Source organism: Lonchura striata, chromosome 32, assembly GCF_046129695.1.
Source record: "Lonchura striata isolate bLonStr1 chromosome 32, bLonStr1.mat, whole genome shotgun sequence".
Taxonomy (NCBI): Eukaryota; Metazoa; Chordata; class Aves; order Passeriformes; family Estrildidae; genus Lonchura; species Lonchura striata.
In genome coordinates, this window is record NC_134634.1 from 2,385,567 (window position 1) to 2,673,924 (window position 288,358).

A 288,358-nucleotide genomic window follows, 5' to 3' on the forward strand; every position below is an offset into this window, starting at 1 on the left:
CAATATTTGTGCGGGCCGAACCCAGTGGCCAGGCTGCTTATTCCCATGCATTATTCATTGATAGGCATCTTTGCACATTTGCGTGCATTAACTGTTAATTGAGAGGCATCTGTATCCAAATAGCTACCAAGCACCTTTGCAACATTAAAAAAAAAGAAAAACCCAAAAAACCCCCCAAAAAACCCACACTAAAATAAATAAATCATGGTGTATTTAAAAAATAATAATCCCAGAGCCATCTCTCCCTGCAAACCACACCTAAATCAAGGCATTTGTATCCAAAAGGTGGAAAATCACCAAAGCCAAGGTCACAACCGAGCAAAGCCCAGTAATAAATGCACAGTGCAGTGATAAAAGACTCCAGACTAAAAGGAAAAAAAAAAATAAGCCCGCAGCTTGGCCCTGAAGGATGAGGATGATGTGCTCTGGTAACTAATGAAGGAGGGAGGAATCCAAAGGCAGGGGCTCTCCAGGGGAACAGCCCCACCTCCTTCCCCTCCTGGGATCACCCCCGAGGACCCAAGCAGGGTCACAGCCCTGCTGGTCTCAAGTGCTTGGCTGGGGACTGGAGCCCAACAGATGGTCTCTCAGGTACACACAAGTGCTGTTTTATTTAAGCTTTATAAATATTAATTGCCAGAGCACTGCTGATCAGGCAGCACCGGGGCTGTGGTGAGTGCTGGTGGAGGCTCCAGCAGGAGGGAAGCCTCGGAGTGGCTGTGCTGACACGTTCTGCACTTTGCTGAGATGAAGGCAGTGGCTTTTGGGGACAGCTGGAATCCAGCTCGGGCATCCCTTGGCACAGCCCTGGGAGATGCTCAGATGGCCACAGGCTCTGCGGAGGGGTGGGAAGGATCTGTCAGGAAAGCCAGAGGCCGTGCAGGGATCCAGACAGGAATGAAATCCTGCAGAAGGACTGAACCTCCAAGTGTCTCAGGGAGAGCTGGTAAAGGTCACTCCCAAAGGCTGAGTTTTCCTGCTCTACAGATCTGACTCTTACAATAACCCCACAACGTACAGATAACCTCACACTGAATATCCATCTCCAAGTGCTTCCCCCTTCCACAGGCACTCGAGGACACACTCAGCAGTATTTCAGTTATTTGAGGTTTGTGTTTCCAGTTGGGCTCATGGCAACTCTGCTGAAGACCTTACCTGTGTCTGCTGATCTGCTGCGGGTCTCCCGTATCAAACCAAGAATTATTTCAATCACCCAGGGGAAATTCAGACATTCCAAACTGCAAAAAGACATCTTCCTTTGGCTTTATTCTCCTTTTTGGGTATTTCACAGTGTCTGTCTACTAATTCTCTTTTCATGGTCCTTTCATGGACACTGGAAACAAAACAAACAAGGAAGCTATTTTAAAAAGCATCACAGTCTGGCTCACTGCATTCCCTAGTCTGGTTCAGCCAGGGGGAGCGTGGCATAAAACAGAGGAATGGGTAAGACAACCTTACTGGAAAATAACAAATTCCTCAAATATTTCTTCCTCCAGGAAAAGTCTTAGCATGAGTAAAGATGCACCAGCCAGCTCAGTGAGAACTCAGACCCCCAAAATCACTCTGGGTTTGGGACCAGACACAGAAATTATTGCCTACATGAGTCCCATTAAACCTCTTTAATGCCTGACACACAAGCCTTCTTTAAGATTCCAGAATTCCCAGTCAGGTATTATCAAATTTCCATCAACTTGTTATCATAAAGAGAATATGGGATGATGGAATTTATATTTCAATTTGAGTTCACAGCTACATAACACAGAACAATTCCTGAAAATAATTTTTCATATTATTCTAGTATTAAAAATTAACATATTAACATTTAATATGTTAATATGGTAACATATTAAACCAGCAACTGGATATGCCAATGCCCTATGCACGGAAATAACAATATTTTACTGAAAAATCACTGGTAGCTGATAATCCATGTGTTAATAATCCCATAGGGTCTCTATTTTCACTGAGAACAACATAAATTACTTTGAGAATGACACTAACCCTCATTTGAATTTCATAAACCTGGCGTCAATATGAAAATTCCTCAGAAAACTGCTCACACTTGGCCCTACAAAGGTAGGGGAACACTGGAGAAATCCAAACACAACCTCAGAAATGAATCAGGGCAGTTGGAATCACACTGGCAGCTTCAGTCTCCATGGAGCAGCTTTTTATTCTGCTCCCATAATGAGCATTAATTAGTTCTTGCTGTATCAGTTATAGGGGTGTGCAGAACAGAATAAGCTGAGTGTTTATTTGCAGAGAAACCATTTAGCAACAGATGAAAATGGGTTAAATATATTATATAGTATGTGGATATATTAATTGACAAAAGGAACAAAAGTGGGAAACTAAATAGAAACACTTCTTCAGATTTTCTGAACATCCTTAAACTCCGGACACCTTGGAGCAAGTGACTTCCACCAGGAATAACACCCAGGAAAGTGATGAATAGGGCACTTACCTGCAACTGCAGAGGAGAGTGGCAGAATTGGCCTAATTTAAGATCCTTTTATGCTCCTGCACAAAAGTCCTGAGTGCCATAAGTACTTCCTGCCTTCAGCACTCAGCACCCCATGGGAGGAGACAATCCCTGTCTGGGGATTCGCCTTGGCAGAGAAAAGGAGAAAGGACACCATGAAGATTGCACAATTTTCTTTTTTGCAGAAATAACTTTACACTGAGAGAAAGGAAGTGTGAGCACAGAGATAGGCAGTGATTGTCAAACAAGGGGGAAATTGTCTCTTTACTCTCATACTGAGACTTCCTTGGAGACTTCCTTTTTCCCTGGAATCTGACAGGAAAAACTCAGGAGCACGGGGCTGGCCCCTGTGTCACACCAGTGGTGATCAGGGATTGCTGATCTCCTGTTCCACCTGAAATCCATCTGAAATCCATCTGAAATCCACCTGAAATCCACCTGAAATCCACCTGAAATCCCAGCTTTTCCGAGAGCCTGCAGTGGCAGGACAAGGGGGAATGGCTTTAAACCGACAGAGAGCAGTTTTAGATTGGAAATTAGGGAAAAATTCCTTTCTGTGAGGGTGTGGACAGAATTCCAGAGCAGCTGGGGCTGCTCCTGGATTCCTGGAAGTGTTCAAGGCCAGGCTGGGCCTGGAGCAATCTGGGATAGTGGAAAGAGTCCCTGCCACGGCAGGGGGAGGCATTGGGTGGAATTTAAAATCTCTTCCCATCCAAACTGTTCTGGGGTTCTCTGATTCCACTCCTCATGAATGAAATATCTAATGGTGCTTTATTCCATTTCTTTCCCACAGTTGCTTCCAAGAGAACAATCAAACTTGTTTTGAATTAGAAACAAGGCAATATAAGCTCTATGTTGCTTTATTTGTCTTCCATCCTTAGGTGAGGTAATTGCTGCAAATCCAGAATTTTCTTCATTATTTAACAATTAAGAACTGAGGCAGAAATTACAGCAGTATATTCCACCATTAAATTGCCATTATTAAACTAAATGACAGCAACTACTTCCAAATCTGGGGCTCTTCCTATTGCAAATAATTAATTATTGTACTTCCAGTGGGTGCAAGATTTATCGTGCAAGGCAGGATCCCAGTGCAATTTGGGTATTTGCAGAAGCAGAACTCCACTGAGTCAATTCTCCAGTGAAAATGTGCAAAGAAACCTGGCACAGGCCACTGTGGCAGTTGAGGGGATGGCTTAGAGAGCCCCAGCCTGGGTCTCTGTAGGGGATGATCTGTAAGGTGCCCTCCAGCCCAAACCACTCTGATTCTCAAAGAGAAGCTCAGCAAAGCTTGAATAGAAATCAGCAACATTTTAGGGATGCTCAGAGCAAGGATCTGTTTTAGGCTGTGCTGAATTCTGCAACCAGCACTGCTTACAAAATTATGCAGCCCTTAAAAGCATCAACTTGTTACGAGTGCTATTGCAATAATCTCAATTTCCCTGCCTGGCCAGAAGCTGGGAAAGCCACCTTCCCTCTTCCTGTGTGTTGCCTCACAAAAAAGAAATTGCTGCTCCCTGCATCCCACCCTGGCATTTGAATTTTCTAAGGCACAGGCTCATGATCAAGAGGTGGCACTGAATAAATGCCCTTTCCAGAATATTCCTTGAGTATTAAAAATCCAACCGAATCCTAAAATGCTTAATTGGATTGGAAATTGTTCTGGCAGAGCACAAAATCTGAAAGGCCAAGTTGTCCACAGAGAAATCATTAACCAACTTCCCTTTGGGATATGATAATTGCTGGAGTGGCTGACAGCTTTCCTTGGCAGTGAGCACTCAAAGATGAGACACATTATTTCAGGAACATTAAAGACCAGCAGAAGGTCTTTTGATAAATGAATACAGCCCATTCAAATGCTGAGAAAAAGATCATTTTTTTCTCATGGTTCTTTTTATTTCTGTTTATCCTATGCCTCACTTTTCCTTTATATTTTTTTTCCTCAGCGACCTTAGCTAATATAAAGTAGCCCTAGCAAATTTCTGCCACTCGGATTTTGTTGCCAGTGGGTTTTAGTCCATGCAAACAGTTTTGGTCTGTGCAATAGTACAAATATTGAGTCAATAAGCAGAGGATTTTCCAAAGGCCCAAATGGAAATGAGGCCCACAATTCTCAGTGACTTCCAGAGGGAGTGGGAACCCTCATTGCTATCAAAATCTCTCCTCACCAATCCAGCATGTAAAGGCACTTACCCACCCTAAAATCAGATTTTTCTCAGCTATTCCTAGGATGATCATTGACAGAAGCAACAGGAATATCTCTGAAGTGTTTAAGACAGAATTTAAGTATTTAAGACAGAATTTCTGAAATTGTTGATTCCCTTGAGATCCGTAACTGTCCTGTGACATTTGGAAGTCCCACCACAGCTGAATTACAGCTGATGGCTGAGATATGCTTCTTCCAGACAGTGTCATTAAGAGAACTCACCCATCTAACCACAAAAAAGCAGCATTAAATATTAACATTTCCTCTGAACTCCTCTCTCAGAATATGACAGCTCCTGGCTCAGCATCCCTGGATTCGTGTGGAGCTGGTACTGGGCAGGAAACAGCCATTGATTTGGGGGCTGGAAATTAGCTGGAGTTTTTCCAGCATTGTCTCAAAAGGACCCGGAATGGATAATGGCAACTTTTACTATTGGAACGTGGCTTAAAATCCGACCTTCCCAGGCAGGGAGATCTGGCCAAAAAGGAATGAGTGAATATCAGTTTTTGTCCTGTATACTGGGATCTCCTGACTGCTCCCCACCTCCCCAGGTAAGGTCTTCTCACTGCAGACATGCCAGAGCTGTGATCCATGGGATTTCACACACCTTCCGAGTGTTGCATTAATAAATAATGATGTCAAAAGTAATAGCAAGGGTATAAAGCACAGCTTGGCCTGTGAGTGATTCACCTGCTTGACTTTGAGTGCTGGCAGCTCCCTGGGCTCCTCTGAGACAGGGCACAACAGCACTAAAATTAAAAATCACATGTAGATTCAACAGGAGAAGGAGACCAGGTTCATGAAAAAAAAATTCTTCTTGGATTAACATACTGCAACTGCATCAGGGTGAAGCCCAGCTTCACCTTTCCTTTCAGCTGCTCTAGAATTGCTCTCTCCTGTCCCTGCTCTTCCCTAGAAATTCTTCCAGCACTTCCCATTCAGAGAAACTGCCTCTCCTTTTATTGGAATAAAAATACTTCAATATAACAAAGTGATAACCTGGAACATCACCTGCCAGGTGATACATCACAGGTTGCTGGGCTCAGGGAAGGCTTCCTTGGGCACTGGAGCCAGTCCTGAGCACCCAGAGGCAGCGACAGAACCCACACTTGGTTCGTGTTGCTACAGGACACGTGAAAGCACAAGGCGAGCCACTGCTATTCACAAGGTGAGAAAAAAGAGCCTTTGTGGGTCTCAGATTCAGTCAAAGAGAGAAACGGAGAGTTTCTAGCCAGGCAGAAGCCTGGGAAAGAGCTGGAGAGAATGTAAATAATTCTTTATCTCTCTTGTTATTCACATTGGTTATAGTTAAGTTCTATCACTGTGCGTCAAGCACTGTACACCAATGGAGTGAGTTGTTTTCACTTCAGAACAAATGGATTTGGTCCTCACAAAGCTCTGTACAAAAGAGCAATGTATTTTGAATAAATCAGAGTCTTACTCTCAGGTTTTTTTTCCATTGGTCCAATGGAATTGGTTCTCACAAAGCTCTGTACAAAAGAGCGCTGTATTTTGAATAAATCAGAGTTTTACTCTCTGCAGCCTTCTGGTCCGTCTTCTCATTCCCGTCCTGCCTTGACAGCAACAAGCTTTTATTCTCTGACTTTAGCATTTATACTTTTCTAAATTGGATTGGAGGGTGAATGTGCCACCTCTCCAATGACACTGGACAAACTACCAGTACATCAAGTTTCTTCACCCCTATGAAGGAATGCAAAACAACAGGTTTCTTACAGAAAGTTGTGTGAGAAAATTTTCTAACAGAATGTAAACTTAGAAGGCTTTAGAAAAATCTTAACAATCAGGGCGACAGGTTCAGAGTGGAGAATATTCATCACCCATTCACACAGGCACATCCCACCAGCACAGAAATCCTTCCCCTCTCCCTTGTCAGAAGTTCATTGAGATATCTCAGCTCCACAAGTTGAAAGAAAAGAGGGGAGGGCCCATCAGACCCCAGGGGAGGAAGGAATGATGGATGAAAATGGCCAGGTGAGTTCAGAAGCTGTTGCTTGTGCTGATGGTTCTGTGTATCAGCTTCACTGGCTGGAACCTCTACCAGCTCATAGCACAAAAGCATCTTACCATTGAGCTGTATTAAGCAGCTTCACCTCGTGTTTGGGGATGGCTTTAGAGCCTATTTTAAACACAGGACACCTGTCTGCACAGGTAGGCTCTGAGAAACAGCCCTGAATGCCCTGCTGGTTTGCATGCACACAGTCACCGACTGGTGAACCCAGGTGAAGGAGAGGAAAGATGTCTTGAGTCCATCTGTAGAGGTAAACAGACTGTCCTGCTTTATTCTGCAATAAAAAAGCCAACCAGAGACAGGAATAGAGAAGAAAGAACTGCCACACTGGAAATCCAATGGCTGTGGCTAAACTGGGCCATAGTGCCAGACTGGTACCAATTCCAACTGGAAAAAATGGGAAATAACTACACAAAACAGATTTTCAAGCAGTGCAACACTTTCAAGTGAAACAGAAAGAATTAAAGCTTCATATATGCTTCACATTATCATTGCAGCAGGTCATGAGCTGTATAATATTATAAACATACACAGAAGCAGCAGCCTTTTCCAAAGGTCTCAATCAAAGATTTGCTTGATGATCAGTGTTCCCAGGGAACTGGAATTTGGTTCAAAATCAGAAAGAAGAACAGGGATGACAGCTAAACAAAAACTTCATGCTGAAAACTTCTTGCTGAAAATTTTCTGCTGAAGATACCAAAGCAAAAATCAAACCAAATCATTAAACCCCATAAAAGGAAAAACTTCTTGTTTCTCTGTTGTTTTCACAAAGATTTCTTCCCTCTCCACATGTGATGTCTGGGAGAGCCATGCTAACTGGAAAGACACCTTAGTGTTACTGAATTTTAATATAAAGCTAAGAAGCTCCAGTTTCAAGCAGTGATGTGCCCTGGGCTGTCTCTGCACTGTTCAGGTTCCTCATTTTGCTGACACAGCCTGAAAAGCCAATCAGGCCATGCTGTCCAGCAGGAGAGCCCAGGCCCCTCTGAAATCCTTCATCTCAGCACCCAGCCCCGAAAACCATTTGTCATTTCTGAAAATCTCATCTCATTACATTTTAAACAGTCCCACAGACAAAGGCAGCATTATTGGCCTCACTGTACACATGGGAAATGAGGCATAGAAATTCAAATTCACCTCCAGCCACAGCAGCAGCCTGGGACAGAGCAAGACACTGGGCCAGGCTCCTGTTTTGTGCAGCCAGCCCTGTCTGGGGATCCTCCTCCAGCACTGCTCTGCCCTCACAGCTTCCAGCCCCCCATTTCCAGGCAGGAATAGCATCAGTGATGAGAAAAGGGCCTAAAGAGAGCAACAGCCCTGAAGCCTCAGATCTCTTTGTGCTGCTCTGCACAAAGTCTGGGGCGTTGCTGTTGCTGCTGCCGTGAGCCAACATCCTCATGTTGCACTTATTAAATGAATCTAATCTTATTAAACTGCATTACAGGCTTTTATTTCATAAATCTGTTTGCCTTACAGATCACCCAGAGAGTTAACTCCTGCCTGGGATCTGCTTTTCCTCTCCACTCCTGACAAACCAGACATCCCTGTGATTCCACTGCTGCCAAGTTGGAGCACTTGGAATGGGCCACAGGGAGGGTGGGAGCATCCAGGATGCTGCTTTAGCATGCCATAAACTTGGTACCACTGTTTCAAAAAGAGCACAAGTTGCATTCCCCTCAACACGTGCTCTACACATGGAAATATTTGTTAAAAATCACCCAAAACCCCTGTTGGAATGAAAACATGGAGTATCACTAACTCTTGGAGGGGAGCAGTACAGAATTTCTGTTACATTTTGTGCAAAACAGCCTTTACTGGCCTGGTGTGCTGGGATTTTGTTTTAAAGATCTGAGGTCAACTTTAAACAATTTGTTAAATAAAATTGAACTAATAAAAATGTAAAATTTCAGGTTTCCATCTGATAGGGAACTGCGGGAGTCCAGAGCTTCCCTCTGGCTGCCCTGGCAGGTCTGGGACCCTGGCAGGGCTCAGGAACCCCCTGGACAGAGCCCCAGAGACACTGGCTGTGATCTCTGTCCATGGAAAAGAGTTTTCAATCTTACAGGATTAATTACCAGCTCTGAGTGTTTGATATCAGTAATAATTAAGTGTGGCACGGGTGCAAAAGTAAAATTTTAGGATTCTAGATGAGGGGTCCAAAGGGGACAAGCTGGAGGAAATTGGGTGTGCCTTGTCCTTTTTCTCCTTCTTCATGCCCTCCATGTCTCACTGTGGTGTTGGCATTTTTCTGTTGGTTCAGGCTGGGGACACACTGTCCAACGGAGGTGACAGATATTGGCACGTTCTTGTAAATCCAGCCCAGGGAGTTTCTGGTATTGAATGTTTGTCACATCCCACTGAGGGCAGAGCCCCACACGCTGCCCTGCAGGACAGAGCTGGGCAGGGCAGCAGAACATGTGAGAGAAAAACAGAATAAACAACCTGGAAACCAGCACAGACCAATTATGGCTTCTGCTTTGGCAGCGGGGTGACAGACAGAGACTTTTACAATCTCAGAATCATCAATACCTCAGATTCTGACACAAATTCAGTCTTCAGAGCACTGGCAGCTGCTGAACCTAGTGGCTCTAAACACCACTGTAAGCTGCTATCTCCCCAGAATACCCACCAGCATTCCCTCCAGCTGTACAAAGCTCCCAAATTTTCCCAAATTTTGTGTGCCGTGGCCGTACGGTTCATCGTGGAGGGTGCAGAGACAAAGGAAGAAAGCACAAGCTCACAAAGGATCCCCCGGCTAAAAAGTGCTGTGCACGCAGGGGTTAAAAAGCAAAGCGAGCTGTGAGGATGTCTGAAGCAGCAGGGCATCAGCTGGAGCCAGCACGGAGCCTTTCCCACTGCCATTCATAACAAAATCAGGAGGCACAAAGTTACTATAGCAATGGCAGCAGAATGCAGCTCTCCAGAGGCCAGAGAGCTCCTGCAGACATCGGGGCTCGGTGTGCCCGTCCTGCAGGGCCGCCAGCTCCCAGCAGCTCCAACACACCCTCCTCTTCATCAAATTCTCACTGCACATTGCTGATTTTAGTTTAAACCTCACTGAAACGAGGCCCAGCTAAAGACAAAGCACAACCATCCACCCCCGTCACTCTCCAGGTGCTGAAGCAGCCAAAAAAGTCATCCCTTCCTGCACAATAAAACAATTTGGCTCACTTTATACAACAAAAAGCACTGGGCAATAGAACCACCACATTTCTCTCCCTCTCAGGATTTTTCATGGAGGTGCACAGAGAGAAATGAAAGAGAAAACAATTTCTATTTCTGCTCCTTGTTTTTCCCATGTGGAATGTGCTTGGAGAATTGTTTACCTGGGGTGAGTGCTTGGTTGGATTCTGGTGAGGATTGTTTGAGCCTGGTGGCCAATCCAACCCAACCCAACCCAACCCAATCCAATCCAATCCAATCCAATCCAATCCAATCCAATCCAATCCAACCCACCTGGGGCTGGGCTCTCAGAGAGGGTCACAAGTTGTGTTAGAGAAAGTAGTATATAGTAGTATATAGTATCCTCCTTTTATATAGTATATTAATGTATTTTAGCATAGTTTTAATAAAGAAATAATTCAGCCTTCTGAATTGAGTCAGACATTGCCATTTCTTCCCATTGGGTTCTCCTGCATTTACAACACAGAGCCCTCCCCTAATGCCTTTTTCCAGGCACTTTATCAGCTGTGGATTTATCCCTCTCAGCAGGTTAAAGCTGTGCTGGTGGTGCTGTGTTATCCCACCAGTCAGAAATGTGACAAAGGTGTGACAAAGGTGTGACAAGGGATTCTCAGGTGTCCAGGACCAGCTCCAAACCTGGCCACGAGGCTCCTGCAGAGCTGGACTCAGTCTCTGACTCAGCCCCTGGCCTTGGGTTTGGCACAGCTTCGGCAGCACCCGGATGGGGCTCGTGTGAAATGAATTCAGCGTTGCTGGGCAGCTCCAGGGGTCACAGTTTCCACGTGTGCTGGCACAAAACTGAGCCCATCTCCCAGCAGATCCGACTGTCCCCACATAAATACGGGAAAGCCCTGGGGAATGCTGGTCCAGAAGGACTGACTGGGACAGAGAGCAGCCCCCTGAGATTGTAAGAAACTCCAAAGCTAAGGTCTGGCTCAGATACATCCAGACAAGATAATCTTCCTCCTCCACAGATCATTCCCTAAAATTCTGTATTGATCAAGGGAGATGCTGAAGGGATATTCGGTGAAAAGAAAGTCATGATCAGCCAAAGAATAGGAAAGAGGAATTTTCCCATTCAGGGAAGGCTTTGGGCTACATTTTCCCCCTCTATTAATAAACAGTTGCTGTCTGAATTCTGCCAAAAATTCACAGTGTAAAAATGGAGCAGACTGGGACCACTTTAGCCACAAATCTTGCAACCTCTATTTTCATTTCTGGATTAGCAGAGCCAGACTCTTTCACCAGTTGTGAAGCAATGACCATCCATCCCCACCTTGTCCAGCTTCCATCAGCACCACTGATGATTTTGTCTGCCTCAGATGTCTCACCTCATCTTCTGTAATTTTTAATGCTGACCATCCTGCACACAAAACGGGGCGTTGCTGCAAGCACTGATTTCCAAAAGGCCACGTTGCCTTGGTTACCCATTGCCAAGCCTCTCCTAAATCTGCCTTTTCCTTGCAGTGCTCCTGCTTTCCACGTTACTGAGGGATTTCCAGACAGCTGGGCTTACATGAATCAAATACATAAAAAACCTGAGGGAAATGCCCTTGGATGTGCATCATTTGTGAAGCCTTGCACAAATCCCTGACAGAAAGAACAAAACCAGCAGCAGAGGATGTGCTGCTGTTTGTTTGGACACAAAGCAGGTTTTAGAGCACTCTAGGCTCAGCCTGTGTCTTCCTCCCGAGGAGCTGGAGCTGACACAGCTCTGTTGTCCATCAGTGGTGAGAAAAACTAAAACTGGGGTGTCACTGGTGCTGCCTGTGCCCCACAGCCCAAATCTTCACAGTCCAAAGAAGGCAAGGGAGGAAAGAAACCCCTTTGTCCTGATTTTACAGAGGGAGAACTGTCTGATTTTAGGGCTACCAGCAGGTCTCCTCAAAGTGCTGGGGAGTTTTTGGCAGAGGGACTCCCACCAGGGTGGGTTCAGGGTGCTGATCACTCCTCAACACAGCACAGACCAAAATTACTCACAGAGACTCATCACAGGCTGCTTTTGATAAACAGACACGTTGAGAAAATCTTGGATGTGTCACTGGGTAAACCCAAAGAAGAAGAAAAAAACCAAATCCAACAAAAGCAGCACTCACAGTTTCTGTTCGCTATCCTCCTGTTCCTAGAAATTAGCTATTTTCTGTAGCCATAGTTAAAAATAACACCTGATTAAAATTTTCAACACAGTCTGGGAGAATTGAATCAGAGCTCACTAAAATGTTAATATTTACTGAGGAAGGTCTCTGCATTCTTCTGTGCAGAGAGCAAGTTATATTTGGTTAACCCCGTTTTTGGAAAGTACAGGCAACATTTTCAGCACTGTAAAACAAAGGGTTAATCCTATATATGTTTATGATATTTCTAATTGTCATATCAAGTGAAAATTATTTAAGAATGTGAAATAAATAAGATATCCTGCAGCACTCTTGCTCCACCTATATTGAGTTGTAAAGGCCACCTCTAAAGCTTTCAGTGTTGAATCTTAATTGGATCTTCCAGACAGAAACAATCCACTCCTCACACAGGAGTTCCAGGGAGGAGAAAGAAAAAGAACAAGGAATTTTAATTGTACTGTAATCCTTCCTTCTTGCAAATGCCACATTGCAGGGACCTAACAGACTAGAACCAAACACAAAATTCACTGGGAACCTCTCAAAAGAGAACACATGAAAATCCATCCATAGATAGATCTTCAGGCAGTCTGCCATGCTGTTGTTTAATGTGGGAAGCAATATAAATTAAACCATTTCTCACTCCTAACTGAAGGGGAGAAGGGGAACCAGCCAATTTGTCAGCAGATTTTTGCCTTCATCATAATTGCTGCATCCATCCTTGCTGCCTCTCCATGCCCCACCACAGGCCCTGCTCCACATGTCAGCAGTTCTCACACTCAGCTTCGTTGCTGGGAAAACGTTTCATTTTACAGTTCATATAGCTTGATGAGAGGCCTATAAATAAACAGCATTTTCTGCCCTTGTTGCTGAGCTGCACCCATCAGCTGAACAGTAAAATCACCTTTCAGCGCTGCATTGAGTCAGTGGCTCTCCACTGCGGAGCGTGGATGTCAGAGCCAGCTGAGCCACCCTAAAATCCAGGGAATCTCAGAAAATGGGAAACTGGACAGGACAAAGGCAGGTCTGAACCAACGTGGTTACTCAAACATTCTCCCTTTATTTGAGATAAGATGGCAGTTTATATCAGCTTCCACATAGTTTACAGTTACAAAGGCACTCTGATTGGCACGCTAACATTATTTAACTTTTCCTTAAGGTGGCTAAACTTTTCACACTGCAGCTCTGCTCTAATTCATGCTCGGGTAGCTCATTACTCTGTAGTTACCTGAACACAATTTCTGACTGAGCCACTTCTAAATTCTCACTGCATCAAAGGCTCCCAGGCCCCACCAAGGCTGCTCATCAGGGCCAGTCTGAGGGGTAGCTCAAACCTCATTCCAAACATAAATCATGCTTTCTGTCACTCACAAATTCTGTAACACACCCTGCACACTGAAACACAACCTGCAGCTCGCCAGTTCCATCAGCAGTGGTCCCAAGGCTGCCAGCAGGCTGCCAGCCCCAATTCCTGAAAATCCAGACAAAGATTTGCCGAGAGGATTTTTGATCCAGCTCTGCTGGACACAAAGATGAGGGAGAGGATGAGGATTGGGGTGCCTTTCTTAGGGAGTTATTGGACTCTGGTTTTACCCACTGCCCAGACCCTGTCAGAAACTCCCACCCAAATTAAGTTTAGCAGAACTATATTAAAAGTCTGGTCTGTGGATTTGTGACCATTTATTTCCTGGAGTCACAGAATGGTTTGGACTGGAAAGGACATTAAAGATCAACCCCTTCCACCCCTGTCATGGGCAAGGACATCTTCCACTATCCCAGGATGCTCCAAGTCCCTGGCCTTGGGCACTGCCAGGGATCCAGGGGCAGCCACAGCTGCTCTGGGAATTCCATCCCAGCCCCTCACACCCTCACAGGGAGGAATTCCTTCCCAATATCCCATCTGACCCTTCTCTCTGGCAGTGGGATGCCATTCCCCCTTGTCGTGGCACTCCAGGCCCTTGGAAAATCTCTCTCCATCGTTTAGGTTCCTCCAGGCACTAGAAGGCCACAATGAGGTCAGCCCAAAGCTTCTTTTCTCCAGGCTGAAAAATCCCAACTCTCCCAGCCTTTCCTTCCAGCAGAGCTGCTCCATCCCTCTGATCGTCCTGGTGTCTCCTCTGTGTTCTCTACAGCACCTGCTCCTCCATGGGGCTGTGGAGGGGACTCCCAACTCTTCCTACAGCTTTAAAGCAAACTTTGCAAGCATCTTTTATTTGTCAGCATCACAACATCAGAGTAAAAGTCCCAATAATTGCCAAGGCAGGGTGGTGTCAGCCCTTCTGCAGGGCAGCCAGGCCTAGGTGGAGCAGTTTAGCTGTGCTGATGCTCCAGCTTGCAGGAAAGGATGCCTTGGGACTTCAAAGGGGTTTTGTGTGTGTGTGAGGGTGTTTTGCAACCCTTGTAAAAATCAAATTGCATGTGCTCCTTGTGCTTGTCCCTGATTGCCCCAGTTAATGAGTTTTTAGTGCACTGAACCCTACTTAATACATTGCCCAATAAAATGAGAGTAATTAAACAATTATCCAAAAATGCCCAGCTTTTGATCGTTCTTATGCACTTATCCCAGCAGCCAGGGTCCTATCCCCACAAACCTCTCCTTTTTGATGACGTCCTGGACAAAATGAGGGGCCCCTCTGGTGGGGTGAGGTGGCTGCTGGCCATGCTTTGTCCCTGCTGTGTGGACAAACGCTTGGCCTCGCTGCCACTTGTCCCTCGCCAAGCTGCTCCCGAGTCTCCAGCCAGGACCACGCAGTGATGGTGGAATCACAGACTTGTTTGGGTGGGAAGAGACCTTAAAGATCATCCAGTGCCACCCCTGCCATGGACAGGGACAACTTTCACTGTCCCAGCTGCTCCAAGCCCTGTCCAGCCTGGCCTTGGGCACTGCCAGGGATCCAGGGGCAGCCACAGCTGCTGTGGGCACCTGTGCCAGGGCTGCCCACGATTATTCACCTGCACTGACTGGGGATGTATCTTCTCCAGCAAAACTTAGCCCTGCTGAGCTCTTTGTCCACCACCAGCTTGATATTTACACTTTCATTGCAGCTGTCTGTACTGGCCATGCGAAGGGTAAATCCATGGCATGGGGGGTGACAGTCCCCACAGTCAGGCTGAGCCTGCTCCAGATGCACCCCTCAAAACATCATTTGCTGCAATTCATGGAATGCCATTGCTAGCAGAGCTCCAGGAGTGTCTGCTGCTCCCCTATTGGAAATGCAGGCAAACTTAATGGGGAGAAATGACAATGTCTGACTCAATTCAGAAGGCTGAATTATTTCTTTATTATAACTATGCTAAAATACATTAATATACTATATAAAAGGAGGATACTAAAACTACACACTACTTTCTCTGACTCTAACACAACTTGTGACCCTCTCTGAGGATTGGATTGGCCATCAGGCTCAAACAATCCTCACCAGAATCCAACCAAGCACTCACCCCAGGGAAACAATTCTCCAAACACATTCCACATGGGAAAAACAAGGAGCAGAAATAGAAATTGTTTTCTCTTCCATTTCTCTCTGTGCACCTCTATGAAAAATCCTGAGAGGGAGGGAAATGTGCTTGCCACATGCCCCCTTGGTGCTTTCCTCTGTCTCCTGCTGCTGTGCTGACCTTGACAGATGCCAAGTCTCTCCTCCTATTTTAGTCCTGAAGCTTCTGACTTTCTTTTATGTTCCCTCCTTCACTTAGGCTGCCCCTCTCTTGTGGCAGCACAGCAGTGATACCCTTGGAAGTCATCCCAAAAGAAGAACTACTGCAAACGGCCATACTTCACTATGGACTCCTCACAGCTGAGGAAAAAAGTATCTTCCTTTATCATGGAACTAAAGAAAAAGAACTAATGCTCCTGCAGGAGCCTCCTATCTGTGAGGAAAAAAAAATCCTTCCACTTTACTGAAAAAATGTTGTTTCATTTCTAGTGGGGAAAGAACTGAGCAACCTCTGAAATCATCTTGCCAAGGCTTCTATACACCTCACAACATATTTATTTCCAAAACACTTTGGGGGTTCAGCTCTCTGCTGAACTCCACAGGGAACAGCAGAAGGTCCACGTGTTTTGCCTGGGATCTTTGTGCATGCTGAAAACATGCAGGTTTCTTCTACATTTTTTGGGGGGTTTTTAGGGTTTTGCTTTGTGGAAAAATAAAACAGCATCTGTATGGCACTCCAACTTTAAAACTTGGGAGGAAGGAAGAGACTAAGCCTTGGATAAAGTAAAGGAATAGAAGGGACTTAAACATTAGAGAAAATATCAAAGGATATCAAAGAAACCTCACTGTAATTTAGGCAAAGATCCTCATAGGAGTCCAGACCATTCCATTTCATTCAGCTATGCCTGGATAAACCTGAATGCATCAGGGTCAGGCCCTGCCAGAACAATTCATCCAGACTCTGAGTCATTCTGCAGTGCCCTGGTTCCACTTGCTGACAGACACAGCAGAGGCTCTGAGCTGTCCCTTCCTGCCAGCCCAGCCCCATCAGGAGACTGGGAGGCTCTGAAACCTTCAGGTCTTGATCATTCCATTGGATTCTGAACGAAAGCATCCTTCACCCCTGAATTAACACCTCAGCACAGATAAACTCAAGAGGAGCCCAGCCCCAGCCACAAGTCTGGTCAGGGAGCAGCAAGCCAGTGCAAACAGCCTCACATTCCCGACTGGGTGGATCCCCCTGAGTTTGGAAATGCTGGGGCTGACAGCCCGGCAGCAGAGCTGGAGGGCAGCAATTCCTGCCAGCCTCCTTGTTTATCTTTTGGGATTTCTGGGTCAGCAAACCCAGACAGCTGATCCTAGAAATAACAGCTGTGAGCAGCCCAGCCCTCAGCACCACTGCCAGGAAGGGCTCTGCTGAAGATCCTGGTTTTAAAGGGAGGGGGCACAATAGAAATCCACTGTCCAGATGCCCACTCTGACAAGAAAACCCCTTAAGTGTTTACAGCAAGGGTTTCAAAAGGGCTTAGCAATTAAGATTCTCAACTTGAGACGTCTTACAGAGGCCCAAACTCTTGGTGTGCCTGCCTCCAGCAGGCTGTGCATCCAATTTCCTGGCACATGTGAACAGAGACGTGTTCCACGGCAAGGAAATAAGGGTGTGATCCAGGGAAGGAAGAAGGTTTTGCTTTTTAATTTTTATTTGTTTCCTCATCCTCCTATTGGAGGGATGGAGCAGCTCTGCTGTGAGGAAAGGTTGAGAGAATTTGGATTATCCAGCCTGGAGAAGAGAAGCTTCAGAGTGACCTAACTGGGGCTTCCAGCACCTAAAGGGGCTGGCAGGAAAATGGAGAGAGACAATTTCCAAGGGATGGAGTGCCAGGACAAGGGGGATGGCTTCAAACTGCCAGAGGGAAGGGTTAGATGGGATATTGGGAATAAATTCCTCCCTGTGAGGGTGATGAGACCCTGGCACAGGTTACCCAGAGCAGCTGTGGCTGTCTCTGCATCCCTGGCAGTGCCCAAGGCCAGGCTGGAAGGGGCTTGGAGCAGCTGGGACAGTGGGAGGTGTCCCCCCATGGCAGGGGGTGTCACTGGGTGATCTAAGGGTCCCTTCCAACCTAAAACATTCTACAATTTGTCAGACAGAGACCCCAAAAGAAGGAGGAAGAAGCCACTAAAGAGGGAGCTCACCTGCAGGAACTTTAAAGCCCTGAGAGACCCTCAGGCGTGGGGGCAAAGCTTGGCTTGCTGTGCTGAAACTGCAGAGAAGCTCAAGTGCTGGCATGGCTCTGCTACAGCCACCTCAAGGAGCTCACCTTCCCCAGCAAACCCAGGGGCAGAGCAGATTCTAACCTATCAGAATAAATCTGCAATTTTCCCTCTAAATTCTTGGAAAATGACCTTTCTGAAGCTGAGCCCTTTTAGCAGTCAGCCAGTGAAAGAACAGCCCAGGGCAAGCTCAGGGCAGCAATTGAGGAGCCAGGAGATGCTGCTGAGGCTGGAGCTGCTTGAAAGCACCTGGGAAAGAACAAACACAAGAAGCTGCTCATCAGATAAAGCCAGGGGACTTCACATCCCTCTTGGAACAAAGCTTGGAGTAGCAGAGGTGGGAGGATAAATACAGCTGCAACCCAGGGAAAGCAACAGCGATGCCTTTGGCAATACAAACACCTTGGGTGATTGCTCCCTGGCCAGGGAAAATAAAATATTCAGAATATTTAAGCATCTACCAGCACCCCGTGAGAGACTAAAGCTCAGCACAGACAGCTAGGAGAAATTTTATATTCAATTTATGTATAAAAGGCCTTATAAAAGTCTGTGTTATCCCACCCTATAGTGTTTATAGAGGAAAAATACAGCAAGAAAAATCAGGACCTAACGAGTAACACACGAGGCTGTCCAGGCTGCTGTGATTAAATGCTTTACAGAAGCATCTTAGGCCAAATCCTATTCCTTATTTCCCTGTCTGAGCCTAATGCTACAAACGTGTATCACACCTTCTTCTTTGCTCCAATAACCATGCAAAGAGATCCAGATTTTACTCATTTCATGCCCCTTCATCTTGAGCCAAATCTCCTTGTTCTTATCCTCAAAGAGAAACATGTAGTCTATGCATTGAGGGAAATTTTCTTTTATCTCAAAGCATCCCCATCTCAGGAAAAGGAAAAACTCACCACTAGGACTTCAGACTTCCCTTGAAACATTCCAAACAGGAACACTAAAATATCTCCACGGCTGTGTAAAAATACAGTGTCAGTTTTACTCAAGTTATAGGTGATTTTTTTTTTTAATAAAAAGCTTTTAAAAACAGTAACTTGCCACTACTCACAAGCCAAATGTTGTCTTTTCTTCGTTACCCAGAATCAACACAAAGGTAATATGATGAAGAATCAGTGTCAATTGATTAGTTTTTCTTTTAAAAATCAAGCTAGGATGAGAGGAAGTCTAGTTTTCCAGGGAAGTTGCTGCTTTATCAGGAAGGGCTGCAGCAGGTCCTAGTTAATTGAGCTGCTGAAAGGTTAATTATCTGTCAGAAAACACATGGGGTGGGGGGAAATCCCTGTGAACAGTTGCTAGGGTGCCAGAGCTCACCCTGGGTCAGGGTGGCTCCGTGTGGAGGAAAAGTCTCTCCTCCAACCCGAGCTTCCAAAGAAAGGCTCAACAGTCTCTGTTGTTGGGTCTCAAGGCAGTTTATTGCAAGTTATCTAAAAGATTTTCTCCTGGGGCTGCTGTGGTTTGCTCACAGCTCAGGCAGAGGCACACACACACCCTGACATCCTCTCTGACCCTGACTGCTTCTTCTCTCCCACCCAGGGCTGCTGCTCTCTTTTATATGGTACATTACATGTTACATGTTCACAGTTTTTCCCAATGCCTATTACCTATATTAAATGGTGCTTTTCTATCTTTTCTATGGTACATTACGTGTTACATGTTCACAGTTTTTCCCAATGCCTATTACCTATATTAAATGGTGCCTTTCTACTCCAAACCAATCCGTGAGTGCCAACATCACCAAGAACATGGAGGTGAGGAAGGAGAAAGAGGGAGGACAGGGCAGGCCCAGATCCCAAATCCATCTTAAAACCTCTGACTCCCATGTACAAAATTAAAACAGCAGCCCAAGAAGCAAATATTTTAGATAACTTGCAATAAACTACCTTGAAACCAGACAACTGAAGACCACTGAGTTTTTCTTTGGAAGCTCGGGTTGGAGGAGAGATTTTTGCACCACACGGAGCCACGCCGACCTAGGGGTGAGCTCTGGCAGCTGGGGATGGAGAAGAGCTCAGAGCTTCAGCAGGCTCTGTCTGAGCTCCAGAGAGGTGGCCGGGGCAGCCCCAGGTTCCACAAAGGACAGTCTGTGCACAGGGAGCCTGAACCACGTCCCTTACCAGTCCAGCTGCTGATATTTCACACACACCTCCTGCAGAAAGAAGCCTTTGCTTGGTGCTGCTGAATTTGCAACTCCCAGTGAAGGGTGAGCACAAACTGGGCTTACTGGGACTCTAACCCAGCCTGTCCAGAAGCCTCAGCTGCTCTTCCTCATGCTTTAAATCAGTTATCTTCAGACAGATCACAATTAGGTCTGACTATACAAGACCTAATTTTTAGCACAATTTTTAGCTGGAAAGCATCCACTGCTCCTTCAGGACCTTTAGAGGAGCGTGGTGTGTAACCCAGCTCGGGGACACTGTCACAGGAGCCCTCTGACAGTACAGCAATGTCACAGCCTACAGGGAGCAGCCAAAACATGAAAGTTCAGCTCTCCTAAATGAGGCCACTCATCCATCCAAAAGCTGCTGTGCCAGGCTGTCAGCAAATCCAGGCAGAGATGGGAACAGCAAATATTTTGGCAGATTTTAGGTTCACCAAAAACCCATAGAAAATCCCTTCAGGAAAAAGGGAAAGCAGCTGCTGGTTGGACATAATGAAGCTCTAAGGAAGAAAGCAGCCCAGTGCATGTGAAAGTGAATCAAGCCCCATTTCTCTTCAAGTCAAAACATGAAGGTATTTACTGGTATGCTGGAGAAAAACCTTCAGGAAGTTTAAATTATCCTGTCCAACCCATATTCTAATGGCTCTGCCTGACCTCCAGAGATCACTGAGTGTCTGGCTCACAGCCCTGCTGCATGTGATAAAAGCATTTGAGGCTTACCAGCAAGGTTTTCATTGCTCTCCATGGGAGGCCTGGGAAGGCCAAGGGAAAACAATTGTGCCTGGAAAACAATGTACATTTCCTCGCTGATAAGGATGCTGAGGGACAGATTTTATCCTGGGCTCTGTGTGTGCACTGAAAAAACATCAGCCCATGGCAGCATCACTCATCCTGCTTGGAATCACTCCCACCCCCTGCACAGAGATGGCCGAGGCTCCACCTCTCCCGTGCAGCAGGATTTGGCACAATCCCACTTTGGTTCACACCTACAAGTTGATGTCACAGACCCACTGCTCTCCAGTGAGGCTCCACAGCATCAACTCACTGCAGAAATGACACAATGGGTTTTCAGATCCTGACCCTCGTGGCACAGCTCATGCAGCGTTTCTGTTGCCTGATTCCAGGGAATAAGCATAGTGTTGTACTAGAGATAAATGTAAAATATTAATTTTATCAAAAACAGAGATTAAAAATATGCCCACTGACTCCGCATGCTGACACATCCAGTTCAGGAATTTAAGACTAAAGACCATCACCTCATTTTCTCCATACGATGATGCCCAGAAAACCAGCCCATCAGAAATCATGGAGTTCCACACAAATTTGAGTCTCATAGGAATATTCTTACTACAGGAATATAAATTCAGTAATTGCTTCAATCTGGTTTTATAAACTAAGACAGACATAGCATATAATCCAAAAGGAATCACACCAGAACAAGTCAGAGAGCACACATTAGCGTGCAATTGGCTGACACTAAAATTATCTACACTGGCTGAGAATTTGGAAAAAATATCCTTGGTATTTCAGATCATTACATGAAAGGATCATAGAAATCCTTTGCTTTTAACTGAGGTCATTAACATCTTTCCACAGCATGTTGATATTTCCATTTTACAGATGAGGGCTGAGTCACAAAGACTTTCCTACAGCCAGTATCAAATCAGTGGCATAAAGACACCTGCTGCTTCAAGTACTCATCCTGGAAAACAAACACACAATTCCTATTTTTAGCCCAATTAAAAAATAAAATCCTGAACACTTGGAGAAGATCAAATTCAGCAGAAAGGGGTGGAGAGCAAAATAAACTGTTAAGAGAAAGGGGAAGTTGTGCAGCCTGGGTGGTTTCGGCTGGCAGTGGCTGTGCCAATTATCCAAATTATGCAAATGTGATGCTCAGCTAGGTTCGTACAGCAGCAACAACATACAAGTGCTTTGGGACAAAAAACACATGTTCCCATGTTTTGAGCATTCAGTATCACAAATCCCTGAGTTCTGAGAGACACGGGCTGGGATGAAATATTTTTTGTTCTGCCTTTTTGCCTCCTTTTCTTACATTTATTTTATTTTCTATTCCCAAATGCTCCCGACTGACCCAATCCTTCCCGTGCCACTGCATCTCCTTTCCTCATGCTCAAGGATTTCTGGCAGTTCTCCACCTGCTCCTCACAAACCCCAGTCAGAGTTCTGATAGACACGGGCTGGGATGAAATATTTTCTGTTCCGCCTTTTTGCCTTCTTTTCTTTACATTTATCCTATTATTTATTCCCAAATGCTCCCGACTGACCCAATGCTTCCCGTGCTTTCCTCATGCATTCAACAGCTCAAGATTTCTGGCATCTCTCCTCACAAACCCCGTGTACAAGTGCTGAAATCGAATTCATCCCCCCTCTAATTTCACATGAACTTCGCTCCGACTGCGTGCTGGGAGGAGCACCGGGGATTTGCCAGCAGCTCTCCCAGAAGCGGATGGAAGGCAGCACTTTCAGCATCTCTCTTTTCTCTCTCTCAGACGCTTCTGCCGGGAAAGAAAAGCCCTCCAAGGGAGGCTGGTGTGGAGGTGCCAGGCTGACATCACACATGGTGCCACCGCAGGAGCAGCCAATTGGGGAGGGCTCGTTCGCTGCCGTCCCTCTCACCTAGCACAGGAGCCTATGGGAGAATCTTCCACACGGGCAAGACTCAAGCGTGTTCTGTGATGCTTGGCTTGCCACTCCTCCCTTCTCTCCCTCCCCACTCCCGCGTGAGAACACGCACACACACAGAGCAGAGCCCAGCAGAACAGCCGTGCACAGCAAATCCCGGGCTCCGAGCATCGGCCTGCAGGAGCTGATCCACAGCAGAGCTTCCTGCTGCTGCTGGAGTCGTACTTTTGGTCAAGGATTTCAGTGGAAGAACCTTCCTCCTCCTAGTCGCTGGTGCTTTTTAACTCGTTCTTATAATAACAGTGCTTTGGGTTTCTATCCCAAATGTGATTAAAGCAATTCAGCTCCAGCCAGAGCGCCCAACCAGGCCTGTTGGGAACGCTTTGTCTTTTCAACGCTGTGAAAAGACAGCAGGGAATTTAAAGGTGAGGCTCAATAGCCTTGAGCTGTGCCAGAGGAGGCTCAGGGTGGACAGCAGCAGGAATTTCCCCATGGAAAAAGGGTGGTCAGGCCTTGGCAGGGGCTGCCAGGGAGGTCTGGAGTGCCCATCCCTGGAGGTGTCCCAGGAACTCCTGGAGGTGGCACTCAGAGCTCTGGGCTGGGGACAAGGTGTGAACTGGACACAGCTTGGACTTGGTACTCTTGGAGGGCTTTTCCAACCTCAGTGATTCTGTGTTCTGCCTTTCCCTGGATATCCGTGAATTTAACTATACAAGACCTGATTTTTAGCACACAGAAACAAAGCCCAGCATCAGACTGGGGCAAACTGCAGTGCTGTGTTTACACCAGAGATCCTCACTGCAGCTGCTGTCTAGGGAGGAAATGGGTACATAAAGCTATTTATGAGCTGAAGCTATTAAAGCAATTTGTCAAAACCCCAGAGATCTCTCCTACCTGTCAGACAGTGCTCTTAAAGCAGCAGCTGTCATTGTCTGCTGCTTCTCACTCTGAAATTAAATGACAATTGGCACATTGTGGGAGCAAGTCCGGGGTGTCTCCTGGTGGTGGCACAGCCTTCCCACGGGAGAGGCGAGCAGCCAGGCTCTCTGGGGGTAGGAGTGTTGGTTGGTAGGACCGTAGGATGGATGGAGAGGAGATCTCTGCAGTCAGGCCTTGGAACATGCAGTTTATTACAAAGGCTGTGGGTGCAGGGCCCTGCTTGGAGCTGCCAGCCACAGCTCGGGGCAGGCTGGGAGAGCAAGAGAGAGAGGCAAGAGCAAGAGAGGGAAGTTCCTGTTACAATACAATAAATCTTCTGTGCTAAATATTCTAATTTTCACTAACCAATCTGGTACAAGATACAAATCCTATAGCATTTACATACAGCCTATAAGAATATGACATTACCATACTGTGTCACATTTTAAACCCTAAAAACTTCCTTTCAGACCCCTTCTGCCAAGGGTGTGCCCTGCCCCTTGGAGCTGTCTGTGAGCAGAGGATGTTGTTTCATCAAAAGGGGGAGTTTTGATGACTGAACACCCCCAGTTACACACATCAACCATGGAGTAACAGCGTGCAAGACCTGGAGCTCTCCCAGCATCCACACTCGGCCCTCATGGAACTGCAGGGCTCATGGAACCAGGAAACGCACACAAAACAGGGCAGGATTTTCTCTCAGTCATCAAAACTCCCCCCGACAGAGCTGGGGACTCAAAGAGGCGTGAGGTGTTGGAGCAGGATGGAGAAGCAGTGTGAAAACACGAGGAAATGAATGTTTCCCAGAGCCCGGGAGAGCACAGGAACGCAGCGAAGCGGGATGAGAACATCCACCCATGACCTGCACAGGGATTAATGGGAATAATGCAGAAGCAGAAAAGGATTTAAACCAGCAGCAAAACGCACAGGAGGCGTTTTTGTTGTTCCAGGTGCAAAACGAGAATGGTCCCACCAAGCTCCTGCCAGCACCTGAGGGACAACGACCCTGCCTGCTCCTGCCCACAGAATGAGCTGGGGGAACCAGGGCGTGCAGTTTGTGTCTGGAATTTCACCCTGCACTGTTTACATCTTGTTAGCTCATATGCTCACGTGGCACTGTTGAAATAACTGAGGAATTACTATTTTTTATAAGAAAAAGAGGAGAAAGGAATATGTTTCATTCAAAATTTTGCATATAAAGTTTTCTTCTGTTGATAATTGACAGTCTCCCAGTTTGTATTTAGATGCAGGTTACATGTCAGAAAAGGCTGTGAGAAGATTGGTCTTAAAACAGAGTTTTTAATTAAAATGCTTACTTAGAAGACACAGGAAAAGGCACCTGAAAGCCAGAGGCTCCTTCATCTACCATAGAAAGGCATTGTGAGATCCAGGGGCTGAAATTTAAATTTCAAGGGTGGAAAGTGTAGGTGTAGGTTCTGCACAACTCCACACACCGACAGCTTTGCAAGGATGTGTCCTTTTGTGACCTAAAGTATATACACCTTAGTACCCTGCAAGAACTTCAACAGCTGTAGGACTATTCTCTTTTTTTGTATAAACACTAGAATAAGGCATTTTCTGGCCTTAAAATTCACTGGTTTGTCTTCAGATAACAAACAGCAAGTTACGCAAACTGCACCACTAAAAAAAAAAATCTAAACAAACTTCCCAGTCTTATCACAAAAACGTGAGGAAACAGTTTAAAATAGAAAAATGCATGTTTCCATACTCTAAATTCTCTGGCAGCAGTTCAGAAAGTGAAGTCATGTTTACTTTCCTTCCTGGAAAAGCACCCCTCGCTCTCCCCCTAATGTCAGCACAGCCCGGCTGAGTCAGCTCAGCTCACACTGGGCAGGGCACAGAGAGGGACCCAATGAAGTGGAAAATAATTGAGTTTTCTCTTTTTCACGGGGATGCTGCATCCAGCACCAGGTTTTTCTGGAGTACCTCCAGGTTTTTGTTTTGTTTTGAAAAGTGCTGGTTGATTTATTTTGGTTTTCAAGGCCCAAAACACAAAAGAGTCTTTATAAATCACAAACACGAGGCAAAGATCCTCCAAACACTTGCAGGGAATGGGGGCTTCACTTTCAGATAGAATTTTTACAGGTATGCATACACACAGAAGTGTAAATAATGGTTTTATAGTAAGTTTTGCCATGAAAATTCAAATACTAAGCTTTTCATATGTGCACAGTGAAGCCTGAATCCAGTGTAAGGAACACTCAACATCCCCCCCCACTGAACTCAACCACAGAGCACCTGGAGATCCCCTCAGGTCACAGTAGAAGGGAACTTTCCCAGAATCTGAAATTCTTGGACAAGAATGAAAAGAAACTTGAAGACAGTCCTCAACTCCATCAAAATGTGATTTACACTAGAATAATTCCAGAGCAAAGAAAGCGCTGCCTTATGCAAGATGATCTTGTATTTATTCTTTCATTATAACTAAAAAGGTTTTGAAGCAATTCAAAAGTTCAGGCCCAAGTTTCACTGTGAGACCCAGAGAGAGAAACTTTCTTAAAGTAGGGTTTATAATTTTATCTTATTCCTCTGGAAAAAGAAAATCCCATTTACACAAAGTTCTGGATTTACAGATTAAAAATATTGAAAAGAATAACTAAAATGGGTGGTACCAGAAATCAGAATGGTGCTGTTTCCACTTAGAATGAACAACTCTCCTCTTGATACACAGAAATAACCTGTGCTCTTGAACCAAGAACATGGAGGCACATTAACAATTAGGGTTTATGTCCCTTACTCTTTAATCTGCAAATTAAACACAATTAGGAAACAGAAGAGAAATACAAGGAATACAACAGAGTTGACCAAGCACACAAAATCTCAGCAATTCTACTTTGCATTTAATATTGCCACCACATTATTTTCCTTCCAGAGTTTTCCCTGGACAAGCTGCTGGAGGACTTGGAAAAGTTACACAAGGCCAAATAGGGGAAATATTTTTATTAATGCTTCAGGAAATGAAGTGGATGATCCCAAATCACTAAAAAAAACAAAACAAAAATAAACCCAAGCAATCTTTCAAAAAAAATTATTCCAGTTTATAAACAGCAGCTTCAGTGTTTGTGTCACCCAGAACAAAACAGTTCCATAAAACAACTTAAAAAGCAGACCTGTAAAAAAAGGGAAATAGAGGAAAGACCAAAGAAAGGCGCAGCATGAAGTAATTTCAGACAACCAGTTTTGTGAGAGCTTTAATGGCACAAAATGTTTATAAGCTACAACTTATACATGTAAACTGTATATAATGTTACAAAGTGCTAACTAATTTATGAAGAATGCATAATCACTTTGGCTCAGTTAATTCCAATATTTCAACGAATGTCAACTAAAAACTTGAATTTCTAACAATCTTCAGCTTTCACTTTTGAAAACAGTAAGTAAATATGCATTTGCTGCAGTTAGGTCAGCCTGCATCTTTAATGTGCGAGTTTATGCATTTTTTCTTGATCCTATTTACAAATCTAGGCCAGTTTTCACTGAACGTAAGAAAAATGAAGCCTATTTTTTTTTTCCAAAACTGTAAACAGGTATAAAGCTTTTTAAACAACATTTATCTTGACAAAACTTCAACTCTCAAGAATTGAAACCCCTCTGTGAATGGTACAACACTCTGTTTCTGTTCATTGTAAAAGTGGAAGTTGCAGATTTCCCCCCAAAGCTTAGAACAGGGTCTCAATAAATACTGCATTTATCCCAGCCAGTGTTACAGTGACCACGGGGCATTCCTCAGCTCTGGCTTTCAGAGGTTTTACTCCAAATGGCATTAGTGGTCTTGATACTCCAGCCACAAGCTTATTTATCAGATATTCTGAAGAATTACCTTTTAATTTAGAAAAGTGTCATTTACTGGGCTTTCCTCTTTAAAAAGTACTGCCTACTTAGTAAATATCTCTTTTTCCACTACTCCAGTTTCATACAAAACAAGGTGCTGTGTTAGAAGTGAAAGTGGTCCAGCCTTTCTCCCATCTCAGATTTTAGGGCTGTAAAATGAAGTATTTGATGCTCTCTAAAATGCCCTCACCAGGTTCCCCTGCCCGTCCCCACCTCTGGGTGAAACCCAATCTCCACACCCAAAACAGACCTGCACTTGTGGGCAGCTCGAGTGCCACTAAGTATTCACAACTACAGAAAAAAAAAGCAGATTACTCAAGAGGATTTGTTGTTCACCCTGAAAGCATTCTCTGACAGTATTCAGAAGTAGAGAATGAAAATAAATACAGTTAAGCAGTGGATTCATACTTAACTTTTTCACTTCCTGGGAGCTAACTAAAGTTTTTTTTTTTTTAATCAAATCTCAGCTGGGATTTATGCATCAATTGGTTCAAGCAATCACTGCTCTATCAAATAATCAACTTTATAAAGTCTGATGCAAGCAAACAATTATAGGTAGCCATTTTCTCCAAATGGCTGACTAGATTTTCTTATTTTCTACAAGTCCACCAACTAAAGTTTTTATTTAAATGAGATTTCTGCTAGTCTAAAAATGAGCAATGGTTCCCTAAATACTTAGTATTAAAGTCTATAACATATTTTCATATATATACATATATATAAATATAAATATATATATATATATATATATATGTAAAGGGTATTCTATCCTTCAGAGTTCATGCTACATGTTCTGAAATCCAATAAAATCTATTTAAGGACAAGACTGTCCCAATGCTTTGTAACAATTTGGTACTAAAGCTTCACATTTTGAAAAGAAGTGTCACTGAAGGAGGACAAGGCTTTATGTTCCCTAAGATAAAAGTTCAACAACATCAGTGAGAAATCTACCCTAACATGAGACATCACAAGTGACTTTCAGGTTCCAAGTATCCCCAAAAAGGAGATTGTACAGTAAACAATGAGAGAGAGGAATATTGAAAAATCATTTGCAGAAGACATTTCAGAGCTTTTACAACTTCTGAACTTTTATGCACCTGCAAGATTGTCCCCCTTAAGGATGAGTCAAACGCTTTTCCTGCTCAAACTGCCGGATCTTCAGAGCTGTAAATGGGTCCACAACAAACAGAATAATTTCCTTTTACACAGAGCCTACCTACACTACAGCTGCTGGGTTTTTCCTTAATTTAGAACTACTTTGAAAAGGAAAATTTCACATTGAAAATTTTCCCTTAAGAAAACAGGTAAAGGAAAAAAAAAAGCTTCTTCACATGCAAACAATGCAATTTTTCTAATATTTCCTAGGTATCAGACAGGTTTTCCTACAAGGAATAAGGAGCTGACTTCATAGAAAAGACAAAATTACAACAGTTACCTAGTATTAAAATATGCTGATAGATTTAGTCATCCTGCTTTAAAATTTAAGCAGTCTTTGCCTCCTGCAATTCAAAAGGTTTTTATTAGCCAATACAAGGGGCCGAGTAAATTCCCCCCAAAAGCTGATTTAAACTGGATCTTTATTGCCAGTGATTTCTTAGTTTATTCCATAACCAGCTTCTTTTTTACAAAAGAAAAACTCCTTCCCACTTCAATCAGTAATTTCCTTCCAAGACTGTTTTATCACCCCCATGCAGTCAACACTCAGACCATGCACAACTGCAACTGAAGTCAGGTTGCACTAAGGAGGCAACAGCATCACTGTTAAAATTAAACTTGCTGGTGGCATTTTGCATTGAGAGAAGCCCTTGCAACATAGAGACAGTTGTAAACTCCATCCAGCAACTCTGACGTGTCTTGCAGGCCAAGAGGCAGGGGAATGGGAGAGAGGGAAAGAATGTGGATAGCCAAACACCTCAACAGAGTTCCAACACAATACTGAATTCCAGAGTTAGCAAAAAACCTGGATATGGAAGGAAAGGGTGAAGTCAGGGTCATGCTTAAAATGGTCTCAAGTCAAATGTACTAAATGAGACAGTAACACCTTCACACGTGGGGAACAGGCTGCACTCCCCAGGCTCAGTAAGTGCTGGCTGAAGGTGTGGTCAGGCGTTTCCCAATGTAGATGCTGAAATAAAAAGCACAGGGATATTGAATTGCACAGGAATGCTCCCTGCTTTCCCACTGTCCCCCTCTCTCAAATCTGAGCTCTATCCACAGACTTCTCTTCTATAAAACTGCTTACAGTGAGGTTTTGTGTGAGTCTGGAAGGATCAATGCTCTCAGTACTCACCCAAAGTGGGTTTTCCTCCAGTCCCAGGCTCATCTGAAAACCCCAATCCAAAAGTTTTTGTGTTTTGAGTACCTGACACAGCAACACTCCCAGACAATTCAAGACAAAATCAAGTGCTGCCTACAGGGAGGGGGATGAGATTTAAAACTCTGAGCATTGAGGATCTATGCAAACACAGATCACAAGCAAGATCTAAATAATTGCAAAAGTGCACAATTTTGCTGTAGTACAAATATCTCACAGTACATCCTCACATATTCCATGCTAATTTACTTGACAGTTTACAAGAATTTAAAGATACACTTGAACTACACCCACAAAACCAAACACAAAACTAAATAAAACCATATTTTGAGCCCATGCCTTTGCCCCATCCCAGAAATTAAGGTGGATAAACAGAACATAAGGATTTAGACAAAGTGAGAGATTATATTGATTCCATAAGCAATGAAAACACTGCTGAGCAGAGACACAGATGATCCAATTTTTTATCTCTCTTTTTCTAAGTACACAAACCTTGACTTTCAATGCAGCATTAAACTAGAGATTACAGAGTTTGTGCCACACACACCACTTCAGCATCATTATTTGTACAGTGTAGTTTCATACTGGTAAGTAAAAGTTGTTTTTCATCTATTCTAATTTTCCCCCTTATAACCTGAAGTATTTAAACAGAAGGCACATAATCAAATTGCACATGGTACAATTGCAAAGGTTATTTGCAAACTCATCCATGCATATTCAATATAACTTGATTTATTCTGGAAATGAAGCACATTATAGGCTGCAAAGTTCTAACTGTTGCAAAGTTTTCCTGCTTTTGTAAAAGTACATCAAGTTTGAGTGAAATCATTACTCTAGAAAAGGTCCTTTTCAGCAGGACCTGACATTCAAGTGGAAAGGCAAAAGCTGAAGTGAGAATTAGGTTCATACTTACCCCAGTCCCAGAGCCAAAACATGAGATATGAACAGAGATGGAATGAAAACCTTAAGAAATTCTGCAGAGAAAATGCCACCTTTTTTCATTGCTCCACTTTTTCTCATACTTAGAGACACTGAACGTTTCGGATGTCTGAAATGAAACTCCCTGGAAGAAGAGGGGGAGGGAGGAAAAATTCAACAAGACTTTTTTGTTTCATTCTCTTGTTTTTTTCTTTTTTTTTTTTTTTTTTTTTTTTTTTTTTTTTTTTTTTACACAATTGCACAGATCTCTGTAGGAACTTTTTTTTTTTTTTAAAGTACAAAAACCGAAACCCGAGATCCCTTACACAGAGTAAGGAATCAAAGATAATAGAGGAGGGATTGTGGAGAGACCACTTACACAGACAGTATAGACACAAAGGGAGCAGGAGCTGCAGAGAGAGGTAGGTCCAAGAGAGGGAATTTCAGGATGTGATTTGTTAGCAAGAGGCCTCATTTTTTGTTCCAAACACAGATACAGAAGTCTGCCAGATTTAGACAGCATCCTCTATTTTAACAAAAATGCTTTGTATTCAAGGATCTCAAGGTTTCCCCTTCCGTGGATGAACATTACATATTTTACATAGAAAGAAAAAAAGGGACAGAGAATTTAGGAGACTTGCTCAACACTCTTCCATTCAATAAGCCAAGACTAAATCCCATGAATCCCAGCTCCAAGTACCCAGCTCTCCCACTAATTATAATTTTGTCAAGAAACCTTGCAATCAGCTTCCTTTGGCTTTGTATTACCTCCAGGTCATTCTGTTGCTATTTTGATTTTCATACTTCATTGTTTTGACCATTTTAGCCTCCCCACAGAGCAATCAATCTCTTCCTAAGATGAACTTACTTTGATTGTGAGACTGTGACGATCCTTTCCTTCATCTATTCATTAAAGCATATTAATATTCATTAAAAACGCAGAGTTGAACTCACTTGGGAGGAATGTTTTCAGGCCTACTTGACCAGTCTGACACCCAGTCTGCAGTTTTCTTCATCACCTCCAATTCTTTCTCTCCTACTGCTTCTTCTTCGGACTGGAACACACGGGGGACAAGCCTTGTAACACTCAATTAGCTCCTCCTCAGGGTGTTAAATTGAGAGTGACAACAGCAGTGACATGATAAGCACCAAGTGGTGGCACCTGATAAACGTGTGAGTGTTCTTGGACTGCTGATTGTTTCAAAGAGATTTGATTTGCCAGTTGAAATCAGGAAACCACAAATTCTATTACTATATCCAGGATTTCCACATTATTGCAAGCCGTTTGTTTTTTTTTTTTTTAACTAACAAAAACAAATTATTATATTAATCCTAAATGTAATAAACCAGAACTGTGCAAAAAATATTTACAAATTGGAAAAAAATTAGGTTGATAGTATTCCATTTAAAGTCCACAGAACATGACTAAGAGCATGGGAAGTCAAATAAGAAGGTTTCAAAACCAGTATTTTGACTTTTTAAGCGTGTTATTAGTCATTTAAAATTTACATAACTTGCAACTAGTAGCTTCTACTGAGCGAATCCCAGATGCAAGAGGGAAAAGCAAGTACTATAACTGTACATAAAGATTTAACTTGATATCAATAGATGCAAATATTACCATATAAGAAAAGAAATAACTTAGGAAGAGTACAGAATATTAAAACAATCTCCTGAGTGACTCTTATTAAAATAAGCCCCTTAGAACATTAAGTGAGAACCACAGCAAACCCAGAGGTAATCAAACAACACAGCCACAAGTGAGATGCAGAGCTCACTAACACCTTCATTCAAACCCTTTTGGCTCTCAGGGCAGAACTGCAACACTCCCAGGTTTTTGACAAAATTAAATGCAAGCTTTCATTCTTTCAAGAATGCTTTTTATTTATACTGCTGAAGACAGCAAATTTTATGAGATTATGAAAGTAAGAGCTCCTCTCAGTTTGTGTTACGGAGATTACTCACTGTCATGTGAGTGTCTGAACAGCAATCACTGAACATCCTGAAATCCTGTGCAGAAATGTGAACATTTCAAACCCAGCTTTGACACCCAGTGCCAGCAGGGTTACACAGTAACATGACTGCCAGGAAAGAAGCATTTCTCAGCTGTACAGATGGAGACTCATTTTTCCCTCACTCCAACACTATTAATCTCTAGGTCAAATTTCAATTAATACAGAATGTAAGTCTTTTGACACCACAAAAAGCATGTTCTACCCCTCAAGCTTAGATCAAATATCCACAACTTACAAATGTATATTTTAAAAGTTAAGGAAGAAAATACCTGAGAAGTACTGTCTTTACTTGTGTGCATTTCCACATCAAAAGTTATCTGTCCATCATCTTGAGGTGACGGGCTAAAGAAAAATTGATTTCATAATGTCATTTTGTCATCTAAAGAATCATCAGTGTAGGTAAATCTCAGCTGAATCATTTCCTCTTTTGGACATTATTCAGCTGAGTTACAGACTGCACCACCCTCCAGATCCCAAATACCAGCATTAGAAAGTCTTCCCAAACCCAACCCACCCCCTCCAATTTTTTGAAATTTATAATCCTACCTTTCTCGACAGAGTTCACAGTTGCTCCCTAAAGTAAAAAGAAAGCACTGCCCAAAAGTTCAGCTGCTACAGAAAATACGCAACTCCCTTTGCTCTTGTAGGGTCCACCAGTACTGTGCATTCCATGTGGGTTTGTATCATTACAAGTGGAAGCATCACACAGTTACCATGAGCCAGCAGCTATTCCAAATACTGGAGCACAACAGATTTTTCCCTGACAAAAAGCTTTGCCCATCCACAGGACAAAAAGGGCAATAAATTGCAGGCAGAGCAGCCAACACTCCTTTACCTGTCACAGTGGGAACTACCTCTTGAACTGCTCTGTCCTGACTCGTGCTGTGCATCCAGGAGGATTTTTTCCATGTCCCCATTGTGGATGGAGGAGGAGGAGGGGACGTGCTCCAGGCCCCCGTTCTTGCCGTTGCTGTTGTCGTTGCCGTTGCCGTTCATCTGCAGCTCCACCCAGGAACCTGTAGGATTCCACACGTCAGCGCGTGGCCACCCCAGCACTGAACACACCTTCAGTTTATCGAGGGCAGCCAGAGGGAAACAGCAGCATGCTGGCCTCAGATAACACACGCTGACCTGAGCAAGCTCATAAACACAGCACAGAGACAACGGCGCAGGGCTCGTCTCCTTCCAGCAACACAAACGCCCCCAAAAGCTGCCTTATTCCTCCCGAACTCTGCTGCTGCTCAATGTCTCCTTTCTCCCCAGCTATTAATGCTTTAATCAGCCACATCTCTCTGCAGTTTGGAGCTTCAATTAACTATGGATCACTCCATCACACCTCACCCTGTTCTACATTCCTTTCTCAAACAGAATTTTCATCCCTATGCCCCCACTACAAAATCAACACCTGAGATCCCTTACACAGAGTAAGGAATCAAAGATAATAAGAGGAGGGATTGTGGAGAGACCACTTACACAGATAGTATAGACACAAAGGGAGCAGGAGCTGCAGAGAGAGGTAGGTCCCAGAGAGGGAATGTCAGGATGTGATTACTACAAAACTCCCCTCTGTACAGCTTTATATTCTCCTTTTCTTTACTTCCAAAGGCCTTGGATCAATACCTGATATTTCTATACATCAGGTAGGCTGCCATTCTCAGGTCCCATTCAGCTTGCTTTGCCTTGGCACAGGCATCTCCCATAAAGCTCTGATTCACTGGTTTTCTCCACTTTTTGGTAGTTTTACCTATGGGACATCTGTATGTGCACTGAGATTCAACAAAGAGCAAGAGTGTACCATGGATGACAAGAGCAGCTGCTAAGAAGTTCAAACACTGTTTAGATAAACAGAGGATTTTTATTTTAAAATGTATTTCCCTTATACTTTATGTGCAGATTAACTAAATATGGGAGTGTATGTTCTGATACATTTTTTAGTGATATGTTTTAACTGGAAACAAACAGGTTTTAGAGATACATATCACCACAACTCCTCTGTAGTTTACTTTAGTCCACCTGAAGGTAGGTGCTTTCAGGGTTCTTTTTCTATTTGGTTAACTATTTTTTACAGTTTGGACATCTTCCCCCAGATGTAAAAAATATCCAAGTAAGAAAAGCAAGCCTGAAGCTACAAATACAACATTTTGAGCATTATTTGTACAAGTCCTACATTTTAACACTGATTTTTGATTTCTGAAATGCGCCTGGGAGTGCCTGCACTAATTTTTTGTAGCATGGTTTTGTCTCTGGGAGCTCCATCAGTGACACAGGAAGGGATGTTTAATAATGAGCCTGTTTTCAACTTGCTTTGGTGAGGAATTCTCCTTTAGTACCAATTATTCACGATGCCATTACAGTGCTGTCTGTGGAAGCAGCATGCTCTGGTGGTTCCCAGCCTAGTTTCCCCAGGCTGGATTCACAAACAGGGAATTTTGGGAGCACACAGGCAGCAGCTCAGCACTGCACATTAGGCTTTTCAGATAATCAGATGTTAACTGGGAAGAGGCAGCTTTGCTCAGTCAGCAGCAGACAGAGGCTGTGTTATTCCAGATTGGTGATGATTGCTGCTGTCTGAATTCCTAAATAAAATGGCCAAACTTTTAAGAGCTTCATCGGGAAGGTTGTTCTGCCTTGCAGCAGCAAGAGGCTACACCTGCAAAAAAGCAGGTGGCAAACACAGTTAGCAAGTGGTCAAAAGTTAAGTTAGGGAAAAAAGCTTTATATTCCCCAACAACCACTTTTGGCTATTGGAAAAATCAGGATCTGCAAAGCAATCTATGATCAAAAAAAAAACAGCAGAGGGCAAAAGCGTGAGGGGATGTGTTCCTCTGACACTAGAACACCCAGAGGATGGTGATCAGATCTCCTTACTCTGACACACAGCTCCACAAATAAAGTTTTTACTGATTTACCTCGGGCTGACAAATTCCGTATTTATCTAAAACACACTGTGGCCACAGTAGGAAGAAATCCCAAATTCTACTGTGAGTGAAGAGTTCATGGGAGCTGAGCAGTTGACATGAGGAGCAGCACGTTCCCAGCTGACCTCACCTGGAATGACTCAAAATACATTCAAGGAAGAATAATCTGCCATCAAGCCCCAGCACGCCACCCCCTCCCACGGGCACTCACAACTGCTTTGGGACAGGGAGCAGGGAACACCACCGGCTTCAAAGGCTCATGAGAGGGACATAAATCTCTGTTTCTTAAAAGAAATGGACAGGAATGCCCCAATAACAGAGAATGGGGTTTGCCCCAAGCTTTTTTGTACATTAATCACCTGCTTGAGAATTTTTAATTTCACCGTATTTCTACTTGATGCTAAAATAGGAAATGTGGCAGAATGGAGTGGTAGAATTAAGAGCAATAGAATTAAGAAATGTGGCAGCATCTCCTCCCTTCACAAATCATGTAACACACACTCTTTGGAGGAAAAAAAAAACAAACTGTTCACATTGATGGTATTTTTCTCCAAAATTGAATGTTGGCTTTGCTCTATGGCTAATTATTCCACTATTAATTTATATACATTGACTTTAATTCTACATTTTTCCATAATTTGGTGGACTGTTTAAATAGCAGGAGTTAAACATGTTGGGGAAGACTGGTCTCATTTTATTTATTCCCCCTGATTTCAGCTTGGTGCATGAAGTGGAAATATCAAAGGTAATATATAAATTAAATACCTGTATACATTTTATAGACATAAAAATTCTCCAAGCTACTACCAACTCAGTAGCTTACAAGTAGTTTGAGACATGATCAACCTGAATAAAGGAATAAATATCATGTCTACAATGAAGTACAACTTTAACCAAAAAGGGAAAAAAAAAAAAGGAAAGAAAAAGAAAGGCAACCAGACTCCCACAATGCTAATTATTAAGCGGATTTTCCATGACAGCGCTAGACGGGCTCTTGCCTAAGGTGGGATTTCTTTTAGTCAATATGTAACAGAGCTTTATAATAATTAAAATAGAGGAAGCATCTAGAATTCCCAAAGCAAGCAACTTGTGTTTTTTATCTCTATGAACCCAACAAAGCACAGGTTACCAGTTTTATTCTCAGCTCTTCTGCCCTCCAAGTGCTAAGGGATCTTTGAATAAAAGGCCCTAAACACACACAAATGAAACACAGAACACCATGAATAGGTGTCTCAGCTTATTGGCCTGAAAGGTTCACTGAAAAGCTGAGAGAATGGCAGAAATGCACCTCTCCCAGCAAAGCATTGTGCAAGGGCTGAACATCTGAAAGCAGCACTGCTAACTGGGTGCATTTGTTTTGTTGCTAGAGCACAGAGTGTCAAACATTTCCTCTCCTACCTTGTGCTCAGCTCCTCCAGCAATCACTGAGCTGGGTGAGCCTCTACCTGCTGCCCCAGCAGCAAGATCTCCACGGGCAGATCCATCCCTGGCTTACAGAGCTCTCAGCTCTTGTTGCTCCTATAATCCAGCAGACTAATGAGTCCCACAGAATTGCCACATCACCAGAAATTAAAAATGTAAAATATACAGGCATCAAATATGGTCATTTCTGAAGTAAGCATTGACTCAGGCACCTGGCACGTCGCAACTTGGACAGCCTAATAGTTATTTAAGTATAACAGGCCTGAATAATTTGCCAAGATTATTGACTCAGGTGACATTGTTTAAGGTGCCACGGTTATCACACGATGCAGTGTTACCACAACACAATAGCAGCATTATGAAATGGGCACAGTTTATTCTTTCTTTCATACGATTTCTATTGAGTTATGGAAAAGAAACCAACGAGTTTATTTTGCGGTCAGCTAAACTGCATCGTAAACCGCGGAGGTTACAGTTAATCATTAATGCAATTTATTCACCTTTTTTATCCTTAAAATTTAGACATGAAAAGACACAGCGAAGGAGCTGTTAAGGAAGGGAAAGCACTTGCCAAGTACCAGAGCCTACATGATGTGCCTTACTAGTGTTACCCCAGGAACAAAATGCAGCTGATGCAGCTGACAGAGATGCCGGATATAGAGGGAAATTAGCTCACGTCAGTGCTATTGACTCAGCCGCTGAATAAACTCATTCCCACAGCCACGCTCCTCCCCCTACCCCGTTGTATCCCCATCGTCGCCGCTCGGGTAAACTCCGCGTAACCACGCAACGAGCCCGGGCCGCTCCTCGGGGGATCGCCCTCAGCCCCCGGCGAGAGGAGACGGGGCGGGTCCCGCCGGGGGCAGCGCTCCCACCGCGCCCGGAGTATCCACGGCGGATCCCCTCGGCTCTCCCGGCCGCGCTCCCGCTGCCCGGGGCCGAGGGGCTGCCGGGTTGCTCGGCGCTGCTCGGCGCTGCTCGGCGCTGCACGCCGGCCCGGTGCCGGCCCGGTGCCGGCCCGGTGCCGGCCCGGTGCCGGCCCGGTGCCGGCCCGGTGCCGGCCCGGTGCCGGCCCGGTGCCGGCCCGGTGCCGGCCCGGTGCCGGCCCGGTGCCGGCCCGGTGCCGGCCCGCCCCTCACGACCCCCGCCGCTGCTCCTCTGCCCCCCGCGGCCGCCGCCGGGCCATTTATACCCGCTCGGCCCCGGCCATTGGCCCCCGGCGGCTCGCGCGGCGCGCCGTACGCCAATGGCGGCCCGAGCGGGTCGCGGCCCTCACGTCCCCTCCAGGGCCCCCCGCGGCCCCGCACTCACTGTTGAGGCCGGGCTCGCCGTGCGTCCCGTCCGCCGGCGGGTTGTTGTTGTTGTTGTGCTGCGGCTGCTCCTGAGGGCTGGACATGGCGGCGGCGCGGCTAAAGGAGGACTGAGGAGCCGCTGGGGCAAAAAAAAAACAAACAAACAAACAAAAAACAACAAACCCGGACTCCGTTCCGGGCCCGGCCGCCCCGCCCCGCCCCGCCGGGCTGCGCAGGCGCGGCGCGCGCCGCTCCCGCCCTCCGCCTCCATGGCGCGGGCCGGGGGCGCGCACGTCCCGCGCGTGCGCAGCGCGGGCGCTGAGGGGGCGGCGGCGGTGAGGGGAAAGCTCTGCCGGGCCCCAGCCCGAAACCAACGCGGATCGTGCCCTTATTAATTGTGAAAAGTGCGTGATTTGTGATTGGCTTTTGGCAAATGATACAATGAATGTTATATGCGTGATGTTAGAAAGTTAGGCTGTGCTGATTCTCTTAAGTAGTGTGTTAAATACAGTTTTAGGTTACAACATAGAAACTCTGCGATGGGGGATTTGTTACAAGCTCAAGGAGGGAGATGAGATAATCAAGAAAGTCTTCGCACAGAGATGGCAGCGAAGGGGCACATAAAAAGTTACGGCCTCCTCATCAGAAAAGACAAACATTCTTCCACCTTCTCTCCGTCTTTTTGGAACCAGCAAGATTAAGGAGAAGAAGTTGACAAAACCCAGAAAAGTTCTTAATTTGCAAGGAATTTATATATTCATGAGATATATGAATATGCAACAGGCTGTTGCTTTTAAGGTTATTCCTTTGTTCACAAGGGATGCTTTTCGTGACTCAGTGTCTGAGAGCATCCGTGAAGCGAACAGGGTTTATTAATGCCTTTATTCATGTTCAGCTCTTTATTAAAAAGATCAGCTCGGCCCCGCTGTTGTGGCTTTTTGCAGGTAGCCGAAGGGGAGAAGGTGGCCGGGTCTGTCCCTGGAGTCTCCGTGGCACACTGGAGGTGCAGAGGTGTGCAGTTCCCTCTCCTTCCCTCCTGGAAACACCAGGAAAAGCTGCCTCGCTGTTCCTGCTTCCCACAGCCCTGTCCAGTCTGTCTACAGGTGGAGGGGCTGCAGAAACATTTGAGATTGAAATCAGAACAAGGAGCTACTTGTGATTTTGAATAAAAAACCCGGCCCAGGTAAGCCAATCCTACTCTGCAACCCTCAAATCACAGGCTAACATGAGCATTTGTCACCCTCATTCAGGAAGCATTTGCCACAACACTTGTGGCATTAATATTTATCAGTCAAGTGGGACTATTAAAATTTTTGAGTCAGAAATAAATTGATCAAGATTATAGAGTGAGTCAATGCAGAGCCAGAAATAGCATTCACAAGGCCTGACTTTCAGCCCTGTGCTCGAACCACTACACAGGTTCCTTGAGGCACTTGAATGATGAAATTAATGTTTGTAATTTGAATACTTGGATGGAAAATGCCGTGACAATGGCAGCGTTGGATGGACACAAAACCACATATTAATAGAAGAGAAACAATGGCCACAGATTCCTGGGAAAAGCTTTTTGTACTGGAGTGCAATACAGAGGTTTTTCTTCCAGGAGAAAAAAAATTTTAAAAAGCCTTTAAGTCAATTGAAATCAAACAATTAAGAAGACCTGTGCCAAGATAATCCCACTGTTTTATCTCATGGTTCCAAGGTGTTCTAAATGTTTGAAACAAGTAAAGAAGGAAAGCTCTGTCTGCCCCTGGATCCCTGGAGGTGTCCAAGGCCACACTGGACAGGGCTTGGAGCAACCTGGGACAGTGAAAGGTGTTCCTGCCCATGGCAGGGGGTGGCACTGGGTGGGATTTAAGGTCCTTTCCAACTCAAAACATGGCACGATTCCCAAGTCTAAAATATGCCATGATTACTTTTATTTTGTTTAGTGTTTCTGTTCCCCAAAGCAGAAGAAGCGCCCTTTCCTGAGCTGGACACATCCTCCCAGGCTCTTCGCCCTGCACACCTCGGCTGAACTCTTGGCACGGCAATAATCCACCCTGAAAACGCTTTTATAGTGTTTCATATTTAGCGACAACTGATCGCTGTTGATTCCGGAGGTTCCTTTGAGGGACAGTGACCACACCTCGCTGTGACCCGAAGCCTCAACCTCTTTACAGCAACGTTTGCCTCCTAGTGGAGAGCCCCGGCTCACAAAGGCGTTATTTCAACCAGCCAGGACTGTTTTCCTGTTCGCAAAGGTTGAGACTGTTAAAATTGGAGGGTAAAATTCACTGTGTAGAGAAATTGAATTCAGTTTTTATTCTCTCAGCTGTAAAACAAACACTGGTTTTATTCCACCGCTTATCTTTACAAGCCCAAACCAAGTTAAGTAAGATGTTTGCTGCAGGCAAACTGCTCCAGACACCAACAATCATTACACAGCAGCCTCACTCCCAAGAAACCTCGATCCAAGACACTTGTCCTTCCCTTTACAACAGCCAATTCCACGGGAAGGGCAAAAGGAGGCACGTTTTATTTAATAAAAGGAGTGTTTGATAGGAGCCAGGATGTTTTACACCTCTACAGCCCCGAGAGGAAGAGCAGAAGAGCAGCACACAGGAAATCGCTTCCCAGCTCTGCTGTGCCTTAAGAGGATGACAATAAAAAATTCTATTAAAATATTGGTATTCCATCATCCATAGGAGGGGAAATCCCACAGGTTTCTGCTTGTCAGCACTACCTGAGCTTTTTCAAATCGGGCCGATACTAAAAGGATCTGTAGTTAAGCAATAAACGATCCTGTCCTCCCTGAACAGAGCAGGTGCTGCTGCATATCCAGCGTGTTTCCCAGCAGGGAAGTGACAAAGCACTTGAGGCACAGGCCTCTCCTGCCCTGGGCATTGTGTCAGCTGGATAAACACCTCACTCTGAGCAGTAAATAAATAAACACCTCACTCTGAGCAGTAAATAAATAAATATAAATACCTCACTCTGAGCAGTAAATAAATGAACACCACACTCTGAGCAGTAACTGGTGGCACGAGTGGTTGTCACACCGTGGATACAAACCACCTAAGAGGTGGTTGGTGGCATTTCAGTCCCATCAGGACAAGACTGCAGGTAGGAGATTCCCTTCCCCGTGTTTAGTGTGGCATTCAGGGACTGGGAACTGCAGATTTGCACTGGTTTTACTGGGCACTGCAGCTGAAGGCAGTGACTGGCACCATCCCACCTGGGACAGGAACAGGGACACAGTTCCCCAGGCACAGGGAAGAGACCACTCATTCAAAAACTGCAAATGCAGAAAAGGGGAGGGGCAGGAAAGAGCATAAAAAGCATCCTGACAAAGTGTATTCTCTGTGTACTTTTATTAATAAAATATATGATTTACAGCATGTATCAGTGGACAGTGTGCTTAGAGAATTCTCTAATGGACAGTGTGACAGCACAAGCAGGAGGTGGGTTTGGTGAGGACAAGTTAGCAGATGTCATCCTCAGGTGACATCTCGAGGATCACCATCACCAGCAAAGCCAAACCCTTTGCCAAGGCGAGCTCTAAGCCATCCCAGCAGACCCAGCTGTGGTCCAGCAGGAAGCTGTGCTGGAGTATTGCTCCAGGTGACTGCAGCCAGCCACTCTGTGCCACCTCCACATGCTCAGCTCTGCGTGGGGCTGTGCTTCAGTGCAGCTCTGGGGCTCTGCGTGGCATCCTCAGTACTCTGGCCCTCATCTTCCCAATCCAGCATCAATAAACCTACACCTTCACCAAACATGATTTTACCAGCTCCACAGCAAAAGCATCTCATCACCTCAGTGCCCTCATGGCAAGATAAAGCCTCGGCCCTGGAAACAGCTGCAATGTGATTAACGTTACTCAACGAGTTGTTTCTCGAACTGTTGGAAAGTCTGGTTGCTGGAGTAAAATTAGTCACATGCTACTAAGTAGGAGCAGGGCCCACTCGTTTATTCACCCACTGGAAAGCAGCTGCTGTCCCTGGGGCAGTTAATTTGTTTTACAAGGCTAACAGGTGAAAAAAAAAAGGTAAAATCCTTACAAAGGCTCATGGTCACACATGCATGGTACAAGACAAATATTGTATTTAAGAGAACTGGATTAATAAATATTAGAATTTCTACATTTTCACACCACTGCAGAAGGACTTAAACTGAAGAGTGATTGCAACAGTAGTCTTATTAATAACCTCTAACTCAGCCAAAATTTTACAGCAGAAACAGTATCTCAGTTAATCAAATCATAATGTCATTTTAATAACTACCTCTAAGCCACAGAAATAATTAAATACAGGTAACTCAAAAGCAAAAATTCTCCCAGTCAAGGTAATTTTATCATTAATTCAAACTTCACTGAACATTTCCATGAAGGAGGAGCAAAACCTAAATGCACATTTAGCAAAAATACTGGAAATAAAAACTCATGAGCCTTATAAAGCATCAATATCTAGTTCATCTTTGGATAAGCCTTATGTGCTGAGGAGCTGAAATCTCTCACATCACTATGAACACTTATTTCATGCAGCTTCTGTACTCCACGTATTTGGTTCCTTGCACCACTGAACATTTCTATTAAGTGCAGGAACTTTGCAAAGCCAAAAGCCAGAAGAAAACATTTGCATGGTTAAAACTACATTTCCAGTTAGCAATAAATACAGAAAATAGAGCAGCAGAATGCAGTGCAGGCATTAGCTATGGAACCATGGTGCTGGCTGGTACTACGGAACACCACACAGGAGCTCAGACAACTTCTCACAAAGCCACAGGGGACCTGGTGCTCTAAACAAGGCATTAAAGGTATTTTATCCTAAAACAAGGCATTGAAGAGACCAGGATGAAACTAAACATTAAGACATCAGTCTGAAAAAATGGAATTTAAAACCTGAAGATTCTATTCAAGGACACAGGAAGTGACTGCTCAGATCAAAACCTGACAGCAGCTGTGGTGCCAAGATGGAAGAAGTCATACACTGGCTGGTGCCCAGGTTACTCAGGAGGAATACAGGTACCTGTGAAATCCCTCCCTCTCTTCATTCCCATGAAAAATAATTAATACTGGTTAAAATAATTACAAAAAACATAATTTTATTTTCATGCATCTAAGGTAAAACACAGAGTATTTGTATAAAGAGGTAGATTAAAAAAAAAAAAAAAAGAAAACGGATTCTCCATTCTTTGTCACTTTTATTCAGTAGTTTGTTTTTTTTCCTTATTTTCTCTTTTTTGGTGCCAGACATGGCAAGGAGTGATTACAGTCAACTGTTTATTAAAACATTTGTTGCAACACAGACCCCCTTTACCACTGACCCCAAACGGACCCATTTTATGTGCTTTATTTTATTCTTTTTTTCCATACACCACCACCGAGGCGAGGTGGAGGGGGGATGAAGGGAGAAGGGGGAGTCCAGGAGGCCAGAAGGAGGAATGCTACAAGCCACAGCAAGAATGAGCTGTATTTAATAAAAAAAGGGGGCCACGAATGATACAGTAATGAGGTTACACAATTAAATCCCATAGCATGATTGAAGGCTTTCCCTGTGTCTGACGTCATCACAATGGAAGGCATAAAAAGTGGAGTAAATCGATGTTGAGACAGTCCAGTCTAGTCCATTAGGCAAGATGGTGCAAGTAGTCATTTAAATTAAAAAGTGCCCTATCCTCACCTAAATGGCTAGCAGATACGGAGACAACAGAGCCACAGAGCCTTCTCCATGGAGCTATAAAAGTGTGTTGTCATATGGCACATTTTTAAACACTGGAAAGGGGTGCCATAATGGACCTCTCACTTGCTTTTGTTACAGGTACAAATGCTAGATTCAACTATTTCAACTATGCAGGAAGTGACTCTTCAGTTAGGAATGCCAACCCTAATTCATCTTGTCTTGAAATATATACAAGTTGTTTGTGGTAGCTACAGCAATGATGTTCTCCTTGGGGTGCCAGGCTGTATGCAGGATCTTCTTGTTGAAGTCTAAGCTGTCGACACTGATCTCGTCCTTCTTCCTCTTGCCGCTGGCGCAGACCTTGCGCGGCTTCAGCACCGTGCGGGGCTTGTTGTTCTCCCGGGACGCCTCCAAGGTGATGTCTCGCTTGGTGTTTCTGTCAAACATCCTGAAGAAGTTGTTGTAAGACCCTGTCATGACAATGCTGCACAAAGGGGGAAGGAAGAAAGATGTCGTTTAGGAATTCCTTCTCCTTTTAGCAAGCCGAAGGGTCTCAACTGAGATCACGCCAAGTGGAAAGGAGGTGGCCTCGCCCACACCTGCTACAGCTAAAGGGAAGCAGGTACTGAAATGTTTTATAAATTTAAAACCTCCCAAAAATACCCTTTTTCCTTCCCAGGGCCCTTTGAGGTATTTTGTTACCAAAGCACCTTCAATGTCATTATTTAATTTGCTTTTTACACACACAGAGAGGAGAGATCCAACAAACCCCAAACACATTGCATTTTTAGTGATACACAAGTTGTGCAAATTTAGGTACTAAGCAGCACAATCTAGTTTGTGAAAATCCCTTAGAGTTCCTGATTCTGTAAGAAAAATACACTTACAAGTTTCCTTGTCCTTCCTTTGCCTCAAAAAGTATTTGAGCAGATAGATGCCAGATCCAGCATCAATAAAAGAAAAAAAGAAAAAGCAAAACGTCTGACAGTACTGACAGGGAACCAATGAGCTGCTTTAAATAGTGCAAATAAGCAGCAAGAGCTGTCCTAAGTGGTCACTACCGTGTAAAAAGGAACATTCCTTAAAGGTTTTCCCACGGGTTCCCCTGGAGGTCTGGTGCAGATTCTTACAGTTAATAATGCACATTATAGTCTACTGAAGTACTACAGCATTGTCCAAAACCGGGTATTTGAGGTCCACGCACATTTGAAGAATAACCTGGACAGATTTGAAGTGCATAGGGATAAGAATTCCACTTGCCTGTCTGATCCATTCCAACAGCATTCAAACTTGTCAAAAATGCAATCGTTCTCATACAGTGAGCAGAGTTTACTTCTGAGGTATTCATGCACCTGGAAAAGAGAGATCAGAAAAACTGAGTGAGCATTAGACTCATACACCTGTGAAACAGCCTTCCAGACTGTTCCAAAAGCAAGGAGCCTGAGACTGCTCACAAGAGTTCTTTCTTATAAAGGAAACAGCAATTTTCAGTGGCAACTAAAAACATTTTATGAAAAGGAAATGTTTCACCTCCTGTTTTCTTCAGGATATAACACAGAACATAAAGACAACCGAAGAGTTGTCATGGTTCTCAAGGCTGGAGATCACCTCTCCACCTCCCAAATTCCCACTGGGTAAGAGGGAGGCTTTTCCAGCCCCAAACATGGGTTTGGTTTCTGCCACCACCCTGCAAATACCACAGCCTTTCAGAAGGAGTGTGGAATCCCCAAACCTCAAGGATGCTCTGCCTGAATCTACAGACAAAACTGTAACTGCCACATCAAGACTATCAGTAAGACTCAGCCTCTGTCCAGGTTTTTTGATTTCCAACCCACATGATTTTCACCCAGTACCTGGTATGTTTCCACAGGTCTATTTTCCATATTTAAATCCCAGATCTTCACTGACAGATAATCTCTAGTCATCATATATCGACCACTGTGGCTAAATTTGACATCAGATATGGAAGAGATTATTTCAGAGAAAAATGATCTGTTGCTAGGATCTTCTGGTTCTTCAAACACTGCCAGAAAAAAAGACAGGCATTTCAAAAGGTCAGTTTGTGCCTCTTTGATACAACATACACACAAATTACTTTAACATTGTCTCAGTAAGCTTTCTACCTTGTGTTACTCTGTGTTATATAAAATAACTTTTAAGGAGAAACACCTGTAATACAGTTGCCATACTCTCTTATTGTTGTAGCAAGACAAGGTCAGCTTCTTAATAAATGAATTATTTGGTAATATGTGAAGTCTTGATTCACGCATGCCAGATTTGCAGCACCAAGTACAGACCAAATGGCCTTTAACCTCCTGAAATCTGCAAAAAGCCATTCCTGGTGTCCAAACAGAATCTGCTACTCATTCACTGTTTTTACTCCAGAAAAACGTTAGTTTAAGATTTATTTCGATTTTAGACTTTAGATCTGTTCAATGTACTACAGGAATCCTACACAAATGCACACAGACAATTCAGTGTTTGATATACTCTAACAGCAAATGTGCTCAGGCACAGGGAGACACTGACTGCAGCACTCACACTTTGAATGTCTGTCACAGAGGGCTGATGCCCTCATGTCACACAGGCGAATTGTGCCTTTACTGCTGCTGTAGACAAACGTGCTGCAGCTGTTGGGGTGGAACTCTGCAGCTGTGATCACCTCTGTCAGCTCCTCCATGTTGGCAGGCTTGATATCTACAATATCTGCAGCAGCTCGTTAAGGAATTGCCTCCAGCAAAATGGGTTTTTCTCATGGTATTTTTCGGTTTTAGATGCTTTCAGAAATGCTACTTCAGACTTGTGGGACCCAGGTACAACCAGGTAAGAGTTAAAATCAAGCCACACAATTTGTCTACAAAGCAAGGTGGTAACATCACATTCTGAATCAGTTTCCAGGTCATTCTTACAGCAGCAAAAACCTGCTTCAGTTTTGCTCTACTCCTGTAGTAATCAATTTTATACTACAAATTATCTCCTAAGTATTTAATATAGAACTTTATTTTGCTTAAATTATACTTATACTGCTACATTACAAAATGCTATTTTGTATTAAAAATGTGACACAGATGTGGCTGCTCCATCTCTGGAAGTATCCAAGGCCAGGTTGGAGCAACCTGGTACTGCCCACCTGGGTGAGCTTTAATGTCCCCTCCAAACCAAACCACTTCTCCAGAAGCAAAAGCCCTTACAATTACTAGAGAGAAGTAACCAGGATTAATGGAGATTAATTCTCTGTACATATACTGAACACTTCTCATGAAAGGAAATAAAACCCAACAGTTTTCCTGCTCCCATCCCACAGAACAATGGCAAAAGGATACTAAAACTTCTGTCTGTGATTTCTAGGTGCCACAGGTTGATCCGCAGGTCGTCTGCAGACAGATAAGTTTCATAGTCACTATTGATGGAGATGGAATTGATGTGATACGTGTGGGCATTGGCAAATATCCTTCGTGGGCTGGCTTCCACCATGAGGTCCATAGGCCTGAACACTGGCACCTGCAACACACAGAGCAGGGCAAGAGTGAGATCCAAACCTGCCACAGACATCAGCACTGCTCAGCACAGTTCTCCAACATCCTGAGCTGGGTAAAATATCTTAAAAAGTCAGTATTTCTGCCAAGTGACATCACAGGAAAGATTTAGTTAATGATCTGATAGGGTGGCTCCTCCTGAAGCCATGGGCTGGGAGAGGAGGAATTTGCTGATTGTGAGCTACTCACCCGTAGTGTTGTAACTGTAGTAGGATCCCTATACCGTCCATCCTCCTCCTTTAAATTATAACCCTCGGGTCTTTTGTCCCTTTCACTGATTTTCCATAACTTTATTGTTTTATCTGCAATGAAACAGCCACAGTTTAAAATGAGAGCTATGGAGAGACACCAGTCATCACTGCTGATGCCTTCAAACAAGACAAGGCCACCCACATGCACCAAAAGAGACAAAAATGCTGCTTGAGGAAAACAAGACAAGATAAAAAGCATTAAAAAACCTCCTCCACAGTTTGTTCTTTTTTTAAGAGTTAGAGCAAGTTTAGTCAGGACAGGGATTGCTATGAATGATTAATGTAAGCTCCGACACAGGGACTCAAATCCACATGAAGGTCTCACATAGGCTGTAAAGCAACTAAATCCCAAATATCCCTCCCTGTGCTGGGGACACCTGTGCCCAGACAAGCCAGAACCACATCCCCAGATCCTTGCAGTTAAACCCTGCTTGATTCCAGCCTTTTGGAGAGGATTAGACCAAATCCTAATAGCAAACCTAAATAATAGCATGCTGTGGTGCAAAATACTCACCATTTGTAGACAATAAAAACTGAGCAGCATTTTTCTGGGGTAACCACCTAATTTTGTTGATCTTCTCTTCAATTTCTAAACTTTTCAAGTAGTCAAACTCTGGTTCATGGCTTTGAAAGGTACTGTAAACATTGTATTCTCCCCTACTGTGAGACTGGGTTTTGTTCTAAAAAGAGAATTAAATGATCAAGACATGTATACAACATACATTGGGGTACAATCTGCTTGATTTTCATGATCCTGTCAACCAAATGAGATGAGCATCATTTCTGTTCCAAGAAATTTAATAAAGTTTCTACTATTTTGGCTAAGAAAACATCAGAGAAGAGACAGTTTATGCAGCAGCTTAAGCTTCTAGAAACTCCTCACAGAATGTGAATAACATCTTCAACAAGTTTTCACATTAATGCTGAGCAGCTGAACAGATTAGTATTTTACCTAAATATTTTATTAAAAAAAAACAAACACAAAAAAACAAACTACAACTTCTTACATCCTTAATTTTTCCACCTCAGCTGTTTAAAGGGAATACTCCTTCCCTTGCAACACAGACACACAAATGGCAAATCTACTCTCTGAGTACATTCAGCTTTCCAGGCACACTATGGAAATCCCACGTGGCACCTCTAAATTTATACCAGCACCTCCACTATTCTGGTTTATCATCTCCAAAGTCCCCTGAGAGCTTCTGAACTGTTTAAGCAGCTTTTTCTTCCTCATTCTAGAAGGGCAAAAAGCTCATCACCTCTGCTCTGGCATTAGAGTCACCCCTGCAGTTACCTGGCCAGGTGGAATTGTTTGCAAAACTGAAAAATTTACACAATTCCTCTTTCCAAAAGCTGTGTCTTAGGCACCAAAATATTGCACTGCATGGGCTGAACCTTGAATTTCATCCACTGGGTGAAGAAAATTGGATCAATTTCTAGTGTAGTACTCCCCATGTCCACCTGTAGTGGTTTCAAGCTGAATTTTGTGATTCTTCCAGTCCCACCCACTGCAGAGACTGCACCATCAGATGCCTTTGCTGTGATATGTTCCTGGCTGGGGACTTTGCTCCTTCCTTCTCTGGTGTCTCATGTCCCTGGGCTCATTTAATCCCTCAGTACCTCACCAAAACACATCTGATACAACCCTTGCTGACCCACATTTGTCACATTCCTTGCATCATTTTCTCGTGCTTCATACCCTGAGAGCTAGCAGCAGTTCCTACACTTTAAAGTAAGCTGGGGGTGGGGAAGGGTTAAGGTGGAAAAATGCTTAAAAATCACATTTGGCATCAGAATTCTGTACCACACCTGTCCCTTACAGTGCTTTTCCCAGCCTGGAGAATGGAAGGGACTTTGTTCTAAACCTCAGTCAGAACTAACAAGTGAAGCTGGGTCACTGCATGTAACAACTTGGAAAGGAAATCTACTGTGCTGTAGGAAATGCCTTAGGAAATCCAGGGAACTGGGAACTTTCCTTCAACTCCAGACTTAACATAATGACTGAGGCTTAAATATTCTATGTGTGTATTCCAATAAAACTTTACAGGACCAGAATAATACCTAAACCCAGTAATATGTGAAATTGATCCTTGGGATAAAATCAAAATTTAAACTCTCAGTCTCAGGGTGCTCAAAGGAAAAAAAAAAATAAATTCCAAACAAGTGTTGGCCCAAGCGGCTGATGTTAAATTCCAATTTAGGTAATTGCACAGTGCCTACGCAAATTCCTCCTGAGTTTCTGTGAGCTGCAGTATTCACTTCCTGCCTGGCACTGAGCTGATGTCACTGGCTGCCACATTCCAGCCCGGAGGTGGCAGCAGTTTGGCAGTGGGTGCAGCCACACAGGTTTGCACAGCTCTTCACACAGCCCTTGTGAGGGTTTCTCTTCCTGCAGGCGTGGTCTGCAAAGCTCTCCAGTGCAGTGTGGCAGAAAGAGGCACAGAATTCCAAATGAAGCACTTATATTTTATACACTTTCACATATAAAACCTGCTCTAGACAGTTTGTTGGAACAACCAATTACCAGTGCATCAGGGAAGTAAGTCCCTAAAATCAAATCATTCCCTAAACACAGGAAAGCTAAAAAATGCCAAAAACAATTCTGTGGAATTTCATTTGACAACCCAGGTGCTCTTCCTACCCCTGGATCCCAGCTGCTAAGGATGTGAGCTTAGATTATGCTCCAAAACCCGAAGAGTAATTTAAATACAGCTCACCTGAGAGCAGGCAAGGAACTGCTGCAACTCTAAGCTACACAAGAGGATCCTTAAATGCATCAAGCTACAACTCATGAATTAGAAGTAATAAAGAAATAAAAGGAAAACAATAAAAAGCCACAAAATACCCCAAGAGCTGGTGCCACGCAGCCCCACTAGATGTCCCCACTGACCCAGAGGAGCTGCTGGCACAGAGACGGTGCCTTGCCCACAGATCAGCCCCTGCTCTGGGAACCTGAAATCCCAGGCTTCGGGACTTTTAAAATGGAAATTGAAGGAAAAACGAAACAAAAATGAACATCTCAAGGCAGTGAGGTGACATCTCTCTGGAATACATTCTAAGCACAGCAGCTTCCAGCTACAGTCTCAGTCTCAGTTAAAATCAGGCACTGCAGCTCACCTGCCCACTGACATGGAGGTAAAGTCTAAAAGCCAAAAAACACTGAGAAATTGAGAAAAGATACCTCTGCTATGGGGATTCAGTGGTTTTACTTGACTGATACCAGAGTGGAAAAGGACATCTGAGGTCGCAGTCACACACTTACTTAAGGGCAACTTTTAATATCCCCAGCTACAGCAAAATCTGAAGTCATCGTCACAGCCAGGAAGAGTCATTGTGCAAGAACCAACTTCAGCTCCCTCAAGGGTCTTTGTGTCCTGCCCCTTTTTGGTTTTCACTTTCAACGTTCTTTAGACCACAACCAAAGTGTGTTTAAAATAACTTCTATCAAAATGTTCTCATTACATTTCAGTATTGTGATCACTTATCACATAGGCATGCACTTCTTGTAAAGGGTTTTATAATAACATCCTCCTTGTCTTAAAAAAGGGAATAGAAAGAACATGTAATACAGTGTAATTAGACAGCACTCACCTCCTGCTCCTGTTGAAAGATGACAACTCTCCCCCCCTTGTCTCCTGTTGCTAACAACTCTCCAGAATGGTTAAATTCTACTGTAGAAATTATATCCGCTGCAGAACAACAAAAATAAATCCCACAGATTAATCATTCTTCTAAATACCAAGTGGCCAAGAAAGGCACAATTTAAAAAAAACCCCAAACCATTAAAAAACATACTTTAGTTGAAGGACATCCATAAAATGAAAGTAGAAGTTTCTTCCAAAAAATTACAGTAGTTTTTTAAACTGTACATTTGAGAAGTGTTTATAGATCACCATGCCAGAGCTACAAGCACGGTGTTGTGCATTACTTTGTTTTTAAAGGTTTAATATCCTCAGCTTCTTAGAACTGATTTTTCTATGCTGGCTCTACTTTAGATAATACAGACTGCACCTTCCTAGAGCAACTATGTACTTTTATTTTTTCAATTTTTCCTAATGCATGATTTAGATACAATCATTATCTATATGACCTCAAAGCACTTTTTTTTTTTAAGGTCTCAGTACACAATTGGTAACTTAAAGGCAAAAGGTATCATGGGAGAAAAGTTCAGATATCTGTGTCTAAGGAATAAACAGCTGCAGAAAACCAGGAACAAACCTCAATAGTCTCCAGAAAACATCAGCAGTTTTTCTGGATGAAAAAGGTTTGCATTACCACAAGTGTTTTTATAGGGAGCACTAAAATTAAATTGTGAATATACACTGACAAGAATAGTAATCCATAGTATCAAACTGAGCTGTTCATACATCAAAAAGGACAAATTACAACTGAAGCTCAAGCCCACCCATTCACATTTCCAAAGGTACAAATGTTCCTTGGACTCCCAAACAGTTGAATCAGAAGCCAAACCATTTTTGAAACACCAAATTGCAACACAACTCTATAAATCTAATTTTCTGCTGGAGAAACTACTTGAGAGTTTTACATGCACAAGTCTTGAGGACATTTCATGCCAGTCAGCTGTAGATAAACAGAATTTTCTGTGGGATGTTTTCTTTTTTCTCCATTGTATTCATAACATTTTAGACTCAAACAAGATCAATACCTGCTTGACTGAGAGCCAAACACCAGCTCCACAGAGTTTTGTATTCTTCAGCACAAACTGCCCTGGAGATTCCCCCACCAACCTTCCTGCCACTGCTTATACAGGCTGGAAAGTCTCCAAACGGAGTTAAGGACAGAAATACAACCTCAGCCTGTACCTCACTGAACCAGGATCCAGATCACACACACACAAAATTTACTAACATAACTCAGCAGTGAGAAGTACACAGAATAATTACTACTGAGAAAAACAAAGACTTAACACTACAAGCTCTGACAGTCTTGAAACTGATGACAATACAGTGAATTATTAAAAAATCCACTGTGTCCAGGTATGTGGAAAGAGAAGAGCAGAGAAAAAATTGCCTTAGAAGGATAAATTAATCAAAGTACTTATTTGGTGAAAGTCACTGGAAAGTTTAGAACAAGCAGCAACAGCAGCCAGTAAAACCTTTATTTAAGGACAAAAATCTCTATTTTCCTAGGTAAGATGATGCTGTATATTGTATGTAATATTCAAATCTTGTATAACAGAAAGACAACCACTTTCATGGAGATCCCAGACATTCTTGTCTTTTTTTTTTTTTTTTTTTTTCAGGAGAATCCAAGCTTTCCCCCAGTGATTTCCAAGCTGATAAGGATCCTGCTTCATCACAGACTCAAGTGCACAAACAAACTTTCAGCACCCATATCCCACACGTCCAAGGAGTCCAGCAGGTTCAGGCAGTGGTGACAAGGTACTGAAAACTCACCAGTGCCTGACAGACACTATGCAGATCATTCTAAGTATTGGATCAGTTTTAAATTAAAACTAAATACATTCCTTAGCAGCAATTGCAATTGAAAAAATATTAATTCATTTTAAAACTCAAGATACATCAATAAATCCAATGTGCCTTCCACAATGTAATCTTGGACTGTTCCCTCTCCAAAGGCAAAAAAAAGGTGCTAAAAATGTGACAGAAAGAAGTGATTTCTGCTTAAGTAATCCCAACCCAGGGCCAAGATACAGATTGTACAAATAAATCTGTACTAGAAAGCAAAAAAAGAGTTGTACATTCAAACCCAGTAACGCCCTGTTTGGAATTCCACATTCCCATACCTTCCTCAAAGGAAGAGGCAGACATCAGGGCACTGCTGCTGACCTGGGCAGATTTAAAGGTGTTGGAGAAATGCCAGGGGGAGCTTTTCAACCTCCCCAGTGCCTGGATTCACTTGTGGATTCTCATCTGTGTTAACATCCTCGTTGCCCAAAACATGTACCCATCTTCTCCTTTTTTCCAATGGTAATTGTAATTCCTTGATGATTTTAGCCCTCCAGCATCACAAGAGAGTATCCCCAGCCTGTGCTGTTTTCCCTCCTCTCCCTAGGTGGGAGCCTGCACACACAGAGCTGCTCCTGCTGCCACACACTGGGAAACCATCCCAGTGCCAGGGGCACTGGAAGGGATATTTAAGGGCGAAGCAGGTGTGCAGTGCCCTACTGCCACTGCTGATGGCTGCTGGAAATAGAATGCATTTCAGTGCCCTTTTCTTCCAGCACAATGTCAGAGATAAATAACCACTGACCCTTTTATCTGATACCCAAAGCCCTCCTAGGCCACGGCGTTATCTGCTGGCCACCGTAAGCTGAAGAGCAGTTCTGTCTCCTGCTCCCCTCAAGCATCTCAGCACAGCTCTGACACCAAGGTGCAGCGTGACGTTGCCAGTGCTGAGGTTTAAAACACTGCATGGCAGCATCAATCACAAGAGATGAAGGCACGATTGTGACAAAGACAAAAATCAGGACAGCAAGGTACACCCGCATTCCTGCGGGGCACCTGCAATACCAGAACCAAGTGAACCGGCTTTCTCCTTCCTGCATAACTTGGGACAAAGAATTCAGAGGTTAGTACATCATTTACAAGTATTTCTCTGCACAGATCTATACATTTGTCCTTTAGTTCCATTTAATATCCCTTCACAAACACTTATTGTTGTAGAAATACTTCTGAGACCGCTAAATGCTTTCAAATAATGTTTTTTAGTGACCTGACAGCAAAGAGGTGGTGGGGTGGGAATCACCTGCATGACCTGAAATCTATTTATGAATGAAAATGTTCTGCAGCAGGTTGAGCAAAACACTATGGAAACACAGTGCTGCTGCACAGTTGTGTCTCCACCTCAGAGATACAAAACTCTATAGTCAAATTAAACCACTGATCACAAAAATCTCAAACTAAAGAGAGGTTTATGTCCCTGATCCACCAGCACATGGAGACAGGGCAGTGTCTGCTTCCCCCAGAGCCATCCAAAGCTTCCTACAGCTCTTCCAGATCCAGCAGCTACAATCTGGCAAAGCTTTCCTCTCCTTCTGCACATCATCTTTATTTTCACAACCTCCTCTAAGTTTTTTAAGCTTCAATGAAACACCTTCACTTTTCAAGTGCTCCCACAAAAATCAAAACCACCAGCAAGATCTGGACACTTGACTGGATTCAAACAGGACTAAATTCTTCCATGGCAGACATGGAGACAGAAACCAGAGGAGCCAATAAAAAAAAAAAATCATAATATGGTGTTTGTCTTTGACAGGGAATAGAAAAAGAATCCAACACATCTCAAAGCTTCAGGTAAGGCTCTAAGGCCACTGGAAAGAGAACCAGCTCAAATTAAAAAAAAAAGAAGAAAGGAATCCAACAGATTTCCAATGCCTTTTCCCCTGTTAAAATCAGTATTTGGAACAGAAAAACTCAGTGACAAATACTTAAACACACTTTCACACTCTGGGGGCCCTCCACATGTTGCAGTTAATGCAGAACATGTGCCCTGTCACCATCAAGTTTTCTGAAACTTTAAAGAAAGGATTGTGATGAAGCTTTACCACTGTCCAAATGTCTATGGAAAAAGGGAATAAATCAGCTTCATCAATCCAAACCAGCAAAATAAAACTGTAATTCGATGACTTCATTCCAGAAGGCCCATGACAAACCTGAAAAGCAATTTTGTATTAACTTTGTTTCCAATAATATAATAAAGGGGATTTTATTGGTAGAGAAGAGGCTATCTATTTTAATGTTCCATGAACTTTATATAAACTCTGCTTAGAAAACACGCTTGGTAGGCAAAACATGTCACCTACTCTGCAGCAACGAGTCAATCATGGCAGGAACAAAGAGAGTCTTTATTTCACCAGACCCAAAAGGTTTCTGTGCAAGTTTTTGGAATCACATTGATCTGCTGCCTAAGCAGAGAGCAAGTAAATCAGAGTGTTTTCACAAGTGGAGCAATCTCTTGATGTTCCCAAGGACTGAACAAAGAATTGTAACATTTAAAAAGCATTTTAAAATTATTTGGAAAGTATTGTTTATATATTTTCCCAGTGGCTCAAAACACCATTTCTGTAATTTTCCAAAGGAACAACTCAAAATCGTCTTGTCCATAAAGCAGAGCAGATTATTTACGGGTTTGCAATTCTGTCCTGGGGAGTGAAAACCAAATTTGCTGACCTAATGTGGAGACCACATCCTCAGTTTATCAGCCTGGAAAAGCTATTTTCATCCAACTAAACATCAATCAATCAGTCCAAGAATACTTCAGAAACTGTCTCAAACTAAAAACATGAAGAAACCAACTTTTAGGATTAATATTAAAATCTATGGAAGCTCAAACAGCCTCAAACTGAGGAAGCAACAGAGGAATGGATAAACGTAATGAGACATAAAGGCAGTGAAATATTTGAATTTGATGCACAATTGCTGAATATACCTGAGCCACTCTTCCTAGAGAGAGGAAGAATATTTGGCCAGGAGAACCTGCAGATGTTAAATGGAAATCACTTGTGGGTTGTTTGGTCCTTTCCAGTCCAGGCAGAGGCAAAACCTCACTGCTATAAACTACTGAATAGATGGAACTTCCAGAAACTCCAGCTCAAGTCACAGCTAATGACAGAAATTTATGGCTTTTGATTGGAAATCATTGTTTCCAATAATGATTTTGTTTTGGAATTATGTATTTCATCATTGGGAAAAAACCCCAGTCAAACAATGAAGGACACTGGAGAGAAAACAAAAGCTCTTCCAAGGCTTCAAATGTTTTGAACAGCTCCACAATGCACCAAGTCATCCCACCAACACCCCACTGCTTGTGATTTGGATTTACTCCTTTATCCAGAGTCCTCAGATATTGTGCATTTATTTCTGAAGGTAGATAGTGAGGTGTTAATCCCAAAGTGAACAGGAAGGCTGTTTAAACGAGCTTAAGGCAGGTTGAACACATGTCTGTGTGCAGAGGAAAGCTCCCAGCACAGGATACTACAACTTCACACCCCAGGAAAAGAGTGAGAGCAAAATGCCATGCACTGTTTAGTGCTGGTGGTGGAAAAGAAAACATCCCCTGCATTCCAGCCTCATCCCTAATTTAAGTCTGTGGAGAGGGGGAAGGGAACACATGGATTGTATGCTCCAAAGTTACCGTGACCAGTTTTACTGTTGACTTCATTTCCCTCTTCTTCATTCACTTGCCTGAAGGATTCCCTGCATTCATTCTGTCTCCCTGAAGTGACTAGGGAACAAATCCAAAGGCAGTTGGGAGAAGTCATTCTTACTGTTCAACTTACTACTTGAGACTTGTTCAGAAGTCCTCTAAATAGATCTCTTTTCTACTAGAGAGGGCATTAAAAATGTATCAATTCCTTAAAATACAGGGACAGGAAGAAATGCACGTAGAGAAGCCAGAAAGGGGTTATTGCCCTTGTGGCAAAAATCCTCCCTCTGTGCCATGCATCTCTGCCAAAGCCAGTTGGCTCCTTGTTCTCTCCCAAGTACCAGCTCTGGAATTCTGCAGCACACAAAGCTGCCCTCCTTCCCAGAGAGGGGAATTTGTCTGATGGCCAACTTGCTTCTCAGTGCTGTTGGCCCTGCCAGGGCAGACACAAACACACAGGAGCCCAGGCTGCAGTTCCAGCAGACAAGACTGAGGCTGGGTTTGCTTTGCAAACCTGGGAGCTGCACAGGGAGGAGGAAGATTTACAGAGTGCTCCTTGGCCCACACATTCACTCCAAGCGAGTGAACTCACTTGAACAGCCCTGGGAGGCTGAAAATTAAAAACACGACCATGGCAAAGTCATAATTCTCCTGCTGATGCTGAAAGCATTTAGTGCTGTTTGGTGAAGATGCACTTCAGAGCTGAGACTCGCCCAGTCCTATTTACACCCCTACCCACACGCAGCATACACAAGATACCAGTGGCCAGACAGGGAATACACATAGTATTCCACATCATAAATTACTCACCTAAGTAAAATAATCAAATATAAGCTTTGTCAAGCAGGCCTAAACCACCACAACTTTGCTCTAATTTCCTGGACTCCTCCCTATTCTTTTTTTTTTTTTTTCTTTAATTCACTCTTTCTTCTCCCTTTCCTTTGGAGAGATACACTAGGGAAGTTCTAGTTCAGCAACAATTTCAACTTTGGATTAGAAAGCTATTATAATTACTCATTATTACTACTACACATTTAATTTTTAATTTTTTAGTTGGTTCCCTAAAATAAAAGTTTGATACTGCTTGATTAAGCTTTTCCTATTACTTCCTAAGTCACATTAGCATGCCCCATGCCTGCCCTGCTCACTGTGGGCTCTCAGGTAAGCAAACTCTACTCTTGCATGGCAAAGCACAGCTCAGTGTGCCACATCCTTCTGAGATGACTCTTTGTGCTGTCAAATCCATGTACCAGCAATGACAGCAAGAACACTGTGTTATCACCAGCCTTCAGAAGCAGGAGCTGGAATTAGTCACTTTTTTTTAATGGGAGGTGGAACTGGAGGCAAGGGAAAGAATCAGCACTCCAAGATTCCACAGGATTTATGTGTATTAGGATGGTGTAAAACTTACAGCTGAATTTGTAACACCTAGATAATCTAGAGATAATGCAGCTTAATACTCAAGTACAAAACAATGTTATTTTGGTGGTTTCGCAAATTCATACAAATAACTTTTGTTAAGCCTCCTGGCTTCCTAGAAAACACAACAGCAAACTTCCATCCCCTCCCATGGCAGGAACAGCGGCGCCAGCCCTAATCTTGTTGCCATTAGTTTTAAGGAAGGCCAGTAATGCTCCTAAATAGCTTTACTGGGCTCAGAGCAGAACAACTCCAAATCCATCTGTCCCATGCACCAGAAGCTCTTCCTCCCTGCAAAGCCAGAGTGAGAGGATGGCACTGGATCTGCAGAGAACAGGATTATCTGTGAAGTGACTCAAAAGCTTCTACAAGTTGGAATAGGAACAAATATGCAGATTAAGTGTTTTACAAGATAAGAGTGAAGCAGAGAACAATTACCATCTGCTAATCTCTCATCTGAAACAGCAGCTTCTTATGCATCCAGAAATCTTCATGGGACCTCGAGTTAACTGTGGCATCAAAGTACCATCCTCATTTAAATAGAATTCATAGAAAGCGCAATCTATGGTCAACATTACAATCCAGGTCAGATAGGCAGCAGCACACTGCATGTTTTAACTCTTGTGTTTGGCACACACTTGTGCTTCAGTTGGGCAACTGATTCAACATCTCCACTCAGGGCAAGTTTTCACCACTAAATTTACCATTATTTTTCCACACAGTCCATTCCTGGACCAAGGTAAGAGACCAACAAAGAATTGCACAAACCCAGCAACTCCCTGAAGGAGCAGAAATCACTACAGAGAACACTTACAATCATCTTCAACAGACACTGCCACCACCTCAAACTTCTGTGAACAATGGCAACACATTTCATTTCTGTTAAACAATTTGTATTTTGCTAAGCTAACAGAATTCACTGAGACTGAGCTGAAGGCACCAGATGAGCAAATCTGCTGTGGGGGAAAGCAAGGAACATGCTCGGAAGCAACCACATCTCCAGCTAGCACACTTGGATTTACAAAGGCCATTGAGCCCAGAACCAAAATGCCAATTAACTGCATTTCTGAGTCTCCACAAGCTTCCATCTACAACAAGGCCAGAATCTAGCTTTGCTAGAACAGAAAGAAAATTTATTTAAAGCTCAGACCCCTGGCTTCCTGCCTCCATCTATAGTAGGAAACTCAAGTCACCAGTACACAGGACTCCAAGACACCTGTGGTGGCAGGGAAAAAACAGAGATGACAAAGAGCAGCACATCAAAGTACTCTGAAAACAGATGTGCCAGATACTGATGTGTCCCTGCTTCCTACCACTGAAAATGACATAAAATTGCTCCGAAATTTTACCTTTTTGAAAAGAAAGCGTTCACACAGAAAAGTAATACTGTGAGCTTTAGGAAGGAACTTTTACACCTTAAATTAATTTAGAATTGTGATCCACTGTGCAATACCTGTACCATGCTCACTGTAACCACTGGGCTGTAGGTTTTGTTTCTGCTCACCAAGTCTGGCACTGCACTCTGTAACTCCTTTCAGGCCAACTTCACAGCAAAGCTACAGAAGAAAGAAACCCTATGGGGTTAGGATTTCCCAGCAGGAAACAGTCCTGAACTTGAAACCAGTTCACCTGATGAGAGAGTTGAATAGTTCTGGGGCTTTTAACCCCAAACAAGTTTTTATTAGTAAATGTTTCAAAAATTACTGTGAAAAATCCTCTCCTGTTACAACAACAGCAGACAGATGAATGTTCTCTCTATACAAACAAATGCAAAGCTGTTTGATTTCTGGATAGAAACCATTAACCCTCATCATGCTGATTAATTGCTTTCTATTTTTAAACTGTAAGACATGACTGCAGTTCCCTTCAGAACACATGCACAGGAGATCAAGAGGAAAATTCCCTCCTTCCACCAAGCAGAAGAGTATCAACTGAATGAATTTACTTCAAAAGATGCTGCAAACCAGAGTTCCCAGTACTCGTATTGCCCCTTGGCTGGACATGATCTAGTTGGGAGAGCAGAAGAAGGCACAAGCAGTCTGATCACATGCAGATAAGCAGGAAAATAAATACATTTACAACAGGCCAGACAAATAAACACCCCAAAAAACTCCTGCTAACTGGGCTGTCCACAGGCAGGCACTGCATATTTAACAGGTAAAGGTTAACCTGGGTCCAGCAGCAGTTGATTGTAAACACGTAACACCCTGGAATCAGCAGAACAGGAGTTGTGGCCCTCGCTGCTGTTCCCAAGTCCTTGGGATCTGCCTCCACCTCGGAGGATGTATTTTACATGTACACCAAGGCAACCTACCCTACAGTCCTTCCCATTCTGGAATTGAGGGGGGTGTGCCTGAAGCTTCTTCCAGAGCTCCACAACTCTGGGAGATTGCTGCTGTCCCAGTAACTCCATGTGAACACTACTGCAAAGTGAGGACCTTACCAGTTCAAGACAGAGCCATTTTTCAACTCAACACAACCTACATCAGCCTGAAAATACTCCAAACTCAATAATAAAGGATTATTTAATACCTGACAAGAATTCCCTACAGGCTCTAAAGACATCCTCTGCCCGGAAACCACACAAAGGAGTTACAGCACTCTGTGAAAGGCAGCTCAACCTCGAGATGAACTGAGGCACCACTCCATTATTTCACTTTATCCTAATAATTTCTAGTCTTTGTAAGAGGCCTCCAAGTTTTCAATTGAGGAATAAATGTGATGAAGAAAGCAACAACCAAGTCAATTCCCTTTTAAATCTTCATTACACAGGTGCTGAGTTTTTCCCTCAAAGAATATCCTAAACAATGTATTCCAGAAGGGGATTCCACCTTACATTATTAGCACTGCAACATATTTAGGAAGGTAACAGAAATACACATACACAGGCAACATTTTGCTGGGGACAAAGAGCAAGTGATGAGCATTTAGTTCACATGTCTTAAAACACACTTCCCAAACTCAAATATTCCTTCAAATATGACAGGAAGTGCCTATTTGCTTTTCCTATTCATACTAATTCAAGTCTATTGTTGGCTGAAACAAAGGTCTTTCAACCTGCATAAACCGTTCCCAGGACATTTGACACCAGTTTATTAATATCATAAACAGGAGAGGCTGGAGTGGCAGAAATCCAGCCCCACTCCTGGTACCCAGCTGAAATCACCTCAGCAAGGAGGGTGAATGTTTCACAGTTTGTGGAACTACAACATTTATCCAGGGCCAGGAATGAGCACTTGAAGGTCACAGCGTCTCCTTGGGCCTCTTCTTTGCAGCTACTGCAATATTACAGAATAATTTATTTTTTTTTTAAGGGCTCAATCTGTCCACAAGTTTCCTCCTTCCAAGCAGAATTGTTCTGCTTTTAAACAAAAAAGTAATTAGTAGTAAATCCAGCGTTTCAGCATTTTTAAATACCAGGCACCCATTTGATGGAAAAACTACTGTAGAGTTCTGTTTCCTAACATCACAAAATTCAGCTGCTGAGAGCTTAAATCTATTTTCAGGTGGGGAAGAGGAAGAGTGGCCCTCCTACTGAGGATGTGTCACACTCAGTGTTGCATCAATCTGCTTTCAATTACAGTGAAAACTCCTCTTCACTCACAGTCTAGGATTACCAAAAAAAGACTGGGAACAGGAGTTATCCAGAGGTTGGATAATGCCACAGTCAGAGGCTATGCACCCCTAAGCACTCCATGAGAAAGGATGAGTTTGATAGGAAATAGGAAAAAAAATAACAGACACATAAAATATAAAAAATATTCTACCTAAGCAACATTTGTGTTAAAATCCTAAATGCATTATAATTCTTAAGTTACTTTGTTTCAAAACAATCTTCCATAAAAATCCATTTAGTTTGGGAGTTACTCATAGTTTCTGTCCTTTGTACAACTGCATACAGATCATACATATCTAATTATAGGGGAACAAAATTAACTCCAGCAGGAACAAACTTCATGCCCACAATTGCTTCATCTGAGATCCCCTCAGGTGCCTGAACGTTCTGTCACTATCACTCACAAAACTGGGACTTGTTGAGCAATAGAAGGAGAACTGAGACAAAAAAACTTATAAATAACAGACTGGATTATTTTTCCTCTAATACAGCATTTGCCTGGTTTAAACACTCTGGTACATGACTTGTTCCAACATCTTTTCTGCCTGCAGAGCTTTAACTTACAACCTATCATTAAAAGATATGCAGTTTTGCTCCACCTTTATTTCCAAGAGAGTAAGAACTCAATTTTAGCACTGCTGAAAACAAAAATTCATGTTTACTCATTTTTCAGAATAAACTTCATGCTGAAACAAAGAATTAAATGTCTGTTTATGACATTTGTGAGCTGTAGAAAACACCCTTGCTGACCTGGAGATAAAGTGCATCCTAGGAATTTATAAACATTCAGGAGATCTCAACTCCATCTCAAGCCACCACTCCCTGGAAAACTTGTATGCACAGAGCTAAGTCACAGTTCATTCTCTCAAGGCTCCTCAGGGTTTATCCATAATGCTCACACAAGTGCTCCATAATTCTCCTAAGACATGCTTTGAAATGCAAGTTATAGAGAGTATAAGGATTCCTCAAAATGCATTAGCAGTATTTGACTGAGTCTTATTGAAGCTTTAAAGCTTTATTTCTTGTCTCTGTGATAAATATGTTGGCAATGTATCTGTTTTGCAAACCCAGGCTAATTACCCCTTGGTAGCAGAAGGGCTTTGCTGGAGTGCAGAGCAGCTTTATTTATACTCCCCAGTTTCTTAGGGAGCTGCTCTCAATGTGCCTACAAAGAATGAAAAAGAATGTTCATGAAAAAATAAATGTGAACAAGCTCATAAATACCACCTAGGCCATCAAAAAGTGTCAGAAGTTCAGCTGTTCTTCCCACCAAGATGGAGAGGGACTATTTACAAAAGCCTGGAGAAACAGAACAAGAGGGAATGGGTTCAATCTGAGAGGAGGTCAAGATGGGATATTTGGAAGAAATTCCTCCCTGTGAGGGGCTGAGACTGAATTTCCAGGGAAGCTGTGGCTGCCCCAGACCTAGAAATGTCCAAGGCCAGGTTGGGCAGTGCTTGGAGCAGCCTGGGATAGTGGAAGATGTCCCTGCCCATGGCAGGGGGTAGCACTGGATGGGCTTTAAGATCCCTTCCAATGGAAATCATTCCAGGATTCTGTGACTCCAAGTTATCAGCACGAAGTCGGTGCCTCTATCAGAGCTGATTTCCAATTCCAGCCTTGTGTGACCCCACACCTCAGCGCAGGTGCTCCTTCAGCAGAGCTGACTTCAGACACAGCCAAGGCTCTGGAGAGTGAAGATCTCCGAGATCCTCCTGAGACTGCTCGGTGGCCACAGCTGCAGGTTTTTAATCACCATCCCAGAGGAGCAGCAGGTACAGCTGAGAGATCTGCACTGAGACAATGTCCCAGTGATCTCCTGTGGGGCTGGGCTCAGGGATCCCATCCTCACTCTGACACCTGACAAACACATCTGCTCTGATAACCAGGGGTTAAGGACACTCCAGAGTTCCCACTCTAAGCAGGGATTTCTCAAATGCCAAAGTTATTTTTGTGTTCTTTGACTGCTTTTAAAAGGGGATTTATTCTTTCTTAGGAAAAAACGTTATGAGCAACAGGACCAGCAGAGAATCAGCCCTGTGACCCAGACAAAACACAGAAGTATTTATTTAACTCTTTTCTAATTCACAGAATGTTTACAAGTTTTTCCTCAAGATGACTTACACCAATTACTCACGACAGCTTACACCAATTATAAATTAATGGTCTATAAAATATTACTGTATTACTTATTCAAGTGGGTGTTTACCTACACAGCACTGGGAAATACAGCTCATTTCCCAGTGCAGGTATTAATTCATGTAACAAATATCCAATCAGCATAAATTTTGATGTCTGTTCATGGAAAGAATAAATAATTTTAATTTCAAGTTGTATTTACTTGAACCCTAACCTAATGCTTAATTATTACATAATAGCTTTTATTAAAAAAAAAAAAAATCAGAAAGAAAATTTACTTGCTTCTGCTCATAGTTACTAATTTTTATTATCCTTTTTTCCCCTATGCTCTAGACAGGTGATTTGTGAGTCCGCGGACCTAATTTGATTGGTAATTATTTACTTTTTAATTCCTGCTGACAGCCCCTGCATAAGCCTATAGAAAAATTCCTCACATCCACCATAGTATCTACCCTGAAGTACACACTAATAACAGGCTAAACAGTCCATCAGCAGACCTTACTTCAGATCTTTTCAGGGCTTGTTTGTGTTCCCAAGTAGTACAGAGCTATTTATGGAAAAATCTCTGCTGGAATCACAGCCAGAATTTCAATAGGCTGCATAGCACAGTGCGGCCAGGAGCTGCTGGTCTGTTTACAAATAACAATATATTTGGAAATAACATACTGGGCCATTGTTCTGCACACAGAGAAAAGAAGCCTTCAGGCAATGCCTTTCTTGTCACTGAGAAAGCTACAGACAGAGCTCTGCAATAGCTTCATTTTCTCTTTTTCCTGAAGCCAATCCAGAACACACACTTCAGGTTAAAATTCAGTAATAATATTACTACAAAAAATATCATACTTCAGCAATGCCTTTCAAAATTAGAACTCTGACTTAGTGTGCATTCCTGTTATAGATATAAAAAACCAACTCCTCAAAACTACCCTGCTGTTTCAGACTCTTCTAACACATTCTTTGACCAAAGAATTTATTTCAGGTGCAAAGCTCAGGCCAAACATTTGGATGCTTTAAATCTTGGTGCGTAGAATGCAGGAGGCTGTTGTGGCTCAGACAATGCATGAAGTGACTCCTTCTAAGCAAAAAAAAAAAAGAAATCAGCAATTCCTCTTGCCCAGCAGACAGGCAGGGAGGGAGGGCAGGAGGAAGGGCCACTCTCCAGCTGAATTTCAGGCAGCCTGCCGGGGAGCAGAGGGCCTCTGAAGGTCACAAGTACAACTGAAGTTGAGATAAATACAGCAGAGATAAATAGGCAGCTCTGTGAAGTGACTGGAAACTCAAGATTTCTGATTACCTCCCTCACTCTGGTCACTCATTCAGCTCTCAGTTCCTTTTAACACCTGGTGCATCTTTAGTGGCACCAGGAACCTTAAAGAACAATCTTCCTTTGCCCAGCTGCCTTTTCTTCCCCCGCCCCCCAACTTGGCAAGTGTTTTCCTGTGTTTCTATTCTGGCCCAAGCATACATGCCTCAGCTTCTTTAAAAAAATCATTATTAAACAGAAGCCAATTCTAATTTCTGGCCTGGACTTTAAGATTCCCAACACACGGAATCTTGACAACTCCAGGCATATTTATAACACCTCTTAAAATTATAGATATAGTCTACTAATCAAAGCAAGATACCAACCTTTATTTTTAAGTGTTTCTTTCAAATATTTCTGTTTATAGATCAGGACCTTTTCTGTGGGTTTTGGAAGGGTTGTATTAACAGATTTAAATACATATATATATGAAATTTGTTTATATATGTTTTATATATAAAAAAGTAGAGAGTATTCTGGTAGTGTCCTGCAAGGATGTCAAAGATCATTAAAAAAAACGATCATGGACTTTGGAACCTCATGTTTGGGAAACACCACACAGGTCTCAGGAGGGAAAATAAAGCTGTGAGGAGAACTGACTGAAGAAAAGGCAGAAGGATTATACAAAAAGTTTTAAACTTCTGGGCAAAAAGCCATTCCTGCCAATTTCACATTCCAGTGAAACAGCTTATGAATGTTTGACTATTACCTCTATAAACAGTGACATTGTCTCACTGCTGGGCTATATAATGAACACTGTAGGCTTCAACTGCTGTTTGTTCATATTGATCTATGAGAAGAAATGTCCTCAAATACAAATCTCAGTGCACTGAAAGTAGAATTTCCATGTGAAAGGCAAACTATAAGCAAGCAGGGATCAACTGTGAACATGAGAAGGCTGAGGAGGCTGAATTGTTCCCAATTCCACAGTTTCCCATGTTGCCTTAGAACCATTATCAGCTCTCCAAGAGAAGCAATCCATCCTTTCACTTCTCATCACTTTGACGTAGAACTGCCACCTATCCTACCACAAGCATTTGCTAAAAGTTGGATAAATTAAGTCTGGAGAAGCTGATGAGGAGTAAAATTAATCCAAAAGGAATCCAAGAGATGTAATTTTCATTTGGGTTGGTTTCCCCAGGTGATTCCCTGGAGCTCAGGGATCACCTGGCTCATGGCAGTGACAGGCACTAGGAAGGACCAACAAACAAGTGACAACAAACCTAAATGCAGGCTGGGCTGTAACTGGAATTCTAATTCCTCTTCCCACACCAAGGTCCCACTTCAAAATGAGCAAAATTGGGTCACTATTAAAAAATAACCCAAGTATTATCTCCAATATTTCTATATATTATTCCCTACTCAATGCACCAAGAACAGTACCAGAAAAGTCAGGGGTTTCTTAGGCAGTTCCACTGGAAAACAGCCCAAGAACTCTCAAACAAGTGTCTTTGAGAGTCATTATATCTTTATGAAAGCCAAAGTTTTATTTCAGTATGCAGTTCTTGTCCACCAGACCAATTCACTTTCAAGTTATTTGAAAATAAATCAAGACCTTGGGATTACATTTATAAGCACTATATACAAATATAGTTCATGACTTCTCAAATCATCATTTAACAATAGCACAAATGACAACTAAAATAACTGCTTTTAAAAAGACCATATCAAAGAATGGTCACCGAAACACTTTTTATAGTCATTAAAAAAAAGGGAACATACAACTACTGGCAATCAGCAAACAAGAATATATTAGAAATTACACTGTATTTAACATATTTTAAGTAAGCAACTATAATATGAAGTCTCAATTACCTTAACTGCTCCTGAATTCATGCAATTATCTTTTCTCAGGTTCTCAAAACCAGAGTGCTAACTGTGTACGTTTAGAGCTCTCTTTATTCCAAGAGCATTAATTTAAGAACTGCAACTGAAAATGCAAAGGGAAACATTTCCACACAAAACGCCTTCTATATATTTGGGAAAATCAATCTTTCTTACAATACAACTCCTTTAAACCCACTTTTTCCTGACCCTAAAATTTTCTTCCAAAATTAGATGCAAACAGAACTGCCTCAGGGGCTTCACATGTGACCTAAATATGCTTGTTCCCTTCATGGTGCTATCACTTGTAGATCACTGAGAGGAAAATACATTTTGATAAAGAATGGCTGACAAAATTAATAGCTTCTCCTCCAGTGCCTAACCAAAGAGTGATAAGCTAGGAGAGAAAAGAGAGAAGCTTCCAGCCACTTCTGTTTCTCTCACTGGATTACAGTCGTGCAGAGAAGCCTCAAATATTTGTTTTCAGTAATATCAGCTCGGAGTAGCAGAACCTGATAGTGGTACTTAATTTCAACAACCCAAAACCTGCCAGTCACTAAAAACCCAGGCAAGAGCACCCCCACGGACACTGCCCACTGCCCAGAGCAGTGTCCCCCAGCAGGCCTGTGTGGGAAGCCAGACAACGAGCAACACAGTATTCATTTCAGGAAATCCTGCTACATACAATTATTAATAAAGTGCACACACACGAGGTATCAATATTTCACCTCTTCAGACTCCTTTTTATGCTTTCCCCATTTTCAAAGCAGCAGGCAATGTCCCATCTATTTCCAGTGTACTGACATGCTGACCTTACAAAAGCAGCATTTAGCTGGTGCATGCTGCAAGCGCATAACTGACCTGTGGCAATATAACAAAGCTATAATTATACGTGCTCCACTCAAGTTTAAAGCCTAGAAAACTGTCCCTGCATTATTATTTTGACCACTGCTTCTTGAAAGAGATTACTCCCAATTGGTTTGGATTAATAAATACTTCCTGTATTTATCTGCTTTCATTTTCATTGGAACAGGGTAACCACTCACATTCACAACCTAAACGTCAACCCAAGCCAAGGCTTTTTACTCCTTTAAATAACTTCTTTGAGTGCAAACCTCAGTTTCATGTGATTACTGAACACTGATTTGTGCTGCTAAACTTTTCACTCCATACTAAAAATACTGTACACAGTTATGGCGCTGCATACTACAGAACATTGAAAACAGGAAAAAAGGCCTGAAAAATACCCTTAAGGCAGTTATTAAAACATCTTATGTAATGAAATCATCGTGGGAGCACAGTGTTTCCTACAGATGAAAGGACAAACTGCAGCCTTAACTCGGTACCATCAGTAATTGATGTTTTTGCTCCATGAGGCACACACAGAGCAGATTTAATTGCATACACACTTTAACAGCAGCTAAAACAAAGGCAGACTAATTCTGCAGCATTTAATGCAAGACAATACATCAATTTAGGTGACAATGAAACCCCAAAGAAGGGATCAATTTTTCAAATCATATTAAGACTTGATAAGACACAACAAGAGAAGATTATCATTTGTCAGATTATCCTTTTTAAGTGCTTTACAATAAAGCAATCAGTAATAAGCCACCTCCCGTTCAACTGGTATTATTTCCTACAACAACTTCAAAGAAACTAACTGCACTGATATTAACAAGCTCATTTTACTAACAGAGCTTGAAACATCACTAAACAAATCCCATTTCCACAGACTGCTTGTGTGGACACAGAAAACCCACTCCATACGTACTATAAAAAAATCCATCACAAAATAAGTCTGATCCTGTAACAGTGATTTTATTGCTGGCCTGCAGATAGCACATATTCAAAGTACAGATCTTGAACTGCAAAAGTTTAAAGTCCTTTTTAGCACCTGATGTTACTCTTCATAGTAGCACAGCACTCAGAGATCAATCAGGATCTCGCACTGCCTTTTTGTGAAGTCCTACAAAGAGACCAATCTTCTTCCACAGCTCCTCCTGTTCCTCTGAGCCACTTGATCACTCTCCACACTGGCGTAAGCACATGAGGAGCTCTGAGCATCACATCAGGCTTCAATTCAGCCAAACAATAATTCAGTGACAAACCACGATTTTACCAATTTTCAGCTGGATCAGCTTCCCCAGCAAGTTCCCTGTCCTCTTAGGTGAACAGCCATGCCAGCAGAGTGTGAAGGAGTAGCTCTTTAAGGAGAAATGCTGCCAAACATGCAGCTGTGGCCTAAATAGGCAAGTCAGGGAGAACAGAAAGAAGGCGGGGGAAAAGCCCAGACAGTACAGCTTGGAACACCTAGCTTTTAAGTCTTCCTTCAGCTCTGCATCCACTGGGAACTTTAGTCTTCATTTTAGCTCTTTAAAAATACATTCTGTGAAGCTACAGCTACCACAGGACTCCATCCCTACAGTAGAAATAGCCAAATGAGAAGCATTCAGGTAGCCCCTATAGAATGAAAAGCTAAAAAGTTTCACAAAGCTGATTCAGAGCTGTAATCCATCTAGACTGCTGCTGATAGCCTAGCTTGCACTCATGTGTGCTGTGGAGTCTGATGGCTTGATCATTCTAGCACTGCATTTCCAACACAAAAGCCTTTTTTAGAACTGATTTTTAATTTAAGACAGATATTCCAAGAACAGCAATGCCTCACAGAAGGGACAGAAAAATCCCTGACTGACAAGCTGAAGTGCCCCTGCTTCCAAACAAGAAAGAGGACTGAATTATTTCTGGGGAGCTGAACAGCCACTGCCTATTTATCTGTCTGCTAAATGCTCTTTGTTTTGGGGGACTGCACACTTTAAATGCACACTCTAGTCCATCCAGAGCAGCAGCTCCTAGAACACAGTAGCCTATTTCTCTCTCTGGATACAGACATTCTGTATTTGAGCTGAAGAACTCAAATACAGAAGCAGACTCAGGAATACTGAACAGGACTAAAACCTTGGGTCTTTCTTTTGCCATCTACAGCATATTTCTAACTACCTATTACTAGGTCTTGCTCCTTGTAAATGATGTTACCTCATGAGCATAGAGAACATAATCACAGTCGTCAAAAGCCCAAATTAGCTTCCCTCCCACAACTATATTCCAACCTTTCCTCAGCAATATTACTGCAACTTCACAGTCACTCTTATTCTCTAAGATTTTTCTCCTCTCTAATTCCATCAATCCTCATTAAAACAAACAAACAAACCCACAAAGCCAAACCAAAACAACCAAAAAACCCCAGCTTGTGGTAAACAACTTTTTTATAGACATCCTTATTCCTGTCTTCACTTCTCTTTACTCAGAAATAACACTTTTCATGCATTCAAGACAAACTACCATTGATGAAGTAACATCAGTTGCCATTGCTGCTTAGCAATTCTGAAACCTGTCAAAAATAAGTATCAAACTACATTTGACAGACATAACACACCTAGAACCACAGAAAGCATCCCCGAACCAGGGAAATGTCCAATTTAGTTTCAAACTTTTACCACACACAAGCCGGGGACAAAATTTTATCTGTTCATCATTTTCAGTCTAAAACAGAGACAGCCATGTTTGGCTGTAAGAGGTCACATGAAGCAAATCCCAGGTAATTAACAAAGCATCACAGAATGCTTAAGCATTAAGTATTAAGCATAAATAAAGTCAGTAATTATCAACTATAGCAGCTATTCAGATGCTTCTTTCAGAGACAATATGGGTACGAAACAATTAAACAACTCATCCAAGATGAGCAGTAATCTCTCAGGGTTAAAGCTTAGGACATAAATTCCTGGCTCCCAGCATTGGACCTGGACTATCCAACTTTTATATATATTTGAATTACACCTGGAACACTGAGATAGAGCTGCTTGACTATTCTCCTTCTGCTGAGCACTTAAACAAATTGACTAAATTTGTTCTGAAGTACAAACTCACTCCATTAAGCCAGTGTGTAGTTTATAGAGGCAGTTTAAACTCACAACTCTTAGCTGTTCCCAACTGCAGTTGCTATTATGCCACATTCTAAAGAACGGCAAAAGAGTATAACCAACAAAACCACTGCTGAAAATCTTTGTAATCCTTTTCTATAATCATTCCCATAAAGGAAACTTCCACTAAGAAAACTAAGAGTATTTCTGGACAATTAAGTCTCACTTGTAGCAAAACTATGATGGCACAAAAGAAAGCAAACTGCATTACAGACACTTTTGATAACCTAATCACTGAACTTATCAAAAACAAGCACTCTATTTTCCACCCCAGAAGACTTGTCTATGAAACTATAAAAATATGAAACTAAGTAGGGAGGAAAGCTATTTCAGAAAGAGAGGAAGCACAAACTACAACAACATTTGCCTTCATATAACAGACTGATAAATCACTAGAAGGCAAACTTCTGCCATCAATTAAAATTAAGGTCCCAATTTATAATGAAGCTGACACTGAGATTTCAATTTATACCCTGATTTCTATGCTTAACTGTGATCTGACACGGCCAGGCCACAACTCACAAGCAAGGGTAAATTCCATACATACCACTGGAAGAGAGGCTACTTCTGCTCCTCACATTCACATTTTCAGTAGAAAAGCTTTGCCACAGAAGTGACCCAGGCAGGCCCCACATACAAGTTCAGTGCCATCTTTCCCCAAGCTTTAATTACAATTTCCCTCCCTTCTCCTTACATGTCACATCCATCCAGTGGTTGGAAAGCCAGAAAATGAAAAACTGCATATCAGAGTTCATGTTTCAGCCACCAAAGCCACCAAATATCGACTTTGTAACAACCGTGTAGCCTAGTGCAAGTAACTAAAGAATTACAGGTGATACACGGGATGGGAAGGCTGGAGGTCACATCTGACCTTAAATATGCTGGAAGCTACACAATAGCACTCTTGACAGGCTTTTTAAAGTTGTTACAACTTTTACTGTCCAAAATGTTATTCTCCATGGTCCTGTTTTATAGACAAAAACACTGCAGGAAGATCACTGGGTTTGTATCCCATGGATTAATGCAATTAAACGATGTAGTTTTCCTGGTTATCACTGCTTTAGCTTAGTTCAAGACCACTTTCCAATGTAAATATTGCAACACTAAGTTACCAACAGGAGGAAAACAGAAAGTAAAACTCCCAATTCTTTCACATTTGTTTTCAGTGAAATTTCAGCATTCCACAACAAACTGCTATCTAGATTTTGAACTCTGCAGCCATTCGAAAATCAGATCTTCACAGCCTTGTACTCCTGTACACAAATTGGTACTGTGCTCACCACAGGCATGACTGGAGTCCAGAGCTGCTCTCTGGCAGATCAGAGTGGTTAAAGAGTCATTAAAGCTTGAGACAGTAAGATTTCCTTGAGCTTTCACAGTTGGCCTGGCCCAAGAAAGCAGAAGGAAAGGCAGGGAATTAAAAAGGTTCTCAGACTGCACTTGCACCCACTGCCAGTTTGTCACTGGGTATTCCAAAAGACCAGAGGCTGCTGCTCCAGTTGGTGCAAGAGCCACACAAGGCTCCAGGTCACTGATATGAACCTTAAAGCCAGAAATATCACTAGGAAAAGGACAAATGCAACCATCCTGATACATAACGCTTCCAACAGAATTACAGCGAGGCATTATGATGTACAACAAATCAATATAAACAACTGCTTTCACCAACTTCCAGCATGGACTGTGGGAGCCAAATACATGGGAACAGGAGAGAAATTCAGTTCAACACACTAATTACAGCCAAGCACACCATCAATAATACTTGGGATCTCTCCCTAGGCAGTTCAGTTTCACACCATCTTACAGTATAATACACTTTGGACCTCAAGACTCATTCTAAGTCAGGTATAGCTGACAATGAAAGAAAATTTCTTTTCACTCTTTGGGTCACAGAATCAGAAGGCTACACTGTCTATAACCCAAAAAATGGAGATTCTTACAATGCTGCAGGAACCAAGCTGCCTGGCTTGCTGAAACTGAAGCCAGTTAATTCCCTCAAAGGCTTCCCAGAAGTCCACCCCGGGATTCCAGCAATGCTCAGCGCAGCTCCCAGCCTGGCAGGAGGCACAAGGCTGGCAAGGCACCTTTCATAACACCAAGTGCAACACTTAAAACAGCTCAGCCTGTCCTTCCTTCCTATTTCCTCACTTCTACATTTCCAAATCCCTGTAAAGACTACTTTTCTATACCTATATATAAGTTCATTACTACTAGAAGCATACCAACGTCTATTTTAATGAAGAATTATTTGCAAGCACCACAACTTCACCACAACCACAACTTCTTCAATACTTGTATTTATTAAGGATTTAGTATGATACATAAATAAAACAAAGGTTACAAAATTTTAAATCTGTCAGGGAAAAAAAATATACCACATTTAACAGCACTTTGAGTTCAAGCTTTAAAATCTACTTCCTGAAGAATTTAAAAATAAACTTGAAACTGTACAGCTTTCTCATTTCCAAAAAACATATTTCAACTTGCAAACAACAGAAGCCTCAGTGCATCGTTTGCCACATGCTGCAGCTAATAAATAAAAACAACTCAGTTATGTTTATACCAATCTTTTCTTTTGGCCTTTGGAAGCTAATCTGAACCACATGTCAAGCAGGGAAATAATGGAAACTGTAGTTACTGCTTTTCTAAATATAACATTAATCTCACTTCTATGTCAGAGCATTCAAGATATGCAAGAAAAATAAAAAAAAACAGGAATTACATAAGTGACAAGGCCAACTACTTGCAAAAGAAAACTTTTAACTCATGATCTTAAAAGCTGCTTTGTTGCAAACAGGACTTTATGGCCAAAGAAATTCAGAAGTCAGGGGACCTCTCCTCGGGAATGATCACAGAAGAGATTCTGCTCTCCAGCACAGAAAAAAGCATCATTCCTCCAATGATCCAAAATCCAAGGGAAAAAAGCCCAAACAGTAGTTTTTGCAGTGAAATTCAGAGGCAGCCATCTTAGTGTAACATGACACTTGTCACTGGCAGCTTGGAAAAGTTTCAGACAATTTTCAGCATTATTTCAAACCCAAACCTGCTCCTTATATACTAAGTAGGCATGCACAAATACGCAGATTTCTTCTGCCTCTTGTTAATAGGAGCTAGAAATGTTGGGACAATTCCTTCATGCAGTACTTAGATCTTCAAAGAGTACAAATATTAATTCTAACAACACCTCCTTGTGGAATTTAAGTAACACATTCCCCATTTTGAAGATTAAGAAAAAACACAAGTCAAAAGCCAAAAAATCAGAAAAATCTTAGCAATGTTAGAAAACAATTCCAGCAAAAATAACTTAGGAAGCCTGAACTTTTTTACAAGAATGCTGAATGGTACTTTCAAATCACAGTTTAAACCTGAATCTGGATATGGGAATACATATGAAATGTCCATTTGCTTTGCTCAACGAGCACTTAGCAGCACTGGGATATTTTACTGACTGCATTCACATCTCCCCACCTAAGGAATGGTTAAAAAGTTAGAAAACAGTAAAAAGTATTACTCTTACCTTCTGCTACATCATCATCTACAGCGCCTTTCACCTGAGAAAAACACCACTGAATGTCATTTCCTCCTCCAGCTCCTGAAAATTGAAAACAATTCAATAAAAACGAGCCCCCCCAAGAGCAGCAGCACAAGCACACAATGGCTCCAGATTGCACATTTCAGAGCCTGTGCACGCCCACTTCCTCAGCAGTGCTGAGGCACAATCACACACCACCCTCCCCACCTTTTTCCTTTGGATATTGTTTTTGTCAGCCTTCAATGCACTGTTTGTCAAAAACAGGGAAGCACAACCAGTGTAAAAGCTTCACTCACTCAAAGCTTGCTGGACTAAGCACCATCAACTACGAATTTAAAATTCAAGTGCAGGAACTGCTGTGTTTCACACAAAACTTTTTCCTACTCGAGGAGTCAGAACCCCCCTAAACACACACACACACAAACAGCTTAAATATCAACTATCAGAGCTGTGCTTTTTTAAAAAATTTCAATCTCCTGTCCAATACAAACCAAGCACACAATTCATTTCCTCCTTTCACAAACCTACTGCACCGACCCTAAGCACTCAAGGCTAAAGAAAAAGAATTTTACCACAATTTTAGAGTCTCTTCGCAGAAGTAATGAAAGCAATTATCAGCCTAAAAAAAAAAGCAGCAAATCCGAGCAGAAAAGCAAACAAGCAATCGGAGGGGGACAAATTCTACTACCATAGAAAACGGATCGGAGAGAAAACTTCAGGAACATTACTGCCTCGGCTGAAGGCAGTGATTCATTTGAACCGTGCCACAAAAACACACACCAAAAATCACCACCCATTTCTTTTGCATTTCATTCTGAGCAAATCACTGCAGGGCTGAGGACATACAGGAAGAGCCAGAAATGGGCTTGCCTCGGTTGGTTGGTTTTTTTGTTGGTTTTTTTTTTTTTTTTTTTTTCCCAAAAGCCACTGTCAAAATGGAACTTTTCCTCCACACAACTCAAACCGGCTGAGCAACAGATGGCATTTACACATTAATCCCGAGCTCTGGTAGGGCTTTGGAGATAACAAAGAATACAGGAGGAGACTCTTCCCAAGTTAAGGGGAGCAAAAAAACTCAGAGAGAAGGAAATCAGAGGCCTGAAAATAATCTTTCCAGAAAAGATGAAATATCTCAGAATGAGAAGTCCTGGAATAAAGTACAGTTTGCATTTTTTGCTTGCTTTAAATTCTTCCTTGAAGGATTACAGACATCCAAGATGCACAACCTGAGGAGGTGAAAGCAAGCAACAGAACCCATCTATGCAGGAGATGGCAAAATGCTTTCCCTCCTCCCATCATTCCCCCAAAATCCTACAACCCATTTTCTTCTCTTCAACTTCTTCGTTTGTCATTTAGCGGCTGGCACCATAGCAGCACTTAAAGGGAACAGCTCGGAGAGAATCACTGCTCCTGCTTCTTCGAGCTCTTTTCCATAAAATTTACTTGAACCAAGTTGGCACTTTCCCCCCCCCACGACTAAAACGGCAAGAGGAGGGTGGAGCATGTGCATATGGTGTAGGGGGGAAAGGCAAAGCACATGCCTCACAAAGCCTCCCATGCTTTGCTCCTCCACATGCAAAGCACTGAAAAGACAATTCACGTGCAGAGGAGGGGGATGAATACATTTCCAAATGAAGAAAATGCAAGGAAAAGTAAGAGGGAAGAGATCCTTTCTGCACACACATTCCCAAGCCTACCAACAGCACTTGGGGATGTGAAATGGGGAGTAAGCAGAGGAAGGAATGGGAAAGAAAACACGGCGAGACCTGTGCTGTTTAATCACACCCTGTGCCAAATTTCAGTGGCATTTACAGATGCTCAGAGGCTGCTCCCTACAGAAGGGTGCGACTGCAATCTGGACACCGCCTGCACCTGGAACCTCTCTGTACACGGCAGAGAAATAACTACAAGCACCGACCCTAAAGCCTCAAGGGGGAAACTCTTTACCAGAGCATGTGGTGACAGGACAAGGGGGAATGGGTTCAAACTGAAAGAGTAGGTTGAGCTGGGATATTGCGAAGTAATTCTTCCCTCTGAGGGTGGGGAGGCCCTGGCACAGGTTACCCAGAGCAGCTGTGGCTGTCCCTGGATCCCTGGAATTGTCTAAGGCCAGGCTGGATGAGGCTCAGAGCAACCTGGGATAGCAGAAGGTGCCCCTGCCCATGCCAGGGTGTGGAACTGGACCGGTTTTAAGGTCCCTTCCCACCCAAATCACTCCATGATTCTACGAAAAGGCAGCAGACCCACCCTGCCTGCAAGCTCAACTCCAAAACACACCACTTCCCGCTCCACCTTGCTTCTTCCATGTTTTTTTTTTTTTTTTTCTTTTCCCGGGGAACGGAGGGAAGGAGGGGTGGGTGGGAGCAAAGCACGAATTCCCACACGAGAGGCTAAAAAAAAAAAAAAAAAAAAAAAAAAAAAAAGCCACCCCACAACCAGCAAGGCGCAAGCGAGTCGGAATAGGAGAGGCGGCCCGGGAGGCAGCGGGGAGAGTCCCCCGAGCCACGCCGGGGCAGGGGGGCAGGCTGCCCTTACCTGCCATGTTGTGCTGGCGATAGCGGCCGCGGCGGGTCGGGCGGAGCGGGCGGCGCGGGCGGGGCGGGCGGCGCGGGGCGGGCGGCGGCGGCGGGCGGCGATGGCGGCGGATGGAGGAGGAGGAGGAGGAGGAGGAGGAGGAGGCGGCGGCGGCCGCGGCGGGGCTGGGGCGGCCCCGCTCCGGCCCCCCCGGCGATGAGCGTCCAAGATGGCGCCGGCAGAGCTGGGGGTGACGTCAGCGCGGGGCGGGAGCGAGCCGCCCTCAGGAGGGCGGGCGGTGCCGCCATGTCCGTGCCTGGCTCCTGTTAGCCCTCATGGCGGGGGTGCCGCTGCTTCAGCTCGGCAGCGATCGGCCGCCCTCAGCCCGGTTCCACTCGCCCTTCAGCGCGGCGTCAGTCACCCCCATGGTGAGGCTGTGTCCCTCATGGCGGGGCTAACGACCCTCGCTCGGCTCAGCCCCCGCCCGCCCTCATGGAGGTGTTACCGCCCCTCAGGCTGGAGCGATCGGCCGCCTCCACGGGGGGACTGCCGCCCCTCAGCGCGGCCCCTGCCCGCTCTCATGGAGGTGTTACCGCCCCTCAGGCTGGAGCGATCGGCCGCCTCCACGGGGGGACTGCCGCCCCTCAGCGCGGCCCCTGCCCGCCCTCATGGAGGGGCCGCCGCCATCGCCCGCTCCCAGCCCCTCCGTGCTGCGGTGTCCGCCACCACCGCCGCCCGGACTCCCCTGCAGGAACAGCTTCCTTCCTTGACCCCTCTCCCGCAGGCTCGCCCTTCATGAAGCCGAATATCCTGAGCTGGTTGGGAAGCATCCACCAGGATCATCGATCCAGCTGCTGGCCCGGCAGAGATACCACAAAATCCCACTCTGCATCCCTGGGAGTGCTGTTCAAACGCTCCTGGAGCTCTGGCGGCCTTGGGCCGTGCCCATTCCCTACAGGGTGAAGAACATTTCCCTGATAATCCCTCAGGTTGTGCATCTTGCATGTCTGTAATCCTTCAGGGAAGAATTTAAAGCAAGCAAAAAATGCAAACTGTACTTTATTCCAGGACTTCTCATTCTGAGATATTTCATCTTTTCTGGAAAGATTATTTTCAGGCTTCTGATTTCCTTCTCTTTGAATTTCTGAGATCATCTCCCTTTCGCTTGTGCTTTGGTTTTGGTGTTTTCCCCCCTCTCTTCCCTTTGCTCCCTCCTGCCATTTGCCCGTGCAGCAGGCACACAGAACCTGTTTGCTTGCACATTTTCCACCCCCTTGGATGCTTTCCACAACGTCCAGGGCTCGGTCTCTGATTTCACTCTGTTCTCATTGCTATTCCCTGCATACACCGGCCATGCTCCTGAGCCATTTTTAGCCTCCATCCACCTTTCACACTGACAGCCAGCAAGATCCACAAAGAAAGGCTTTCAGCCGAGCCCAGCTTGGCTCAGCTCCTGCTGGCTTGGGAGGGATGGAGGCTCCTTTTTAGCTTGCTGGGTCCCAGTTACTGTCTCATCTGTAGTTAACTACAGGACTGGGATAATTAATTCAGTACAATCTATTTAAGATCTTGTGAAAGTCATCAGTTTCCCTTAAAAGATGTTTGTGCAAACATATTCTTCTTGGGCTGGGTAGATCTTGCTAATCCAGATTTCACTTGGAGATTCATAAGCTCATCCTGCAAACCCAGCGCTACCACAAACTTGAAATGTGACTTGGAACAAGCCTCCAAAACCCTCCCATACACTGATTTCTACATTTCCATCTCTGAACACCTAAGAGGATGCTTTTATAAATGAAAAGACCATTGAATTGCTTGTCAAGTCCACCATGAAACAGAGCTGTAGGAACTAAATACCACAAATGAATACAAAAAGACAGGCTGCCACCAGAAACCCACAGCTGGCCCAAATTACAAGTTATTTTGGAATTCTGATTTGTCTCTGCATCCATGATAGAAAAAAAATTGCACAGGCAAATAAATCAATCTTGGAAATAACAATAACATTTGAAAGAACATTCAGCATATATGGGATGTTCTAAAGAATTGCAACTTACCCAGGTTTGGAAATCTCTGTAACCAAGTGTTTTGCTTGGGTTGTTTTGAGAGCAACCCAAAAACACTGCAAGTTTGGAAACAATCACAACGAAAACAAACTCCCTGGTCCCAAGCATCCCAGTCCACATTTCCCATAGCTCAAGAGCAAATTCACTCAATTCTACAAATTTGTGGCCATGTTTACTTTATACCAAATTCAGCAAGAAAGCTGGCATTCCTCTCTTTTCAGAATTCTTTAAATTCTGAATTTAATTAATAAATTAAATTAATTCTTTAAACATACTCTTTTCAACGTAAGCAGAATTGTCCTGCAACTGTTTAGCAGGAAAATTTGCAGATCTAGTCCAATCCATCCATTGTCTTTTGTATAATTACTGCAGAATTTGTACTCATAGCAGAATAAGCCTTGGTTCAAGAACTTTTGTTGTTAAAAAAAATTAAATATGGCAAAGAGACCTGCAATTAGCTCTGTAAGAGAAATTAATGAAGCCTTAGTAGAAAGCTTATAATTACAATAAAATTTCTCTTAGAAAATATTGAATATCATGGTGCTAGGAGGATGGATTGTAACTCAAACACTTCAGTTTTTTGTTGTGAACCAACAGCTACAGAAAATAGTGGAGCGTAATAAATAAATAACATTAAATTACAGCCATAGCAATTAGTGAGACATCTTGGGAACCACAACCTTTGCCTGGGTGTTCACTTGCTTGGTAGTTCAGAGGTTCACGCTATGAATGATTGGTTCAAATTAGGCAGTGTGTGTTCCATAGCCCTGATTCAAAGCTTGTGAGCACACACCTGGATTTTTCTGGAGCTTGAGCATTTGTTGAGGTGCTCTGGGGAGATTGTAACTGTATGGTGTTAAATTTATACACAGCCTCCAACAGCACAAAGCTTTAATGGGCATTTATCTACTCCCATCATGCTTTAATGACTAATTCTTACTCTATACAAAAACTCCTTCAGCTGAGACTGAAGATGACCTCTGGGAAGTGGGAGGAACTTACAGGAACAAGGACTCAAAAAACAGCATTTCTGCATCTATTTGCTGTGATATTTGTCAGAAAAGTACATAAAGAGCAGTCGGTTCACAGCAGCCTAGACCAGGAGCTGTGGAAGTTAGAACAACCTAAAAATCAAAGTGTATCACATGATCAGCAACCAATAAAAATATATAATAATGTAAAATGACTGATCAAACAACTGAGGCTCCAGCACTATCAGCAACTCATTTTGTATCTGCTTTAGTTTTCCAGTAATTTGACCTGTTAGACAAGACTATAATGAATTACAACAATTCCGTTTAGAAATAAAGGGAGCAATTATCACCAGAATTATCATTGAGATTTAGTAATAGCTGAGCCATGCGAGTCCATGTGCAGGTTAACATCAGGGCAGTGCAATTCCCTACTGTCTGTACTTCATTCTGTTCAGCTTCAAGTGTCTCACAGAGAGGTTTCCATTGTGTTTTTGCAGAGCATTTCAGAGGATAAGAGCCTTAACTCCTAGAAAATGTTTACTAACGTTCGCCCCCCAATTCCCACTCTTAATTTCACATAAACAGCTATTATCAAACCGCCACTGAGCCACATCTTGGTGCTGCTGCAGGAAAGCTGAGGAAAATGTCAGGCATAGCCTGGTTCTGCAATGAGTCTCAGGGAAAATTACCTGTGGGACAAGTCCCAACCCATCCACTCTCCTCACCTACTTCTTTTTGTGGTGCCAGCTGCCAGCCCAGGGCCTCTTCTATGGGCACACAGAATTTCGTTTGCTTTTTCTGGCTTTACTCGACCCGATTTCACCTTAAGTTCCATCTGCAAACCCTCAACTGCCGGTGGCCACAATTTTTTGGCTAAAACCAAAGTGTAACAAAAAGTTTAATCATTTCCAGTTCCTGCCACACTGTGTCCTAAACCTGAACACTACAAAGATATTTCTTGTGCTCTATATCACTGGAGCACTTTCAAAGTCACTGGGTTTTATTTTTGGAAAGGAAAGTGTTGAAATTGAAGTTTCTTACATGCCTGAGCATCTGTACTGTTTGGGAAATCATGGCATGCTTTGGGATGGAGGAGACCTTAATGACCATCTATGTCCATGCCCTGGGCATAAAATATCTGATCAGTTACTGGGCAGTTTAGCTTAAGTCTTATCAATGATAAAAAGTGGAAGAGGATAATACATACCTTTCAGTTCGCTTTGCAGCTGCCAGGAATATTTTAGAGACACAGTTCCCAGAAAACCCAACCTAACAACCATCCAATGGCTCTGGAATTGAGAAATTTTCAGATTATATTTTTCCAGGAGCTTTTAGCTCTTGATTCCAGGAAATGTGAAAATGTGATTAAAAAAAAAAAAAAAAGGAAATCAAAGGCATTATCTCTTTAAATCCGTTGATAGTAACTTACTCTGAGTAGTAACTATCACTCTAGTGTTGCTCAAGTCATGTGTACAAAAGATGACATGTGCAGGTAACTACTATGATTAGTCATTCATTAACTTACTCCTTGGTTTAGGAATTAATTTATCTTTTGGTTTCATTTTTCATTAAAAAGAGCACCATATTTTGAGGTTACTTTTAAAGTGTTTCAAACTTATTTAAGCAAACAAGTATATAAATCAACATTCAAGTATTTGCAGCTGAAACATTTGTTCTGAAATGTTCTTTTCTTGCTTTGCTTTGTCCCACAGTTCTGGTACCAGATTCGCAAGGACCTGAAGGTAATGCCAGGAATGAACTGAGAAGGGAAGGAAGGGAGGCTGAAATAGCAGAATTAATTGTTCTATTCACATGGCTTTTCTGCTTGGGAATAAGTTCACATTGTAAACAGGAGAGAGGTGTGGTTTGCAGATAGGACAGGAAATCCTTAGTTCTAATCCTTGCTGTGTTGTTGGTTCCCTTGGAGACCTTCAGCAAACGCGTTCTGTCCCTGGATTTTTAATTGGAAATAAGCTGGGGATGATAGACCTTAGCTAGCTCAGAGGAGCAGCTTTTCACTTTCATAAACATTCATAACGTGTTTGAAACCAGCTCCTGGCCCTCAGGCTTGAAACCAACTCATGTCCTGCTCTGAGGGAAACTCCTTACCCTGTCTGCTCCAAGGACCAGGGACCTTTGGGGCTGGAGTCACCACGGGGCTGTGTTCCTCTCACTCGTTCCAGTGCAAAGGAGATGCTTCCCTGGGGACAGAAGGAAATGTGACCTCCTTTTGTCTGGTGTGATTTTCTCTGTCATCTTCTGGGCCTAATACAATCACATTTCTTACCTTTTTTGCCTTGGATTGCACACCTGGGAGTAAGGGTGTCTTAGGGGGAGACTCCACTGAGGAAAGTGCCTTGGGAGGAGGGGCTGTGTCTGACCCTCCTCAGAAGCCTCAGCTCTGGCTGTGGAGTGTTTAGTGGTGTGGCAGTGTCCTGTCCCCTGGGGCCCCACACCCCAGAGGCAGCTGCCTGGCAAGAGCTCAGCCATGTCTGATAGGAAAGGTCCTGGAACCAGCAGAGGACAGTGCTGGGAATCCTGCAGAAGCACAGAGCCTGGAGGTGTGACAGCCCTGCAGAGATTCTCTTTTTTTTTGGTGCAGATTCTCTATATTGAGGTAAATGATGGTGTATATGATGAATCAGACTTACAGGCTTCTCATCCTGCTTTAATTAGAACTGCAGTGACAGAGCATGTAATAGTAGCATGAAAAGGCTGAAGTCCAGACTCCTGGAAAGTGTCCATACCTCAAGTTCCTCACTTTCGTTTCTCTCTCACTGCTTACAGACACAATTTCAGAGCTGCTGAGCACACACAGCTTGTGCTAGTCCAGAGGAGTGATGCAATAATCTCTAGAACTGAGTGACAATTTTCTTCCATCACATAATGAGAGGAGGAAAACTTGCTAAGGAGTGGTCTGTTACTTACCAAACCTTGTTGGCTTTTCACTTGACTGTAAACATTTTGAATTGTCAAAACTTCTTAACTGTTCCTGAAATTTAGACAACTTTCTCAGTGCTTGTATGTGACTACTGGCATTTTAAAAGGCATTTCATCCTTGCCCTGAAAAGCTTTATTAACTAGGCTAAATCTGAAAGACAATGTTGAGAGCCTAAATAAACTTGGTTTTGTTTTGCCTATCATTTGTCCTGAGCCTGGTATGATAGCCTGAATTTAGCCATGAAGTTTTACACGTGTAGAACCCTATTCTCTTTTATTGCTGAGCTATAAGAATTGTAGAATCAAAGATTCATAGAATAGCCTGGGTTGCAAGGGACTTTAAAGATCATCCTGTGGCACCCCCTGCTATGGGCAGGGAAATCTTCTGGTATCCCAGGTTGCTCCAAGCCCCATCCGACATGGCACTGGACACTTCCAGGGATGGGGCAGGCACAGCTACTCTGGGCAACATTTGCCAGGTCCTCACAAGGAAGAGTTTCTTCCCAGTAGCCCATCTAACCCTTCCTCTGGCAGTGGGAAGCCATTCCCCTTCTCCTGTCACTCCAGCCCTTTGTAAATAGTCTTTCTCCATCTTTTCTGTTGGCTCCTTCAGGTACTGGAAGGTGCAATTAGATCACCGTGAAGCTTCTCTTCTCCAGGCTGGACAATTCCAAGTCTCCAAGCTTCTTCTCCCAGCAGAGTGCTCCAGCCCTCTGATCACCCTGGTGCCTCTCAGGACTCTCTCCAACACCACCGTGTCCTCCTTGTGCTGGGACCCCAGCGCTGGCAGCAGCTCTGCAGGTGGAGTCTCACGAGAGCAGAGTATCCACCTGACTGTCCAAAAGCATCTTTCAGTGTTTGCATGATCTGTTCTTCCTATGCTTTTCCATTCCTTATGTATTTTCTGTATATTCCCCTACTTTACTTTCTCCCCTTCCCCTTCAAAATCCAAACCTTTGTGTGTCAAAGAAGCAAAACCAGGACAAAAGTTCCAGCAAGCCCAGACATTTTCTTTTAGTTTTGACTGCACTGTGCTAGTTCCTCTGCAGGGAGGGGCCAGTACATGCAGAAGACCAAGTAACTCCTGTGTAGTTTCCAAGATCAGAACTCTGATCACTGAATTATGTGCTCATGCTTCAGACAATGTCATTCTCAACTTGGCACATGGGAAGCTAATTATAAGAGACCAATGAAAGACACAGTTATTTGTAATTAAGCCTGGCAATATATCACAGTGGTACTGCCACAGCCAAGTGCTGCCACGAAGGAGGAAAAGGGGTCTCTTTCTTCAGGGAGAACTGCAATGTATCCATGATCTGCAGCAGAACATACAGCTCAAAAGAGCTGTGAAGGGAGGACCCCTGAGAAACAGGAAAAGGGCAACTTGTTTAATGTGATTCTTAGTTGGCCAAACCTAGATACTGTTTAAAAATCCTAGACAACAGTAAGTTCTGAATTTCTTTATTGACCTCCTCTCCTTTCCCTTTCTATGCCTGTGTCATTTTTGCACTTCACTACCAGGAGTAGAATGAACTTTCCTTTAAGGTTCCCTGTACATACTGGTTTTGACACGATCCTGCTTCTTGCTTTGCCCATAAACAGAGAGACCTGGGTACTTCTATCCCAGGGGGAAAAGCCATTTATTTTTTAAATGGAAAGTTACTTTATAAAAGACTCCAAGAGGGATGGAAAGACAGAAAGTAAAAACTCCTTTATTTATCAATTCATTCAAACTATTCTCGGGCAAACACAAGTGTGCAGAATGCCAAAATTAGGTATCCAGGGGTCTTTGAAAAGAGCCATTCCTATAAACCAGGTGGAATTTAGAATGTGGTCACACAAGGACACAAGATCCAGCTGATAATGGCTAATAAATGCTGCACTGAGCTGCAATAATTAGTCACAGAACATCTGCCCAGCTTGCTGCATGCAAAGAGAAATGAGTTCAGCTGATCCACTAGTGCAAGGTGAAACTATTAAAAAGTGGTTCAGGTGGACTCTTTTCACTTTGCTCACCAGCAGATGAGAATTTTTATGGAGTTCCAAGTGTTATTCCCAGCCTTGAGCTGGACCACTGGGTAAAGCTACATTTCTGCAGTGTCATTGTTTTTATTTTGTGGTCACCTAGATTAAAAGTAAACTTCTCCTATCCCCATTGCTTCAACCAACATGAGGCTTACATGGTCATGGTCTCTATCTCTATAAATAAATTCCTATTTCTTTACTTCCACATAGAAACTTTTGACTCAATGATCAATTCCAATCAAGTTTTGTAATAATGGATGTTCCAAGAATATTCAGCTGCTTCCAGCTCCAAGAAAATGCAATTGAATTCTGCCTGCACAGAATATTTCAGCCTGGTAAACTCCAGATAATACACACTGGAAAAGTGGTATTAAAATGATTTTATCTGTGGAAAACACCTTAATCAAAGTTTGCATCCTTCTAGACAGCAGAGAATCCAACCATGAAGAATGTGTGTCACTGAAGAATATGTGTCTTAGGGACCAGACTTGCCAAGTCCTCCTGCTTCCCAAGCTGCTCATTTCTGCTGTTTGTGTAGTACAGTCTCCTCTTGGTGACATTGAATCCAAGGATGAATAACCCTGATGGACAAAACCACAAGGTTAGAATAAGTCAGTTTTCACATTCCATATTTTAACACAGTTGCAAGGAGTGATAAGAAAGTGGGTGGCAAATGAGAGCTGCTCTTTGAAAGTACAGAGATGTTCTCTGGAAAAATCTGAGCCACAAGAGAATGCACATAAATATTCAGTGACAGAAAATTACCCTCTACCCAAAAAGCAAAAGTATTTCTGGTTTGAGAGAAACTTCTTTCCAAAACTGGACAAAGCTCAGAATATTTCCCAGAATTTGGAAGTTCCCTGGACTCTGCAGGGACTCTGGAAACCAAGAAGTTGATCAGTTGTGTTCCTGGTGGTTATACAAGAAAGGCTGCAGGAACAATGAATCAGTTACAGGCAAAATGTGAAAGTTTAAGAACTTTCAGTGCTTCAAATTGAACATCTGGGGCTCAGCAAAACAGTGTTTGGTTTCTTAGAGTGTGTTTGAGCAGCTCTTGTCAATATTGTGAGCACAATAATAAGTTTAATCAAACACATTGATGGCAGCTATATTGTACCATACCTGGATGTTGCTAGTAAAGTCCAGGGTAAGGAAGCAGGGTTTCCACACCTGGAAACAAAACTAATTATAACATTTCATTTAAAGAAAGGCTGTGATCTCAATGAAATGGTCTAAGATAAGAAGGGGAGGTACAGTGTTTTGGTTTTTTTCTCTAGCAAGGGTTTCCCATACACAAGAGGGTCAATTTAAGTTCTAGTTTAGCTTGATTCTGCCCAAGTTCTTGAACTCAGTCTGTCACACTGGAAACCAGTGCCCTAGATAAATTTGTTGTTGGCCATCATCAGCAAAAGCTGAATGTCTTTCTCTGTACTTTGCCAAGTAACAACAAAATGGTTTTAAAAGGCCTTAGTTTTTCTACATTGTAGGAAAAAAGAGTACATTTCAAAGGTTGGAAAACTTCCCTTCCCAGCATAAAAATAAAATGTAAAACTTACAAAATCCTCTCTGCCTGCTCTTACCCAACACTATGGAAACAGGCAGATTCTTCAGGGATCCTCAGCAACAAAGTAGTTGTTGCAATCAAAACTTTGGTTTACTTGGACCCTCTAAAAATCAGGTCATTTTGAAAGTCAAGCATCTAAACCCCTCTTCATAGCAGGTTATTTGAACACATTAACCATAACTTCAGTTTAAAAACTTCTAAAAACTTCTGTCCAGCAGAACCAGCCATTAGGGAGAGACCATAGCCCTGACACCTTGCTTCTGCTCTCCTGCTCAAAAAGAGACTTTTATCCCTTAAGTCACATACATATCCACTTTCATTTTCCTGTTTTCTCTATTTTTTTTGGCCATGTTTTTGCTCAGAGCTCCTCTTCTTGCATCAGCTGGGACATTGCATAATGAGGCAGTTGTTTGCTTAAAGCACTGTATTTCTATTGTTCTCTTGGAATAGTGGGGAGACAACTGGACTTTGGCTCTGCCATGAGAAACCAGAAGCTGCAGTGCTCATTTTGCAGCAGCCTGAAATAGATCCTTCTTCTGCCTGCTGCTCCTCCTGGCTTCCCTGTGCAATGCCAGCAGCAGCAGAGCTGTTGCAAACAGCCTGGGTGTAGGACCAGTTTCATGCAGCATTGCCAAATGTGCAGCTCCCAAAGCCTGCCCACTCCTTCCCTCCCAAGCTGGTGGCGTGTTTGCCATCCTCATGGCTTCTGCTGAGTGCTCCAGGTCAAATGGGGCTCCTCTGGAACGAGCACCTTGCTTTTACTTTCCTGGGGATGGGTGGTTGTTTTACCAGGAGAGCCCTGGGAAATCTAAAATGTCTTAAATTGTGGATTCATTGCCCCGTTTCTCCAGAACTGGAATGGGACATAAAGAAGCAATAAATAGGGGATTGGAAAACACTATCCACAGGGCCCAACCTGACATCCCTAACTCTGCATGAACCTGAGGATGTTTATCCAGCACTACTTCCTGCATTTGGAAAAGAGGTTTTGGCCATGAGACAACTCAAACTGAGAGCTCTGTGAGGAGCATTCCAATCCACTAAGGACTTCTGCTGACAGCAGTAATAAACTATCAAACCTTTGTTTTCCCAGTCCCTGATGTTTCCAGGACTCCTAAAGAGGGTACAGTGATGTGCACTGTTAAATATTGTTGTTCCTCATTTTGTTCTGATCCACATCAACAGAATAATCCAGGCGAGTCTTTTCACTTGCATCATGTGAAAAATCACTCCAGAGTTGAATGTGAAAATAAAAACAATCTGCTGGTCTTGGAAACAAGCTTTATGTCCTAGAAATCAGCAAACAAAATGTTTATATCATGGTTTTAAGCTGAAACTGCCCTTTTTGCTTTCCAAATTTTAATTGTATCTATTGTAGGATCTGCTTCATGTTCCACTGAAGTGCAGCCACTTCTCGGGTAGGTTTTGAAATCTGTTTGGTGGAAAAGATCACAACATGGATCAAAAAGAAACTGATCCTATAGTTTTGTTTTATAGAAATGAAAGGTAAGTTCTTAATTAGAAGATTGATAAGGAGCTTAAGTGATCTAGATTTTGTCCTCTGTTCTTTTTCATGCTTGTTGTGCCAGCTAAGCAAATAATCTCATTTCTTCCTTCCTCTTTTTTCTAAAAGAAGGAAGAATATTGGCTTCTTTAGCTGGATCTATGCTTTTGGACATCTTACTGCACCTAGCTTTCAGAAGCCTGACTTCTTATGGCTACATGAATATCTAAAATTGCTATTTACTAACAAAGACCTGAAAGTCTTTTGGATCTATGTGTAAAATAAATTCTGCATAAGATTTTTCTGTGATCTCAGAAATATTACTAAAGAACATGAGATGAAAACATCATAAAATGAAGGAGGTCAGGTTTAGAGGAAATATTGGGATGCAATTTTTGCTTGTGAGGGTAGTGGAGGGCTGGGATGGAATTCCAGAGAAGTTGTGGTTCCCACAGCCCTGGAAGTGTCTAAGGCCAGGCTGGATGGAGCTTGGGGCTGGGATAGTGGGAGGTGTCCCTGTCCATGACAGGGTCTAGCACTGGCTGGGATTTAAGGTTCCTTCCAGCCCAAACTATTCCACAATTCTGTGATTCTGTGTAAAACTGGGAAATTTAAGGCAGGCAACAATGACCTTGCGTGGAATTCAGCTAAAAAAAAATGAAAATAACACCCTGAAAAAAATATACAGCTATAAAAATCTCTTTTAAAATACTAAACATGTGAAGGAAAATGAAGTCATCATCCCTTTAAATGTATATAGAAGGGTTTTGGTCTTTTATCTCCCATCTGGGAAGGTGTTGGGTTTCCAGGGCCGTGCCAAGCTCTTGGCCGTGCTGCTGGATGCCCCTGGGCTGAGGGGACACTTGCTGGGTTATTTTTGGCCACATGAGTACATCACTCAATGCTGCCACTGTTTGCAGCTGTGACAAAGAGAGGGCTCTGTGTCATAAAATTCGAGTGGATGCATGGAGGAGGGGAGAGGGAAATGAGGAAGACACGACCCAGACCACGTTTTGCTTACAGCGTTAATTCCTTCTTTAATTAAATAGTTAAATAAGTCCAGTCTGTGGAGTAGACAGAACATTTAATTTCAGGCTTGTTGCATTTTTTTTCAATTTGTTTAAAGAAAACAAAAATCGATTTATCATCATCATTCCCCTGGATTTTGCTTGCCTCCCAGAGCACTGATCTGATCGATGTAACAGTAACTGCCCTTTCTAGTAATAGTGGGTCATGGCAGAAGAGATTCCCATGCTTTAGGGAGATTATTCAGAGAATACTGAGAAAATGTACTAAAATAGGAACGGCAGCTTGTTTGGGGTCAGTTTTTAATACAAGGAATTTCAGTGTAATAGTTCAAGAGGTGACGAGACTATGGACAAGAGCTTCACTGGAGGAAGATGTTGGAGAGTTATAAGAACAAACAAAAAATCAGATTTTTCTTAAGTTTTACGAATATCTAAAGAACAAATACAAACTTCCTTTATTTTTAGTGGGAATGGGTGCTCTTTGTTAAAATGCTGTGAAAGAGGAGGGAAACCTAGAGAAAATACAATTAGTCTTCAGATATTTGTAGTAAAACTATTGTCAAAATGAGAATTTACACGAGATTTTCAGTTTGGGGTGGTTTTTTTTTGTTGTTGTTTTTTGTTTTTGTTTTTGGTTTGGTTTTTTGGTTTTTTGGGTTTCTCTTTGCTAGGTAGGAGCCTCAAAATGCTTCAAATCAAAATTGAAACAGGAACCCCCCTCACCCCCTAATTGTGAAATTAGTTCTGGATCCCTTCATAAAGAAACCCTGGACAGACTTGGTTGGGTCCCTCTCAGTTGTGTTCACTTTGTGGAATTTAGTGATTTAGTATCATCCAGGAACACTTCCAAGGTCTTCAGGGCAACTGAGGATTTTTGTCCTTGAAGGTTAACGTTTGGAGTGGGTACAGTGTCAGTTCTGGCAGGAGGTTTGAGGTGGGATTTCACAAATCTTGGATAATTTCTGTTCCAAGTCTCCACTGTCAGTGTGGTTTGTAGAGCAGGGAATGTCTTCAGCCTCCTCTGAAAGGATTGATTTATACTTTTGCCTTTTCCTCCTTATTTTTGGGGATGAAATCAGCCAGGAGAGGGGAGCAAAAGCGTAAGTGGGTGCGGCAGCTGTGACACAGCAGCAGGGAGCTTCCTCTGGGACATTTCTGTACCAGGGTCCTAAAAAAGAGATGAGAAAGGGGAAGGAGGAATTCCGAATCACATGCACATCATGAAGCTGATTAAGCAGCTGAGGAAAATCAGCTTCTGGAGGCTTCTGCTCCTGTTGTGGGGGTGCTGGTGGAACTCTGAAAATTACCTTGTAAATGAGCCTCTGTTTTGGGGTAACCCCCTTATTCTGCCTCTGAAAGTAAAAGCTGAACTTATTGATAACTACAGGCCTGTTAATAGCTATAAATTACCAATCCAGCTCATTATTAAGCCTTGTTTGGCTGGAATTCCTTACCCTTCATTTCTATAAAACAAAACTATAGGATCAGTTTCTTTTTGATCCATGCTGTGATCTTTCCCACCAAACAGATTTCAAAACCTACCCCAGAAGTGGCTGCATTTCATAGCTGGATTTTAAAATTCATCATCTAGGTTTGTATGGCAGCCTGGCCTGGGTGACAGCACTACGGAAATAAAGTCATTATTTCCTAGAAGGTTTTTCCCATAAGGGAGATTCCTGCCGGTGCTGAAGCATCATCCTGCTCTTCTGGGTTTCTCCTAAAATCCTGCAGTAATGCTGCCACCTATGGAAGATTCCCCAGCCCCGACCTTTGCAATCTGCCTGACGCGTTTCCAGCTGTGAAAACAGGATCTGAGTTTGCTCCCCTGATCGGCTGATAAAACTTCCTATTTTCTATCGGATATTTAATCCTGACAAAGAGGCGCAAATTCGCTTCCTCCCAAATAAATTAGTTTTGAAATTGAAATTGCTTCTGGAAATTGGCCCTTAAGACAATGTTTTTGCTTGACAGCGGCAAGGTCAAGGTCCCAGTGCAAAATATCATTTTAAGTACTGTAAAAACACCACAAAGAGTTAGGCAGCATTTCCAGCTCCTTTTTTTATTATTTTTTAATGATACAGCTGAGGAAGGTTTCAAGAAAAATTCCTTCTTCAGGGATAAACTTTAGCTTGCTGAATGTATATAATATATTTTCTATTATGTACATGATGGGGAAGTTCATGTGGTATTGGGGCCTTTTCCCTTAAATTTGCATCGTTTTGGGTATCAAAATAGAAACCTGTCAGGAAATGTGCACATTAGGTCTGGGAAGAGGCCGCATTTTTGGAGTTAGGAGAAAGGGGAATGTGCTTGACCACTGCTGCAGGTTCTACAGTCAAAAACAGTCTCTTGGCATTAGCATCTGTTTTCCATCCTGGGACTTTCAAGGCAAAAGTCAAGACGCTTAAAATGTTCAAGAAATGTTGAAATAAATGTTTAGCAAATGCTGAAAATGTGTTTTTCTCTGCTTACCAGGTGCTGTGGAAACCAACCCCAAAGGCTTGAGGTAAAGTGTGGCTGTGTAGGCACTGAAAGCTGGATCTAATCCAGAAGGAAATCTGCTTTATGCAGAACTGCTCTGGAGTGCTGGGCACAGCTCTTCCCTTTCCTTCTGTATGGAGCATCCCTTCAAGCTGTGCTGCCATTTGTGCTGGGTGCGACAAAAGCCTGGTGTGGAGGAAGGATTTTTATACACCAGCCTCTGAAACCTGGTTTAGATTGAGGCCATCGTGTCTCAACAAATTTCACTGAGTCGGGCTGTAAAATTGGGCTCCTGCTCCAGTGACCTGCAGGGCGAGTTGCTATCCCAGAGAAACTGCCTGGTGGAAATGATCTCGTGCTTGAAACAGGCAGCTTGTCCAAAACAGCCAAATTCAAATTCATCAGAGAGGCTCTGATGGCTAACTCCCAAGACAGACAGTAATTTGTGTGTGGTTTGTTTGGGTTTTGGGGATTTTTCTAAGGCCAGCAGCTGTCCGAGTGTTCCCTTATCTTTCCAGGTGATGTCTGACTTGCAGGTGGTGGCACCAGGGTACTGTGACAAGGAGAAATCAGGCTTGAGGTTAAAATATATCCAGTTGGGTGAGGATTGACTTTTGTGGTGCTGCTTCTCTGACTCTGCTGCCACTGTTAAAGTAATTCCATTGTTATGGAGTCATTCTCCTGTGTGGGCCTGGGCCACGTGGTAGGAAGTGTTCCATCCTCTTGGAGAGCAGACAGTACTGATAATCCATCATTCCAAGCAGTAAAATAGTGGCAGAATACTGAGTTTCTGCTCTGAACATAAAGAGCAAGCAAACATTTCTATGAAGTGTCACTTGGGAAGCAAAATGTGTACCTGCACTGCTCAAAATGGTGAGTGACAAGACATTATGGGAATCAGTTTGACCTCAAGATGCTGTAAGGAAAAAGAAAAGTTTGGATGGGAAAGCTGTTGGATAGAATATGATCAGAAGAGAGAAGAGGAATCTGTGCTGGAATAACAGTACAAAAAAGGCCTTTTTTCAGGGTTACATGAATGGGAGGTGTTGTGCTCACTGAGTAAGTGTAGCTTTGTGCTGAGAACAGGTATTAATTTGTACTAATAATGGCTAAATAATCACATTTCATTAAATTGCATCAGTGGCACCCTGCTAGGGCTATTCAGCAGTGGAGTTGGAGCAAAGTTCCTCAAAAGAGAGCAGCTAACAGCTTTAGGTTGGATCCCTGTTCAAGACATTGGAATTGGCGTGTTGCTGTGCAGACCACAAGGTGGTGGCATTGCCCAGGTAAATGGTGCATGAAATATCATGATTTTAATATTTCTGTGTGTTTGAACTGCAGGTTTGTCTTTTGTGCCAGCATTATTATGGGAAAATAAATACCATTTTAAATATTTGACTCTGTTTCATAATTAATCAGGAATGTAAAATACTTTTTTGATGGTAGGGACTTATTTTCTCTTTCAGAACATTTCCTTCTGCTTTCTCCAATACTAAGCAATTTGAATGGCATTTACCTGTGCTACAAATTGACTGTGTGCAATTGTGCTCTGAAAGGCAGCTCTGGAAAGTGGGAGAGTAGGGCTGAGTTCTTTTCTTCCTGTATTATTTCAAGCAAGTGGCTTAAATTTCACAGACCCCTGTTTCTGATCTGTACATTGGGAATGTACCTCTCCTCCTCCTGTTCTTCATGTCACGTGCAGGTGCTGCCTCCCTCACTAGCACCCTCTCCTTTCTTGAGTATTTAAAGTGTAATCCTTGCAGAATCAAGAGGTACAGCCCCAAAACATCTCTCATTTGGTTGTTGCTCACAAATTTGCACAAATGAGTTGAGTGCTGGGGGCTCAGTGCTAGGAGCAGCTCGTGTTAAGGGGGCACTGAGCTCAATTCCTGGACCTGTGCACTTGAAACGTGAATAAGCCTCGACACTCCCACCTTAATAATATTTTAAAGATCTGAATTTTGTGTTTCTACCTGAATTTCCAGGCTTGGGCTGTAGGAAAGGGATGTGCTGCCCCTGTGGCCATGTTGGCAGTGTTCCCCATGTTTATGGTGCTACTAAGGGGGATCAATTGAGGCTCTTGGTTCAGCTACATTGCCTCCTCCTGCTGGTCCCTAATCCATCCTTTCCAAAATCTTTCCATGGCCTCTTTAAGGGCCTTTCCCCAGTGCTGTCAGAGCTGCCTTAGCAGCCTGTTTGCCATCACCTTTCAGCTCACCCCTTCCTCCTGCAGCATCTTTCAGTGCCTGAGGAGAAAGCTGCTTTCTCTTCAGAGAAACTCTTCAGACTTTGCAAAGTTTCAAAGAAGATTGGTGATCCTCTCCCTTTCCTTTTCTAGGAATTCTCTAGATCTGAAGGTGAGTTTTGTAGTAGGATATGAGGGAAATGCAGATCAAAATTCATCTGCTTTGTTCTGAAAAATCTTTAAACTTTATTATATGGATTAAATAATAGAACTGTGATTTTATATATTTTACATTTGACTTCTGTCAACGGAATGGATTTCTGCTTTTATACTAACTGCTCTTTTATTCTCAACCTACAGACATATCCTTTTTACTTCCTCTAGCCTGTATTTCTTGAGTTGCACAGAGATTCTGAACTCCTGGATATTTAGAGTTTCTGGGCCACGTTGCACAACACAAGAGAAATTTGCTCTGGTGCTGGGGGTTTTGCTGTGGCAAAGGACAAGGCTGAAGCGTGTTGTGGAGTCAGGGATCCAAGTGCAGCTTTGCTGTTGCTGAAACTCAGGGTGAAACTTCAGCAGCGCATCAGCTCCCTGATTCTCACCCGTTGTACTCATGAACAACAAATGTACCCAAGACCTGGGGACAGGAAATCAGTGCAGGTGTTAAAACACCTCAGATTAACAAATATTTAGTTCCTATCTTACCGAATAATTAGGCCAGGTGTAAAACAGGAGTTCTGCAAACTATTAAGGCTTGTAAATAATATTTCCTGTTTTACAAACAGCGTGGAAGTGGAAGCCTTCCAACCATTGAGAGAACATTTTATCCATAGCTGAAGTTTTACCTGTAGTAGCAAGCTAAACTTTATAATTTTATATTAGAGGTGTACATATGTTATACATGCATACCATGAATATTTAAGAGTGTTTAATGCAGGAAATTCAAGTTTTTAGATGATGCTGTTGACCCAAGTGAATGTCCTTTGTTCATTTAACCAATATTTGGTGGAAAGGTAGAAGTTGTTTTGTTCCCAGCCCACAAGGATGTTCCCTAAAACAGATGTTTGTGTTGTGGTACTTCTTCAATGTTGTTATTTTGCAGGTTATGTGGCAAATGTGCCAATAATTGAGCCCTGGGGATGTATTTGCATGTGTCCATGGATGACATTGTCCCAGGATTCAGGAGCTCCTGAAATCCAATCCCAGCAGCATTTACCTACAGCAGGGCTTGGTGTTCACTGAAATGGGGTTTGTCAATTTGGGTCTGACTAATGAGGAAACAACACATTTGACTCTTACTGGATTATATAATTTTATTGAAACTACAGTGGTCAACAAAACCAGGGAAAAAGAACCAAGAAATGAAAACCTAAGGGAAAATAGGAAGAATTTAACTGTGTCAGTTCTCGCAAAAACGATCTCCCAAACAGGACTAGTCACTGAAGAAAACGTCTTTCTTTTATTTTTATAGTTTGGAGAATAGAAGTGTTTCTTAATATGATTTATTAGTTAATACAAAGTATTTTGCCTGATTGGTAATGCTGCTTATCCTAGCTGATTAAAAAAAAAAAAAAGAAAGAAAGAAAAAAAAGAATAGCAGTGGAAATGGTAGAATGTGGTTTTTTGCTTTAAAATGCAGGTTGTAACCACTTGGCCAAATGTGCTTAAGCTGAATGCTAAGCAGGACTAATAATGCCCAGAAAAAATCTGCTTTCTTACTTATTTCATCCTGTGGTCTTATTTCTTCTCACTCTCGAGTTCTCTTTGGAGCTCTTTTCAAATTCCAATGAACAGCTTAGCACTGAGGAGCTCTGGATTCTTGGTTTGAGCCTTCACGTGCTGTTTGGACAAAGGATGATAATAAACGTAGGCATTTCTTCATTGGCTTCCCAACCTATGTTCTTGTTTGGAGCTTTGGCAGCTGAACATGTGAATAACAACAATTTCCTTATTAATTAGAAATATATATTAAGAATTGGGGCAGGTATGTGTGAAACACAAATTTCTTCCTTTCTGTTTTTTGGGGGGATTTTTTAAAAAATGAAACTATAATACATTTTCTCTGTGTTTTCTCACTGGAAACCAGTAAGACCATGTAATTCCTTAATGGCCACTGGTCCTAGGCTGGAGTAGGAAGTGGTGGCTGGCTGTGGCAGCTGGCAGGGAGCCAAAGCAAAGTTTGGAGCTGTTTAATACCTGCCAAGGCCTTTTATGGCCTGTAGGCTCTGTCACCATTAACATTATTCATATTCTGCACCAGGAAAACTCAGATGCCATAAAGAATCCTGTGGGATGGCTTTCCCCTCTGGAAATGTGCTGTGCTATTCTCCAGCCTGGGCTTCCCTGCCTGCTCACCTTGAAGTCAAAAAAGAGCAAATCTGGGCTCTGGGGATGCCTGTGCACAGCTCGGGACAAAATCCAATGTTGGGAGTTTTATCCTGGAGTGCAACCCATGAGCATCTCAAATTTTGTAGCTCAAATATTGTGGGATCTTGGGGCTCAAGCACTTTGAACACCGAGTGCTTTCTAGGTTTGAGGCAATGCCCAAATCCAGGGCTGTCCCTGCCCCTCTTTCCTTCTGTCCTGTGGGTACTTGGACTGCTCTGACCAAACAGGACTGCAGTGAAAGGGAAAGTCAATCAACATCAAGCCCTTTAGTTGTTTATTAATGATATTGTGTCATCCTAAGTATTCTGAGGTTGTGTTTTCTCCTCCTGGCTTCGCTGTCTGTGCCTCTGCCCCATCTTCATTCCCCTCATTGTTTCTTCTGAAGTTTGGCTTGTGAGCAGTGCAGTGAAGGAGCTTTATCTCACCTGGGTTAGACCTTGGGTACTAGGATAGTATTAAAGCACAAAGTCAGTTAAAATCATGATAATTTGGTGCTTTGGCCCCCAAAGTGAGATATCAGTGGAGGCAGAGGGCAGATTGAAAATCTTAAAGGTTTGTGACATGTCTTGAAGATATGTGACAGGCATTTGACCAAGCCAATTGCTCAATCCATCCACAGCAATGGCCACTGAACACTTTTGTGATGCTCACATGCCTCAGGATGATGCTGAGGACAAAAAATAACCTTGGCTGATTCCAAGTCCCCAGGACATCGGTGATAACAAAACAGATGAGCAAATTCAGGAGGTTTCAGAGCACCCTGAGCAGACACAGCTTTGTGGTCCACATGCATTCTTTGACCTTAGGGAAGGAAAACAACCTCTGTTGTTCACATTCAGAGCATCTGAAGGCTGGAATATGTTGAAGCATATAGCAAATAATTTCCTTTCTTCCATTCACAGTCTGCAGCAAGATCAGTCCTGGTAAGAACAAGCTCCAGCTTTCATTTGAAGATATTTCTGCAGCCATTTCTGTCTAGCAAGCAGATCTTTCTCTTGAAATTCAGAAACAGAATCATAATTATTTAGTAAAATGTATTATTTTTACTCACCTAACTGATGAAAAGGTAATGGTTTACAACCAGGCTGATCAAATTCTTTTAAGTATCAAAACTGTTTAGGTGTGAGAAACTTTAAAAGCATTGCTGTTTAGCCTGCTAAAATCAGTGATGAAAGAAATGGTTCAAATGGTAAACTGTAATTAAATAGTGCAGAAGGCCTAAAACTCTGGGAAGGTTTCTTACCTTCTGAAAGATAATATTTAGACTATCCTAGATTCCGATGACTTAAATTTTGAGCTTTTGGTTTTGGCATTTTTACTGGTTATGGGAAGCAAACATGGAAAGGTCTGACGAGAGGAGCTGGTGTCACATAAAATCAGCTTCCCTGCTTCTGATACAGGTGCAAATCTTCTCAGGATCAGAATCTGGCTGTGTAATTTGGCAGCTTTGGAAGTGCAATGTACTGAGGCAGAAATCCTCTTGGCTTTCTGGAGTGAGGTGTGTTAATAGTTCTGTTCCACCAAATAACCTGAAGTTTTTTTTGTTTAATGTGCTTCAAAGAAGAGCTGAGCTGTCTCGCCATGGTTTTAAAGCTCTAACTGTAGAATATTGGGCTTTTAAAAGCCTCTTTCTTGTACCTTATGGAAAGAATGTAGGAATAGATTAGATTTTTTGGGTGTATTTTATTTTAGCTTCTATTACCAGATGCTTTAAGAGAGGCACAGGACAATTTACAAGAGGCAAGTGTTATGATTTTTGACCATCCAAGTGATTTTCTTAATCCCAATGTGCCCCACTTTTTCTATTAATCAAGGGCAAAACTGGCAAATTTAGAATCAAACACAATTTCCATATTTCTGCTACAATACCAGTTTGCACCAAAGTAGTTTTATATCCCTGTCACTCAAGAGTATTCTAGTTTAAATATTAGGTTGTACTTAATGGAAGAACTACAGAAATCTGCAATTCTTATATTCTCAAATACTTTTTAAAAGAAGGGTTTTTGTCTAGCAAGTCGCTTAAGGTTTGCTGACTTTTGAGGTGGTCAAGTGTCCCTGTGGTATCTCTGAGAGTGACTATTCATGTAATTAAAGTGAGACACCTGTTTAGGGCAGAGCTGCATTCAGTTGAGTCAAGAAATCAAAATTAGGCCCTCACTGTGCAGATGTTTGAGCAGGATGTTAAGCGTCTCTGTGTTGTCAAGTAATTCATGTAAGACCACTTGAGTGACTATAGTAGGTTAAGTGCCACTATAATAATGTTTGCAATTCTGGGACCACTTTTATTTAGTTCATATGTTAATGAATTAATTGAATTCTGATCTTCAGTGTGTCTGCATTTATCCAGTTGCTTGTGGAGACTCTGTTTGACAGCTGGGGTTGGATCTTAAGCACACACCTGGAACTAAAAAGGCTGTGATAACCTAAACTCCTTCCTGGTGAATATTTCAGACAGTTTACATGCAAAGACATATTGAAAAGTTTATTTTGTTTGCTTTCCATAAAGTGCAAAATGAGGGAGAGGATCCCAGCACAAATATACACCCGCTTCAAGTATTTTTTCTGAGTGTGGTTGTTGCTTCAAGCCTCCATGTGGTTACAAAAACAAACTTCAGTGCTACGACTCCTCAAATCTGCATTGTAAAATAAAATGGAACATACACTCCCCATAGTAAAATATTATTTGCTAACGTGTTCCAAAACTATGCTAGGCAAAAGGCAGTAAAAGTATCTTTTAAAATAAAAAAAAAAAAAAACCACCAAAGTTGGATATAAAAATGTAGCAGATGTGGTTTTCTGTTCTAGTGAAAAGAAAAACACCTACTTATTGGGCTGAACAGGATACTCAGAAGTGGATCTGATGGTTACAATGTTTTCTCTCTTTTGGGACGGGTGAGGTGGGGAAGACGTTATTAAATGTTTACTTCTGCATTTGCAAGTTTGAAAGCGTTCCTTTGTTCGCTGCCTATAAATACGATCGGTGCAATCTCTGCAAGTGGCAGTTTGGGAGGGCTGATGAGTACGGAGACTGCCTCCAGTAAATAAATAGTGCCTCTATGGTGCCGGGGGAAGGGGGAGAGAAAGAGGCAGACACCAGGTAGGGTTCACAATTTTACAGCTATAAACCCAAGTTTCTGCTTATTTCCTGATGGCGTGGGGAGGCTGTGATGAGGATCTATTGTTTCATGCTTGGAGGTTCAACTTTTTCTAGCAATCAGATGGAGAGTTCTCTTCTGAGAAATGTGTTGATTGTATAAAGCTAGGTTTATAGCTGATTGTATAAAACTAGGTTTATAATAAATATGATGGAAAGCAACACTTTAGACCCTGTTTAGCAGTTTTCACAGTTAAGAACTCAAGCTGCTTTCAGGATTTAGTTGCACCCACCAGAACTACTTCAAATCTCCCCTGTTAAGAAGCATTTTTTCATTTTGTATGTTTTTCTTTTAGTTAAATGGAAAGTCTTGTAAGTTCTTGCATCAGTTGGAGCAGTTTTCTAGGCTGGTTCTGTAGGCAGTGCTCTGACTGCCCTCCTCACACTCCTCATTCCACAGCTTGGGACTCAGCCTGCTCCTGGTTTTTGTAGCCACATTTCTATCGCAAGCTGCAAGCTATCCCGTGCAAGTAAATATTTTGTTTATGCTTATATTCGGCACTTGAAAATTGTTTTCGGGGACTTCTTTGTTTGTTGAATACCGTTACTATATTGCCAAAAGTGCAGTTGGCATGTGCTTGAATGCATGACTCAGAACCTCAAGCTGTTACCAGCTTAATAAAACATTTCTAAAAGGCACATTTATTTTTCTGGTACAGGTGTACTCGAAAAATGAACCTTCCAGTGAGATTAGTGGATAAAGAAGGAAATATATTAGTTGTCCTTCTCCGTTCTGACATTCATAATTTTAACCTACAATTCGTTCCCTTGAGGCACCTGAAGGTTGGTGAATTCTCACAAATTAATAGGAACAAGAATTAAATATTTCCTTGTAAGTGTGTAATCTTTAGGCTTAGTTTAATTTTTTTTTTTTTTTTTTTGGCTGACATTCTCCTCTTAAACGTTAGAGGAAACAATAGTAGTTTAAGGTTATGCTTTTAAATGGGCTAAATATTATCTTCTATCCATCTTTCTTCCTGTGGGAGTAGCTGAGATGTGCCGAGGAGTGAAAGTTGACTCCGGTGTATGAAGCGACGCTGTTAAAAACCTGCTAACAAAGACGAGCATCTCTTTTTACCACGTCAAATCTGCCTCACCTATCATTTTGACCCCTGCATGTGGAAACGAGTGCGGCAATCTGGAGGGGAATAACTCTTCCTCCAGAAGGAAATGATCAGCGCTCACCGAACCAGTTGCTTTCCACCCTCTCCCCCCCTCCCTCCCCACGCTGTCTCTTTTAGTCCGAGGGAGAAAATCGCTTGAAGCGATTGTCAGAGCGAAACCCGCTGCCTGGAAAGCTGTGGGGATTGGGGGGGCCGGGAGGGACCCCGAGGCCGGGGGATGCGGGAAGAGCCCGGCCCGAGCCCGGGCAGCCGCGGGCTCGGAGCCGCTCCCGCATCCCTCGGCTCCGGAGCCCCTTCGCGAGCTGCGGCTCCCGTTTGTGTCTGTGACCGTACTGCTGTATTGACGGCACGGCAGATGCTCGGCTGGATCTCCCCTCGCTTTACCGGGCTCTGGAAGGTTCTTTTGGAGTTGTTTTCCCTGCCGGAGTTCCGCGGTGCCCTTTACCTGCCGGTGGATACGACTCCCCGAGCCGAACTGCAGAAACCTCTAAAGTGTAAATGCAGATTTATCGGCGGTCGCACGGGTATAAACATTGGTGTTTTGGTTTTTTTTGTTGGTCTTTTTTTTTGTTTATTTTTTTTTCCCCTGAGTGAATTTGCATCAGAAGAGTCTGAGCTTTTCGCTTGGTTTAAATACAGTTCGGGCTTGAAATGAGGAGTCAAGGTCAGCAGTCTGTAATTTCAGAAGTATTCAAGGATGATTCCTGCGTTCTTGCAGCCTATCTGAAAGGCGAGAAACTTGCTTGGGGGACCAACTTGTGTCCCCCAAAGCTCTTCCCCTGCCTGGAGCGTTGCAGCTCCCCCGCCATGGTGGGGAGGGGGCACCCCGCAGCCCCAGCTCCCGCGGGGCCAGGGGGGGACGATGCTCCTGCATCTGCGCCTCGAGTGCCAAATTCTGGTGGCAGCTGTTTGGGGCGAAGGGAGCGCTTCTCCCCTGACCTGTGTGGTGCCCTCTGACCCTCCCCGAATCCCTAAAAGCGGGGGTCCCCCGGGGCCACGGCACACGAGTCCCCTTTGTTCGCGGAGCTGGAGCCGCCGGCCGGGGCTGGACCCGACCTTGCGGGGATGGGCTCGGCTTTATCTCCGGGGGAGGTGGTCTCGGGCTCGCAGGGAGCGTTCTCGGTTATGAACGCATCGGCCAAGGCTGCAGCCAGAGGGAATTCCGCCCCCTCCCCTTCCGCCCCTGCCCAGCGCTTAGGAACAAACGTAGGAACGGTCGGAGCGGTATTGCCAGAAATTCTCTTGGTACAAAGAGAGGGCTTTTATTCGAGCAAATGTACCCACGCCTATTGCAAAGTGGTAAAAAAGCCGCACTATAATATGCCTTACCATCGCATATATATATTTACTGTAGTATACTTACTATATATTTATCTTACATGGTCTGTTTTTTCACTTTTTTTTTAGTATTTTTAAAAATATCTTGCCCTCTTTGGGCTTTTTAATACAGAGAAATTACATGTCAGAGATGCTAAGATCATATCTTGAAAGATTAGTCTCCACCCTCTAGCTCCGTCAAACTGCTGGTGCTTTTATCTAACGTTAAAATAACGCCAACCTCGCCTTTTGCTAACCTGGCAAAATCATTTCCTGCATATTTATCAATTGGAGAGGTGGGTTAGCATGGCAAATTTCCTCGAACAAAGATTGGATGAGATGTATTAGTTCATCCAATACCATGTCTGTCACTTATGTAGACAGAATAAATCTGAGTCCCGGTTTTGCCCTCAATCGTGCCTGAATTAAGGATACATTTTAATGAAAGTTTCATGGGAAGATTTAAATGTGAGGTTCTTTTTGGAGAGAACTGTATAAAACTACGTGAAAATAATCTAGCATTTCATAGGTGGCATTTTGTATCGCGGCTTAACGTGGATGGAAGGAGTTCCGATTTATTCGGAAATGGAAATTATAGTTCTATCCCAATAAAAACAAAAAACCCCAACAAAAACCCAAACAAACAAACAAACCCCTAAACCCCCAAAAACTCAAGCAGGTTAAAGAGAGGAGCTGCACATAAGTCAAGGAAATCCTTGAATCCTTGCACTGTGCCTTTAACTACCGAACATCTGATTCCCTCATCTGGCAGATGGTCTCTGAGCACAGATTTGCATTCATTGTCTTGAAATCTGTTTTCGCCTTGGTGTTATATAGGTTTCAGAGGCAGATCTATACACAGATCAGAATACAAAAGGGCCAGGAGGAAAATATCGCCAAGGCAGGGCAGATTAAAAAAATAAGCTAAAATAAATGCAGAATGGTCCCGAGTCACCGCGGGCCGGGCTGGGAAGTGCTCCGGTTTCCTTTAATGGGAAATGTTGCCTACATGGGATGTTATAAAAAGTTTTAAGGTGAGACCTGACAGCTCTCAGGGTGTAACTTTGGGGTCTGCTGGGTGCCTGGCAGTCTTGGGCTGGCTCTTGCCTTGCGGGCAGCCTCTGCCTGCACCCTCCCCCAGACCCATTTCTCTCCTTCTGAGCAATTTTTTATTTTAAATCCCGCGCCTGAAGCGAAGCGGCGGCTTTGGGAGGGCAGCGCGGTGGGATGGATGGAGATCGCTGCTTTTAGGGCGGTTCGGGGCTCTGGGGTCGGTGTGAGCCTGCCGGGACCCCACGATGAGCCCGAGCTCCGCTGTCCCGGGACGGGCTCGCTCGTCCCGCGCTGCTTTCAGCGCACTCGGCGCCGTGCGGGGCAGCAGCACCGCTCGGGGTGAGGCTGCCGGTCCCTGGCCATACCCCATCGCGATAAACCATCGCGATAAACCCGCTGTTCCCCCGCCTGGACTGCGGCCGGCGTGCTCCTACCAGTCCGGTCCCGCAGCTTTAGGGCAGTTTTGACATTCTGGGGCAGCGCCGCTCGGTGCGGGGCTGCCGGGCCATGGCGATAGCGCATCAATCGCGACAAACTCGCGACTGCCCTGCCTGCAGCTGTGCCAGGGCGGGCGGGCGCGCTGTTTCCATCCCGATCCCGCTGCTTTTGCGCAGTTTGTGCGGTCTGGGGCAGCGCCGCTCGGTGCGGGGCTGCCGGGCTATGCCCATGACCCATCCGCAGATCTCGATCGCGACATCCCCACCGCGACATCCCCACCGCGACATCCATCCATCCCCACCGCGACATCCATCCATCCCCACCGCGACATCCATCCATCCCCACCGCGACATCCATCCATCCCCACCGCGACAGCGCCGGCCGCGCTCCTTCCACCCCGGCCCCGCCGGAGTCGCTCGGGAGGGGTGGGGGGGGGCGGGGGCGGAGCGCGACCTGGCCAGACAACCAATCGTGTCGCGAGATGCAAATGAGAGCTCATTATGCGCGCGGAGCCCCGCCCCCGGCGCGCGCCCTGTAACCCATTCATGTCGCCGCGCGGGAACGGCCGGCGCTGCCCGCGCGGGTGGGACCGGCCGCTCCTCGCTCCGCTCTGCCTTTCTTCTGCGATTTACCCCACGGCTGGTTTGTTGTTTTTTTGTTGTTGTTGTTTTTATTTTTCCTTCCTTCCTTCTTCCTGGATTGGGCAGCGATCAATCCTTCTCCCCGTTGTCTGTTTGAGGAACAGGTGATCCTCAGCGCCGATCGGTTTCTGGATGCGGCTCCTTCGTCTGCGTGTGAAGGATGGTGATACCAAGGCGAGACTGAAGCAGGGTAACTTTTACTTGGCAAGAGGAAAAACTTTCTTCCCCTTTTGAAGGCGATAAAACCACGCAGCGTTAAAAAGCAGAAGAAGTTGGTTTTAAAGCTGAACTTCACTTTCGTGGGATTTGTGTGTCAGATTCAAAGGCTGCGCCGGTTTTTTTGTTTGTTTTTTTTTTCCTTCTCCCTTATCTCTCCCCAAAGGAAACTGTTGCTAGTTGGCATAGACTTTTTAAATGTTTGGAATTCAAGATACTTTAGGAAGAGGACCAATTCTGAAAGATAAATCTCTAGGTTCTGAGATGGATTCCGTCAGGTCCTGGGTCAGAAACGTTGGAGTTGTGGATGCAAACGTAGCAGCACAAAGGTAACTGTGACTAATTCTCTCCCACTTTACCCCTGCTTGTTATTTTTTTTTTTTTAAGCAAATCTTTTCATTATACCCTGTTGTTTGCATTTGATATTAAATGTATTTTTTTCCTCTCTGTCCCCATCCCGGTCTCCTCCAGTCAGCGAAAAGTGAAGGCTGGGGCTAGAGCTAGGCAGCAGCGCTCCAAAACCGGAGAGCATCGCGAGTCCTAAAACCCAGTGCGGGGCTCAGATGACAGCGAGACGGGATCACCCTTTTCTTTTCTGCCCCAGGAAGATGCGTAGGGCTCTGGATTTGCTGTTCCCAGCGATCCAGGGTTCTCCTCCCTGCTTGCTGGGCCAGGCAGCCAAACAGAAGGGGACCAAGTTAGAATTAACTTAAATGCAGATGTCAAACGCGAGCTCCCCCGGCCCATCTTGTTTCGCTTAATTCACGGTGGGCATTGCCGAAATCTTCAGCCGTGGTTTCAGGCAGAGCAGGGTCCGAGGGAGCAGGGGAGGGCACAGGCACAGCGGATCCCCGCGGGCATCCCGCAACCTGCGGCCATCCCGCAACCTGCGGCCATCCCGCAACCTGCGGCCATCCCGCAACCTGCGGCCATCCCGCAACCTGCGGCCATCCCGCATGGAGCACCTGCCCGAGCGAACGAGAGGTCTCTGCCGAGCTGAAATGGCTCTGAACATCCCGAAATTGGGGCCTGGCTCTTTGCTTTCTACTGGTTTGGGAGGGTTATCACCCTTTACGTCCCCTTTTTTGTTTTCTCTTCTCAGCCGGCACAGGACACTTATCCCAGTCTCTTCCCGTTAGGGGTAAGACGATGAAAACTCTTTTGGGTAATTTTTTTTCCTTGCTTTTTGGATAACTTAAAAAAAAAAAGTTAAAAAAGAAAGTAGTAGCTTCGGAGAAGGCTAAATTGGGAACCCCGGGAGTAAGCCGGATTTTATTCAGTATTAAAGACAACGTGAAAGGCATGGAACAGCAGAGGAGACTTCAGATGAAACGGATGTTTTAGAAATAGTACATCCATGCCCCCCACCCACGGCCTGACCTGAGAACAAGGTTTTCCAAGCGCCATGGGAGGAGTTATCAGAGTTTTATGAATGTCGATAGAGCGTTTAATAAATACGGTCGAGGGGGAAGAGGTTTATCCTTGAGGAAACTGAAAGTAAAAGGAAACATCTCCTGACAAGACTCCAATCCACGGGAGCGGTGGAGGTACAGCCGCGTCGTGCTGCCTGCTGGCATCGCCAGGTTTTTCTCCCAGATATCCTAAAAAAGCAATAAATCCCAATTTTTACACGCAGAACGAGAGGAATCCCCAAGCTAGGTGCAGTTGTGGCGGATGTGGTGAGTTCACACCGTTCCTCATTGGCAAGGAAAACGCAGGGAAACATCTGTAGTTCTCTGAAAGAGTCAAATACTTTTGCCAGTACTGTGGAGCTATTTTGGGGACCAAAACGCAAAGCTCCTATCTAGTCTGGCACATAGACTTAATCTGTCTGTTAAGTAATTCGGAGGTGCTCATGTGCACCTATTTTCTTCTCAGTAAGTAGAAACTGGCTTTAGGGAGAGGGAACTACAACTAATTTAACAAAGAAATAAAGCTGCAGCGAGGCATACTGTGGGTAAACAGAAGCATTTGGATCTTTCGAAGCCGGGAAATGCGTGGGAAACATCACAATATTTTCTGCAGTCAGGGACAAGATTTTCTCAAGGGTTGGTTAACCCGAGACTAAATTCTTTCAGTTTAAATCAGAGATTCAATTTGCAGGAATCAGTTCGAGTAAGTCAGTGACTAAAGTCAAACTTGGCTGCCGAGGGAAGTGGCTGCTCTGCTCCAAAGTCCTTGTCTCTGCCCAAAACGGGGATGCCCCCGTGCTGACATCCTGCCCGTAGGAAAGATTTTTAGGGTCGCTTGTTTTCTCCTAGAGGAAAAGGGATCAGGATGTGCAAAGAACACTTCCCGAGCCTCTGACACTTCCCACCCTGCAAGCAACGCTGACAGGCAGGGAAATAAGTGGAGGAAGGAAAACACGCGCTGCCTTTAGCACTGACTCCCCTCTGTAAATTCGCGTTGTCCTCGGGGTGTGCAGGGAGCGAAATTCGGGTTCCGGTGGCTCGTCCCGTCCCGTCCCGTCCCTGCAGCCGGCGGCGGCGGGGACAGCCGAACGCGCTCTCTGCCTTTGATGTTGTTTTGTCCTTACTGCTGCACAACCTGGTAATGTCTTTGTCTCTCCTCCCTCACCCCATCCCGTGTGTTTCCTCCACAGCGGAGTAGCTTTGTCCAGAGCCCACTTTGAAAAGCAGCCACCCTCCAACTTGAGGAAATCCAATTTCTTTCACTTTGTTCTGGCTCTCTACGACAGACAGGGGCAGCCCGTGGAAATAGAGAGGACAGCTTTTGTGGACTTTGTAGAAAATGATAAAGTAAGGCTCCTTACTCTTCTTCTTCCTCTTTTTCTCTCCAATTTTGGTCTTCTCCCCTCGCTGAGCTGCCAGCTTCTAATACCCTAAAAAAATACAGCCATGGTTTGGTCAGGGTTCAGGTGCTGTGGTAGAGCTGTAACCCTGTGTGTGCTGCTGTAGTTAAAAAGGGTTGGAAGCCTCTGCTCTGTATCACGAATTTCATTCACCCACTAAAACGAGAATAAATAAAATTCATGGGGGATAAATGCACTTAGCTTTTTTTACCTACCACATCAGCCAGGTTTTATTAGTACCTAAACAGAAGTGGAATCTGACCTGATAAATATGTCAGATTATCGTTGAGCGTGGTTATATGTATTTCCTAAGGCTCCAAAGTCAATGGCAGGACTTGAAAAGCATTTGCTTTTGGGTTTTAATTCCATGTCTTGACCACTTTGCAATTTTTTCAATTATTTTCTTAGCCATGAACAAGATTTTTTGAACTGTGAGTCATAAATAATTATCTTACAGGAAATTACATTTTAAAAAGTGTGTAAGAAACATCCCTGTAACACAACCTTCAGGAAACAAATATCAATTTTGACTTAAAGGAACACTATTGCAAAGCAATGAACACAGTAAAATCAGAAGCCATTGTGTTTTCCTGCTGTCAATCTGCTTTATATTAAATTATTTGAAACGTACAAATTCTTCTCAATGTATTCTCTTGAAAAAGTTGAGAGCATAGTGGCAAAGGAGAGGGAAAGAAGTTCTCGAACTCCTACAGAAAAAGATGTCAGGAGTACTTTGTGGTTTGTCCTGGGTCACTCAGAAGGTTAATACATCCCAATCCGCGGATTCACCTCTTAGAATTTTAATCAACTTTGTTGTCACTCCCATCATGATTATCACCTCTCGCATTTTAAATATGCCAAGTGTAAGTTCTGGAAGGATTTTCTCCCCCCCGCTTCTTTCAAATTCCCTTTCAGGAGCAAGGCAACGAGAAGACGAACAATGGCACACACTACAAACTCCAGCTCCTCTACAGCAACGGTGAGCGCCCTTCCCTGGCACCTCCCGGGGGCTGTGCAGCCAGGCAGGGTCCTGTGATTTCCAAAATATCCCGAAATTCCCTTGCATGAGGCCCCTTCCGTGCAGGGATGGGCCCTGGAGTTTACATGGGCTTGGGAAACAGAATTTCCTGGGATGCTGCGGGTGTCTAACACGGCTCTCAATGGGTTTGTTCTGCTGCTCTTGGGGCAAGATGCCTGGAGAATGTTATTTATCCCGCTCTCCCTCGCTCCAGGTGTCAGGACAGAACAGGATCTCTATGTGAGGCTCATCGATTCTGTGACCAAGCAGGTGAGCAGGGTCCATCTGTGCCACACTGTCCTGTCCCGCCTCATCCTTCCTGTCTGCTCAACGTTTCCTCGCATGTTTTTCCTCCTCTGCTTCCCTTTGGTCTCTTGCTCAGCTGTATTGCAGACCTATTTTGGAGGGTAATGGCAAACTGTGCTCTTAAGTCTCTTTTTTTCCCTCTGTAGACTGCTTTGTGGCAATATTTATGTAGAGCTGCACATCAATATTGCATATTTATCCCCTGCACATAAAGGGGAAGGTGTTTATTTGCAGGTGATGGTGAGCAGTGGTAAAATCCCTTCCCCTCACCTGTGAATAATCTAAGGAATAAAGAACCCCCGGTGCTCCTGGCTTACCCCTTCCCTTCATTTTTGCAGCCTATAACTTACGAAGGCCAGAACAAGAACCCCGAGATGTGCAGAGTGTTGCTCACCCACGAAGTCATGTGCAGGTAAGGTGAATTCATGAACACATCATTTCTGTGCTTTGCTTCCCAAAGTGCTGGAAGAGCCTCTCCAAGGAAATTTGAACTAGGGAGAGTTTGATTTTGTTGTTTATTTGGTTGTTGGCTCAGAGAGGAGGGTCTTTGTGTAGAAGACTTTCTCTTTATGTGGGTAATGCTTGCTTGGGTTCAAAACAGATATTTGGGGGGAGGTTTCCTGTTTTTTTGCTATTTATTTTTCCTGCAGGAGATTCAGCAACCACACCTGCACTATTTTTGTATAAAATAGGCCTTTACGTGTGTTGTTTAAATCAAGACTTTTATATACTTATTGCTCATAAAATTTCTGCTCACCTTATGAGAATGAATTAATTTATGTATTTTTTTTGCCTGGAAACTGAACTGCAGGATGTTCTTAATGTAATTTCCTTTGGTGAAATATTTTAATTTGCTTACTTAAAAGTGGCATCATTAATGTTCTTTAATTTTGGGCAGTTCTACCTCATAAGAAAAACCCTCAAACCTTTCCTTTCTCTACATGTTAACAATATTCAGGGGTCCTCTAATTTTTAATTAAAGCAAAAAAAAGGGACACTATTTTTAGCATTTAAATATACAAATTAGAGGTTGAAATGACTTGAGGATGTTTGTAATAACTTTTGTATAAGTCTGAACTTACATGTACCTTATGTATGCATGTCGTGCTTCCATGGTAACTTATTACCTTTCCTGTTCTCGGGTAATTAAATTTTTTTAAATACATATAATAATGCAAACAGTCAATGTTCTTGAATTAAAATGTGCTAAAATGTGCATAGAACATTCATAAAGCAAGAGGCAAAATCCATTTGTGACCTTTATTATACACAGTTTGTGATTTATTGTAGCAGTGGGAAAGGGTTAAACTGTTGGACTCAATGTTGCTTCTTTTAATGTCGCAGCTTGCTACTTGATTTTTTTTTTTTTTTAATTAAAGTAGACTTTTAAGTTAATGTAGGAGTGAGAGAAGCCTATTTGGGTAGAATTTTTATCAAGGGGAAGTCTTAGTTTCAGTACTTATTTATGTCAACGATTCTGTTACTTTTTAATGTAGTATGAATCAGGTATTCAGTATGAAACAAATGCATTGTTTCTCTGTTGTGTGTAGCTCTCATTAATTAAGTAAATTAGCTTTTTTTTTTATTTTATTTTCATATTTATGCCTAAACACAATATATATCACATCTGAGGGATGCATTGGGTGAGCTTTACAAGGGCCCGTAGTGGCAAAGATCAAAGGTGTGTAAGTGACTTTCTAGCACATCTAGACTCATGTATATAATTATATATATATATATATATATATATATATATAAAATATCTGGATTGGTATTGTTGAAAGGTTTCACTGCAACCAGGTGAAAATTAGAGAAGAAAAGTCTGATTTCTCGTGCAATTGGATTGCAGTTTGTGATAACATAAAGAGCAGTGAGCCCATTTCTTGTCCCCACTCTCCCTGCACAGAGCTCAGTTCTGGTTTGGAAGTTCAAGTATTTCCCACCTTCTCATCCAAATGGACATGTTTGATTTCAAATTAATTTGGGCTTTCCCCCTGCTCCCTGTCCCTGCCTTTATAGTATCGTTTATTTCTTTGCTATTTCTGAGCTCCAGTGATGCCTGCAAACCTCCTCTGTGCTTGGTTTAAGGCAGCGTTGCACAAATCTAAGCTATTATTCTGATTATTCTCAGCTCTGCTGCTTGATAGATTAGCCAAGGAAGAATTACAACTTGGGGATGTCCTTCCCATGTAAAACACAGATTAGTGAAGGGAATCAAAAGCACTCTGTAACCTAATGAAGACATTTGATTTTAAATGTCGTGTTTTCCTCAAGTATCTCTGAGCAGGATGCTATGTATTCTGAAGAGGCATTACACATATCACTTTGAATAATGCCGGGGGAATGCCTCCAACTCTAGTTAAACTTGACATTTTATTTTATTTCTTTTAAGTACAATAATCAAATCTTCCTCATTGTCTGCTGCTTAAGTGGCAGCATCAATTTTTAAAGCCTCTAGTTTAGTTTGCATTAGGAACAGTACATAAAATTTTAATGCGTTGTACCCACTCTGCTGTTGAAATTGATGCCTACTGCTTCTGAAAAGGAAAGCAAGAAGGGTCCGTCTGTCTTTCTGCCCCTCTTCCAATCCTCCCTAGTCAAAGGTAGGGTTTTTTGGGGAGGATTTTTCTGTACAGAATCACACATGAAGATATTTTTTGCTCCTCCGAACGTGCCCGTCTCTCCCTCAGAGGGTGACAGATGCCTGCTTAGCAGGAAAGTTGTCTAAATATTGATACGGCTGCACCAATCTGTCATAGCCATTGAAAGTTCAGCTCTCAATAATTAGTGCTTTCAGGGCTTCCAGCGCGAGGCTCCATTTATTAATTTCCAATCTGATTTTTTTTTTCCGTTTGGAAAAAAATGGAAAAATCCATCTTATGGCCTAATAGGAACAGTTCCTATTAGGCGCATTTGTGTGGAATAACACAACCCTAAAGGGCTGGAAATCAAGGTAAAAACACCTTCCTGGAATAACTTCCCCCATTCCCATCGTCTTGTTTTCTTCCAATTATTCACGAAGAGGAAACTCGTTGTTATGCTGCTGCCAGCAACCCCCTGCGCCCTCAATGCTCAGAGGGTTAAAAGGTATTATAATTCGAACAGAAGTAGTCTCAGGGCCTACAGCTGGCTAATAACAGAGTTGTATTGAGTGGAGCGAGCCCCACAGCTGTGACTTTCGCCACAAGGCTCGGGCTAGGCGGGAGCTCCAATCAGCTGGGCCAGGCGGCCACTGGGGCCCGTGTCTTTCTGGGCCAGATGGTGTGAATTTAAACACTTTTGTTATGCAATTGCAGGGAGGAGTTGGGCAGAAGAAAACAAAACAAAGGCCACCATGCTGTGAGCTTATTTGAGTTTGAAATTAGAGACAGATTTTTTTTTTTTTTTAATTTTTTTTTTCTTTTTGGTGTTGGGGTGAGGGGAGGAAAGTTGAGGGATGAATTTTAAAAGCGTTTTAGTCAAGTAGAAGGAGGGGAAAGATGGAAGGTTGGCTTTGACGTGAGGCTTCTGGGTTTGGATCAGTTTTTAGGGCTGGGTTTGGTTTAACTTTTCTCTCAATTTTAAAATTTTTTTTCTTTTTGGCATTGGGGTGAGGGGAAGAAAGTTGAGGGATGAATTTTAAAAGCATTTTAGTCAAGCACAAGCAGGGGAAAGAATGAAAGGTTGGCTTTGACGTGAGGTTTCTGGGGTGCTCAGTTTGTAGGGCTGGGTTTGTCTCTGGGAACTTTCTGGGTTTGGTTTAGGTTTTTTCTTAATTTTGATTTTTTTTTTTCTTTTTGCTGTTGGGGTGAGGGGAGGAAAGTTGAGGGATGAATTTTAAAAGCATTTTAGTCAAGTACAAGGAGGGGAAAGGATGGAAGGTTGGCTTTGACATGAGGTTTCTGGGGCGCTGGGGTTGTCTCTGGGAACTTTCTGGGTTTGGTTTAAGTTTTTTCTGGACCATTCTTAACATAAACCATCATTTTCACCAAGTAGACCTAACTAGAGGGAAAAATATAACAACAAAAGGTGTAGAAAATCATCTTAAGCCTTGATATTCTTAAGCAAATGAGCATCTCTAGGTGTGTTCCCAGCCCAACACTGTAGCAGAAATGTAAATGTTGGTGAAGTCATGCCAATAATTTGCTTGAAGAGAATATTGCAGTCTTGATCCTGGACCAGCAGAGTTTGGGGGTTTTGGCTTGGACTGAAACTGGAACCAGTCAATTCTGTTACAGACAGCACTTGTGAAACCAACCAAGTACAATTGTTACTGCTTGCATAGGGGGTGAACCTCTTGGAAATAGGGATTGAAAATTTAACAGGTTTTTTGCTAAAATGTTGGGCTGAAACATCCTCAGTCCCACCCTGATCTATGTGCAAACAGTAATTCCTTCACTGGAAGTGGCTCTTCTCCCTCATCAAGATTTTTTTTCACATATTTGGGCTCAGAAAGTACCACGGTCAAGGGAAAAAAGTCTATCACTTACAAAGATCTTTCCCCAACTGATAGGAATGTAGATATCAGTAAAATATTTGGAGAACTTCAGCTGGAAGCCACAGTTTTAGAGGGAACATATTTGAATATTACAAATATAAAGTTCAGAACTGAAATAATAGTGGAAATAGAAATAAAACAAGATGCACTTGTTCCTGAACCCAGCCACATTGTGCTGAGCCTCACAGAATTCATCCCAAAATGCTCTGCCAAGAAGTGGCACCATCCCGGGAATCACTACAGATTTTTGAGTTTTTTTGCTTTGTTGTAATGACCTGTAAAGCAGCAAAGATTTTATTCCAAATGTTATTTTCCATTTGTTGCTATACTGGATATGTCAAAGTACATCCCAGACTGATGTTCCTTTTGGAGGATTTTCTGCATTTTGGGGGGATTTATTATAATTTTCTCCTTTAGAAAGCATCTCCCATTTTGGCTCCTGGTATAAAAATACTCCATTCTTTCTAAACACTGATTGGGCAGTGAAATCTATAAAAGATGCACTTAAAATAAAGTTGGGAGAAGGAGGGAGGGTGATGTTCTGTGCTGATGGGAATTACCAGAGCTGCACTGAAGTCGATGGAGCCATGACAATTTACAGCAGCTACGGGGGCTGCCCCAGGGATTTTTAAATATTTAGTGTATCCTTTTATTTTAAAAGGAGTAGCATTGATGAATAAGTGCAGGTTTGAGGCAAGGGGAATGTAGGAATGTTGAACCAGTTAGAGCTGCTATTCAAACAGATCTGCTCCTTCCAGCTCATCTGGCTGGGCAATTCCAGCCCCAGAGCAGGAACTTCCTGGAAACTGGAGGAAATGTTGGGATTTTTCATAGCTGAAAGAGGGCTTTTTGTCTAAATGCTCATTTTAGGCATTTGTAATTAAATATTATTCATATTAAAAAAATCCCCACTTTTAATATTTTATTCTTCCTTTAATGAATTCAAGTATTTTATTTATTATTTATTATTTAATTTATTTTAAAAATTCTTTCTTTTATTCTGCTTGGAATTGCTCCCTAGTTGGGCAGCTCTGGCACTCAGAGTGCTTCAGAATTTTGCAAATGTCTTCAGCACCCCGGTACAAAAAACCACTAAAATTTCTTCATCCATGTGTGTCAATTTGAACAGAAACCTCTGCAAAATATGGAAAATATCTTCGAGAAAGGCATCTGCTCTGGTGACTTTTGAGGGATGTGGGACTTCTGATTGAGACTTTTAAACTTTTGGGTGCCTCCATCCTCCCCATCCCATGTTGGCTTTGACTGGAACAAAAAACCTGAGCATGAAAAAAGCTTAATTTTTCTCTGTTGCTTCAGATTATTAAAAGTGAGGATCCCAGAGCAGGGGCTGTATTTAAAGTCTGTTTAACTCCTGGTGCTCAGCTACTCTTTGTGCAGGAGCATCATCCATGTCAGTGATTATATCAGCAGAAATAATGAACTGTCTTTTGATTTAAAAATATTCATTATTATTTATTATAATTAATATTATCATTGAATATGTATACATTAATACTTAACTTAAAGGGTTTATCACTGGAACAATTGCAAAGGGATTGCAAAGCCAACCTGAAAAACATCTCTTCAGATTCTTTGTAAGACCTAAATATGTTCAGTTTCTGGCTTTTCCTAGAGTGCTGAAGTCACCATGTACAACTTAGATATTTAATAATAACAAAATACAGTAATATAAAAAATAATATTGGAATATACCAAACCATTAGGTTGCTTATAGTCAGTTCTAACACCTTTTGGTGGACTTTTTTCTCCACATAACCCATTTGGTCCTGCCTGTAATGACGTTATGACATCTGTTAATCACTTATTAGACCTTTACAAATATCACCTCAGTCTCAAGTGTGGTTCAATTTTGGCTGGGTAATTCAGAATAGATTACAGGGAGCTAAGTGGCAAACTCCAGCTGGAACCAGCCAGGACTTAGGCACCCAATTCCCTTAATTTTCCCTTCTGGAAAGCAGAACTTTTACCCTTCCAGGCATATATTGAGCACTGAAGGTTTTCTGATAGACTTTGAGCTGGTTCTTTGCTCTCTGTTCTTTAATTTTGGTTTTCTTTCCCTCTCCAGTCGGTGCTGTGAAAAGAAAAGTTGTGGCAACAGAAATGAGACTCCGTCCGACCCTGTGATCATTGACAGGTAGGAGATGAATTCTCATTTTCCTGCAAAAGCATCCCAAAATTGTTGTTTTTCACTTTGAATCACCAGAGATTGTTTCTCACTGGTCATCTGTTTATGCCTGCCATTTGGGGACCTTGACAAAATTTATGTTTGTTTTTAAAATGAAATTGTGTTTTTATTGTGACCAAATATCCCACGTGTCCACCTGGAACATTCTCTCCTCAGCAGGGATGGGATCCAACTGGATTACTGAGACAGATAAAGCTCTGAGCAACCTGGCAGCTTCAGTAATGCTCTTTAACAAAAGAGCAATATTTTTGTAGAAATGTAGGGAGAAAGGGAGGGGTAAAAAAGCAAAAATGCAACATTAAATCTGACAGGTTTGGGATTGTGAGCAATTTTATGTAGAACAACTTTGCGTATTACTCAGTTTCAGTTCCAGGTTTGGGTTCCTTTGCTGTTTTTTAGGTCAATAACAGAAATGGGGAGAACAGCAGTTTGTTAAACCATGAAGTGGCACTGTAAAAACTGTGTGTATTTGGGGGAGCTTAGAGAACTTCCTTGTGGAACTTGCTGACGTGGAAGGGTTTGAAATCTGGAGCTCAGCAAGGCTCAGGCAGGGAAAATAAAAACAGGCAGAGCTGCTTCAGAAAGGAGCACACACATAAGGGCTCCAGAAGGGGAACAGTAAATAAGGAAAAGCCAGGAAGAAAAAGTTTTCCCCCAGATTATTCTGCAGTAACTGTTACAGGGTTCCTTTCCCTGGAGCAGATGCTACAAGAGAACTGATGCTGGAGTGGATTGGTTTTAGAGCCAGTTTTTTTTTTTTTTGCCTATCTGTGTTTGGCCTGTTCTGTCTCCTTTCTAATAAGCTTTATTTGCCACTGTATTTCTCATGGACTTGTTTTGGCATTCAGAGCAGGAAAACTGGTTTGAATAAAGATCTGCAATAATTTTCTTCTTCTTTTTTTTTATCACGGAGTTAATCTAAATAATTTTAGAACTCTGATGAGGTGATGGTTTCTCTCCTTCTCCCTTTACCCCACGTTTTCCCCTTTTAATTCTGTGCTCACAAGCTGTGGTTGAGGCCAGAGCTTAAAGCTGCAGTGAAATTTGGGCTCTTTGGAAAGCAGGAGTCCTGGATGTGCCATCTTGACCTTTCCTATGAAATTTCGAGCTTATTTTTGGCTGTGTTGATGCTTGGTATGAATGTGCATTTGGGAACTCTCCAGCCCGAAGTCTGAATTTTCTGGGAAGCAGCTGGGGATGGAAGGCCCTGGATTTGCCCCTGGATTGAGACCTTGACAGGGACAGTTCCTGCCCCAGCTGAATTTGGAATCCCGAGCCATGCAAAGTGAAGATTCTGGTGCTTCACGGGGAGCTTTGGGATCTGCTGATGTCAAATGAAATGGGAACTGTGAGAAAGGACAGGGCTTTTCTTTCTAACAGCTGTGCATAAAATGTGCATCACCAATCACCTGTTGCACTCTAAGATCTCTCCTAACTTAGTCCAGACCTCTCCTGATTTCTTCTGAGCCCAGAACTTTTTTCCTGCCTGCCCTGCTAACAGCAATAGACATTCTCTTGGCGTGGAAGCATCCTCCAGGCTCAGTGTGGCTGTTCCTTTTTGTGTGTTGGTCCTTCCCTTTCTCCATTCCAGGTGAACTCCAGAGCTCAGTGAAGGGAGATGAGGGAAATAAATCAGTGGTGCAGCCTGATAAAGCTGCTCCATTCAGTGTTAAAGGCAGTCACTAAATCAGTTTTAGGCTGCAGAGAGAAGAATTTATCCCAGCTCTGCCCTTCTGTCTGAAGGAGACTTGGCTTGGTGAAAGAAGCAAAACTCAAAGCTAAATATTTTTCTTTTTTCTGCCACTGTCTGGTGGTGCAGCATCAAGAGAGTGACTCCTCCTTCTGGCAGAGTTATTTCTGCACAGTTATTTCTGTTCCACCTCTTCAAACAGGGCTTGAGGAGTGAGGGATAATCCTGTGTGCTACATCTCCATCAGCACCTAATGCAAGTAAAGTAATAGAGTTGTAAAATAAAGTTACAGAGTTGTGCTGTGCCTGTCTGTGCACAGAAAAATCCTTGGCTTGTCTGTCATCCTCACACACCTCCACAGCACCAAAGCAAAACAGCTCAGGAGTTTAACTGCACACTCCACTCCCCTAAAATGCACCCTGTGGGGAAATTTTTTATTGTCTTGCAAACAAGGAGAGTCCTGTGTGCTCTGGACTCTGGGCAGCAGTGCTTTGATTTATTTAGGGGGTCTTTCTGTGCTTCTTTAAAGCAAAACACTTCTGCTTAGGGACTTGGCAGCAGGTGGAATATAATTTCTGAAGTGCACCTTGCAGCCATGTGGGTCAATAAATATGGTGATATTTTCAGCTCAGTAATGCCTTCATGGTGGGTTGCTGTTAATTTAAAATGAACTACAGGTTTTCTTCAAACAGTGATTGAAATACAGGTGTTTTTCCCTGGTGTGAAATGATAGGTGAATGTAAAAATCTGCCATGTACCAACCCAGCTGTAACATTGTCTTGTGTCTCTGGAGAAGGGAAAAAAGGAAAATGGAGAGAGGAGAATTGCAAAAACACCTTTGTGTTATACAGAGCTCTGCCTAAGCAGTATGGGCAAAGCGAAACAGAATTTCCATGGAATAATATTCCAGAATCTTTGAGATTGGAAAGGTCCCCATGGTCATGGAGTTCAACTGTAACACCATCACCAATATAGTGATTTCCCCTTTATTTGTTTCTCTACCCCCTTTTTTACCTGCTGTGTGTTGGAGGGAGACACAATTCACCAAATGCTGGGGACTTGTATCCCTGTTTAAAAAGGAAGAAATAGTTCAGTGGGAAAAAAAAATGTCAGCCCCGTTGTGGTTGTTGTTGGGCTTTTTTCTTCTCCTTGAAAGAATTCCAAAAGTTCTGATGCTGAATAAAACATTTTTGCAATGACCTTTGCTCTCAGGACTGGATTTAGATCCGAAGGCCCTTGCAGTTATTTTTCCACTCCCTCTTGGAAATGAGAACGTTTCCATCTGAAAGGGAACTTCTCCTCTGAAACTGAGTGTGTGCCCTCTCCTGCTGGCAGAGATCTGCAGGATACATTGGAATATTTTGGTTCCTGTGATGTTCTGAGCCAGAATTCCGGTGTAACTCTGGATGGAATTGGATTTCAGAGTGATGCTTCTGATTTAACAGGGATGGCACAGCTCAGATCCTGCACTGCTGCTTTTACAGGTGTCCAACATTGGGAATTCCACAGGAACACAGGGCTGGAAGGACCTGGAATTGCATTTGTAATCCAGAAGCACTTGCACTCCAAGGTTTTGGACATCATGAGCCATAATCAGTTCTCCAAAAGTCACAGCAAGCTTTGTGTGCATAACCAAAATTAGTGAGAGCTGAGCTGGTTCTGGCGTGTTCCTGTGGTGGATCCCAGTTCTGCTGGACTCACCCTGGATTTCTGCTTGCCTTTTCAAGTTGGTATCTGTGGGATTGGTTGATTTAAGAGACATCAAAATAGAAATATTCTATTTTTTCTCCCTTCTCTCATGGCTGAAGTGGTGGCTCTTGATGTTCCCGGTAGTTCCTTGAAATTGGAGAGTGAATTTTGTGTTTCCTTTATGGAAATCACAGACAGGGATGTGAGATGCAGGGTCTGGGGAACTTTTGGATGGAAGGGTGGAAGCTCGTTCCTTTGAACGTGGCACTTCCAACTGAAAACTGTATTTTGTTACACCTGTGCTAGAATGACTCACTTTCTTGCCTTTTCTACCCTGTTTATGCAAATAAAAATAACCTTGCTATTAGGATTAAGAGGTCATGGAAGATGCAAATTAATTTAATTAATCACTTTACTGCAGATTTTCTCTCTCATTGTAGGCGAGTTGTGTAATTTTGGATATAAATTCATCAAGTGGCAATGATATTTTGATTTTTTAGTTTTCTTTGTGTTCCTTGAAGATTCAAGCTCATTAGAGGAGGTTATTTTGTGTACTTGTTCCTCTTAATGCTTTACTGAAGTTTGCTGAAGCTGTGGTTTAATTGAAGGCTCTGTGGTACAGGGGAGAATTGGTATGACATTTTTAGGTGAAAATTTTTCATTTTTGGGTTTTTACCTTTCTCCCTCCTCTTTTTTTCTAATGGACAGAACCAGTCAAAAGAAATTTACATGTAATTTAAATGAAACCTCTTGAACAGTCAAAAGAAATTTTTATGTCATTCAAATGAATATTTTACCTCAATTAAAAAACTGCAAAGGAACACAGATGAATTTTCATTTTGAAGGATCTAACTTCAAAGAAGTGCAGATTTCTGACCTTTTTTCCTTTTTTTCCCTTTCTTTTCTCTTTTTCTTCCTTTTCTCTTAATCTCAGCCATCTGAAAAGGGCTTTATCCATGACACCTCCCTTTGGGGTGATTCCAAAACCCACTGGGTAACACGAGGATGTTTCCTCATTGTGGGAGGCAGAACAGCCAGACTGGAGAGGTCTGGATTAAATTCCCACTGACACTGGGTTGCCCTGTCACCTTAAAGTGACACAAATCACTGCCTTAGCTTCCCCATTAACACGTTAGCAACTCCCTGGCTGTGGAAAGTGGTTTCAGCCCCCTCAATAGGAGGTTTTGGGGTTTATTTGTCCCATTCCTGGTGCCAGGAGGGTTCAGCATGGCAGAGTTTGATCGTTCCTGTTCTCTGTGGCCCCCGTGGCTCTGCCAAGGCAAAACAAAAATCTGGGATCTGCTGTGGGGTGAAACCAGGGGCTCTTCCCAGCTCCCTGCGTGCCCCAATCCCCCCTTCCAACCCCCCAAAACCTACAATTATCTCTCCCCTTGTCCTAGGGAGTCAAAGTCCTTTGTTCACTGCTAAACCTTGCTCTCCTGCAAAGAGCTGCTGTTGTGCCATCTGTCTCTTTATGAATTTTTTAGTAGACTAGATGTTTGTGGGGAGTCAGTAACTTAAAATTGCACTATCCCAGCCATTTGACAAGTGGTTCTCTTAGTGCCTAATTTGTTTGTTTCTTTTTATTTTCCCCTCTCATTCAGGCAAAAAGAAAATTCTTTACTAGTTTGCTGTCCAAAACATCTTGAAATCTTTGATGTGTGCAAACACTTAAAGCTTGTAAACAGACTAAACTGGAGAGTAGCTTCTGTCATTTAATCTTTTTCAATGAATGTTGACAGACAACAGATTTTCCAGCAAGCTGATGAGTCAGAAGAAGCTTAAGTATATTTTTTTATAAAAATGAAGAATGGACTGGTTGGGTCTGTGGAAGTCCTGGGTTCTGCTCCTTTCTCCCCATCACGGTCCCTGTATTTTTGTAGCCATTCACAGAGTCCGTGTTTAATTATGAACATATGTGATTTTCTGACTATCCTTGATAACACAAGGACACAGTTGCTGAGAATTGATGTGTGGAAATACTCTGGTGACGTGCAGGAGATGCTGTCACAGTGGAGATGCTTTTTGGAGTAACTTGTAAAGTTGCTCTCCCCCAGGACTCTTGCTGCTGCCTGGGCTGGAGGTGCTGCTGCTTCTGGAATGGAGCAAGAAATGAGATGGATTTAAATCGCTGCTGGTTCCAAGCACAGATTACTGGGGAGTTAAACAGAGCTGGAACCTGATTTCCCACCAGTGTTTTGTGCAGATTTTCTCCTGGCCACGTGCTGTCACTGTGGGCATCTCTGCCCTCCAAACAGAGAGATGACTTTTGGGATGTGTTAGAGGGAACACATGTGTGGAGTGCCCACCAATATTGATCACTTCAGTTCCATTAAATCTATATCTAGAAGATTTAGCTCATGTCCTGATCTGAGAGCTGCGAGGGAAACATAGCTGAGCCTAAGCGGGGGCACATCATATAATTCAAAGAAATAAAATCTAACTATTGCTACTACTGTCAGCGTTCAGGAACACAATAAATCACAGGATATGATTATCTGCAGGTGCTTCTATCGAGAGCTCTGGGTATCAGGGGCACAGACCCAAATCTGACTCCCACACCCATTGCGAGCTGAACGTATTTTATATTCTATCCTTATATAACTTACATATTAAGTATTAAACTTATATTGTTCTATTGTATACATTGACATGAGTTTCTCGTGATCTTTTTTAGGCCCCTGACCACAGTTTCTCATGATAATTATATTTAATTACTAAACAATCATCACATCTAACAATTATATCATTTATCATGTACTAGCTACACAGGTGCAGTTCTAGCAAGGTACAAGGCCTATATGTATTTAGGGTATTTATTTTTTCTTTTCAGGGCCTACTAAGCCTAATTTTCCTTTTAACCCTAAATCCCCATGATTTTAAAACCCTTTTACTATCACTACTGCCTGGAAGACTTAAGAAGTCCAATGAAGACGAGACCCAGAGGATTTTAGCAGCTCTGCATAAATCAGATAAACTTCCCTGCTGCTCTAGAGCATCTTGGACACAAGCAAGGATGGATTCCAGAGTTGTTAGATTAGTTGAGATAAAAACATTGATGGTGCTCAGGCTAAATCCTGCACGAGCAATGCAAAGTTGGGAGTAAAGTTTACACGTGGTGTAGGAGAATCCTTTTCTTTTTAAATTGAGGCTTTTTCCTGTAAATAAGGGAGCATTTGGTCCAGTTTGTGCCCATAAACAGGGAATGAGGAGGTTAAGGGCCTGCTGACCTCAGGAGCACAGAGAGCAGAGTAAGGAGCCATTGGAATCAATGAGCTTGGTAGTAGTGGAAAGGGGAATGGAAAACAAGTTTCCCATGGACTAAAGCACCTCTGGGAATAGAAGCTGAGGATAAATTCGCTGTGCAAACAGCACAGAATAAATTCTGGGTATGCAGAGCAGCAGTGTGTGACATGGGATCTCCACAGCTCCACTCCTTGGGTCTGTGTTTGCCTGGCTCCATCTGCACTCATCAATAAAAATGCCAATATTTCAGAGTATTTGCATCCTAATGAAAGCATCCTCTGTGTGTTTATGACCTGAAATACTCTTCTCACTTTTGCACTCCTCTCAGCCTCTGTCTAGACCTGGTTTTATGGACTTGTCACTTCATCTGCCCTAAGCTTTTTAGTTACTGCCTCTTGCTTTCCTTTTGAACCTTTTGTTTTTCTCTGCATCCCTTCCCTGTGTGCTCCTTTCACCATCTGTTTCTGGTGGGATTTCCCATATTTTCTGCCCTGTAAACATCCAAGGGTTTCAGCCTCTCTGAACTGATTTCTTCATCTCAAAGTTCTCCCAATTAATGTGTTCCTGCTTTCAGAATTAAACAATTTGTCCTGCTTGGAACATCACCCCAAATCCTTGTGAAGTGAAGAAAAGATTGAGACTGAAAGTAGATAATGTGCATCTGAAGTTTATTTCAGGTGGAGATGTGATTTTAAAGCTGTGTTTTGCCCAAGATGATGTAGGAGACAGGCTGGAGGACACACTCCACATGAAGGAGTGGAACTCGGGGCTTGAACTCCAGGCTAGATCATGTAAGCATGTCCTGGAAGGACATTTCCCCTCTGCAGCTGGAATTCACATCCCCACCTTCCTCCCTGGTTTGGATCTTTGATACACTGCTGTCATCCGAGCCATCCTTCTTTTTCATCCTTATTATTTCTCCTTTTCCTCCCCATCTCCTCTGCTGCTTTTCCTCCCAAATAAATGCTAATGTCTCCACGGGCATCCCACTTCCAGCTCCACATTTGGTGCCTTTTCCTCCAAGTGGAGTCCATCGAGCTTGTAAATGGTATTGGATCAGTGAGCCCATAATGAGGCTTCTAAGTCCAAACAGTGCAAGTCTGCTGGGATTTTATTGTTCATAAAGCTCCTTCCCTGGGGAGTGATAGAGCCATTAGGTGTGTGCTGTGTTTAATATTTGGTCATGACAGGAAGCAATAATTTTCTATCTTTTACTGTGGCTCCCGAGTTGTTTTTAAGCAGTCAGCTTATTTAGTCTCAGTGGCTGTGAACCCATTAGGCAAACAGCTCTTCCCTCCATGAGTTTGTGTCTTCCTACAAAGGCTCGTTTCAAGAAAATAAAATAAAATCAAGTGGCAACTGGTTGCCCTGTGGTGGCTTTTAATCCCTTGTCCTTCTCAGTGGCTGTCACTGACAGGAGTTGACATAAGGCTGGTTTCACCAGAAAGTGGCATTTTTCATGCTGAATGAGTTGGTTTTTTTTTTAATTTATTCCAGCAGAGAACAACCATCAAAGCTCCCATGTGCATGGTGTGTTATGGGTTTGGGGATTTCTCTTGTACAAATCCATTATTTATTTCAGTGGAAGCAGCAGGAAGGTTGTATTTAAGTATTCCAGGAGTGTTTTTATATCTATATAAACAGAAAAAAAAAAATGAAAACAATGGTTTTGGGTGCAGCCTGTAGGAAGCTTCTCCTCTGACTGTCCTTCCCTTGCATTCCCAATGCTTCCCTCAAAGAACCAGGCAACTTTCTGCATGGAATGTGTGAGGAATTCTGCACATTCTGTGTTCTGCTTGTACCACCAGGCTGCTTTTCAGCCTGATTATTGCAGGTGTTCCCTTGCTCTCTGCTTAGGTCTCCTCCTTTGCTCCAGGGGAGAAGTTTTCCACTTTTTCCTTTCCCCTCTGGGTCCTTGTCTTGGATCTCTGCAGCTCAGTGGGAGAGGTTTGTACCAGAAAGGGAAAAAGGAATTGGCTGGCTCAGAGTCCCAGAGCTGTTGTGAGGGCACAGGAGCACCAGGTGGGTTTGCAATGACCAGGAGCACTCAGGTTCTTTTTCCAAACCAAAACTGAGAGGAAGATCCTGGAGTGTTTGGGAAGAGGGAGGGCAGTTCCAGAGGTGCTTAAAGCAGTTGAAAACAGCGCACAACAAACACGTGAAACCAGCTCATGGCATAAAGAAATTAAAGCTGAGTGCTGATGTCTTACAAATCATATTTAATTAATTTTTAAGAGGTGTGCTTAGGTTTTCCTACGATAAAAAGTTAATTTAAATGGATCCTGGTTCAGCAAAGCAATTAACACTTTGTATTATCTAGCATCAACATCAAGAAGGGTATATTTAAATAGTTTAAATGAAGTAAGTCCTGAAAAGAAAAGTGAAACTGAAGACATTGATATTTGGGATCCTGCTTTCTTTCACAGTCACAACATATCTGTAAGAAAATTCAGATCTTCAAGTTGCCTTTTTTAAAAAGATGAAACTTGAGGTTCTTGTGTTGGCATGACTTTAAACCACAAACTGCAGTTTTGGGTGGCTGATAAAGCCGAGTTCTGCCTCCTTCTACACCCATTTACCTTTAGTTTTTCCTGTGGAAATGATCTTGGGATTTATGGCTGCTAGAAAGTTCCCTGGGTCTTCAAATTTGCACGTGCTAGATTGTAATCTGGATTAGGAGTGTTTAAATAAAAATTGTAATTTGGATTAGGAGTGCCTAAATAGAAATTGTAATTTGGATTAGGAGTGCTTGAATTTGGTTTTCCAAATCTCTACTCTCTTTGGGAATGTGGGTGCTCAGGACCTGGAAGAAAATTAACCACAACTTTTCCAGCTGAATCCCTGCCAGTATAAATCCTTCCCCTCGATGCTGACAAAGAATCTGCTCAGTCAAAATTCCTCTGCTAAAGAGGGGAGAAAAAGCTGTGCAGGGTTGTGTCAGTGTCACTTGGTCACACAGAACCTCAAAAAAACCCCCCATCCTCTGGGATGTTTTGGTTTTTCTCTGCTTTTCCTCTTTATCTGAAACATTTCCCAGCATTCCTTCAGGGACATCTGGTTCTCTCTTTTTCCAGCTTTCATTTGGTGCCTTCAGAAAGTGGCACTGTCAGTTCTTTCTCTTTGACAGGACACTGCTTCTGCCCAGCAATTTGCCTAAAATTCAGAAACAAAGGCTGAACCCATTTCTGGGATGGGAGTATGTACCCCTTTGGTTTTATTTTTACAGGGAAATATATATATTTCATATATACATACAATAGAATATATTTTAAATAATGATCTTATGTGTTATTATATATTAAATTTTTAGATATTTTATGATTTACAGACAAATATAACATCTTTGTTTTTACATGAAGTTCATTTGGCTCTTGCTTATATTAATCTCTTTTAGAGTTCTCATATTTTAGGGCTATCCAGGACAACTGTTGTGTTTTTCTTGTGTTTTACCTATTTTTTCTCTACCCTTTCTCTCTGGGAAGCTCTGGAATGCAGAGGGTTTGCACAGTGCCTGAAGAATTGGGATCCTGCTCTAGACTGAGTCTGTAGGTGCTTCTTAAATAATGCAATAATTTCAACTTGCCCCTAATAGTGATTACTGCTCTACATGGAAATATGTTTGTTTATTAAATAGACTCAAAAGAAATGTTTATTTTCTCCCCACACCACAGCTGTTTGAACCATTGTGTGTAAAGTAATTCATAAAACTGAATAACCATTTAAATATTGTTGGTAGTTCCTTAAAAATTGTATTCTAGAATTCTAGAATTCTATTCTAGAATTATATTCTAGAATTCTTCATAATTTTTTTTTTTATAACTAGAAAAACATTTCTGTAGGTTTTGTCACTTGTTGAAACTCTTTCAAAATAGGAAATTTTTCTTTATAAAACCTGGTTCTATACTCAGCATGCTCATGTAGCATTTTAGTTGTTTCACCACGAGAAAGTAATCTCAGGTTAAAAAGTAGGAATAAAATCCTTAATGCAAATTATTCTACTCTTAGGCCCCAAATTATCCTTGCTAACGATGGGGTCTCTTGTTTCCAGACTGCTGCTTCTAATTGATGTCATTTGATCTGATCTGTTTGCTGGGCACTGAGTGGCAACTGGAACATGAGCTGGCTTTTGAAGGGTCTGTGTGAAAAAAATTTACTGCCACGGTGGTGTCACTGCTCCTGGCTGTGGAGGGCAGACACAAAAACTGGCTTTTAGTCCATTTTTGTTTGGCCCAAGTTTCATATCCCCAAATATTTGCTGTAAATGGCAGTACCATCATTGGGACCAGGTGGGACACCTGAGTGTTCTGCACTCAGAGGTTCTGTGGGATCAGGGATTCCGTATCACCCCAATAATCCACATGGAAAATTCCCCCTTATCTTGGTATATAAAAAATCCTCTCCCTTATCCCACTGAGAATTTCCCCTGTTCCAAGTCCCGTCTCTGTCTCCTAAGCTGTTTTTTCCTGGAGTTCAGTGTTGTTTTGCCAGCCCACCCCTCCCGAAGCAGGGGTCACATCCACACCACCTCTTTGCTGGTACAAGGAGGCTGCTAAATAATTCACGTGGCCAACTTGATTTCGGGGTCCACATTTGTTTTTTCCACTCTCCTAATCAAGATGCTCATTTAATTCTATTCCAGCACCTGTTCAGCAATTAACACCCTACAATTTGCATCTTACCCTGACATTTGCTATCTTTCCAATTAGTTTTTATATCAGTATAATTAGGTAGGGTTATTACAGTGCATCAAGCAGGGTCGAGGATATTCCCAAGCCTTTAAGCTCTTTCCCAGATTTGTTTAGGGAAGCCACTAAGGGTAAACGGTTGATTAGGATCACTGTTTTTCTTCTTCATTCAGATCAGGCGAAAACTGTTTCCCCATGTGGCCCATGAAAGATCAGGGAAATATGTCAGTCTATAAGAACTAATATTATGTAGTTCGTGACTTTTTGGGTGAATTTACAGGGGATTAGGAGTAAGGGTCAGGCTGTGCAGTCCCTTGCAGCAGTATTTACCAGTAGCCTTCATGATGCTCTTGGTTTATGTTGAGCAACTTGCAATAACAATTTGAAATTTTAAAATCAATTTTTTTTTTTGAGTTGACATGTGGTGAGTGAAAAATCCAAATTAGAGGGTGACCTGACCATATTGAACACTTGGCTTAATTGGTAAAGACTCTGGGAGTGAAATGACTACTCCTAACACCTTTTAATTTAAATTTCACAGAAGGAAGGTCTTGCTGTTCAGCTGTGATTGGTTTGGGTTGTGGACTCCTTGAGTCAAAAATGGTCCTGCAGCCAATGTGGCAGGGCAGTTTAGGACCTTCCTAAACTTGTTGGACTCCAGTTATCCCCCTCAATACCCAGTGCTGACAGAAGGGAGAGTGCTGTGTGTGTGGGAAGTGGGACACGAGGAGGGGAGATCTATAGTATAGATCAGAGGGGAGAGGATTTTTTTCTTACCTCACACCACCCAGGTCTACGTGTTCTCCTTTTTTCAAGGTTCAGTTTGAAATCATCTCCCTGCAGCCCCCAAAATCCCCTGCATATCTCCTCATTCTGGAGGTGCACACAAAGGCTGGTATTATCAAGGGGCAGCATTGCCTGTGGCAAGATTGCTGTGAAGGGTGGAATTGGAGGAAGATTCACATTGTGCTGGGGAAAGTGAAGAGTTGGATTAAAAAAACCCCAAAATTGCCAGACTTCATATCTGAATCTGGGTGTTATTCTGAGATTTTCTGCAATGTGCCTTAAAGATGCTCTCCAGACCTTGGCAGGAACCTGCTGGGACCCCAAAGGAGGGATCAGCCTGGAAAGGCTGGAGAGGAGCAGAGCTCTCCTGTGCTCTGTTGGTACAAGAAGTTCTAATGTTTGCAAGTATGCAATGGATTCACCCTTGCCCAACTTAATATTATGTATGGTAATGAACTTCATCTCTCCCTATTCTGATGGGGTTTTTAATCTCCAGTTGCTTTATATTGGTATCTGAACAGGCTTAGAAAAGTAGCAGGGTGAAATACCCTGGGGAATTGGGGCAGCGAGGAAGAAGTGAGAGGTTGTTTCATGTTGGGTGTAAAGAAGGCAAAGCAGGACACAGATAATGGAATTCACTCCCTCTGCCAATGCACAGAACTGGCCTGGCTTGTCTCCCTCCTCCGCCTGTGAGAGCAGAATCTGACCCAAACCCCAAAGTATTCCCGTTTGTTGCTTGGAACTTCGCATCAGACTGTACTGGTAGAAGTTATCTCCTCAAATTACTAGAACTAAAAAGGAGAGCGTTAAGAAAAAAGAAGGGACAAATTTTTGTGAGGGTGAAAGCTCCACTTGGGGAGAGCAGAATCGACAGAAGCCCCTCAGTGGATGCTGTACCCAGATTTCAGAGCTCCTGCTGTGAGCAGGCAGAGCTGCTTACCTGTGCTGACAGGAGCTGTGGGGTGTAATTTTCCAAAGTTTTGTCTCAGCCAGGAGCCTTGTTCCTGGGCTGAGCTGTCTGGATAAGAGTGGCCTCTTTATGCATTAAGTCCTACACATGAATGGCTGTAAATGTGCTCTGAGAAATGGGGATGCACAATCTGTATAAATCTGATTTAAAAGGAGGAAGAATCTATATTGAGGAGACTTTTAATGAGATTTTTCAAGCTCTTCTGCTTAGCTGGATGCTCATCTAAGCTAAACCTAGAGCAGCAGAAATTTTCCCTGATGTTCACCCCTGTATCTTCTGTTGTGGAGGACGTACTGGGTAGGTGGGTGGAGGAGAAAGTCACCAAACAATTGCATTTAACAAAACCATGCCCTGTGTTGTGCAGGATGATGCCATTGTCCGATCAACTTGTCTGCACTGCAATCTCATCCTTCATCTTTTCCCCTTAATAGAGTTCAGCTTGGAATGCAAATGCACTTTGTCACTGGTAGGGAAACTGGGTAACACAGAGCCTGGTTACTGTGGGCCAGCAGGACTTTATAACCATCCATCATTTTAGAGTTCTAAAAAGGAACTTCTAATGGAGTGGCAGGAGGTCTTCTCATAGTGACACCAGGACAGGTTCTGGTGGCAGCACTGAAGGGCTGAATTTTACCATTGCTGGTGGCTGACTGTGTCTCAACTAGCAGCTGGAAACCTTTTCTGAAGCTCACCTGCTTATTTATTCACCAAGGTCTTGGACTTCAAAAGGTGAATCTTTAGCTCCCTCATCACTATTTAGACCAGATCTGCCATGCTGCCTAGGAGTTTAAAACAGTAATTATAATCCAAACCTAATGGCTGGCTTGGAAAAATCAGCCTAAAGGCAGCAGTTGATGTTATAGAAATTGCTGGCTCTGAAGAACTTCTGAAAATGAAGCCCTCTCCAGCATATTGCTTTTGAATTTAAGGATTCTGTTCTAGATCATTATATCTAGAGTACATAACATGAGTGACCTTGTTCCAGGAGACAGAGTGAGATGCTCTTTTATCAGTGTCCAAGGAGAAAATTTAACCTGCAGTGTCTCAAATGTGCTTGTGATGTCCTTCTCTGTGAATCCTTCCGTTTTGGGCAGCTTTGTGAGTGGAATCAGAGTTATAAAATTTGGGTCTTTTCCATCTGGATTAGGTCATCCTGCACACTCCCTGGTGTGGTCCTTCTCAAGAATCTCTCGCTGTATTTTATTGTTAATCTCCTGCTTGAAGAGTTGCTTCCCTGAAGGCAGGTGTCCAACACTGATGGGAGTTACATCCTCTGGCACAGGGATGTGTCAGAGCCTTGACGTGCTGGAATAGGAGAAGAAAGAGCTCAATGAAGTAAATGAATAATCACACTAATGATGTTTGCTAAATCTCTCATCCAGTGCACCAGCCAGTGTAATTGCTTCAGAGGTTTGTGTGAAAGCCAGCAGGCTGATGGAGAAATATAAACAAAATTATTCCCTTCCCTTTACCCCAAACAAGAATTTAGCCATTAATAAGGGCTCTTTGTTTCCTAAAAGTCTAAAAATAGAAGCATGATGTGTGAGCAGGCAAGGTTTGTGTGTGTAATCAGTCCTGGCTGCACTGCCAACTGGATTGAATTTCCTCTATTTGGAGGGATCTTCCTGGGCTTTTGCACTTGTGTTCATGGAAATGAAGTTTCTCTGCATGAACATCTGAATATTTGTGTTTGAGAACCAGCAGTGATCAGTTTTGAGCTGTTTTTCCAACCCCAGATTTAGCAACATATTATTAAACTGAAATGATGCAAAATTCTGTAAATCCCTTTTTCAGCTTTGAAAGCAAATTTGTGGGAAACAATAATAATAAAGGCTTACATGTTCAAAGTTGAAAGCAAAGTTTAAAATAAGACAGGAATCCTACAGGTTAGGTACCATCAGTAGGGTGTTTGGCTTCTCAGTTTTTCTCCTGTAAATCTCTGGGTAAGCTCAGTGTTTGTAAGTTGTCAGGTACAGAAGGAAGTCGCTGCTGTTAGTAAATAAATAAATTTGTAGGATGAAAGGTCATGCAAAATATTTGGGAGTTGTGCAGCTGGCACTGGGAGCAGCTGCCAGGATTCCCTCCTCAAGGTGTTGCTGTGTTATTTTGGGGGATTTATTTATTTAGGGGGCACAGGGATGGGGGAACCCGGTGAGTGTTTTGCAGCCGGGAGCAGGTGACCAAAATTGATGAGTTGCTTCTGTGTTCTGTGCGAGGAGGAAAAAACCAACCAAACAACAAAAACCCCGTGTGCAGGGAGGGCTCTGCCTTTTAACACCTTCCCTGCGAAGCAGGAGGCCGGCTCGGGGTGCTGAATTCGTGTCTGTGAAATAAATCCGTGTTTTGTGCAGCCCCGAGCTGCTCTGCAGGGATGGCTTTGGAGAGCTTTGCTCCCGGAGCAGCCGCAGCCACTAGGGAGCTGTCTTTAGCTCGGATTTCACACTCACCGGCTTTTTCTTCAAGAGTTTGTCAAGCTGGGATGTATTTATAGAGTTATGCCTCGACCATAATAATGTTACGCCTCCCTTTACCTGTTTCCGCGCAGAGATCAGCTTGCCCATTTTTCCTGCGTGCTTCTCTCTGTGCTCGTCTCACATCTTAACATGAGGCTGAGTGCTGAATTCTGTGGCTCTTCTCAGATTTGGGAGTTGGCCTTCTGTTTTGAACAATAAGGATGGAAATTTCACCATCGCTCCAGCCATTAAGAAAATCTATCCTGTTGGATATGAAGAGATGAAACAGCCCTGCTAATTCCAATGCAGGAAAATATACGGAATTATCAGAAAAGCAGAAGCCAGGGACTCCAGTTTTGATTAATATCTCATACACTTCCACTTAACAAAGTAATTTAATGTCTTTACTTCAATTTTAGCAGACCTGACTGGTTTGAATAGCAAGTCCTCAGATTCTATAAATAAGAGGGAGAAAACTGTGAAAGAAAAAATAATAAAGAAGTTAATATTTTTCAGTTTACAGCTCTGGTATGGGAAAATTGTGACTTGCATCTTTTGAGCCTGGTCTAGGTCATCACAAACATCAGCCTGGCTCGTTACCAATGACATTTGGGATTGTTAAAGCAGAGCTGCGGTGCCGCAGCTCAAAGTGGGAGTAAAGAAAGTCTGGAAATGTGCTGTGCAATCCCACCTGGGACTTGCAGAGTGCTTGGAGCAGGTGGGAATGCTGTGGCAGAGGAGGCAGGATGTGCTCTGAGGAGGAAGGATGTGAATGCACTGTGACTTCCCAGTGTAAAATGTCAACATCCAGTGCTTGGCTGTGACTGGGATGGATGTCAGGGATGTGCCTGCTCTCTCTTCCAAAGGAGGAATTACTCAATCTGTCCCCTTGTTCCCAGACACCTGATGGGTTTAGGTCTGGAATAGAAAGCTGGAAGCTAAGGGGAGCTAGAGGTAAATATCTGTTTAGATAGAAGGTGGCAGTGTTGGAAATTCAGTGGTGCCTTTCACGCCTTTTAAACAAGGAAGGAAAATCCCTGAACTGAGCGAATACAAGCCTTATTTCTGCTCCATCAAAATACTCTCCCAGCTCTGGATCTCAGCCTAAAATTTGTCCAGCTGGTATATCTCTGTATGGGAAATAGTCCAAATAGGACTGACAGGCAACTGGTGTCCAAATTTATTTTACCAGAGTAACATAACCATAAATAAGTTTTTAAAAAAGTAATACAGTGTCAAGTTGGTTCAGAGAACATGATAGTGGTGGCTTTTCCTTATCAAGCAGAAGATATGGCTTCCCTTACTGACCCTTCTAATTTGCACTTGTTTTCCTGAGGGAAGGTGGGTTTGTATCTGGTTCTGTAGCTGGAGCTGACACCAGAAATGATTCATTTGTCACAGCACCTCCTAAATTCTGTGCTTTGCTCTGGGAAAGCTGCGAGTTGCTCTGTGCTGCACTGGCACCACTGTCCAGCTGGCATTTGGGTTCACTCCCTGCAGCAGCCACGGGATAAACAAGTCCAACGCGGCCATATCTGGCAAAAAAACCCCTGGCAAACTGCGTATTAATTAAACAGCTGATAAAGTTTCATTTGGTTCATTTTCCCTGCAATAAACCACTAATTATGTGGGAATGGGAATGTTTTCTGAGCACAGCAGCAGGATGGGGTTGAAATGGCTGTGAGTGCAAAGCCACCCACACTCTGCTGCAGTGACGGGAAGAGCACAACAATTCCAGAGCCAAGGATGAAGTCAGGAGGAAGTGGTGGGTTCTGCTGGTCAAATCTTTCACTGAATCTCTCTGGTTTCAGCACACAGCTCAGCATCTCTCTGCTTCAGCCGGCAGGAGAAAACTTCCACTCAGATGGATGATAATTAAAATGGATTGGAAGCTCTTTGGAACTTTGTGTTTGCATAATAACTCTAAAAAGCAAGAGTGACAAAATTTTCCTCTCTTAGCAAGAAGCTCTTGGAAGTTGTAAGTGTATTTTCAATTATTGCAGAGAAATAATAACATTTTTTCAACCAGTAAATGCCCAATAAAGGTGATGAAGTGTTGGGCTATAATACTTCCTGAATCCTGAAAGAAGCATAACTAATAATGGAGATAATTTATTATGACTGTTTAAGATTATTGTTGGTAGATAGTTTGCTTTTTCCTCCAGATCCCCAGACACTTTTCAAAGATAAAGTTGCAGGATGTGGAATAGGATTGATTAGCAGTATTTCTGAATTATTGAAATTGATACCTTCCATAGTAACAAAAATATTTTTCAGTTAATGTTTCCATTATCAGCTTCACATTTTGGAGATCATGTGCTAATTTCAGGACAATTTTCCTAATAAGAACCACTTCCTTTGCAATTTTCAAATTGGGTTAGTGGATTTTGCTTTTGAAAGCATAAAATAGCCACCTCCAAGTGTCCAAATTAATCTGTGACTGGGACTTTGTTATGTGTTTGGAATAGGAGTATGTGGAATATGAGACTCTGTGATAAGGCTGATGTTTAGGGAAAAGTCCACAATCCTATCTTGGAAGGGTTAGAACATTTTTGGTAGGAAGTTTGGACAATGTTGCTGTCTGAGCTCAGGCCTGAAGGTAGAAGAACAAACTGATGTCGCTTCAAGGTCTCTCTCAGTGCTATTTTTAAAAGATTAAGGGTGGTGTAGCCTAAATTTTCTTCAAAAGACAACTCTGAGTGTTCCTGCCCTGGTAAGGGCACTCCTGGAAATCAAGTTTTTTGGGATCCATCTGGCAGCCTGTGTTCCAGGCAAGGTATTCCCAGATGTTCCCAGATGTGTGGTAGTTTCATGCATGATTTTCTGTAAGGCAAACCATGTTTTTAGGCCGTGTCTTATCTTCTCTCCTCCCCCATCCTCATGTGGTTGTTTCTCCTCTGAGGTTAAGCTACAGTCAGAGAGAATAAAATAATGAATGCAATGAGGAAAAGAAGCTGGGGTTTCTTTTTAGCATTTTGGTTTTATTTCTTTCAAATGACACTTGAGGAGCTGGAGCCTGTTAAAGCTCTCTCCAAGGAGCAAGGATTCTTTTGAGAGGAGAACCATGGGGAAATGCAGCAGCAACAACAAAAGTGCACCAGAATCCCCCAGACCTGCTTGTTCTCCAAAGAGCTCTGGCTGTCCTAATTTACACACCTTGCCTAATTCAGAGCACATGTCTCAGCTACAAGAGGCATTCAGTAGACATGCTGCTGTCTTCCTCGCAGTGGGCCTGCTGTGAGTTTGTCAGCAGTGCTGTTAACAATGACAAAGTAGTTCATCAATGTATTTCTTCCTTTCTTTTTTTTAACACCAATATCCCAGAAGCAGCAAAGAATCTCCTGTGTTGCTCCTGTGCTGTCGCCTTAGGGAGAAACTCAGCAGTAATAGAGCTGCTGCTGGGTGCTGAAAACCTGTTCTTTAATCGAGGAATTGGCAGTTTGTCCTTTAATATCCCTATCTGTGGGTTGTTCTTGTATCCAGGTGGGATTCCCTGGGCTGCTGGTTGTGTTGGCACAGAGCTGACAAATGCTGCTGGGCCAAGGGATGTTCAGGGCTGGGAGATTAAACACGTTCCAGGCAGAACCACCTGTGCTCCTGCATCATTATTTTCCATCTCTGCTGGGCTTGGAAGGGTCCAGCCTTTGGGTCTGTGCCTGTTCTGTGTCTTCTGCATGGAGCACAACCAAGTTAGCAAATACTCATGTGAAGCCAGGGTCCTCATGAGACAGGAAAACTGGACAGGACAAATGCACATCAAACCAATATGGTTAATCAAATGTTCTCCCCTTATTAGAGAGAAGATGGCAGTTTAGAGATACTTCTATATAGTTTACAGTTTATTCTCATTGGCAAGCCAACATTGTTTGTCTTTGTCTTAAGGTGGCCTAAACCTCACACTATAAACCTGTGCTGCTTCACACCCAGACAGCCCAGTGCTCCCCATCACACCTTAATACAATTTCTAACTGTGCCACAAACTCTTAATTTCTAACTGTGCCACAAACTCTGAATTTCTGTGCCACAAACTCTTACTTTCTAACTGTGCCACAAACTCTTAATTTAATTTCTAACTGTGTCCCAGGCCTGGAGGCCTCACAAGGCCCAGACTGGAGTAGCTCAAATCTCACTCCAGACATAAATCGTGCCCTCTCTCTCTCAGAAATGCTGCAACACTCATGGATCCAGGAAGGCTTGGAAATGTGATGTGGAGAGATGTCTGAGCTGGCTCTGCAGGAAATCCAGCTGGATGATTCAATTTCCTGGTCATTTTCATGCCACTGCAATACCCTGAATGCCACTTTATAATCCAAAAATCACCACTTGCACTTATCCATGGACCTCTAATCTGCCCCAAAATGACCACTTGCAGTTTTCCATGGTCTTTTAATATGCCCCAAAATCATAGCTTCCCCATGGACTTTTAAGCTGCCTGTTTGCCTCTGTGGGTCTGATGGGAATGGAATAAAAAATTGTTGAAATTAAAGACTGATAACCCAACAACAAAATCAAATGGAACTGGTGAAAATTTCTGGAAGATTCTGGAAGTCCTTTTAGGAGTAGATTCTGGAAATAGAAGCAGTGGGAGAGAGTAGATAAAGAGTAAACAGGAGTGGATAAGCCAGTCCGGAGCTGGGAGCCATGGATTTCACCTTGTTTCAGTATGAAGGTGTTATCTAAGATTTATCTTCTCAGGCTCCACTGAACCTAGGAGACCCCAGGTACTGACCCTGAGGACTTGGGCACCCACTACAAAGTTTATGGTCACTAAAAAAAATGAATTCCACCATTTTCATGCTGATTTTATGAATTTCTTAATAGTCCTCAGTCTTCAGCTGCCTGGTGGGACTTTTTGAAGGGGTTTGGGATGTGTAGACTGGGAACTGACCCTTTTTAGCTGATAAAGGAACCTTTTCCTCTCCCCCTCCCCTCAGCTCAAGGAGCTCGGTCTGACTCATGTCTGGCGTCTACAACATGTGGTAAGAGTTAAGAGAAAGGAAAAAAAGAAAAAAAAAAGCGGGGGAAGGGTAGGATGAGAGGGTGCCACTGAATTTTTTAAGAGTCCTTAGAATTTATGCTAAAATCCTACAGGGAAGGGGTACACACAAACACACAAAATGTTTCTGCAAGTTGAGAGCCAAGAGATGTCGAATTTGGATGGAGGGGGTCAGAAAAGACACAGGGTTTGCAGGTAAAAAAAAAAATGAAGAGGTGTTAAAATGAACATGAAGTTAGACCCTGTGCTTGGTGGAAATAGTCCTAAAGCTGTTGAATTTCCATTGGATACCAGCTGGGGATCTGTTCTTCTCCCAGAGAATGTTTGGGAAGAACTGGTGGAACTCGCCTTTGGCTGCAGTGTTGGGTGAGTGTTTAAGGAAATAAAATGGATTTTGTTCAAGCCAAAGTTGCAGAATCCATGTTCCCTTAATCCCATCTGTATTTTTCTGGTCCCCGTGGAAGGTGGTTTGGAATAATTTCTGAGTGAAAAGATGTGTTCAAGAAAAGATTTGTAGAGCTCAGCTGCAGAAGTCTCAGGCCTGGCTCTGCTTTGTGCCCAGCCTTCCCACTGCCTCGATTCCAAATTGTGGGAATTGCTCTTGAGTCAGGTCTTAGTGCAGATCCTACAGGGAGAGTCTGTGTTTCCCTGGAATATCTTAAGGCCACATTTGTTGTGTTACCTCTGTGTGGGCTTTTTGCCTGCCTGTGCACTAATTTGTTGACACAAGAATAGAACCATATTTTCAAGCAGCATCTGCTTGTCTTTCTTCCATGAGTTCTGCATATTTTCTGCTCTGTTTTTCCAAAAGCTGCTGGGCGTACATCCAATAACCTCTCCCCAGCTCTTCCAAAAGTTTATTCCTGCAATTGCCCAAGGGCCTGAATAAGGATGAGAAAAAAAAATAGGTTATCTGCATGTGAATGATTGATTGATTGGTTGATTGTAAGAGTGCAATAAAATTGGAAAAGCTAAGCCCTCCTTCCCCAGGAAAATGTGTGATCCATGGAGTCTACAGCCATGGAGTTTTAACAGCAAGGCCTTGGGTGTAGTTTGAGCAGTGCCATAAAACCAGTTTGAAATCTGCTCACTTAGGGCTTTGATTTGTGTTTATTTACAGTACATTAGCTCAGATGATGCCTCTTCTCCACTGCAGAGCTGGTCGAGTGACTCGCAGAACCCCAGAATGGTTTTGGTTGAGAGGGCCCTTAAACCCCATCCAGTGCCACCCCTGCCATGGGCAGGGACACCTTTCACTGTCCCAGGTTGCTCCAAGCCCCACCCAGCCTGGCCTCGGGCACTGCCAGGGATCCAGGGGCAGCCGGAGCCAACAAACGTGCCTGAATTTCACTCACATTATGGACAAAGATGTAGCTCAAATGCAGCTCAGCTGGGTTTAAGCAAAGCTTAGCCCCTTTTACAGGAAGGGAAATACTGTTTGTTTCCCCTCTGCTACTCTGGTCGGAGAGGAGTAGCCCCCAAAAATCAAAATGATGAACTGCTGAGAGCAGAAACTTCTTTCAACCCTCCCAGGTGGGTGTGTGATGACATCTCTCAGCTGTCCCTGGTGCAAGTCTGGTGATAAAAACAAACTGAACAGCACATAAAGTGAGTAGAGGATGAACTTGTGGACCACCCTTGTGCTCTACAAGTTGTGAACGTGGATCATCAGTCTGGAAATGAGATGAACTTGTCATGCAGTGCCAGCTACAGCTCTTAATTGCCCTCTTGTAATGCGCTATTCCTTTGCTCATAGTTTGAGTTATTTCTTTGTTAACCTTTACACAGCCAATAACAAATTAAACATCATTATCTGAGTTTAAAATAGGCTGTAAATCTTGAAGCTCTGCTTGGTTCTCAGGTGCTTATGACGAGGGAGCAATAAAAGGACATTTAATGACACTCACAAACAAATTGTGGGAAGTGTTATAAGCAAAAGGGAGGAAAACAGGGCAGTTCTGAATTGTCTGTGGGAAGATTGGTTTGCATAAGTGATTGATGAGAAGATGGTGCTGATCAAAGTGGGGATCTTTTAAAGTTGTGGGGAGGTAACATTGTTCCAATGCTCTGAATGGTTTTTATTAAGCAAAATTAAAGGCCTATAGGAACATTTGCCACAAAATCACCAAATAACTGCCTGCCTTATCCCTGGAAGCGTCCACAGCCAGGCTGGATGGAGCTTGCAGCAACCTGGGCTAGTGGAAAGTGTCCCTGCCCATGGCAAGGTGTGGAATGAGATGAGTTTTAAGGTCCTTTCCAACCCAAACCATTCTGGTATTCTGTCAAATGCTGGATGTGGGCTAAATATTCCTGTGCTTTCGGACTGGGAGGTGGTAGAAGAAGGGTGGGGATGAGTTTGGAAGGTGATTTCTCTCTTGTGTAGAGAGAATGTTTCCTGCTCAGATTGCAGGAAAAGCCCTCCCAGACCGTTGTGTCCAAGCTGTGCCAAATCCCCAGCTTGTCCCCCACCCAGAGCACTGAATGCCACCTCCAGGCTTCCTCAGATTCCTCCAGGGATGGGGACTCCACAAGATTCCCCTTCTCCTCTCCCCTGCAAAAAGTACCTGTAAAACACCCCAGAAATTACTTGAAAACTATCAATGGATGTGCAGAAATGCAGTGACAGAGAACTTTGGTGGGACATTGAATTTGTCTGGCTGTGGCCTCTCCCGTACCCAATAATTCAGAATAAACAAGGACCAGCCACCATCTGGTTTCTCTCAGTATTTCATTCACTCACTACATCTGGGAGCAAGAGGGTTAACAGAGCTTTGGTGCATTCTGAGGTTGTGTCTGTGTGATTGTGCACCAGCTAGATATTTTTTACTTGTTTGGAGCACATCCCTTACAGTTTTTGGCCAGTCAGCAAAACCTTTTGGTCTTGTCTTCATTGTAGCTCAGGGGTGGGGACCTGGAACATGGTCTGTGCTGGGAGGCTCCCAGTTCCCATCATCTCCAACCCTTACTTGGATGTATTCCTTCTGTTGTAATTTCTTTAAAACCTGTGATAGAAGGTGTTGTGTGCTGGGCTTCTCTTGGGAAGAGAATTAGAAACTGCTTTTCTTTCTGTTTTCTGCTCTTGGTGGCTTTGCCTTCCACCAGCCTAAGCCAAAGGTGGCAAAAGTGTGGGGAGAGGCCAGACCTGGAGTTGCTCCTTGCTGAGGTCTGGACAGCTTGTCTGACCTCCTGCAGCTCTGCAGCAAACATTTGCTGGTTGTGCCTACAGACAGAACTTTTATTGATTTAATCTTTAAAATTTATTTCTTTGTAAAGGCGCTCATTCAGCTTTTTAAATGTTTAACACCTGTTGCCTCTTATTGCGGCTTGAACTGGAAATGCTTTTAGAATATATATTAAAAAAATCAGTTAGTTTTTGAGCTTTGTGCTGTCTAATAATATGGAGTTTGCTTTTTTACCTGGAACAAAACCTACACAGAGGTTGCCGTGGTTTGGAGATGAGTGAGGAGACCTGAACATCTGAGCCCTGATGTCCCCTCAAGGGGCCAGGAGCAGCTTTTGGAGGGGCTCCTCGGTGCTGCCCTGTCCATTTTGGCACTTGGAGAGACTTTGGGAAGTTTCTGGTGCTCGGGGAGGGGGCAGCAGGACCTGCAGGAGAAGGAACGGGTGTCATGAGAGGTGTCAGAGGTCCCAGAATTGACACACTTGACCCATTTCCCTGCCCCGGAGGGAATTCCCAGGGCTTTGGAGCTGCATCCCAGCCCTGCCCTCCCCTGAGGTGGGGAATTCGGTATTTACAACCCTTCTCTCCAACAAGGGCTATGGCACCTCGGGGACCCATTGGGGAAAGAATGCTGATTCCCTTTATGAATTTTTGATGGGGGAGGAGGAGCAAAGGAGGCCACAGGGGGAACTTGTGAAATGTTAATATTTTTTTTTTCTTTTTTAGTGGTGCTGTGAACATCCCCTTTGATTATGTTTGCTAGGATAAACTTCCCTGAATGTCCCTTCTCTTCAGTTCCCCCCTTCCTGCTTGCAAAGCAAGAAACGTTAGCCAGAAACTCTCATTTCCATTCCACAACAGCAGTAATGACAGAATTTTCAGCTGCTGTCCTCCTCCAAAATATCAAGATGCTCAGTAAACAGGATATTTTCCTTGAATATGCTCTAAATGAGCCTCCTTTGTTCAGCTTTATTTTGGTGGTCCATGGGGGTGGCACTCCTGGGACTGGGAGTGTCTGAATGTGCTTCATTGCCGAGGAGGAAATGAAGGGTTTGCTTTTATTAGAGTGTATGAATGCACATTACTCAGTGTAATTTTTCTTCTTCCCGTCATCAGCACAAACAAATATTCACCCCTGCCTTCTTTTTGCAGGTTAAATGTTCTCCCTTAATCACAGAGAGGGTCTTGAGGGTTTTTTTGTGAGGTGTTTTTTGGGCACATTTCCTTTTTTCTTATCTGTAATTTAATCAAAGCTCTGCAGAAGTAAATCTGATTTTGTGCCTTTCTTTGCTGATTTTGGTTTTGTATTTAATTATAACTTGCAAGGTCTCTGTTGTAACAAAGAGGAACCAGTTTTGGTAAGGGTCCATCAGACAAGGCTTAACAGGGCAAATGGATCCAGAGGTCCATGGATAAGAAAAGACAGAGTTAGGTATGGTGAGGGAAGGGAATTGATGACACAAGTGTTCAGACAGTGATTTTGGGGGGAAGAATATAATTGATTTTTGGATGAAAAATGTGTGCATCAGAAAGGAGGTTTGCCTTGATTGTCCAGAGGTGCCATATCCTTGTAGAGGCAGGGGGTGGATGAAAGAAATGCTGTATTCCTGATTCTGGGAGCAGCTGCCCGTCGGAGTGGCCAGGACACGTTTCCCCCACCTTCCTGTGCCCATGGGGGTTTCAGAGGGTGAGGGGTGCAGTGCCCTGGCTCTGGCTGGCACCTCCTGCTGCTGCTGCAGCACCATCAGCCCCCCCAGAGCCCAGAAATTTCAGCTGAGATTTCTATGCTCAGCTGAAATCAGGGCGATTTTGGACTTCAACCTTCAGGCCAAATACTGATGCACTCCTTTCCTTCCTGTGAAAATAAGGATGTGTGATAGATGGCACTGCACGATGCAGGGACAGGACCAAGTTTTAGGAACAGGCACAGCAGCATCTCCTCTGCTCCCTGGGAGGGACACTGGACATGCTCTGCCTGTCCTCTCTCCTGCAATCCCTACACCTGGGCTGGCTCCACGTTCAGTCTCAGGGTAGTCTGGGCTCTGTAAGTTGTATTTCCCCCTCTCCCTTCCTGTTGTGAGGGCAGGGTGTCAGGCAGGGCAGTTTGTGTGGCCCTTTTTTGGGTGCGGCAGGTTGGCAGGCAGAGCTGGTTTCTAACAGCACAGCTCACCTGGGCAATTCCTGGCTGTGTGGTCTCACTGGGGCCTGAGCACTTTGGGTTACACAAAACTCTTCAAGGTAGAATACAAATGTTACATCAAATGAAATGGAAATAGAAACCCTCTCCTCCCCATTTGGAGCTGGCTGCTCATTCTGGTTTAATTTGTGTTCTGCTTTCACTCACATTCTATCTCTTCCTACCTTGAATTAAGCTTTTGTGTGTGCTCCTCTTTCTGTCCCCAGAACCTTTATCCACTTTTTTCTTTGTTTAACGAGAATCAGAGCTGCCTTCCACGAGCTGTGAAGCCTCTGAGATGATGCAAAATGATGTGACAGAGCTCTCTGTGAAAAGCTTTGCATGGTGTGCTGCCTTGAGCCTCCTCTCCAGTGCAAGGTGATACAAACACTGCTCTGATCAGTCAGGAAACTCCAAATACAAGTAGGACGTTGAGATTTTGAGATGATTACTGGGATTTTGATATTATTATGGGCTTTTTACTCTGGGTGGGGCAGGTAATAAATGCAACATCGGCCATGTTTTGCTTTTCCTATTGATTGATTCCCAAAACAAGGCGAAAGCAGAGGCAATTCCCAATGTAGCCTCGATGCTGGAGACACTGAAAACGTGTTTAGTTTTGTTCTGCTGAGCAGTCCTGGGGAATCAGCCAGGGCCTGGCCTTTGGGGGTCTTGATCTGTTAGATCAGGAAAGTGGGAATCAGAGCTATTGGTGTCCTGCCCTGCTCTGAGGGGTGGAGATTGTCTGGGAGTGCGATGAAGAAAAGGGCATCAGGGAATACAGAAGGTCTGTTCTGTTTTTGACTTCAGAGGAGTAAAAAAAAAAAAAAAAAAAACAAAAAAACAAAGGAAAAAAAGAAGAGAGAGAAAGAAAGAGGTCTGGATCTTTGCCTTGGATTTCCCATCTGTCCCCATCTGAAAGATGAAGATGCTTTCTCTGTTTCCCATCAGGGTGTAAAACTTAATGGATTGGATTGGCTGCTTTTTGATGGCACCTGTTAGGTACTGTATTTTCAAGCCTGGTGGATGCTGTGTTCCCTTCTGTAAGATCTTTATCCTCATTGCTTTTTGCAAAGTCAGGAAAACTTTATTTTTGAGTTCATTTTCTCTTCTCAGACTGGTCCTCCATAACTTGACTTTGTTTCAATGTTTTCCTTCTCTAAATCAATCCCAGAGGCAACTGCTACTCGGATGGGGATAGGAAACATCTTGGTGCTTCAGTCTTGGACAGTCATTTTTCTGAAGTGACCAGGAAAAGGGCAGGTCAATGGGGATGAGAGGAGAGAGGCAGATTCACTCCTGGTTCCTCTCTCCTGATTGTTTCTGGGGGCTTCCTCCTTGGAGACAGTGCCATGACTGCTGGGACCTTGGCAACTCCTACAGGGATTTGATATTCAGTTTGCAAAGCAAGAAAAAAAATTCCCTTTCCTACGCCAGCACTTAGGAAATCCTTCATAATCTTTGCAAAACAGGTAGCAAAGTACTCATCTAATTAAGGGGCAAGAAAATTCTTCAAGGTTGATCCTGCAGGTACAGCTCCTGTTTGGTGTGGTGGCAGTGAGACATCGAGCTCAACTGGACATCTGCCCTGCTTCCCCAGGGCTTTGTGTCCCTTCTGCCCCCTCCTCCTGCTCTACAGGGATTATAAATTATTATATCTGCAGAAGTTAATGGGCTCCTTATTGCTAAGGTTGCTGGTGGGTGACAGGAAAGCACTGCCCGTGTCGTTGCACCAGTCCCTGTGTGTTGTATTAATTGATTGTAGAGAAATATTGTATTCCAGTGGTTATCAGAGGACAGTGCTTGTTCTACTGGGACCCTTAATTTTATCTGGTGTGGGAGAGAAAAAAAGGGATGAAGTTAAGACTTAATGCTTAAAAGTGGCCTGCTTTCAGTTGTGGATTTTGCCACGAGCTTCCTTGGTGACTTGGGGTTACTCATTTCCACAAAAACTTGGTTTTCCTGTCCAGGAAATGGTTTTTGTAGCATTTTCTTACAGCTCCTCCTTGTCTGAGATTCTGGGGTTCAGTACTCACAGTGTTTCATGGATGAGGAGGATCCTAAATGGGTTTGAAAGTTGATGATTTCGTGCAAATATTTCCCACAGTTTGCTCTGAAAATGATTCAGTGGCTGGAACGCTGCTCCTGCTCTGTTGGGCAATTATTTTAGAGGAGCTGTTGCTGTTTAGGATCTCATCTCTTTCCATTGTAACTTCTTGTGAGTAAACAGAGAGTATTGGCTGTTGCTGGTGGTTATCCGTGAGTTGCTGCTCTGGGTTGTTTTGTTCAGCTCCAGCTTTGGAAATGCCTTTTTTCTCTATTCCCTAATTGGTTATCAGTCAGAAAACAACCCAGCCTTGGGAACATGAGATTTTAATGTGCAGTGAAAAAGTACCTTGAGACTGAAGCCTGTCACTAGAACTCATCTGGAATTGCTTACCATGGAGTAAATTTACTAGAAGCTGTGCTTAATACTGGATTTTAAAAGGTGGCACCTAAAGAAATCCTCTTAATGTCTCAACAAGCTGATGTTGACAAGTTCTTTGCATTAAGGACTTATGGCAAAGTCCAAATCCTTCCTCGGTGTGTTAGACAAATAATTATAGGGAATTTTTATCTGGATTCTGTGCTCTGAGGTATCCATTCATAAAATATTTACAGTAACTGTAGGGAAAGCAACAATCAGTTTGAGGGTTTTTTCCTTCCTTTCTTTTTCTTCTCTCTTTTCAGAACTGTAGGAATAAAACCTAGGCTTTAAATTTTTAGCAGAGACATTTCCTAGGAGAAATTCATTTTTTTCCCCCCCTGTAAACTTTAATAAATGCAAGAAAATATGGCAAATCATACCCAAGTAATCACTGTGCTCAGAGGGTATTTTTTGCAGCTCATTCCTACTTTGTGTCATTTTCCAAAGTCTCATGCCCAGAATGTTATGAGAGGTCCTAAAGATGTCAAGTGACCACTCAGCACCTACCGGGGCCCACAAACCTTTCTGGAAGTCAGCAAGTTCAGCTTTTGGCTGGGCTTTAAGAGCAGCCTGTGCTGGCCAAATTGGCCAAATTATCCTGATTTTGAGTCCAAAGTGGAGAAATAACATGGAAAAAGTGCCTGCGGTTTGGAGGAGCTCTGTTCAATAATGATTTAACCATTTTAACCACATCCTATTAAAAAAAAAAAATTAATTTCTTTGTATGAAGCGTGTGATGCAATATTTAATCTCCTGAACATCTCCATCAGAATCATAAATTACTCATAATTTGTATTATTTATAAATGTGTGCATGGTTGTCTATTTTTAAATTGCATATTGGTTTAAACATTATTTAAGACTCTTGTAAAGATTTAAGCCAGTAGCATCAATTAATTATCTGGCTTTAAATTTTTACTTTTCATTGGTAGCTACATAAACTCTGAAAAACATTCCTGAGAAACCATTACTATTTAAATACAATTCCATGGCCTGTTGGTGTTTTTCAAATACACATTAAATTTGTATGGTGCCTAATTCTCTGTTTTGAAAAATAACATTGATGTAAAGTAGTTGAAGGCTTAGGGTGCTTTTTAATTATTTTGGATATTATTTTGTGATAAAAGTAGCAACGTATTTTGAAAACTACTATTTAGATAAATATAAAAACATGCATTGGGTGCCTCTTCTCAGTTATTTTACATTGGAAGTTTAAATGCAGATAGAGATGGAATATTTAAATCACATTACTTAATTAGGGAACATATTGAATGAACACACAACTACATGTGTTAGAGAATGGAAACACCGAATCTGAGCTGGATTCTTAGCTGAGGTATGCAAACAATTCCTTGGGAAAAAAAGGAGGAAAATTTGGTCTTCTACCTATTTGCTTAATTTTTTTTTTTATTTTCCCCAGCAAATTATTTTGCTACTTAATTTATCAAGCAAATGGTGTTAGTTTATAGCCAGGAAAGAGGGAGTCAATGTGAAAAATGACAATCATAACAACAACAATAATAATAATAATGATGATGATGATGATGATGATGTTGGACTTGGTGGTTTGGATTTTTCACAGAACCAGAGTCCAGGTTTGGATTACCCAAACATGGGTGTCTTTGTTCCAGATGTTTTCAGATAAAAAAACCTTTCCTGTCCCAGGGCACTTCCAAGAGTTGCTAATTTCACATGATATAAACTGTATAAAAATGTAAAAACTCATAAAAAATGTAGAAATTCTCCCCCAGAAGTGCCACTTTGGCCTGGAATTATTCCTTGGAGCTGGATGTAAACTCCCATTTGTAATTTTTGGGGGGAGGATAGATGTTGGGGTATGACAAAAGAAGGAAAGCGCTGAGGGCAGGGCTCATCCCCAGTGGGTCTCGCCCCAGAGCGAGGGGGAGGCACAGCCAGGAGCTCCATTGTTCTGGATGAACTCTCAGCCATCCCCTGGGAATTCTGGTGCCTTGACCTCCCTGACCCTCAAAGTGCTGAGTGGGGAAAATGGGAAGTCTCCACGGACCTCAATATGCACGAGATGTCAGAAAAAATGCAGTTCTTGGAAAACTGTACCTTTTTATTTTTTTTTTTTTTTTAAACATTGCATCATTGTGCTAATATTACAAGTTTTCCTCCTTTTTTGTTTGGTTTTGTCCCCAAATGCATGTTTTGGGGTTTTTTATATTGTTGTTGTTGTTTTGTATCCCTTCAGTAACGTTCACGTTTTTATTGCATTTTTGGGTGTTTGCAGCTGTTTCAAGAGATGAAAAAATAAAAAAAGTGAGAGAGGATTTTTAAACACATTTACATCGCAAAATTGTGTTGTGCTCCTTCTCCTGCCTCCACCACAGGGCTGGGATCTCTTTTAATAATCTCTTCCCCACATTCAGCCAAAAAATCTCTGCTGAACTTGAGTAAACTTCCTACAGCTCCTTTTGGGCTCATTAAGGGCTGAGCTATATTTCAATTTTGATATTTGGGTGTTTCCTTGGCAACAGTCTTTTTTTTTTTGTTTGTTTTTCATCCGCACGCAGGGCAGGTTATGGATCCTTCACGTGCTGCTCTGAACTCCCAGGGATTTTTTTGGGATGGGGGAGCCCGGGACAATAACGGGGCTGATTGCAGAGGGGCTGCTTGGCACTGATGTTGCAATTTCTGGGTTCATAAGAGCTTCCAGATCTTTTCAGCCAATATTCAGAGATGTGTATGGTGAGCAGACAACTTGCAGAAAGTTTAGTCAACGGTTCAAGATTTCAGTTCCCGAGCCAAGGTTTAATATTTTCCCCTCCCCCTCCTCTTTAGAGGACAGAATTTGATTTACAGTTTCTGTAGTGCACTTCTTCAGGGCTTGGGTTTGTGGTTTTTTTTGGGTTTTTTTTAATCTAATTATATATATTTTTAATGAACACACCTGTCCTCCCTCTTAGTTCACTGCAAGTGTATTCTCCCCTTTTCCCCAACGTAATCCATAATGCTGGGCATCATGGATTTAAGAGTTTGAGAACAAAGTTCAAATTAACTTTTCGCTATCTGTGCCTTGGTTTCTGTATCTTGAAGGAAAACCCCCAGATGTTTAGGAGGAACTGAGACTGGATTTTGATTTGCTGCTGCAAATGAGCCCCTTATCTCAGCACAGATGCTGAGGCAGCAGCCAGGCCAGTCACTGCTCTGGATTTGCAAAATTATTGTCAACACTCCCTGGCTCTTGATGGGATTGCATTACTGGAGCACCTTAATGGAGAAGGTGCACTGGCTTTTTAATTTGAATACTCTTGCCATGGATGATGGGGTTTGGTTTTTTTAAGATGCTGTTCTTGATGAGGTGTAATTGTTTAGACATGCCAAAACAATTCTTAATTAACAGAAGAAATCAGCAGACATAACTAATATAGTTAAAAATATATGTACTGTATACATCAAATTCTGATATTTTACTGTTGAAACAGGAATAATTCTCACTGTGTCTGGCCTGCTACTTGAAAATAAAAATATAGAATGATGCAGAAGAGTAACATCTTTTTAAGGGATACAGGAAAAGCAAAAGGGCCTCTTTCTTTACCATGGTGCCTTTAGACCTTTGTGAAAGTTTAAATCAAAACTGCCTCTGTTTTTCAGCCACTTCAGTATTGTCAAAGCAACGAGGCCCTCACAGAGAAATATCAGGTTTATCGTGCTCCACTAGAAAAATAAAAAAATACATTCAGCACTATATCAAATGAGCCTTAAAAAAAAAAAAAAATTGAATTCTTAATTCCTGCAGACTAAGTCCTTATTTACCTGAGAGACCAAACATCTCCATGGGTAGTTTTCTGGTCTTCAAGGTAAATAATGAACCCTTTACAGAAGTGCTTACTTAACATCCTTAAATGTTGAGCCTCCCTGGCGTACATTACGTGTTTTATGAGGCTGGTAAGAATTGAACACACAAACCAACACTGAAATAATAACATAGGGAGGGTTATGAGAGTGTCCTTGCACTCCCATCTGTGCACAAGTGGGCCTGAGCCTAAAGATTAAAAGTTCTGGCAGGAATTATTTATAGCTCAGATCATTTTGTCTTTGCCTTTTCTTTTCCATACGAGACAGAATTTGTTACTATCAGCCTTAACTTTCAATTTCCTGGGCTTTGTCAGCTTAAGCCAGACACTTAACCTCATTCAAAAACTTTTTTATTTATTTAACTTTTTTTCATATTTTATGAAAATTTGAAAAAAAAAAGAGTTGGCTCGAACAATATTGAAGAGCAAAGTTATTTTTCATTTTCTTGAAACAAAGGGAAGGTGAAAAATGCTGACTTTTTTACCACTGCTCCCCCAGAGAAAAAGGGGAGGTTGAGGCAGGAAAATGGCCTGGCTGTGTTTGCCTTTGCAAACACAATTCCAAAATCCTGATGTATTATGAAAGTCAGCGAGTCAGAAAACTGAAAATATTGCAGTAGACTTCAGCAGCACGAAGGGTTTTTATCTGGGGCTCAGAGGCTGCAACAAAGACAAGATGAGGGTTTATTTTTTTTGGTTCAGGAATCTTCAGCAAGTGGGACACACACACAAACTTATCAATTTTAGTGAGAGATTTAAAATGCCAACCACCATTTGCCTGCAGTCATTTTTCTTGCAAACTGCTCCTTCTGGACTTTGCTACAATATCATTGAGGCTTCATAAATCAAAACCCACCAGTGGTGTTTGCATCCTGCCCTGGTGAGTTAAATGGGGGTTTTTCTCTCAGGAGCCCTTTTTTGAGGGGTGTGAGGCATTCCAAACACCTCAAGAGAATGCAGACAGTAATTTATGGGATAATTTGGGTTGGAAAAGATCTTAAAGTCCATCTTTTCCCACTCCTTGCCATGGGCAGGGACACCTTCCACTAAGATCGGGTGGCTCCATCCAAACCATTATGGGTCCAGTTGAGCTGAAGTATTTTAAGAAGCTTCCTATCAGCTTTCCATAAATATTGGTAAATCTGGAGAAATGGCAAATGAAATAATTTGTTGGGCATGGAGCAGTTTTTACACCACTGGAATGTGTGGGAGAATATCTGTGGAGAAAAAAAATCCTGATTATACATGGACTATAATTGCCAGGAGTTCTTGGAATAAAGACTGGGAAGAGCAGCCATGGAGAGAACACAATTTTGGAGACAGCTCTGGGTTCAGGGGCATCTTGTAGGTTATTTTTGTGGCTCTGAAAATCTGAGGTATCTAAGGATGCATGTTGAGTCCAGATTTTTTTTTTTAAATAACTAAATAAGTTGGGTTAGAAAAGCCAAGCCTTTGCCTCATGCATCTCAGTTCTCCACATATGGACCCCCCTACTACCTCTGAATGGAGAAATACAAATATTCCTATAGATTCTGAGGAGAAATACAACTATTACTATAGATTCTGAGGAGAAATACAAATATTCCTACAGATTCTGAGGAGAAATGGACAAATGATGAGTTTTAAAAGCAGATTAATGGTATTTTTTCCACTGCAGTGCTCCCAGCACTCCATTCTGGCTGGAAGGGCTGAGCCAGTGGGGACTGTGGGGCTTCCTCTGGAGTTTGCAGGATTCAGGGATGCACAGCAGGATCCTGCCTTCTGATGAGGGATTTTCCCATCCACAAACTCAGATGGGGCAAAATAACTAAATAAGTTGGGTTAGAAAAGCCAAGCCTTTACCTCGTGCATCTCAGTTCTCCACACAGATCCTACTGCCTTCGAATGGAGAAATACAAATATTCCTGCAAATACTGAGGAGAAATACAAATATTCCTGCAGATTCTGAGGAGAAATGGACAAATGATGACTTTTTTAGCAGATTAATGGTATTAATCCTGCACAGCAGGATCCTGCCTTTCTGATGAGGGATTTTCCAATCCATGAACTCAGATGGGGCAAAACCAATTCCCCCAAACCTTTCCTGGGGATGGAAGTGCTCCAAAAGCATTCTCAGTCTGTGCATTCCATGGAGCTGTGAAAGAAGTGCCCCGGGAGCGGCTCTGTTTGTTGTGGGCTCTTTTATTGGGGAAGGAAAGCAACTCTTCCCGAGGAGAGATTAATTAAACTGATTTTCTGTTACTTGAAGTGCCCCTCCACCTGCTTCTGTGGGACTTGGAGATGCTCCTGCTCCCAGAAGATTGGGAGAGACTGGGAGGAGAGAGTCAGATTTGGATTGTATTCATCCAGGCTCCTGAGTTTTCAGATGCTGTGTTTGGGATTAAACATACAGTAATAAAAGTGGAATTTAGGTGGCTTTCGTGGGGAAAATTCCCAAATACGAGCAAATTCTGTATATGTTTAAAGAAATTATTTTTTATCCAATAACACTTTAGATTTTTCAAAATGCTGTGTTTATTGTTTAGTTATTCTTGAATTCAAGCTCAAATTCACAGGTTTTTAAAAGAATAGTTAAACAGTTATATTTTTCTTTCTGTGTATTTTATTATTTTATTTATTTTATTTTATTCTGGGATCTTTATATAGAAAATTGAGGTTGGAGAAGAAGACAGCAAAAGGAATAAAAATTTAATAAAGCACTGTATTTCTCCTTCTTGCCCAACCATAGGAAAAATGTGGGTGAGAGGGTATCCTCAACAAGAAGTTTGTTCCTTTAAATTAAAAAAAAATAGTATTTCACCAGCTCTGACTTTAGAATAAATTATTCCTTGTACAGCCCAATCTTCGGAAGGTATTTCAGTATCATGATGCAACACGATAAGCATTATAAATAAGTATTGTGTAATATTTATTTGTTCTAATGGGAGCAATAATAATTCGGGGAGTGTGTGGCACAGGTGATTGAAGCCACCTGGTGCGATGCTGAGGAACTGCACCGGTGTGATCCTGGATCTTCAGCATCCCGAAATCGTGGAATTCTCCTGGAGAGGTCAAGGAAAGGGCTGGCCTTGCTCTGCTCTTCCCATTCCCAGCTTGGAGGTGTCGGAATCCAGGGCAGCCAGAAGGACGGGTCAGGAACCCCCTGGACAGAGCCCCAGAGACACTGGCTGTGATCTCTGCCCATGGAAAAGAGTTTTCAATCTCACAGGATCAATTACGAGCTCTGAGGGTTTGATATCAGTAATAATTAAGTGTGGCACGAGTGCAAAAGTAAAATTTTAGGATTCTAGATGAAGGGTCCAAAGGGGACAAGCTGGAGGAAATTGGGTGTGCCTTGTCCTTTTTCTCCTTCTTCCTGCCCTCCATGTCTCACTGTGGTGTTGGCATTTTCCTGTTGGTTCAGGCTGGGCACACACTGTCCAACGTAGGTGACAGATATTGGCACGTTCTTGTAAATGCAGCCCAGGGAGTTTCTGGTATTGAATGTTTGTCACATCCCACTGAGGGCAGAGCCCCACACGCTGCCCTGCAGGACAGAGCTGGGCAGGGCAGCAGAACATGTGAGAGATAAACAGAATAAACAACCTGGAAACCAGCACAGACCAATTCTGGCTTCTGCTTTGGCAGGGGGCTGACAGACAGAGACTTTTACAATCTCAGAATCATCAATAGCTCAGATTCCGACATAAAGGGAGCAGAAAGGAAGTTCTGGATTCATTCCCCAGAGGCTGGGTTGACTCCAGGAAGGAAAGGATTTCCCAAAGGGTGCCAGGACAAGGAGGATTTCCCAGAGGATTTGTGGGTGAGGAGATGCTGCTTTGGGACCCTTCGAAACTGGTCCAGCCCCTCTTGCACAATCCCTGAGGATTTACAGCGTTGGCCACCAGCCAAAGCAGCCCAGGGCAAGCTGCCCTGGCTTTGATGGAGTCCTGTTGTGTGCAGCATTGCCACGCCCTGCAATAAACTGTTAATTACTCTAAAAGCTCATTAACTTGAGTAGTTCCATGAAAAACTGGCTAGGACGCCCCAAATGCTGCCTTATGCAAAATATTTGCAAGGCAGTGTCCTGATATCGAATTGTCTTGCTGGTTCTTGTCCTGTGTCTTTAAAGGAAATGTTTCTCTTGCTTGGGGGTTGTGTGAAAATTTGGGGTGATTTCTTTCTCTTTTTTAAAAATTGCTTTCCTATAGTGCTGCGGCCTCTTTGTCTTCTCATCGGTTCAGCCTCCGCGGCAGATTCCCAGGCTCCTCTTTTCCCCTCTGTTCTCAGCAGTGATTTAATAAATACATTTCAAAATCACTTTTTCCTTTCTCCTGCACGCAGCTGCCAACTCCCACCCCCAGAATGAGCATCTGAATGTGAACTGGATTCACATCCGCAGGCACTGATAGCTCTGATTTCTCCAGAACTTCAGATGATCTGGACTTCTTTATTTTAAACTAATTCCTTTTTTATTTCTTTTTTTCCCTTCTGCCACTGCCTGTGTATTTTGGATCTTGGGTGAAAGTCCATCTCACAGTTAGAATGTGAATTAAATATTAGACTCTGGATAAAGGGAAAACCAAGGTGACCAGGTCACAGTTACCACCAGACACTGTACTGATTCTTTTGCCAAAACCTGCTGGCACTACGTAGAATTCCCTAAATTCCCTGACCAAATTTGCTCAGTGGTACAGTAAATATTTTAGTTCTTGTTGCTTAACATTTAGCAGCAGGATGCTCGAATGCAGTGGGACTGCCTGATGTGTGTGTGCAGCTCTGCTTCCCAGTGCTTGGATATTTATGGGAATTTTCTGCTTCTGAGACCTCAAATTCAATTTCCATTGGCACTGATCTATGGCAATTCCCATGGATTTCGGTGGCACTCACAGCACAGAATCTCTGCACATTTCAGTGGAGCACTGCAGGACAGGGTCTCTGCTTTCCTTCCATGTCCCAGGTTTCTGCAACCTGGCTTTGGACATTTTCAGGGATGGGGCAGCCACAGCTTCTCTGGGAATTCCATCCCAACCCCTCACAGGGAGGAATTCCTTCCCAGGATCTAATCACCACGGCTGCAAACCTCAGATTTTCCTCTCCCTGGACTGCTTTATCTGGTGTTATCTTATCTTTACTTTAAACTTCCTTTTGCTTCTTGTATGTAATAAATTTAGTTCCAATTAATGCGTAACAAGGAATTAAATAGCGAAGTTCTTGTCTTCTGTTCATTCATCCCCGTGGCTGTAATGAGTGCAATAAAAATTCATGCAAAGGAAGGAGTGGTTTGCTCTGAATAAACTTGGGACAGAACATGGCCCCAAGATTCCTGCATTTAATATACTTTTAAAACCTGCCTTTCTAAGCTGGTCCTCCTGCCCCATTGCTAAAAAGCAAAAGCATTAAAGACCTGAATATAAGTGAAGTAATGCAAGACAAGATCTGTCAGCACAGGCTTTAATGTTGCTTAACAAAATATGTTACAGTAAATCTTTATAGACTGTATAAGTACGTCGAGTTCCAACTAAGTAAACCAAAGTAAACATTTCTCTTATGGGAAATTGAATTCCATGTGGTTAGTGCAGAGCCATGATTATTAATTCAGAGGCAATGAGAATATAGTAAACTTATTGACTGTGCCTGAGAAACAATTTAACATCAGGGAGGAAAATGGGGAGAAAAAAATAAAAAGTTTAAACACCAGATAGTAGGAGGGGAAAAATAGAAGTGGTGTTTCTGATCTTTAATTATAAATGAAAGCATTGATGCTGTAGGTATTAAAGGGGCATCAATTATTGATAATGAGCTCGCTGCAGAATTAGGGAGGAATTCTTTGCACTAAAGATCCCACTCTGAGGGTGTGAGCACACGAGTGTGAATTCCCTCTCTGCCTTCCCCAGGAACAGCGAGGCTCCGAAGGCTCTTGGAGAGCAGCCTCAGCTTCATGATGTTCGTTTTAACTTTAAATGATTTTTAATATTCCACATATGGTTTCATGGTTTTAAGCCTCCTCACTGGGAATGAACAAGGCTGTGGTATTATGATGAATAGTGGATCAAGTCCAGGAACACCCACTTGCTTCCCTACATATCAAACATGTGGCGCTCCCATTAAATATGGGAATCTCCCTGGGGATTTGGGTTGTCCTATCTAATCCTGTCCTATTTTGTTCCCCCGACCCGAATTGAGTAGGATGCATTGTTCCCATACATTCTTCTTTTAATTAAATGCAGTAGATATGTCATGTCAATGAAATATTCCAGGTCTGTTTTTACATCTGTAGCCATTTTCTCCTCCTGTACTTCCATCTTGGAAAGAAGCTCTCCATTAAATGCAGCCTTGGATTTGTTGATTGGCTATGTGTGTGTGCTGCCAGAACAGTTCAAATAAAAACCTTAATGTTGATTTTTTGGTTGTTTTTTTTTTTTTTTTGCCTATGTAAAACTAGCCCATAATGTCACAGAGACACTGCTCCTCTGAGGAGCTGGAGCAAACTCAGCCTCCAAATTACCTGTGTTTGTTTTGCCAAGTGGATGGGGTTTGCAGCAGCACCGAGCCTTTCCCACCTTGCTCCTGCTCTAATCCCTGCAGGAATTAGAATGATGGACACTGAACTGGGCTTGTTTTGTAGATTTGCTGCAATAATTTGGTAACTGATCCAGTGGATACAAAGATGCGCCGTTATTTAAAATAAAAACCCTCTCTGAGTATACGCCACATGGATTATCCAGGTTTGGAAACTGATCTCCTTTTAAGAACCCAGTGTTCAATTATTATTTTTAAAATGCTGGATTACAGCTACAAATTCTCTGGAGGTTAAACCAGAGCCTTATTATAAGGGGAACTACAAGTAAACATTATTAATTATAAAAAAAAAATTGCTTAAATTAGGTTTTTTTCACACCTGCTTCTTTCTTAATTAGCTCGTAGTCCACATATTTCAGTCAGTTGAACTCTTTAGTATTTATTCAAGCATACTTGACATTAACATACTGTTTGATGTTTGATATCCTGAGTTTTTAATTTACCACATGACAACAAATGGTATTTATGAAATATCAGTGAGCTGGAAAAATATCCTGTGTTGCAGTCGTGTGCAGGAGTGAGCTGAAAGCTGCTTCCTCTCAGAGGTTTAAGAAGGGCTTAAATGCACAGAGGGAATTTGTGCCTCACTCTGATACCTCTGGTTTTTATCCTTAGCAAGGTTTCCAGGCTGGGGGGTGCAGAGCTACCAAGAGGGAAGCAGACTTGACCTGGGAGAAGGCAAGAACCACCAAAACACTTTCAAAATGATGTCATAACTCGGAGGTTTCTTACAAAATGGGAATTTGGTCTGACACACGAGTCACCAGCAAAATATGCAATGTCTATTTGTCTGGGCTTATTCATGTTGTTACATTTATTTGGATTATAATTCAATTATTTCCTCATCTTCTGATAATTTACAGTGATATTTATTTGCATCAAAATTTACCAGTTTGTGTCGCAACAGCGCTGGGAGCTGGTGTGGCTCTGTTGGGTGCTGCTCAGTCCCTGTCAGAGGAAGAATTTGGTTTTAAAGCAGATTGTACAAACACAGAGCCCAGAAACCACAGCAGCCAGTGGAACAACTTCCTGAGGGTTTCACAGCAGGGCAGTGGCAGCACCAGGATTAGGATATATTCCCTAAATCCCACTCTGTTATGACAGCATTTCACCATGGTTTACTTATTTATTTTTGAAGTGGGCAAGCTGAGGTATACAGTGCCCAGCTGGTCCTTGGGTGCAGCGTTGGCTTGGGGCTGGCTGAACCTGAGACAGAATCAAAATTTAACAAGGTAAAAATCAATTTAGATTTAAGTGGAATGTGCCACTTTAAGCTTACTAAATATGTTGTTTAGTCTGGTGACTGCAGCCCTAGATAAACTACCCCAGCTAAAGGAAAAAAAATGCAAATTTCCACACTAAAAGATAAGAAATAAGAAAAACTCCTCAGACCTTAAAACAGACAGGGCAAAGTAACCCAAGAGTTATTTCTATACTTTCTAACAAAAACTAAATACAAGTGTAACTAGCTATAAGTATAATGTAAAATCAGCAAAATGAATATGCATTCACCTATTGTGAAATTCTACACATATAGAAATTAGTAAAGATAATAAGAAAAATCAAAATTTCTCAGAGGTATGCATGTCCATTAAAAGACAATAAATCTCGACATGCGTCCACAGCGCTGTAAATAAACAAACCCATTCCCTACAAATCTGTATTAGAATTATAAAGTTTAATTTTTCATCCACGTTTCAAACCCTTCTGAGTGAATAATCTCACATTTGTAATTCTTCAGCTTGTGGCCAAAGATGACGGCGCTGAGCAAAAAATAATTGCCAAAATCTCGATACCTGCTGTGCTGGGCTCCGTGTGTCATCTCTGCAAGGTTGCAGGGCTGGCTGGGCTGGGTGAGGCTTTCAGGGAAGGGTGGGGGAGATGTGAGTAATTCCTGAAATCTGCAGATTTAATTCCTGAAATCTGCTGCAGATTCTCTTGTGCAAGTCTCGTCCTCCTCAGGCTCTTCCCTCTCTGCAAAGTTTTCTCATTTTGCTGAATGGCTCTTGCATTAAGCAGAACTCGGTGTTCTCCACAGAAGTGAGCTGTTAATGAACTTGGCTTATTCACTAAAATATTTCAGAGATCACAAATGAAAATTTTTGGAATACTAAAACTAGGAAATTCCAAGCCAATTTAAGATTAGAATTTGTCATGATTTTGAATCTAAAAACTAAATTCTGTCTTAAAATCAAACTCCTTATTTTAAAAGGGGGTAATAAAGTACTTTTGCACTCTTAATGCCTTTGCTCCCTGTGAAAAGTGTTACAAATGGTAAACCTCCTTTTGTTTTTGGCACACTGAAACTTCAGTTGTGATTCCGTATTTGTAAAAATGCTGTTAATCACGATGATGACATTTTTAGGGTTTTTTTCTAAGCCATGTGGTTAGAAGATTAAAAGTGCAAAATTTTTGAGGATAAATGTGCATCACTTTTGTGACCCTTACTTCTGGGTCATCAGGAACAACCAGAATTCCAGCAGGAATATCCTTCTAGTGAGGAAAAAAACTGTTATAACACCCTAAGTTCAGGATAATCCTAATTATTTTAAAAAACTCTTGCTGGTTGTTTTAGCAGACCCAAATTTACACGTGATCTTGATCACCTGTAAATCACTTTATCTCCAGTCAAGTGGCTGTGTGAACACACCTGTGTTATGGCAGGGACTGGCTCTTTCTGTGCCATTTAAATGCTGGTAATCAATAAAAGGAGGCAATAAAAGAATTTTGTGCTTGCACCTCATATCTCAATGCCCCACACCAGGAGATGCTGCTGGGGTGGGGCAGGGCTGGGCTCAGGCTGTGCTGTGTGACAAATGAAGCATGTAAAGAAATATTAAACACAGAGGTTAGAGAAAATCCCTCATGTTAGAGGAATGTTCTAAACTGAGGACAATCTCTTCATAAGAATAAATGGGAGACAGATGCATGGATTGCAAGGGGCAGGATAAATCGGGTGGAGAGGAAGCTCAGGTTTGATGTTCACACTTGTTAGCAGGTCAAGACAACAGGAGAGGTGATGAAGCTTTATTTAGAGTCACTGGAGCTCATTCATACAAAACTGCATTCTCTTTGCTGGCATCTTCACTCTGCATCTTAATTAATGTGGGGTAAGGATGCACTTTCCTGGAATTGTGGCTTCTGAAAAGAAAGCTGATGTCAGTGGAAGCCTTTCACTGCCCTTGACTGACTTGGTCTGGAAAATGGAGTTGGTTGGAAGCTCTGTCAGAGTGCTGCTGACACACCAATGTGGGTGAAAAACTCTGGGTTTAGGGATTTGGGAATAGAATAATTGCTCTGCTGAGTTCCCAGTCCGAACAGAGAGAAGAACAAGTATTGACCTTGAGAAGGAGGTGGCAGCATTGCAGGAGAGAGGACCAGGAGAGCTCAAACCAGCCCTGGAGTGTTGCTGTGATTCATGAAACCCACACGGCACTTCACACCCTGTTTGGCTGTCTGGTTCAGAGACACACTGAGAAAACAGTTTTTCCAAGGCTTACTCTTATCCCTGGCTGTGTCACTCCCTGTCTGGAAGTTGAAACCTGACTTTATTCTCCTCTTAATTACAATTTGTCTCTGGCAGGTGGACTTGGCCACATGGCTGTTGCCTTTGGGCAAAGCTTGTGGAAGAGCTGTGAGAGGCAGTGTCAGCCCCCAACACTGCTGGAAAATGAGGAAACAGGACCAGAACTGTGAAAAACCACATTGCTTTTAAAATTCACTATCATTACTTTGAATAGAGCAAATAAATAAATTGAAAAAAAGGCAACGTAACGAGGTTTGCAATGTGCTTGTGCCATAAAAGCCTCCAAGCAGGCAAAACTGCCTTTGAAAGCTGAGTTTTAACAGCAGTGCTGCTCCAGCCAGGGCCAGGGAATGTATTGGAGCACAATGCACACTCAAGGCCTGAAATTTTTATTTGTTTCTGGGTGTGTTTTGGACCTAAGAGTTGCTGGAGTTCTCTCTCTCTCACAGGGAGGTCAGTGAGAAGTTTAAGGGACAGAGTGGAATTCTGCCAGCTGCAAAAACCAGCAGCTCCCAACAAAGTGAAGGTCTCCCTCAGAATTAGGTCCTCTCTTATCTCTGAAAAGGAGAAGAAATATTTGAATAATGGTAGTTCACCGTCCAAAGTTCAGATTTACAGTTGTTAGGTTAAAGGGAAAGGCCCAAATCTAGGAAGGGGTGAAGGTTCTGAAAGCTGCAGGTTGAAATTCTGAACTACAGGAGGAAGAACAGAAGGATCTAATTCTGTCATTACTTCTTGGGTGGAGGAGTTCTTTTGGAGAAGGGGTGCTGCAAATAGTGATGCCAGGGATATGAATGTAAGTTTAAAAGTCCTGAATAAAATTGCTTATGGAGTGCTCAGCTCTCATAAGAGTGGAAAAGACTCAGGGAGAGGAGGAGAGGTGTGTGAGGATGCTTTGAAGTGAGAATCCAAGAAAATGTGTTGGGATGGATGCAATGAGCTGACCTGGAGCAAGGAGGTGCTGGGAAGGAGCTGATCTAGAAGAAGACTCGATGATTATGGAAGAAAGGCACAAACCCAGCAGTCAGGAAGGGAAGAGCCAGCCTTTTCCATCTGCAGCTTGAGGGAAACATTTCCCCTGTAACCCTGGTTTGTTCAGCTGCTTTTACCTCAGTTTCTGCTCCTTTCCCTGATCCTCTGAGATCTTTTGGTGCCTGACACCTGCTCAGGGTGAGTGGCAGCACTGGGACTCTGCTTCCCATTAACAACATTTCCTTTATGCGTGAAAAGGGGAGAGACTTTTTACAACCCCCCCAGAACAATTCTGTGTAATTTAGAACCTGGAAAGTTCTTTTACTCTGGACAGTTTTAGTGAGAACTTCAGTTCTGCTGCAGTTCAGCTTTTGGGCTCCACCTGCATGAAACACACCCTTAAAATGAGCCACTGAGTGGATGATTTTTCCTTAAAGACCACAATCCTATTGCCAGATTATTTCACATGTCCAGAGCCAGATCAACAGACCTGTGTAAACAAGACACCACAGACTCTCTACTTGATTTTTTTTTTTGATTTTCAGCCATATAAAAAAAAAAAAAAAAAAAAAAAAAAAGAAGTATACAGAGGCTACTTCAGATTCTGCAGAAGTAATAATAAAACCAGACCTAATGGGTCACCATATGTGGAGAGGAGTTCTCTTGGGTCTTAGGATATACACTTAGAGAGTGAAGTAAAGAAAAGGAAAAAAGCAGTAATATTGGCAACTGTTGTTAGGTAGTATAAACAATAGCCAGCCATTGGCTTGGAGCAGAGGATCAAGTTCCAATAGCACTCAATAGGGAGCCTTCCTTAAAAAATTAGAAGAAGCTGGGTTGGAGCTGGTCCATGCTGGGAATGGCAGAAGAAGCAAAAACAAGAGTAAATGAATGGAAATTAAGCAGCAGGAAATGGGGATTTGGCACAAGGTTGGAATTTGAAACTGCAGAGAGGTGTCAGTGATAAAGGTTGGATAGAATTTCTGGCCAAAAACAGAAAGAAAGAATGCAGATGTGTTCATTGAATAAAGTACAGATGTAGAAACATGGAGAGGGGGGCTGATGGGGAGAGAGAACTAAAGAAAAGGAAAAAAAAAGAAAAAAAATAAGGGGAAATAATGCTGAAAGTAGGTGCATTCAAGTTTAATGTTTTTTTGGAACAATTTTTCCTCTGTGAGTCTGTAGAGAATGACAGCTCAGTTTGAGCATTGCATTCTACAGGGAGCAGATTTTTTGCATTTAACTTATTCTTGCCCCTTGTGTTATTTGGCCCCACATTCCTTTGGACTGTTCCACACCAAGGTGTGAGGTGGGATTGGGGATCTGCTCATTTATCATCTGACAGAATCTCTTCAGGAAGAGGAGCTGATGTCATTGCTGGGACTACATGGGTTACGTTCTGGACCTCTCCTAAAGAGCTTAAAGGGATGTAAAGTCTTCTGTGCAGGTTTTTATTGGTATTATCATTTTCTCAATTGTTTTCGTTCCTTCCTACCTCTCTACAGTGGAGTATTTATGCCTAACTCCAGGCATATGGTGGCACAATCAGAATTTATCATGTATTATTTAAATAAGCCCACACTGTGGCCATTGACAGTGGCTATGTTCTTGCTAATTACAAAGCAGGCTGATTTGGTTAATCTGTTGTGAATATGAGCCCATTTCCCCCTGCAGTTGGGCAGCCTAATGACAGTTTTGTTTCCCTTTCTGCACTTCATCTGATGAGTGATGCTGTTGTGTTCTTTCCCCAAAATCCTTTTATGGCCCTCTCTGCAGTGGCTTCTGATTTCTTGTGTGGAGGTCTGGCTTCTCCCTGCTCCAGTGACGAGGGCAAGTCCTGTCACTCCTGCTGGACACCCAGTAAACCCAAATCTGGGAGCTTTGGAGGCACTCAGCCATTTGTCTCCTATTGATCTGAGCCCACAGAATAAGAAATCTGGTGTTAGCAACTTGCCAAATAATCCCATAGCCTGGAGCAGAGCTCAGGGTAGGATCTGGACTTTCTAAACTTTCTAAACTTCAACTATTGAGCCAATTCCTTCAATGCTGTGCTCACGGAACTGGAGCTCAGGGAATAAGCAGTCCAGGGATCAGGCAGTGTGCTCTTTGCAGGGGAGCTGCCTCACCCTGGAGATCCTACAAATGTCATCACTTTTCACAGAATCCCAGAACCCCAGAATCCCAGAATAATGAGGCTGGAAGACACCTCCAAGATCATCAAGTCCAACCCATGCCCTGACACCACAACCAGACCATAGCACCGAGTGCCAAGTCCAGTCTTTTTTTAACCATATTCAGAGATGGTGATTCCACCACCTCCCTGGGAAGACAATTCCAGTATTTTATTATTCTTTCAGTGAATTTTTTTTCCTAATATCCATCCTAAACCTTCCCTGACGTAGCTGAGGCTGTGTCCTCTGGTTCTGTCAGTGCTGCCTGGTGGGAGAGACCAACCCCACCTGTCTGCACCTCCCTTCAGGAGCTGTGGAGAGCAATAAAGTCACCTCTGAGCCCCCTCTTCTCCAGGCTAAACCCCAACTCCCTCAAATGTTCCTCACTGGTGCCTCACGCCTTGAACTCACAAGTTTAAATCTGTATGAATATAAAATCTGTCACAAATGTCGTGGTGGGTTTCTGATTCTCTGATGAGCCCTGTCCCGTGTGCCATTTGCCAAGCAGAAGTTGGTATTTTGTGTCTGCTCCGCAGTTAATGTTAAAGAATTACCTGCAGGGCTGCATGAGGCCAGAGCTCCCTGCAAACAGCAGCCAAAATGAATGGCAGCCTTTGAGTAATGCTGGACCAAACAATTATGTGGCTTCTGGGTTCATGGTGTTAGACCCTCATCTTGTAATTCAATCTGTCCAGGCCTGTCCAGGAAAATTGTTTCCCTACCCAAGGCAGTTGCAAAAAACCAGCTACTGATGTTTTAGGCCTTTCCATGTGTAAAGGTGGATAACCCCCTACAAAGGACTGGTTATTTGACTTTTAAATTCAGTGTAAAGTTCACAAAGAGGACTTAGTGTATTATTGTGGCTCAGCGCAGGTGAGGGAGAAAAGATATAGAGAAGTTGAGTAAGAAGCAAGGCATGGAGAGATTAAAAGGAGAACAAAACATGAAGAGGTTAAACCACTGCTTTGATAAAGATGATAGGAAGTTTAATGGAATTTCATAAGAGAACTACTTATACAAATTTAAATGTGTTCCCGCCCCCTAACCCTCCTACCAAGAAAGATGCAATTCACCCAAGTTACATTGATTAATAAAAAGAAAGCTGTGAAGAGACATGAAAGCTCCTGTTTGAAGGCTTTATGATGAACTTTCTTGCTGCCCCTCTTCTGAAATGGCTCCTGGTGCTGGCTCAGGCCAGAGCCAAGTTTGAGATTAAAAGGCCCAGTGTTACTATAAAAGAATATGGAATTCCATAGGATTCCATGTGATGTGCCAATCCTTGTGTTTCCTGGTCATCTGTGTTTTCACATAACCACTGGACAATTTTCTGATTAAACCCTCTAGCATCTTGCTGCTGCTCAGTGAAACCAGCCCAGCCTGCCTGGATTCTTTTTTTGACTGACCACTGAAAATCTGTGGCTGGATTGTCCTGCTGAAAGCTCTGGCAGGTGCTGTCAGCCTCAAAGGCTTGGATGAGGGAAGTGAGGCCAAAATATGGACACTTGGATTGTCTCTGAGCTCTCTCCTAGGTATTTGTGCTTTTATATATTTTATATTTTATATTATTTAAAATATTTTATATTTCTACAAAATACTCCAATTGATACCGGTCTGAGACTTCATGAGAGCTGAGATCCCATGATCATGGCAATGAACGAGCCTGGTTTTATAGCAAAGAAGACCTTAAGCAATCTAAACCAACAATAATAAATAAAACTTTCCATATTACTTATAAGATACTAACTTTATCTATTAATAAACTCATTGTAGGTTGTTTGCTATTTTACTTCTAATTTTTGCAGACTAGGACTTGCCCATCTGACTCCAGATTTTATTTTTTACTAAATGGAAAAGAAATTCTATTTTGGCATCTAAGCATCATTTGATATTTAGCTCAAGTAGCTCCACTCCAGAAAGTCTTTATTGTCTTTTGAGCTCTAGAAGGAATTTGTAGCTTTTTCACAGCTGTTGTTTTGCTCTTAACTATGACTGGTGGTTGCACAACATTTCCTTTATGTTTCAGGGTATTGTTGAAAAAAATAAACCTGCAAAATGAAATGTGTTTTTAACAGACACAAAATTTAGAGGAGTTTTATCCCAGTTTTTTTAGCAGCATCTGGCCACCTTCTTGATTCCATTTCTCTATTTCTGCTTCATATCTCACCCCTCTCCCCCCATCCTTCTTTTTATGGAATCTTTTAAGTGTAGATGCTACTTACATGCCTAAACAGCTGTAAAACTACCAGTGCAAACCCCCTGGAAATGCTGAACAGATGTGCAGGGGTGGGATGCACATCTGGGCAGCACTGTCACCACCTGGGAGCCCGGACCCTGCAGCTTCTTCCCTCCCTGGGAGGGCAGAGTGGGAAAGGGCTCTGCTCGAAGGTTTGGCTCCTTTTGCTGAAGCTTTTCAGGGGTAGACTGAGAAGGGAAGGTTTTGTCATGGAATCATGGAATGGTTGGGGTGCAAGGGACCTTAAAGTGCCACCCATGCCATGAGCAGGGACACCTCCCACTGCCCCAAGCTGCCCCAAGCCCCTCCAACCTGGCCTTGGGCACTTCAGGGTTCTGTGGCAGGGTCTGATCCTAATCCTGGATTAAAATTTAGACCAGATGAAAGCAACACAGGAGAAATCCTATAGAAATATGAATGGCAAAACTCTGCGTGAACACAAGGCAGAGATGCTAGAAGATGTAAAATTAATCCTTAAACCCCCTCAAACCCTGAGGCTAGGGCTGATGAGATTATCTTGAAGTATAGAAATATCTTTGAAAGAAAAAAAAAGGCAAGGAAAAAACTCAACAAAGCAAGACACAAAAAGGTGAGAAACAAGAGAGGTGCAGAGGGTTGACATTTAGAAAAACTGCATCTGAAGACACATTTCTGCTTCTAAGAACATAAAACCACACAAATAATAACCTATAGATTATAGTATTTGGCACATGTGTTTTAAGGATAGTCACAGACCCATTGAAGTGCAGCCAGAGAGAGGGTGGGGGACAGCAATCAGGCAGGCAGGAGCTGTTATTTTTGTGAGGGCAAAAATAACTCCTCAGGAGAGCACCAAACCCTTCCCAGCTCCACCAAAATTCACCCCATGAATACCAAAGTTAATGCTGGGCAGACGGGCCTTTCCATCTCTTTCCGTCCACATGGAACGTGGTGGGATTGCTGGGGGTGTCCTGTGCAGGACTTTGATGATCCTTCCAAAATATTTGATGATTCCACATTTCCACCCAGCCTTTCCACCCCTGTGCTGCTTCCGCACCCTGCATGGAGCACAGGAGAGCAGGTCAAAAGGAGGGGATGAAGAGCGAAGAGAAGCAGCAATTTCTTGGGAAATAAAACAAAGAGGGAAGGGGAATTGTCTTTGCAGATAGAATAGGCCTGGAAAAATCCACCTTGTGATGCATGCTGGCAGGGAAGTGCTGTGGGATGGGGCTGCCCCTGGACGTGGCTGGCTCTGCCATCTCTTCTGGGAATGCCCCTTCAGTGCCCACGGCTCCCTTGTGCCTCTCTGTGCCCACTGTGATGAGCTGGGATATGTTCCCTATCCAAAAGTGCTGCTCCAGTGAGTTCCTGACTCATTCCCTTTCCACAGACTGTATCCCACACCAAAAATGAGTCAGCTCTTGAATGGCACTTCCCACTTTGCAATAAAAAACCTCTTTGCTGCCGAGCAGTGGTTTGTCACCTGTTAATTCATCTGAGAATGCTGGATGGGATCTGTATCATTGAGTGAAAGGTTTTAGCATCCGCTGGAATCAGAAATGTTTCCACAGCTCAGATCTTGCTATGTTATGTGCAACTCTGGCTATGACAAAATTGATCTCAGTTTTAAAACTCAGATCTTTGCAATGTGCTTAAAATGATCTGACTGAGCTTGGGTGGTTGTCTTTGAGCTTAATTCCCATTTAAGCCTGAATCATTCACTGGTTTGTCCCCACAGTTTCTGGGGACATACAACTTTCCTGATTTAAATCTATCTCTGAGATTGTTGCCCATAGGATAAATGGGACATGGTGGGACTCACCTCTAATCACGGCTCTGGGCAGTTTTATTTTATTAACAATGGAGGGAGGCCAAAACTCCCAACCTCTGCTTTAAGGTACATGTAAAATTCTTTAAATCCTACATTTTGTGTAAGATGGGAGACTGGCAGGGTGATGACTGGAGAAGGAAGATGGTGCATTTCCACATTCAAAAACAGGACCAGATTTGCAAATAAGGTTGAGAGGATTTCCTGACTTGTGGGGGTGGCTAATGGGGCTGTTTTTGTGTTGAAACTATGAATGAGGATGTGTCTGAGCCACAAGGTTTGGGTTCATTTCCAGATTCACAGGCATGGGCGTTGGGATGTGAGGTTGCAGTCTGAGCTACTCCTTAGGTTGGATCCAGTGAATCCTTGTGTTTTTCTTTTTGATTTTGTTTTGCTCCTTTCAATTTCCAGCCTAAACTGGTGGAGGTTTGCAACCCTTGAATTTCCAGTGTGTTGTCAGGGAAGGCAGAATTGTGCTGGAGCAAAAAATTGTAAATGTCCATCTGAGGAGGGATCTGGGTCCAAGGTGGAGCTCTCCCATGCCTGATGAAACATTTGTAGCTTGGATGTTAAAGCAGCAATTGCATTAAAATTGGAATAATCGCTCCCTGCCTCGCCTCTGCGTGATCCTTGCACATTCCCCCGATTTTGGATTGCGCTGTGCAAATTGCAATTCCTGCTGCAGGGAAGCTCTGAGGCCGAGGCTCTGTGCAAACCATTACTGCCCCAAACACATCCCTGGAAATGCCGCCTGCAGCGGGGTCGTGGGATTTGCTTCTTCCCCCAAACTGCAGCTCCATCACATCCCCCTGATTTCAGTCGTTTGGCCAAATGTTTAATTACTGCGATTACAAAAGGGCATCGTGCTGCATGTCAATCATCCTGCTTGGCAAATATTTGCACATAACCAAGATTGAGAAGAAAACAAATATACAGTATGTGCATATGTTCTACTTTCAATGTGAAATACTAATCTTGGAGCCTGTTAATGTGCAGCGAGATTGGAGCAACACTCACAGAGGTTCCCTCTGAACTGGCTGAGAGCTCCGAGCTGGGATGGGCACCCTTTTGTTAGGAATGTTAAATATGAGTTTTGTGACTTTTTTGAAAAAAAAAAACAAAAAAACAAAACCTCCTTTCTCCAAATATTTTGACACTTCTCTGAGCATATCTCTAAATTTTGCATCAATGTAATTTAATTCACCAGAGTAGTAGCTGGAAAAAAATATTTATTTCTTCCCTCTTGGAATTCTACTGAGTAAATATCCATAGGATCCTAGATGCTAAATTATGATAGAACCATATGGTTAATTCCCAATAGAATATAGGACTTCTGAAAAGGAGGATGGTGGCATAAATTTTTTTTCAGTACAACCATCATTGTCTATTTACATCAGTTTCACAAGTATATATTAGGGAAATGAAGCTGTTAAAATATTCCATTTTCTGGTTTGTTTTTTTTGTTGTTGTTGTTTTTGAAGGGCCACTGTGGGATGGTGGGAGTTGATTTTGATTCTAAGAGAGATGTTTCTGACAGCAAGCCTGTGAACAAATATGGAAGAAAAATCTAGAAATGTGTGACTTTTTTTTGTTGGCTGATATTTGATTCTCTGTCATATCTAATTTTTTTTTAATCAAGAGACTTCTTTCTGTGCAACTGTTGAAAAATCATCTCTGGACAGTGACACAGTTGCACTCCCACTCCTGTGGCTTTTTCCTCCATTAAAAACCAGATGATGTCATTAGGGTTTCCTTCCTAATTTTCATTTCTTTCAGGCATTTATTTGGTTCTTTTTAGCCAAATCTCTCCAAGATACATCTGGACCTCTAAAATTCTGCACAAGGTTAAGATATGAGGCATCTTGGTATATTTTAAGCCAGGCAGACTTTTTAACAACCATGTAGCTAAACTGATTTATTTTTTTTTCTTTCTCCTTAATTTCTTTTGACTGTTGTGGGGGGGAGGTGGGGGACGGGCAGGGGAATAAGCAGAGACGAAAGAGAAAAAAAATAACATTAACACAAAGGAGCACTTCTTATTAAGAGTAGGTGGGTAAAGGCATTGGAAAAATAATACCTCAAGATGCATTGAAACATTTTAGGGAATTAGGGAATTCTGATCTCCTGCAAAAGAAAAAAAAAAAAAGGAGGGGGGAGGAGAAAATTAATATTAAAGACAAGCTGTGAGTTTCCATCTGGCCTTGCCGCTTTCGACTAACGCTTCCATGACGGAATTCATCTGTCCATCAACTGTCAAAAATTCTCCTGTCAGTAAATCCCTGGGCACTCTTCCTCCAGCCCACCCCACTTAAAAATATTCCAAGCCACAGAGTCCTCCGAATTCCGAGTGGCCCCTTGGCTCCCTCCCTTCCCAGTCTGCTCCCGCTGCTTCCGAAGTTGTGGCGCCCGTTTGTTTGTTTGTTATTTATTGTTATTTGTTTATTTTGTTTATTTTGCTTTTTTTTTTTTGGTTGTTATTTACTTCCATGCTCCTCCTTTGGAACCAGGGTTCTGGAAGAGAATGGGGGAGCCCTCAATCATCTGGAGTTAAATTCCCACCCAGATCCTGCCCGGGCTCCGTCTCCCAGGCTGACAGCAGACAGCCCACATCTGTTTTAGAGCACTGAGTGGTTGTGAAGTGTGAACTCCCCACTGTTTAATGTAACTACATGACTATTTAATGTACACAGTGGTAGAGCAGCCCCGAATGCCAAACTGTTGTGACATGCCTGAAGGACATATATAAACATAATATACAGCGGTTTATTGTGACAAAGTGCATCCCTGCCACAGCCAGAGAGGTTTTGCTTTGCTCCTGGGTGGAGTCAAATGGGAGCAGAATACCATTTACCTCGGGTTGTTTTTTTGGTTTGCTTTTCTCTCATTGCAAGCACAAGACAAATATATATTGAACTTATGTTCCTTAAATAGCATCGAGCCTATTGAAATTCTCCTCAAGAATTTTTTTTTTTTTTTTTAGCTGAGGATTCATCCAAATTTGTGTGTTCTATGCTGTTATTGATTGTGGGAATAGGAGGGAAGGAAGCAGGCTGGGAATTTAGACATCTCCTGGACGGCTCCAGCACATCACATGGCCCAAAAATCCCCTTTCATAGTCATGATTAAAGGAGTTACACCTCCCAAAAATTTGTGGCTACTCTAATCTTAACCAGGGTATTGATTTTTTATTATATTGTATTTTTTTTTTTTTACTGAAAACTCAACTGCCTTTGAAACAGCTGCCTGTTGTAGGGTGGGAAGAAAGTGGGAGAAACATAAAATCTTTAAAACTACATTTTATTTCAGTGTTTTTCCTTCAAAAAAGTGTTGGTTACTTGTGGCTTCTGACACCTCATTAATCAAGTGATCAGAATTCTATATTTTACAGCAGCAAACCCAATTAACCTTTGCTAGCTACATAGCAGCCAAAAATAATTTCTAATTGTCAAAAGGGGAAAAAAACCTCACCCAAAACACTGCCCCTCTGAAGCATATAAAGATTTAAAAAGTGAGATTTCTCCTTTATTTTGCAAGCATTTAATCAGAGAGGAATTCTAAACTCTGCATACGTGGGTTTCTTTTTTGAACTTCTGAAAAGAATGAAGAAATTTGCAGCGGGGAAGGTTCAAAGGTTTCACTCTGCTCATTGCAGAGGTCCAGCCCGGCGCGTCCCCAAATCCCTTCGGATGCGGGCTCAGGCTCCCCTTCCCGGTAATTCGAGATGCTGGTTGCTAAAAATCCTCCTTTTCCCAGCGAGGATGCTGCTGGGAGACAAAAGATGATGAGAAAGTCTCAGCTCAGAGCGTTTTACTTGGGTGAAAATTTCATTTTAGCCTGTCCAACGCTCTCTTGCAATGAGTTTCCCATCGTGCAGAATTCCCGTCCGGAGCATCAGGGACAGATCCTCGTGGCACTCAAGGAAGGAATTTGTGGGAATCCAGGAATTCCCTCTGGCTGCCCTGGGACCCTGGCAGGGCTCAGGAACCCCCTGGACAGAGCCCCCAGAGACACTGGCTGTGATCTCTGGCCATGGAAAAGAGTTTTCAATCTTACAGGATCAATTACTAGCTCTGAGGGTTTGATATAAGCAATAATTAAGTGTGGCACGGGTGCAAAAGTAAAATTTTAGGATTCTAGATGAGGGGTCCAAAGGGGACAAGCTGGAGGAAATTGGGTGTGCCTTGTCCTTTTTCTCCTTCTTCATGCCCTCCATGTCTCACTGTGGTGTTGGCATTTTTCTGTTGGTTCAGGCTGGGGACACACTGTCCAACGTAGGTGACAGATATTGGCACGTTCTTGTAAATCCAGCCCAGGGAGTTTCTGGTATTGAATGTTTGTCACATCCCACTGAGGGCAGAGCCCCACACGCTGCCCTGCAGGACAGAGCTGGGCAGGGCAGCAGAACATGTGAGAGATCAACAGAATAAACAACCTGGGAACCAGCACAGACCAATTCTGGCTTCTGCTTTGGCAGGGGGCTGACAGACAGAGACTTTTACAATCTCAGAATCATCAATAGCTCAGATTCCAACAGGAATTCTGTCAGCTGGGCTCCTCTGAGTGCAGCTCCCGACCTGAAGTTTCCTATTACACCCAAATATCACCACTTCAGGCTTTTTTTCACTCCTGCACCCCTCAGAATAAACCCATTTTTAGTTATGGGCTGTATTTATTATTTGCAGGGAAATGGAAGTTTTAGAGGCAATCATAGCTAAGCATTCTCTTGGGCAGCTTTAGATTTTGAGTGAAGATTGTCTTAAAATGCCTTTTAAATATTAATTGAGGGGAAAGATACTGTGATAAGTTTTTTGTAAAGGGGAAAAGTTATCCAATGGTCCTTAATTTCTTATTATTATTTCTCAAGGGTAAGGACAAAGACTTTGTCAAAATTCCATTGTGGATCTTCATGTATACCCAATTAACCAGTTTTGAGAGAGGGGCCCCCAGAATGCAACCTGCTTGTGTACCACACAGCCATCTCCTGCTTTCTTATTTATTTTTCCTTATTTCTCTATTATTTTTATGCATTTATTATTATTTAGTTTTCTTTTTCTTTTTCTTTTTTTTTTTTTTCTTTTTTTTTTTTTGTAATTTAAGCCATCAGGAGATCTGAATGCAAAGTCTTGCTGAGGTTCAAATTCTTTATGAGCTTATTAATGAGAGTTTTATTACAATCTCTTAGTTAATGTTGTGATGAAACTTGCCGTCAAAATAGAGCTCAGCTTGGTAAATATTATCATTTATTCCTTCCACTTAGTAGGATTATTGTTTTTTTAGAGAATGGCAGCTTTCATTTTTTTAATACAATCATTGCAACCTAACATTTGATTCAGGCATTTGAATCAAGTATTCAAACATGTGGACTTACCCTCAAGAAATATTTCCCATTCTAGGTATTTTTTCCCTGTTAGATTTCACCAACCACACTTTCATTACATCTCCATCCTCATTTTGGTTGCAAAGTGCATCACGGAACTGAGCACAAAGTGCACCACCAAATTGGACATAAAGTGCATCACCAAATTGTGTCTAGGGGAGGACCTGTGAGCTTGGGTTTGGCTTTCTTTTATTTTGTGTTTTATTTTTGTTTTCCCTCCTCCGCCTGCTGGGGCTGCTCAGTTCCTCACAAGCAGAGGAGTCCCAAACACTGCTGGACATAAAGTGCATCCACAAATTGGACATAAAGTGCATCCCCAAATTGTGTCTTAGGGAGGACCTGTGAGCTTGGGGTTGGCTTTCTTTTATTTTGTGTTTTGTTTTATTTTTATTTTCCCTCCTTTCCATATTCCTGTTGTCCACCTGCCAGGGTTGCTCAGTTCCTCACAAGCAGAGGAGGTCCCAAACACTGATGGACATACAGAGCATCACCAAAGTGTGCAAATCGTGTCTAGGGGAGGACCTATGAGCTTGGAGGTCGCTTTCTTTTACTGTGTTTTATTTTTATTTTCCCTCCTTTCCATATTCCTGTTCTCCGCCTGCCAGGGCTGCTCAGTTCCTCGCAAGCAGAGGAGGTCCCAAACACCGATGGACATACAGAGCATCCCCAAATTGGACATAAATTGCATCCCCAAATTGGACCTAAAGTGCATCCCCAAATTGTATCTCGGGGGACCTGTGAGTTTGGGGGTGGCTTTCTTTTATTTTGTGTTTTATTTTTGTTTTCTCTCCCCTCCTCCTCCTGCGGGGCTGCTCAGTTCCTCGCGAGCAGAGGAGGTGGCAAGCAGCGGCCGGGGAGAACAAGTCGCGCTTTCCCGGCCCGGCCGCCGCGGGTCCCCGGGCGGAGCGGCCGCACAAAGGCGGCCGGGCCGGGCCGGGCCGGGCCGTGCCAAGCCGTGCCGAGCCGTGCCCTGCTGAGCCGAGCCGAGCCGAGCCGAGCCGTGCCCTGCTGAGCCGAGCCGAGCCGAGCCGGGCCGTGCCGAGCCGTGCCGTGCCGTGCCGAGCCGAGCCGAGCCGAGCCGAGCCGAGCCGAGCTGAGCCGTGCCGAGCCGAGCCGAGCCGAGCCGAGCCGGGCCGAGCCGTGCCGGGCCGAGTCGATCCGTGCCGTGCCGAGCCGAGCCGTGCCGTGCCGAGCCGAGCCGAGCCGTGCCGAGCCGTGCCGAGCTGAGCCGTGCCGAGCCGAGCCGAGCCGAGCCGAGCCGGGCCGAGCCGGGCCACACGCGGGGCTCCGGGGCTTTGTGCGGCAGCTGCCGCCGCTCATTGTTCCCCGCGCCGCTGCCGCCACCAGCCACTGCCGCTGGCATCCCACCCCGACAGCTGTTCGGCTTTATTGATGCTCTCCTGGAGGAATTCCCAGTGTAAACAGGGAATTCTCCACGGGAACCCCCGTGTTGTAAAAGGGATGAGCTGCATAATGCAAAGATTTAACCACTATTTAAAGGTGTGACACTTGATTGAGAGTGACTTGATTTTTTTTTTTTTCCTCCCTCTCTCCCTCTTTCCCCAACCACCCTTAACTGTATTTGGCACAAAATGTCTGGGTTGACTCTTTATTTATTTATTTATTTATAAGTTTTTAAATTTTGGGTAGGATTTCTCCTCCTCCTCTTCCTTTCTCCCCCTCCTCCCTTCTTTTGTTTCATTGTCAGGATGAATGAAAACTAGAAAAGGGAGAACACCAAAAATGGAAGACAAAGTGAAAAAAATGCAAAGGTGGGAGAAAAAAAAAACCTGGTTTGTGTGGAGAGGAGTCTGGTTACTCCTCTAAAAGCTGTCAAAGCCCACCTACTCCTAGGACTGACAACAATGGCTTGAAGATCTTCGTGTCTCTACTGAGAATTCCTTCTGAGGGGGCTGGAAACTGGGACAGAATGTTCAACATCCACAGTAATAGGAATGAAAATCATGTACTGAGCCATAAAACCTCTTTATTCCTATCCTTTCTCCCAGTACTTGAAAAGGGAATCCTGTGTGCTTCCATTGTGCCGTGGCTTTCCCCACAGATCTGCTCCCGTGGACAATATTTCACTTACGGGCTATGGCACCCAAAGAGCCGATCCAAAATCCATCCCAGCTGATGAGGATGGATTTTGGATGGATTCCCATGGAGTGGAACTGCCCCTGGGGCAGGAGATGGGATGCTGAGGATTCAAATTCCCAGTTCCCATCCCCGTTCTCATCCCCATTCCCAGTTTCCCATCCCCAGCACGAGGGGCTGGGAATTGCTCTGTGCTCTCATCCAGAGCTGGCAGTGTTTGGAGTGCCTGATTTGTTTAAAGAAATGTGTGAAAATAAACGGGGATGCTTGACATGCAAACAGGAGGTTCTCTCCTAATCAGATCAAGCAAAAATGGACTGGAAAAAAAATCGTTCTACAGAAGTCTTGTAGAATTTTTACAGGATACAAACTGATATTGTTCTGCTGGAATTGCTCTATAAAGCATTGGGTCTCAGGCTGGAGGTCCAGCTGGGGTTCCCCAGGCTCAAACACATGGCTATTTAAATTAACTCTGGATCTGGCCTATAAATCCTCATTCTTCATTCAATTCTGGTGAATTTTATTGTTTTAAGTTGTGTGTTAGGTATAAAAATTTCTGTTATTGAATGACACACAGGTAGAAGAACAAACCCCCAACAGTGAAGTGTAATAAGAGACACCAAACCTGCACTAAAAATTACACAGAAGGAAATAAAATGTTACAAATGTTTAAGGAACAGGAAGAAGGGCTGCAGTGAAGAGAAATCTCTGAAGTCTGAAAATGTTATATTTAAAATCAATTCAAGGTTAGAGTGTGTTAGGCATGGAGAATACTCTGTAGTTATTTTGGTTCTTCCTGGGATATAATCTTCCAGGCTGGAGTTTTTATTAAGTTTATGGCATCACTGGGATGAATAAAGTAATCTCAAACTCACAGCAGAAATGCACAGTCTGCATTGGTTTGGATTAATAAAAATTTCTGAGGTGGTTGTTACGAGGAAAAATCTTAATGAAATGACAACATGAAGTTTTATTGGATTGTCTATAGGATTTCACAGTCAGTTGTAGTTTTATTCCATAATTCCATTGGATTGTTTAAAAAATATTGTGAATCTACTGATAGCATCTAATTTTTAAATTATAATTAAATTTAAATTGGAAAGATCTTAAAGGAATTTCTGTTAGGAATTTCTGGCTAAGTTATATTAGTGCCTTTTGGAATCCTTTCCAAGAAGGAGTTTGTTAATAAGGAAAAAAATTCAGAAACATCCTCCTTCCCTCAAAGCCAGTAGCCAGCTGAGCATTTTTTTGTGGAGCTGATAGGAAATGTGTGTTGGAAAAGATGATCTTCAAGGTCCCTCCAGCTGAAAGCAGTCTGGGATTCTGTGAAATGAGGGGTCTCAGTGACCAGAGGGATCACCCACAGCCAACATAAGTCCTTAGCAAGGAGCTCCCGAAAAAGTCAGAGTAAGATCAGTTCCTGGAGATTATTTTGAAACCAAAACCAGGATTGTAGGGAAAGAAACAGGAGACTCCTAATGAAGTTACAGAGAGGTGGGTCTGATGGCATTTGTAGGAGTGTCTCTAATTAAAAGATCTCATTTCCCCCCTCACTTCTGCTTCCCCCTTGCTCCTGGGAGTGGAAAATCAGGAGTAAAAACACCAGGGGCGTTGATGGATGGCCAAAGTCGTGGCCAAATCCCACTTTGTGCTTCCTGTGCAGCTCAGACTCAAACACAAAGAGAAGTTGCTACTGGAATTCTCCCCAGCAGTCAATCAAGGCCACGTTTACAATGGAAAATTCGCCTTCCCCTCAGAACAAACCACTGAAAGATTTAAGGATGTAAACAATTCCCTTGTAGGATTTCTCTGGAGCTTGAAGTGATTACTGTTTCATTAGAACCTGCCTCTTGCTGGTGTCCTGAAATGCAGCTTTTCTCCCCTGCTAGGTGTAAATATTTGGGGAAAATGTTTTTTTTTTTTCTCTAAAAAAAGTTAGCAAACATTCTGTGTATTTGTCTTAATGTGGGAAAAGTGACAGGAATAGTGTGTTTATACAGTTACATGTGTGTATAGCACCTATATGTGTATGAATGCATATTTGCACAAATCTATTTGCATCCAGGTCAAATAACAGCTGTTATTTTTAAGTTCAGCTTTTATTATCAATTTGTTGGTAGATTCAGGCACTATTTAAAACCAAAAAACCCTCCAAACCAGAAACCTACATCTGAGCTTTTTCCTAATCAGTTCCCTCATTTTGCTAATATTCTAACGACTGTCAATTTACTTCAGTGGTGCCATTTGCAGAATTTTCCAATTAGCAGGAAACCTGTTCCACCTTCTCCCGTAATTACAGGGGACTTGCTTCAGATCAGCTGTGGCCAGACAGCATCTGATGCACTTGCCAAAATCCGTGCTCTGTGGTTTTCTTTGTTTTTGTTTTCGTTTTGATTTTTGGAGTTTGTTTTTGTTTTTGTTTTTGCTGCGTGTGTGTGTTTGTGTGTGTGTTTAACCTTCGCATGAGCTGGCACAGATTTTACATCTCTCTTGTAGGCAGGGGTGTCCCTCACTAGTGGCATGTGTCAAAATATCCCAGTTATTCCTGATAAACACACCACACTGAGAACACAAATACCAGTCCAGCCATGCTTTGATGGGGTGTGATGGATGCTTAGTGCCTTGTACTGACACATATCTGTGTACAGCTCTGAAAATCAGGTAAATATTCAGTCTCTGCTGTGTTCCACTCACACCAGATAATTCTATTCAAAAAACATCTATTTGGTCACTTTTTGTCACCTTATCTGCCTGTCTCTGTCACACAATGTCCTGACACTCTCTGATATTACCCCAGCTGATCAAAAAACAATCAACCCCCTTTTTTTTTTTTTTTTTTAGAGCTGCTTAACCAGCTGATATCACAGCCCTAACAATGGAGCGGCAATAACTATTATTGTTACATGAAAAGAAAATATATTTAATAATAAGCTCATTGATTTTTAACAGCATCTCTGTGTTGCCTAATTGATGGGAAGTTGTATGTTTGTGTAGCCAACGGGGGTTATGAATTAAATATGGTCGTCATTCCTTGAGGGATGCATGTCAATGCAAGAAGGATGGAGGATCTACATCTCCCCCAAGCTAAACAATCCCCTTGCAAAAGACATAGGAAAGCCTGGAATGGGAGGAAGGGGGTGGGCAGGGGAAAGGGAATAAAAAGCATCCATCACTGTTTATTAAGTGCTGCTACTTGAAGGTAAAAGGGGTATTGAACTGTTTTCAAACTGGAAGAAATGTAGCTAAACAAAACAGTGATGGTGATATTAGGCTGGTGACAAATTTTATTCATTTGTCCATATTTATTACAGCAGCAGTTTGGAATGATTTATGCCTCTTGCCTCTCTGAGCCTCTCTGCATATGCGTACCCACCAAAATTCAGTGGCTTTGAGTAAGGAAACAAAATTCTTTTGGTGGCAGCAAAAAAAAAAAAAAAGGGTCAAAGCATCTGGAAGTGTTGGATTTTAAATTTAAGACACTGAAGAGGCTGGTGAGCAATCTTGGTGACAAATAGGCTCATCTCGAAGTGGGCACTTGACAGAATCTCTGGGCCCTTGTGCAGACCTGGGCCAGGCTGTGCTTAGTTCAGAGGGTCATGGACAGTGCTGGGGCATGCCAAGAACGGGAGTAGTTTATTTTTTGGAGATTTTAAAGCTGCTAAGCTCCCTGGAAGCCCAAGTTGCCCAGGTGTAAATTGAAGGGAAGCTCTGAGCTCATGACACTCCTGACAAGCAGTGGGAAGCAGAGCGTGGTTCAGTGCTTGGATGAGCCATCGTCTCACTCATGTGTGTACAGTCTGTCACAGGCCCTAAAAACCCCCAAAATGCCCTCCCATGCATTTATTGCTGTGCTTTAATCAGGAGCATTCTGCAGACTGGTACATGTCTCCCCTGAGGTGGCAGCTCTTGGTCTGTAGTGAACGCGATGGTTTTTACCTGCCACTTGTAAAGTTCCTCTTGCCCAAATTTTATCCCATTCCTCCCCCATTATAGGATGATTTTCTGCCTGTTCAGAAGTTCAGCCTGGCTGAAGAGGTCCAGGTTTGGTGGGTATCAGTGGGCAGGAACTATTTGACCATAAAATGAACGTGGAAGGGAAATTACAGCACAAACTTTGCTGTCCCCAAGGAAGTTCTGAGGGCTGCTGGACCATCCAAGTCTGGGTAGGGCTTTGTCAGAAATTCCTGTTACAAGGTCTCTGAATCATAAATGCCATTCTTTTGTTTTCTGTCTGCTGCTGTTCCATGGTCAGATCTATGATTTTGCTGTGATTGATGGGAATAATGTGATGCAGAGCAAAATTTGGGGTGATTTATACGTGAAGGACATGGAGTTTGCAAGTACAACTCTGGCTGCAGTAGAATATTAAGTCTTAATCATTACAGAATTCCTGCTAACTTTTAGTAAGAAATGGAGCTGGAGTGGTTGTGTTTGTTAGAGCAGGATTTGTTCTTGTAAACAGCTACAGCAAAAACAAAACCAGCACCTCTGGGATGGTAATTAAATGGGCAGGTTGACACCAAGGCTGTGGCAGGCAGAGTTTGAAACATTTCGCCCAAGCAGGGAATGCTACAGGAAAATGAAAATCATTCTCCCACCCAGAAAAGGAACAAAATGCTCATGGTGGGAGGATTGGTTCTGAGCAAGCAGGAGGGTTTACTAACCAGGAGAGTCACAGTTTTGAGTCATTTCTTATTGTCAGCTTCACCTCCCACTTCAGGCGCCCCGAGGTGGGAGCAGTCGTTGCTAAAACAAAACTTGTGCTGGATCCAACAAGGCTTTGAGGCTGATTTCCCCTCCTCGTTGGATCCTTAGAGGTTCAGGAGAGGGGCTGCTCTGTCTCCTGCTCGTTTATAGCTGCTGGGACAGTGAGGCCGGCCCCGATCCCTCTTTAAAGCTTCTGGAGAGTGTTTTAGTAAAAATAATTCCTGTCACTGAGAGGCAAAGATGTTCACAAGCCCCCGAGCGTGGCCAGCCCAGGCAGTCACAGCCACAGGGAGCCAAACCAAACTATGGCAGGGAGTGGGAGAGGTAAAGCCATGTAGAAAAACAATGTCACCTTTTTTTCAGAGTTTTGTCCTTTTCTAAGCTCTGGCACAAGCAGTGCCAAGCATAATAACTGCCCTATTATTTTTGCTCAGGTGCTCAGGAATATGAGCTTAACGCAGAAAGAAAATGAGCAGGCTTTTATTTTATTAGAAAGAAATGCTCTGTTGTGTGTAAAAGACACTTTTCCCCTAATGTTTTACTTGCTAATGGGTAAGTACAAAGTAATTATGTAGGACAGATTAAATGGTTCCTAATGCCTCATTTCAAGAATTGTAGTGAATGTTTTCTTAAGATGTCCTCCAAATTGGTGGTCTAATTAAGCAACAAAAAATTATGTTGGCATTCACTGAATTATTACAAAACCAGAATTTAGACAGAAACGATTCAATTTTTTTTTTTTTTTTTTTTTTTTTTTTTTTTTTTTGTGGAAGGTAGGAAAAAAGAGGACTGGAGAAGGGAGGGATTTGGGATCTATTATTAGAGGAACTGATTAATTATCTAAAAATTTTTAAGTGTCCTGGCAGAGATCAGAGACTGCCTTGGCATTCCTTGGTTTGATGATTTCTTATGTGTGTGATCAATAGAATTAAACCCCAAGAGCTTCAGAGCTGTGGCCTGTCCTTGTAGGACAAGTATTAAGGGTGCAAGTTTTTTAGTTCATCTATATTAAATTTTTGTCTTCTAGAAAGAGAGATAAGGTTTTGGTTCTGTGTCCCCAAGAAAACACACTTTGCCAAAATTAATGCCTGTGAAGTCACTTAACCCTAAATCTATGTATTGAACTGAATTTTTGGATGTAAGGTCCCACAAGGCAAATGTTGCTGTAATTGTCCCAGTAAAAAATGATGCACAGCTTCCTACAGAGACCCCTTAGATGCATCTCCTGGCACTGCCAGTCCAAACCCAGCTCAGGTTGGGATTTTTGGGCTGTTTGAGTTCACAGCTTTCACCAGAGCTGGAATGGAAATACACTTTGGCATGAAGGAACTTCACAGAGTTCATTTTCTTGGTAGCAAAAAACACCTTTGAAAATCTCTTGGTCGTTTATGGAACATTTCCCCCTCTCCTGCTGGCTCCTTTTAAGATGTATTTTGGGCCCAGTGGACCATAACTCCTGTAAAATTGCTGTTCCACAGATACTCCAGGAGATACTTCCTAACAGCTCCAAAGGAGCTTTACAAGGGATTACATCATGATGTGGAGCATTGAAATCTTTCTGCATACTGGGGGAAAACTCAGTTCTGCAATGGGGTGGAGAGGGAATAGACAGGAGCTGATTTAATGGAGAAAAGTCTTTACCTGCTCTAAATAATTAGAACTTAACAATTTCTGTGTGACTTTACAAAGCTGAGAGTATTTGAGAAAATCAGGGAAAAAACCTGTAAGAAATAGAAAGTTCAATCATCACAGAGCTGTCGCCATCCTCTGTTACAGTAGAATTTAAGGAGTGATTTTTAAAAATCAATTTATCAAAGCTACTTCAGACCTGCACATTGTGTTGCTTCCTCTTATACTGACTTGACTTCAGTGAGGTTAACGTTGGTTTTTAGGAGGTTCAAACTGAAGCAAAATGAGAGGCAAAAATTAGAACAGCAAATTGCAGCGCTTTGAGTAGAACCCACATTCCCTCAGACTGAAAGTTTCACTGTCAGTCCTTAAACCTTAAATCAAAGCAACCCTGCTTAGGCTTAAGTCAAGCAACAACTGCAGCATTCCATTTGAGAGCCTCAGAAACCACCCGTGCTGTTTGATGAGCTTAGTGAGAGGGTCTCCACAGTGAAGAAATGGGAATATTACCTTTTTAATTCTTTTTTTTAAAGCAAACCATATGAAGAAACAGAGCCTTTTACAATAGTAAAGCTCAGGATCTATTTTCCCTTACGAGTTCAGCGCAGTTTGTGTCAAAACCTTGCTCAGCATGTGTCTGAGTGTCAGGGATTGCAGTGATTTAATTTTTTCCAACAAGCTGCACTCCTTCCTTCCCCTAAGCCATGCTGACAGGGCAGGGACTGAGTCCTTATCCCGGGTCTCATCCTACAAGTTCTCCCTAACGACAGCACGGCTCCCATTAGCCTTCCTTGATGTCTATTTACCAGAGCAGCTCCTCAATTATTTAAAATGTAAACATCTGGATTAAATAAATGAAGGAAACATCCAGCAAATGTTTCAGGCACTCGAGAACTTTTCTCCAGGAATTATGGCTGCAGTAGAACTTGGGAAGGGAAAAAAAATTTCAAAATTCACTGAACGCATCAGGCTCTCATTGCACAAGGGACGTGGGCAGGAGGTCCTAAAGTTGGGAACTGCCAGGAGACCTTTTTTGAGTGAGAGCACATTGTCATGATGCATCTGGAACGGTGCCTTGTTATTTAAGGCATCCAAACAGGAGGATTTTTCAATCAAGAAGCCAACTGTCAGCTGGCAATCTGTGCTCTTGTGGATGTGCGTGTGCCTGCACATGAAACATGCAGTACATGTGCACAGAAATCTGTTGGACATCTCCAAGAGATAAAGAAGGTTGGCTTTTCTCCCTGAGAAGTCTTTCACCACTCAGTTAAGTGTGGGTTTGTGTCCAGCTTTGTCACTGCCAGACTCTGACAGAGCCTCATCTCTGACTTTTACAACACCAACTTCAGCCCCTGGGATCTCCACACACTGGGGAGGAATTGAATTCTCAATTCAATTGAGAATTGAGGAGTTGAATTCTCAACTCACAGGATTTGAAGTGAGTGAAGAATGTGTTTGGAAACATCTAGAGACTTCACATCAGCTCATTAATTTGGTGATGAAGCACAGCCTTGCAGGAAGTCTTCCCTTAATGGAATTAAAGCCAATCCCAAACAACCCCATGTGGGAATGAGCAGCTCTTGGTTATTTTGGGAGGTTTTCGGGGACTCAGGGCTTTGTCCATCACTGGATGGAGATGAGTGATCAGAAACTGGGTAAAGATAAAGGTTTGGTCACTCAGCTTGTCCCAAACTACCTGCAGTGCTCAGCCTCCTGCAATTCCCCACAAGGAGATGCAGAATCATGGAATATCCAGAGCTGGAAAGGACCCACTGATATCCAAACACAATGTTTGTGTTTGCACAGACCCCCCAAAATCCCACCCTGGGCATCCCTGGAGTGGTGTCCAAACCCTCCTGGAGCTCTGGCAGCCTCGGGGCCGTGCCCATTCCCTGGGGAGCCTGGGCACTGCCAGCACCTCTGGGGGAAGAGCCTTTCCCAAAATCCATCCTTTCCCAAAATCCAACCTTTCCTGACCTCCAGCCTGACCCTCCACTCCCTGAGCCACAGAGAACAGAGAGGAGCTGCAGACCCCATGAGTCTCCCCTCAGCCTCCTCTTCTCCAGCTGAACAACCCAATGCCCTCAGCTGCTCCTCCTGTGCCCCTCCAGACCCTTCCCTATCTTTGTAGCCCCCTTTGGACATTTTGAGTCCAAAGCCAGGTGTATAACCTGCTTTAAAGAATGGCAGGGACTTGCTCGTGTACCAGAACCGTGGCTCTGGAGATGCAGATTCTGTTTCTGCCTCAGCCATGTGACCTATGCATCTTTGGGCCAATTCATCCCGGGTTTAAAAAAAACCAATAAGTGCAGGCAGAAATGTGGAGGGAAAAAATACAGGCCTAATCCTGATTTTTTTATTTTTATTTTATAACTCGTTACACCTTTTCTGTCTGCTGAGTTGGGATATTGGAAGATAAGAAATGGAGATGGATGAGGCAGAGATTTGTTTTCTTTGTTCCCCTCTAACTTCCTTTGTCACCTGGTGATGTGTCCAGTGGCTATTAAGAAAACAACATCTATTGGGGCTGTCTGTAAATTTAAAACACAGAATTGTTCGAGTTGTTCCTTGTTCAGTCCTTCAGCCCCGTGGTGATTTCATGATATTGCTGTGCATTGGGAGTGGACCGGTTTCCAAGAGTGCAACTTTTCTGTATTTTTAATTTCAAGAGGATATTTCTTCCCCCAAAGAGAGGCCTTTGTTCAACATGTGCCATTCAAAGCACCTCTCTGCTCTGAGGAGGTTCTGATGAGTTCAAGCACAGCAGAATAATTTCCTGTCTTCCCTGGGCCAAAAGGCTGCTTGGTTTGATTTTTATTTTTAAAAGAGAGTGATTTCCTATGAACTGTCCAGTAGGAAATACTAGAAAGAGGCTTGGTTGGCACACAGTGCCAACAACTTGTCCTGCTTAAGCTTTTATGTTTTCTGTTTATGCAGAACCTAGGTCAATTTAAATTATGTATTTATCTGAAGAAGAGCACTTGTCCAAGTTAATAAAAAATAACAAAAACTTCAGGCAGAAGTGTCTGATGAGGATGTTACATGCATTGTTTGGAGCAGACAAGCCACACTCAAAGACTTGAAGTGGTTCAGCAATTTCCTCAGATAAGAATTAATTTTTTTCTCGCTTCCTTTGTGGTGAATCAGGAGGCCTTGTCACAGATTTTGCTTACTCACAGTTGAGGCAAACTCTGGGTGATGTTGGTGGGGCTGAATTTGAGGAGGATTGAGGGGAAGACAAAACAAGGGGCAGTAGGGCTGAAATACTACATCCCAAAGTAGGTGAATAAATACAGGGAGTGAGGCTCCAGACAGTGTTCGTAAATGAAATATTATTGTGGGCACCCTTGTTTGCACAATATTCTGTGTTGTTTTGGATCTCTCCCTTTCCCTGTGTGATTATTTTAGGAAGATGTATTTTAGATCTTAACACTGGGCTGTTTTAAGCACAAGAGTTCTTTGTGCACCAGTTTGTGGCCTCTATCCCAGCCCATTGAAGGCTGCTCTGGCACGTGCCCTTCTCTGCAGCCCAGCTCTCCAACATGAAAACACAACCCTTCCTTTTAATCAGTCGAGAGCGAATCCAGGGCTAATAGCACTTAATTGTTTCTCTAAAATGCTCTCGGTTGGTTTTGGCAGCCGGGATGAAAACAATTCCAAATCCCATCAAAGGGGCTGCTCCACACCCGGCATGTCCAGGGTGAGGGGTTGAGAGACAGCGGGAGGTGGCATCAGATCCTACACGAGGTTCTGTCATCCTGCCCTGCTCACTCCGTGCTCTTGGAAGGTCTGAGGGGTAAAAGCAAAAGAGAAAAAAAAAAAGGAATAAAACAGACACAGAAAATCTTGGTCCATGCCCCTGAAAATAATGTGCTGACGGTCTCTTCAAGCACACACCTCTATTAATCTTGACTTTCTTGAAGCCTGCCCGCTAGTTTGAATTTGTATGCGACATCAAACATACCTTTTCACATATGTTCTTTCCAGATTTTTTTTAACAGTTACTTAGCAGTTTATAGAAGGAAGTGAATGATCTCATCAAGCTGCTTAGAAATTAAAAAAAAATCTGTGCTTATTAATTATGCAGGATTAGTCTAATTATAATTCAGCAAATTAATTAGCGACAGAAGGTGTTCTGAAACATTGGAGTACATTTGCATGTTAAATGGAGAGGCTAGTCTGTAATATATGTAAATTTATGCATGGCTTCATAGTTTAATTTAAAAATTTGCAGCTGCATATGGTATGGGAGCAGGTGAAAAGTCAGTTTTAGTTTAATGATGCTAACAAACATTGGATGCTGTCCTGTCTTAGGGAAGGAATGCGCTGAATGCACCCCTATCTGCCAATCCATAAATCTGTCATAGGAATATAATGTTACACCAGTGCTCGGATTCAAGGTCATCTGTGCCTAGACCCAGAAGTACAATAGGTGCAAATCCACCCTCTGAATAGCCCTGGAGAAGGGAGGAGGCAGAATGTGCCTGGATCCTGAGCTCCTGGGATGGAGATCTGCCTCTTTAGCAAATGAATGCACGTTTATTCCACACCAAGCCGGTTTGGAGACAGATCCCTTTACAAATGAGGGAGAGCTCTGACCTGAGTGAAATCCACTCTGGCAGGTGTAAAATGGGATCCGGGCCCCGGCTCCATCCCTAGTGTTCCCATCAGCTCTGTGATCTCCTGGAGTCACTGGGAAGTTCTTTCCAAGTTCTGCACTAACTGCGGGGTTGGGAGGTTTCGTGTGCCGGGCTCTGCCATCTGGCAGCAACAGTAAAAACCAGCAGAGCCAGCAGAGAGAGGCCACTGGTGTAATTGGTGCTCACTGTTCAGCCTAGCATGGCTCAGCAGCCTGAGGTTTTGGAGAGAGACGGGCTGGGAGGATGGAAGAGCCACAAGAGAAAGGAATTGTAGGATTCTCTGGGTATGGAAAAAAATGAGTGGGGATTGGCCTCTGTGCTCATTTAACGCCTCTGTCAGCCCTTCTGGGATCTGCAGGGTTTGCAAAGTAGATCTGGAGATAAATTTGCACCTGTGCAGAGCTCTGATACCAAAGATGGCTGGATTTTAGCAGGACTGCAGTGTCCTTGGGCCTGTGTTTGGTGACACAGCCCAGCTCCAAATCTTGTGTGTGTTGCTGATGCTGACAGAAGCGTAAAGAACGAGAATTTGGCCATATTTTCCAAATCCTGCTGGGTGTTACGTGTGGAGGCAACGAGCTCCGTGAAATTGTGTCACTATTCAAAAGAACCAGTAAAATCCCAAGCATGGACTTGCAGGAATGGGATGTGGCTGTTGCCTGGAAAAGTGACCGGCTCTGTGTGATGGGGCAGAATTTCTCTGTGCCTCAACTTCCCCGTCGCTGAGATGCACAAAAGCTTTTCCTCCCTGCTGTCCTTTGTGCCTCCCGTCCCCAGTAACAATTTCACAACGTGGCTGGGCCGTGCCCAGCACAGTTGGAGCCCACAGACACTGTAATAAGCCAGGGAGTATTTTCTGAATCTATCCTCTCCTCTATTACCTCCCTGCCTCCTGACTTTTGATTATGCTCTGGCATTTGGGCCCGTGCCAAGTGGCATGAATAATATGGATCTTACAGGGATAAATAAGCTTTTACCCGTTGTCTTGGAAGTTACTGGAAAGTTTTGGTGTGGGAGGAAAGGGGAAAGCCCAAAGGATAAAGGGGAAACTGCTCAAATTGCAAAGAGTCCTCCAAAGACTTTGTGGAGAACAATTGCAATTACAAACACGCTGTTAGTGCTGTGTTTCATTTTCAATTCGAGCCCATAGAGTTCAATTATTATTTTCATTAATGGTGTCAGGTTTTCATCAGAGTGCACAAACAAGGAGGTTTTCCTTGGAGATTTTGGTTTTTCCCCCCTAGCAAATGTGGCCATGAGAAATAAGTACATTGAACACCGAGAAACGACTGCCTGGGTACCTGGCAGGGCACTCTCCCCCAGCCCTTGTTTCTTGAAAATGGGATCATTTTGCAACAGAGGAAGCATTTATTTACCCCAAAGAGTGTGAATTGCAGTTGTGGGGGTGTGTCCCTGCTCTGGGTGAGGGGGACACAATCTGCTTCAAAGATAAAAATTGCAAAACGTATGGAAAATCCACAGGAAAAAAATACCAAGTTTTCTGACACATTTGGAGGTTGGGTGACACATTGCAGGTTTGCATTCAGTTATTATTGGTTTGAAATGAAGCTTTTTTTAAAAAAACCCAAACCTTTAGATAAAGGGTGGAGAGAAGTATGTTGTTCTAGGCTGCAGAGAGAGGGGATATTTGAGGAGGAATTGTTCTGTGGCTGGAAGTTGGGCATGGATCCATTGCTGTGGATGTGTGCAATGTTCTCTCTAGATCCATCTGAAATACAAGATATTTTCACCCCATCTTCTTTAATCCATTGCAGAGAGTGTTACCCACCCAAGCATGAGCAGAACATCTTGGCATAGTAAAAAAAAATATAATTAGAGGTGATTTTAAGATGGGTTCTGCCATGCTGTAGTTTTAACGTTGATTTTTAAGTTGGTCAGATCTCTTGAACTCCTTATCCCTGTTTTTGTTCCTTTTTCACACCTGTCTCCTACATTGGCTTTTTTGAGCTCAGAGCCAGAGGAAATCAGACACTTCTGCCTTCCCCCAGGTGGCATTTCAGGGATTAGGCCCTAGATAATGTTCCCACATCAAAACTTAGACTTTAAACCTGAAGTCTAAATCGGAGTGAGTGACTGCAAGAAAAGTCACTTAGAAAAAATCTAACCAGACTGCAGGAATTACTTTGAATCAAGGCAAGAGGATGGAGAAACGTTTCTCATTTGCCCCATCAGGAAATGAGGTTTTTCTTGGGTGTAGGAATAACAGGCATAGTGTTAATCTGGTTTCTGGTTTGTTTGGTTGGCTTTTTTGGTTTGTTTTGTTTGGGCTTTTTGTGTGTTGTTTTTAGTTGGGTTTTTTTTTGGTTGGTTGGTTGGTTTTCTGTGCAACTGGAGTCTTTGTATTAAAAAAACCCCAAGTGACAAATGAGCAGCCAAGTCCTCTTCTCCTGGCCTAGGCTTGGGATCTCATCCTCTGACTCCTGCTCGCTTCTCTCCCAGCGAATCCCTGACAGCCTCAGAAAAGTCTCCTGACCTACATATGTTGGTTTTCACGTTTGTTAAACTGGGTTCACACTTTATGCACAGGAGTTTTGTGAAGATTAATTAGCTGCTGTTTGTGGAGTATCATATAAATACTCTGTCTCTCTGCAATAACCCCACTCATTTCTCACACGGTGGAAGCCGTGCATTCATTTAAAGTGCCTTTGTGCACTGCCTGATCCCACACTGACTGTAACTCCTGCAAAAAAAAAAAAAAAAAAAGGGAAATTTTCTCATCAGCTCCCTAATAATACACCCTGACATAATAGATCGAAATTACTCCAGAGATAAATATTCAGATTACAAGGAAGCCTTCCACTGCGATATTCATTAAAATCAGGATGGTGATATCAAATAAATGCAATTAATTGACTTGAAACAGTGACCTGCAAATCTGGCCCTTGGAAAGGAAGGAATTTGACATTTTGTGGGGCACTGGGTAGGGTCACTTGTCACACTTATCTCAGAGGTTGCCGTGCCAAGACACACACAGGTGAGCTGAGGGAAGGCTCTGACCTGATCCAGAATTCCCTTGTTCAGATGCAGTTGGAGTCAAGCCCTCACTGCAATAAAAACATTTCTGCAGTTCACAGTATATTTTAATTTAATATTGTTTGACTGAGAGTCATAATAACAACTTTTGGTTTTTTTTTTCTTTTTCCCTTTGTGATGTTTTGGAAGCACTGAATTATTTAAGCAGAATGGCACTCTATCTTTGTATTTTCATTAGATTTCGGGATTGCAGGATTTGCTGGTAAGCATAATCAGAATTATCCTCGATGGTAGGTGTGTTCTCATGCCAGAAAATGACTGAGGCTACAATTCCAAATTCCACAGCAACCCCAAAAAGCCAGAATTATTTGCTTTACAAGGGAGAATTTCTAGTCGTATCCAGAATTTTAGGTGCATCCAGAGGCTGTTCCCAACATACAGCCAATGTTGGACCTCCTGATTCTGTACCTCTATTTTAATGAAGCACACAAGGCGGATGTGGGATAAAAATTATAATTGATTGATTGATTTTTTAATTATGCCTTCTGCTTCATGTGGGGCTGAGCTTTAGGACTTCTGCCTAGTCCTGCCGAAGTCACCAGGAAGATTTTTTTTGCTCCAGCAGGATTTGATTAAGGTCAATTTGATTTTTCTCACTGATCTGAGGTGGATAAAGATCCTCAGAGGTGTGGAACATAGATTCTAGTCCTAGCCAGGTACAGAAGCTGATTATTTGGGCACAGACAGGCAAGATGGGGCTGTGGGTCAAAAACTGCTTTGGAAACAGTTTAACTGATGCAAGACCTGCCTTAATTTGCCCCCACCCTTTCTCCATCTCCACACACCCCTCAGCTGTGTTGGAGATCTCCTGTTGCTTCCCCACCAGGGATTGCTCAAATTGGGATAACACAATTTGCTAAAAATTGGGATAACACAGCTGACTTTGCCCTGACGTGGAAAAGGGGCATTTAAACTGAATTCCTGGGCTTGGTGGCAGCTCCCAGCAGGAGGAGCAGTGACTTTTAAAACAGCTCTAAAAAGAGGGAGGCAGATCGAAGGCAGCATTTTGGAGACCTCTCAAGTGAATCAATCTGTACCCAGTGAGGTCAGTGACGAGAGAGAGACAACAGGAACAGAAGTCTCTGCTTATATCTTAATTAATTTTATGTCTATGCAGAGTTTTCAGGGGTAGTTATTGAAATATGTTTAGATTTTCCCCCACCACCCTGAAATTTTGAGAGGATGGGCCAAGGTTCCTTTGCTTGGCTGGAGCCAGAGTCACCTGCTAAACTTCCACCTAATTCTGTACTTGCTAAGCACAAAGATTGGCCAGAAACATCAAAATCAGCTAATTTTTTATAGTTCTGTTTGTTTTTTTTTAAAATTATTTTTCATGTATATATAGGTTAAGGCCAAAAACTGGCTAAAGTGTCTCATTTAAAGAAATTAATAAAATCTTTCTGCAATTCTCCTGTTACCCCTAAATCAGCTTCATTTAGTGCCAAACCTTCCCTCCTCTTTGCTCCCCCCAAGTCATTTTTATTCTAATGCTGCAATAAATATTAATGCCTTTCCCAGATGCAACATCTTAAAATAAAACCCCACATTTACACACACACATACACGCATATATATGTATATGGGTATATATATGTATATACAACAACCTCCCAAATATTTCATACAGATGCCCACTTGCAGCTCAAATTTGGAGGAACTCTGAAAAAGAGAAAAAGAAAGGTGTGGTTCAACTGGGAAAACAAAAGAAAAAAAGATAAAAATCCTTGTGTGGGCAGCTAAATGAAATTAAATCTAAATTTTGGGGTGATAGGAGGGAAATTGTCATAGCGCAGCATATCCAGTGATCCCCAACAAATCTCTTAGCAAAATAAATTCTGCCACGATGTTTAAGTACTAAAAGAAAACTGAGCATTTTCTGAATTTTGTGGTATCTTAAAGCAGCAAAAATTTCAGCATTTTTGAGCTGTCCATCAATTCCAGAAAGTCGAGGCTCCTCTAGGACATCTCAGAGGGATCCCCAAATTTCCGGGGTGAAATATCCAGGCTGAGCCTGCCCAGCTCCGTGGGTTTGGGTGGGTTTGGTGCAGTTGGGAGGATTGGGAACGCTCAGCGCCGCGGCAGCTCAGGGAATGGGCAAGTTTTGTTTTCTGTGGTTTTTTTTTTCTTTTTAATGGCCATTTCCCTCCCTCACCAGCACAAATCAGCCTGGATTTAATTGGAATCCAGCTCCATTTTCAAGTGTGCTCTTGGTTTGTGTTTGCTGGGGGTCTGAACCCTGATTTTCTGGAGGCATTTTAGCAGAAAAAAGGTGATTTTTGTTCCTTGCCCACGCCGTGTTGCAGAGTTTGCTCCTGGATGCCGTTAAAGGTACATTTGGAATTTTTGCCTTTCTGGAGCTGCCTTTTAGGGGTTGTGTCACTCAGTCCCCCAGGATTTGTCTTCTTCCCAAAATCAGCCCAGCTGACACAGCAAATTCTCTCCCAAACACTTTTCCCTGCTCGTTTTCTTCATTCTTTGGTTCGTGTTGATCATTTTTCTCATCTCAATCAAAAGGGATGCAAGCATTCTAAACATTAAAAAATAAGCTGGCTGTTTTCCTGCTTAATTTATTTTACATTTCCTTGGAAGTAACAACTTGTGGATTTTTTTTTTTTTTTTTTTGTGGTTTTCCTGCAGAATCACCAGCCAGCAGCTCATGGATTTTCATATAGAAGTTCCTTGTCTTGGTTCATTTTATAGTTTGGTTGCATTCTGGAGTTTTCCTTTTCTCTTATAAGCTGTTTGTATATCTGCAAATATTATTTCTTTATATCTCTAAGAAAAGGGAAAATAAAAAAGAGTGTTTGTGAGTAACATTTATGCCTCACATTACCCTGTGTCTCTGAGGGTGCCAGCGTGCGGGGAATTTTTCCTTCTGAAAATATTTTTATGGATAAAATCTCACCAAATCTTTCATATAAAAGAGGTCACAAGTTTTAAGCAGGGACTCGACAGGACTTATTTAATAAAATATATTCAGTGCTTCTCTCAGGGCATGAAATCCTGTAGGATTTTTAGTTTGGAAGCCACGGAGGTGCCCAGGGCTCTGTTGGCAGAAGTTGCCCTCTGAGAGGTGAGCACTGACACCCCTTTCCTGCTGAAGGGAGACCTGAAATGAGAAGGAAATGTGGAGGAAATGACACTCTCACCTCGAGAAAACAAACGTTTTAAAAAATATCTAATATATTTGTGAGATATTTAAGGGAATAATAGTTAAAATTAGGACATTTTAATTTAAAAGGGTCCCTGGCCAGGGTGGATTTTGGGTTTACATGGCACAATTTGTGTCTTTTTTGTGGGTGAGGTTTTCAGAGGGGTTTGGTTTGTTCCAGTAACTCACAAATGGATCCAACCCGTGGCTTTTTCTTTGTATTTCGGGGCAGATGGAGGAGAAATCTTGTGGTGGGAGTAGTGCAGAGAAAGTGGCACTAACAAGGGAGAGCAGATTTCTGTGTTTTTGTCTTGTGCTGGGGCTGGTTTGGAGGGTGTTGTTGGTAAACCCAGGAAATATCCATCTTTCTCCTTTAAAGTTCTAATTCAAGGCATGAATGTGTGAGTTCTGAAGGGACTTAGGGACTGCGGTAAAAAATCGTTGTCATAGTAACAGAAAGGGAAATAGGCCTGGCTCACCTGGGACTTTAACTTACTGCAAAAGCAGATTTATTTTTTTTTTTTTAAAGGAAAGCACTCAGCAAGAGAAATAAATAAATAACTTGTTCTTTGTATTCAAAATCAATTCTTCAACTATTTATTTTTTCTTGTATATGACTCTTTTTCTTTCTAAATCTATCTCAAAGTCTTTGATTTATTTTTTTAATTATAATTGTTGCGGTTAAACCCATCTTGTCTGACAAATAGAAATGGAAAGAATCCCAGAGAATATTTTCACTTACAATAGAGGATGCCAAATATTTCTTGCTTATGCCGAAATTTTGAAGATTGTTTGTTTTGTTTTTAATCCAACAACTGTGGCTTTTCACACAATTTCTTTACCTCTGAAATGTCCAGATTAAAGCAGAAAACAAAGGAGTGAATCCTTTCCTCCGTGCATGCGAGACAAAATTTGGTGGAATAGCTTAGAGAAAAATTCCTGCTTAATATTTCTAAACTCTAAAATCTCCATGCAGTATTGGGGAAGACACCAGAGAGGCTGGAGATTCAGCCTGGGTACGTGACAAAATAACTCTACAGAATAATAAAGCAGATGAAGATGGGTGTGTGTGACAGGGCAAAAATAATTGGCACGGGAACTTTGTGGGATATTAATGGGTTTATCTGCTGGGACAGCGTGAGCTGTCATGTTTCAGTGGAACTCGTGTTTTCCTTATCCTCCCTCCAAATCCAGGTAGGAACAATCTGGGCTTTTGGCAGTTCTGTTCCTCTGCTTTTGTGACAGGAATCTTCATCAGGAAAAAAACATCATCAGGATGAAACCTCATCAGATTCTTCTCCGAGCTCTGTTTGCTGCTGGGTTTTTCACACGTTCCAAGTCATTCCAAGGCTGATCTGCCTTGGGGTTGCCCTGGTGGTTTTGTGGTTTCCACAATAATATTTTCCTTCTGTATTGTTTCATGGGAAGTCCCTCCAGACAGCCAAAGAAAGAGCTGGAATGTGAGGGAGAGATAAGGAAGAGACTAAAATTGTGTGGTCAAACCTGCAGAGAGGGAGTGGGTGTAGAACAGAGTTTTGTTCACTTACACCACGGTGGATTTCAGTCACACTGGTTATACTTTACCTGTCATTTTTTGCAAATTCCATTTATTTGAGTTTGGTTTGTTTGTGTTTTGATAAATTCTTACAGTCCTATAAGATCCACTATCATGCAAACCACTTCATGTACATTTTAAACCAGAATATAACAACACCTTTTGCTGTGGTTAATAGCAGTGATGTGGTTCTTTCTCTTTCCAGATTCTTCCTAAAATTTTTTCTCAAGTGCAATCAGAATTGCTTGAAAACAGCAGGAAACCCAAGAGATATGAGACGGTTCCAGGTAAGTCTTATAAGGCTCAGCATGAACCTGTCTGCCTCTGTTCTTCTTTTCCTTTCCTGTCTCCTCTCTCCTACCTTGTTCCTAACAAACACGACGACAATCTATGAAAAGCTGTATCAGACAGTGTTAAAGTTTTTCTCCATTTGTTGTGTTTAAACTGTTCTTTCCCCTTTTTCTTTTTTTTCCTTCCCTCTTTTTCCACCCTGAATCCCCAGGGGGAAGTGCTGTACTGTACCAACCAGCAGTGGATATTTGATTTGACACCCTCGGGCAAAGCACCGGCGCATACAGCTGCCCACAGCAGGGATCGTGCTTGTGATATTTAGATGCCTCAGAATTTTTCAAAGTAGCTCAGTACGTGCTACACGAGCAACCTCCTCATTTCCTACCTCTTTCCCTGTTTGTTTTATTTTTTTTTTGTTTTATTTTTTTTTTTTTTCTTTCTAACACTCTCAAATCCTCCCTTCAGCTTCTTTAAAATACAACAAGAAACCAAAATAGTGATGGTCACTTTAAGATCTCACAGCAAAAGCAAACAAGCCCCGTGGGACTCTGACCCAGCTGCTTTGCAGGGAAATCTGTAAAAAAAGAGAAGGAGAGGAGAGGAGAGGAGAGGAGAGGAGAGGAAGAGAAGGAGAGGAGAGGAGAGGAAGAGAAGGAGAGGAGAGGAAGGAGAAGGAGAAGGAGAGGAGAAGGAGAAGGAGAAGGAGAGGAGAAGGAGAAGGAGAGGAGAAGGAGAAGGAGAGGAGAAGGAGAGGAAGGAGAAGGAGAAGGAGAGGAGAAGGAGAAGGAGAAGGAGAGGAAGGAGAAGGAGAAGGAGAAGGAGAAGGAGAAGGAGAAGGAGAAGGAGAAGGAGAAGGAGAAGGAGAAGGAGAAGGAGAAGGAGAAGGAGAAGGAGAAGGAGAAGGAGAAGGAGAAGGAGAAGGAGAAGGAGAAGGAGAAGGAGAAGGAGAAGGAGAAGGAGAAGGAGAAGGAGAAGGAGAAGGAGAAGGAGAAGGAAGGAGGGGAAAGGAAAGGAGAGGAAAGGGGAAAGGGAAAGGGAAAGGGAAAGGGAAAGGGAAAGGGAAAGGGAAAGGGAAAGGGAAAGGGAAAGGGAAAGGGAAAGGGAAAGGGAAAGGGAAAGGGAAAGGGAAAGGGAAAGGGAAAGGGAAAGGGAAAGGGAAAGGGAAAGGGAAAGGGAAAGGGAAAGGGAAAGGGAAAGGGAAAGGGAAAGGGAAAGGGAAAGGGAAAGGGAAAGGGAAAGGGAAAGGGAAAGGGAAAGGGAAAGGGAAAGGGAAAGGGAAAGGGAAAGGGAAGGGAAGGGAAGGGAAGGGAAGGGAAGGGAAGGGAAGGGAAGGGAAGGGAAGGGAAGGGAAGGGAAGGGAAGGGAAGGGAAGGGAAGGGAAGGGAAGGGAAGGGAAGGGAAGGGAAGGGAAGGGAAGGGAAGGGAAGGGAAGGGAAGGGAAGGGAAGGGAAGGGAAGGGAAGGGAAGGGAAGGGAAGGGAAGGGAAGGGAAGGGAAGGGAAGGGAAGGGAAGGGAAGTGGGGCTGGAACTGACTCTGGGGCAAGGTTGAGGCACAGCCATGAATTCAGGGGGTTGGGTGTACCCCAGCTTTTCTGGGTGACCTTGGATGAGCCATTTTCCCTCTCTTTTCATCTCTGATTCCCAATGGGGTTGCTGACATCAGTTTCCTTATTTGTAAATGGAGTTGAAACTCCACAGGAGTTTAGAGAGTTGCTTCAGACTTTCCATCAAAATGTGTTCTCATAGAAAAATGATTTTTATTTTTCTTCTGCTTCTGCTAGCAGTGAAAATTTAATAATTAAAACAAAGTTTCAACTTTTACAAGAAATCCTGCAAAAGAAAATCTTCTGAAAGCTCGGAAAAATTAAAGAAATGCAGGCAAAAAAAAAAAAAAAAAAAAAAGTTTTATTAGCTTTTTGTTTGGAGTATGAAGAAATTTAAAGAAAAATTCCTGACCAACCTAATTTTTTTCACCAGTAGTTTAAAGAGACTGCAGTGACTTCTTCACTCTGTGTTTTTTAGAGATGATAAGACATGAGAAAAAAAGAGGTGCTCATTGTCAGGGAATTTATACTGAGTTTTTTTTCAAGTGGCAATTTCCATAAAGAAAAGAACCAGCAGCTAGTTATCATATGCCAAGAATGCTAAAAAATCTGGAAAGCAAAAGAAAACCTTTTTTACAGCATGTAAACACATCTTGTTGGCTTTTGGAGCCAGCAAGAAGAACTGATTGTGGAATGTCAGGAAACATAAATAGTCTCCTTTTTTTGGGAGCTTTGTTTGGAGTTTGTAAAAAATCGTGCCCAGGGCTCTCGTGATTTACACCTGGGGACCTGAGGCACTGCCATAATACACAGAATATTGGTTGTAACTGCCAAAAGAGAGATTCGGGACCCAAACACATGGGAATGTTGGAGAGATTCAGCTCTGATTTCAAACCCATGCTGGCTACTCCCAAAAAATCCTCAAATCCTTGATTTCCATCAGATGCTGAGCTGAAGGAGGAGTTGGGGGTGGGGGCAGAAATCTCTCTGTGGTCTTAGCATTATTCTTGGTGTCACCTCACCCAGACGGGAACGTGACAGAGCCCAACAGCCTCAGATGTCCAGGGAAGCCTCCCACAGGTAAACGGAGCCAAATCCTGCAGGATTTGGTCCCATGGATGAGGATGGAATTCCTTCGTTCCTCAGCCCATCCACCTGGCAGCTCTCCTGCATGGGAGAGAGCCTGGCCTTGCTTTTCATCTCTGTACCAAAATCAGCATTTATTGAGGAGAATGGGCTGGGGGAGACTCCTCTGCTGGGTTTTGTGCCTCCAAACACGCCCAGCTGGGAAAGCAGAGCCATGTGAAGCTCCAGGGTTCTGTTTCTCCAGGATAACTTCGACTCCTCCTGCACATCCAGTCAATGGGAGCTCGTCCCCTTTGAGTCTCAGTGTGAGAGTTCAGTTCAGGCCCCCAAACCAATCAAGATCAGGCTTTAAAACCACTAAGTTCAGTTTACTTTTTATTAACCCTCTCCCAAAAATATCAGCCTTTTCTCGGAATGAAAACCTTTGAGACAAATGGCAGAATTCTTGAGGTTTTGAGTGAGAGCAGGATTTTCATTCAAAGCTGGACACATGGGTTGCTGAGCTTTGCTCTGGGCTGCAGAGGTCAGTGGGGATAAAAGAAGATACAAAAAGTGGCTCAAATTGTTAAAATTTGACACAATGGCAATAACAAAGCTCCGTGTTCCAAAGCAAATTAACCATGATGAACAGTAAGGGCAATAGGCAAAGATAGCTTGTTTTCTGTCTGCTCCTGGTTTCTGAGGGTATCATCATTACTTCCCTGAACAAAACCAAAGTTAGGAGTGTTCTTAAACACTCCAGTGGCTTCTGGATACTTCTTCTATTTTTGTTGAATTTTTTTGTGTGTGTTTGTTGAGTTTTCTGTTTTAAAATTTTGATAAATTCTTTTTGCTTGCTGCTTGTTGGAGATAGTCTGTCAGCAACCCTGAAAGTCAAAAGTAGGGGAAAAAAATTCCTTTAAAATAGTAGTGGTCTCTTTGCACACTTTGGATATGTTAATTTTCATTTTAATTGTTAATATATTCACCAGGCAAAGTAATGAATGTGCAGAGTTGTCTATTAGGTTTGAAGGGATATTTGTGCATCCTGCCAGTACAGAAACCTGTGAGCAGAGTAAAAGCAGGGTCAAAAAAGACAGTGCAGTAGAGTGGCTTATTAATTTTATTATTTAATTCAGTTTTGGGCCATAGCTATCTCTGCTGGTTTTTCCCCAAAAAATTATTTGTGCAGCTGTTGTTATTAAGTCCCTCCTTTCCCAGACACTTCCAGGCATTTAACTTTCCTTATGCAAACAGAATTCCGCAGCAATGCTCATCCAAATGTTTTAATTCCTATCCATGTTCTGCAGAACTAAGTATTTTCATTTTTCAATGGAGTAGTGCTTGTCAAACCTCCAGGAAACATCAGGATTCTCCTTTTCTTCTGTGGTTATTCAACAAAAGAGCAGAGAAAATCCTTCTATCAAAGTTCTCATTTAAATCACTACTGAAACCTGGGCCTGAAAGGGTCTCGTCCAGCACCATTTTTGCTCTTTAATGGAGCCTGAATGGAAGCCCAGACCTGAGGCTTTGTTGATGAGACAAAAATACAAATAGGAGACGTGGAAATAGTGCCTTACAATGCATCCTACTGAGTTTTCCAGCACAAGCCATGGTTACTCATAACTGGAAAAGTGTCAAGCTAATGCTTCTGATTAAAGATGGGTGTGAAGTTGCACAGTTTGGGCTTGGTTTGGCTCATCCCCAAAGTTCCAAGGCACTGGGATCCAGAGTCCAAGCCTGGCTCCAGCCTCACTTCCCGAGCCATTACATGATTTAGATATTTCATACTATACTGGTAATGTATTAAGACAAATTAAATGTTAGGTTTCACGTGTATCATTAAAAAAAAAAGGGGGGGTGGGGAGAGAAAGGGGAGGAAAGGTTACATTAACATTGTGTTGTAAATTTAACGCAGCTCCAGATGCCTGAAAGTTGTGGGGTTCTTTTACTATAATTCTTCAGTTTGGAGAGCAACACCAGCTGCTTTGTGATCCTCTTGCCTTCCTTTTTTAACCAAATGCAATGGTTTTGTGCTGTTGAAAACTATGTTTTACATCAGAAGTTAAGGAATGTGTGATCATTATTTTAGTGAGGTTTTTTCCCCCTGTAGTAACATGATTTTATTGTGAATCACTACTTCAATGCCTGTCAGTGGCTAAAGTAGGGAAAGGGACTCTTTCAAGAACTAAATGAAAGAGAATATTTCTAGAACTAAGGGATACTTGCATAGTTACTTGATGGCTGCCCAAAACCCACAGAGATTGAGCAATATATCCCTGTGAATGTAACTGAAACAAATATTGGGTTGTTTATCAATTAAAATATTTCCAAATAAAGCTGGTGGGTGGAAAAGTGAGGCAAAAATCATCCTAAAATTACTTATTCAAACACAGGGTTTGAGTTCAGCTCCTCTGCAAATTGAAAGTACATAGGCATTGTTAGTCAGGGCTGTGTTCTCAGTGAGGGATCCTCCCAGGAATGGAACTTAAAATAAAAATAAAAACCCCAAAAATGATGCCCTCCATTTAATGAGGAATTCTCCTGCAGAACTTGATTGAAGCCCAGTGATACTTTAATGGTAATGACCGGTGTGTGAAGGGGGATAATAATTCTGGAAAATTAAGATGAGGCTTTTCAGCTGAGATGCTTCAGCTGAGACCTGGTGCTCACACATTAGGCTCCTGTTGATTGGGAATTCTGTTTCCTCCAGGAGCACAGTGATTAAAAAGGTCCTGGGTGATTAAAAAGTGCCAGGGAGGGATATGAGGCAGCAGACATTGGTTCTAACAGTGCTCAGCTTTGAACCGATGTCCTTTTTTAGGAGCAAAAAGTAAAGGTCAGCAATTGCCCTCTGTTTTCAGCAGAAAACATGACATGGAATGTTTCCTGGCAGGTACCCCCCCCCTCCTCTAGATGCTCTAGGGAGGAAGAGAAAGGAAAAATAACAAGGTGCACCCCTGGGGAGGTTTCCTTCCTGACCTCGGAGTGGTTGGATCAGTTCATCATCAGGCACGTGAGCAGAGCTGGCTGGGGCTGGGGTTTCTCCCAGCTCGCTCTAACCCAGGGCTCGGAGGGGTCTGTGCCACTCAGGGAAATGGAAAATGATTAAGAGGGGTGGGATGATGTTGGGAGTTAGGAGTGTAGGCTGTAGGAAGCAAAAAGGATGGCAAGGATAGAACATCACTGCCCTAAATTGGAATCCTGGCCAGGCTGGTGGGGAAGGAATGTGCCAGAGACCCCCGTGGTCAGGCTGGGATATGGCTAGGGATCACTGAACTGCTGGTAGAGGTGAATGCTGCATGGAATAATCATGATGGGGGACTAATTTCCCAGGCAGAGATTTTAAAACAAATGCAGCTGGTGTCAGCAGAGCCTGGGCCTGTTACTGGAGGGGGCAGATTTCTTCATCAGGTACCGACTGACCCAACAAAAGGTGATGATGTTTTTTTAGATTCTGTGTGAGTAAGGGAAGGAGTGACTCAATTGCAAGAGAAAAAAATACTCAAGGAGCTTAACGTGCTCAGATCTGAAGGCCAAATATCCATGGGGAAAGACAGTTCCCAGAGTGATGTCTCATCCTTTAAAAACAAACCACAGATGAGATCCACTCAGTCTCAGACTGCCAGCAGGAAGGAGGGGGATTTGTTGCACTGTGATTTCTTGTTTGGGTGCAATACACTGGATTAACTACAGTCAAAGGAGAGCAAAATGACTTTGGAACAGGTGCAGGAATGGGTCATTAAGGGGACAGGGGCTGGACAAGGGCATGGATCAAATCCTTGCACTGAGGAGGGTGGAACTGCTCTCTGAAATTACCCTCGGGAAGGTCAAGAAGGGAAAGAATAATTTTAAAGGTAATGTTAAGTATAAACTGACTAGGAATAAATTTAGGCTGTAAGCCATAAATTCCCTCATCACCAGGCTTTAAAACAAGACCAGTGTCAAAGGCAGAAGGTGGAAATTGTTGCAAATGATTTTATGGAAGCAGCTCCATGGTTTGCCTGTGGATACTAGCAGCAGACAAGGTGTCAGTGCCCCAGGAGTGGTGTCCAGCCCCTGTCCCAAGAAATTTCAGATTCCCTGGGGTGAAGGGCGAGTGCCCAGTTTGCTGTCAGCTCCCAGTCTGCAGGCTCAGGGTCCTGGAGAGGATTTCCCAAAAAATTCCATGGAAGTTTTGAGCAGAGTGAGGCTGCTGGCATCTTTCACATTGTTTATCTTATTCCTCATCCATCTCTGAGGCAAACCCATCAAATCCAGCCTCTCCTCCTGTGTTACTGCCTCAACCAAAATTCCTGTTGACATCAATGGGAGCCCTATCCAAGTCCAGGCAGCAGGATGAGGTCGAACATCTTTCCTTCCCCTCAGCTGGAAAACAACAACAACAGTAATAATAATAATAATAATAATAATAATAATAATAATAATAATAATAATTTTAAATCCTCATAGCAGGTTTTTTTTTTTTTTTTTGAAAAGTTAAAATAACATGGTGCTGTGACTAGAGAGTTACAAGGGAAAGTGCATCAGGAATGCAATATTGTTTCCAGATGTACAATGTCATAAAGAATTTTTTCCACACTTGGAATGGTAACAGGAATTTTTTGAGAGAGATCATTTACACAGTGATGAGATATGTTACATGTAAGTAAATGCCTGTATGCCTGGAATGTTTGTACCATATGTCTAAATAGGTGTCTGGGACTGATACAGATTTTATATCTGGGGATGTGAATGGATTTGCATATCTGTGATTTGAAGAGCAGCACACTTTAGAATGTAAAAAATACTGATATTACATAGCTGGGGAGGGAAATTTGTAATACCCAGGTGAAGGTTTGTGAAGAAACACAACCCCCTGAGCTGTGCAGGGAGAGGAAGGAGGGGCAGTGCAGCTCAGAGAAGCCGAGTTTCAAGTGCTAAAGACACTAGGGCTGGATGTCACGGGAGGTGAACCCTCCGTGTGGGTTCTGAGCCAGGATTGCATTACAGAAATCCACCTGGGAAACAAAAATAATGTGGAGATCCAGCTCCAGCATTTCTCCAGGACTGTGGGAGAATCGCTGCTTTATGGCTCTGGCCTCTCTGCTGATAAGAAAACCTTTGCAGATTGGCAGGGAGAACTCAAGGAGTGTGAAAACAGCTTAGAATCCTGAATTTCCCCAGTGCTCTGAGGGAGATGGGATCTGTGTTTGGGAGGATGAAGAATTAAAACATTGCCCTCTCTATTTCCTTCTTGCTTGCTGTGCTCTGAAATCTCAGCAGAGGTGACAGTTTGGTCCAGCTTTTGGGTGGCACAAAATCTGAAGTTTTTATGCTGTCTGTGCCTAAAATTTGGCCCTCAGCCTCAATTACCCTGGTAATGGCCTCCCTGACCTATTTTGCTGTTCTCAGATCATTTCCCTTAGATTAAATTTTGCATTAGCAAATGGTGTTAGGTAAAAGATCATCCACTGAGAATAGGCAAAGAAGCCAAATTGTCATACACAACAAGTGGTGCCATCAGGGCAGGAAAAGAAAAACTCACCAGAACCATTTGCCAACACTGTGGGCGAAAATCAGAATTTAAATCCCCAGGGAAGTTTTCACATCACCTTTCATCAGCACTAAAGACAGGGCTTTTTAAAAAGGGCTTTGACTATTTTACGATGTTGGGCGAACAAGTGTTGTTGATAAATACGTGTTCAGGAGGGTATTGGCAAAAGTGCATAGAAATGGTTAACAAGGTAATGGTAAGAAATGTTGACCTTGATTTGTTTGGCTAAGATGTAAAGATTTTTGAAGGTCAAAGGTGTTCTTGTGTAGTGTTTTGGAGTCTAACTGTGTCTGACCCTCTAACATTAAGCTGCTGTGGCCTGCAGTTTTGAAGAGTGAAGCAAACCAGGGGGAAAGAGGGAAGGGGGAGAGAACAGGAAATGGAGTGAGGTGTTTCAGGAAGTTGTCAGGAGTTGACTGATTGATTCCAGATGGAAAGGGTCACCCTTCATGACCCAGGAAATACTCACTGGGGGAAAGCAGTTGGCTTGTGAAAGTGAAGGGCCTGGGAGTTAGAGACCATGGTGGAATGCACATTCCTCCTCCTTTTATCGAGAAAACATTGGTTTTTAATCTCCAGAATAAAACAATTGTATTGTGATCTCCATCAGGCAGGAGGGAACAGCTGGGGCAAAGTGAAGAAATTCAGTCATTTTGATGTCCACGATCTCACGTGTCCTTTCTCCACACCATGGGTGAAGAGTTGGGTGGTGGTGGTGTAGCAATGACAAAGATCTCTGCCAAAATTCAGATTACAGCAAAAAGGGTCCCAAACTTTGAGAAGGTTCTGCTCCAGATCTGAACTTTGCATCTCGTCCTGTCCACGAGGATGTTGTGTTTATTTACCCTGGATCCCAGCCTGTGACAGGCCAAGTGGCTCTGGCCCTCCTGTCATGGATGGGAGAGGTGGATAAAAATGGGACTGCACGTGGAGAGAGGTCTGGAAGTGCATCTTCCATTCCTGCTGGCCAAGGGAGCAGAGGATGCTCAGCACGTTTTCTGGACTGGTTCTTGCCATTACTCTGCCATTGCTGTGGGGATCTGTACATCTCCTACCAAAATGTGGCTCTTGTGCTGTGCACAGCCCAAGAGGTGATTCCAACACTGACCTCTGCTCTGGGACAGTGACAGGATCCAGGGAACGGCTGGAGCTGTGCCAGGGAGGGTCAGGCTGGAGATCAGGAAAGGCTGGATTTTGGGAAAGGCTGGATTTTGGGAAAGGCTCTTCCCCCAGAGGTGCTGGCACTGCCCAGGCTCCCCAGGGAACGGGCACGGCCCCGAGGCTGCCGGAGCTCCAGGAGGGTTTGGACAGAGCTGCCAGGGATGCCCAGGGTGGGATTTTGGGGTGTCTGTGCAGGGCCAGGAGCTGGACAGGATGATCCCAGGATCCCAGTGGGTCCCTTTTCCACTCAGGACATTCCATGGTTCCATTCTATGTGTGAACACTTGAAGCCTGCCTCTGTTCTCTCTTCCTGCGAGCAGGTGGGTGTGCATTTATCCCACTCGTGTAAGAGAGCTCAGAGATGTCTCTATTCCATAGTGTAACTGTATATATAAGACACACTTTTTATTTACATTTGGTTGCAATTTAAACACTTGTCATAAATATTTCAGACACTGGAATAATTCAGGCCTATTCCCCTTTGCCACAGCGTGTTCTGGGCTGGCCAGTGAGAGACTAAAATTTATTTCCATTGTTTAAGGGAAAATAATGAAGTGCATCTGAGTGGGCTCAGCTATGTCATGAGGGAAACGTTCCCTTTGGATGGAGTCACACCCCACCCTAATGGGAATGAGGAAATCAGTTGGCACACGAAAGCAACACATTCTGTGACAAGAATGCTTGAGAAATATAAGAGTACAGGATGACAAGAGCCTTTTGGAATGAATTAGAGTTGTCTCGAGAAAGAAAGTATTCTTTAAGCTCGCCTAAGCCCGGGGAGGGCAAGGTCTCTCCTGCTCTGTGCTGGATAGAGTTTTATCAACAATTAGAGCTTGACATTCTCTTACCTCGGCTGTGACATCTGAGGCTGTGAAAATCCATGAACACATCCAGGGTTTGACTCTCCATGGCTGTGCATTACTGTAGGTGTGGCAGTGGGATGGAATTAAGATCATTTACACGAACTAATGGTCAAAACCACTCTGTCAGAGGGCAGCTTCTTTCAGGAGTTAAAACACTGTTTGTTTTCCCCAAAAGTTTGTGGTTTGAAGTCACACATCTTTCTGGATTGGTGGGATTTAAAGCATTGGGTACTAAAAAACTAAAGTGGGGTTCATTAATATATACAGTTATTTCCTCTAAGAATTCAGATTGGAGGCCAGTCATGGAGACTGAGGCTCAAAACCTGAGGCTTGGTTTGGAGTGCTCAGGCTCAGATGATTTTTCAGGAGGCACCATCCACTCACATGTCAAAACCAGGCATGATATTAGGTTCTGTTTTCAAGGAGTTTTCATCCTGCAGGAGTTGGGTCATTTTACAGTGAGGCTTCTATACAGCCCGCAGGATGCTGTGTTAAATGCAATTAATGCACTGAGTGAAGTCTGAAAATATTTTCTCCCTTTCTTAAACCCCTGCAAGGCATGCTGCCATTTTACCAAACAAGGTTTAGCTGAACTGAATAATTAATCCTTAACAAGTTGAATTTCAAATCAACTGTTTACCTGGCTGTTTTTTTCCTTCTCTTTCTAAATATCCAGGTGGTGCTATCGACAACAGTGAACGTGGATGGGCATGTGCTGGCAGTGTCTGACAACATGTTCGTGCACAACAACTCCAAGCATGGGAGGAGAGCAAGAAGACTCGACCCCTCGGAAGGTGGGAGTTTTGTCTGGAGACCAGAGCAGAAATTACCCATTCTTCCATTTCTGTTTGTTTTCAGGAGGGAAGGAGAGCTAAGGGGGAATTGCAGAGCCTCAGGGGGTTTGGGGAAGGCAGAGGCAGGAAAACAGTGTCTACTGCATGCAAAATATGATCCTCCTCACATCTAAGGGACTGACTCCCCATCCCCCTGCAATTTATTAATTAGTATGTACTGCAAAGATGAAAAACACAGAAACACCAAGTATTATCTAAATTTCAGCCCTCTCATTCAGCTGGGATAGATTTGATTTCAGGCAAATTAGGCAAGATGACATCTTATTTAAACAGAGCTGTTGCAGCACAAGATGTGTATGAAAAAGTGTCACTGGTTCCCTTAAACAAACTGTGCACGGAGCCTAACGATGCGCAGAGGGAGCTGACACTAATTGATGTGAGTTTGTTTGGCTAAGCCAGACTCATGGCCAGCTCCAGGATGGGTTGGGGACTGTATTCAAGCAATTACAAATTCTTGTATCTGTTAAGTTTCAAAACGTTCGGCCCCTCCTCTCCCTCTTCGTTCCCGAAACATTCCACCTCTGGCACGCAGACAGTGCTCAAAAATGACTGGAAAATGCTGGGAAGTGCTATCAGTGCCTGCTTTTCCCTCTCCTGCAGCCACTGAAAGTGAGAAGAGCTGGTGATGTTAGTAGAAAAGACAAGCAAGGATATTATTTCATTATAATGTTTTGCTGCCCCACTTCTTAACTGTGCCCTGTATCAGCCTAAAAGAAGAATTAATGAACTGGAAGAAAATGATTGAATCAGTAAAGAATTCAGAGTGGTGTTAATTCTCCCCCAGCGGGCAGTGAAATGGTAGAAGGAAAATCCCAGGATTCCTAGCCTAGGAAGCCATCCAGTTTTTCCTTGACTGATTGGATGTGATTGACTGGCTGTTCAAAGGAGTCTCATGTTTTTGGAGCACTGCCAAAGTTCCCCTCCACCTCTGACCCTGTCAACATTGGGAATGGAGTGATGGATTGACTTTGGTTATGGCCTGGAAACCATATTGGGTTCCTGATGGGATGCATAGTCCATAGGCCTTGAACATATGGAAGAGAAAATAAAATAAAAAAAAAAAAAAAAAAAAAAAGAAAGACTCTATAAAATCAAGAAAATTATTAGAAATTGTCTCCTGATATGAATTGGAGGAGACATTTGATATTCCCATATCTTCTTTTACCCATTGATAAACGTAATGAATGTGACTCTACCTTTTTTTCCACAGGGTCTGTGTCTGTGGGATCATATTCTAATCAGGGGGTGTTATTTTGTTTTTTTAAAGCAGTCTCTGCACAATCATTTAAGCATTTCATTTTTACACCCACTACAGTTGGCCTATTAGGCTTTAATGACACAATGTTAAGTGCCAGTAATGAATAGGCAAGTAATTAACACTTGCGAGGCAGAAAACACTCCTTTATTTATTTATTTGTTTATTTATTTATTTATTTATTTATTTATTGAAATACTGGGGTTTGTGGAGTGGTGAGCAGCCTTCATGGGTGAGTGGCTGGAAGGGACTTGTCCAAGGCCTCTGCTAGCAGTGGGAATTCAGGAATTCCCAGGTGTGGATGGCTGGAGCTGCAGCTCTCAGCTGCAGTTTTGCATCACTTGGGATATTTGATGCTCACAGGAATTTATCCAGGGATTTACACCCAGGCCTCAAAGCAGCTGTGGGGGGATGAAAAAAGATACCTTGAAGAGATGTTTTGATGTCTTTATTTATTTTGTGCAGCCACGCCCTGCATCAAAGCCATCAGCCCAAGCGAGGGGTGGACCACGGGGGGAGCCATGGTGATCATCATCGGGGACAACTTCTTTGATGGGCTGCAGGTGGTGTTTGGGACCATGCTGGTGTGGAGTGAGGTGGGTATAGCTGCCCCTCTGCCCCTCAGCTGTGGAGATTTCCCTTTTCTGAGCAGGAACGGGGTTAATTCCTGTTCCTATTCCATGGTGCTGTGTGAGGTGGGACACAGAAACCCGCGTGAAGGGAATCCATGGAATGTGTTTTCTTTGCTCTGTGATATTATTGAATGATACCCAGAATGGAACGGAACAATTCTAGGTGTCTATAAAATCAAAGAAATTATTAGAAATTGTCTCCTGATATGAGCTGAAGGAGACATTTGATGTTCCCATATCCTTTTTTACCCACTGATGAACTTAATGAATGTTACTCTACCAATTCTTCCACAGGGTTTATTATTTACACAGGTTTATTTACATAAGCAAAGGAAGAGAAATAAAGAGGGGGTTTAAGTTTGGGAAGAAGAAAAAAAATCCATCTGGGCCCAGGATTAAGCCATGAATTAAACAATGGGCTTAACAGTACAGATTTCTTGATGCCAATCCATCCTAAAATGTGTGATCCTCTCCCTGGAGGCTAGGATCTAAACCAGGTGTATCCCTCTGCTGACCTATAGTGATAATTTAAAAAAAAAAGAGTTTTTCCTGAGGCCTGTGATGGCAGGTCATGGGGCAATGGTTTTACAGTGAACAAGAATAAAGTTGGAAATGAGGATGACATTTTTTATGGTGAGGCCCTGGTACAGGTAGCCCAGAGAAGGTGTGGCTGCTCCGTCCCTGGAGGTGTCCAAGGCTGAACAGGACTTGGAGAAACCCGGGATAGAGAAAGGTCCCACTGAGGGTGGGACTGGATGATCTTTAGGGTCCTTCCAACCCAACCTTTTCTGTGATTTACTCATGAAGTAAAAGAGCAGAACTGACACCTGATGGTGCCTCTGCTGTTGCCCTTCCCAGCTGATCACGCCTCACGCCATCCGCGTCCAGACGCCTCCCCGGCACATTCCCGGCGTGGTGGAGGTGACATTATCCTACAAATCCAAGCAGTTCTGCAAAGGAGCACCAGGCAGGTTCATTTACACAGGTGGGTGCCTGGGATTTGGGCTGCAGGAGCTGTGTTGGTGATTAATTAATTAATTAATTAATTAACCGTGTTGCTTGTCGAAGGCCACTCTCTCAGTGGTAACATTTGGGGGTGTAAGGAGGAGGTTTCCTAATTTCCTGCACATTAATATTTTTCCCAACTGCTGTCACAGCATGGGTCTGCCTACAGAATATGCAACCAAATATTTATGCTCAACCTGATTATATTTGATTTTTTTCTTTCTTATTTTTTCTTTTCTTGGAAAAGAGTCACACTAAGATCATTTGAAGAAGAAAATGACAGACTGTTGGAAAGATGAATATAAAAATTCAGCTGTACATTTCAAGGGTAAATCTAACTGGCACAGCGAGGCTGTTAAGGGAGCTTATCTGTGTCCTGTAATGTGTCTTCATGTCGGGCTTCTGCAGAGTGTGCTGTGCTGGCACTGCTGAGCTTCTGGGGCTCTCAGTGTCTCCACTCCCAAGTGCTCTCACTCAGGGGTGCTGCAACTCGGCCATCAGCCTCCTCTCCTCGCCAAAATGGGACGTGTGGACTTTTCCATAAGGTTCCCACCTGGAAAACTTCCTGCAGAGGGAAGCCAGCAGGATTCTGTAGACTTGTAATGATGTGCTGGAGAGTACAGCAAAAGCCAGACAAATGGCTCACTGGAGGGCAATGGCAGCTAAAGCTGGCTGAACCAACTTCAGCAGCTGAAGTAAGAGATGAAATACTTAAAATGAGAGATAAAAGCCTGTTTTTAAATCACCACATAAGGAAGTTCGCTGTGATCTCCTTGCTTGGCTTGGCCAGGAGAATCTGGCTAAAAATGAGGAACAGGAGCAATGGACTAGCCCAGAAAAAAGCTTTAATAATGAAAATAACAAAACGTGACAACCACAGGTTACAGAGGCTAGATTCCAAAGACCCGTGGGCAGCCAGATACAGGGGCATCTGAGGGCAAAGGTCCAATCCTGAATGTGAACTCAATACATGACCTTACAAGAAAAAAATTCCTGAACCAATGGAAAAAAAGAACAGGAAACTTGAGCAAATATAGGATAGTCCTGTTTGCAGACTGGCTCCCAAAAACTCACAGTTCTCACTGTGACCCAACTAGGTGTCCCCCTCAGTATACTGTCCACCACAGCCTGAGATCAAAACCTTCTTTAAAATCATCTGAGGTAAAAATCTCAACAGGATGAGATCCCACAGCCTCACCCAGGCATTTAGTCCCTGTGTGTGCCTTCATCTGGTGAGGATACAGGCTGCACACACATCCCTGTTCTGAATTGCTTTCCCTTCATCAGCTGCTCCTGGAATAAAAAGACATTTGTTCTCTGCTGCTAACCTTGCTGTAGCCTCATATTCTGCTTTTAATACGACACAAATTCAAATTCTTTGCTGCTGTAAGTGGTTCCATTATAGTTCCCCTGGTTTTAATAACACACCAGTTTATGCCAGCTGAGGGCACGTCGTGTAGGCTTTCGTAGTTCAGCTTTGATCACAGCCCTGCATTTACTTTGTCACAGGGATGCTAACCTGGAAATGTGTATATCAGGGAGATTTGGAACATAATTTTCCTTGCTGAGCAGAAATCCTCCAGGGGTTACCTTGTCAGAGCAAAGCAATATAAACTCGTCTGTGGGAGAGGCTGGGCTCTGGTTTGTGCTGCATCAGCCTCTGTGCCAGGATCCAGGCATGGGAAGGTGCTAAATCTTGTAAGGAGATTGGAGCTCTTGTTTTCTGCTTGTGAGAAACAACACTTACAAGGATGCAGAGAGCTCTATAAATTGGAAGAGCGAGTTCCCTTGGACAGAAAAAGCTGAGATGATGAAGCATTTCCTGCTGTCACTGCTTTAGCCTGTGAGAAACATGGGGAAATAGAGAATTCCAGGATCTGAGGGGGCTGACAGGAAAACCAGAGAGGGACCCTTCATCAAGATCTGCAGTGACAGGACAAGGAGTAATGGATTCAAACTGAAAGAGGAGAAATTCAGGTGAGATTTACAGAAGAAATTCCTCCCAGTGGGAGTGGTGAGGACCTGGCACAGGTTGCCCAGAGAAGCTGTGCCTGCCCCATCCCTGGGAGTGTCCAGTGCCAGGTTGGACAGGGCTTGGAGCATCCAGGACTAGTGGAAGGCATGACTGCCCATGGTGGCAGGGTAGAACAAGGTGATTTTTAAGGTCTCTCCCAACCCAAAAAACCCAAACCATTCCATGATTCAAGCTTGATGCCACAGGTGCCTTTTCTCTGTTAACACCTTAAAGGTTGGGCAGCCCAATGCCAAAACTGCTCTCCCTGTGCCACAGCTTGAAGGGTTCAGGATATTTCTAGAGATCTTCAGACTTTGATTCTCCTGACTTTGATCTAGAGATCTCCAGACTTTGATTCTTCACAGGTTTTCCCTGTGCTGTGCTTTGTGGGGTAAATCCAAGGTGAGCTGCAGAGCTGATGGTTCTTTTGGAATGATCCAAAATATCCTGAGCACCTCACAGGAGAACCATCTTCTGTGCCAGGAGAAGAACAGCACATGGACGTGCCTTTCCCACATCTCCCAGGGTGGCAGCAGCACCAGTCTGATGTGCAAGTCAGGATAGTTGTGTTTAAGATGAAAACAAAGGTTTTGAGGGGTAAAGAACATCCAAGAGGAAGCACTGTCCAGACTCTGAGGCTCACACAAATAAAGTCAGATAGTTGGTGACACATTTAGATCTGTGCCTACTCTTATGCAATAATTCTGTTGTTAAAACAGTTGAGAGGTTTACAGGCTCACTGATAATTTAGTTTATTCCCTAGGTGGCTTTTCTTTTTGTGCATAAATTATATCATGCCATACCCAGTTTTTTAAACTGTTTTGGGAAGTTTAAATGACCCCTTGATCCTGAAACTCTGGATTTGAGGGTTGCCAAAGGGATTTCGTACCTGAGCCTGTTTTCTGAGGGGTTTCATTTCAGATATCTGATTTCTAGGAAACAATGAACAGCCTGCTTGTGTGTCAGACCCCTTTATGGTCTCTGAATCCATGAACATTTGGATATAATTCTGGCATATTTCTATGCAACATACAGATAAATCACTCCTGAGCCAGCAGCTCTTTCCTCAGTGGAAGTGGGATTGTGGGGAAGCTGCTTAAACTTGCTGGTGAATTCTTCATCTTTGGCCTTCACTTGGGAAGGTGTCATTTATTCCTCCAATACTTGGTACTGGTTTTTCGCAGGATTTCGTAACAGAGATATTTTTGTTCCATTAATGAGTAAAACCAGTAGTGGGCAATTTTGTTGCAGGCTGTACAGAAAACCTTTGTGCTGAAAGACAATGTACACATTGATTCAGGATGGCTGAGCCCTGTGAACAATTCAGCATTGCTGGGAAATGATTTGCTGCTGTTGATCTATCAGGATGAAACTGTCCATGTCAATCCATTGGAAAAATGTTCGTTGAATAATAGCCAGCTCCTTCTTCCTGAATTAGCATTTTGCATATTCCCACTAGCTATTTCTAGTAACTTTATATATATTTGAACCCCTGTATATTTCACATGTTTGGGTTCCTATATATTTCACATTTCTTTAGCTTCAGATATATCACTTAAATGAATAGGTTTGTGATCAAGAAGAGAAATGGCACATAATGATATTTAGGCTCTTGAGAGAATTGGCCTCTAATTCTCAGGATTATTGGCAAAATAGCCCACCCCCAAAAAACTCTTCTTCCCAAACGGGATGTAGATTCTGTGGCAGTTGAAATGTGTATTATTAAACTCCTTCAGCAAACCAGAATGGCTCCCAGTGGAGAGCAAAGACATTCTAAGTATAGCCAAGACTAAATTCTCAGGTCTGGGTTTTCTCTGCTCAATTCCCACTTGATTATCTCCTGTAATATTTAAACTTCATGCCATGCCATAATTATTTAATAAAAAGTAAATATAAAATGTATCTCAGTGGAGAATGTGACCTTTTACTTTCATGTTGTTATACTAAAGGCAGACAGGGATAAACAGGGAACAGGAATAAACAGGGAACTTGGATCAGTGTAAAACTCTGTCTCACGTGGTGGGTTCTTCTCCTGGTGCAGAAGATGGTTCTCCTGTGAGGTGCTCAGGATATTTTGGATCATTCACTAAGAACCAACAGCATCTCTTTAATCAGGGTTTTTCAGCCATGCCAGTGACAGTGCTAGTTATTTAAAAAAAAAAAGATATTTTTTTTTCCCTCCCAAAAGAACCACAAATGGTACAAGAAGGTCTAAGCCAGCACTGATTGAGGGTAATGCTAAAGGACTTACATATGTTACTTATTAAATGTGTCATGAAATTCTTTGCAGAATCCTCAGCATGAATGTGTCATTTCTGTTAAAATGTGCATTCTGAAGAACAAGGGACCTCAAAGAAAAACATCCCTGTAACAGTGCTGGTGCTCAGTGGCACTGCTGAGGTGTTAGAGGCAGGCAGAGCCTGAGCACAGAGAATGCTGTAAGCTGACTTTTGGGTTCTGCACCAATTTAAATTAAAGTTTGAATAATCAGAAAATTGAGTATTATTGCTACGATTTCCTAGCAGAGACTAGAAAAGTGTCAGAAGTTTTCTGAAATCATCAATGATGCCAGTAGGGCTCTGCCAGCTATTGCTAACTGAGGATCTGGGTCAAAATATCCTGGTTTATCCACCAGAGATTAAGATCATTACAGGGAAGTGGCAGAGTATGCAGAACACACAACTGGGGAAGGGAATGTGTCTGATGAATAACTGTGCCCTACTTCGGGACTGCAAAACATTGGGGGCGTGTGTGGAATGTGTTTATTAGAGGAGCAAACACTCCTCTGATAAACTGCCTGATTTCTGCCTGCGCAACCAGCAGGAGAAGACCTGTTCTGCTGTGTTCTTGTCTCATAATTTGCTTTCTTGCTGTCATGGTTTTGTCCAGAGTGAAACGTACATCCTAAAAGGAATATTTTGTGACAGTGCTGCTGCATCTTGCAAATTATTCATTCAGCCTTTGATAGAGGGTGAGAATTCAGCCAGGGAAACAGGAGCAGCTTTGAGTGCAGAAGTCATGATTTCTTTGTTGCCCTATTGAGACAGAGCCATATAAAAGTACATGTTTAGATGCAGCCATATAAAAGTACATGTTTAGATGCAGCCATATAAAAGTACATGTTTAGATGCAGCCGTATAAAAGTACATGTTTAGATACAGCCATATAAAAGTACATGTTTAGATACAGCCATATAAAAGTACATGTTTAGATGCAGCCGTATAAAAGTACATGTTTAGATGCAGCCATATAACATGGTGGGGTTTGATGTTTTCTTTCCAGCTTTAAATGAACCTACCATAGATTACGGCTTCCAAAGACTGCAGAAGGTAATCCCAAGACATCCTGGGGACCCTGAAAGATTAGCTAAGGTAAAATAATTTTAAGCATTTCATTCAGCCCACCAAATGTGTTTTTTCACTTCTAATTCATAAAAAAACCCACAATTATACCTTAAATGACAATCACATCTGAATTCAACAATTAGTTGTAAGCCTGGCAAGAATGGGACTGTGTAGAACACACAGCGATTTTTGTATGTTAGAGTTCAAACAGTGTCTGTGTCATTTTGCTGCTAAACTGAGCCCAGCGAATGTCCCAGTTCCTTGTCCTTGTGCTGTGCCCTGTCCCTGGTGGCACATCCCTGAGCCCAAAGCTGTGAACACGCCAAGGAATGTGTTGAATCCTACACACGTGCGAAAGGATCCATGGAAATCCCGGGGGAGCGGGGTCGCCTGGGATTTGTCCCCGTTCTGGCGCTGCTGAGGCGGAGCCGGTTCAGGACGCTGGAGAGCTCCGGGCCAGGAGGAGCCCCGGCACGGCACGGCACGGCACGGCCGGGACCAGCCCCGCTGCCTCCGACGGGACTCGCGGTTCTGGGGGGCGGCTCCGACCCACCGGGACGGCTCAGGTGCCTCCGGTGCCTGGCGAATAACACCTGAACACAGCACGGAACGCAGCCGGGCTTAGAGCGACCGCACTAACACTGGAGTCACTGGAGATTTGATTTATTTAATTCCTCTCTTCTCTTCTCTTCTCTTCTCTTCTCTTCTCTTCTCTTCTCTTCTCTTCTCTTCTCTTCTCTTCTCTTCTCTTCTCTTCTCTTCTCTTCTCTTCTCTTCTCTTCTCTTCTCTTCTCTTCTCTTCTCTTCTCTTCTCTTCTCTTCTCTTCTCTTCTCTTCTCTTCTCTTCCCTTCCCTTCCCTTCCCTTCCCTTCCCTTCCCTTCCCTTCCCTTCCCTTCCCTTCCCTTCCCTTCCCTTCCCTTCCCTTCCCTTCCCTTCCCTTCCCTTCCCTTCCCTTCCCTTCCCTTCCCTTCCCTTCCCTTCCCTTCCCTTCCCTTCCCTTCCCTTCCCTTCCCTTCCCTTCCCTTCCCTTCCCTTCCCTTCCCTTCCCTTCCCTTCCCTTCCCTTCCCTTCCCTTCCCTTCCCTTCCCTTCCCTTCCCTTCCCTTCCCTTCCCTTCCCTTCCCTTCCCTTCCCTTCCCTTCCCTTCCCTTCCCTTCCCTTCCCTTCCCTTCCCTTTTCTCTTATTCTATTCTATTCTATTCTATTCTATTCTATTCTATTCTATTCTATTCTATTCTATCCTATCCTATCCTATCCTATCCTATCCTATTCTTCTATTTATTGCATTTATTTTTTAATTTTACTTTAGTCTAGTCTAATCTATCCTGTCTTATTCAATTTTTTATTTTATTTATTTTCTCCTGTTCCAGTTTATTTTGCCATTTTATTGCTGTTTTTAATATTTATTTGCTGGATTGTATTTTATTTATTCCATATTTATTTAATTAATTGTAATTTGTATTTATTTTTATTTATTATACATTTATTTTGGGTTTTTTTAATTGGTCCTATATTTAAAATTTTATTTTATTTATTATATATTTCTCTTTTTTGTTTGTTTGTTTGTTTTCTTTATTGATTGTATCTTTATTATATATTTATTTTATACTTATATATATATATATATTTATATTTATATTTATATTTAGAATATAGAATATAGAATATAGAATATAGAATATAGAATATAGAATATATATATAATATATTATATACATATATAATGTATATTATATATATAATATATAATATATAATATATAATATATAATATATATAATATATTGTATACATATATAATGTATATTATATATTATATATAATATGTATATCATATATATTTTATATATTTTATATATCTTATTTATTTATTTATTTATGAAATATTAATTTTATTGACGGGAGCTATATTTTTGCCATGACACCACCTCTCTCTTTCCGTCTGCTGCACAGGAAATGCTGCTGAAAAGAGCCGCTGACCTGGTGGAAGCTTTGTACGGGACGCCCCACAACAACCAGGTCAGGCTGCCCCCCGTGAGGCAGAGTGAAAATTCAACAGGGTAGAAATCCATTTAAATTTGATTAAATATGCCACTTCAAGCTTGCTAAATATGCTGTTTAATCTAGAACTGCAACACTAGCGCAACTACCCCAGCTAAAAAAAAAAATAATGCAAATTTCCACACTAGAAAATAAGAAATAAAAAAAAAACTCCTCAGACCTTAAAACAGACAGGGCAGAGTGACCCAGGAGTTCTTTCTGTACTTTCTGACAAAAACTGAGTACAAGTGTAACTAGCTGTAAGTGTAATGTAAAATCAACAAAATAAATATGTATTAACCCATTGTGAAATTCTATGTATATAAAATTAATAAAAGTAATAAAAAAAGATTAAAAGTTCTCAGAACATGTCCATTAAAGGACAATAAGTCCCGACATGCGTCCACTATAAATATACATAAATAAAGCACTATATATAAACATATCGTTCCCTACAAATCTTTATTAGAATTGTAGGGTTTAATTTTTCATCCGTGTTTCATTATGGCGAGCCAGTAAACCAATACGTAACATGCAACCTAAAAATTAAGTCTACCTTAAATCTCTTACAAAAAAGACTTTAAAACCACAATAAAAAAAACCCAAAACATTCCAAATACTTCTCACCACCCTCACCACAATCAAAATTAAAAAGCAAAATACGTAAATCCACCACACTCAAATAAAGCCAGCCCCAAAAACCCCTTAGAAACTAATACCAAAAACCAATAAACTAAAACTTAGTCAAACAAAATAAATATATTGTAGCAAAAAAAAAATTGCAATTTTATTTATTTTTTATTTTTTATTCTCTCAAGAGCCTAAACATCGTTATGTGCCATTTCTCTTCTTGATCACAAACCTATTCATTTAAGTGATATATATAAAAGTTAAAGAAATGTGAAATACATAGGAATTCAAACATGTGAAAAAGAATTAAAATCCTAAAATACTTCTATCCAAAACAAGACTCAATAGCCTTAGTCCCAAGTTCTCATCAGTATACTAAAAGAATCATTATATGCCATCTCTCCTCTTGATCAAAATCTATTAAGTGATATATCTAAAGCTAAAGAAATGTGAAATATATAGGAATTAAAACATGTGAAAAAGAATTAAAATCCTAAAATACTTTTATCCAAAGCAAGACTCAATAGCCTTAGTCCCAAGTTCTAATCAGTATACTAAAAGCATCATTATATGCCATCTCTCCTCTTGATCAAAATCTATTCATTTAAGTGATATATCTAAAGAAATGTGAATTATATAGGAATTAAAACATGTGAAAAAGAATTAAAATCCTAAAATACTTCTATCCAAAACAAGACTCAATAGCCTTAGTCCCAAGTTCTCATCAGTATACTAAAAGAATCATTATATGCCATCTCTCCTCTTCATCAAAATCTATTCATTTAAGCGATATATCTAAAGCTAAAGAAATGTGAATTATATAGGAATTAAAACATGTGAAAAAGAATTAAAATCCTAAAATGCTTCTGTCCAAAACAAGACTCAATAGCCTTAGTCCCAAGTTCTCATCAGTATACTAAACCTACACTAAAATCTCCATTAAAATGACGAAGTTGAAGTTTTCATCCGCATTCCGCTCGTTGGCAGGACCTGATCCTGAAGCGCGCGGCCGACATCGCCGAGGCGCTGTACAGCGTGCCCCGCAACCCCGCGCAGATCCCGGCGCTGCCCAGCTCCCCTGCCCACAGCTCCATGATGGGCATCAACTCCTACGGCGGCCAGCTGGGCGTCAGCATCTCCGAGTCGGCGCAGGGCAACAACCAGGGTGAGCCCCGAAGCGTTCCCTGCAACCCCAACCCAGCCTTTCCCTTGTTATAAATGGATGCCCAGCCAAATTAAAATAGAATATTTATTTTTGCAATCGAAGTCTAGCTAGACAGACACAAGGAAAGAACAGAGCCGAGCCCGGGGTCGGCACCAGGAGTCAGCCTCAGCAGAGGTTTTCCTCCATGCCCACACCTCCATCCTGGCACCAGCGGTTTTTATTGGGAAAATTCCACCTGAGGCCAAGATTTCAGCAGTCAGGCTTTTCTTCCATTCAGAGTCCATGGGTTAATGAGATTTTCTTTTTTTGGTGATGAGGAAGAACAATTCAGTGTCCGGAGTTGGTGAATCCCTTGATAAAATTTATGGGAATGCTGCATTCACATGGATCTGCCCGAGGATTTCCATGAGATCCATCTTGGCTTGTTTATGCGCCTGGGGTCCCCGTATCTCTCCAGACACAGCCCACCTCCCATCTCCTGGCCAAGCCACATCCTTTTACGTGTAAATCGTGTTCCAACATACACCAGGTTTCTCCTGAGAGGGTTGGGGCACTCCTAATACATTGGGTCACTTCAAAACGTTGGTTCAGAACTTAAAATGCAGGAAAAAACATTGAATGTAGTGATGTTTCCTACATCTGGGTTTCCATGACGTTTATTTAAGCAGGGGATGAGCAGGAGGAAGCTTTGAGCCGCAGAGCTGTTCTGAGATGTGTTTTATTTCCAGGTTACATCCGTAACACCAGCAGCATCTCCCCGCGGGGGTACTCCTCCAGCTCCACCCCTCAGCAGTCCAACTACAGCACCTCCAGCAACAGCATGAACGGCTACAGCAACGTGCCCATGTCCAACCTGGGCGTGCCCGGCTCCCCCGGCTTCATCAACGGCTCCCCCACGGGATCCCCCTACGGACGTACGGCCCCGCGCCGCGTACCCCGACCCCATCCCGCCCCCAAACCCCACACCTGGCTCTAGCACACGCCAGAGCAATCCCTGGTTCCGGGCTCCGTGTGGAGGAAAAGTCCCTCCTCCAACCCGAGCTTCCAAAGAAAGGCTCAGCAGTCTCTGTTGTTGGTCTCAAGGCAGTTTATTGCAAGTTTTCTAAAAGATTTTCTCCTGGGGCTGCTGTGGTTTGCTCACAGCTCAGGCAGAGGCACACACACACCCTGACATCCTCTCTGACTCCTCCTCTTCTCCTTCTTCTCCTTCTTCTTCTTCTTCTTCTTCTTCTTCTTCTTCTTCTTCTTCTTCTTCTTCTTCTTCTCTCCCCTGCCCAGGGCTGCTGCTGTCTTTTATATGTACATTACGTGTCACATGTTCACAGTTTTCCCCAATGCCTATTCCCTATATTAAATGGTGATTTTCTATCTTTTATATGTACATTACGTGTTACATGGTTACATTTTTCCCCAATGCCTATTACCTATATTAAATGGTGATTTTCTATCTTTTATATGGTACATTACATGTCACATGTTCACAGTTTTCCCCAATGCCTATTACCTATATTAAATGGTGATTTTCTATCTTTTATATGGTACATTACGTGTTACATGTTCACAGTTTTTCCAAATGCCCATTAACTATATTAAATGGTGCTTTTCTACTCTAAACCAAGAACATGGAGGTGAGGAAGGAGAAAGAGGGAGGACAGGGCAGGCCCAAATCCCAAATCCATCTTAAACCTCTGACCCCCATGTACAAAACCAAAACCCCCTGTACAGCACTCAGAAATTCTTCCCTCTACTTTGTGACTACTTCTACTCTAATATCTAAACTTTTGTGACTTCTTGTTCTTCCTGTAAGGTTGGTAAATCATTCCATGTTCAAACCCAAAATCACAGCTGTTTGCAGCTGCCTGCCAGGGCCTCAAATGCTTCTGACCTGGACCTGGAACCTCCAAAATTGTCTGAGGGACATTTGGAGTTCCGACAAGTGCACATTTGGCTCTCCTTGTGTTTGGGTGTCATGAGTATAAACTAGAAAAGGCTCCCGTTTTCTGAGTGTTGATGATTGCTTCTTATTTCCCTCCTTTTTTTTATCCTTATGCAGATTCCCCTCTTCTGGAGCTTCCATAAGAAAAGGACCAGGTCTTTTTCATGTTATTGTGATTTCAAACTAATACTACCAAGAGACCTGGGAATTCACATGAAATATTGTTATTTATTCCTCCTTTTGTTGAGAAATGGCTGATATTGTTCTGGAAGCTCAGCAAACAGTTCCTGGACAAGTTATTGGAGAGAGAAAGGGGCTTTTTTTCTTGCAAGGCACTTCTTTAAAAAGTTGCCAATTTAGAGTAAAATCTAAGCAGCAGCTTGAAACCAAGGAAAATTAATTTTTAAAAAACTGGGGAAGACACAGGATTTGCCAACCTTTCTAAATTGCAAGGACACTGATTGGACAGGTCATTACAGTTCCTATTGACTCTGGTTTTCCCTTGATAATTTTCAATTTTCTGGCACTCTCACCCTTAATTTTGAAGGAATTAAGCATTGTTTTTTTCTGAACTATTCAGTTTAACTCCCTCTCTACTTCAGACTTACTCTAATTCTACTCACTGAGAGAAGGAGACCTCCTTTGAGAGGTAAAACAAGGAATGAGATTCCTGAAACAGCTTTACCGAAGTTCTGATGAGAAATTCCTTTTTTTTCCCTTTTGGCAGTGATGTCTTCAAGTCCAACAGTCGGCTCCTCCAGCACTTCTTCCATCCTCCCGTTCTCCTCCTCGGTGTTCCCTGCTGTCAAACAGAAGAGTGCCTTTGCTCCTGTCATCAGACCCCAAGGGTCCCCCTCTCCCGCCTGCTCCAGTGGCAACGGGAATGGCTTCAGAGGTGAGGAACGTGTTCCTGATCATTCCCATTCAAACTTCCATTTGGGAAACGCAGCCACCGCCAGTCGTCACCTCGAGTTCCATCACGCGGCTGCTGCAAGGCTCAGGAGTGAAAACCTGCCCCAGCCCAGCTGGATTCAAGGATTAATCCAAGCTTTTAGGGGCTAGGCAGTGATTTCCACAGGAAGGTTCTGACCCAATGAGTCTCCACCCCAGAGTGGTTTGGGCTGGGTAAGGACCTTAAAGATCCAGTTCCAACCCCCACCATAGGCAGGGACACCTTTCCCTGGAATATTCCCCTTTTGTGGGGAATGACTTCTCCTCAGGCTTGGGGGGCTTGTTAAACAGAGCAGAGTTAATCCCCAGCTCTGTCCAGAACACAAACCTGCTGCAAGATTTAGGCTCAGCCCGGGAATTGAGCCCCACAGCCCATTTACAGCCCTTTTAAAGGTGATCTGTGAAACAAATGTGAGCAGAAAGATAAGAATGGAAACCTGCACTGAATTCTTGCTTTAACAGGCTGGGGCAGGGGGGGAAAGTGTGTGCAGCACATAAATATGTTCCAAGTCTCCATAAAAAATGCCTTTATAGGGCCTGGGAAGTCATCTGGCTCCTTCAGACTTCACTAGAGATAGCCTAGGAAACACAGCTCTGGGAATTGAGCCGTGCCAAGAGCCAGTGGTAATTCCAAATGAGCCCCACAAACAGCACCTGTTTGGCTGGGTGTGATATAAACCCTGAGCTGGGCCACAGGAACCTGCAGAAAGTGTGATTATTTTATGTAATAAGGAAATTCTAAGTATGCTGAACAAAAACAGTAACATTTTTAAAAGCTAACTCAGAGAATTCTGAAACAGCTTCTTCCTGTGCCCCAATTACAAGAAAATCCACACTTTCCTAAGATAATTTTCTTCCCATGAATGGCTAGATCCATTGATCTCATCGTGTGAATGCACAGATTTAAGTCTGCCTTAAACTTGTCTAAGTTTTATGTAAAGAAGGCCTAAATACGAAACCTAAATATTAAGGAGTTACCTGAGGTGGTGCTAAACACAAATCAGAGAGAAAACCACTCAGGCTGCTTCTAGGAGACAGAAAAAGGACAGATTAAGAAACTACTGAAATATTTTAATTAATAATTTTCCTTAAGGTAACACTCAAGGCTCTGCTTAGAAGGAGTTTCTCTCTCTTTCAACCTATAAAGGAATAAAGTACTAGAGACCAGCTATGCCATTTGGTGTATACAATGTATATTATCCAGTCTAGAAATCAGTAATCAATGAGAGATTCTAAAAATTGAGCTTTAATATTAAATATAACAAAATCTCAAAGCTAAAACTTGACATCCATCCATTTCTACCGGCCAAAGTCCAGTCCTGAGCTGGTCAGGATTAATCTGTGAGTTAAGGTTGTGAATAATTGCTGAATTAGCAAAATCAGAGATAAATGGATACAGAATTTATTAACCACATCCCTCTCTTTGTGGGATTTCTGCCTGTACATCAACACAAACATAAGTATATTCACATGCTACAACTGTAAAATCTAAGGACTGGTCAGTGACACAGCAAGAAGAAACAAGGTTTGTTATACCAGGTCCTGGTAACTATTGAACTCTTCCAGCCATGGATGCAAATTCCAGCTGAAATATTTAAATTGATGCAAGCTGGGGAGCACATGCTTTGGAAAAGATCCAGGTACACACAGCCTGATATCCAAATTAACGTTCCCACAGTGCTGACAGACAGATGTGGCTAAAAAGTCAACAGGAGGCTCCCAAAGAGGCTTCTTGCCTGGACTGAGGCAGTGGGAGATGGATAATGCCCTCTGCCCCTGGGGCTGGAAACCAGGGGTAGGTGTGCTGGGCATGGAATCTCGGATTTATTTCCTTGTCAAACTCAGGCATCCCAAAATGCTGCTGGAGAGAGAATAGCAAAAGCACAGGGCAAGCAGTGAATATGTGCAGGCCCCTTTCCAAAGCCCATTAATTCTGAATTTCCCCACTGATAACATGTGGAAAACATCTCCTCAATATAATAAAAATAATAATATATATTATAGAATTAGATATCTACATTTAGGGGATGATAATTTCTTCTTCATCATCTTCTTTATCTTCTTCTTTGTCTTCTTCTTCTTTACCAGCCCCTCAGAGCATGCCACCCTCCTTACAGGTAGCAATGAAAATCTAAATTAAAACTTCCATATATGTTAACCACAGCAGTATTTAAGCCTGAATTAAAGCCAGTCCAAACAGGAGCAGCTGTGCAATCTTCATTCTCAGATTTGCATTGCCATTATTCCAGCAGTTTACAGGGAGGGTTTTTTTTCCAAAAATGTATTTTAGGAGGATTTGCTCCCTGTGAGGGCAGTGAGTGGCTCGGATGGAATGCCCAGAGGAGCTGTGGCTGCCCCAAACCTGGAAAAGCCCAAGGCCAGGTTGGAGCACCCTGGGGCAGTGGGAGCTGTCCCAGCCCATGGCAGGGGGTGGGTGAGATCAGCTGGAATCTCCCTTCCAACCCAAACCATTCCATGATCCTGGAGTTCAGCAGGAATCCCCTTCCCAGTTCTCACGTTTGAATTGCAGTGAGTCCTTTTCCACTCCAACACAGTTTTCCAAAGGCCATTTGTACTCACCAGGCTTATGATCATTATTAATTGCAGCCATTAAAGGTGCCTATCACCAGATCATCATGGTGCTACCCATCTTTGATTATTTATTTATAAAAAAATTCTCCAACCCTGTGACAATTTTAATCAAGTGTTTCAGCTGATAATTGCAAGCTGTCAAGGTTAATACAATAAGGCTCATCTCTAATTCTTTTTCCATTTCCTTCCAAGAGAAAAAAAAAAAGACCCTCTGGGATAATGACTGGTGGTTGCTATATTCCCAACTCATCAGGGAGTGTCCTGCATTGAACCACCTTTATTGAAAAGTTACATCGATTCAATATATAGTAATACAGGCAAAAATAATTACAGCTTTGCTAGCAGTGTAAGACCTTAATCCAAACCTCCCAAACATTCAATAAAAAGCGATCCAGGCTGGGAATAGGCTTTTGACAGTGCAGCCCCAATGGGGAGTGGAGGTGGGGTGGAAATGGGCAGAGCAGGGTGTGTGAAACGGGAGAGAAGCCGTGAGATGAGCTGGGGAAAACCAGGTGAGAATTCCAGCCAATATTCCTCCACCGACTCGTGCTTTGTTGCAGGAGGAGGTGAGGCTGAAAATGAAATGCCAGTGACACAAATCAGCCCGTGCTTGTATTTTCTGTGTTAAGGAACCTGCTGTATCAGATCATGGAATCACAGAATCCAAGGGTCATTTGGACTGGGAGGGACATTAAAACCTATCCAGTTCCACTCCCTGCCACCTTCCACTATCCCAGGCTGCTCCAAGCCCCATTCAACCTGGCCTTGGACACATGCAGGGATGGAGCAGCCACTGCTTCTCTGGAAACCTATTCATTTCAATAAATATATTATTTTATTATTAATATCTCTAATCCTACAGTAAAAAAATGTGCTTTCATTTAAAGTTAAGCAACTCCCCAAAATAACGCCATCTACACGTTTTCTCAAAATATTTTTGAAGAGACGTAGCAGAAAATCAGGTTTAAACTTTGCTTTGCTTTGCTGGAAGTTTCCCTTGATTAAAAAGAGTGAAAATACTGTTAATAAAAGTAGCACCACAAAAAAAGCATTTATGTCGTTAAGGACTGACTCTCTTGGGAACAGAGCTCAAACTACATTGGCAGCAGCCCCTGAATGGCTGCAACTCAGCTGTGCTGAGCTGTTCCAGGGGTGCAGCCCCTGTGCCCAGACATCCAGCAGCCAAAAATCTCATCACCCATCTGTGCAGGGTTCCTTTTCTTGCTTCGGGCACAGACCCAGCCAGGACACCTCAGACAAACACTTTAAACTCCTGGAGGCAGCCTGGGTGATCTTGCCCGGAGCAGAGCACGAGGATCTGCTGCCCTGGGACACCTGTGGGATGGAGCCAGCACAGAGGGCTGCTCACCTCTCCCTCCAGCCCAGCAGAGCCCGGAGCAGGGCAGAAATCCAAGGCTAAATCAAATTTTCCCTTCTAAGGACAGAAAGGCAGGCATGGGGTCAATACCCATCTCTCCGTGTTGCTCTGGGACACCACCAGTAGGATTATTTTTGGGGTTTGGGGGTGAGGAGAAGGAATGGAGCAACATCCTTGGTGTCATCAGAAAATCTCTCTTCTAATGCACCCACACATATCCCAAAAACAGGCATGAAAGTGTTTACCTGCTTTATTTAGGTTTGAAAATACGACGAACCACAGCAAATTCCAAAGCAATTACAAAAGGTATCTGCTGACTTTGGGCTGTTGGGTTTCACTTTCCCTTTCAGCTATCAGCTAAAATTGGCAGGGACCTTAGCCCCAGTCAGTAAGAAAATATGAAAATATTTATTTTCCTATTGTATTAAATCACAGACCGTATCCACAGTTGTTTAAAAACACAGCTCCAGTAACAGACTCGTGTTAGCTCAGGAACTTGCCCAAAGCACTTTTTGAAACCCTCTCAAGGAAAGGGTGAAATGAATTCTCAGTGGGACGGGGCTTTAAACACACCAATAATTCCACAAATTTCAGTGAACGTAAATCTTTGCAGGATTAGGACCTTGCAGTGCACCGAGGCCCCTTTGAAAAGGTGACTCACTCATTTGTTATATAAATACATCTAAACTCAACTTACCCCTCAAAACCTTGGGGAGCAGCACCGGTTCCAGGCAGCTCCAAAAGTTGCTGCTGTGGGTTATGAGTAGAACTGCAATTAAAGGCAGGAGAGTGACTAATAAATAATTTACATAAGCCCAGAGTTCTGGGAGCGTGCCAGGTAGAGCTGCAGTGACTCAGACACGTGGGGGAAACAAAGTGAGGAAGTGAGGCTGTTTCCACTGGAACCAGACTGGCAAAACCCAGCCCTGGGCTGATTCAGGGCTTGGAATTCCCTGGCTTGGAATTGTCACTAGCACAGGGGAGTTCCCTTTGCTTCCACCTTTCCTTGCTCCCAGCCCTTCCCTGCAGATGAGCAGGGTGGGTAGGGAGCAGAGACCCTGCTCAGTTTTGGTTTTTGAGGATGGTTTTGAGTGTTCAGCTTGAGCAGTCTGAATTTGGGGACAGTTCTCAGCAATGTCCACTGCCAAGGACTTCTCTCCAGAGATAAGAACCCAAAAAATGGGATGGTTTTTCTGCAAATGCACATGAATTGAATTAATCCTCTCTCTTTTCCATCCATTTAATAACCCTGGTGGGATTTTCACAGAATCTGAGAACCATGGAGTGGTTTGGGAAGGGACCTCACAGCCCATCCAGGGCCCTCTGCCATGGCAGGGACATTCCCACTGACCCAGGTCGCTCCAAGGACACTGCTGGGGATCCAGGGCAGCCCCAGCTACTCTGGGAATTCCCTCCCACTCCCTCCCCACCCACACAGGAAGAAATTTATTCTTTTTTCCCCTGGAACAGCCCTTTGCCCATTGCCTGTGTCACAGTCACCCCCCACAGTTCTCACTGCAGCACCAAAAGACACAAAAATTCAAATTTAACCTCAGATCAGGCCCTTCCTGTGATTCCTGACTGCTCACAGGAGGGCAAAGGGCTCGAATATATTTTGTTCCATAACATTTTGCCACAATTTCATCTTTTTCACTTTTCTTTTTCAGCCATGACTGGTCTTGTCATTCCCCCGATGTAAGGAAGGGGCAGCTTTGCTGCTCTCCCTCCCTCTTCCATATTTTTCCTCCTTTTTTTTTCATTTTTCTTTTACAGCACAAAACTACTTATTGTGATGGACCACTAAAAAGAAAAAAATAGCACTACAAGCTCTTTTTTGGGGAAAAGCCAGGCCCAGGAAAAAAAAGGAACATTTTTTATGGATTGGACGAGATAGAAGTCTGCATCATTTACCTGATTCATATTTCTGACACAACCACATCAACTCCTCAACCATTGGGAATGAAGAATCAGCAAGAGCCAGGATGAACAAGAGTTGGCAGAATGGAATTAGAAATGCAAAGTCTTTCCTGGAAAACACGAAAACCTTCCTAAGATTTGTAAAATATTCAAAGGAAAAAAAAAAAAAGAAATTGGCAAAATGTTTCAAGGTTGATATTTTGGATACAATTTGTTTTACTTTGTAGGGGTAAAAAAGTTGAAGTTTCTATTTTCTATGGAGCCTTTCGGATATTGATTTAGTTTATGCAGAAAACAATTCAACAAAACAGGGTACCAGCATGAAAGAATTTCTAGGACAAACTGACATGAATGATGGAACTTTGGTGTATGTGTGTATTTGCTTATAGTTTAACCTCTTTAAAAAATGTAAGATGTTTTACAATTATTTAAATAAATAAACTTGTAAGTTATTGTATGTAGAGGTAGAAATTAAACCCTGTTTTGGATTTTTTCCTCCAGTTGTACAATGAAGACAGATGATGCAAAAATGTAGTGATAAGTTTGAGATATATTATTACTGCTGCAATTGCTCCTCACTTTTCCCCCCCTCTTACTGAATTCATGTGCAAGGATGTATAGGATTCTTTCTGATTAACAAAACCCTCAGAAACTTTTACCTACATCGTGGTAAACAGCTCATGTAGGAATTTTTTCACCCTCGTCACCCTTCCCCATTTCCATTTTGTGCTTCAATTAAAATATTCAGGTACTAAGATTAACTGCTAAGTCTCCAAGACCCAGCTGACGAGTGAGTGGCACTTAGGGATTTGAGTGAGTCGGATTTTTCATGAGGTACTGAGTATATTTTATAGATTCGATGTATGAATTATGAGGGGAAGGGTTCTCTGGGGTTTTCCATGTAGTTAGAACACCTTAAGTTCAGTTATGCTTCATATTAAGGGTGCATTTAAAAGGGTGAACATGTATTTGAATGATTTATGCACTTTTATCCTGAGTCATTAAAAATGGTAAGTATTTGCCAGTTGGATATTGAAGTTCATAGAGGTAATCAATGCTTTGAATTTTTCTGCATTTTAGCCTAACATAAAAATTTAGTTCTCCTTTGCATCTCCTCTCCTGGAATTGGAAGGCGAGGACAAGTCTGATAAAATAAATCATAAATTATCCAACTAAACCAGAGAGCACTCAAAAGAATTTGGTTGTTGGAAAGCCATTTTTAGTGGGGAAAAAATAAACACCAGCTACACTACAGAGACTCCCCTAAAATCCACACAATTAATGGCTGCATGGACAGCTGCTCCTATGGAAGCACCTTGATATTAATCAAAAAAACCCTAAATCAGTCCCCAGGATCTGAACTTATCCATTTGCCCAGTAGTTTAATGGATGGGTAAGGAAAATTGTGTTCTTGGTGATCTTTAGGGACGGTAGAAGTTGAGCTGGGCTTGGGATGGTGAAACTGGGACGACTCAAATGGCTGAGCTCATCTGGAGCTGTTGTGGAGCTGATTGGAAGAGCCAAAACTCCTCTCTGCAGGTGCTCAGCTGGATGGTGATGGAGGAGGGGGATGACCTGAGGGACCCTCACCCGAAGGACAGGGTTTGGGCGCAGGGCAGGAGAGCAGGGCGTGGAACAGAAAATCCTGGGATGAGGGGTCGGAAGGGACCTCAAAGCCCACCCAGTGCCACCCCTGCCATGGCAGGGACACCTCCCGCTGCCCCAGGCTGCTCCAGCCTGGCCTGGGCACTGCCAGGGGTTGAACAACACTTCCAAGGGTGGGACCAGGTCCTCCAGGTTCCCTTTCCTGGTGCAGGGCTCAGTTCAGTTTCTGGGATAAATCCATCCACTGCACGTGGAGCTCCAAAGGAGGGACCAGATTTGGAGACTCCGACTGGGCTGCTCTGGCCATTCCCAAAGCAAGTCCCACGTGTTGGGAAGGATTTTGTGTTCCTGACTGTGCTGTGAGGTTTGGCAGGGTCTTCATTTGGTGCCTCCTCAAAGCCATTGAGTCCCATTTTAAAACGGTGGAAGTGGGGGGTTAATTTCTTCTAAAACTCAAAGCCCAACTTATAAATTTTACAAAAATGACAATTTAAGGAGAGATTTGGTGGGAATAATGCGAGTTTAAGGAACATGGATATAATTAATATTTCACAGTCAGGCTACTGAAACCGTCTGAGTTCCACAAAAAATAAAATAAAATAAATCCCTGTTAGTTTTGGCTGCAGGTTGATTGTCCTTATGGGTCCTCTGCGTGCCCCTCGTGCCACCAAGGATGTGGCAGTCACTGGGGGTCAACCAGCACCCCTGAAACCCAGTGAGCTCTGAAATATCAAAGAATCGTAGATGTTCAAAAGTCTGGAGTTGTCAGTGTATCTCTGAGAACACAACAGGGTGCAGGGTCTGACCTGGATGTTCCAAACGGCAAAACAGCAACAACAAAACCCCCAAAATATTTCATATATTCTTAGGTATTGATATCCCAGCAGGGCTAAGTAGGAAGTTCAAGTTCTTGTTTGGAATTATGCATTTATCCAGGGATAAAAATGGATTAAGGACTGGAAGAGCTGGGATTAAAACTTCCATAAATTTCAGTGAAAACACATTAAGTCCCAATTCCCAAAATTATCTTGGTGGACCAGGTTCATTCTATCAAATCCCTTCCTCCATTCCCACCTACTAAAAACCCCAAAAAGCTCCAAAGCATGAAAATGGTGAATATTCTCTGTACAGGCTACTTCTAAAATTGATCATCATATAGACTCAATATTCTGTCTGGCAAATATTCCAGATCAATTGGAATTTCTAGACCACCTGCTGCAGAGCAGCAGTTTGCTATCTTAAATCCTCTTCTTTTTTCTTAACAAATGGGATTTTCATTACAAAATCTCAGTCAGGAAAGTTTCCAATTAAAAGAAAAAGAAAAAAGAGATATTTCATGGGAAAAGCTGGGTTTTGTCCATACTTCTGTTTTATTTTTGCTTAGTCGGCACAGGTACATGAAAGAAAGATGTAACACATCACTGAAACCTTGGGAAGATTCAGGGGTAAAAACGACAGTCTGGCAATAAAAAATTAAATAAAAAAAGGAAAGTTTCTGGAGCACTGAGCATTCCTTTCACCCTTCAGTTATTTTTATTAGTTCTGTCCAGTTGCCCAGTTACCACGAGTCCAAGTGAAAAAGAGAAACCTCCCTGAAAAGCTGCTCCAAGCACTTGCAGAAGAGGAATTGCCTGTGATGATGCAAATGTGAAAAATCTGGTTTGCTTTGAGAAAAAACAAACAAACAAAACAACAAATTAAATCCAGGAATTATTTAGAACATGGATTTTGTTCATGCAGGGAAATCACGGTACAAGAGATGAGTGTAGATTTAATTGAGGTTTACAGAGAAAAACACCTTGAAATAAACACAATCAGAAATCCTTGGCCACAAAAAAAGGACTTTGGTGGTGGCAAAACGCTCAGCAAAAAGGGAAAAGATGATTCCAGAATTGAAGTGTGAGAATTTTTTCAGTAATGAACAAATCTGTCCTCTTTGAGTGGTCGCTGTTGACAATTCCCTGAGAGTTTTCCTCTTTGCCACTGGGAAGATGAAAGTGTTGCAACAGGTGATGAGAAATTTCATCCTAACTTTGGAAAAGTTGGTTTCGGATATTGATTTAATTTCTCCTAATTTCTCCTAATTTAATTTCTTCCTAATTTCTCTCGGTAGGCCATCTTCCTCTCCCTCTTTCTTTGCACACTTCCAATATGCATGGTTTCTCCAAACCCTTCCTCCCTCCTGTAATTTAAATCCTCATTTCTCCCTCCTGTATAGTTTTGGGGTTGGCTGGTTGGGTTTTTTTTTTTTGGGTTGTTTTTTTTTTTTTTTTTTTTTTTTTTTGCTTTGTCAGTTATATACAGTATGAAGTCGCTATGCACAGAGCTTTTGTAAAAATAGCTTTTTGGGTTTTTTTGTTTACTGTTTTTAATGGTCCTACTTATGGAAGAATATCTTGTTTGTAAAATGAGTATGTCTACTTCGGTTTTAAACTTTAAATTATCCTAACAAAAAAAAAATAAAATTTTTGTACTGTAAATAAGGGGGAATTATCTTAATTTCAGTGTTGAATCTGCTTCTTTATCATCTTTGCGGGTCACTCAGGGTAACAATAACACTTCAAAAATTGTATAAAATGTTATGTGAGAGTTTTTAAATCAAGGTTTGAAGATGTGCCTGTAAAAACATCCAACCACAATCTGGGAGAGACGGGTTGAGATTATGCTGAGCATGGAATAAGAGGATAATTAATGGTCTTTTCTCACGTTTTCTTTATTACAAATGGACAAGACCTGTGTGAGAGTTCAGTCCTTTTTTTTTGGGGGGGAAGGACTCAAAGAGTTGGACAGGGGGAATTTGGACACATCTTTGGACAATTCCCCTTTTTTTATGAGTATACAGGTGTCAAAGAAAATAATCAAAATTGAAAACTAGGACTGACTGATCCTGGCCTTTCCCTGGACTAAATTTGAGGTCCTGTTTTAGGCATTTTTAATTTGTGCAAAACTCTGAGCAAACAACGAACTGCAGAGGTGAATCACATTGGCTCCCAAAAATAATTTGGATATATTTACTCCCTCTTGTGCAGAGTGCACGTCTCAGCCACAGGGATGGACAAAACAGAGTGCTGAAAACTGCTTGGAAAACGGTAATCGGCCATTTGAACCAGAAATATTCCATTTTCTTCACTGAAAATTACTGGAAAGGTTCAAACAAATGAAATTTTAATGATGAAGGTCACTTTTACTGACATTTTCGACAGAATGTGATTCAGTATTTAAATTATTGCCAGATGTCAGTGAAAGCATCTGAAAACATGAGGCGCTGTCAGCCCTCAAAAACCGAGGAGAAAATGGAGTTTTTTGGTAACCTGCACCAATTCCTCCTTTCGGGGTGACGTGCAGTCAGCAGATGAGCTTCATCCCAGCTCTGAAACCCAAGTTTTCCACTGTCCCGATGAAAGATCCTTCATCTCCCTTGAACAGAGGCCCATTCTCCTGAAAATCTTACTCAGCTCTTTCTCCCCCGCCAAGAAATCCCAGCAGTGTTTGAAGTGATGATTTTGGTGATAAAACTCCCGGTTCCTGTGAAAGAGATTCTCAGCTCCAACAGGGCCCTACTGTTGTATTCCAGGGAGGAAGTGTGGTGGGCAGATGAAAGCTGGAGATCTGCTGTCCCACTCCTGCTTTCCTTACATCTCCTAAGGGCTCGATGATGGACAGGTACAAACACGAGCCTGGGACGTGTCACCCCCTGAGCAACTTCCAAACCAAATGCTGAGGGAGGGAAGGCGGAGATGTAGGAGAGTTTCAGACCAAAAAAATCAAGTTTTTAACCCAAGCACATGAACAACTCCCTCCAAGCCCAAGTAGCTCAGATTATCTAGGATTATCTGCATAGAAATGTCCTTAAAAACAAATAAAATGCTCTAGGATCATTGCCACAAACTTATTTTATTATCAGTCTTACTCCTAAAAAACATTGTGAAAAGAGGCTTTTTGGTCAATGTAAAGACCCAAAAAGCCTTGAAACCTCTCCACACATTAAATCCTTGGCTCACCAGGTTTTACAGGAAGATCAGATGTTCAGTCTTGCCCCCAAGGCTGCTGCCACGCTCTGGGAAGAGTTGAATGACTTTGGTCACATCAGACATAGAAAGTGGCCCTTTACCAAAGGCAAAGTGAATTTGCAGAGTGCCAGGAAGAGCAAAGGAATATTCCTCCTAAGAGCGGTGATAATGGGAATTCTAGGAGTGTCCAGTGATTGTGCAGGTTGTCCTTCCCCAGGGAGGGGACAGTCACATCTGGGCATGGCCAGGCTGATCTCCCTTGGCTCAGAAAACACCTTCTAGAACAGCACATCCTCTCCCACCTTATTTTTATTTTTTTGCTTCTTTCCAGGTATTTTCTAGATGGAAAAAAAATTGAATTTTACTTCAATAAGCGGTGAAACAAAAGCCACTCCTTCAGCCAGTTGTGCAGGGCAGGCAGGGAATTGCCAGCCCACTTCAAATATTTATCTCTGTGACAACACACAGCTGCTGAGGTGCAGAGATCTGAAGCTTTAATGGCACCACGTTATTTAGGCAGGAATGTCTCATTAACTCCGTGTGCAGGGCTGGCTCAGCCAGCAGCTGGGGAGGGAGCTGAGGTGCCGACAGAGCAGGAGAACAAACACCAGTGGAGATAAGGGAAGGGGAAACCCAACACTTCTCCATCCTGAGGGGGAAGGCACCAAGAAATGTCCCAGGGAGGCAATGGGAGAACTCTGGGGGAAGCACAGCAGGGAAGGGAAATGGGATCTGTTGTGCTGTGTCGGATCCGGGCAAGGTAACAACATGAGAAAACACAAGCCTGGCCCTTGGCATGTCCTTTTCCACAGGGAAACGTGGGTGCAACCCTTCCCCTCCTGGAGGAACAGGAATTGTACCTCCTTAAGTCACCTTTCACCTTCTGGAGGAACAGGAATTGTACCTCCTTAAGTCACCTTTCACCTTCTGGAGGAACAGGAATTGTACCTCCTTAAGTCACCTTTCCCTTGTGGAGGAACAGGAATTGTACCTCCTTAAGTCACCTTTCCCTTGTGGAGGAACAGGAATTTTACCTTCTTAAGTCACCTTTCCCCTCCTGGAGGCACAGGAATTTTACCTTCTTAAGTCACCTTCATTGGCAGAGGAAGATCCTTGGAAATCCAGCACAGCTTTTCAGAGAGGCATTTTACACCGCTTTTACAGTGGTGGTTATTCCTAATTTCATCTGTGACTTTTAAGATATGACTCGGTTATTTCTAAGAGTAACAGAGACAAAAATACTCCCAGCAGCAAGCAGCCTTTTGAGACTGCTTTAGATCAATTTTAAGAGCGTAACTAACGTGGATGAGAAATTCAAGCATCCCTTCTTTTCCCAAAGCTCCCTGGCTTAAGTGGCAGCACAAGGGTGGGGTTTGTGCAGGGTTGGGATGGAGAAGGACTTCTCCCAACACCTCCCTGCCATTGCAGGGACTTGATTGGAATTTACCAGCAGGGTCCCTCTGACACTGCAATTGCTGCAATCATTTCTTTGTCTTTAAAACGCCATATAATTGCTAATGTAATTAGTGATGTATACAGAGGGGGCCCGTGCAATTACCAAGTCCTAAGATCAAGTAATTAATGTTCTGTCAACAAAACAGCAACTGTTTCATTAACAACTGTCTGGGTTTGAAAACAGATCAACTCGGAACGCACCCACTCGGCTGAGCTTGGCAAGAGCAGTGGATTTCAGCCCAAAACACCCCAGCCTGGATCAAATGGGTGTGGAAAAGGGGATTGTGGCAGTCCCACCTCCAGCTCCCAGTTATTCCTCCCCCAGCAAGATGAGGATTCACCACTACTGCCCACAGGGGCTCACAGCTTGGTGTCCCAGTTTTATGGATAATCTCAGGTTTTAAAAAAAAATTACAGAGGTTTCTAGGACCTGCAAAGGTTTATTGGATTGCAGGACTTGGAATTTTGGTGAGGTGATTTTGCTGACCTCTGAATTTATTTTGTATACCCAAAGTTTTCTCTATTACCACAACCCCGAGCACCTCCCTCAAAGTGACAGGAGTGGGGTGCCCGCTCTGATCTGATTTTTCACTCCCCTTCCTTTATGAATTTGAGTTTTATAAAGAGATTTTTTCACCTTGTCCTTTCCCTCACAGCTCTTTTTGGAGAGCTCACATCCCTCCAGGTGTTCCCCAGCCCCTCTTCAGGGTCTCTTGCCTGTCTCCTTGTCTCAGTGCTTCCATCCAGAGCCCATTTTTAGGGTGAGAGCCTGAAAGGTGAAGCCTGGAAGGAGCTGTGCTGGTCCTGCCCAAATCCAGCCTCTGCTCTGGCCCCACTGCTCCTGCATCTCTCAGTTTGCTCTTTCAGGAGGGATTCCAGGTCCAACACACACTTGGAGTCCTGATGCATCCCCTCCAATTTCCAGGATGGGAATGGTCCCTGTCCCCTCAACACCACATCTGCTGAGCCAGGAGAAGGTCAGTGCTCCACCTCGTTCCCTCAGAGGATGGAATTCCCAACCTGCTGAGCCAGGAGAAGCTCAGTGCTCCACCTCGTTCCCTCAGAGGATGGAATTCCCAACCCGCTGAGCCAGGAGAAGCTCAGTGCTCCACCTCGTTCCCTCAGAGGATGGAATTCCCAACCCGCTGAGCCAGGAGAAGCTCAGTGCTCCACCTCGTTCCCTCAGAGGATGGAATTCCCACCCTGCTGAGACAGGAGAAGGTCAGTGCTCCACCTCGTTCCCTCAGAGGATGGAATTCCCAACCCGCTGAGCCAGGAGAAGCTCAGTGCTCCACCTCATTCCCTCAGAGGATGGAATTCCCAACCCGCTGAGCCAGGAGAAGCTGAGTGCTCCACCTCGTTCCCTCAGAGGATGGAATTCCCAATCCTCCATCCCCGTTCTCCCTGCCCACTTTTGCAGGACACAGTTAACACAGCACAGGAGCTGTGGCAGCACGGAATTAAGCAGTAGGAGCAAGAGGGATCAACGGGGATTTCCGGGGAGATTTGAAACACAAACAAGCATGAGGAACTCTAAAAGTACACAATTTTTCCTCCCGCTCTGCGCGTGTTGTTTTATTACAGGGTAATTAAAGAACACTTTAAAATTTTGATTAATGGGCTTTTTAGCTTCAGAGAAATCACATCTTTGATGTCAGTTGCTTAAACATTCCGTTTACTTTGCCATTGAGGAATGGAAATAAATAAAGAATGCCGAGGATGCTTTTATCCCCTCCTCCTTTCTACAGGGAAGGTTTGTAACAGTCACATGGATAAAAATGGGATTCATGCAAGAAAAGAAATGTCATCTGAGTCTGAGTGAATGAAACCCTGGTCACAAGGGCCAGCTCTGGTCACACTCAGAGCCACAGTGTGACTCCAGCTGCAGTTGGTGTTTACACAGAATTTGGAGGTTCCCTCCTCTGGGAAGCTCCACACAGCAGCAATAATTCAGATTATTGGATTTTAAAGGGGGTGGGGAAGCAACTGTGGTGATCCAGATCCCAAACCAACACCAGGTGCCTTCACAGCCCATTCCCTGGGGAAAAGACACTTCCCTGGATGGAGGGAACGAGCTGTTCCTGGTCTCTTTAGCAACACCAGCAAATCTCAGGTGCCCAAAGCCTTGTTTGCTGCTTAGTCTGAGGCACTGATTGGAGCAATGCCTCTCCAGGGTGCTTGTTTTTATTTCATAGGATTATTTTTAACCATGGATGAATCTGCACAGGGTGGAGAGTTAAGGAAGAGATCAGTTCTAATTGCCCTTATTTTTCCTTCCATTTAAGATCTGGGCTCCAACACTACCCACAAACCTTGAAAGCCTGAACCCCATCATCTTTATGACAAAGGTTATGGAGGTGCTTAGTCCCATAACAGTATTTTCAGCCCCCTGGCAGCCTATTTAGCCAATATTTTTTCCTTAAAGACTAATTTTCAGCAATTTTTCTCTATTTCTCCTTTCTCAGCCTTTCCCTTTAGATCCATAATAATAGAAAAAGTAAAAAAGCAGGTTTTGGAGTTAGTCTCTATTTAAAAACCAGTTTCTTAAAATATTACTGAAGCTTTATTGGAATTACTTTATATATTTTTGGAGCTCTATTATCAGAGGGGTTTTTTGCATAAATCCTTCCCTGTACACACACACACACACACACACACACACACACACACACACACACACTTCCAAATATCCACCTCTATGCAGATTAAAATCATGGATGCTTTTCCTTCAGCTGCTTTTGGATAAAAAAAAGGGAGGAAGGGAAAGAGGGGAGGGGGGGAAGAGTCAACTTTAATACTCTACAGTAGCACAACCCCCCTGAGCATAAAGCAGTGCTCAGGTAGACACATCTGGTGAAATGCATCACATCAAATTAGTATCAAGGGCATTGAGATTCTGAGACGACTGGCAGACAATTCCCCTTCTAATGCACTGCTTTGGAGCTCGCTGAGGAAACTTGAGTCCCAAATCTCCAGTGAAATGAGTGATACTAAACATGCCTGCTCAAATACTGAAAGTGAAGATCAAAGACGCAGTGTCCAAATTGGCTTTGCAAACAAAGCAAGCCTGGGGATCCCCAGGAGGACGTGGTGCTAATTTTATCAGATCTCCTTGACTCCTTCCTCCCAACAGTTTGTCATTTAAGAAAAATAATAATAATAATGAGAATGCATTTCTGGCTGGCTGGCGGGAGCCTAGTTGTGAGACAAACAAATGCAGTGCCTCTTAAGGATGTTCTTTGCAAGGCACCTTAATTGAGTAAAAGTGAAAAATGAGAATATTTCCCTCTGAAATCTGCCCACGCCTCGGTCCCCAAACCACACATAGACAAACACATGGGGCCATGAATATTTCAGTACAACTCAGGCCTTCAGATCAATACAGGCAACTCTCAAGTTCTATTGATTTTTCAGAGGTTTGGCTCACAGGGGTGATAAAATATTTCTCAAGTTATGAAACCTGAGCTCGGGAGCTTTGGCTGATGCCTCAGCATTTACCAGACCCATCCCTCTCCCCTCCATGTGGATTTATGACGAAGCAATAAGTCTTGGAGAGGTGGGCACTGCCATCCCATAGGGCCCACTTAAGGTCAAAAAAGAGAAATCAGGGCGGTCCTTCAGGTCACCCAACTTCTGTTTTCTGAGGTAATCATTTATTCTTTCCCCTCCAAGTCCTTATTCCAAGATTCATTAGTGAAATTCCCTTTCAGCGTCCCCTGTAAGCTGTCAGAGAGAAAGGGACACCGAAGCAGACACCAAATAAAACAACTCCCTGCTGAGGCAAGGGACTTAATCCTCTCCATATGGAAAGGAAATACACTTAATTATGTATTTATGCATGTCATTGCAGGCTTATATCTTGTTTCACTTTCATCCACAATGATCCAAACCTATTTCAATATAATGAGTAAACATTTCTGGGTTTACAGTAACAGAAGCACACGGTCACTCACCATTTCCCAACCATTTCCTCGCAGTTCTGTGCAGTTTTTATTTGTCCTGGAGCAGCACCCAGGGAATGCTCTGCTGGACTGTGACTCTAAGGTGTTTATAATCACAAAACCCAAAAGAGCTGGCCCCAAAGAGCTTAAAACTGAGCTGAAAAAGCATTTTGAGAGAGAAGTGGGAATCTGTGGATGCTGCTTGTAATATTCCAGTTATTCCCTCCCAAAATGGGTAACCAAAAATTACCTTTTTAACCCAGTGGGTACCCCAGAGTCCAACACAGTCAGTCAGGGACTGAGCTCATTTGCTGGCCCCACCCTGAGTCCTGGTGTGTGTGAATTATGGATCCTAAGTTGCTTTTTGGTAGTTTGGTAGTTGGAGGAGAATCCTCTCTGTTTCTTTGTTTAAAGATGTTTTGATTTTTATTAATATTAGGTTTGTTTTTTTTTTTTTTACCCAAGGAGCTTTAAGGGCCAGGGACACCCCGTGCTCCCTGTTGTCCCTTAGGTGGCAGGACAATGTCCCTTGCCAGTTACAGGGAAGGTTTCAGGGGGAATAAACAGCAGAGAAATGAGACCTGTCCAGATCCACAGGCCAAGGAAAGGGGGGACCCTGAGAGACATTCCCAGAACTGCAGCCTGCAATTAAAAAAGGCAACAGAAAGGATGTTTTCCAAATGATTCACAAAAAAAAAGAGGATTTTTGTGCAAGGGCAAAGACCCACTGGCACAGTAACACTGCCCTGATCTGTGCATGACCTTGAGAGAGCACCTGAATTGTACTGAGACACTCAGAAAAGCTCATTTATTTAGAGACTCTTCCCCAGGAGCCAGAGCTTGGCATGGGAGTCCAGCTCGCCCAATTCTCTCTTTTCCCCTGTGGGATGGTCTTTTATGACTTTCAGGAAGTCAAACACAAAAAAAAAAAAAACAAACCACAAACCCTGGCAAAGAGCATCCATCACCCCCCTCACTGAAACACGTTCCAATGGGTTCTGCAGCCCAGCCCGGTGAAACTCTGCTGCTGCATCACAGGCTGGCACTTCAAAAATGCAAGTTCACATCATCCCATCCCCATCCCCTGGCAGCAATTCCTGGGAAGACTCCTCAGGCAGTTAAAACCCACCTCAAACCCCCACATTGGCCATCTCTAATCCAATTACACTTCTCAAGCTGTTCACTCCCCAAACCCCCTCAAATGCTTTCTAATATTTTTCCCACAACTGGTGTTAAGCTGTAATTGCTCACTGCATCTTTTTGCCCCTCTTGAATAATTGGTGTTAGATTTGCCACTTTATAGTCCTTGGGAATGTGACCTGTCATTATAAAGCTTCTAAAAAAATCTCCGTTAGCACTTCCCAATTTTCTCTCCTTTATTTCCTCCTGCAGCAATGGATGTGCCCTCCCTGAACCAGCTACCTGATCTACCTTTGGAGCATAAAAAACCTTTCAGCAATAATTTCTGCAGTCATTTACGCAGTAACACCTCTAACATGCCTGGGAATAGAGAGTCGGGTCTTTAATGGATGTAAGCTGGCAGAGCTCCACTGATTTTAATGGTTACCTTGGTTTGCACCACTTGGAGGGTTCAGTGAGAATTTTTGCACATTTACAAGCTCAGATGAGCTTATTTCTCATTATTTAAAAGGCTCAGCTTGCATACTGCATAGAAAATCAAACTCAAGTGATAAGAGCAGCTGTTATTAAATAAGAGATTTCCAGACTAAGTGGAGCCTGTATTTCAGGACATGCCTAATGGGAGGTCTATTGAATCTATCAATCTCCTCAATTATCTCCTTGAACTGGACCCTCAGTTCCTAAATTCAGTGCCTCATCTTCCCACATGCCAAGACCTCCACGTTTCCAGTGGTAGATTTGTGGTCTGGGACGTGCAGAAGGTGGGATTTTGATCCTCCATAGCCAGGAGGATCCTCACTGGGATAAGTTACACAAAAGGTTCCACTTGGAGAGGAGGGATTTGAACATGGAAAATGTTCTGGAAGGCTGATTATTTTCTAGTACAATCACAAACTTCTGTAGCCTTTTCCTTCAGCAGGTTCTCGGAGAGTTTCAGCGGTGGCTGGTGCTCTGATTCCCATCTCCCAAATCCCTGAATCTCAGCTGGTATTTATGGTGCTCTAACACACACATATAACCCATTGCAATGGCTGGCAGGACCTTTGCACACTTACTCTGCAAGACCACTTAAATATAAAATATTTAAAGTGCATTTCTTGACCGAGGATTGCCCAACTCTTTATAAAAAGTGGATGGAATTCCTCAGCAATCCAGGGCTTGTCCATTCTTCCTTCCCTGAATGCTCCAGCCCAGCCTCACGTCCCATTTTCCCATCTCTGGGAAGGGGGAAGGCAGCTGGATCTGGCAGTGTTGCTCCAGCTCCACAGTAGGTTGACCCCCTGGCCTCTTCCAGCAATCCCTAATTCCCGTTGTTACACGATTCCTAATGGCACTTCTTTGGCGCTGGACAGGGCAGAGGTCAAGGTCTGGAATGTCACCAGAGCTGCTACTTAACAGGGACAGACAGCCAGGGGATTGTCTGGGTGAGGGAGCTCCGGCTGGGTGTGATAAGCTGCCATCAGCCCTGGGAGGTGATGAGAACAAGCTGCCGAGCCACTGGGCTTCCCTTTCCAGCCTCCTCCTCCCTCTTTCCTGGCATCTCTGGAGTTCCCCCTGCCCTGTGCTGCTCCTTCCCCGGCTGTGGGCACCCAGCAGCACACGTCAGCACCCCGGCCTGGTTCAGGGGATCCAAGTGGTGGAAAAGTCTCTCCTCCAACCCGAGCTTCCAAAGAAAGGCTCAGCAGTCTCTGTTGTTGGGTCTCAAGGCAGTTTATTGCAAGTTATCTAAAAGATTTTCTCCTGGGGCTGCTGTGGTTTGCTCAGAGCTCAGGCAGAGGCACACACACACCCTGACATCCTCTCTGACCCCGACTGCTTCTTCTCTCCCCGCCAGGGCTGCTGCTCTCTTTTATATGGGACATTACGTGTTACATGTTCACAGTTTTTCCCCAATCTCTATTACCTATATTAAATGCTGATTTTCTATCTTTTATATGGTACATTACGTGTTACATGGTTACAGTTTTTCCCAATGCCTATTGCCTATATTAAATGGTGATTTTCTATCTTTTATATGGTACATTACGTGTTACATGTTTACAGTTTTTCCCAATGCCTATTACCTATATTAAATGGTGCTTTTCTGTCTTTTCTATGGTACATTATGTATTACATGTTCACAGTTTTCCCCAATGCCTATTACCTATATTAAATGGTGCCTTTCCACTCTAAACCAATCTGTGAGTGCCAACATCACCAAGAACATGGAGGTGAGGAAGGAGAAAGAGGGAGGACAGGGCAGGCCCAAATCCCAAATCCATCTTAAACCCTCTGACCCCCATGTACAAAACCAAAACCCCCTGTACAGCACTCAGAAATTCTTCCCTCTACTTTGTGACTACTTCTACTCTAATATCTAAACTTTTGTGACTTCTTGTTCTTCCTGCAAGGTTGGTAACTCATTCCCTGGTTCAAACCCAAAATCACAGCTGTTTGCAGCTGCCTGCCAGGTCTCAAATGCTTCTGACCTGGGCCCGGAACATCCAAAAATGTCTGAGGGACATTTGGAGTTCCTACACACACAGAACCCTTCACCACCCTGCAGCCAGAAAGTTGGGGCTGGGCTGTTTGCAGACATTATTAATTCTTACAGTGATGTTATTTGTGCAAACACAGAACTCCTAATCCTAACCTAACACCCATTCCCTGACAGAGACACACATCCCACAACCACTGGCAGAAAGGAGCTGAAATTCCAAAGCCCAGAAAAGCACACTAAGCCACTGAGTTACTGCATTTTAATTAACAAAACTAACCCAAAAATAACCAGGCAAACCATTATTCCCAAGCATATCAGGATATTTGTCAGATCTAAATTATATGTTTAAGATGACCAAACCCCGTTTATTCCTGGTTGGATGTAGGAAATAAATATCAATCACCATGTGGGTTTTTTTTCTGCAAAATACTGATAATGACATTACAATTCTCTAACACCTCTAATTCCAATGATCTCCCAGTATTTTATTGTGGCCCTGGTTCATCAAAAAAATGTAATCACAGAATTAAAATCCCATTTACTCCAGCAGAATGTACTCAAGTGCTTTGCTGAACTGGGGGACTGAACTATTAAAATTTACATGCCCACAAGGCAGGAATTATCTATCCTGGTTCACAGAGGAGAGGAAATGAGGCTTGCAGAGAAACTCCCTCAGACCTACACTCGGTGACTCAAGGTACGTCCAAATCAAACACAGGGATGCACAAGGATCCAAAAACAACAGGCTGGAGGCAAACCCTGCTTGAAAGAGTTTGATGTGCTCATCCCTGAGCCACAGAGACCAGACTTGAGTGGAGGAGAAACAAGACCACACTGGAGGGGTGAGTCCATGGGCACTGAACAGGAACAGTCTGGAGAAATTGCATTAATTGCTCTTTTCCCTCAGAGCGGGCACCCCGTTCTTGCTTCAGACCTGGCAAACCAACACTAACTCAACATCTGAAAGCCCAAACTTGCCTCTGGGTTCACAGAAGGATTTATGGAAATCTGAGCCTTTTCAAGCTCTAGAGCCAGCAGGAAAAGCCTGGTGGGTGAGTGTGTTACCCAGAGCTGTTTTACGGGACCTTCTCAAGCAGCACACAATGTCCTGGGAATTCTTCCCTCCACTTTCTGAGTGGGTCTTGGGAGGAAATGCATCTCCTGGGCATCCTCCTCGTGTTTTACACTGAACCCACCCACCTGTGGAGGGAGGGACTTTTCAGCCCCTCTGCTAAATGGGTACAGCCATTCACCTCAGAGTTCCCTCCCTCACCATCCCTTCTCCTTTGAGGAGCTCCCAGTAACCTGGGACAGAGCAGAAAACTCCACAAAAATGAACATTAGGCTATGGCAAATTCTCTCTTACATGAGCCAAAGTTAAGAGAATATTCAGGACACGTTTTATTTACATTCCTCAAATAAGGCACTCGGGGCTTTGTGGGCTTTGTGGGTTTGGTTTTTTTAATTTCTTGTTTCTTCAAACCAACTTTTGTTGGATGAGTTTGTCTGAAAATTTCTTGTAAAGCCCTGAACAAGTTCTGCTGAGCAAAAACAGGCCTGCATTTACTATTCTCAAGCTTCCAAGGCACCTTCCTGCATCATAAATGCACCGTCATGGAGCAGCGAGGGGAAAAAAAAGAAGGGGAAATGAATCAGGGCTGGTCATATCCAAACTATTAAATGTAAAACTTCTGTTTGTGAGCCTCAGAGGCTTCTTAAAGTGTGGGGGAACGTCATCAGTCTGAGCGTGCTGGGGGCTGGGGGTTGTTTAAAGCTTGGTGTAGCACAGTTTCTTTGAGGTTCAGACCCACTTAAGGCCTGCCTCATGTGAAGTGAGAGGTTCCATAAAAACTGGGAAAGAATGGCTCACTTGGAAAACATCTGTTCAAATGTTATTTGTCGTCTAAACCAGTGACAGACTCAGATCCAGAGGAGCTCAACCACTACAAATGAAAGGGTTGCTAAGGAGAGAGAGAATGGAGAATGGAAGTTGTTATGCACCAGCTACAGCTCCGTCTGGCTCAAATTCTGGAAGGATTTTTTTTCACAAAAAGGGTTGTTAAACATTGGAATGAGCTTCCCAGGGAGGTTTGGAGCCACCGTCCCTGGAAGGGTCCAAAGAAGGCCTGGATGTGGCACTCAGTGCTCTGGGCTGGGGCACCAGGCACAGATGGATGACCTTGGAGGGCTTTTCCAACCTAATTTTTTTCCATGATTGTCTAAAATGACTCTGGGAGTCAAAAGACCAAGTCAGAATGTGCCTTTCTTTTCCTGAAATGCCTGATGCAATAGGAACCTACTCCATGATAATTTCCATTGCATCATAAACAATAAAAGATGAGTTTTCCTACAGCCTGGGCAGAATTTAGAGCTACACTGGGTACAAACCTTCAGCTTCTCTTGCTGTTTCTGTGCTGGGTGTTACATCAGCTGCCACTGGTACAATTCTCCTGCAGAAAGAGGCTCTTCCTCCTCCCTTCATATAATTTGACCCCCGGGCATCAGAGCTTTCTCCTGTGCAGCTCTTGCCCATCAGTGCATCTCTTTTCCCCTTCAACTCATTCACACTCTCTTCTAAACTCAGCTGGAAGCATCTCTTTTCCCCCTTGCCCATGACTCTTAATTTCTCTCTCCCTTGGCAGTTATTTAACTCATTAACTGAATTAATTTTAACCCTAAAGCACTTTGGGTGAATAGATTTTATGAAAGATCTGATGCGAAATGAAGTCTTGGGGGCCTTTTTTGGCACTGTAGGTGCACAAAGGAGCCTCAGTGTGCCTGAGAAGCAGACCCTTATTTCCCAATTTCTACATGGAGTTGAATCTCAGAGCAACTCCCAGATTCCATTTAATGACAAAGTGGCTCTTTGATTGATAAAAGTCCCATGCCTCTGATGCAGACTAAATAACCAAGCATCCTGAACAGTGGAAAAATTATTCTTGGATCTGTATGAAATGAGGTTCGCCATCATTTTCCCACACTTCCTCCTTAGAAAAATTCCTTTTCGTTTAAAATGCTGTTTTATTAGGAAATATTAAAAGCAGAGGAGACTCCAACATGGTGGTTTTGCCTTTTGCTCTGAGAGGCTGTTTGGCAGGGAAAAACCCCAGAAAGTCAACAGAGAAATAACATGGAAGTTGCCCTACAGATTATTTATTTTGCTTAGGTGCACCAGTGGCTTTGAAAGGCAGTTTAGTTTCTCTTTCAGGTCAATAACACTTTTGTTCACCAAAATTGCACTGGAGACAAGAGTCTACCAACAGGAGGTATTGATTGGAGGCTGCCAGCACCCAAAAAAGGAGCATTTTCAGCTGGCTGGGCAGAAGTGGTTTCTGAGGCTACAATTTTCCATATAAATGCTGGGACAAGGAGGAAGGGAGCCTGGAGGAGTGTGATGGAAGGGAAAGGGAATTATCAGCTCTGTTTCCATAGGCATTCCACATTTCCATGGACAGTGTCTTGGTTTGAAGAGACAGGAGTCTGTGAAGGAAGGCAAAAGCCTCCTGTGAAATGGAAAAGGTAAAACCCCCTCCCTCCAAATTACCACAGTTTCAAAATTAAAAGGCTCTCAGGCAAAGGTATGGGAATGGGAATGACAGCTCTTTACTAGGAGAAAAACTAAATAAAAATAATAAAAAATGTAATTAGTACAAACAAAACTAGTGCTGGAGTCAGAACCCTGCCACCCTGAGGAGTCAGGGTGTTGGGAACAGTCCAGTGAAATGGTGGCTGCTCCTCTGGAGGGGCAGATGGAATGCTGCTGGAGCGGGGATCTGGAGAAGGGTGGAGTTTTCTCTGCAGTCTGGGGATGGAGGAGCTGGGCCTGGTCTTCCTCTGGGGATCCAGCGGGGAAGAAGCTGCTCCTCTGGGGATCCAGCCAAGGGCTGCCCTGGTGTCCCAAAAATGCTGATTTTCTGCAGGTAGGAATGCTTGGCTCCTCCCTCTGGGCGGAGCATCTCCCCACGGGCTGATGGAACTTTCCCAGCCATGCAGGGAGTCATTAATGGCCATGAACAGAAGATCTCTCCCAAGGGAGACATTGTTCTTGGGAGAGATAAGGAACCTGCCCCACCTCCAGCAGATGGCAAATGGAATCCATGCTGGTCTCACAGCCAGGACAGACAGGAACACAGCTCCTGAGCTGCAGCATCGTGGTGTAACAGGGGTTGAACTAGGGTAATTAGGCCAATGGGGTAACATAACTTTACATAAATCAGCATATTCTGGCAATGATCATAACCCTAACCTTAAAGCCAATTCTTCTTTATTGGGATCAGTCTTCCACAGCTATTGGTTGGGCCTTCTCACTGACTGGCAACTTCATGGGGTTTAGACCATGTGAACTCAGATATATCAACAAATTTATACATTTTCATATCATTGCCTGTATTCTAAAATGATGGTCTGACTCCCCTGCCCTTTGGAACTGAGAAACTCGTTATATTCAGATCATCCTTTCCAGAAGCAGCTGATTTTCCCTGCAATTTACACTGTTAAGCTCTATCACAAATCTCAACTTTAAAGAGCATTTCTTCACCAATAAAACAATTAGAGAACAACAGAGCTAAGAAAGGCCCATAAAATCACCTTCTGTTTCCCATCCCTGCCACTTACTCACTGAATCACCTCAAATAAATCACCTCCCAAATCCTTTTTTATTCCCAACCCTTCCCTGCTCAGACCAGCAGCTACTTGGGACAGGGACACTGGATGTGAGAGGTGAGCAGGTTTAATGCCATGATGGCTCAATAAAAATACGAATTCCCATAAAAATACAAATACACAAAGGGATTGGAATGTGCCCCATCCCTGTGGGTGTCCAAAGCCAGGATGGACGGGGCTTGGAGCAACGTGGGATAGTGGAAGGTGTCCCTGCCTGTAGCAGGGGGAGGAATGAGATCCTTAAGGTCTCTTTCAACCCAAATCATTCTATGATTTATTATAAAAATAATGGGAAAATAAAGTCCTGGTTGGCTGCTATCCTGTTATCCTGAAAGGAAAATCAGCACCTACTTGAAGACCAGTCTGGCACACAAAAGCTTCAGCCCATTTTTTATTATAACATATTCATTTCAGTGTGTTTGAAAGCTTCATCAGCTTCTGCAGCAGGACCAAACTTCCAAGAAAAGGGATAAAAGTAGCAGGAGTGCACTGCTGATGGGCTTGGAAAAACAGGGGGGAAAGGAGGAGAAGGGGAGAAAAAAAGAACTTGTCTGCAAGTGCTGCTGTTTTCTCCCTTACAGCCTCTCACAGACTTTAATCACAGACACTGAAGACCCTGCTCTGATCCTCTCAGCACAGGTGACCTCGCAGCTCTTTCCTCACCTGTAATTCCTGGATTTCAGCTCATTTCAGAGACTGCTGCAAAACGACCCCTGGGCAGAGCTCAGAGCCAAAGAGGAGCCCCCGCTCCATGGGCACGTCCCTCTGTCCCTGAGACACTGAGTAAATTGACCCCAAACCCAGCCCTGGAGCTCCTGGTGGCTTTCCCTGGAAGCAGAAAATAAGGAGCAGGGCTGAGGAGCTGAGCCAGAGTAATTTGGGCAGTTATTCTTTGCCTGAAAGGTGATCCTGAACTTTCATCCCCTTCTCGTTAGTGGCATCATTCAATCAGGAGGACTCAGCCTCAGAGTGAAGGGATTGCAGCCACCCAGGGAATTCCTCATTCCAGCCAGGAAATGTGGGGTTTGTTAGTTCAAACAGCATCTGTAGGAAGCTGGTAAACAACAGCTGAGATGATGAAAGATCACATCAGCTCCTTGCTTTGAAGTAAAAGATATTAAAACCACGAGTGCAGGAGTTCTTATTCCAGCTTAGCCCCCGCTGCCTGCTGATCCCCGAGAACCTGGCATGGCTCTGGCTGCTGCATAACAAGCTGGATAATAAAAATCCGTAAAAATATCAACAAGACACTTGGAAGTGACATGAAAAAGCGAGGGAGGCCTATTTCTGGTGATGCTGCCATTAAAGGCAATTTGTTACTCAATGCCTGGAATGAAATCAAACACCCTTCCAGGCCCAGAGTGACATTTCCAGTCTCAAAAATTTAGGATGTGTCATCACCTGGATGGGCACATTATGGATATTCAGAGGCAGAGCCATCAGCCTCATTTGTACACAGAGTCAGCATCAAGAACAAGGACAAGGGGTCATATTTTAACAGACTCGTGAGGCACCGAGCTGTGAATTCTCCCATTTGCAAAGTCAGGCAGATTTTTGTTATTAATTATGAAGGTACAAAAACAAGTTTAGGAGCCTCTGCAGGGCTGCAAGTCAATGCCTACAATGGACTTGATGACCCTGTGGGTCCTTTCCAGGTCAGCTTGTTCTGTGATTCCATAAAGCTGCTGGAAAAGCCATGGACACAGTTGCTCCTGGCAGTTCCTTCCAGCTCCCTGGGAAGATTCTCACCAGCCAAGAACCAGAGCACACATCCCTGCCAGCCCCTGTCACTTCAGCCCACTCCAACCACACCAGATCTCCTCACCCTCTCCCAGCCCAATGTTTGCTTTTCCCACCTCTCGTAAATCCCCTCAGCCTTTGGTTCTGTGCTCCCCTTCTCTTCCCCACCACCAGCCTCTCCACCTCGATTTTTCCTTGATTTTTCCATCTTGTTTTCTACCCTTGAAAGAAATGGCATCTCCAGAATCCACTGGGTAGAGCACTGACCACCTGGGATGGTGGAGGGCCCTTAATTCCAGGTGGAATTCCAGTGGTGCTGCAGTTGTTTCCCTCTCTCAGCCACTCCAAACAAGGAGAACAATTTACATCTTCATTTGTGAAGTTCTTTGACATCTCGAAATGAAAAGAGAGCCAAACAGCAAGAATGAATAATAGATGAGAGCTACAGGACAAGAGATGGGTTTATTCCTGGTCCTAACAAGCCAAGTGCAATATTTTTATCTATGTAAATGTTTTTCCACAAGAAATTATTGTTAGCAACCACTTTTCCCCTGGTTTGTTTGTTTGTTTGTGAGTTTTTTGGTTATGTTGTTTTTTTTTTTTATTTTGGTTTTTTTTTTTTTTTTTTTTTTTTTTTTTTTTTTTTTTTGGAAGCCTTGAGCTTTCAAAATTGCCTGGTCAGGGAGACCTCTGAAAAATATAACCCTGGTGATGTGGAGTCTCTTTGTAGTGCTACTGTACATCCCCCTGTCCCCCAGAAAAGGACCCTAAATTGTGTATTTAATATGTGTCCAGGCATCATTACAAGGGTGGAATAAGCACATAAAGTCAAATTCAAACTACTCATGTTCATATGTCAGGAGATGCCTGCAAGCTGAAATACTCAGAGGCATTTACCACTTAATTTGTTTGACTAGATACCTTTCAGCACATTAAAATACATTAATTTAGGATGCCATACTCATTTATTTAGGAAGCTTACGGAGAAAAACAAAGTGCTGTAGGGTTCAGCACATCTGGATTCTGCAGAAAACAAACATCTCATGCTCTGACCCCACAGTGCCCCCCACACCAGCAGCTCTCTAGAGCTGGGTTTGTGACTCTAAAAAATTTCACTGCTGCTGTCAAATGAAGGAGGGATAAAGGGTGTGGATGAAGGGTGTGGATGAAGGGTGTGGATAATGGGTGTGGATGAAGGGTGTGGATGAAGGGTGTGGATGAAGGGTGTGGGTAATGGGTGTGGATGAAGGGTGTGGATGATGGGTGTGGATGAAGGGTGTGGATGAAGGGTTGGACAGGGCGTGGAGCAACCTGAGGCAGTGGGAGGTGTCCCAGCCCATGTCAGGGGGTGGCACTGGATGGGATTCAAGGTGCACTCCAACCCAAAACATTCCATGATTCTGTAATTCTGTGGAAAGCAGATGTTCCAGAGGCTCCATACAGCCATCAAGGAGCTTCATTCCCCCTGGTTTTCCTGGGAATATTGTGAGGACAGGCTGCAGGACCCTCAGCGTGGACGGGGCCACCTTCCCCTGTGTCCCCTCCCTCCGAGGAGGTCCAGGAGCACCCCAAGTGCCTGAGCAAGGACGGGAGCCCAGCCTGCAGCAGGTGATGGGTTATTAATTACTGGGGGTGCACTCCAGCCGACCCTCAGTTCCCACTCCAGGGAGGAAAATGAGGAATTTTCCCTGCTCCAACCAGGGCCTGCAGCAAGAGTTGAGCACCAGCAGGGCCAGGGTTTGCTCTGAGTGCAGAGCTCGTGCTCCAGGGGCTGGGTGCAGGGAGAAGCTGGGCTCAGGGTAATCCTGACCTAAACACTGCTGCTGTTCTCTGAGATGTCTCTTTTTTCCCACACAGGGTCTGATTCCATCAGCTTTGGAACGCAGGGTGCGAAAACAAATCTGTTCGAGTTCCTTCTCTCTGATTGCAAGACTTAGCACATCTGCAGAATGAGCAGGAGAGCAACGCACGCTCTGCAAATGAATTAATTACTCAGGAAAGAACGTGTGGGCATGGAGGAGGGTCTGAGCGAGCAGTTTGCAAAGTAATAATGGGTGAAAAAAGTTAAATTGCATTTCCCAGCGTCCTGAACAGGACAGATCAGAACAGCCAGGGCAGAGAGGAGGGTGCTGGATGATGCTCTGGTCACCAGGAATCTCTTTGAAATGATTGTGGGCTGTCAGAACATGCTGGGCTTCAGTCACCCCCTTCCCCAGCCTGCATTATGGGGCTGCAAGTAATGCCATAAAATAAAATCCAGTTTCATTTGACTCCTGTTGCTCTGTACACCAGGGCTGCCTGCTTTACAAGTCTGCCAGAGTGAAATAAAAAGTAAGACTTCCTGCATGTCTGCTCCGCTTCTCAAGGTTATGAGGCAGAGAAAAAAAAAATCATCAGTAATTGCTTTACATATAAATGTGAAAACAATTTTAGAACTCCCTGGCCCTGCATCAACATTCATGTGCCTTTTACCAGCTCTGAACTGGGTATTATCCTAACTTTAGAGCAATGAAAAAGGAAATGGTTCTGCTCCCCAGCTCTAGCTTACATCCAAGTATTTGCAGAATTACTCTTCTCCTCCTCGAGGTGTTGCTGGGGATGCTGAGGGCTCTGCATTTGTTTCATTTGGTGAGGGGTAACGACATAAAAACTGAGACCATCTCCCTTGGCCACGATCCACCCCAAAACTGTGGAGAGGAGCAGGAGGAGGAATCCAACACGGATAACATCAGTGTGTGGTGCTGTTGTGGTTTGTATTAATGCAGAAAGTGCAGTACAGAAAGAGGAAGATGCTCAGTTGTGCGTATTCATTAAATCCATCATGAAAAGCCAAATTCTGTGTGGCTCAAGGGCAGGAAAATTTGCCCCAAAAGAACTGGATGGGTTTAAACCCAAATACAATTTTATTATTTCAGAGCTGATCCATCCACACAAACCAGCCCCATGTTCTGCTGCATCCATCAGCAACAGAGCAACACTCCACCAAGGAAAAGAGAAAATCAATACTATGCAATTAAAAATATTTCTTCTAAGTAGCAGCAACCTGTCTTTTCCCTTGGCAAAGACAGCCAAAAGCTTGTACAGTACAAACACAACAGAAGTAAAGCGAGTGGACATTCTCCTTCAGCATTCATAAGCAAACCCCAGGGAGCTGAGTGCCACTTGAGGGAGAAACAAAGCACTTACCTCAGTGTAATGCAGTGCCAGAAACCATTTAAAATGAAAACCCACCAGCATCCAGCAGCCCAGACAGTGCAGCCCTTCCCCAGCCTGCTGGGGATGGCCCTGCACCCCAGTTCCTGCTCTGGGAACTCCAGTTCAAGCACCCTGCTCCAGCTGGAGCTCTTGGAAGGAGGATGGAGAGTCACAATTTGCATTAATTAACGCACTGCTCAGTGCAGGGCCAAAGGCAGGGCTGGCAGATCTGGTTGAGGAGGAAGTCCTGGCAGCCAGACCTGGTGCAAAGCCCCTGTTATTGTCTGGGATCTGCAAAATTCCCCCCGTGGGCTCAGGAGCCTGGGCAGGGATGGGCTGGGTTTTAAGGGCAGCAGTGCAGCACAGGCTGGAGAATTCTCCCAACGCTCTGAGCTCACCAGCTCCTGCTGCTTTCCCAAAAGTCACTCAAAACGTGGAGAAGGGGAAAGGCTGAGATTCCAGCACAGTCGTTGTCCCATGGGCAAAGGCTAAGTTTAAATATGACACAAACTAAACTTCAGCCAAAATAATTCTGTCCAAAAAAAAGGGATTTTTTTTTCCCTCCGCTCTCTATGCCTCTAAAACATTTCTAAAAAAATCCCCCTGAGCCAACTATACTTTTTCAGGTTAAAAGAAGTAAAGAATTAGAAACCCGAACATGGGATATACATGGAAGAAAAATACATGAGATATTTGTAATAAGCTGCAGCCTGATGTTCTTCTGTCCTTTTACACTGGGCTTTAATTCCTAAAGGGAATAAATCCCAGATCTTCCTGCATGGGCACAGCAGGGTCCTCCTATCTCTGGATGTGGCTGGTTACAGGTGATGAGAAGGAATTTACAGTGCAGTCAGTACTATTTACACACACTCAAGTTATTTTGTTCCCCTTCCTCACCCCCTCATTCTTTAACTCTACTACTCATTATGTCATATCTAAAATAAAATAAAATAAAATAAAATAAAATAAAATAAAATAAAATAAAATAAAATGGTGACAAATTTAAGTGCCTGATCCAAAGGCAAGGAAAGGCTTCCCTGAAGGTGTCTTTAGTCCTGTGGAGTCACCAGCACAGGATTTAACAGGTTTTGTGTAAAGCTTTGGAGGGGCAGATATTAAACCCCCCATTTTGAGGAGATCAGAAACCATGGGGAATGGGGAGTACTTCATTCCTAAGGAGAGCAAAAAATAAATGCTAAAACTAAGCTGGACTTGTGTCAGAATCTGAGGTATTGGTGATTCTGAGATTGTAAAAGTCTCTGTCTGTCAGCCCCCTGCCAAAGCAGAAGCCATAATTGGTCTGTGCTGGTTCCCAGGTTGTTTATTCTGTTGATCTCTCACATGTTCTGCTGCCCTGCCCAGCTCTGTCCTGCAGGGCAGCGTGTGGGGCTCTGCCCTCAGTGGGATGTGACAAACATTCAATACCAGAAACTCCCTGGGCTGGATTTACAAGAACGTGCCAATATCTGTCACCTACGTTGGACAGTGTGTCCCCAGCCTGAACCAACAGAAAAATGCCAACACCACAGTGAGACATGGAGGGCATGAAGAAGGAGAAAAAGGACAAGGCACACCCAATTTCCTCCAGCTTGTCCCCTTTGGACCCCTCATCTACAATCCTAAAATTTCACTTTTGCACCCGTGCCACACTTAATTATTACTGATATCAAACCCTCAGAGCTGGTAATTCATCCTGTAAGATTGAAAACTCTTTTCCATGGCCAGAGATCACAGCCAGTGTCTCTGGGGGCTCTGTCCAGGGGGTTCCTGAGCCCTGCCAGGGTCCCAGGGCAGCCAGAGGGATGCTCTGGATTCCCCCAGACTTGGACCGAAGCCATGAGGAGCCAAAGGACCCAGTCTGAACCCTGCCCATGATGTTTAAGGCTCTGATTTAGTGCTCAATGAAATCAATTATTGATTTCTACAGGAACTGGAGAAATCTTCTGTGAGTTGCCCAAAGGGACAGAGGAAGTTGATGGCAGAGCTGAGAGCCAGCCCAGCTCCCCAGACCTCCCATGTAACCATATGTCCATGTGTCCTTTCCCATTTCCCTGTCTCGTTTTCAGCAGCCGTTTCCCCCCAGCTCTGCCTCCCTGCTCTGCTGGGAGGGAGGACATGGCACTTTCCCTCTCCCTGCCTCGCTCTGGCAGCTCCCTCTGCCACTTGGGATGTGCTGTCGCTTCCATGGAAACAGAATCATGAATCTTTTTCCCAGGAAATGCCTCCAAAGTGCCTTCATTTTGTTTTGTTGTTCTTTCTAGGCAAGTCTGCTGCATGTGCACGCTGAGGCTGTAGGACTTCTGCTGTTATTTAATGTAAAAATAACCTTTTGTGGAACCAAACTGGGTGCAACATTAATATAAGTGGAAAATATCCTCTTTTTTTCCAAGGATTTCCCCTCTTCTGCTTGGGACTCCTTTGCCAACATTGGCCTTGCAGTTTGGATGGCATGTGGGTATTAACATATTCACTGATTTCCCTGCATCTGTCATGGTCAACAGAAAAGAGAATCACAGAATTATGGGATACCCTGAGCTGGAAGGGACCCATGAGAGCGTTGATCCTGCCCAGACCTCCCAAAATCCCACCCTGGGCCTCCCTGGAGTGGTGTCCAACTCTCCTGGAGCTCTGGCAGCCTCGGGGCCGTGCCCATTCCCTGGGGCACCCTCGGGGACAATCCCACAGCAGGTCCAGGTACAATCCTGGAGTTCACCCTCAACTCTCCTACAACATGAGGATGGTTTTCCATGGCCTTGTCAAGTGCTGGGGTTAGGACTGGAAGGATGTGGAGCTGCTGGAGAGAGTCCAGAGGAGAGTCCAGAATGTAAGAAGTGCTCCTATTTTGTGAAACATCCAGAAGTCGCAAGTTAATCCTAGAAAGAGGTACATGGATTTAGCAGGATTTCAAAACGTAGTGTGATACAAGTGCTCAGGAGAGCGGACTTCTGGTCAGAAACCATTACACAGAATTTTCATGGAATCCTGGAATGGTTTGGGTTGGGAGGGGACCTTAAAGCTCATCTCGCTCCAGCCCCTGCCATGGACAGGGACACCTATCCCAGGATGCTCCAACTTGACCTTGGACACTTCCAGGGATCCAGGGGCAGCCACAGCTGCTCTGGGAATCCCATCCCAGCCCCTCACACCCTCACAGGGAAGAATTTCTTCCCAATATCCCACCTAACTCTGCCCTCTGGCAGTGGGATGTCATTCCCCCTTATCCTGGCACTTCAGGCCCTTGGAAAAATTCTCTCTCCATCTTTCCTGCTGGCTCCTTCAGGTCCTGAGAGGCCACAGTTAGGCCACCCTAAAACTCCTCTTCTCCAGACTGAATAATCCCAATTCCCTGAGCATTTCTTCCCTGCAGAGCTGCTCCATCCCTCTGATCATTCTCCACTCCTCGGAGAAAAGAGAAACCAGGATAAGGATAGGGGTGGCCAAGGTGACACAAATCCCCGTGGGAGCCCTTTGTGGAGCCAGCTCAGCTCTGAGAAGGGCTGAACTATTGGAATCACTGGATGGTTAAAGTTGGAAAAGACCTCTAAGACCATCAAATCCAACTTTCAACCCAGCACCACCACGTTCACCGCTAACCACATCTTCCAGGGCCACATCCCCAACACTTTTTAACACTTCCAGGGAAAGAGAAGCTGTAGGAACAGAGGAAACTTTGCCTTCTCATGTCCTTGGACCAAATTGCCATGCACAACAAATTATTTTGGCTGCCAAGCAGAATTCTCCCTCTGCTCAAGCTGCAATGCTGAGAGATTCACAGAAACCACAGTGTTGGTTTCATGTCTCACAACAGCCTGGGGGAAACTTTATTCCTTTATTTATTTTTTTTTTAATTCCATTCCTAGCTCTTCCTATTTCCCTTCCATCTTGCAAACAATTAATTATAACACTACACCTAAATGACAAATTACCAACTTTGAGGGGCACAAAAAAAAAAAAAAAATAAAAAGACTTAAAAATTCTGAAAGGCTGAGATGTCAAGACTGGGGAGAAGCAGCTGTTTTGGAAGTGTTGCCTTTTTTTTGTTCCGAATGCTATTTAAACATTGGCAGGGGGCCTCATTAAAGATGAATCGATGAATTAGTAAGTAGTGTTGTAGCCAGAAGAGACAGCATGTGCTCCTGTGGTGAAAACAGATTTACACAAAAGAAAGGAAGGGGGGGAGAAAATACCCCCCTCTCAATGTGTAACAAAGTCAGTGTTTTCAATATTCTATCAGGGCTGCACCAATCCTGGGCAGGATCCATCTGAATTTCCAATCTAAATTCATATTTGGGGGGTTAGGATTTGGAACTGGCTGCGAAGTTTCCTCTGGGCTAAAATGGAATAGATAAGTTTGGAGCCCCAGAGCGTTTTTGGTTACCAAAATGTTATGAAGTGTGAAATAATAATAATTAGGGGTACGGCATGGGAATCACAAACCAGATATAATCCAGCTGCAAAAGCAAAGAGAGATATCAGCTCAACCACCACCACTGATGTCTGCGGGCATTAACATGGAAATGGCACCTCACTTTTGGTGCCAGACTTCAAGGGAAGTCCTGGAAAAAAGGTTCAGCTTCAGCTGTGGAGCTGCAGGGGCGACCCACGGGGTCCAGGGTGACGAGGGGAGAAGTATCAAGGGACAGAGCCCGCCCGGAGCTGCTTGTCTGACTCTGCCATGCAAGGAAGCCCAGGCCAAAAGGCCTGTCACAGCTCCTGCCCCCAGCACAGGACTTCTTCTGACCTGTCCCTCCCGCTCCAGGAGACGTAGAACACGACCAAGGTGGAATTTTCCACACAGAGGATTGGGAATGGAGCTCCCAACGTGCCTGAGATGCCACCTGCGCCACAGAATGTCCCCACCTGGCCCTGGGTGTGGCATCAGACACCTGGGCACCAAGCTCCCAAACCCTGGGCACCAAGCTCCCCATCCATGTGCCACCAGACACCTCCCATTGTGCCACCAGACAGCCTCCCATGTCCCACCTTCACACACAACCTCCCCAAGTGTCCTGGACACCTCCCCAATTGTCCCCAGTCACCTCCCCAAGTGTCCTGGACATCTCATTACCAGCTCAACACCAGGCTGAGAGCAGCCAGAACCTAATCTCTAATTTTGGGAGCGCAAACCAGCTCCAAGCACCACCTCAATATATTTTTTCAAAAGCCCCAAGATGTTCCTGACGAGCATTTCAAAGAGAAACATGAGGTTCCCCAGTGAGGTTCTGACAATTCCAAAGTACCAGAAGTTGTATTGTAAGCCAATGGAGAAGAAGAAGTTTGCACAGAACCACAAAATCCCAATCCCATCTTGCTCCATGAGACTTCATTTCTCTGGTAATAATTTGCCCTCTGCCAATTAAGAGAGAGCTGAAATTTTGGTCTCTCATTTATCAGCTCAACACAAAGCTCTAATTTTGGTAGCGCAAACCAGCTCCAAGCACCACCTATTATTAAATATTAAATATTTTTTCCAAAGCCCCAAGATGTTCCTGACGAGCATTTAAAAGAAAAATATGAGGTTCTCCAGTATTTTGTCATTCAAAACCAAACCATGACAATTCCAAAGTACCAGAAGTTTCACCTGTATTTTAAACCAATGGAGAAGAAGAAGTTTGCACAGAACCACAAAATCCCAATCCCATGTTGCTCCATGAGACTTCATTCTCTGGTAATAATTTGCCCTCTGCCAATTAAGAGAGACCTGAAATTTTGGGGTTTTTCTGGAAAATGATAGGAGAAACTATAGAAGAAACTATCCATTATTAATAAATAATTAATTACTGATAATCCACTAATATCACCTGTGTGCTGCTAAGTCCTCTCCTTTTGTTCTGGGCACAATAGGCAGAGGATAAAAGAAACCTTTACACAGCACAGAGAATATTTTAGATAACTTAGATTAATATACTTAATCAGAGTATATTTACTCTGATTTTTTTTTCTGAGTTTGGAAAGGAGAGAATTGAGGCCCAAAGAGGTTTTTTATTCACCCAAGGTCACCCTGGGAGTGTCCAGCAGAGCCAGCAGCTGAATCCAGAGCTCCCATATTCAATATCCTGCATCTCTGACCTGTCCTGCAAACCACAAAATGAAGGAGGACCAGAACCAGCCCTAACATGAGATTTCTGAGGGACTCCAGTGTATTTTAGCTCATATATAAAAATATATATATATATAATACATTTCTCCAGCATCCCAGACCCCAATTCATTTCAGATCTATCACTATTAATAAACCTCAAGAAAAGTCCTAAATTCTTGCAAGACATTTGGTGGGTTTTTTAGCAGAGGCCCGTTTATCCTACTTTATTACGTGTGAAGAGTCAAAATGTTCAACTACTTTAAGTTTTTATCCACACCGAGGATTTGGAACAAAAAAAAATTACTGTCATTTGAGTTGATTCCTCCAAGCTTATTCCTCCTCCATCGTTTTGCTATTTTAAATAGTTTACAGTTGGAGATCTGGTGCAAGACACTTTGAATTTGAAAGATTTGGGGTTTTTTAAAATAAAAAATAAACACTTTGTGCTGCCCATTATGGGAATCCAGAGCATCCCTCTGGCTGCCCTGGCAGGTCTGGGACCCTGGCAGGGCTCAGGAACCCCCTGGACAGAGCCCCCAGAGACACTGGCTGTGATCTCTGTCCATGGAAAACAGTTTTCAGCCTTACAGGATCAATTACCAGCTCTGAGGGTTTGATATCAGTCATAATTAAGTGTGGCACGGGCGCAAAAGTAAAATTTTAGGATTCTAGATGAGGGGTCCAAAGGGGACAAGCTGGAGGAAATTGGGTGTGCCTTGTCCTTTTTCTCCTTCTTCATGCCCTCCATGTCTCACTGTGGTGTTGGCATTTTTCTGTTGGTTCAGGCTGGGGACACACTGTCCAACGGAGGTGACAGATATTGGCACGTTCTTGTAAATGCAGCCCAGGGAGTTTCTGGTATTGAATGTTTGTCACATCCCACTGAGGGCAGAGCCCCACACGCTGCCCTGCAGGACAGAGCTGGGCAGGGCAGCAGAACATGTGAGAGATAAACAGAATAAACAACCTGGAAACCAGCACAGACCAATTATGGCTTCTGCTTTGGCAGCGGGCTGACAGACAGAGACTTTTACAATCTCAGAATCATCAATAGCTCAGATTCTGGCAGCACAGCCCCCGAATTCCTGACCCTGAGGCAGGGTGCAGGGGGCTGGTGCTGCCACAGGAGCATCCTGAGCAGGCAGCAGGACTGGAATGGAGAATTCCTGCATTCCAGCACTTGAGACCTGCCCAGCACCCCCTGCTGCTCCCTCAGGACCCCAGAGCAGAGAACACACAGAACACACAGAACACACAGGGTTCTCCAGCTTTTTCCATCTCAGAGCAGAGAACACACAGAACACACAGGGTTCTCCACCTTTTTCCATCTCAGAGCAGAGAACACACAGAACACACAGGGTTCTCCACCCTTGTCCATCTCAGAGCAGAGAACACACAGAACACACAGGGTTCTCCACCCTTGTCCATCTCAGAGCAGAGAACACACAGAACACACAGGGTTCTCCACCCTTTTCCATCTCCCTCCTGTGGAATCACAGGACAATTAAGCTTTGAGAAACCCTTGAGTTCACCAAGTCCAAACACCATCCTAGCACCGCCGCTGTGTTCCTCACTGAAGCACGTCCTCCAGAGCCACATCCACATGTCTGGGGATGTCCAGAATATTGGGAAGAGGTGTTGGAAAGTCCCTTTCAGAGGGAAGACCCTGAGGGCAGCCTCAGGTGCTCCCAGCTCTCGCCCCACGCCGGAGGTGGTGCGTGAGCAGCTCCATTCCCCTTTACACCAAGCTGCTGAGACCTTGACGCCATTTCACATTTCTTATCGGGGATATGAAGAGCAGATTTTTTTTTTAATTAACTTTCTGTCCCCTGACTCCTCCCCAGGTGCTCTGTGCACATCATTATTGCTGTGGCCTCCCTGTGCCCGTGACCCAGATTGGAGCTGGGACCATGCAGGAGGAGCAGCATCAGCTCACCTTGGGCAGCCACACCAGACCTGACTTGATGGCTTAAGTTAGAGCAGCCCAGAGGGTTTTCTGAGACACCTTCAGCCTGATTCGACCCCACAGCACAGGAAAATCAGGTGCCACAAGGTTTTTTTGTCTGGTTTATAACCCACATCTCTGCAGGAACACATTCATTTTGAGCCTTCCTCCATTAATATTCACCACTGACAGGCAAATTCCCGTCCCTTTGCACCAAGTGGGGAAAAGCAAACATGGTAAAACATGGGAAAGTTTGGGGAGTAAACGGAATTTCATTCCTTAAAAAATTAAATTAATTGCTTGCAAAATAAAATATCACTCAGCGGAAATAAAGGGGAGGATATTTTGACCATAAGTCACACCCTGATTCCAATGAATTACTGGCAAAAAAAAAAAAAAAATTGAGGATGGGGAAAATTCCCCAGCATGTTGTTTTCCAGCTCAGATTGGCAAGCACCAAGAGAAATGCCAAAGATAAGATGAAATCTGAATTATTTAAATCAAGGGGATTAAAATGCTAAAAAAAAGCTGAGAGAAAACAGCAAGAGAGAGGAATATAAAATTATAGTTTAAAAAAATCAAAAAGAAATACTTGGGGTTTTAATGTCTGATAAATATTAAGGTTACAGCACTGAAATTGTTAAAAATTCCTGCAGCAGAACATGCCTTAAAAATAAATAAATTAATAAATGAATAAATCTCAGCTCTCTCTTCTCCTAAACCACCATGGCTCTCACTCAAACTGTTTGTTTCATCCTAGGGCTGCTCCTCTGACTTCAGTGCACTTTCCCGAGGTTGGGTCATAAAAAAAAAAAATATTGTACCTTGAAAAAAAAATAAAGAAAAAAAAAAAAAGAAAAAATAGAAGTACTTGGATCTATTGATTTGTGCTGTAGCAAAGCCCCTGACATTCCAGCACGATGAAGATATTGCTCTGGACCCTGTGTGCCTCCTCATACTTCTCCTCTGCTTATGAGGGTCTCCAAGGATGGTATTAAAGATATTGTAGTTCCCACTTTCCGACTCTGGGATATCAGCGAGATTCTCCTGTGTAAAGAATAATTATCAGCACTGCTGTTACCTCTAGTAAGTGTGTAATTACATGCTCTGTTTTGTGGGCTGTAGGCTGTGCAATTTTAAATTATACAGTAATGACAAATTCTCCCTTTTTTACCACCTTCTTCCAAATAATAATAATCATCATCATCATCATTATCAACATCATAATGAAAGAAAGAAAACCTTCTTCTCTGGTTGAATTTGTGGAATTATTTTAAGGCTGAAATGGAACATTTTTACTGAAAAAATAGAAGCAGGTTAATATGGGGAGAAGGAGAATGAATAAAAGCACAGGAAAAGCCTTTACAGGGAGCGAGAGCAGGCATGGAATGATATCAGATCCCATTTATCCCTTGTGCCCTGCTTTTTTTGGGAAGGCTGGGCAATGCCAGGAGCCAGAACGGGGTGGCCAGAATGCCAGGGAAATCTGCAGGGAAAATCAGATTTCCCTGATCTGGGAAATCTGCAGGGAAAATCAGATTTCCCTGATCTGGGAAATCTGCAGGGAAAATCAGATTTCCCTGATCTGGGAAATCTCCGTTCCTCAGCCCTGGCTGATGGACCCTGGGCAGGGTGGGTGTCCCCGGCTCACCGTGGCCCCTGATCATCACCCCAATTAGGGCTTCCCAACCATCCCAATTAGGGCTTCCCAACCATCCCAATTAGGGGTTCCGTATTAAAACAACGTTCAGGCATCGCTGGCAGCCACCACAACCCCGCTCTGTGCCCACACAAAGAAAGGAGATTCATTCATTGGGACTACTCAGAAAACAAGGGGTAAACCCCAAATTCATTTGCAGCTCTGCAAAAGCAGCTCAGAAAAGGAAAAAAGCTTTTTTTTCCTCTTCAGCTCCTTTATTCATCTTAGAGAAAGTTAAAAGAGTTGATATTTGCTGCAAATTTGGTTCATGGTTCTATTTTTATTTTCCAGCTCCCACCAAGGTTTACATATATTCATGTTCCCTTCAGGGAAAGTTTTATAGTGATTACTGGGGAGAAAGCCAAAAGGGACCTCTATAAATACACCTCAAAACGCTCCAGGATTTAAATCAGATCTTTTCTGTGGGTTATTTCAAGGATGAGGCTTGCAGGGTGTCCTGGGGAATGCAATGGTTTGGATCCAATCCTCAATGAAATTCTGTAGGAATGCCACAAAATGGAAAATTCATTATGGTATTATTTTCTAATTGGGGATGGGGTGTTGATTTCCAGCAGCTTTCATTCCCAGTATGAGAAGCTGTAATTGCAGCACCATTCCCAAGTATCCACAGGAGAAAACCAGGTAGGGTCAGGTCCTGAGGGCACCCAGGGGCTTGGGGAGCATTCTATCAAGTTAATCTTACCTACAACAGGGACAAATAGATTAATAATTTGGGATTTTGGCTTGCAAGCTGCTCCTTGGAAAGGAAAACCAGCAGTTTTATTTGCAGAGCAATTACACGAGATTATCTGGAAGCCCAGGACTGTGTTTTATGACTCAGGCAGTAAATAACTCTAAAGGGATGGAAACAACTTGGGCTTTACTTCTACTCCATTCCTAATATCCTGCTAGGAGTCAGTTCAACCACTGCATCCAAATTCTGAGTCTCTGATCAGGCAACATGCCAGGGCTTGGAACAAGCTGGGCTTTGAGGTCCCTCCCCAAATTCTTCAGGGATTCTGGAAATAAGGAAAGAGCAAGGGAGGTGAAGTGGAGTAGAGAGAGGGGAACAGCACCTTCCCAGAGTCACGAGGGAATAGGTGTGGAACCAGCCCTGGACCAGGAATCCAGGGCTGGGATTGAGCTGTCTCAGCTTTTCCAGCTGCCAAGGGAAGGACAAACCTGCCTGGACACTGGTACAGCCAGAGGTACTTTGGGTGTTAGAAAATATCTTTATAATTTTTATAGTAAATATTTTATAGTACAGTAATTTTTATACTGTTTCAGGTCACCTCTGAGGCGGAAAGAGTTTAACAGATGAGGCCAATCCATTGAATTTTGGATTAATTTGTGACTTGATCCAGTTTCTCCAAAGTCTGTATTAATCCTGTTGTGGATATTCAACTCGCCAGCCACAGGCCAGGGGAGGAGCTGACTCTCAGTGCCACAGGCAATGATGGGGTGTGTTTAACTGGTCTGCAAGTGCTCATCCAGAAGCAGAAATCTGGGGTCACATTTCTACTGTTTGGCACGAGAGAAGACCAGTTCTTCTCTCCTCATCCTCCCCAGGCAGGCCTGTGTACAGTGAGCAGGAGAAAAAATACTATCATAGTTCCATTGTAATTTTATTTAATAGAAAATAGTGTGAAATCATCTCCTTTCCCACTATTTCAGCATGTGGGATTTAATACAAGATCCAAAAGATTTCGAGCAGTGCTAAGAGACATTTTTTCATCTTGTTTTCCAGCTCTTTCTGTCCCTGTGTCACAGTAGACATTTTTTCACCCTATTTTCCAGCTCTTTCTGTCCCTGTGTCACAGTAGACATTTTTCACCCTATTTTCCAGCTCTTTCTGTCCCTGTGTCACAGTAGACATTTTTTCATCCTGTTTTCCAGCTCTTTCTGTCCCTGTGTCACAGTGCTGGTGTGGGAGGCAGGGAGGGCAGCTGGGATTCAGCTCCCTCTGGAATCCAGGGAGATCTGGGGACCAAGTCCCCATGGAAAAATCCTCTCTGTTAAATCTCAGGGATTACAGCTTGAGGCTGTTCTTGAGTCAGCCTCAAAACACAAGAATCAAGCCCTAAAATAACAAGGTGAGGGAGAGGCACGACTGGGATACGAGAAATAGGAATTAAGTCAAGCATGTAAAATTGTCATTAAAATTTACCAGGCCAGGGACTAAATATCTGCCTCTCCCTTACAAAGCCTGATGGAGAGTCTTATAAAAATTAATAGGCACTGAGTCAACAGCAGTCTATAGGAATAAAACAGGATGCCATGGAAATTACTCCAAAATCTACAAGGACAGGTGAAGTTTTAAATACGTTTTCTTTTCTCATATGTTCATATTTTAAATACTGCAACAGCAGTAAAAGCTTAAAAGTCTAGAAGAGGAAATAATTCACCATTAAATGCTGTGAAGATGCAGGGGGAAACACATTATTTTATCTTGAAATATAGAACGACTTGTCCAGAGCTGAGAGAATATTACTCCTGTGTTACATCTCAGGTGAATCTGAATGGTTTTTACTGTACTTGAGAAATGTTTTAGGAAGTTCACATGAATGGCATCTTTGCTCTGTGTTTTTAGTGTTATTTGGTTTATTTTGGTCTGGGACACAGGAAAGGCTCTGCCCACATTCAACAACAGGGACCTCGCAACAAGAAAAAGCAAATCCTTCATAAATCAAGGGATGAGACCTAAATCAAGGATTGAGGCAAAGAGCTGAGATGCTGATCGAGGTAATAGGGGAAAAAATAGAAATTTGGGCTACAAATAAAACCCCAAAAAACCCCAAATGAAACCAACAAAAAAAAAACCAAACCAAACAAACAAGAAAATAAACAGAAATACAAGAAAGAAAACAAACAAATAATAAAAAAAACAGAAAAAAAACCCCAGAAGACTCCAATGCCCCCTCAAAAAAAGAAAACACCACCAAAAAACCCAGCCCTACAACTGCAAAAAAAAAAAAAAAACCTCAAAACAAATCAGCACCCCCAAAAATCCTCAAACAAAACCACAAACACTTTGCCTGGTGCTTTAATGCCTCTTTTCTCCCAACCTGCCCCTTTATATCCCAGTCCGACCACTCCAAGGAGGACCAGCAGTGATTTGTTTCCCCAGCTCCATCAACAAAAGCTTCAGTTCAGTATCCTCTGGTGAAAGATGCCTCATAACTGCTAAAATTCATTAATAAACACCTTCTCTACACATCTGAGAGCTTTTTAAGCCTTCAAAAACAGCAGGAGGTTGTTCTCCTGTGACTTCCACCACAAATCCATATAAATGTTAAGCGCAGGCTTTTTTTCCCTGGCAGCTCTTCCAAATATGTTAGGACAGATTTGGTTCCTCTGTTTCAGCTGGGGGGAAAAATGCTGTAAAATTTCAGCTTTGGATGAGATCTAGAGAACCCAATCTAATTTCTTTGTTACTTACAAAAGACAGTTTTGAAAAGCATCCTCAGGCTCCCCATCCCTTTTCTCAGGGCTCACGCTTCGGATTTTGGAGGGATCTCTTTTCCCAGGCTCTAATTGAGAGTGAAAAGCTGATTTCTGGAGCCAGCGTAAGGTACTGAAGGTAAGTGATCAAAACACTGCCCCTGTAATAAATCACTGGAGCCCAGGTCAGGGGCTGGAGTGTGAATGCAGCGTTCAATAAAGAAACACTCTGCACCTCTCAGCTCCAAAGTGACCCAGCTAATTGACCTTGTGGTGCTCCCCCCATTCATCATCCTGGCACGGGGGGCAAGAGGCAGCTCCATGCACAGGGCTGGGGGTGGAAGAGGAAGGGGAGATGGAATCATAGCCAATTCTTCCTTAATTAACTCATTGCATTGCCTGGTCCGGGAGGTGTCACTGGTTTTCCAATGACACCTCCCAGTGTCATTGGAATGACGATGATATGTCATTTATCAGAATATCAGAATATCAGAATATCAGAATATCAGAATATCAGAATGTCAGAAATAAGATGCTTGGCTTGCCCAGTTTGTGGTCATTTAGCCCATGGGTGGCCAACATAGCAAATTTAGAGAAATGTGCATAATTGCCTGGATGCAAAATCACAAGAATCACCAAGCCCAAATGTTCAGGTTTCCAGTGCAAATCAAACCCTCCATCCATAAAAACTTCACATATTCACATAAATCCTGCGCATGCAAATATCCCTGAGTCATTTACACAACACCAGAGTAAATGAAATTACTGATACACCTGCCCAGGGTTTCCTACATGGATTTTTCCATAAGAAAGTTGTGCAGGAATGTGTTGGAAAACCATAAAGCCACTCCTGCATCCCTTCACCCATTAATCAATCACTCTTCATTCAAGATTTGCAACTACTGTTTGGCACCTAAAACTCATCAGCTCAGAGTTTATCTATATGTCTGATAATTTAGAATCATCATCCAGAGATTGTGGCCACGCTGATGTGAGGAATTTCAACAATTTAATCGAAGGAGATCACCTCATTAATGTGGAGTTAAAGTCTGCATGCAGACTGGGGGCCTGCGTTCCATTTTCCAAAGAAAATTCATTTTTGGGTTCCAAAAGGGTCAAGTTAACAATGTCATTCAAAAATTGGGGCAAAAAAAGCCCCCAAAGAGTGAGAGACAATGGAATTTAATCTCCAAAATCTCTGTTGAAAAAGGATCACATGAGCACTTCCAAATTTTCACCCATTTGAGGTCTGTGCCTGATTTATTTTCCTTTGGTCTGAATCTGTTTATAGGCTGTGGACAACATGATGTATCTCAAAAAAGCTTGAAGTGGGGGATTGGAGCAATGACCTCCACACATCCTTTCAACCCAAATTATCCTGTAATTCCATTAGAAAATGTTAAGGATGGACTGAAATCAGCCTTTTAAACACTGAAACCTCAGTGAACTGAACAGGAACATATAATTATTTGTTAAACCACCAGGAATTTCTGGGTAACAACCACCACAAAGCTGAGATTTTCAAACCCTAAAGGATTTACTGGAAACCAAGGATTTAAAGTGAATGAGGAGCTCAAAACTAATGTCTGCATCCACAAATATTAACTATATTCACAAATCGCTGGACATTTGAGAAGAGGATAAAATATTTAGTCCCGTCTTCATACAATATCACACTGAACCTGCTCATCTAAACTGGGAATTTCACCCTGGAGTGTCCCGTGAGTGCACGGATGCTCCAGCCCAAGGAATTGCTTGTGGTGTCAGGTAATCACACGATTTACAGAGAGTGCTTAATTTACAGAGCATTTAAACCAAGTTCCTGGAAATCAAGCATCCCTATTTCTGCAAAGTCTCCCATTTCTGAAGCCACACTCCAACCTTCCCTCAAACCCTCTGCTCTCCTTCCCCATTTTTCTCCATTTACGGGCACTGAATGCTTGAATGCTTCCCCACCAGCAATTCCAAAGCAAGGACAATCCCTTTGGAGCACGAGGCACAGAACCTATTAATAAGCAAATGGGAAGAGCTGGCGCATATTTCCCATTGTTGAATTCGAGCAGAGCCTGAGCGCTCCTCTCGGGGGGCTCAGCAGCACAGTGGGACATGATTCCACGCTCGGGGTGGAGCAAACAGCCCCAAACTCGTCCCACATCCCAGGGGATGGAGGTGCCCAACTCGGGGACCTCATAAATCAGGAAAGCTGGACAGGACAGAATGCATCTCGAAGCAATATCCTTAATGCTGCGTTCTCCCTTTATTCCAGAGAGGATGGCAGTTTATACACACTTCCATATAGTTCACAGTTTACAAACGCACTCTGTTTGGCAAGCCAACATTGTTGGTCTTTGTCTTAAGGTGGTCAGGCTTTTCACACTGAGCTCTATTCTAATTCACACACAGATAGCTCATTACTTTGTAGTTAAAATAATTTTTAACTGTGCCACAATTAAATTCTTAGTGCCTCAAAGGCTCCCAGGCCCCACCAAGGCCACTTGTCAGGGGCCTGGTCTGAGGGGCAGCTCAGTTCTCACTGCAGACATAAACCATGCCCTGCCTCTCTCAGAAATTCTGCAACAAGATGCTCCTTTGCACAGCCAGCTCCGGGTTTTGGGGGGAAGGAGCCTCTAACCCCCCCGTGCTGCCTGCACCCTGCTGGGATGGATTTTGGGGTGGGAAGGATGCGGAGTCTGGGGGAATGATGCTCTGCAGAGCTGAGGAGCTCTGGAAAAGGGGCTGGGGAGGGGAGCAAGCCCTGATTCCCAGCTGGAAAAAGGAAAACCATCCTTCAGCTTGTGCTTCTGGGGCTGCTTTACCCTCTCCTCTCCCAAATCCCATCTCCCCCTCCTGCAATCCTGGAGAATTCAAATCTCCCTCTCTGAGAGAGACCTTCCTGTGTGCCTTCCCTTGCTCTGGTGATAACACTTCTGTATCACATCAGGGTTTGCTGAATTATTTCCATTAATAAAAAAAGAGATTTTTTTTTCAGTTATTGTGGGTTTTTTCACTTCATACACTGCAAATTTTGTACCAGCACTCCCAGGATCAGCACAAACATTCCCTGGGAAGGGACTGCTGGGTTCTAAGTCAGGCTCAGGGGGAAGGAGGCAACACAGATTGTCCTCAACAAGTTCTGAACTTCTCCATCCTAAAAGATTTTCACCTTTGCTGCTCTGTATGAAACGACATTGTTCTGCCAGGCAGCAGGAAATATCAACTTTGATACAACAATACAGGAATCCACTTTGTTTTCCTTTAAACTGTGCACATACCATTGCTGGGCCCAACAACATGTTGTATTTTCTGCCCCGGGCACATCTTCTCTTCTCCAGGCTGAAATCTGCAGCTTCAGCTCCTTCCAGTGTCTCAAAGTTTGTTGCATTCCTGTACACAACACACCCAGGTTGCTTACAGATACACCAGAAATGTCATAGGAGGAGAAAAAAGCAAAAATTCTCAACACCCTCTGTCCCAAAAGTCCCAAACCCAACAAGCTCTGCATATTTACCCTGGTATATAAATATAAAATTATATTTATATATAATTATTATATATTTTATATAATTATTATATATAAAAATTATAAAATTTATAAAAATTATAAAAATTATAAAAATTAAATTATAAAAAATTATAAAAATTACCCTGGTATATAAATATAAAACCACCTCTCCCACATCCCCTTCCCTAAAACTCCCATCGGAGCCCTTCCCAGCCTGAGACCTGTTGTGTGTTTAAATTCCAGGCTGTGGGACAATCCTGCTGGGTATTTCCTGTACTTAAATCATTGTTTTGTCTTCCATACTGACACTTCCCCCAGTGCAACCCCATCACAGGAGTGCTGTGGTGCCATGAGGAAATTTCAGTTTAATTTTCATCCTCCCTGCTCCTTGCTGCCTCTGCTCTTCCTGCTGGATGAGTTGGGGTGACCAGAGAGTGACAATAATCTCACGCTGATACCCCACTTTTCATCCCCCCGGGCTGCTGAGTGATTTACACATTTCACCTCTGATTCTCTGCCTCTTTGCTGCCCCACAACCTTGGCTGGTGGCACGTGGGACTTCAGCACCACGGGAAATCACAGGGTGGGTTTCAGAAGGAAAAAATGGGAATAACCCCATTAAAAACTATGTCCAAGTGGCCCTGGAGAAAATGCATTGATTTTTCACAAATTCCAGTTGCTAAGGATTGTTCATGATTTAGTATTTTTTATTTGTTTTGCCTGATTGCTCTGTCCATATCCACAAACACTCAAAATTAATTATTTAATCAAAACTCTTAGAATTTATCAAAACTTTATCAAGCCTTCACAGCAGACCCTGCAAAATAAACCTGCCTGCTTCACTACTGCTCTGATTTATTAGAATATATAAAAAATAAACCCTTCCTTGCGATATCATCTCCACAATTAACTCTGCTTGGTTGCACTGAAAGTCTTATGCTGTGAAGGGTGACCAATATGGACAATCCCCAGCCTCAGCGATGACCATTTTACTCGAAATCCCAGCTCTCACTTGGGGAAAGGGCTGGGAAGCTTTGTAAATGCTCTGTAAAATCCAGCTTGATGGAGCACTCTGACTTCAGAGCTCCTGAACAGCAGCAGATCAGAACCAGCCACTGCTGGTGGGCGTTTCCTGCCGTGATTCACCCAAAAACTTCTGTTATTAACTTCTGTTAATGAATAAAAGATGTGCTTTAATAGAAAACCGTGCTCTCTCACACACAGTGCAGTCCCAAACAGTCAGAAATTCCAGCTGAGCACATTATTTTCCTGGAGTTCCTTGAAGAAGTGCCTGGAAGATGGTGCAGAGCTGAGCCCAAATCGCATTCCCTCGGAGCAGGAGGGCTTCGCCCTGCCCGAGTCATGGCACGAGTGTCACCCCCACGGTGACAAAGGAGCTGTTGATGCCCTTCAGCTTTCCTGGGTGATCTCCCCATGCTGGCTCCAGAAATGTTGGAACATGGAATATTTTCCAAGTCATTTCCACATCCCTGGTCAGCCAAAAACCAGAAGAGTAATGAATGACAGCGCTGCCCTTTGGAGGACCAAAGTTATTATCCTAATGCACAGGGAGGAATGATGCATTAAGGCATTAAAGAATCAAAACAATCACATTAATGCCTGACAGCATAAGCAGGAAACAAAAGATGAGAGCTGTAATCCAAACCATATGGCTTAATAACTAATCTCTCATTTAAGCATCGTTATTAAAACACCTCCTGAATGTTTGGGCCTCACCAGAACATCTCAGCGTTGTTATTTTACATATTCAGTCTTTTGTTCTCCCCTCCCCTGCTCCTCTTGCTGATAATTCCCTCTCTAAAAATGTTTTATTGTGTTTTTGTTGTGGTTTTTTTTTTTTTTTTTTGGGAGGGGGGGGGAAAGATTTTCAAACTGTTTCTCCTTTCATAAAGTCCAAATCCTACGTCAACCCAATTAAGCCTCCACAGTCATAACAAATGAGGGTTGTCAGTTAGGCTCACTTGAGACACAAACTGCAGCTAATATTACTCAATATGCAGATGTTTTCTGTCTCTTTCTGTTGGGGAAAAAAAAAATAAAGTATTATTCAAATGGATTAATGATGAATTGCTGTTAATCTGAAGAGGGTGTGCTGCAGGATGACACAAGGTTGCAGAAATGTCAAGTGGAGGAGATGTGTGTGAACAATGAAGTCCTCTCAATAATTCCTGAATTGTGGTGCTGGACCACACCAGCTGTCCCTTAACAAAACACCCCCAAAAATGTGGTGCATTAAAATGTTTGGCCCTCAACTGATGCTGAAGCAGATCCAGCTGGGGATCTGTCACAGAGAGAATTCCCAGGAAAACCACCGGGATAATTTTCAACTCTTACAGAAGTTTTTGTGAGTCAGGAGTCCTTTAAGTGCCCCAAAATCAAATTACACCTGACTCAGCAGAGCAAAGTTACCCCCACTCTACACCCAGAGTCTGCAGCTCCAGTAACTTCAGTGCAGCCACCCCATAAACTTAAAAATTAAAAATTGTCTCCAATCTGCTTTAAAAGATAAAATTCCCTGTATTATCAATACCAGCATGAAGTGTCAAAAGCTATTTAAATGCCTCAAAAAAAAAAAAAAAATCAGCATCTCTTTTACTCAGCCCCTGTCATTCTTTCTGTGAATTTGTTTGAAAAAAGAGAAATTTTGCTCAAATAACAGAAAAAAAATTCCTCCCTCTGAGGGTGGGAAGGGGCTGGGATGGAATTCCCAGAGGAGCTGTCCAAGGCCAGGTTGGAGCACCTGGGACAGTGGGAGGTGTTGGGGTTGGAGCTGGATTTTCTTTAAGGTCCCTTCCAACCCAAAACCATTTCATGATTCCCTGATTCTTTTATTTTCATGCCACGCTTTTTACAGCTTTCAATATTTTTATGTATTTATTTCACAGATTGACATGAATGGCAGAAAAAAAAAATTGCAGCTGAATTTGAAGCATTTCAAAGCTTGGGAAAGCTTCAAACCTGAGCCAAGGATTTATCCTTAAAATAATGTTTGAACAACAGGTGCAGAAAGGAACTACCCAAGTGTAGGTGTGGGAAAAACTTCCAAAAAATCTCCTAATGCAGCATCTTGAACTTATTTTTGATGGAAGAAAAGGCTTTTTGGAGGAATTGGAAGGAGGTAAAAACGATTTTGTATTGCAGAATGCAGGGTTAGGGTTTAATGTAAATATTTACAGCCCTATGAGTTTTCCAGAAAAAAAAAAAAAAAGAGAATAAAGAAGTACAGGGAGTGTTTTTCTTCCCCAAGCACCAGCAGCTGCACTTTGTGCTTCACCAGACACAAATTCCTCCTGAGCTGCTAAATAAATGGAAATGGTAATGATCAGGATCATTCTTTTCTTTGGGGTTTTTCCCTCTCCTTTCAAGGTTTCTGTGGAGTAACTGAATGCTCTGATTCCTCTCCATTAGAGCCAAAGTTGCACTGAAGACACAGCACTGTTTTCATTCAGGAATAGTTTACTGGAAAACATCCAGAGTTGGAAATTTTGATGATGGGTGGGTTTTCTTCTCTATCTTTTTTTTTTTTTTTCCCCTGTTTTATTCTGCTTTGTTTTCAAAGCAGTTTACCAGAGGGTGAAATGCTATAGAAAAAAAATCAAAGTTGCAATAAAAATGAGCATGTGAATAACTTCTAGATTTAACCAGCCTTAGCCTGAAAACAGGTATGTCATATGTGGATATTCCAGTTGTATCTGCATCACACAAAACAATATTTTATTTTTAAAAAATTATTTGTAGAAATCAAATCCTTTTGAATGAGATTATAGGAACTGCCTTGGGCCGATACTCCATTCATGAGAAGGAAGTCAGGAATTACCAGAGCTGCTGCAGATTTTGTGATCTCTGCATTAGATGTCAGCAGATGAAAGTTAAAACCAGCAGTTTTTAAATTTATTTTTTTACTTTCCTTCTGCTCTGTTGGTGCATTTACAATCCACACATTTGTTGCTACAATAAATAATCTGTGTTTTGATATCTTAGACTTCTCCTGTTGAATGCAGAGATTGGCTGAATGGGAACATAAACATTATTAGATGCTCTAAAAATGAGATACTGTAAATCTGATCGTGACCTTAAGTTACAATGGAGCTACAGCGACATCAATTATCAGTTGCAGAAATGTAAATTAATTTATTCAGACACAGAGATAAAAGGGGATCAAGTGCTGGAGTAAAAGAATTTGACTGCTATCCCCTGGCTCAAGTGCTGAGCATCACCTGTGCCCTGGAAGTGCAACCAAATCAATTCCCCCATTGCTTCCTGCACTCACTGCTCACAAAAGGAGGCCAGAAAAAAAGCAAAGCACAGAGGGATTACAGTTCCAGGCTGTGGGAGAGAACGCAGAGAAGTTTGGGGTGTTTTATTTAATTTTTTATTCCCTCATTTTGCATCCTCTGCTTGGAAGGAGTTGGCAAAGTGTGTCAGCTTCCTGCCTTAATTGGAGTTTCTGTCTACTGAGATCCACAGTAAGTAATAAATAGATTCTCACCTCCCTGCTTTCCAAAGCTATTCAAAGCCCACCTGGGCTACTGATGTTCCTGCTTACAATGGAGAATAGAGCAGGAGCTGAAGGATTTGACACTGCCTGAAACAGACACTTAATAAATAGTGTTCTCTTGGAATGATTAAAACCAGCTGGCCACGGAGAAGCAGTGTAGAATTTAACTCGGGAGAATGAAATAAAGATAAAGTCAGAATAAATTCATCTTCTACTTCCCAGCCTCGCTTTCCTCAGCTCCTCTCCCTTCCCCCCAAGGCAGCAAACCTGGTTTTCATAACTGCAAAGAGAAAAAGAGAGGGGGGAAATCCAAGAATTCCTACGAAAAGAGATCAGCCAAATGTAAACTGTTCCAAAAAACATGAAAACCATTTGAAAATCTTCTGTGTCTCCAAGAGACCAGTAATTCCCAACATTTGGCTGCCCAGCTTCAGAAATTGAGAGGGAGGGGAGGGAAAAAAAAAAAAAAAGAAAGAAAAAGAGGGGAAAAGGAAAATTTAAAACACAGGAACAAGATTTCCAGTCACGAGTAATGATTTTCAGGGACCCAGAGTGAAATCCAGTGAAAAACACCTGCCTTGCTGATAAGTGATTCCCTTTCAGATAAGTCAAACTGGACAGCCCTGGAACAGATTCACCTACAGTCTGATTTTTCACTTTGGAAATAAAACTTAGCTCCCAGATTTGCCATTAATAAAACATCAATCTTGGGTTTTTTTAGCCCTAATGGAGTCACAAAGTGTTTCAGAGGGAACCTCAGCGCTTGGCTGAAGTTCAGCCCTGGGGTGAAACTACAGCAGAACTGCACAAACACGGAGCAGGTTGGGGCATTCCAGCCAGGGGAAAATCCAAAATCCTTTCCCCAGCAGGACAGATCCAGCTCCACACCCACGAGAAATTCAGAAGTTCTCCAATGCCCGTGTGGTTCGTGCTTTTCTGAATGACAGTGAGGCACTGCTGAACTTCCAGGGAGAAATTCCTCCCTGGGAGGGTGTGAGGGGCTGGGATGGAATTCCCAGAGGAGCTGAGGCTGCCCTGGATCCCTGGAAGTGTCCAAGGCCAGGTCGGATGGGGACTGGAGCAACCTGGGAGAGTGGGATGTATTTGGGTCGGGGGCTTGGTCCTGTTAGATAACAATGCTGCTAAACTGGGCCACGGGGTAAAGGAGCTGAGCAGGGCCCTTTGTTCAAATAAACTCCCTGGTTCCTGAGAAGTTTTCTGGATTTAAATCAAATTAAGTGTTGTAATAGTGAAAAACTTCCAGGCTTCCCCCACAGCAGCAAGCTGGGGAGCTAAAGTGAAGTTTTCTCTTCAGAAAAATATCTTGAAAGAGCTTTTGTATTTAAAAAAATTAAAGAAACCAAACTTTTTTTATTAGACTTTTTGTAAAGCAGAACATGCTAGTAGAGATTCCACCTGTGTTTCTAGGAAAAAATTGGGAAAATTCATGTACTTTGTAGTAGCTAGGGGTTGGAAGTAGATGAGTTTTAAGGTCCCCTCCAACCCAATCCATTCCATGATTCCATGAACTCTTCTCGAGCTGGATGGACACACTCCCTGCTGCAAATCCAACTGGGACACCCCACAGCACTGTCCTGCAGGAGCTGCCTTCTGTCAGAGCAGACACCCAAACACCCCAAAACACCCCAAAGCTCCTTGCCTGACACCTCCCATCCCTCTCCTGAGCCCTCCCAGCCAGGATGTGCCCCTGCCACCAGCTGCCCTGCCCAAGTGTCAGAATCTGAGGTATTGGTGATTCTGAGATTGTAAAAGTCTCTGTCTGTCAGCCCCCTGCCAAAGCAGAAGCCATAATTGGTCTGTGCTGGTTTCCAGGTTGTTTATTCTGTTTATCTCTCACATGTTCTGCTGCCCTGCCCAGCTCTGTCCTGCAGGGCAGCGTGTGGGGCTCTGCCCTCAGTGGGATGTGACAAACATTAAATACAGAAACTCCCTGGGCTGGATTTACAAGAACGTGCCAATATCTGTCACCTACGTTGGACAGTGTGTCCCCAGCCTAAACCAACAGAAAAATGCCAACACCACAGTGAGACATGGAGGGCATGAAGAAGGAGAAAAAGGACAAGGCACACCCAATTTCCTCCAGCTTGTCCCCTTTGCACCCCTCATCTAGAATCCTAAAATTTTACTTTTGCACCCATGCCACACTTAATTATTACTGATATCAAACCCTCAGAGCTGGTAATTGATCCTGTGAGATTGAAAACTCTTTTCCATGGCCAGAGATCACAGCCAGTGTCTCTGGGGTCTCTGCCCAGGGGGTTCCTGAGCCCTGCCAGGGTCCCAGGGCAGCCAGAGGGAATCCCTGGACTCCCACACCCATGGAAGGTTCAATCCTGTGGAAATCCCAGGAAATCCCTGCTGGCAGTGCAAGAATAAACATTTTCTTTTTCCATTCAGGTTTACTGTGATAGCCCAAGGAGAAATAGCCTCAGATTGAGCAAGGAGAGGTTCAGGTTGGACATTGACAGGGGCTGCCCATGGAGGTTTGGAGTCCCCATCCCTGGAGGTGCCCAAGGTGGCACTTCCCAGAGTGATGGAATGGGCATGGTGAGATTTGGTCAAAGATTGAATGGATTCAGTTGGAAGTCTTTTCCAACCTTAATTAGTCAATAAAATATTCACTTTTAGGCCCAGCAGCTAAAAAAGTGCACCAGAGGTGAAATGACACCTAAAAGCCACTGCACAGCTAAAGGCAATCATTGCAGCCTGAAGGATTTTCTCTGCCTCAGCTTTCTGTCCAAGACTAAGAGGCACTGAGTTGTTTTTCAGACAGAGCAGAGTATAAAAGAAGAAAAATAATATTCTTAGAAGTTTCAGTACTCCAGAAGCTCATTTGTCATGTGACACATGATAAGTGACTTGAAGAAATGCAGGCACTGGCTTGAAAAAAGAGGAGAAAATCATTAATTTTTGAGTTTGCGTTCAGAGGTCACAAGCCTGAGGCTGAAAGTTACTGGAAGAACATTAATGCACAAACAGGGAGGGAAGAGCCTGATCTTTCTTACAGGGACAAATCCTCAAGGATTCCTGTGATAATTTAACTGACCTATTATGTAATATATTTAACATGGATCTCTTCAGTAAAGTAATTTCAAAACATTCAAAAGTTGTAACTACACTTGAAAACATCTCATTCACAGGACATGAATTTTTTGGGCTTTTGCATTGTTTTTTTTTCCAAGAAACCAGAGAAAATGATGTACCAAATTCTACAGCTGAAAGAAGCAGATCTGGGATGGGAACTCCTACTGATCTGAGTGGGGAAAATGATTGTGTTCACCATTGTAAAGCATGTTTTGTTTGTTTCCTAAAGACTCTGACTTAAAAAGGCTGAAAGACATTATCTCAAATACAGGAATGCAACCTCCCAGTGAGCTCTCCCATCCCCGCTCTTCCCACTCACACAATTCAATGCAATTCTTGCAATAGCAAGAAAAATCTTTTTTTTCCAAGTGTCCCAGACCAGGCTGGATGGGGCTGGAGCAGCCTGGGACAGTGGGAGCTGTCCCTGCCACAGCAGGGGTGACACTGGATGGGCTTTAAGGTCCCTTCCAATTCCAGGATTCCATGAGAATCAGGAATTATAATGTATTATCATAATTAGCTAATACAAAGTACATGAATTTTCCCAATTTTTTTCTAGAAACACAGGTGGAATCTCTACTAGCATGTTCTGCTTTACAGAAAGTCTAATAAAAAAAATGTTTGGTTTATTTTATTTTTTTAAATACAAAAGCTCTTTGAAGATATTTTTCTGAAGAGAAAACACCACTTTAGCTCCCCAGCCTGCTGCTGTTGGGGAAGCCTGGAAGTGTTTCACTATTACAACACTTAATTTGATTTAAACCCAGAAAACTTCTCAGGAACCAGGGAGTTTATTTGAACAAAGGGCCCTGCTCAGCTCCTTTACCCCGTGGCCCAGTTTAGCAGCATTGTTATCTAACAGGACCAAGCCCCCAACACGAATTTTTACTGCAGCCACCAGGGTTTGGATTCCAGTTGCCTCCATTTTATGGGGAAGTGGCTGATCGAATTCCTTGGGCTGCACGGGGACGTCCTGAGAGCAGTGTTTTTGCACTGAATTAAACGCAGAATAAAAATCCCAGTTGGTGCAAGTAAAATCCTTGTAAAGGCCCCGTCACCTCCTCAGGTGCAGCAGGGCTGGGCTGGGGGCGTTTTTGGGAGTGAAAAACACCTCCAGCAAGGCTCATCCAGGGCCCTGCTGCTGCTCCGTGCCCATTCTGCCACCACCTGCTCCAGGGGTTTCTTTTCACACAAAATCCTCAGGTTTGGTCACTTAGGGGGGAATTTATGACCTATTCTGCACCGTTTGTCAGCTTAAAGCCAACAGGCTCAGAATTAAGTCACAAGACACGTCAAAATAAGGTCGTAAACATCTCTGTTCTCATTTAATTTGAATAAAATGATGCTCAGCTCTGGCACCAATCTCTTTGTTCTGGACATTTTGAAGCAGTGTTGGGGACAGAGGTCCTGTCTCTGTGTCAGAGATAGAGGAAACGGACTCAGGTCAGGCCAGGGAAGGTTTAGATTAGATATTAAGAATTATTTTTGTCACGGAAGCTGTTCTAAAACATTGGAATGGGCTGCCCTGGGCAGTGGTGAGGTCACCAGCCCTGGAAGTGGCACCTGAGGATGTGTTTTAATGGTGACCATCGTGGTCCTGGGCTCCCAGTTGGACTTGATGATCTTAAAGGTCTTTTCCCCACCAGTTCTGTGATTCTGTGCAGTGGAGGCCCAGAGCTGTCCAAAAAGTCATGTACAAAGCGTGGACAGGGAAGCAGGAGCAGATCCCGAGAGATCCCCACTGCAGCTCTCTGCACCCAACAGTGTTCAAAGGGTTTGGAAACCAGAAATGCACACACACCTGGTGGCCAGAAGAACTGGACAAGCACTGGGAGGAAGTGTCCTTGTCCTGGAGAAACAGGGGCGGGGAGGAACCGGGGAGGAAAGGGGGCAGGAGAATTCATCAGCAGCGGATTCGGAACAGAGATCACAGAATCGAGAGATGGTTTGGGTTGGAAGGGACCTTAAATCCCACCCAGTGGCTTTTAGGGTCCCTTCCAACCCAAACTAACCCCACTATTATATATTATTATCATTATTAATAATAGTAGTAGTAGTAGTAGTAGTAGTAGTAATAATAATAATAATAATAATAGTAAGAATAAGAAGAAGAAGAAGAAGTAGCAGTAGTAGTAGTAGTAGTAGTAGCATTAGTATTTGTATTTGTATTTGTATTTGTATTTGTATTATTATTCCAACCTTCCAACCCAAACCATCCCATAATTTAATAACAATAACAATAACAATAACAATAACAATAACAATTATTATTATTATTATTGTAATAATAATAAGTATTAGTATTAGTATTTGTATTTGTATTTGTATTTATATTTGTATTTGTATTAGTAGTATTATTATTCCAACCTTCCAACCCAAACCATTCAATACTACTACTACTACTACTACTACTACTACTACTACTACTACTACTACTAATAATAATAATAATAATAAATTAATAAATAAATAGCACCAAGGTTCTGATTGCCTTAAGCAGGCTTTGAGTCAGGCTGAGTGGGTTGTGAAGCAGCAGGTGCCCAGATCCAAAAGCCTGGAATGGGTCCTGTAAGGTGGATTCCCATCCTGGACTGCGAATCCTGCCTGTGGGAGAAGCATTTCCCACCTTCTTGCACTTGCCACGTGTTCTCCCTCCTCAGGCAGGAGCCTGCTTCCCATCCTCAGAGAACCCCTCGAGCTGCCCATCCCTGCTCCAGCAGGATGATTCCTGCCAGGCAGACAGCACAGATTTGTTGAAGTGAGAGAAGATTCTCAGTCTAATTTTAGGGATCTGAACAGAAGGCGACACTCCAGCTGGGAGAAGATTTCCACCGAAAACAGTTTTTTTTTTGATGCAAAAAAAGCAGGGGGTGAGGGGAGGGGGAAGTTTCACAACATTATTTCCCTGCTTCTCCTAAACCTGCTTGGTGGAATCCACACGGGACATCGCTTGGTAACAGCCATTATGGCTGAGAGAGCTGTGATGGTCCCTGCAAAGGCTGCCAGCACAAGCAGGAACCTTCTGGAAGGAACAGAGATCTCTCCCAAGGAATTTCACAGTGGGATGGATGGCAGAGTGAGGCAGAGGAGCTTCATGAACATGAGTGGCCTCAAAGAAGGGAACTCCACGGGACGCCCGACACAATTCCTCAACAATTCTTTTCGTTCCTGGGCACTGGGAGTTGCAAAGAGGTAAAAAGAAAAGGTCATCAACCTGCAAAAATGGTTATCCTTCCCTTCCTCCAGAACCAGGCTCGGAGAATCGACCTGAGATTTCTGGCTGGTGTTTTTTTGGGCAGTTTTGGCTTTTTTAAGGGAAGGCGGAGACTTTAACTCAGTCAAACCAGCAATTTTCAGAGAAAGAGTTTAAAAGCAGGGTGGTTTTAATCAACCTCACTTCCAATTCACCTGTCCCACAAGTAATGCAAAATTTCCTCCCTTTAGGGACAACAAAAAGGTAGGAAATTTTCTTGCCAAGACAGGACATTTATTCATTTAAAAACACACAAGTCAGATCTTGCCAAAATGCACATTTAAACGATACATTAAAAACATTCAGAACTCGGGGTCGCCCTTAGAATTGATCTTATAGGAATAGCTGAACTGGCAGGGAATGCTGAGAGGAGAGGCTGGACAGGCTCCCCCTCCCTGTCACAAACTCTGCTCCAACACCCCTGTCCTGCTCTCCCTCTCCTTGGGATGCTCTGGGAAAGAGCGAGACCACGGATTTGGGGCTGATGTCCCCTGCTGCCCATCCAGCTCTGCTCCAGCTCAAAAAAAACCTGTCAAGTTGTTCAAGAAACCCAAACAAGTATTTATAACTTCCTGACAGCCTGGATTGTGCCGAGCTTTAAGACCCCTGTAAAGTCTGTCTTCCCTCCTTCCTCTCCCCGATAAAACTCGGGGCTCTTCGGGGTGAGCCATTTCTCCCCCGATGCAGAGCCAACCCTGGAGACTCCTTTGCTTTCACCACCACCTTTCCAGCACCTCCAGCTGCCAAATTTCCCCTCCCATCCCATGACCAGCCCAAGGCTTGGCTCCATCCATGAGTGTTCCTCGACCAGCCCCGATTCCAAAGATAATGGAAGGCACCAGAGGAAAATCCTCCAAGTAGCAGGTTTAGGTGATAGAACAAGCAGAAATCCTGGCAAAACCCACAGCAGGACTGCCAAGAAATTCTATATGATGCAGGTGCAAAGAGGTTTGTGGAGTTTTATTTGTTTGTTTGTGGTTTTTGTTTCTTGGTTGTTTTGGGGGTTTTTTTGCTTATTTTAATTCAGACTCATTAAAATATGTATTTTGCAAAATGAATTAAATGAAAGCATCTGGGGGTGAGGAGGAAAGGCAGGGGCTGGAGAGCAGAGCCAGGTTGATCTACACACACACGATGACTTTGTTTCGAGTGAAAAAAAGTGGATTTGAAGGCCCAGGACTTCATCAGGACCCATAATTGTGGGAAAGTAACCTGAAGATGCCAAACAACAGGAAATTACCAGAAGAATCTGTCAGCACAATCAGCTGCTATTTTCATTGTTCTTTGGCAAATTTATACACAGTCGGGAACACCTGGGCTGGCACCCGGCCCGGCCCTGACTAATTGCCAGGGGAGAGGAGCAGTCATTTGTCTTCAGTGGGGTTTCCTCCGCTCGCTCCTCCAAACATGTGGTTTCACTTTTCCCCTCTCTCTGCAGGAAATGGCAGGACAGTGAAACGCAGAATAAATGAGCTCGATTCCAAGAGGTTGCCTCCTCAGAGGCCACTCCAAAAATAACTGTCTTGTGAGAGGCTGTTAATAACCGAGATTCTCCGCACTGTCTGCAGCGAACAGCATTTCAAAGGCGTGGGGCTCCTTTGCTCCCCCAGCCCCTGCACACGCTTTAAAAACATCGTGGGGGGAAGGAAAGGGAGGGAGGGAGAGTTGGGAACCTGGTGTGTTTTGGTGGGATTCACACTCTTTCCAACTTGCACCTCAAAGAAGTTGCTGGAGCTTTCCTCCAGCAGGACGCTGCTGCTTTCCCAGCGTTATTCCAGGATTTGTTGAGCTGCTCCGTGGTGGCTCCTCAAGGACATTTCTCCCTCTCCATCTCACACCTCCATCCCCTTGGAGAGCGTGGAACACCTGATCTCAGTGGGATCACAGCCATTTACAACAGACAAAGGCTCCTCCCAAAAAATCCAGGAACATTCCCCCCACCAGTGGGTGCTTTGATCCCCCTCACCCTCAGGGACATCCCAAGGTGTGTGAAAGCAAAGCCGTGGGTTTTGTGCTTTGCATTTCCAGGGTTCATTTCTATTTGAAGCAGGTATTTGCTGCATGTGTCTTCTATTAAAAAAAAAAAAAAACAAAACCAAAAAAAAAAAGCAAGTGCCTCTCCAAATGCAAGTTCTGAGTGGGATTTTAAAGCCCTGTGACAGACACCAGAAGAGTCCCAGCACTCACCTGTGTTACAGCTTTATCTCTGCCCAGACTCTGACACGCTAAGAGTGCACTTTAAAAGATCACCTCTTTACAAGAACCACCTGTCTAAAGCGACAGCTTTTTCCTTTAACCTCACAACACATTTTTAAGGTTAGCATACCATTAAAAAAAAAAAAAAAGCCCCCTCCTCCCATTACCACCAATTCTCAGCAAATCCAGGCTGTGATGTCCCCTTGGTGCAGCAAAAAACACATTTTGTGTATTTTTCATTGAAACCTGGAGTGCTTTTTATTTAAATTACACTGTATTTACCACTTGGGATGGTCCCAGCAGCAGCATGTTTTATATTGATGTGCACAGTCACATTTGGGATATTTTCACCTGCGTTTTGTCCAGCCCCTACAATGATTTAGTGTCTTGGCGCTCTGATGGCAAATAATCACTCAAACAAAACAAAATAAAAAGAACCCCACGCAAATCTAAGCACTAAAAACCAGTTAAAACATAAAGCAGATGATCATTAGGGTGGGTGAAGGAGATGAAGGAACATTTTGGGTTTCATTTGGCTTCAGCTCCAGCCTCCTGAGCTGGGCAGAACTTGGCCGTAATTCTAAACTGACCCAACTTTTCTCCCCTTCCCCTAAAAAAGGTAAAAAATGTAAAAAAGGTGGAAAACCTGATGGAACATTTCATAACACGCAGCACATCGGTTACGCTGCAGCGCTGAGAGGGCTCAGACTTGGCTTATTTTCTCTAGGACTGAGATGTTTTGACATGTTTATTTGTTTAATTTGTTTATTTTGACTAGCTCTGATTATAATTGGCAGCAATGAGCAGCATTAACATTAGGCAGTGTCTTAGACTTGTCGGTTACAATAATGCAAAAGCATTTGAAGCCAAATTCTCCAAAGGAGTGACAAGAGCTGGAGTTTGGTTCAGAAAGAAGCGGGGGGAACAAATAGGGCTGGAATTTCATCTTCCCGTTGATGGCAACAACAGAGGACCAGCCCCTTAAACAAAATTAAAAACTATTATTATCATAAAATCATAAAATCTGATTTTATGATAAAAGTCTAAGTCACTGGATTTTATTATCAAAAGCATATATATTAGCTATATTATATATATATATTTTATATATATATATATATATATATATATATATATATATATATAGCATATATTATATATTTTTTCTAAATTATAGTGTTTGCAAAGTTGTTTTGCCCTCAGATGCAGACCTTTGGTGCCACAGACAGTGCAGAAAGGGTTTGTGATCCTTCACAACTCTTCATTTATTCCTTGCAACTTGTTCAGGCAATGAAGACTCCATTGGCTTCTCTTCCCCAAAACCTTCATTTATTTTCTTGCACTGGAGCTGCTCTTTAGACCAACAAACTTTTCTGGGTTTCTCTTGGGGTTTTTTTTAATTCTTAATTTCAGCCATAGAAACACAGCACGATATGTGAGGGGGAGGGGAATCTCTTCAAGACACGCACTGCAGCATTTATACATATATATATATATATATATTTTTTTTTTTTTTTTTCCCAATCCAAGTGTTTTGCCTCCAACAGCATGTATTTAAGCTGACAAAAGCAGGGATATTTTCTGAGCTGCTGCCTCCCTCACACCGGCTACCGTGGCGTGATTTTGCAGCCCATATGTTCCAGGATCTCACACTTCCCAGCGCTGCCTGGGCGACGCCAACAAATCCCCGTCTGTGCCTGGGGACTGAGCAGAGGGTGGGGATTGAATCTGCACCCAGAGCTTCCTTCCTACACCTGATGGTGCTCAGGACACCTTTTTGCCTGGTTTTTCCCCTGCTCCCCACCCCAAAACACCATTCCAGGCCTCAAATCACGGGCAGGGTTTAGCATCCCCAGGTTCTTGAGTGAAAACGTTGCCAGAACATTCCTCTGATCCATTATTGAGCAACTAAAACGCCCCTGAGCTGCTGAACCTGAAAACACCATCCTCAACCTCTCACAGTTAAAGACTGAGACCAAATACTCAATCCAAATCTTTCGCAGGATTCAAAAAAATCCCCTTGCAGAGTCCAGCTGCGAAGTGCAGATTCTAGTGCACAATTCCAAGAGCCTGATATCTTGAATTCAGGATCCAAGCATCTCTACAGAGCCATGGAGATTCAGGCCAGGTGTCAGTGCCTTCCTCCTTCCCAGAAGGAACATTCAGATCAACAGAGATAAACTTCAGACTCTTCACCAGCAAATCCCAGAGAACTTTGAAGGGAAGGGAAATTAAAACCACAGCAGGTTTTCAAGACGAGCATCTGAAGTAGAAAGGGGAAAAAAAGTTAAGTCAAACATAAGAAAGAAGCACAGGATTTAACTGTACTTAGTTTTTGTTATTGTTTTTCTTCTCCTAGAGATAATTTACAGGGGATGGAGTGACAGGACAAGGGGGGAAGGCTTTAAACTGAAAGAGATTATGCTTAGATGGGATACTGGGAAGAAATTCTTCCCTGTGAGGGTGGTGAGAGGCTGGGATGGAATTCCCAAAGGAGCTGTGGCTGCCCCTGGATCTCTAGAGGTGCCCAAGGCCAGGTTGGAATGGGTTTGGAGCAGTCTGGAAGAGTGGGAGGTGTCCCTGCCCACGGTGGGAACACCAAACACCGCAGAGCTCACCAGACTGAATGGTTTGGTTTGATGCCTTTGCTTACTTGTTTTGCACTTTTAAACTCTTCAAAGTGGTTTGAAAACACATTCCCTGCACCAGGTGCTGTGTTCACTTTTGAGGACTCTCCAAAGTTGGTTAAAATACCAAGAACACCTGGAACTGTGCAGAACCTCCCTGCACAAGGTGAGCAGCTTTGGGCCTTGTGGTGGAGAGCAAGCTCACCAGCTGTGTGCATTCAGTTGAGATATTCAGCTCATCTTTCAGTGAAGATTCGTTTGTGGTGTCCCTGGGCACTCCCCAGTCTAATTAATGAAGGTTCCACATTCCCCTCCCCACCCCAGAGCCTGTTGGTTTTTAAGTGACAACACACAGCTCAATCCACACAAGGTTCCCTCACCTGCAAAATATCTGTGGAAATGGTCAGAATTTCCCATTTCTAGCCTGGACTTTTGTAGATCAAGGGATGAGAGGTGATGGTGGCATGCCTACACTGAAAATGCTCAAGTCCACCTGAAGAAACACTGAAAATACTCCCTTGGCTTTTGTGGTAGAAAATCTTGGAAGGTGTTTGTGCCTCAGTAGAGAAATTCCTTCCAGGGCAGATGCAGGGAAGGTGCTGCTCACACTGCTTTGGGTTCTCAGGGATACAAAAATCTTGAGTATTTTGCCACTCCAGAGCATCTTTCAGCAAACCAGGCTTTTAAATTCCCTTCACACGACTTTCCAAAACACAAAGCAAACAAAAACTTCCCCAACACATGCTCAGTAGTCTTCCTCATACACAACATTATGGAATCCCAGAATCATGGAACTATTGAGGTTGGAAAACCCTCCCAGCCCATGGAGTCCCAGTGTGCCCGATGCCCACCTTGGCACTGAGTGACATGTCAAGGGACACCTCCAGGGATGGGATCCAACCCTCCCTGGGCAGTTCCAGTTCCTGAGCTCCCTTTCCATGGGGAAATTCCTGCTGGTTCCACCCTGAGCCTGCCCTGCCCAGCCTGAGGCCGTTCCCTCTCCTCCTGTCCCTGGCAGGAGCTGTGCAGAGCCACAAGGTCCCCCCTGATCCCCCTTTTCTCCAGGCTGAGCCCCTTCCCAGCTCCTCAGGAACTCTCCAGCCCCTTCCCAGTTCCTCAGGAATTCTCCATTCCCTTCCCAGCTCCTCAGGAACTCTCCATTCCCTTCCCAGCTCCCTCAGGAACTCTCCATTCCCTTCCCAGCTCCTCAGGAACTCTCCAGCCCCTTCCCAGCTCCCTCAGGAACTCTCCATTCCCTTCCCAGCTCCCTCAGGAACTCTCCAGCCCCTTCCCAGCTCCCTCAGGAACTCTCCATTCCCTTCCCAGCTCCCTCAGGAATTCTCCAGCCCCTTCCCAGCTCCCTCAGGAACTCTCCATTCCCTTCCCAGCTCCTCAGGAACTCTCCATTCCCTTCCCAGCTCCCTCAGGAATTCTCCAGCCCCTTCCCAGCTCCCTCAGCCTCTCCTGGGGCTCCTGACCTTTCCCCAGCTCCATTCCCTGCCCTGGACATTCAAGCCTTTCTCACTATTTCCCCAAAAGGAATTTTGAGCCCCTCAGTTTTGCAGGTGGGAAATTGAGGCTGGGCCAGGAGCTACCCCCAAAGCCACGTCCTCAAGCATGTGGAACAACCCTTCCCAAACAACCCTACATCTGCAGGGGGATAAAAATGCCTTTTAGAAAATCTGTTCTGCCGGAGACCTTCCCCAGGGGTGGCAGCGACGGGCGTACAGAGCCTGGCAGGGTTTAAACCAAGGCTCAGACATTTCTCCTCAGAGCCCAAGGCAGCAAAGGTCACTCTGTGCTGAACCTGCCCAGAAAAGTGCCCGAGATCAAGGAAGGAAACCCAAATTGCTGCTCCGAGGGCTCTGCAGGTGGTTGTTGCCATCTCGTGGATGAAAAATATACACCAAAATCCCAGCCACGAGCAAAGGCCCAAAATCCCCTTCTCAGCCTCAGCACCTTTCCCTTTGGATTATCTCTGGACTCCTATTCCACTGTGTTATCAGCTGCTTGTTGTTTGCTTTTCAGATAAAGGGATTTTAATTTTTTTTCCTGTTGACTGAAAAATTCATTGAAAGGACAGCCTAGGTCAAGTCTAAGTTCCTTTAATTAGTTTGAAGAACTGGCTGGAAGATGAAAGAGAAGGGGAAAGCAGATGAAATTTGTGCCAAATGGCAAACAAAGGGTTTGCTCGGCAATTTCATGGATCAAGCAGTGGTCAAGGGGTGAAAACCTGAACTGAGACGTTTAAAAGGGCACTAAATTAACGTTCATTGGGAAACAGAATCGTTTTCTTTTGTCGTGAACAATGTGATCCAAGTTCCCTCCTGGCCCTTCCTCTCCCAGTTTACCCAGGGATGAAAGTGTTTAATGTCATTTATTTAATGCCACGCCATGGGATGCTGCTAATTCTGAAAAATGGGAGGTTTTGTGCCCCTTTTTGAGTCCCCAGTTCACAACAGCGAGAGAGGGAAGCAGGAGCTGGGCCTGGAGGAGTTGTTATTCTCAATCCTACCCGTGGAGATTTATGGATATTGGGTTAAATCACACTTTGGCTCAGTGTCTGCCAATAAAAACAGCTCAGACATTCACATCACCTGCCAGATGACCCCAGAAAGTCTCCCTGCCTCAGTTTCCCCACAGAAAAAATTGCAACTCATCCTTGGACCTTCATTTATTAACCCTCCTTGAACTTCCCAAGTGGTGACTCCTACTGGAATTTAACTATTATTAACATGCTATTTAAAAAAAATCTGAATTTTGCTGCCAGGACAAAGACATAAAGATCAGAAAATCAATGATAGCACATATAGAAAAATAAGGACTGAGGGAGATATAAGGAAGATGCCATGAGTCAAGCACTGATATAAATTCCAACAGAGAGATTCATTCATATCCAGTCAATCAAAATAATAAGAAACCAACCAAAACCATGGAAAACTCTACATTTCATTTAAAAAGCCGCTAGAATAATAAACATTAAAAAACATTTGAAGAAAAAAAAAGTCATTTGCAGAAGAAACATTTAAAGAAGAAACATTTCAAGGAAAAAAAAGAGGAGAAAAAAGTTTAAAGAATAAACAGTTTAAAGAATAAACATTTAGAGAAAACATTTAAATAGAAACATTTCAAGAACAAAATGTTTTTAAGAAAGGTTTAAAGAAGAAACATTTAAAGAAGAAGCTTCACTTGTAGTGACTCAATCAAGCCCTGTTAGCCCCACACTGAGCCCCCTGGATCTCCAGAATGAACACATTAATGTCTGACACAATTTATCCTTTAAACAAGGTGTCAGAGAAGTCCATTCATGTCCAATGGACGGGATTTAAGGAACAGGAAAAAAAATCCCCATTTTTTTCTGGCCCCAGGCGATGAGGATGAACATTTTCCATCCTGCCAGGGATGGAGTCCCATGTTAAATCATGACAGATGAGTTTGGGGTTATGATAACTAAAATTCTGTTGTTTGACAGCAAAGCCAATCAGAAATGGTTCTGATAAAGAGACGAAGCTGATAAAATTGGTTCTGATAAGAGTGGGACAGGCTCAGGGAGCAGTGGCCACCCCCTGCTTGATGCTGGACCTCTGAGCCCCACGGTGGCACTCCCAGGACATCCCCGCGCTCCCGAGTTCCTCACTCTGCAGAAATCCATCCCCCAGGTTTCCAGGGAGGGCTGTCAGTGAACATTTCATTCAGCAGAGGCTGGGCTTTGGTCGCTTTCCTCTGTCACCAGGCTGGAAACACCTGAAAAACCAGAGTCTGACACATAAAACACCAGAGCAAAATCCCTGGAGCTCTGTTTTTCCCTGGCTCTGCTGTATGATATTAGAGGGGAAAAAAGAGGTGGACATTCTTTGTGCTTCCTGTGTCCTCCACAACATTTATTGAGGTGATGTTTGGGGAGGAAAAGCTCCTTAGTGTATGTACAAATCAACTTTTCTTCTTCAAACAAGACCCTCCAAGGCAGGGAAGCAGCCCAAGTGTGGGTGGAGAATAGCCTTGGAGGTGAACATAGCTGGGAGAAACCTGGGGAAACAGCCATGGCAACCTGGAGAAATCACCCAAAATCTTCATTTATAGCCAATTCCCTTCCATCTGCCAATATCTGTGGACTCTCACCTGGGAAAAGAGCTAGCTCAGCTCTAGCTCTTGGTTTTGGAGATCTCCAAATATCCACAGAGCAGCTGTTGAACCAACAGAGTTTCCAGCACATCGTATTCACCAGCCCAGATTTTGGATTACTCTCATACCTAAATTAGGTAGCTTGAAAAGGGAATTATCAGAGCTATTGCAGCTTAAACCCATCACTCTGAATCCTCACTTGGCCAGAGGGGACTGGAGGGTTCTTGCCATGCTGAGTTCCATGGGCTTGAAGCGTCCAGGAACATTTCCAGCTGGGAAATCATCAAAGTTGTCCCGTTCCCCCCAAACTCAGGGAGTTCTGTGAGCCTCTGCCTCCGCTGAGCAGGAACTCACCTGCACAGAGCCCCAGGGGAATGGGGCGGGGGAGCTGAAATTCCCCAGGGAAATGGATTTTGGTGACCCCAGCGAGTTCCTTGGTGATGGTGCATCAAGATCTGGGCACCCAGGGTCAAACTCACCCCTGGAGCCATCAGCACGAAGTGGAATTTTCATCCCTGACAGAGATGAGGTGGTGGAAATCCATTTACACCACCTCCAACCTTTCAGCAGGACAGCACACCCCAGACAGCACTTCAGGGCTGAATGGTGGCACTGAACCCCACCAGCTGATTTCCCATGTGCTGGAAAGACAAGAAATCCAATAAATAAACTGCCATGGCAAGATCCCCCACTCCATTCCTGCAGATGTTCTGAAAAATATCCAAACACTCGGGCAATTCTCCAAACTTGTGCTGAATTGCAAACCTTGTCCATTTTGTTCTTCACAATTCCATCCAGTTTGGACCATGAGGGACTTGAGAATTTTTTTTTTAAAGTGCAAAGTGAGTGAACAGAAGGGAGAACAAAAGTCACCAACCTACCCTGCCCCATTTATTCTGCTTTGCATCACTTAAAAAATGAACACCGAAGGGCTGAACCGGGGGCTCTCTTTTTTTTGAATGTACTGTAATTTCTCAGGAAAACTCTTTGTGAAAAGCAAGCAATATATCCTCGTGGATAAGCCTGGAACCACAGTTTCCCCCACCATGCAAAACATCTGTGCCCTTGCCCAGAGGTCATTGCTGCAGTGGTGTTTCTCTTTACTTTTAAAGAAATGTCAGGCCATTTTTTATCCCAGACTTATGACAGGGTGCTGTTTATTGTATCACAAAGCCACTATAACTCCAGCACAAGGAAACTGCTATTATTTGGGGAGTATATATCTTCCTGACTAGCAGTAAGGATGAAAATAAGAGAGGTCCCTTTTTGGAGAGTAAAAGTCAGAGTCTCACCTACTGACACGGACTTCTTCTGAAAATTCAAATTTCTGGGCTGCTCAGCCTGACCAAGGCTGGGGGCTTCTATCAAGTCACACAGCTCATCTTCCACTCAGAGTGGTGCCAAATCACGATTTTTTGAGGTCCCTCACGTAACTATCAGATCATTTTAGCCACCGGACTTCAAATTTCAGTTCCCACACCATCAAATCCTTTTCGTTTCGTAGGGGAAGCACGGCAGAAAATGTCAAGGACAATTCGGGGCAGAAGAAAAACCATTGCCAGCTCCCCCCTGTTTCCTTTCCACCTCGATCGTGGCAAATTGCTTGTGGTTTTTCTGGTGGCTCTGCTCAGCGCTGGGCGGGTGCCCTGGGCAGGCACCAGGCTGTGAGAGCTGCGGCTCCTAAATCAGCTTTTGACTCCTTGTGCTCATGCAGCTCCCCCGGCGCTCTTCGCACGAGTAACCCCCTGTCCTGGCCGAATTCCAGCTCGAGTAATTACAACCCACTTTCCCAAACACCTCTCCTCTCTTCCCCCCCTGCAGCACTTCCAATTGCATATGGAATTATTCTATTATCTAATTAGAATGGTGCCCACAGCCTCCTGCCAAGCCTGGGGACTCCCAGGGCTGCCAGAGCCCTCCCCTTCCTCAGCAGGCAGAGCAAGAGCTGGGACTGGGACTGGCTGGCCAAACTGGGGGACAGGGCCCAGCCTGAAGGGCAATAAATAAAAAATAAATAAGAGGAAAAGAAGTGAAGTTGAAGAAAGGGAAACGAAAGTTCAGCTCTTCTTCTTTTTCTTCTTCTTCTTCTCTTTCTCCTTCTTCTCCTTCTTCTTCTCCTTCTTCTTCTCCTTCTTCTCCTTCTCCTCCTCCTCCTCCTTCTTCTTCTTCTTCTTCTTCTCCTTCTTCTTCTCCTTCTTCTTCTTCTCCTTCTTCTCCTTCTTCTTCTTCTTCTTCTTCTTCTTCTTCTTCTCCTCCTTCTTCTCCTTCTTCTTCTCCTTCTTCTTCTTCTCCTTCTTCTCCTTCTTCTTCTTCTTCTTCTTCTTCTTCTTCTTCTCCTTCTCCTCCTCCTCCTCCTTCTTCTTCTTCTTCTTCTCCTCCTTCTTCTCCTCCTTCTTCTCCTTCTTGTCCTTCTCCTTCTTCTTCTTCTTCTTCTCCTTCTTCTCCTTCTTCTCCTTCTTCTTCTTCTTCTTCTTCTTCTTCTTCTTCTTCTTCTTCTTCTTCTTTCTTCTTTCTTGTTCTTCTTCTTCATATCCTTATTATTATTATTATTATTATTGTTATTATTATTATTATTATTATTTATTATTATTATTCATGGGCAGAGTACTTTCTAACAAAAACTAAGTACAAGTATAACTAACTATAAGTATAATGAAAAATCAACAAAATAAATATGCATTAACCTATCATAAAATTCTATACATATAAAAATTCATAAAAGTAATAAATAAATCAAAAGTTTTTAAAAGTACACATGTCCATGAAAAAATAATAAATCCTGACATGCATCCACAGTGCTGTAAATAAACACACCCATTCCTTACAAATCTTTGTTAAAATTATAAAGTTTAATGTTTCATCCACATTTCAACTCTCCAATATCAAAGTCCCCAAAGTGCCACCCCACCTCCTGAAGGTTTCCTGTCCACAGGCAGCAGGAGAAAATCGGGATCTTTTCTAGGCTGGAGCCTCAGTTCTGCAGCCAGACTCATGTGGGTGCATCCTCGCATCTACTTAAAGACTCGTTATTTTTAATAAACAGCAAGTCAGACAAAAGAAACCATTTCTGCAGATCCACACAGATTTTTATTTTTATTTTTATTTTTATTTTTATTTTTATTTTTATAAAGCTGCTCTTGAAAGAGAAACTCCGAAAGGAGATCCAAGCTCTCAGACACACTGCCAATACAGGGGTAAATTAAAGAACTCTGGGAGTCTTCATCAATTCCTGACCTTCTCTCCCAGCATTAATGTTACAGATTCCAGCCAAAGAATTGGTGGGAATAAAGATTTCATTCTCCTAATACTTGGACAACTCTTTATTACTTAAAAAACCAAAATATTCATTAACTGAGTAATTTCTAAGCAGCCTCTTGTCATGTTTCAGGCTGAAGTAATTACTGAAGAAAGATCAAGGGTTAAGCTGCAAGACTTTAAAAGAAATAATAATAATAATAATAATAAAAGAAAATAAAAATAATTTTAAAAAACACCAAAAAACTTCATCCAATTTTTTTTCCAAATTAAATCAAGAACATTCCTAATTAGTTTTTCCACCGGAGACATCTAGTGGGAAATGAAAGAACTGAAAGAGCCATAAGCTGCCTTCGCCCTTTCATTAATATTTGCTCCCAAATGCAGGTCAAATAAATCTAACTCACAGTTTGAGATGAGCAGCTTTAAAACTGATGTATTACTTTCTGCTCGGGTTTATGCCACCCATTTTGGATAATTACTCCCAGTGCTTTTTCCCTGTTGGATTCAGAACTTCTTCATAAGAATGAAAGGAAAAGTTGGGGTCCTTGAGAGCTCTCCTGCTTTTAATAACTTTTCCTTTCCCCTCCACCCTCAAAGATCTTTTCCAGCTTGGCCGTGTGAGGAGCTGGATGCTGCTGCCACTCGTCTGGGTGGGTTTGGCTCCATCCAGGCACACAGCAAAGGAAAAACTGTGTCCTCCAAAGCTCAAATTCCCATTTGACATCTATCCAAAGCTGTGGGAATCCAGGAATTCCCTCTGGCTGCCCTGGGACCCTGGCAGGGCTCAGGAACCCCCTGGACAGAGCCCCAGAGACACTGGCTGTGATCTCTGGCCATGGAAAAGAGTTTTCAATCTTACAGGATCAATTACAAGCTCTGAGTGTTTGATATCAGTAATAATTAAGTGTGGCACGAGTGCAAAAGTAAAATTTTAGGATTCTAGATGAGGGGTCCAAAGGGGACAAGGTGGAGGAAATTGGGTGTGCCTTGTCCTTTTTCTCCTTCTTCATGCCCTCCATGTCTCACTGTGGTGTTGGCATTTTTCTGTTGGTTCAGGCTGGGGACACACTGTCCAACGTGGGTGACAGATATTGGCACGTTCTTGTAAATGCAGCCCAGGGAGTTTCTGGTATTGAATGTTTGTCACATCCCACTGAGGGCAGAGCCCCACACGCTGCCCTGCAGGACAGAGCTGGGCAGGGCAGCAGAACATGTGAGAGATAAACAGAATAAACAACCTGGAAACCAGCACAGACCAATTCTGGCTTCTGCTTTGGCAGGGGGCTGACAGACAGAGACTTTTACAATCTCAGAATCATCAATAGCTCAGATTCTGAAGCCACGTGTGGTTCATGGTCTGGATGACCAAACCTCATTGCAGAAGGCTGAAAGGAGAGCTCAGGTTGGAATTTTTGGGGATCTGAGCATGGACTTGGTGGCTTGTTCTGGAAGGAGACTCCTCTGGAGACACTGGGAACCCAAGGGGGTCAGCTGGGAATGCAGCTGGGCAAAATCTGGGGAGTCAAGGTTTTGGAGAGAATCCAAGATCCTCCACAACTTCCAAA

The 288,358-nt window shown here is 43.2% G+C and overlaps 3 protein-coding genes across 4 annotated transcripts; 1 reads left to right on the top strand and 2 right to left on the bottom strand.

The window, feature by feature from the left end:
- Window positions 1-26,652: 26,652 nt before the first annotated feature.
- Window positions 26,653-38,430, bottom strand: BNIP3L (BCL2 interacting protein 3 like). The gene is made up of 6 exons (XM_021546275.2): window positions 38,204-38,430; window positions 33,388-33,568; window positions 32,822-32,894; window positions 31,492-31,592; window positions 30,533-30,682; window positions 26,653-29,430 (listed from the first exon to the last, which is right to left on the bottom strand). The coding sequence occupies exons 1-6, from the start codon at window positions 38,286-38,288 to the stop codon at window positions 29,382-29,384; spliced, it is 639 nt and encodes a 212-aa protein (XP_021401950.2). The 5' UTR covers window positions 38,289-38,430; the 3' UTR covers window positions 26,653-29,381.
- Window positions 38,431-43,345: 4,915 nt separating this feature from the next.
- On the bottom strand, window positions 43,346-77,178 carry PPP2R2A (protein phosphatase 2 regulatory subunit Balpha). 2 transcript variants are annotated; one of them, XM_077789237.1, is made up of 10 exons: window positions 77,109-77,178; window positions 74,559-74,633; window positions 51,223-51,320; window positions 48,146-48,311; window positions 47,570-47,682; window positions 47,168-47,345; window positions 46,386-46,550; window positions 45,698-45,867; window positions 45,105-45,196; window positions 43,346-44,328 (listed from the first exon to the last, which is right to left on the bottom strand). In XM_077789237.1, the coding sequence occupies exons 1-10, from the start codon at window positions 77,113-77,115 to the stop codon at window positions 44,049-44,051; spliced, it is 1,344 nt and encodes a 447-aa protein (XP_077645363.1). In that variant the 5' UTR covers window positions 77,116-77,178; the 3' UTR covers window positions 43,346-44,048. The 2 variants fall into 2 exon arrangements, with proteins under 2 accessions (XP_077645363.1, XP_021401949.2); XM_021546274.3 differs by lacking the exon at window positions 77,109-77,178 and adding an exon at window positions 75,262-75,370.
- A 26,718-nt stretch (window positions 77,179-103,896) lies between these two features.
- On the top strand, window positions 103,897-224,156 carry EBF2 (EBF transcription factor 2). The gene is made up of 17 exons (XM_021546271.2): window positions 103,897-103,973; window positions 104,077-104,517; window positions 106,791-106,947; window positions 107,916-107,979; window positions 108,233-108,288; window positions 108,663-108,736; window positions 114,888-114,956; window positions 190,852-190,933; window positions 201,783-201,900; window positions 203,681-203,811; window positions 204,706-204,832; window positions 210,149-210,237; window positions 212,163-212,228; window positions 213,867-214,044; window positions 214,773-214,958; window positions 216,708-216,875; window positions 222,569-224,156. The coding sequence occupies exons 2-17, from the start codon at window positions 104,387-104,389 to the stop codon at window positions 222,598-222,600; spliced, it is 1,728 nt and encodes a 575-aa protein (XP_021401946.1). The 5' UTR covers window positions 103,897-103,973; window positions 104,077-104,386; the 3' UTR covers window positions 222,601-224,156.
- Window positions 224,157-288,358: the final 64,202 nt, after the last annotated feature.

What these genes read in the sequence shown, in the direction of transcription:
- PPP2R2A (XM_021546274.3), bottom strand. Translation starts at nt 75,370, where the DNA reads ATGGGTGGTGATTTTTGGTGTGTGTTTTTGTGGCACGGTTCAAATGAA. An exon ending in TCTTTCAACAGGAGCAGGAG is followed by an intron (nt 48,312 to 51,222) that starts GTGAGTGCTGTC and finishes TTCTCTTTTTAG; the next exon opens with AACAAAACCCAGTCTCACAG. An exon ending in CTGTGACAGACATTCAAAGT is followed by an intron (nt 45,868 to 46,385) that starts GTGAGTGCTGCA and finishes TTTTTCTGGCAG; the next exon opens with TGTTTGAAGAACCAGAAGAT.
- BNIP3L (XM_021546275.2), bottom strand. Translation starts at nt 38,288, where the DNA reads ATGTCCAGCCCTCAGGAGCAGCCGCAGCACAACAACAACAACAACCCG. An exon ending in CGGCGAGCCCGGCCTCAACA is followed by an intron (nt 33,569 to 38,203) that starts GTGAGTGCGGGG and finishes GGAATCCTACAG; the next exon opens with GTTCCTGGGTGGAGCTGCAG. An exon ending in CCTGAAAACATTCCTCCCAA is followed by an intron (nt 30,683 to 31,491) that starts GTGAGTTCAACT and finishes CTCTTCTTCCAG; the next exon opens with GGAGTTTCATTTCAGACATC.
- EBF2 (XM_021546271.2), top strand. Translation starts at nt 104,387, where the DNA reads ATGTTTGGAATTCAAGATACTTTAGGAAGAGGACCAATTCTGAAAGAT. An exon ending in GCAAACGTAGCAGCACAAAG is followed by an intron (nt 104,518 to 106,790) that starts GTAACTGTGACT and finishes TTTCCTCCACAG; the next exon opens with CGGAGTAGCTTTGTCCAGAG. An exon ending in CCAGCTCCTCTACAGCAACG is followed by an intron (nt 107,980 to 108,232) that starts GTGAGCGCCCTT and finishes CCCTCGCTCCAG; the next exon opens with GTGTCAGGACAGAACAGGAT.